This window comes from Lacerta agilis, chromosome 3, assembly GCF_009819535.1.
Source record: "Lacerta agilis isolate rLacAgi1 chromosome 3, rLacAgi1.pri, whole genome shotgun sequence".
Classification (NCBI taxonomy): Eukaryota; Metazoa; Chordata; class Lepidosauria; order Squamata; family Lacertidae; genus Lacerta; species Lacerta agilis.
In genome coordinates this window covers 65,935,362-66,179,154 of record NC_046314.1, presented here as the reverse complement: position 1 = coordinate 66,179,154, position 243,793 = coordinate 65,935,362, and the positions used below count along the sequence as shown (strand labels likewise).

The window sequence follows — 243,793 nt, the reverse complement described above, 5'->3', positions numbered from 1 at the left end:
AATAACTGACAATCAGTAATTTAAAGATGATGATTGTAACTTTTAATCACACAGACATAAGGATCCATTAAAATGAGTTTTGCAGTGCAAAATGTGGAGCAAAACTTGGTGTTACTAATTTTATCAAGGAACCTGAGAGTCATGCACAAACCATCTACCTCTGCCCAAGAGGGAATGTAAGTAGCAGCCATACCTGCAAAACCACTCTAGTTTAAGACAAAAATAGACAGGTACAGTACAGTACAGTACATTTGTTGCTCTGAATGTTCTTTTTGTCTAATGTAGTATGTAACTTAACAGTGCAGTCCTCTATACATGTCTACTCAGAAGTAAGCCCTGAGTTAAATGGGGCATACTCCCACATGATGGTGTATGATTGCAGCCTTAAACCAGAACTTTAAATATAGATACAATGAACTATGCAAATCATAAACATTCAGATACAGCCATTTCATCTTGTTTAAGAAAAATAAATCATATTAATACTATGAGACTCTAAAGCATATTATAAAAGGATAAGATCCTGCTATCTTTGCAACCCTACCTTCAGGTACAGTCTTGGTTGGGAAATCGAGTTACAAATTTATTTTTGTGAATAAAAATAACTGTGTATAAATTGTTACTAATAAGAACACTTTCCTTATTAGTAACAATTCACTATTTTTATTCAGTGCTCTAATCACTCATGCATTTCACCCTATTTAAAACTCCCCCAGAAGGAAACATTAACGTCATGGTATTTCCTTTTAAGTACTGTATTTCATCAGAGTAAATTTAGCTTTTCAGATAGGGCAGCAGTAGTACAAGGCAGCCCCATCTTCCTCTTTCAAAATCCCCCCCCCCCAAATCATTAAGAAAGCATTTGTTGGCCTGATTACACTCCCTACATCCCGCAAAGGACCTAAATACTGGTTGCATTTTAATGAACTGCCTTTCTCTGTGCTTTTATACAGATATAAAATGACAACAATTGTACAAAGGCATTTTTAATAAGCTGACAGACGTAACACAATTAAATTCAGGTCTTAATTGTAGAGACTGGAGGCTGTTACATATTTCCAAAATAAGACGAGGCAGTGTTTCATGTACCGGTAATTTTGAAATATTTTATTTGCAGGACAATCTCACCTGTGCCCAACACAGGTTATTGTCAGTTTTGGTTATTGTTGGTGCTTTTTTTTCTTAAAAAATGTTTAGGGGTACTCTAATTTTCCTACTCATATTGAAATAATGCCCCTCAATGAGGCCAAACTTAGATTCACAAAATGTTTAGGCGTATGCGTGCCCCTCAGGAAAAAAGCACTGGTTAGTGTTATTAAGTAGTGGGTGGACATAGCAGAATCAGAATCATTACAGAAATACCTTATCTGTTATTAAAGTTGAATGCTAGCTCTTGGATAATTGAGGCCAAAGGCTAAATAGCTGGGAATAGAATTTTGACTTGCAGATGCATTGGTTCAAAAATAGGAGAGTATAACCATATTAATGCAGATTGCTCTCAGATAACAATAATAAAGGATAAAACACACTTTTACTCCAAATTATACCATACCAAGGATGAGAACCAATAAACTGAATCTAAATTCAGATATGACTGAGGCAATGTTTGTTGGTTAGTTCCCTAGACTTGATGGATGGGTAGTAGCCTGCTCTTGATAGAGGTATGCTCCCTCCAACGGAGCAGGTATGTACCGTAGCTTGTGGTTACTTTTGAATCCATTGCTGTTGCTTGAGGCTCAGATGGCCTTGGTGGTGCAGAATGATTTCCATCAGCTTTGACTGATGGCCCAGCTGCATCCCTATCTGGATGGAAATTGCCTAACTTCTGTTGTCTACATTCTGGTAATCTCTAGGTTAGGTTACTACAATGTATTATACATGGGGCTGTCTCTAAAGACGTTATGGAAAAAATCTGGTGCAAAATTTAGTGGGCCACTGTTGCTCACCTGGGCAATACAGTTTGAGCATATAACACCAATCCTGGCCCAACTGCACTGGCTGCCAATCAGTTTCTGGGCCCAACTCAAAGTGCTGGTTTTGACTCATAAAGCCTTAAACGGCTCAGGGCGGCAAAAGCTCAAGGACTGCCTCTCCCCATATAAACTGACGTGGACCCTGCAATCATAATCTGTTCTTCATGTGCTCCTTCCATGAGAGGTCCAGTGGGTGACAACACCATAATGGACCTTTTCTGCAATGCCTCCCCATTTGTGGAATGCTCTTCCCAGGGAGGCTTGCCTGACACCTTTGTTAGATATCTTTAGGCACCAGGCAAAAGCATTCCTCTTCTCCCGGGCCTTGGGGTAATTAAACATTCTATGGTCTTTGAAACTTTGGGGTATTGTTTTGTTTGTTATTATGTTATGTATTTTTGTGTTTTTATATGTGATCCTTGGATGAAGGGCACATAGAATTTTAATAAACAAACAAACAAACAAACAATGCCCTGATATTATCTTTATGAAACAGTTTTATTTACCAACCACCCTGAGCAGCCATAGAGCAAATTTTGAAGATTGGATATTGCTAAACCTGGTTCAACTAGCTTCTAGGTTTTTGTTGCTGTCAAGCTTTAGCTCTTCTTTCATTCCCAAATAAAAGCTCCAGGTTTTGGGCAGCCCTTAGCAAATGATGGCTTGTGGGCTCACCTTATCTACCAGACAGAAGGAGATAGTTGTGTCAGTGGTCACTGTGCATTATGGTGTTGTGAACGATGATGGACTTGCTCAACAGCAAAGCTGACAGGATGATATTGAGCCACTCCTATTTTTTCAACCTAAACTACCTCAAAGGAAATTGTGAGGGGGCAGATGACATAACCTGATGTTTGCCACTTTGAACTATTCAAAGAAAAGGTAGAACCCAAGAGCATTGCTTTTTCATACTACCGGTAATTTTGTTTCCAAGAACCCTAAAGGTAAAGGTAAAGGGACCCCTGACCATTAGGTCCAGTCACAGACAACTCTGGGATTGCAGTGCTCATCTTGTTTACTGGCCCAGGGAGCCGGTGTACAGCTTCCGGGTCATGTGGCCAGCATGACTAAGCCGCTTCTGGCGAACCAGAGCAGCGCACGGAAACGCTGTTTACCTTCCTACCGGAGCGGTACCTATTTATCTACTTGCACTTTGATGTGCTTTCGAACTGCTAGGTTGGCAGGTGCTGGGACCGAGCAATGGGAGCTCACCCCGTCACAGGGATTCGAACCGCCAACCTTCTGATTGGCAAGTCCTAGGCTCTGTGATTTAACCCACAGCACCACCCGCATCACCACCAAATTGTCTAAATGTTTATTTGTAGTGATGTAGCAAATAAGTTCTCATTGACATTGTTTTATTACTGAGAAAAATGGCTGTAACAGTCCCTGCAAAGGATGATTTGAAGCCTCTTGTATTATAAATGTAGAATATGCTCTTGAGTTTCAGTTAGTAATTGTATCAAATGTAATACCCAAGAGCTATAATCCTGGGCACAGTTAGACTGTTAAAACCCTTTTGTAGTTGGAGGGATAAAAGTAGCTGAACTGTGCATGGGATTGCAGCCAAAGAGAGCTGCCAAAACAGATTGCTCTCCCCACAACTTGCAACACACAGTTTACTGGATAACATTCTGCTGCTTGAGTGCACCTAAGAAAGATGACACCACCATACCATCTACTTTACAACTTGTCAGATTTAAATGGCACATGTACAATTTGTCTCAGTCTTCCACCTTAAAATGCACTTGCAAATTTTGTTCCCAACTCACCCCAACTGTTATTGATGGTCTTATTCTGCAAACCTTACAATCATTCTGCCATTCTTACAATGTAGCTTTTCAGACCCACAAACCTGGAAAATGGAAGTAGGAAGAATGGGGGTGAAGGAGTAGGCTCAAATCTGCCAGCCACACTCATTGACCTAGAAGAGTTGCATCCAAATGTTTTTTTTATTGCTGATGGTTTTAATATTTCTTGTAAAGTGCTTAAAGGTTTTATTACAGTCAAGTGGTTTATAAATTTTGTTCAATAAATAAAATAACAAAACCATGCTCAAAGGTACTGTCTTCTTTAGTTTACATATTCCAGGGCTTATCACTAACATTCAGCAGAAGTACTGATACTGAATATTGACTGAAACTAAATTTTGGTCTTTACATGAAATGTAAATTGGTACTGGGAAGGAAAAGTATGTTTGTTTCCACGCTGATCAATCATTGCTCAGTAGGCAGCAAAACAAAGTGGGTGTCCGCTCACCCACCCCACTCACACAGGAAACCAAAGACCACCACAGCCAACCACAAATGAACAATCACACCCTACGCCCAACCCCAACCTCTCTCACCACCAAAGGAGCACAAGCGAACAACAGAGAACCTGCACAAACGACGCTGACACCAAACCCTACATATATCAAGTAAAGTAGAAACATTGCCACCCCACCCCACCCATCTTTCCATCCCCTCCACCTCCCCCCCTTTCTTCCTAATGTCTCAACAAACGAAACTGATGTGTAAAAATGTTACATGGAAAAATATGAGAGAGACATTGCATATACTTTTGTAAAACAAGAAAATCCATAATAATAATAATAATAATAATAATAATAATAATAAACAAAGTGGGTGTCCTTACCTGTTGCAATAGAATGTTAGGCTTGAAGGTTCACTGTCAAACAGCTTAATCTTATACATAGTTATTCAGAAATGAGTCCGACTGTGCTCAGTGGAGCTTATTCCAGGATAAACATGCATAGGCTTGCTGCCAAAACCTATATAAAGCTGGGCAATAACTTTTCACAACTATAACACTTCTCAATATACTTTTAGAACATTATTTTGTGGATAATCAATGCTAAGATGTTACATTTTGATTAGGACATAATATTTTATAGGGCCAGGCCTAGGTACTAATGACTTAAAAGAATGTCGTTGGAACAATAAAATTAATATGCATTGTAAATCTCTCTGAACACCTTGATTGTTTTCAGGACTGCCCAAGACATTTTGCTGCTCAAGGCAAAGGATATCATGATACCCCACCCCACCCCATTCCATTCACAGAAGCTGAAGATAATGACAATTGATTGACATACATAACTCCAGTGCTATTTTTCTAGAAAAAGAGGTGCTGGAACTCACCATGAACGCCTCCCTTGTTCTCTTATAATCGCAATGGTGCTTACCTGAGAGGTGCTAGAACTGAGTTCCACCTGAAAAAAGCCCTGCATAGCTCCATACATATAGATGGAAGTGTACACAAACGTACATGTACACACACACACACCTTGTTTGAAAAGCATTTATTGCAGATACAGGAGTATAGTTACCACAAATACGTTAGCTCCCCAGGTTTGAAAGCATAATCTAAGATAACAAACAAAATAATGATCATGGCAAAAAAATCTGGAGAATGTACTTTCATACACACAGTGTGCACTAATTGCCAAGAAACAACTTTTATTAATGTAATTGTGGTTTATTATTTATGCCAAAATACACAAAAACCACTTGCGGAGTACTCTTCCAAATGTTGAGATGTCTGTGGACAAGTAGCTTGATGGGAATGTGAACAAGTGCAAGATTGTTAGACGATAGTGCTTGCAAAATGTGAGAATGTATTTCACTCTGCATTCCCTAAGGATCCAAAATGGATTCGTTCAAACAACTTTGACCAAATGGTCCATTGTACTCGCAGGAGGTTTTGCTTTGCACTTTGTTTCTGGTAGTCCAATCTGTATAGGCAAGTACATGGGAGTGCTTAGCTTCACCCTCTTAACAGAGGGCGGATTAATAGAATTTGGAAAACTAGTAACAGTGGCCAAACTCTCTTCTCAAAGTGGTGAAAAGGAAAATACTGGTGGTTCAGATAACTTTGCCCTGTCTGGTTCCTGTTCTTATGTATAGAAACACCTGAAAAGAAAAAAAAATGAAGCTTTCGCAATCTGATTTTATCCCTTTGTGCTGTGATTTTTTTCTGTGGAGGTGTATTCTGATTTGCTTTAATATCTGTATATAATTGGTTATCTTTCTTGCAATATTTTCAGTAAATGTTGTTTTTTAAAGGGAGCGGGGAGAGGATAATCATTTTGAGGTTCCTAAGCAGTTTATTAAAGCAGTAGAAGACGATACAAAACAGATACCGGTATATTGCTGCTTAAGTGAATTTGCTATTTTACATTTAAGGATTCAACTACTGTATACAACAACCCATTTAATACACAATTTCAGATACAGTACTTTTTAAAAGAATGATGCTAGTTATTTTATAAATATTGGAATTTTTACATTGCAACAGGGCCTCTGTTTTGTATGAAGGTCATGGAAAGGACAAAATTCAGGAAGATACTTTTTCAAGCACCAGAAAGGAAATTTACTTGTCATAACCCCCAACAAGATGGATAGTATCCTGCATTTGTTTATTCCTTTATCCTAGCAAAGAAGTCCCCCCCCCCCTTTTCCCATTCCCACAGATTTGGCTAAAAATCTTGGAATATTACTCAGAAAATTCTTACCTTTTTGTGCTGTTAGATTGTAGCAGGCACACATTAATTTTCCTTCTGCGCAAAACCTTAGTATATCCAATAGGCACTTTATGAATATTTAATTCTGATGTGCTTAAAACTGCAATCAAATTTCCCTTTTAAAAAATGATATTTTTAGACCACTTTTAAAGCAGTTTAAAACATAAAACAAAACCAAAATACCATAATCATTAAAAATCATTACTCTGGAGCAGCCGCACTGAAGGTTATAATGGCACTACTCCAAAACTAAATGATTTGAGAATTGCAGCTTTATTGCCTAAGGAGTAACAGGGGAAACCTGATCAGTCTCCTTTTTTGATTAAGAGAACAGTACTCCAAGAATATCTGTCTTGCAAGGCACAAATAAGCAGGTGGCTAAGAAACAAACTTCTTATGGCACAATTTTTTCTATGTGGCTTTAGCTGTGGAGGAGAATAGAAAACTGAGTGGGTTAAATTAATTTCACAGAACACATTTCTCAGAAATGTTGAAGAAGAAAATTTCAGTGTTCTTAAGCAAAACTATTTGATATCTTTGATATTTGAAACTATCTTAATTTTGAATGACATAAAAACATTTTTAATTTGAAAAGCTACATTAAGGAAAACCACAGATTATTTGTCCCAGAATGTTGGTGGGTATTGACATTTGATGTTTGTTTGGAGATAATAGATCACCAAAGTCAACATTTTCTAACAGAAAATGTTCATCTTAGAAAATGTTGATCGTGCACTAAACTTTAGCCTGGGTTAAACAGAAAGCAAAATTAGTAACGATTGTGGAGTTGCAGAGCTTCCTCACTGAAATCAAATGGACTTTTGACATGCTTAACTTGGTTGAGATCATGCTCACTTCTTGGAGTGCCAGTAAATACAGGTGAAACTCGAAAAATTAGAATATTGTGGAAAAGTTCATTTATGTAAGCAATTGTTTTCATTAGCTACTGGAGTTTAATATATGAGATAGACTCATGACATGCAAAGCAAGATATGTCAAGCCTTTGTTATAATTGTGATGATTATAGTGTACAGCTGATGAAAACCCCAAAGTTGAAATTGTTAATTTGGGGTTCTCATCAGCTGTACGCCATAATCATCACAATTATAACAAATAAAGGCTTGAAATATCTTGCTTTGCATGTCATGAGTCTATCTCATATATTAGTTTCACCTTTTAAGTTGAATTACTGAAAGAAATGAACCTTTCCACGATATTCTAATTTTTCGAGTTTCACCTGTATGTACGTGGCATTTAGCAACTATTGTTTGCACTACATCTGCAGACAGTATTGTCTAGCAAAACTCAGGTCATGTCTCTAAGACCACTTTGTATAAGCCTTCAACCAGTTATGGATTATTATTATTTTAAGGGACTCAAGCTCTGAACTGTTTAGAAGCTACAGAGCAGCCTGCCAATTAATCTGGATGTCTGACAATGTTTACCATAGCTCAGTGGTAAAAGCATCCGTCTTCCAGGCAGAAAGTCTCAGACATCTCTCTAGGTATCATCATCTCTAGGTAGGACTGGAAATATCACCTGTCTGAAATCCTGGAGGAGAGAACCATTTATGCCATTGTGAGTTCTTTGGAGGAAATGTAATAACAATTAAACATCTGGTTACAAATGAGTCTGTTTCTCTCCAATGCATGTACTCAGGTATGTGAGAATATGCACATATTGTTCCTGAAGGACACTGTATCACTGGTGTACCTTAAGCGCAATTGTTGAAAACAGCATGGGGCTACTGTCAGAAGCACTATTGTTGCTTCATGCGTCCCACTGACTTTGCATTCAGAACAGATTCTGGCTCTGAGCCCTGCTGGCATTGTGATTGTCTACAATATCTGCACAGTTTGGAGCAACGTGGAGTATGTCCATATTGGCCTCGTTCTCTACCACTGATGCCCTTCTTGCTTGATTTGTTGTTGAGGTTATGCCAATCATTGTTTGTATTCTCTTAGAGCCTATTTGTTTGTCTATCTGTCCTTAAATTGAGCTCAAATTTGGATTATATCTTTAATTTAAATTAGTAGTTATTGTTATTCTCAAGGAATAATTTACTAATCTAGGTTTGTCTTCGGAGTCTATTTCTTAATTTGTTGTTCTCATGATTTAATATTGTGATTTAATCAAGTAATACATTGCTCCAGTTCACGCTTCCTCAACCTCGGCCCTCCAGATGTTTTGAGACTACAATTCCCATAATCCCTGACCACTGGTCCTGCTAGCTAGGGATCATGGGAGTTGTAGGCCAAAAGCATCTGGAGAGCCGAGGTTGAGGAAGCCTGCTCTAGTTCATGGTGAACAACCTGCAACCTGGGAGACACATGTAGCTCCCGATCTCATTTTATGTAGCCCAACACCTCCTGAAGCCACCTGTTCTTCCTTCCCATCAGACTTCTTCCCTTATTATTTCTTTTAAAGTGCCCCCCCCTCTTTCTTGTGTGGTTGCAGAACAATTGAAAGGGGTAGGATTAAATTTGATTAAAAAATAACTTTATTTTCATTCTTAGCTGTATGTCTTTGGGAAAGAAGTCAGCCGACTGAGCACAAATTGGCAGGCTTCTACCATATATGTATGTGTGTGTTGATATATGTGTGTGTACTGGTTCATATAGGCATTGAAAAGTCCTGTATACTTATTTGGGAGTTACCCCATCAAACTTCATGGGGCTTACTTCCGAGTACTGTGACAGAAAAGTTTGTTTTCTTTTTCTTTTTTTTCCTGCCAGCAAATGGTTAACGAACTGCAGCTTCTGATTGGCCAAGGTTCTAGGAGTGGGAAGTTGGAAAGGAGAGGATTTGGAAAGACAGTTGGGTTAGTTGAGGGAGTAGGTTTTTGAAGTAGGTTGGGAGGATAGGTAGGAAGATAGGGAGTGAGAGGAGAGAGAGTTGGTTCTGGGTAGAAACATCCACTCTCAGGAAAATATCACAAGCTAGAGAAAGGAGTCTCTGAGCTTAGTGTGAAGGACAGTGTGTGGTGTCCTGTAAGAGTAATTAGGCCAGGAATTAATTGGGAGGCTGAGGCAGGAGAAGTAGAAGCTGTAAAGATATATGTCTCCTTAGGTCTGAAACTTTGGGTCTGTTACTTGGAGTACCTCAGGATTACGGTTGTCTAAACGGTGTGTAACTGACAGAAAATACCACCTTGTTTAAGAACCAAAGTATTAAGTTAAGAACCAAAGTATTATGGTAAGCGGTAACAGCTGGCAACAACTGAGAAAGCACTGAAGTGAAATAACATAATCTGAAGTATCCTATGTTTTACCCACTCGTGTCATAAACTTCCTTTGTTAAATAAAATCTTTATTGTTTATTTGAGCAAATCTTGCCTGACACTCCAGATTTTTAAGTTTTACCTCACACAAGTCCCCCACAAGACAATCTGAGGTAGTTTATGGGAATTCGTGGAATTGGTGTTCTGTGAGGTGGGTGCACTATTTTTTAGTGAGGGCTGGCCCAACAGCACCAGGGAGAAAAGGGCCGTTGAGCCGTCTCATATTAAACCTACAAAGGAGATGGAATTCTATTCTGAGGTAGCCATAGTGAAAACTAAAGCGGGGTGGTATTTATTCTGGATTAGTTAATTCAGAACACTTCTGTCCCTGGGCCTGCTCATCATCAGCTCTGGCTCCATACACCAGCATATGGCCCTAACACATTTCCCTCAGGAGAAAGCAGACTCTGGCATAAAAATGTCACCTATTTGTGTTAAAGTTTAAAGAAGAAACATTTTACCTGCTACAATTTCTGCTACTTAAAACCAAAGTAGCAATGCAGTTACCTGGAAATATAGCCTTCCAGAGAGTACATTTCTCTGTTTAATAAAAAACAAAAAACAGAAGCAAATGCCAACCTTAACTCGGGCTAATATTTACCACCTTTTTGCAGAATACACGAACTCCAGTGTCCTTAGCACTGGCACCAATTCATGACTCTAATTTGCTTACTGGGAATTGATTTGTTTCATAAGTAGTTCATGCACTCATTTTTATATTTTTTTAATATGAAGGAGGTATATCAAATATTAAAATAAAAACTATATTAATAAGTGTGGATGTGTGGGTGTGTTAAATAAGATAAGCAGAAAAACAACCATCTTTTGTCCCCGTCCCCCTGAGTATTGGAGTGGTTTGCATTTATATATAACATTGAGGTTTATTGTAGTGTACAAATATGCAGCAGCCATTATAATACTACCTTGTGACTACACCACAGGTTGCTTTAACCATGGTTTGTTGAAGAAGCCAGGATCCCTCTCACAGATTATCAAACTAAGCACAGTTTGTCTCAACCCCTGACACTTTCATGAGACTATTAGTCCCCCACAAAAGCAATAAAGCTTTTTAAAGCAGAGGTTGGATGGCCATCTGTCATGGATATTTTAGTTGAGATTCCTGCATTGCAGGGGGTTTGATTAGATGAGCCTCAGGATCCCTTCCAACTCTGCAATTCTATGATTCTATAAGTCAACAATTATTGTAATTTTCTTAGACATGTTCCTCCTGTCCCTGTTTTGTTATTTATTATTATACATTGATATGAATATATCCTGTTCTTCCTCCCAAAGGAACCAAGGGAGGCAAACAGAACCACGGAATACAAGCTAAAGTTTATCTGTAGGATCAGGGTGCCAGAAAGAAATAATTTGGCATAATCTTGCTTTTGCAGGACCCAGACCTCTGGGGGGATGACTGTGAGGTGGAATAGGGGAGGTGGCCTTGTCTTGCTGCAGCTTGCTCATGCATATTCAAGTCTAAATGAAATTATATAGGGCTTGCCGTTCAGAAGGTCAGCAGTTCAAATCCCCGTGACGGGGTGAGCTCCTGTTACTCGGTCCCTGCTCCTGCCAACCTAGCAGTTTGAAAGCACATCAAAGTGCAAGTAGATAAATAGGTACCGCTCCGGTAGGAAGGTTAAAGAGGTGCTGGCCGGGGTGTGAGTCGTACCTGAGAATTTTCCTCGCTCTCCTGCGATGTCATCTAGTGAACTCAGGGGACAGCCCATGATATCATGTATTCACCACCCTCTGCAGGGACTTCCTGTCCGTGACTGTCAAACCAGCATACCATACTTGGATAAGATGCAAGTTAAATGTGAAAGGAAAAGAGGAACAGAATTTAAAAGAATATGAACAGCAGTTTGTGACTCGAGGCAAGGGAAGTAGAAAATCAAAAGCCCTCTCTATGTAGGGCTTCTGGATCAGCAAATTCTTCCTAAAATGGGGAGCTGACTCAGAATACCTCCACAGCTAATGTCCGTATTTAACTTCCCTGTTCTACAGAAATTCTACAGAATTTCTGCCTGATGCATCCATACAACATACTGTGGAGCTGGGAGGCCAGGGTTCAAATCCTCACTCAGACATGAAATTCACTGGGTGACCTTGGACAAGTCACTGCCTCTCAGCCTAACCTACCTCACAGGGTTGTTGCAGGGATTAAATGAGGAGGAGGGAGAACCACATACCTCACCGTGAGCTCATGGATGAGATAAGAGTGATAACATTAGAATGCAAAAGAAGCAACAAAAAAGAAACCCCTCAGCTTTTACTATGTGGGTGAATCACATCCCACCATAACAGCCCAAAACTGGGGAAGGGCATCTCTTACCATGACTTTACTTCTTGAAGGTTTAGTTCTACACATGTTCTTCAGGAATAAAGAAGCTCAGCTGTAAGAGGTTTATAGACAAAACTAGATAGGCCAGGTCTGGCCGGTGCAAGGCTCATGGGCACAAGTACGGTACCTCCTAAGTTGCCCACAATAGATCCCAGTAAATAGCCCCTCAAAATTCCACAATATATGTTTGCTCTTCCTGCCATGTTCCTGTTTGCACGGGTTTGGCCTATACTTGAACACATTCCCTTAAACATGGTCACATTTCATTGGATGCCAGGATTGGATGCCCACCCTTTCCTTCCATTTTTAACAGAGGAGAGGTGTAAATATCTTCTCTCTGTGAGTGAGATAGTGGTTGACATAGGCGTCTTTTCCCCATTAAAGAGGGGGACATATGCCATTTTGTGGTCCTGTTGTTGTCCTCCGTCGCTCTTTTAATTGTGGCAGCCATTTTCTGTTATGTCAATATGTTATGCCACCCACGATAGCCATTTTGTGTTATGCCACACTCCCACAGTAGCCATTTTATGTTATGCTATGCCCCATGACACCTGTGGAACTTTCCCAGAATTCCAAATGTACCTGCTGGCCCAAAATGTTGGCAACTGCTGAGCTAGGCTAAGACGCTCAAAGACCTCCAGGCCAATTGAAATACAGTCTGGTATTATGACATTATTAAGATGTGCTTTAAAATGCTTTATCTATGGCAGGGGATAAGACAACCTGATCCCTTACAACTCTGATCATTCTTTGATGGTAATACTGATTGCCAGTTTGGTACTTGTGTGGAATAGCAACTTCAGTTACACTGATTTCATGTGCCTAGTCCAGTGAACAGACATTATCTGTGATGTGGATCCACTCCTTTGCCACTTTCCATCATCCAGTTCCAAGGTAGTGGTGAAGCTTGAACCAATTACGGCAAAAGATACAATACTATATCCATATCGTTTAAATGACATGTCTGTTAATGGTGTGGCCATTAACAGCTGTAATTTCCTGTCATTTTGGAGTTTGAGTGAACATGAAAATCCCTTTACATACTATGTTAAATGGAAAGGGTTGCTGTTAATTGAATTAGGTCATTAGTCCATGGAGCAAGAGGTCTGAGTTCTAATACATAATATGATTCACAAAGGAGTCAGGCTGCTGCATTTCCTCCTGTTTCTAAACTAAATTATCTAAACGGACATAGAGTGTGTAGGAATAACATTACCATGGACTTAATAATATAACATACAACCTTCACTAATGGTCTGATAGCAAGCAGTCCAAAAGGAACACTCTCTGTTTTTATTTTGTCTTTATTGTAAGGTTTCAATACATTCTGACAAGGGGTTTGGGACAATCCATGATCAACGTTTCTCATTCCCTTCATCTGCCCACCAGGAATCCACTAGATGTGTATTTGCAGTATCAGGATTTAAGTCATAATCCACCAATCATTACAGCTGTATAGCCTTTATTCATTCAGTGCAGCCATCAATGGATGACAAATAATTATTTTCTGAGCCATGGGATCTTAAAAATCATTCCTTTTTCTTCTGAAATATGGGGTTTACTTGAATACAATAACTAGCACATATCAGGCCAGCAAGTATAGGTATGTTTCTGTATTCTTGAAACTACAGCAACACTTTCAGGAAATTATATTTGCAAAACCTTTGGGAGGACTGGAAAGCAAATTAAAATAAAAACTGACTTTAAAATTATCAATTTTAAATTATAACCCATTTATTTTTCTACATATTTATTATTAATTGCTGCAGATATTTAATGTGTAGTATTTTGATGCTAATTTATTACTCAGTACCAGCAGCAAACTAAATTATTTTTGCAACACACAATAGTCATGCATGGCTCAATCAGATCCCAAACAGTGACTAGTATTTCCTGTTTACTTTAACACAAAACTTAACTGACCATGTGATGCGATTTCCCTGCAGTCACAGAAACAGAAATGCAGTAGTGGCATTTAAATCGACACAAAAAGAATACTTGAAGCATTGTTGACTGTTCAGTTGCAACTGAAGAAAACAAAAATGGTATTTAGAATGACAACAAGCAAGCCAGTGTCCAGCATAGTTGCCTTGGCAAGGCTAGCAACAGAACTCCGGCTGCTCCAAGAGATGTGAGCAAGAACCATCAAATATCTGCAGCAACAGTTTGGTTGGGAATGGAATCCTATTGACTTTCCTCATTTTGAAAAATGTTAGTTTAACTTTGGTTTTTCAGCTGGCCTTACAATTCCTACAAATACTTCCCTACAGTCATTTTATTTATTTTGTGCAATGGTGCAGAAGCCCTGGCTGCCTGAACACAGACACTGCTGCTGCTCTCATAGCTTTCTCCCTGCCTGAATTTTCAGCTTAGTGCCCAGGTTGGCAACTATTTTTAAAAAGGGCCATCTTTTTTTTTAAATTGAGTGAGGCTGAGATGTTCCTATCCCATCAGAATCAAGAAGGGCAAAGGGTTCTTTAACACTGTCATATGCCGCACTGTGTTGATCAATGTGTTCAAATCCCATTAGGCCCTCTGGGTGATGCTGGGCCATCTACATTCTCTCAGCCTAAAATTATAGGGTTGCTGTGAGGGTATGGGGACATGACATGCAAGCTACCCAAGCCTAAAACGGATATTAAAAACTGACGGTGGGGTGTCCTGTCATCTGGGCAGCCCAGGGCCTCCAAACACACTGCCCAGGCTTGTGTCCTGGAAAGGCCAGAAAATACAGAATGCAGGGGGCAGCAGTTATGAGTTACCAGTCTCTGCAGCCACAGCAGACACTATGATACTCCAGCAGTTTGACTTTACCCCTAGAGGCACACTCCATTCTCTCGAGACAGACATTGACAACATTGAGCTTGACCTGGGAGATCAGGGTTAAATGCCAACCCAACCAGCCTCACTAGTAGCTGCTGTGCATGTCTGCCTTTTTCCTACCCTGAACTTGCAAAATTGAACAGTGAGCTTCACAGAATTGATGTGGTTGCAGGGGGTGGAAATATTATTCACTGCGGGCCTGAACAATAAAATGCACTACAAAGTTCACCTAATAAATCACCGAATAATGAGACTGGGGCAAGTCTGGAAATATATACAAATAGCCAATTAATGTTTTTGCTTAGAATACATGATGTAGATGTAATACAAAATAAACTATTGTCCCCAGGGTTTGATGGGTTTTCAGTTCTAGTTACTTGACCTTTTGTTGTTGTTGTTGTTGTTGTTGTTGTTGGTCCGACTGGTGTCTTTGGTACTCAGCTTTTGCCCAATAAACCTGTAATACAGGGCTGGGGAACATGAAGGCTGGATCCAGAACTGACTTACCATTTGCAGCCATTTTTGATAGGTATGTGGGGCGACCTGTTAGTCACCTCACATGAAATCAATCAAATGCTAAAACAAGATCTTGCATTTAGATCAGAGATAGCAGATCTCTGCACCTGACATCATATGACGTCAGGTGACTGACAGGCGGAAAGTCTGCCCCAAATGTCCTAACAGGGCAAATTCAGAGCCCTGGTGTGTCTATTAGACCCATGGGCCCGAGTTTCCTTACTCATCCTTGCTGTAGTATATAGCCACTCCTGTCTCTAGGCATTGCAAAGTTCTTCCCAGCCTAGCTTACTACTTACCTGTTTATCCTTATTTCACTTAAAATGTTTAAACTCCATCTTTTATATTGTTTGAGTTTACTTACTCCCTGGGAGCAATTTTTAAACAAGTAAAAATTGTTTATGATGTTTATATAACTTCCATTTCTACATATATCTTTACACATGTTTAGAAGCATGTGGATAGAAAGTAGTTGTGGGGGGAGGGGAGGCTGGGAAAGTGCCAAGTGGGGGAAAGGGTTAAAGAACCCTGCCACCCAGCCATTTCTCTGCTCCAATTCATCCACATACACACCCCATGATTTTAGTTGGGAAAAGCAGCCACTGGGCTAATAGTAAGTGTACATGAATGCAATATGAAGTTCTACCCTAAAGTTTGACTACACCAGGGAATAAAAAGCCCCTACCTTTTTAAACGATATTGTTTTTGCACAACACACCCATTCATACCTTGAGTTGTACGCAACCAGTATCTGCATAAAAATATATTGTAGACATAGTGCCAATGAAGAATGTCCACTATTTTATTTACTAGCCTAATAAGAAGGAAAATAGAAAAAAATCCAGCATCACTTCATATAGCTGATGTCTATCTTCAACATGACCAAGTCTCTTGAACCTAACAAAAACAGATCAAACTGGTTAAATAAAGTGGTAAAATGTGTTTGGTTTTCACTCCTATCCTAGGCACACGTATTTCAGAGGAAGTCTCAGTGGACTTAGTGGGGCTTACTTCTGAGTAAAGCTGTCCTGGATTGTGCTGAAAATATTAAAACTATTTTACTGGTGGTAAAACAGACCTTGAGAGGTCAATCTGTTGGATATTGTAACTGTTCTTTGCTACTGTATACAATTAACGAAGAACTGCAATTAAAAGAAGCATATGCCCAGTTCCATTGTTTTCCAGCAGATGTCATCACGACGCAACAATAAAAGTTCTAAAATGTCATGGTAACAAAAATAAACAGAGGGCTGTGGAGAGTAAGAAGAGATTTAACACCAAGGGGAATGACAAATCTTAAAACAGAAGGGAATGCTTAAAAATGCTGTACTTTTTATTCTTCAACACAAAGTCAAAAAATATTATAAACAGCAAAAAATTACTGCACAACAATGCAAACAGAAATAATAAATTCATTCTAAAATAGGTATTCACAGTACTTTTTCTGTCATCAAGCATTTTCTTTCCCTCAAGCGCTAAGAAAACCAAAGTATTCTATTGTGGCAGTGCATAATTTTAAAGCTTTACATAAGAGACACTTAAAAACAACAGCGTGGTGGCATTCTCACGCCCCTCCCTCAGTAAAAAATACTACCAGAACCATATTGTGGACTTAAGTGACATGTGATGCTATTTCCATATAGCAAAGGTATCCAAATGCTGCAATCGAAAAAGAACCCCAAAGTATTTCTGTGAAAATGTAAGCAGATGAATTTTTAAATATTTCTACTCCTTAGTGTAAGCGCCACAGCTGTGAAGTCATAATGGCAGAGTAAAATATTTATCATTGTTTATTTTCTGCACTGTGGGGAATGTAGGCTCCATGTTCTGGTATCTGCAGAAGGAGAAAAATATTCAGGTACACTGAAATAATCCAATACTGGTGGGGTTTGTTTTTTTTAAATGAACTTCACAAAATAAGTGTCAATGTGATACTTTCCTTCTATTTCAATGTAATGAGCAAAAAAGGCATTTCCTCCTGCCTAATCTTTATTTGTTTTGTAGGAAAATCAGAATCCTTGTGACAGAGAGGAAGGATAGCAAGAAACTGAAGTCTCTCATCTTTCTAGAATGTATTGTGTAATTATGTATCCCTAGCACATGACATAACATTATTAGCTCACAAACTTAAAATCTGATTTAGTATTATTGCCTCTGAGGTGTTGACTGTTGTATGGAGACTGAGATTTACAAAGGCAATCAACCTCACCCACTTCCATTGAAAACGTTTCCCTAAATCAATGTGTTCACTGCTGTTATATTGGTGCTTATAGTTGTTTAAATTCTTCTTATAGCTCCTTCTAGTACAGTAATCAAACAATAAGTCAAGAGAATGCATCTCAAAGTTGTTTTTTCTTTGGAATAAGCCTGTGCTAAAGGAAATAATGTATGCAGGATTTTAAATAAATCCTATGAGGTCAGACAGGAAAAGAGACAATATCCCTTTATATGAAAGCTTGTAAACATTTGAATGGCTCACAACCAGATAACTGCAGATCATGCATAGCTTTCTGCAACAGAAAAAGCAAGGAACCTATGGATATAATCCACCCCCCTCTAGATATTTACTATACATGCAAACAAGGTGAACGTTTTATCACTTTTAAGAGAAAAATAATATCTTTTATAAAATTGTACACAGTGTGAAGCTTCTTGCCAGTATGTCATCTGGCACTTCTACAAGAGATGGCCTTATTCCAATTAAAACCTTGTGCTTTTGTTTTCTTTTAAACTGTATTTTTCCATGTCTCAGAGATGCAACGAATCCATGTGTTCACGATCCTTGTTTTCAAAAGTAGTTGCCTGCTTGAATTTTTTAAAAAATACTTTGCACGAAATTTTGTCCTGAGAAAAGATTATTGCAGGTTCTAGCATCTTAAAAGCAAGGCAAGATGCAGCAATACATAGCATTTGAATTATCACCATTAATATTCTTTTTGGCTATCCCCGAGCAGTTTTACCCCCTTTAAATCATAACTAATTTGTCCTAACTTCAAATAAAAAATAATAACATGTCAATTTTAAATTAAAAATAGAATATAGATGAAAATATACATGACTAGATGGCAGCTATGGATCACATGTAACTTATGTTCCAGTAATTTATCTCTTCCTCTTCCCAAAGTTTAGAACCTTGGGGCACCCTTACCTTGCAAATCTCCTGCTTGGGAGATATCTCTGGGCACCATTGGTATGGATTCCAAATAAGATATTAGATTGGATCCAAAGGTGCCATTCCATGAATGCAACAGATATCCCAACTAGCAGAAGTCCTGAAAATGGAAGGAGAGGAAGGTGACCTTTGCAAGTTACCCCTAATACCTGCAGCCTCCTATACCACCCTATGCTGTTCCAGAGGGTCTCTCAACCCTCCACATTCAGATTTTCAGGGGGAACTTGTTAATAGCACACCCCTTCTGTTTGTGAGAACCAGATAATGCAAGAGGGCTTTTAGATGCAACTCATTAACTTCAAGTTATTTTGACACTCAGGTTAGTTGTAGGCATGGTTTGTCCTAAAATTAAACTGCCTTTTTTAAAAACCACATACAATACTAAAAACCATTCATAATTGGACTTTATATACTCCTTTGAGCTTCTTAATTGCATTATCATGAGGAAAAGTAACTCACAATACATATGGAGCTGTTGTTGTCGTCCGCACTGTATGGGTATAACTGTACACATATTTAAAGGAATAGAGGGTGCCATTTTATCTAACGGTGATGGTAGAGAGAAACTGATGGCACAACACTGTATCTTATATTAGACACTCAAAGTGAAATGATATGCAAAAAATGGTAGTCCTCCACGTTTGAAGTACCACCAGTTCATTTATTTATAACAATTTTGACTGATTAAAAAAACAAACAAAAAAACATTTGTCCATTAGTTTGTTGCACTGTCTTTTATATGAAACAGTACTTCAGAACTCACAAATAATAAAGCAGCACTTTCTCTCAATACCAACACTACTGTAACATACACTGTAGCGTGGCATGCAAATCCACAATTGCAGTATTTATTGGTTTTGTATTAAATGAATGGCCATTTTTTGTTTCAAATATTAGTAGCGTAATAACATGAAAATAGTGGCCGGCATGGCCTCAAAGGCAACATTACATGAGAACTTAATAAAACATGGAATATGATGCTAACTTCCAGTAATATCTTTTAAAACATTATCATAATCATATTCAAAATACCAGGATTCCAAGCTGCTGGACACTATTTGTCACCAAACGAGGTTAATGTACATTTCTGTTATTTTGACAATGTCACATCAAATCCAAGCCATAAATTGGCTATTAAAAAATGTCATAGCTTCTTCACTGCACAAAAATAATTTGTCCTTTTAAGAAGACCTAGCAAAGTTTCAGCAGCTTATGCATGTTACGGAGTCCGAAGGTGATGGCAAGTTTCTGTTGTTAGCATTTAAGGGCTGTATAATCATCAACATATTGAAAGTTGCTCAGACCGAGCTGAGTTTCACAAGGCCACGTACTGAGTCTTCGTGCAACGAGTCCTGGCTGGCTAGGCTGAGGATATGCATGGTACGGCTGTGAATCATAGGACTCCCAATTGGCAACATCCCAGGTGGTGATGGAGCTTCCTCAGGAGTAAGAAACTGATGACTTTCAGAGTCCTCTTTTAATGGTATCATGTCTGTCAAACCTGTTTCTGATGTGAGATTTGGCATGGAGGAGGGTGGTGTTGGCTGCCCTAGTGTTAATGTGGCACAGGGAGCACTGATAGAGGTCTTTCCTGGTAAAGGTAGCTCTTCACTACTTATGCTGGGCTCACTCTGGAGAAGCGGTGTGGCAGCAGCCTGCAAAACGAATTTAGTGCTCTGAATGCACTGATCTTGATCACACTGAAGTATTGAAGGGTGCCAAAATAATATACAAAGCATATGCAGAGAGAGAGAGAGAGAGAGAGAGAGAGAGAGAGAGAGAGAGAGAGATGGAAGGATATAGGCAAAAGAAGAATGGGATGTGAAGAGAAAGAGAAGAGTTGTTAGTAATTTTTCTTTGTCAGTTTAACATATGGGCATGCTCATCTTAGTGCAACCCAAGAAAGTGACAGTACTGTATGCATTATTACTATCATTTGCTGTATGCGAGAGCCAGAGTCCTCGTTTGTCTTGAAGAAAATAATCTGTAAATGATACTATTTTTTCCCAACTAAAAATTGCATTTATTCTTTTGTGCAGACCTTACAGCTTACTTTTGGTTTGAATTTGCTTTGGGTAGCAGCGTTAACACCTGAGCATCTTTTAACCAGTAGGTAAGCAACATTAATGCTGCATAAAACAAAGACAGCAGCACAAGGATTTCTGTTCCTGATGTGTTTAAAGAAAAGGTGTTTCATTCAACACTTCTTGGAAAACTACTTTGGACTACATGTATTTAACACACTGGAGGTTGCAGGATCTTGTAAATGGAATAATTGTCCTCTTTTGTACAGGTGCACATTCAAAGCCAATACTTCTAACAATTCCTAGTAACATGCCTTGTGTAACATAGCACTGAATGGGGAACTATGCAGTAATATCCTCTTTGACAAGAGTCCCTGGGATTGCCAATGCAGTGCCTTCCACATATTGTTGAAATGCAACTCTTGGCCTCAGTCAGCATGGCCAATGATTGATGGGAGCCAATGTCCAGGAACATCTGGAAGGCTCTACATTGGTTAAATCTGGGTAAGATGCTATAGAAGATGCAGCTTCATGAAGCAGAAAGACTATTGCAGGAAAATACAGCAAGCACACATTTTAAATGGGCATAATGCCAAGCACCATATACCGGTATGTTGGAAACAGGCTCAAACATATTAAATGTTGCATGCAAATATTGCAATCTTTCTTAGAATTCAGGAAGAGGATTGAAACAAGATTTTTTTCTGCTGGACCACCAAGTGCACAGATAATTTTTATATCCTGAAATTAGTGGGGACTACACTAGAGTACATAGCAGTTAAACTGTCTCTTGTTTGATTTTGCTGATACTGAACAATGCTAACATGGAAATACACAAAACCGGTCAATAATGAAAGACGGACATGGGTTACAATTTTGAACAGGGCATTTGAATCAAGTAATCAGTACAACATGAAGTGAGATTATTATACAGTCATTCTACTATTCAGATAAATGAGACAAAAGGTTAAAGTTAACATACAAAAACAAAAGGAGTATTTTTAAAATCTGCATCTTATAATGAAGTTGCCTCAAATAAATTAAAGCAGCATTTTCTGTAATAGTTTACTGTTTTATTATGCTCAAAATTTTACAATTTTATTTTCTGAATTTAAGCAGTTTTGAAAAGGAAGAAGACTCACTGAAGGCAAAACAAGAGGTGTAAGATTTTGCAGTGAAGTTTCATTCATTGTAAGATAACAAGAAAAATCAAATAGTATTTAAATAGGACTCTTTCTGAGCGTTCAAAGCATTTCACATGCATTATGTCAATAATCTTTAGGAACAGCTCTTTCAAGGTGGGCTAATATTATTTCTTAATCTCCATATGATAGAAGACTGGAAGAAAGATAGAGGCACGCCCTTGGTTCTTTTCCACTTCTCTTTTCTTTAACTTTTGCTAAAGGTGAAATTTTGCTTCATAGGGGGGTTAGAGACTTACTTTTTACAAAAAATGAAAGCTCATTGACTGCGCCCCCTTGCTCCAGTTGTGCCCTTGTAATCTGGCCACCAGGCACTCCCTCCATACAGAGTTCCTGATTGTAGCAAAGGCTGTAACCTCGTTCAGCCAAACGGACTTACAAACTCCCTTTCAGACCTTCCCACATCAGAGGTGGAGAGGACAGAGCCGGCACGGCACATCCTCCTGCGCGGCTCTTTCATCAGTGCAGTTTGGGAATGCTTAAAGGCCATTATCTCCAGAATTCTTTATAGAATGAGAGACAGATTGGGCAAGTATATTTTATGTCTGGAACAAGCTACTCATTAATAACTGACACCCTGAAAAATGTTTGCTGTTACATAGTGGTTCATTCTGAATACAGTTCACTGTACTTCAGCCTCATTCCAGTAAAGCACTTAAAATGAAATCATGGCCAAAGTATTTTTCATCTTTCAGATTAAAGTTCCAGCTCGCTTCTTAAAGCACTGTTCAAAATGTTCAACGCCACTATGGCTGCACTGAAAAAGCACTAGAGCAAGAACCTTTCTTTCAAAGAAGCATCATATATTAGCTACTAGGGAGGCAGCAGTCACAAGTTACCAGTCTCTGCAGCCACAGCTGACAACTGTGATTCTCCAATGGTTTGACTTCACCACTGAAGGCACACTTCTATGTTTCTTGAGACAGATGCAATCAAGAATTTGAACGTGACAAACCAAGAAATGCCTTGTTATGTAACAAAATATGTGTATGCTCTGGAATTTATTTTACATAATTTTGGAACCTTTAGAAAAGGATATCCAAAATGTTCTATTTGCATGTATCTTTAAAAAAGAGGGAGAAATTCCTTTGAAATAGCGGCTTACAGTAAGTGGCAGTGCTCAACTTCAAATACAGATGAATGCTTTGTGAATATTCCAGTACGATAGGATTACAATTATATAAATGGGGTCAATTTTGAACTAATATGAAAATAATTTAAATTTATTTATGATTAGTATATCTTGAGCTTGGATTTTTTTAATGGAAAGTTTCATCCTATTGCTTCCTGAAGAAGCAATAAAGCAGACAACATGCATTAATTAGTACCATCTTCGTGTTGTTGTGTGACTAACTTGATTTTTCATTACCCGTCCTCTAACTGCACTTCTTCCAAAAATCCTACTTATCATTTATCGTGTTTCCAGTTTTGCTGAAGCCAAAGAAATACGGCTACAGAAAGTTAACAGGAACAATGTGTCAGGGGATAACACTGCTCCTGACAACTCCTATGCAATTGACACTGTGCCTGACGAACTGCAGCATATCTAGCATAGATCCCACAGTCTATATAAACCAACCTGCAATAAGCTCACATAGTATTAGATTGCAATTTAAGAAAAACATAAGCTATTGACACTTTAGGACTGGTACACAAGTTACCTCCACAGTAAGGAAGCCTCTGAAGTGCTCTTACTTTTTGCTGCCAGGTAATGTTATAAACCAGGGATCAGACAGAAGGAATCCACATTGCACCCTCTTCCCTGCATCAGTTTTAACCCTCATAAAATTGGGTTAATCTAGGTGTGGAGGGGAGTTGTGGAGTGGACTCCTCTTGTGTGGCCCAGGACTGCTCACATCACACAGTGGAACAAGATGCTGTTCTGTATCCCATGCCACTAGCATGCATTCTTGACTCCTCATAGCTTTTCAGTCTCTTGCCTTGTGCAAATTCAAGCTAGCATATTTGGATGATAAGGGTTTTGTTCTTTATAGAATTTAACAAAAAGGGCAGAAATAATAATTGATCTCAACAATAACACACAAAGCTTAGTAGTAATTCTCTTTTAAATGTCCTATGGGGGAAAACGAGATGATAATGAGTAGTACTGCGAGTATGTGTGATGTGTAAGCAATGTATATTTTCCGCAAGTGACAAATACTGAGAAACACAAATATAAACAATTCACATTTAAAGATAATAAAAAAGTGTTTCAGTAGCACCTGGCAAGGTAGTATGGCTCAAAGTGACTTAGCAGGCAATATATGGCCACTATCATGGAATGGCGATAGAGGGGAAAATGGCTTCATGCTTTTCAGGTGTGAGTTACGTGCTGCTGCTGGAGCTACTGGGCTGATGCTGCAGGCCATTTATCAGCAATATGCTGGCCAATGAAGTTTGGGCCAGCAAACCATGATTCCTCTGTGTTCCTTAGCAATTGCTCTCTGTACCACCAGCCATACCACCTTGCATGTCAGGCCACATGCTCAAATAAGGTATGCTCTAGTTTTAGTTTTTGTTTTTAATCTAAAATCTGGTATTGTGTAAATTTGCCTCAAGCAATCTTCTTAATGTATTAGAATTACCTATTCCTCCTTAGAATAACATATCAACTGCACAGCCAAAATAAAATGTCAGACCAGGAGCCTACTCCTGAAGCACCCTGTCAGAAAAACCCAACCAACTAATTTTAAAGGGCTTTACCCTGTTAAAACATTGCCTTTATTTATACAGATATGATGTCTAAGCCATTTATTTCCGTACAACAATAGTCATACACTAAATGCAAGTTAGACACATACTTAAATTCCAGTGCTTTTCTTTATTTGTCATATAACTGATACAAAAATCAATTTGAAACAGTTTCCTTTTTAAAAAACTGATTTTATCTGCCCCCCAAATTATACAAATTAACAGAGATTTTGAGTTCCTATTTACAACACTGAAACACAACTATTTACCTGAATCAAGAGGCAACATTGAAGAGCAATCACATTACACATATTGATTTTTTTTTTTGCAAATGCCTGACAAATTTTAGTACAAGGTTATTTAGTTATCCAACAGTTTTTAAAGAAATAGGAGTAATTAAACATTAATCTAAGAACACATTTGTATGGCCAAGATGATGTTATGATCAAAGTGGAGTAACTATAACTTAGGAAGTGGTTTCTATGACTGGAATGCTGTCTAGGTGGGTATTATTTAGGTAGGATGATGGCACAGAATACTTGTGGGATGAAATGTTTAGAGAAGAAGTAGTGGATTTTACAGTGGTGTTCTGAAATGTGCTACTCAGAATGATAAGGGGGGGGGGAATTAAAACTAGTGTGACCGAGTGTTATCAAACAAAGAACAGCATGTTCATCACTAAAATTAACTAAATCCCCCATAATGTCCACCAAATGGCTGTATGCAAAAAATAAAAAATAAAAAATGATTGAGTGTTGTTCATAATATAGAAAAAAGATAATATAGTAGCAAGATGCACAGAAAAATGTACAAAGGGTTCTGCGGAAATAGATATTCTCAAAGGAAAATGAAAAAAGGAGAAACAAGAACTTAATAGATTATCACATGTATTGAGACACAATGGTCATAGCTGAGTTGTGGCTATTGCAGAGATAATGCTATTGCTCTATTATCCACAATTAAGAGAATGCAGACAGGTGGCGAGACTGCACACTCTGTCCTGCCAGCTGCTACCTTCTCACTTACAAATCTGCCCCTGCCAACTTTACCGATAGTTAAGGATCATGTTGACATAGCTGCTAATAACGGCCAATAGGAGAAATATTTATGGTAGCTGATTCAAGCATGCTATGAGCAGTGGCAGTTTCTCTCTCTCATTTTACATTGGCTTTTAAAGTTGCATTTTTTGTTGCTGTCTGTGGCAGGCACCATGGAAGTACAACTTTAAAGCCTGTGCAAGAAAAGGGGGAAATTTGCCGTTTGCTGCCACTGTAAGTTAACCCCTCTTCCCAAAATGATGTGAATGGAGTCATAAACAGGGGGCATTTTCCTCAGCCCTAGCAGGAACTGTTCTTAAACTACCTTACATCATATTTAAGAGTGAACACTGATATTATTTATGTTGATTACATTTATGTCCCAATTTTTGTTCAGGAGCTCATGGCAGCATGCATATTTCCCCTCCCATTTTATTATCACAAGAGTCCTGAGAGAGAGTCCTGAGGTTAGGCAGAAAGATAGTGACTGTTCCAAGATCACCCATATCACTCACTAAAACTCACGGCCAAGTGGGTATTTGAACCTGGGTCTCCCTGGTCCTGGTTGGACGCACTAAACTCTTTGTCACACCAGCTTAAAATCATACTTGACTGTTAATCACACCAACACTGCTGCCAATCACACAAATATTGCTGTCAATGTGACACTTAACCACAGTTAAGACTAGCAGGGAGAATTAAAATGTTGGAAGAGAGAATACTCATACACCTAATCTCTTATTTTTGTCTCTGGATTACTTCTATGGCACATAGTACTTTTTACCAGTTTAGGTTTGTGCAGCAGCTGGAAACCTTGACAGAGAGCCTAGCCTCAGCGATTCTTACTCTGTTAATCTCCAAGTCGGACTTCTGCAATGTGTTCTAGGAAAATAGGAAGCTGTTTTCTGAGTCAGACTTATTGGTTCATCTAGTTCTTTATTCTCTACACTGACTGGCAGCAGCCCTCCATGTTTCAGAGAGGAATTTCTCCCAGTCCTACCTGGAGATGCTGGGGATTGAAACTGGGACATGCAAGGCGGAGCTATGGGACTTCTGTGTGGCTGCCTCTGATGACTGCAAGAATCTCCAGTTGGTACTGTAGTAGCCACATACTGAATTAACCGAGACTGAGTGTTATGATCATATCACACTGGTGTTATGCTGCTCCCATGGGCTCCCAGTCAGTTTCCATGCCAAAGTGATTCTATTTTTTAACCTCGAAAGGCCTTATGGCTTAGGACCAGATAATTGGGAGAGCTGCCTATCTTCATTAGTTCCTACTTATAGGTTAGATCTTCTGTGAAAGGCTATCTGTTGGTGCCCATCACCTATAAAGCAAGGCAACCCCCAAATTAAGGAATGCTCTCCTCAGAGAAGTTTGCCTGATGCCTCCTTATTGTACTTTGATGCAAGACAAACATCTTCGCATTTTTCCGGGACTTTAAAGACTTATTTTTAGCCCTATGACTTTTAAACAAATCTTATTTTTAAGAGCTTGCTGTCATTTTAGTTTGATTGGTTTTACCTGCAATTTAATTGCCCTAGAAATTTGTATTGAAAGGCAGTATGGAAATTTAAATCCTAAATTAACCATGGTTAATGTAGCAGCAGCAAGACACGTACACGTTCACTCAGTGAAGTTGAGTTTATTTAAAGAAACAAAAGTAAACAACCAAGCCTCTAGTCTGGAGCTCCCTGCTCTCACGACCTGTGACTACTCTGTTGATGACTCATCTGAAACTTCAGGGTGGTTCCTGTTCCCTTTAAAACCTCGCGAGAACACCATCCTCTTCTGCCTCCTCTGCGATGACAACTTCCCTTTCTCTTGCACCCCACCCCTCCTGCGTTCCTCTGAGGTAAGAGGAGCCGGTAAGGGCTCTGACAAACTGCTTTCAGAGAGATTCGGACTAGCCCTGGACTGAGCGCTTCCCTCAGTCTTATCTCCTGCTGTCTCCATGACAGCTGCTGGCTACTCAACTGTAACCTGACAGTTAACCAGAGATTTGTGTCATCCCCATCCCTAAATAAACTAGGAGAAATATCCTAAACTTGAAACAGAAATTGAATAAATGTTATTATTACAACATTATTATAAAGTTGCAAAAGGAAAAAGAAAGAAAGTATATTGCAGAATATTGCACAGCCAGGACGATAGAATATTAAAACTATTGTAGATCCAGCAACAGTTAATATACAAATGAGAAATGTGGAAGGAACAGGTATTTCTAAAATGGCTGAAATGCTTTCTTGCACAGAACTCTCTTCAAAAATAAGAAAAATGGGTTGAGTTGGTCAGTTATGAAGAGAGAAATAGGGCACAATCCACAACACTGAATCAGCAGTTATCTTCCGATTAAGCCATTTTTTTCCTAGTGTAAGTGGATTGCAGCCATGGACATGTTTAGGAATAATGAATAATCAGCAAGTCTGTGGATTCTCATGGCACATTTCTATGGTGTAAGGGAATTGGTTAATGAATTCACAAAACTACTAAAAAGTGATGGAGAATTGGATGTGTACTAGTAGGGGGGGAAACCAAAATATACTACCAACCTTCAAAAAGGAAAGGGTGATCCTGGCAATTACCACCTGGTTAATCTAACTTCAGTTCCCTATTAAAATAACGGAAATATTGAGAGAATAAAACATAAAAAACCAAATACTGTTTAACATTTAGGAAATAAAGCAGTGGTGACTAAAGTATAGTAAAGAGATTTTGCTTTTTGAGGCCACTATAGAGAAAAAGCATAAACTAGATGGATCAGAAAGATTTCAGTTGTCTTTTACTTTCAAATTTCACACCAGTAAGTTCTTTTGAATTAAGAACTATGGTAAATTGATTGCCTGATTTACTGCAAAAAGGCTGGAGCTAAAAATATTTATCAGAGGGGAGAGGTGTTTAAAAGTGCTGCTATGGAGTTTACCATTTGAGCTCATCTTCTTACAAATCTTTATGATCACAAGATGACAAAAAAGCAAATGGCACAACAAATTCACAGAATCACAGCAGACCTGGGTACCAAGAACAATGACAACAAAAATTAAAATAACGTATAGATCATAGAAACATAAGAGTTGGAAGGAAACCTGAGGATCACCTAGTCCAATCCCCTGTAATGCAAGAATATACAGCTGTCCCATATGGGGATCAAACCTGCAACCTTGGTGTTATCAGCACCATGCTCTCACCAACTGAGCTATCCAGGCTCTAACTTGGTGTTAGAATGTAGCCTAGAATACTTATAGGAGGAAAAATCTGAAGTAATGCTATAAAACTTTACATCATATGTCATCACTAGGAGGAGTTGTTTGGTGAGAGCACAGCTGAATACCTGCACCTAGTTTTAGGAATATTAAGAAAATGGATTGCAAACTCTACATATCAGTGTTAAAATAAAAATTGACAACTCTGAATAAGTCCATCATGATTTAAATCAAAAAGAAGAAAAGTTAGATTAATTTAAAATCACTGCTATAAATCAAGTTCCCTATTTAGAAATAATCCCCAGCATGGCCACTAACTGGTTGTGTAACTATTGGGTTATATCTGATGCTATGTGATTGGAAGCTTGCTTGCATGATAGGGCTTCCACTCCCTCTGCTCCTCCCCTTTGGGTACACTCCAGAACAGGCCTTTGGTTGGGGGACCCTCCAGAGCAGATTGGATACTGCAAGGCGAAAAAGGGAAAGCGATAGGTCCCATTCTGCTCACAGAAGTCCCTGTCACTTAACAGGAAGATACTGTTCACCTGCATGTTGCCCATATTGGTTTGCAACTAACTGAGAGGCAGTGGGTGAGCCTTGTGATATACAGAATGGCATCTCTTAAATCCTAGTGTGTGTGATGGCGTGCTTGTCAATAGTTTCAACGGCAAGCCCATGGCGTGGGGGGACGACACATAGAACTGTCTTACTGTGTCCTTATAATGCATAATCTCATAAACTAGGTAAGTAGCCACTAACTCAAATCATGGTTGACTGTGAAGAAATCATAAGTGTGAGCTTTAACATATTTGCATTTAATTCAGATTTCATTTTAACTAGGTTTTTTTTTTTTTTAAAAAAAAGAGGGAAACTATAATTGACGTGTTTGTTTGTTTGTTTTTAAAGAATTCTGGTATGTGTAATAGTTTGCATTTTTTCATGGGCTTAAGTGTCTGGATTTTTTTGACATAAATATACTTGCCTTTTCTTCTAAATCTGGTGGAAGAAAAATCCTGATTGTGATTTTTGGTGATCTAGATTTCGGTTGGCTTTCTTTTTCGGTCTCTTTTTAAGCATTTAAGTTTACAAATTTAATTTATGTGCAAAGATTGATAAACTCCTGAGAATCCCCAAACATGAGATGACAGAGTTAGTCTTTTCTTACATGCAGTATATATTTGTGTATGTGTGTGCATGTGTATATGCATATATCTGTATCTATATGCATTTACAAAAATTGCTCTCTAGCAAAGAAATTTATCACTTTGACCACAAGACCATCCTCAATAAACACAATGTTCTTTGTATTTAACTTTTCAGAGTAACTATGGCTAAAGAGCTGAATAGTTGAAACAGTAGTTGATCAACATATGCTACATCAGACACACGCACACTTTTTTCAGGGTTGATTTCACCTCCACGTAACGTGAAGATGCAGAAGTATGCAAGTGGAAGAAATGTCAAAGAGAATGTATGAGAAGAGGGAGTAGTTTCTACTTATTTCTGAACTTGGCCATTTGGCTAAGAGTCTTAAGTGGCACCTGATTAGATTATCTAGTTGTGATACAGTACAGCCAAATTAAACCAGGGCCTGAAACCAGGTGGCACAGCAGGCAGGGAAAGAATAGCAAGGAAGTCGTCCGGAAAGCTAAAGCCAGGTAAGGAGTAGAGGAAAAGGTAAGGCAAGCTGCAGACCAGAAAGAAAGAATAATGGTGGGAAGGGAGCCTCCAGACCTGAGGGAGACTGTGAGCTAGGCAAGTGGGTCTGTATGTGGCCCTCCCTGTGTGCATTGGTATTTTCAGTTCATACACAGGGAACTATGATAGTGGCCTGAACACAGCATTTTTTAAAAAACAGGAGCATGTGGGTTTGTTTCAAACTACCCTGTAAAGACCCAATGTAAAAATACAGGAAGAGAGACTGCCATAAGGCAAAGAAACACTACAATAATTTGACAACTGAAAAACGTTTAAATATAACAATTTATTGGCAATCTCTTAGAGATATAGTTTTATAATCTCTGCCTACAAACTGGCAAAGCTCTCTGATCGCTACATTAACCAGGGGACCCAGTGTTAAGAACTACTGGTGTAAACATAAGGCAAGCAAATAATTCACCCCTTTCAGGCCACCCCACTTTAAGAAAATCTTATGGAGTTGCTACAAAAACTAAAGCAGCCAAGATGAGCCAAGGCTGCAATCCTATATCCACGGAACTGGAAATGTCACTCGAGTACACATATAAAGGATCACACTATGAATGACCATTCAAAATGCTATCAAATACAACTGACACTAGAAGTCAGTTAAATGTGTCTGAACTTTAAAATCTAAGAAACAGATATTGTTAACAAATATGAAAAAATGATGAATGAACCAATTCTTAGTAAGTCCACTGATCATGTGTTTCTCATTTCTAAGAGAAGATCCACATAGCTATGAAAACTAACTTTGCTTCAGTTAAGTGCAAAAAAACTGAAACACATGGGATTGGTTTTATTTCTTTGCCTCAGAGACTGGGAAGAAATCCATGAAGCCAAAAATACAAAGGAATGTTGGCACTATTTCAGAACATACATGTTAGAAGAAGGTTACTCCACTGAGGACTTTTGGTTGAGAAAGTTTCCTTAGGCTGGGTTCTGCTCCTTGGCACATGGAGAAAAATGTACTGCTCTCAAGAAGACACAATGGGAGTAATTGGCACAATTTATAAAAACAAAAACATTATTTAGAAATTTGCAATAGTCAAGTACAGTGGCCACCTCTAAGTTCACAAGAAATTCAAAGTATTCTCTATAAACATTCTATTCATGCTGATGTGATAAGTTTTGTAGAAACGTACCAGGCAGCAAGGATTTCTGCAACACAATCAACAACTTTTGGGGGAAAGGAATTTAAAAGCAACAAATATGATATTGAAGATCCAAGGTCCATCAATGACCACTGAGAAGGCTAACAAAAAAGGCAAAACGTCAACCATACATGAAAATTTCTCTTGGCACTATATTTAACTGTCTGCAGGTAGACAATCTTTTCCTTTTATCCATTACGCAACTCCCCCCCCCCCCCACGAGTGCTTATGAAAATCCAGAAGTCTATTGCAATTTACTACAGTACAACAATGAAATATCCCCTAACAGAGAGTACCAGTAGCATCCAGTTAGTTTAGTGACTTGATTAGTTCACAGGAAACCTGAGAAGGAAAACATTCACAGGGCTCTTGATCAACATTATGGGATGGTTCCTACCATATTACTCTGAGACTGTGTGGCCCCATACATTGTAATGCCATTTGAGGGTGCTGCTGGCTGTGGAGTATCTGGCTGCATAAATCCTCTTCTGTCAATTAAGCTACAGAATAATAAAAAGTTTTGTTACAAAAAATTCTGGTTAGATAATTTTGGTCCAGCTTTAAAAGGAAAAAAAGTTTCACCTTAAGAACAATGAACCATATGAGAATAGCTTCAATACCTCTTTTAATGGAACCGTAAAATAGATTTATTTGTTCCCAAGAGTTTGGTAGCAAAAACAAAAGCTGCATTTCTGAGTTTTTGCAATACATTTGCAACTTGGAGACAACATAAAAAGAGGAAGAAAACTGGATGCAATCCATAAGTCATTCTGGAACAGTTAGTCTGAAGTTTTCTTAAGGTTGTAATCCTATACCCACTTACTTGAGACTAAGCCTCATTTAACTCAATGGTGCTTACTTTAGAATAATGACTGGAACATTAAAAAAAATGAAATAGAAACTCTAATCAAAGTTTACTATGGATGCACTCTACAGAATAACAAAGTTATTCAGTTTCTAGTGGGGAACTGCTTGTTAATTTAACAGAATTGTATCATGAAGTGGGAGAAATTACACAAACCTGTTACCACATATCATTGCTGAAAAATTTAACCACACACTTAAAACTATTAATTATTTAAGGTCTTCCTCAATGGCCTTCTCTGGATGCCCCCAACAGAGGTTAGGTGACTGGTGACCAGGAATCCGGCCTTTTCTGCACTGATGTCTCATATTTCAAAGCCTTTCCCCCAGGGCTGCTCACTTAGTGTCCATTCTACTAACTTCAGGAACAGGTTTTGTTGGCACAGGCATTTTCTTCTTAACAGTCACCTTGTACTTTCAGTGCTCCTAATACATTTATTAACCATTTTTGCAATAGTTTTACTCAGTTTTTGTTGTGTACTGGTCAGAAGATTAACTTTACTGTAAACTGCCTTGTATATTTCTAACTGAAAAGGTAGTGTATAAATTTAATTAGACAAATATTTTTTTAAATGCTTAGTATTGGTGCCTGGAAAGAACTTACCATAAGCAGTTAGAAGTTAAGAAAAACAAAAATAGTGTAGAACATCTGCAAGTTAAAACTTTGAACAGGTTTGCCATCACTTACATAAAATAAGCATTATAAAATGTGTGGGAAGTGGCAGATTTAACAGGAAGCAAGGATGTTATAACCTTCTGTTGCATATCCACACCATAACTGAGTAGCAGCAGTAGCATTTTTCTCATTCTGAACATGCTCTTATTCTGAAATGTACTCCATTTTAAAGTGTGAAACACACTCGATAGAGTTTTAATATATTTCCAATCAAATAAACAATAAATAATGTTTACAACATCAAGCTTTTTAAACGTACTGCTAGCAATTTTAAAATGCAATTGCTGTATCTGGAGAGAAGAGCAAATCAATTGTCGTGGATCATCAGAAGATCATAGCTTAGGTTCTTCCTTCCAAAAGTCTAATTACTGCAAGCTCCACAAATGATGAATGGGTGGTACACAACAGACTTACTGGTATGTGGTACCAGTGTCCTGTTAGCAGCAAGCCATACAACATACATGACCACCACACTAGAGGACTCAAATGTGACTTTATATCATTATTAACTATTTGGTCTTGCAAGTTACATACAATTGACCTAATGAGCACTAAGAAGGACCAAAAGGAAGAGAAGAGATACTGAACAATTGAATTTTAGCCCTTACCTGGGAGAGATGGGCCCACAGAGTGCAGAACAACAGTTAGTGAAAATGTTGCCATAGCTGTATGGATTGAAGTTTTCTTTACCTCTTTTATTTGACCAAGATCCCTTGATCTGGTAAGAAAGGAACATTAGTGCACTCTTCAATATACAAAGTGCTGCAACTCTTCCGTACTCTCCTAAGGTAAACTAGGCTGACCCAACAGTACCTAAGATCACCTTGTGAGTTTTGTGACTTTATCTAAACCTACACCAAACATGTCACTTTATTCACATCTCACTGTCCCACATTCCCCTGTGAAACATACTGTTGCATATACCCTCCATATACCCTCCAAGGGCAAAGGAATATTCTGTGCCAACTGTTTCTCCATTCCAGGATGTAATAGCTGGTTCCATCCTAATCACATCCTGGAATATCACTGGTGATAGCTCCACTTTTTATTTATATATTATGAATGTTTTAATAACATTCTTGAATCATATTCCCAGAGCTGCTTATAACAGGAATAAAGCAAATTAAATGTAAAAACCAAATAAACATAACTAAAAACAAACCACTTTTATATTTTATAACAGGGAATTTAGTATCTCAGTAAAGCAGGTATGGGGAACCTGTGGTTATCCTGATGACTGCAACTTCCATTGTCCCCGACCACTGGCCATGCTGCTTGGGGCTGGCAGGAGCTGGATGCTAATAGCATCTGGAGGGCCACAGGTTCCCCATCTTCACATTCAAGTAACACTGTTTCTCACAAGTTTGCAACTGAAACTGGCAAGCTGTGTGATTTACTCCCGGACATCTTCAACGTGCTCTTTTCAAAACTGGAACCCTTTCCAATGAGCAGCTCCTGAACGAATCAGTCTACAGTGGTACCTCTGGTCACGAACGGGATCCGTCCCAGAGGCCCGTTCACAACACGAAAAGCCTGCAACCCAAAGAGCCGTATCTGTGCATGTGCATGGCATGATTCGGAGCTTCTGCGCATGCGCAAAGCTTGATTTAGTGCTTCTGCACATGCGCCAAATCCCGGAAGTAACCCATTATGGTACTTCTGGGTTCGGCGTGTTCGTATCCCATAGCGAATGCAACCCGCAGCAAACGCAACCTAAGGTATGATTGTATTGACTCCTAAAGCAGCAGTGAGCAACTTTCTTGGTTTGCGGAGGCTGGACACTGTCTTGCCAAGCAGTTGTGGGGCTATTTCCCAGTCATGACATAATTCCCCCTCAGAGCAACTTGGTTGGGGAGGGTCCTGCTCTCCTGGCTGAGGATGCTGGAAGGAACCCTTTCCAAAGCAAAAGGAAAGAATGTTCCAGGGTAAGGCCTCAGTGGCATCCTCTTCTTTTCTTCTGAGAGGAATTATCTGCTGGCTTGAAATGCTGTTTCAAGCACTGATGTTGGCCCAGACAGCATACTATTTCTCAAGAACTTGCTTGGAAATGGCACTGCTGGGGCCAACAGCTATGTGCAAGGCATCGTTTCTGATTCAGTTGGCAGTATTTCAATCCTCCCAGCACTCAGTGATCTCTGCGTCACAAAAGAGCCTCTGGGGTATTTGAGGTCTGAGAAGGCTGAAATGCTGCCAGATTGGCTCAAAAGGGTCTCTGCAATGATGCAGAGGTCCCTGAGCTATCTAATTTATTAATTTTAAGCATTTGTACCCAGTCTCTCTAAGGCCTGAGGAGGCTCCCAAGAATAATATGATTAAAAATAGAAATACCACAACAATAACCCATTAAAAACACAGAACCTCTGTCTGTGAACTTCATAGGCTTATAAAAGGAATGTCTTGTATACTCTCCAAAAGCTTGTAAGAACAGAACTCTGGAAGGACTGAATCTGCATCCAAACTTCATATGCAGCTGTTGCCCTTGCATGGCCACTGTTTCCTGTGCAAGTCCTTGGGAAGCAACACTGTTTGGGTCAATCCATCAAGGTCAGAGAACCAGAGTAGTGTAACAATTTAGAGTGCCAGAGTAGGACTGGGAACACCCAGGTTCAAATCTGTACTTTGCTATGAAGCCCACTAGGTGACCTTGAGTCAGTCACTATTGACTAAGAGGATAAAACTATATGCCACCCAGAGAACACAACCTTGGTCATTAGGTTCCCACTTCGCTATTCCAAAGTTTGAAATAGAGCTGCACAAGCAGGCTGAAGAAAGAAGCATTCTCAATAAGCATTCTCTCCAGTCAAAAATATTGCTTTTGCAGAACATCCAATAATGCATAATGACCTAAAGACCATGCTTATGAAAAAGGAAGTGGAGATTTGGGTCCAAATGAAACATTAATGCCACCAGGGGACTGTTCCCTACAGGGCATCAATGTGTCCAGTCCAGTGCTTTGTTTTAGCAGTTTCCATGACAAACATAATTACTAGATAAAGGTAAAAAAAAAACCAAAAACTTACATCCTCATTTGTTGTTTGATTGGAGCTGATCAAATAAGTATGAAAACCTGAGAGCCCAACAATGGACCAAACGGAGAAGAAACATACCACAGCTTCCAGCACAGTAACTGAACGTCAAGGGAATAGTAACCGAGAAGTCAATGAATGTAAAGACTATTAGCAATTATGGCTAAATGGAAGTTTCAGCTCATGAGTATACTGCTCCAAATTGCCAAAGCCTAGGATAGCCATAACTATCACACTGAGTTTGTGAACATCCAGAAAATGTATATTTAGAAGAGGCAGAATGCTGGACTAGGTGGACCTTCGCTTGTTTCAAGATTTTTTGTATGCAGATAGCTTTTAATCTCTACATTTTTGCACGTAGAAGCCTAAACGAAACATTCCTTATGTAGTTCAAAAGAGCCTAGGCTCACATGACACAACTGCACACATAAAAATTAGGACATAGTGAGAACAGAAGGCATCAGGAAATGGCAAAATTTTGCCCAAGGCCTTGCTATGAGTTACTGGCGGTTTCAGAAATTCAACATGAATTCTAGCCTCAGAGTCATTACCACACACCACCATTTCCACTCCTGCTTGAAGGGGCATAATCAAACACACCGTATTTGTGGGATTTCTTCTACTAGACCAGGGATTAGCAACCTTTTTCAGCCATAGGCCGGTCCACCGTCCCTCAGACCATGTGGTGGGCAGGACTATTTTTTTTGGGGGGGGGGTGAATGAATTCCTGTGCCCCACAAATAACCCCGAGATGCATTTTAAATAAAAGCACACATTCTACTCATGTAAAAACACGCTGATTCCTGGACTGTCCGCAGGCCAGATTGAGAAGGCGATTGGGCCGCATCTGGCCCATGGGCCTTAGGTTGCCTACCCCTGTACTAGACACTTTCCTGATTTCCCCCCCCCCCCCACTGGCCAACCCTTAAATGCAATTTATGAATAAATAGCGAATTGTCATGGCTCAATAGTCCACAAATGTGGAATCAACTACCTTTTGATTTTAAAACAACTGAAAGGCTCTTTCATTTTCAGAGAACTGAAAAGCCTAATACATTATAAGAAGCTATTGTAATTCTTTTAACTGGAGGCTATTGTTGTGTTATTTATGAACATTGTGTTCAAACCTAAGTTCTTCCAACAGAGAGGTACTTGTGCATTAGCATTTCTACCCAATGAATACACAAGTATGTGAACATAGTAGAAGTTATACCTGAAGATTTTTTTATTTTTAAAGTACCTGGGCTGCTATCTTCACTGCTGTTTGTGCATAACTCCCACCAAAGTTAGTGACACTTAGATGTTCACAACTTTGTGCAGGACTGAAGTCTTGGTATTTCCAAATGTACTGTGTTTTGTATGCTAGTGAGTTAAGCCAGTACTTTTTAGCTTGTTTGTGCTCTTGCAATTCTCTTCCACTTCTTGCTGCTGGGGGGAGCATTTGCCTCAATCTAGCTATGCTGTGATAAAGCAAAGTTGTGTTTGAAGGCCTGACTATGTTTGTCTTCTCCTTGAACTGACACAACACACCCATTACTAGAAAACAGCATTCTGTGTGTCATCAGAATGCTGCTTGTTGGCTTCTTCCTGTACTCCCAGGTCTTCAAAATGGTATGATGGGAATTTATAAGCCATATACAATTTCTTTGTTGCTCTCTGCTAGGATCAGCACTGTAGGTATAGGCTTGGGGAGTGGGGAGCAACAGTCAGGTAAAACATGTAACAGTAGTTCCAAATATTTGAAAGAGAGGCACAACTTATTGTTAGGTTCCTTCCCATTTTGTTTCTGGATTTGCTGCTACTTCTGCTGATAATGCTGGAAGTACCTAACAAGTTCTCTTTAAGTAAACTGGGTAAATTATCACCCAATGCAAAATCTTTCTGCCAGGAAGTTTAATTCTAAAAACATACTCTCTCTTTTTATTACTTCTGATAAAATCACTTGCTTGCTCAAACTGTATAACTGCTTTTATAAAAAAAATGAAAACCATTTTCAGATTCTAGTAATAAATGTTTAAAACTATATACATTACTAAGTGTCATTTACAGTATAAAATAGGGGCTATCCAAATTGCTGTGTGTAAATCCAGAGAGAGGGATTACTTGAAGTATGTCCGAATTTCATATAACTGCATAACCCAAATGTTTGTCAAAGAGTAAACAACTCTAAATAAATCTAGATAGTAATGCTTTTAAAATTTATACAACAGCATGCAGATGCACTCCAGTTGAAAGGATATCTTGCAGGACTGTCCTTGAGTGCATTTAAGAACCCTGTTTGTTGAGATCCTGTAGAAAGAATAAATGTAAATATTAAATGATGATATATACTGTCTACATAAAAACATATCTCAAAATCCAATATACAGTTAGAGTTTCAAAGAACTACAACACAAATTTTGCTAAATTTAGCCTTGAAATTTCAGCAAAAATGGGAAGTTTTAAAACCAGAATTAACATATGCTGGATGTTTTCTCAATAGTAACACATTAATGTCTGCAGACACCAGTTCCCCATTAATAAGTTTTCTGGTTATCAATCTGTTCATTTCTATCCTATTATGGTGGAAAAACACTGCAAGATTATTTTTCAGCATGAAAGGTATCCATAAATATACTTTCTCTCAAACAAAAATGTTTCTGTTGGATCAGGAAATCCTGTAAATGCATCATAATATGACCCAAATTCCAAGCTGCTTACGGATTTCTCTGGATACAATTAGGAGACATGATGCAAGGAGCCAGCAATGGATTCTTGCTTTAACTCATTAATTTGTTCAGCAAAAAATAATGACAAGCAATTGTCAAATTAAGGTCTAGATCTATTTTTAACTGCTGACATTTAGGGACAGAGAAAGCTGGGCACTGTGTTGACTCTGTGCCCTGGCAAGAAGTCCCAGCCACCTAACTGAACAACACAGGGCTTTCTAAGACTACCTCCAGGAGGGAATATCTGTTGGACTGTCAGCCTCAAAAACAGCATTAGTTCATGTTAAAGGAGCTGGTGAAATGGACTTATCTGCTATCCAAATCTTGCACTTCAACTGCAATTGACAGTGGGATTTTTAAACATATATTTATGAAAATCTCTTGTATATACTCCCTTAAAAATATTTTAACTGCTTTATTAATTTTGTGTTATGTCTCTGTGTTAAATGGGGGAGGGGAAGAGACAAGAGTCTGTAAACACAAGCTAGTGGTTACAGGCAGGGGGAGGTATGGTGGTAGTGGGGTAAGTAAGGGCCAGCTGGTTGAGAAGGAGAAGCCACTCTAGTGCCATCCTCTTCCACAATAATGTAACCTCAGGATTCCTTAACATGTTGCTATTTAATGCAACATGTCATTTTACAGTAAGACATCAATTATCCATTATCTGGTCATGGAGGAAGAGGCTCATCTAGTCTATCTCATCATCACTTGACAGGGCAAAAAAAGCCAGTCTCTCCTGGCTTTACACTTTATGCTGTCTACCGTGTTCCAGAGTTGCAGAAGAAACATTGTTGTGGTTTATAAAAACAATTGGCCAAAAAATAATAATATTTAAAATTTGTTATGGTCTACAGGGATTCCATCTCCCTCCCAATGCTTACTATTAGGTTGGGTGCTGATCTGGGTTGTTTGTACTTGGTGTTGTATACTAGGGACACGGTGGGATTGTTGTTTGTGCACCAACCACCCTTCTACCAATCAGTCTCCCCACCTGAGCTGGCTGAGTTGAAACTGATAATCTTATGGGATCACAACATCATTTCAAAGCAGCCTTATCAGAAAATATTCAGGACTTCATGGTTGCCATGATAACCATGGGGCTGTCACAATGCGTCATGGACCAACCCATGTGGCAGGTCACAATGTAGACCTGGAACTCTCAACTAGGCAGGAAGATGCTGGTCCGTAAATGGAACGAGCACAAAGGATCATTTTTTGCCACAGCTCTCCGTGCCCTGGTAACTTGGAAGCTGGATTATTCCAATGTGCTTTACATGGGGCTGCCTTTGAAGACAGTTTGAAAATTGCAGCTAGTCCATAACACTGTGGTTAGGCTGTTAACATGGACCAGGCAAAGAGATTTCATCTTGCCTGTGCTGAAGCAACTCCACTGGCTCCCATAAATATTTTGAGCTCACTTCAAAGCGCTGGTATTAATTTTAAAGCACTACATGACTTAGGACCCAGATAACTGTTGGAAGCATCCCCCTGTATCAATTCATATCATCTGCAGCTTTTTTCCAGGTCTTCCTGCCATTATAAGTGTGGCAGGTGGAAACTGGAGAGACACTTTGCTTCCTTGCCTTTGGAAATACATTGCCAGGTGCCTACTTAGAGACTTTGTCATTTAGACACCAGGCATTTCTGTTTTCACTGACTTTAAAAAACTGCTAATGTAAGCATTTAGAGTGGTTGATTTTATTGAATAGGCTGCTGCTACTTCAATTTTAATTTGCTGTATTAGTCTATGTGATTTATTATTAATTAATTTATTAAATTGTAAAACTGTGTTTCTTACTACTCTGTAAGTTGTCCTAGGAACATAAATCACCTGTCAATTTCATTACATATCTTTAGGTGGCAGGCAAAAACATTCTTCTCCCAGGCCTTTGGCTAATTAAACAATCTGCGGGCTTTAAAACTGGTGTTTGTTTTGTATTATGTACCTTTGTGTTTTTATACCGTAGATTGCCCTGTGATCTTCAGGTGAATGGCGGTATATAAGTTTAATAATAAAATATGCAAATTAATAAATACAAAAGGTTGTGAACGTTGACCAACTTTTGGAAATTATTTTGTTTGCCAATAGGGTTTTCCAGTCAGCAAGGCAGGCCACAAACCAAGGAACCAGTGAAACCAATCTGCAGGAAAACTGAGAGCAGTCCAGAATGTTCCCTTTATATTAACTGTTCAGCAGTACAACAAATAAAACTGAATAAAATGCATCTGCCTTAAGATTCTGAATTAAGAAGCAAGCTTAACAGTTGAAAATCTTGTTAATGATCAAACTAGGTACACCATTTTGGGTATATTCTGAATGTCCAAAAGATTAAAATGAAAAACAGGCTTTGAAGCAAATGGCTACATATGTAATCTGATTGTACTAGCATACTTACGATGGATGATGTGGGTGATAACGAATGCAAATATAAAGACTGTCAGAAAAGACAGAGATAAAATAAACATATAAAAAAATCTGTAGTTTCTTTTCCCCACACAGTTGCCTACCCAGGGACAATGGTGATCAAACCGTTCTGAAAGAAAAGGCAGAAAAAAAGTAAGACAATTACAAACAACAACAAAACAACAACAGACCTGCTTGAGAAAATCATTGTAGCCATGTTAAGGTGTCTACCTGAAGATGCAGTCAAGTAAAACTGGTGATGGGGAAGATGTGTGTGCAAGCCCCACCCTCAAGGTCACATGAACTGCTTTTAGATCTTCACATGACAACTACCGATGTCTGTAGGGAATTTAAAATGTGTTCAACTCAACACACTCAAACTCTCCTCAAGAACAGAAACCCTTATTAGCCTGGGATCAACTGAAAATGCTTTAAAACCTTCTAATGCCCTTTGCACTAATCATACAATGATCTTAAGAGCTGTTGGCACACACATATATCCCTGTCCCCGGTTTTAGTTATCACATGTTCATGTGTATGCTTGAATATAAATGACAAAAACATGACCCAATATTGGATGTTTAAATGCATATTTTTATCATAGTCCTTAGTCTTTTTTTATAAATCTCTTTCAAAGTACAGTTAATTTACAAGCCATGAATAGAACAGGGAACTGAGGGAAAGGGAACAATTACATTTCTCCCCATTCTTTTAACACTTTCTACTGCAGGATAGCTCAGTTGGTACGGCATGAGACCCTTAATTTCAGGGTTGTGAGTTTGAGTCCCACATTGGGCAAAAAGATTCCTGCATTTCAAAGGGTTGGACTAGATTACCCTCATGGTCCCTTCCAACTCTACAATTCTATGATTCTGCCTCAGTCCAGGGCATAGCATAGCTGTCAACTTTTCCCTTTTCTTGCGAGGAATCCTATTCGGAATAAGGGAATTCCCCTTTAAAAAAAGGAAAAAGTTGACAGCTATGGTCCAGGGAGTATGAGAAGGTAGTGATTTGGAGGAGAACGTCATATGAACAACAGAGAATGGAGGTACAGGAAGCTTACGATCAACATTAAATTTGATTATTTAATTTATATACAGCTTAATATAGTAAAAATATCTCTAAGCAGTGTACAGAAAACTGAACAAAAGACAACTTAAACATAATATTACAAAAATACACAGTTAAATATAAGTGTTGCATTAATACAAGGTTATTAACATATATAAATCTATATCAGTTCATTTTCCTTCTGACACCCCTCCCTCTCAGCCTCCAGGTTCTCACCCAGGGTTCAGCAAAGTCTCATCTCACCACAAAAAGTCTCAGATGATAGTATGGATGAACTCAGAATCAGAGAAGTTAAGATAAGTTCTCTTGACTGGTTGGAAGGATGGGTAGAGTCAGCTTTTGTACACAAAAGACTCAATCAGTATTGTCAAAAACCACTGCTGAAAAACTAATGGGATAGAAGATACAGGGGCCTTTGTATAACATACCAGCAGCCTGGCTAATTCAACTGATATCATTCACATCTGTGCTTGTTTGGCAATATGTAATGTTGTGGTTTCCTTTGTAGCCCCTATGATTTCATAATTTATGTGCATCCATTTTGGGGATGTTCTTTTTATCTGTTGTTTTTTAAAAAAAACCCATTGTGGATGCTTGCAGTACATACTGCCTTTTTCTGCATTTGAAACATTCGTAAACGCAGCATCATAAGAATCCTGCAATTTCAAAGCTAGTAATTATTTCCTGCAGATATAGGAAAAGATACATAGCACCTTCAAAGAACTTGGGTTTAAGACTAAGAGACTAACTTTTAGCAAGTCAACTGCTCCTGCAATTTTTTTACTTGCTTTACTAGAATTAGAACAGAATAGTGCCCCTGGGTTATACACAGACTTCCAAGGCTGTTTCCATAGCCTAAACAAATTCATGCAGGCACTGTGTAGCAACTGTGAGGTGAGTGGGGGGGAGAGGTTCACATATTTACTGGCCTTGGTAGCAAGCTGGTATTTGTTAATGAACCTAATCTTCCCCATGACTTTTCAATCTAAGAAGGGAACGTTTTGCAGAGAACTTTGACCTCATGCAGGGCTTATGAGTGCCCCAAATCTCAGGCCACAATTTGAGATTAGCCCCTGGCTCTCTTTTCTTTGTGTGGACTTCATCCGGCTCATGGGCCTTACAATATGTACCTTCAAACTCAGGGACAGGAAACCAAAAAGGAAATTGAAAGGGCTCTATGAAAACTTAATATTGGACTGTTTCCCAGCTGCAGTTGTTCATACAATTTCTCTGTTTCTGAGTAGAATATTAATAGTTTTCAGTTAGGATTAGATAGCATTAAAAGAGAACATTAGTGATAGAAATATTCAGAACTATGTGTGTTAATGGCAGGATTTAACACAGTGGGCAGTATCCAACTAAGTCATTCTGTTGGTGCAAGGTTTTCCACTTGTGCAACAGAACTTTCCCCCCTCCTTCCCCCTGTATGTCCCCATATCTATTCTGGCATTCCCCACAACCCTCTAGAATAGATTTAGGGAGAGTGCAGGGTGCATTCAGGGAGGGGAAAGTGGGGAATTCCTCTTGCAGAAGCAGAAACCCTTGTGTTAGTGGAACTAGTTAGTTGAATACAGCTCAGCAGTCCCCCCCTCCCCCAAGGTGGCTATCAGTGACTACTTGCCATGATGGCTATGTTCTGCCTCCACTGTTGGAGGCAATATGCCTCTAAATATCAGTTGCTGGGAATTGCAAGGGGAGAGAGTGCTGCTGTGCTCAATTACTCCATAGGCATCTGACTGGTCACTGCCCTTGGCCTGATCTAGCAGGGCTTTTCTTATGTTCCTATTGGATTTTGCCCTGCTTTTGTATCCTGGAGGGAAAAATCTATCTTTCTGTTCAAGAGACTGGTCAAGGCCCATTTCAGATAAATTGCTGCAAGATTATCTTAAGTTTTCCTCTGGGTTAAGGACACATCAACCACATCCTATATATTCTACCTCAGAAACAATGGTTGCTTACCATGAAGGCACATTCAGTACAAATCTGTTTCATGAATAGTTCAAGCTCCTTGAATGGTCAGTAAACCATGAAATACAAAAGGATCACCTGTTGTAATCACCCCCACATCTTTAATTATAAAGGTATTAAAAGATTGCTCTTCAAGGATTACTTTGAACAGTAGAAATTACCTTGGAGTTAGAGCTAGCTTTGTTCAACAAGAACAGTTATCAAAAAAACAAGGATAAGGATATAGAAATAGTGGGGTCCAAAAAATCCCACCCTTATGGGGTGTGTGTGTGTGTGTGTGTGTGTGTCCCAAATGATGTAAAACAAATCAATTCACATTTATTACAGAAAGCAAGTACAAAAAACCTTAAAATTCATATTTGTGCATTCAATTCTTTTTTTTCATACACACTTAACAGTATAGTATAAAATATAAAGGTAACAAGAAATCTAGAGAAAAACGGATGGGGGGAGAGAGATTAGGAGGAAGGGTGTACTAGTTTAATTCTTGTTTATATACCCTGTAGTATTGAAAAATCACTAAATACATTAGATACCCATAAGGTATAAAATAAGAAAGAAACTATGTCTAGAACTTTCACCACATACCTTACCATTTCATAATGAATTTTTAACAAGTAAACATGGTTTGTTAGGTCAATATGATCTCAAACAAGATTGAACTCTGCTAAAAATTTAATATCTGAGCAAGATGTAAAATCATTAGTTGAAATTTCATTGGCAATGGGCAGCACAGGACCCCACTATTCCAGTACTTTCGAACGAGAGAAGCATTATTAGCTTGAATTAGAATACATGGAGGTAACAGAGACTACAGCAGAAATTTTATTTATATCTGAAAACAACAAGTACTTAACAAGTCAGTTCTGTTTTATTATTTTTGAATTCGATAACAAGGCAGGGACACTTTTGAGGATATCGGCTAGTGATCTACAGCAGGAATTAAGTACTGAGGGATACAACTGGATTTGGTTTAAGATTCTAGCAAGAACAACATCTGTGGAGTTAAAAGAAGAATTGTATAACATATTTGACTCCCTATAGACTCAGTAGGATATATTCACCAGTACAAAGTAACTGTTGGAGATGTAGTAGGCCTGAAACAGCTTTCTTGCATATAGTTCAGAGCTGCCCAATTATATAGCTGTATGTATTTTTAATCTGAAATTTTATTACAGAAATACTTGGTTACAAGTTTACCTTAATCTTAAAAGAGTTTTATTAAATTATTAAAGAGGAGGATTTCAAGGTAATATTAAATCTATTATTTGCTGCAAAAATAAGCACTGCAAAAGCATGGGAGGGGGAAACACCCCCTTTTATTTTAGAATGGTTTGAAAGAATCTGGGTTATTGTTATATTGATAAAATTAATATAGAAAAGGAAATAATGGTTAAATGCATATTTAGAATGCTGGACAGTTTATGGACACTTTATGCGGAACAACAGATTTCAGGAAAATATATTTAAGTACAAATTATTTTCCATATTCTAGTATTATACTATGTATACAACTATTGTGTAAATGTTGCAAATGACAATAAATTGGGAAGCTGACTTATAGTGTGTTCAATAAAACTAAGAAAAAAACAATTAAAATAATAAATCACAATTACACACTATGTAACTTAATTTACGCTATCACAATCTTACACAGGTGGGGGAATAAAAAAATAAAGAGTACTGATCCTTGTTCTCTGTTTAGTTTCCCCCTACCTGTACGCCCAGTGGATTTTCCTCGCTTACCTGAGATAGGGCTCTCTCTCAATCAGAGCCTGGTAAGCAGCCCCTCTGAAGGGGGCAGTTCCGGAGGTTCCTGTCTTTGTACAATTTTGCCTCTGCACACGAACCCACGGAACTGAACCCTTGTGTAAGTGGCAGGCCCACTGTATATTTAAAAAAGAGCACCTGAGGACAATAAGGAGAATATGCAGCAGACAAGCTGTAACCTTTGCTCCCCATCCCATACTCAACTTTAACCCATCCTCAATCTGAATTAGGTATACACAAGGTGAGTCTTTTAAAAGAGGCTCTGTGGAACATGTGTACTCTGCATCCACAGGGCCTCTTTTAAAGGACTCACCCTGTTCTATACTGTATTATATTGTCTGAGTTACAGAGAATCTTCAATGCAGGCATCCTCCCACTTACGCGCGATCAACTCGCACACAACCACATATATGTGCGGCACCAGGAAATAAATAAATAATTCAATTCTAACCTGAAATGGTGGGAGAGTTGAAAAGTCTTGTGGCTCGCGAGGAGACCCTTCCCTAAGCCCAAAGAGGATGTCAGTGAGCCAAGAAGCCCAGAAAAAAAGACTCCAAGGGCTCCAAAATGGTGCACAAGAGCTCTTGCTGTTGCCACACTACCCAGGTCTGTCAATATATTCTGGATTCTAGACTCCACAAGCAGAATGTGTGTGTGTGGTGACAAGACTACTTTTAAGCACAGATTTCAAAGTGGCCTTTGGGGAGGTAAGTATGGATGAAATACGTTTCAACAGGCACTTTAAACATTATCCCCTTATTTAGCCCTCAACACCAAAGTTGGGACACTGTATTCAAAACCAAAGTTAAGCCATTATATTCCATACCAAACTAGTAAGAAAGCTAGGACAGTGCATTATCTTTTATTTTTACTGCAAAAATGTATGCCCTGTTAAAATGGATGTTATATTTAAGCTTTCTTTGTTTTGCCCCAGGTTTCCAGATGTTCTGACTCACAAAAGATTCCTACTATAAATGTGACAGGTGTAGCCTGTGGCTCTGAATCAACCCAAAGCTCCATGGTTTTATTTCAAATTGAACAAAGAATTGAGAGATGAATCACTGTGACTCTTAACAAGAGGGGATGCTCAAACAGGAAAACTGAATTGAAATGGAATCGATATAGTGCACAAACAGAAAAGTTTAGCATGTTGAAAACTTTACTTTTGGCTCTATCAAGCCCGACAACACACAAAAAAAGTTATACTTTCATAGAATTGGAAGGAATCCTGAGGGTCATCTAGCCCAACCCCCTGCAATGCAACCTCGGCTTAAAAACGTCCAGTGAAGGAGAGTCAACAATCTCCCAAGGGAGTCTGTTCCACTGTTGAACAGCTTTTACTGTCAGAAAGTTCTTCCTGCTGTTTAATCAAAATCTCCCTTTCATCATGAGAAACACCAAAATATACTGACCAGTATATATTAATCTTTCATTATAGCTAGCAAGAATGTATATTGTTTTTTGTGTGTTTTTACTCACCTACACAGTTATCACAAAGGCTGCAATGTGAGGCACGAGGTGGGCGAAAAATCTTGCAGGTAAAACAGTATTTTAACTTTACTGTCTGCCCATTGATGAGTACTTCTTTTGTTCTGGGAGGTGGACGGTACCCTCCTGAACTGGAGCCATTTGCAATTTCTAAATATGGAAATAAAAACAAGAAGTCGAAAGACTGAGTTTTCATCCAGTATATTTGGAATAAGTACATTACTGTAATTTTTAATATAATCTATATGAATTGGAAATAGTTAACTAAAATTGTCCTTTAAATCCTTTTTATAAATAAGGAGGGTAATATATAACAAATTGAACCATATTAGGTCCTCTTTTGATTGAAAACATAATGTTATATGAGGAGCTTTACTTGTCCCAAATGCATAGTGTCAACAACAAAGATGACATGCAGAAAAATCTGTTAATTCCTACATTTCCTTTGGAGGGAAATTAGTCCTGAAGGTGTTTAGTCCAAACATCTTATGCATTATGATCATTCCTGCATCCATACAGTACTGCATGGTTCTTTTCAGGAGGCTATAGTCCTATGCTAACTTACTGGGGAGTGACCCCGCTGAACTCAATGGACCCTACTTCCAAGTTAACCTGCATAGGTATTGTTTTCTGATTGTAGATTTCATTCTCTAAGGACAAACACAGTAAGAGACCTCTGTGCCAACCATAAAGCAGTGCTGTAGAAGGGGGCAGGGGGCTAGCCAGGTTTCTTGCCCCAGGTAAAGCCTCTAGAGGGCACCATTGAGTGTGTGTATACACAAATGCATATGGGGTGTGTGTACCAAACTGGGTCTTCGACATGAGTGAAATAAAGCCTAATTTCATCCTTGCATAAAGTGCTAAACTACGTGCATATTATTATATGCATATATTTGTCTTACCCATAATATTTATATATTTGCAGTATCTGTATGTTAAAGTATATTGAAAACGTATTAACCTGAAGAATACCGGTACTTTTAACAATGTTTTAAATTGCATATTACAGTAATTGTGTTTTTATTTTAATTTATAGTTTTAATTGTTTTGTTTTACATTGGGAGACACTCAGACAGGTGATATAAATGGAGTTAATTTATTATCTGGAAGTAAGCTCCATTGAATTCAGTAATACTTATTTCAGAGTAGAAAGGTAGCAACCAAACCCAAAATAATTTGCTTATTCGTGTTGCTACCTTCACATGGCCAGTTTTTGTGTGTTGACTTAAAACAAATGAGTCTCATCTCCATTCACATAAATAAAAGATCTGTTAGATGAGTTTATCTACACAAAGTCATACGTAGAACCCTTGTTGCTCTTCCCAATGCTGTTAATTCTGCTGCATCTTTATTATCATCTGTGGCCCTGAGAGGCCTTCTGTGACCTGATTTAACTCCAGCAGAGCACTTGGCATCTTCTGAAGCACCCTTTTTGCTGGCAAGGCAACTTTTTGTTGGTGGTGGCAAATTTGCACTTTGCTCTAAATACTTTGAGGACATACCTCCTCCAATTAAAACATTTCAGTTCTGTACTACCAATAACTTATGGTGGCATTTGGGATTCTCTTTCATATTTTCTGCTCACAGCCCTGAGAATAAGGCTGACAATGAAAAGTCCAAGGTCTCCTAGGGAGCTTCATAGATGAACCATGATTTTAACCCTGGTTTCCTATACCTTAGTCCATTTAAAATCCTTCCACAGTGTGGGAAAAAGCCATAGAAGCGAATAAATTGGGGTGGGGGGTGGGGATAATCTTTTTCCATAGGGCTGACATTTTAGTGGGGTCCTTGTTAACAGTTCTGTGTGACACCTTTAAGATTGATCAGTTCAGGCTCCAGGCCTATTTGGTAGCCATCCCTATAGAATTTAGTGGGAAATACTTCTGCGTAATGTATGGTTATTGTGACATTAGTCCACACTAGAATGGGTCTCTGCTTTCACAATTTATTATAAACCAAGGTCAAACACTGTTTCATTTAGTCGAATGTAATGCTTTTGTATCCATACCTTTGCAAGGGAGGGGGATGGGAAGAAAACCAGAACAAACTGGGTTATCTGGCATGTAGAATTCTTCTTTCTTTAGTTATTACTTACTCTGAACTTTACAGGACAGATTAAGCTCTGAAACTCATTTGGGAATTCTCAAAAGCAATGTTGTAATGTGTAATAGCAGGTTCCCTTAGAAAACAAGGGCATCACAGGGAATCTGTGGCACAGCAATTTTGAATGCATGTACTTGTGTGAACATTATCCCTTCCTGACCTAAAATACTTCATAAAAACGTGGCACACACATTGAGAGCAAATGAAAAAATGACTTTATTTATTATGCAGGAACACCACAGTGTTAGTACACAAAAGCAGCATGCTTTGTAAGGGTAGTTAATATGGCCTATTTTGCAGTACCTGAGTACAGGAAAAATCTGTGACAATCCTCCAATTAATAAGGATTTAAAAAAACAAACACTGCATTCTGTGTGACTAGCTAACATCTGAAGGCTCTTTATACTTCTGCCACTCTGTTTGGTAAGAACAGAACTTAATCAAATTGCATAATGATCACTTAAACCAACTACTAATATGTCCACATCAATACCATGAGTACAATTAACTATCCCAAATAGAAGTACTTTGTGCCCAAACTGAATAACTCATTAAATTAGAAATCCTTAAATGAACCGAAGACATCAAATTAAAGTTGAAGTATAAATGTAATGACATCCAAGATGATCAGACAGCATCCACTCCAGTGCATCTGCTCAAAGAATTTTACAAATTCCCAGATACTCGTATTTGCCATGGCAAGATAGCACCTAACACATTTATTCTGCATTATGCTCTAAGATAATCACAACATGTTGGATCTTTTTTAACTTAATAACCAACTGAAAGCAGTCTTGGCTGCCAGAGTACACACATAAATAAGCAGAGTGGCACAATAAAACCTTACGGTTTGTAATATTAGGGTAGGAATTACAAGCCACTGAACAGTTTCTGACGTTAACAAGATTCAGTATGACCTTAATTAACCATACCCCAAACTAATGAAAAAGGTCCTTGACCAAATCCTTCAAACTCTATACTTAATTCAGCCCTCACATAAATATATATGCAAATATATATGCAAATGTTATTTAGAGGATGAACTTCTTTGCTTATCTCCTTCCTCAAACTTGTACAGTGAACAAATGCTACATACCGTATTTTTCGCTCCATAAGACACACTTTTGTCCTCCTAAAAAGTAAGGGGAAATATCTGTGCTTCTTATGGAGCGAATGGTGGTCCCTGGAGCTGAATTGCCCAGGGGCCAAAAGAGGATCATGCTTTTTATTTTACAAAGAGAAAAGGGGGTGTTGAAAGGACCCCGCTCAGCAGCTGATCAGCAAGAGATCGGGAGAGAGATAAGAGTCCCAGCTCCCTTTCAGCCCTGCCCTCCATTGTTGAATGTGCTGCAGAGGGAGGTTGTTTGTTTTCCCAGCAACATGTGACTGGCTGATTAGATTATCTGTCTGGAAACTGTAGAAAAGGCTCCCTTTCCTTTAGAAGCTGCAGAAATGTGAGTTGAACCCCATAAAAATGGGGCTTTTCCTCTTTGCTTTCCCCCCTTTGCAAAAGGAGCTTTGCTTTTCCCCCTTTGCAAAAAAGCTGCAAAACTTTTAGCTGATCCTCAAAAAATAGGGCTTTTCCCTTTGCAAAAAAGCTGCAAAACTTTTAGCTGATCCTCCAAAAAACCAGGACTTTTCCCTTTGCAAAAAAGCTGCAAAACTTTTAGCTGATCCTCAAAAAACAGGGCTTTTAGAGGAGGAAAACCAGAAAAAATATTTTTTTATCATGTTTCCTCCTCTAAAAACGAGGTGTGCCCATGGTCCGGTGCGCCCTATGGAGCAAAAAATATGGTCCCTCAATTTGCAAGTGTTCATAAATACTGATATCAGTCTAAAAGTTTGTGCTCTTAGCCAAGAAAACTACGTGCAATTTTCTCCCTGGTTTCCTAACCTGTAACTTCATCTGGTTTCACCACTACAGGAATAGATGCAAGACAGTACCTTTCAACATAAAACATTCTCTTCTAACTTATTTATACTGTATTAACAGCTGTTTCCAAAGGCTTATTATGCAGTTTCATTATTTATAGCTGGAAAGAGGGAACAGCAGTTGGCTCATTCAAAGCAAGCAAACGAACTCTTTATTTGGACCATCTACATTTAAAATGCTGAAAGCAAGCTTTAATGTTGCAAGATTCTTCCAGGAGAAAAAAATACAACCCCCACCCCCAATGGTGCTGCATTGGATATTTACCCAGTCTTACAGATTTGATCTCAAATATGCTGGAAGATGGAGGAAATTAGTTGAAGCAAACACTACGGAATCCTCTAGGTGTTCCAATGAAGCAGGGATAGAGAGGAAGTAGGAACGACTTGCACTTCGATCATTTATTGATGATAGGGGCAGATACATGTTGCCCAATGTGATGTCAAAAATGTGCGTTTTTCATGGGTCTTGGAGGAAATGGGAATGGAAGAATTAACTACTTCCTTTTCCTCCAATGCTGCTTTTTTGAAACTTCTGAAGTGGTCCATATTGGAGCCTGGCAAAACAATTTAGAACTTTTGCTGTATTAAAGTGCATGTTCCAGTTATCAAACGAAATTACACAACCACTTTGTGTCTTGATGTTTAGGCAGCTACTGAAGATATTTTTGTACGAGAAGGCTTTTAAAAATGAAATGATAACTGTACAATTGCAGGGATTGTTATATTGCTTTTAGTTTATTGGGTTTTGTAATTTTTGTATTTTATCTTATTTTAATTTATTGTATTGTGCTGTTTGTACACCACCTCAGTAACTTTTGGTTGTGAAGGAATTCATAAATCTGCAGATATATAAATAAGAGACAGTGGAAGACCTCCAATGTAACAACTGACATTACCTCCTGTTAGAAAAAGGAATTTAGCCCATCACTACACAAATACACAAAGCTTTTCAACAGTTTAGATCTGGGATGGTGAACTTGATAATATGCTAATTTATGGGTGATTTAAACATTTGCTCATGGAATGTTTGACGGCTGGGAACAGTAATAAAAAAGAAAAAGTATCAAACAACTTAATGAAACAATGACACAACAGTCTCCTCAGTGTTTGAAACCCCCCTTGTTCTAGACAAGGGGTCAGCAAACTTTTTCAGCAGGGGGCTGGTCCACTGTCCCTCAGACTTTGGGGGGGGGCAGACTATATTTTGGGAGGGGGGGAGAACGAATTCTTATGCCCCACAAATAACCCAGAGATGCATTTTAAAGAAAAGCACATATTCTACTCATGTAAAAACATGGATTCCCGGACTGTCCGCAGGCCAGATTTAGAAGAATGGGCCGGATCCGGCCCCTGGGCCTTAGTTTGCCTACCCATTTTGCGACAGTAAATTTCATTAGTGCAAGTAGTTTCTGAGCTCTGGGTGCAGTACTGCACCTATGATTTCAGATTAAAACTGCAGAGTGGAAGGAAAGGAGGACCTTTCTACTTCCCCACTTCCCCCTTAAGAGTATTAGGGTGTGGGCAGGGGAAGGACTGGACCATGTGAAAAATGAACATAATATTTTAACTGCAGTTCAATCATTTTCAGCTTTGTATTCTTGTTATTAAAAAAGCGCGCCAAGACATTCCATTGTTGCACCCGTAACCTAGGTTTAAGGTGCCATTTAGCTCCTAGCTTTCATATATCAGTTTCTAACACTGATCACCCTCATTCAGGTATCTCACCAAAATGACAGCAAACAAACCAAAAGCCACCATTGTCTAATTATACACAGAGCATTTTCATGACTTATCGATTATTATTTATTAAATATCTATACTGCCCTTCATTCAAAGATCACAGGGTGGTTTACAATATAAAAACTCAAAAATGTATACAATAACAACAAACAAGAACACCTCCCCCCAATTTAAAAGGCCATAGATTGTTTAATTAGCCAAAGGCCTAGGAGAAGAATGTTTTTGCCTGGTGCCTAATGGTATGTAACGATGGTGTCAAGCGAGCCTCCCTGGGAAGAGCATTCCACAAGCAGGGAGCCACCACAGAAAAGGCCCGCCCCTCTCTGGACCTCTTGGGAAGGAGGCACACAAAGAAGGGCCTCAGATGCTGATCACAAGGTCCAGGTTGATTCATATGGGGACAGATGGTTCTTGAGTATTGCAGTCCAGAACTACTTAAAGCTTTATAAGTCAAAACCAGCACTTTGAATTGGGCCTGGAAACTAATAGGCAACCAGTTATTTAGGGCCAGGATTGGTGTTATATGCTCAAACCGTCTTGCCCCAGTGAGCAACTTGGCCGCCAAAATCTGCAATAGCTAGTTTCCAAAACTTTTTCAGAGGTAGCCCCACATATAACGTGTTGCAGTAATCTAACCTAGAGGTTACCAAACATGGAGAACAGAAGTTAGGCTATCCCCTGCCCAGATAAGGGTACAGCTGGACTACTGGCAGAAGCTGGTGGAATGCACTTTGCACCACCATGGCCATCTGAGCCTAAAGTGACAGCAATGGATCCAGATGTACAGTACCCCCAACTGTGTAGATCAGGGATGGCGAACCCTTGACCCACAGCCAGATTTCTTCCAGTCCTCTGGGTCCCCACCTGCCTATCAGCAGGGAGAGATTAAAAATCACACTGCTATATGCCTGTGCCTCCTGAAAGGGAATTCACATAACTCGTAGGAGCCAACTCCTAGGGGCCATGTAGGCTTTGCCCCCCACAATAAAATATTTGGGGGGGGGGCTGCCTTCCCCTAAAGTTGGCGGAAATTTACAGTCAAACAGTTTGTGTGCTCTGAGTCAACAAGTAGGTGATGTTGCCATTCAGCATGCACACACTTGTCTGCACACATACGAACACACACACACACAAAGTTACAAAGGAAATGATGGGACAACAACAGACCTTCAGTGTTACCTATTTGTCTTTCAAGATCTGCTGCTTCATCTGGTGTTGCACGAGGCAGGACTCCAGGATCACTGAAGCTAGTACGTAGCAAGGTCCCCATAACAAAAAAGAACAGAATTGCTCCTACTGCAGGAATAGCAGGTGTAATCTGATCTGATAAATATCGACAACTGTAAAACAGAGAAAAATTGAAAGTTTAAGGGTTATTAATACTGCATAATACACCTTTTACCCTGGTTTTGGAAACCCGAGATAATTTTTAGGACCCACCCCATTCCTATAAATGTAATTTGTTTTAACTGTTTTTAAGATTGAATTTTAAATTGCTATAATCTGCCCTATGACCTTATGATAAAGGGAGGGTAAGAAATCAAATTATTATTAGTAGCAATAATGCAGCTGATGTAAGTTCCATCATTGTAAGGGAATTAGGTATGGGGGAAGAGAACTCCTGCAAAGCCATTCCAGATAACCAGCTTAGAGAAGTCATTTCCCCATGAAGCACAAAACCAAAAAAGCTCAAATTTTATTTGAGAACTTATTTATTTCACAAATTTTCTGAGTGTGCATTCAGATTATGTTTTCCACCACTACCACCATTTTGTACTCAAGGAGGGCTCTGGTGCAGGCCCAGACTCACTTTCTATTTTCCCACCTTATTTTCTAGGCATCAGTAGGCCTAAATTCTTGCGTTAACATAGGATCTCCTGAGCCAGTCATTTACTTCTCCTTGGAGCAAATGGAGCAGAAGTAGTGAAAGAACCCACGGTTTACTACAGATCATTTCCAGGGATATGATCTATGCTTCTGTACACTTTAGTAACATTTCCTGAAATGTTAACACCCTCTTTGTTTATTTGTTTAAAGTGAGGCACTAGCATGATGTTATGTACAAAAACAAAAGAAAGGATAGAGTGCATTGATAAGAGATGCAAAGCCTTTTCTAAATGACATCTCTTTTAATGTTCTGGGTTATGTACGTATAGCAGTGTGGTTAAAATGTAATATAGTTCCCAGTTTTATTTGTACTCCCTGCCTTCTTCGATTTTAAAAATTAATGTTTCCTGAGGGATCTTAATCACTTGCAGCAAAATCAAAAACTTAAAGACTAACAGATTTATTACAAGATAAGATTTTGAGGACTCAAGCCCCTTTTGCCTGATGCTGTTGCACAAACAATTCGGAAAATAAATAACTCTTCTATGTATAGAAGAGCATCCTTGCCACTGACTTTCAGGCATCTCTTGAATACTTTTTTATGCCAACAGGCCTATGCAGCTTTTAAAACTTCTTGATTAGCCAGTGTTATGATTCTTATTATCGTTTTGTATTGCTTTTATGGTGTTTTATATTTTATTTTATATATTGTTGTATACCACCTCGATATTTTATGAGTTAGAGGTATATAAGTATGTTTATTAATTAAATAAAAATGTTATTGTTGACAGATATTTGAAATTTAAATATTAGCTTTAAAAACTTAAGAAAACAATATGCCTAGCATTTTATATTGCATAAAGAGACAGCTGCAGAAAAGCAAGTTATGACCTCTGCAATGTATCCATGCTGTATTATATGCTATACAGCATAATCCTGGCAACTGACAAAAGAGAAGACTTGCCTCCATCATGGGCTGAATGAAGTCTAGCTGCTGAACCGCACTTCTTACTTCAGTGGGAGCTGTTGACTGATAACACCAGGAAAGACCAAAGACGAGGGCAGGAAATGCTGCCCTTATAAATCTGGTGCCATATGGACTTCATGTTATTTCTGTTCCTAATACTACAAAATCTTTTGCAAACCACTTTTGAGTCTCTTCTGGGACAATAAAAGGGGACATACTAAATAAATAAATAAAACCCTTTTAATTTGATTTCTGGAGTATCCTAATTTAAGAACTAGAACTTCTTAAAAGCTTAAATTATTAAGATCACATGGGTATATATCATTTACTTGGTGAATTTCAGGGTTATTGCAATGAATGCATATCAGTCTAGGCTGAATTTGTGTGCAGAGAGTTGAATAAATGATTCACTGTGATGAATGGTGTAGATTCCCTCACAAGGAATTACAGTAATGTATTTTCATGCTGAACTAATTCACCACGGGATACACTCAATCCAAGCAGGTCTTCACAGGCATGGTTTACACTTCACAACCTGTGCGTTTACAAGTAGCACCTAATTATTTGTATTACACTGAAGTATTTATAGGCTACTGTCCTCAATTCAAGGCAACTCAAAATATCAACACACATATTTTAAATGCAACAATAACACTAAAACAGGAAATTCGTAACAGATACGTTAGAAGAGGAAAAGTATAACGAAAGCATAATAGATCATAACAAACAAATACCCTCTGGAAGAACTATCCCAAAAGAAATGAGAGAGAAAGGACTCTACTGTATATCTCATCTGGGAGGGTATTCCACAGCCCTGAGGTGACAGTAATGAAGACCCTGTTTCTGACAGCTGATAATTCCATAGCAAAAGTGCTTGAAAACAGAGGCCGGTGCAGCAATCACAACTACCATGGGGCACAACAGAGGGAGAAGTAGTTTCTAAGGTATGTGGATCACAGGCTGTGACCAGATTTAAAAGTAAATAAGCACCAGCCCCTTGCATTCAGTCTGGAAGCATGCTAGCAATCAGTGCAGTTGTTGCAGAATTGGCCAAGTATGATCACAGACAATAACCATAGTTAGCAGACAAGGAGCATCCTGCTGACTCATAGAAATTCTCCCTTCTTTTCCTTTTCAGTATTAACAGTAGCATAGTTTTGTGCCATGGTTTCTTTAATCATTAGTAAACCAGCACCAAATCCTGCTTTCAAACTCTAGTGTAAAGCAAACAACGGTTAGCTTTCTCAGTGCAGAATTCAGCGGCTCACTAGGGCAAAACAGTTTGTGCATTTAACACCAATCCTAGCCCAACGGCACTGGCTGCCAGTGAGCTTCTAAGCACAATTAAAAGTGCTCATTTTCATCTGCAAAGCCTTAAACAGCTCAGAACCGCAATACCTCAAGGACTGCCTCTCCCCATATGAACCAATCTGGACCCTGCAACCATCATCTGAGGCCCTTCTTCGTATGCCTCCTCCATGAAAGGTCTGGAGGGAAGCAACACAAGAACAAGCATTTTCTGTGGTGGCTCCCCATTTGTGGAATGCTCTTTCCAGAGCATTCATTACATTTCTTCAAGTACCAAGCAAAAAAAATCCTCTTCTCCCAGGCCTTTAGCTAATTAATCTATCTGTGGCTTTTAAAGCAGGAGGGGGGGCATTTTTCTTGTTTGCTACTATGTTATGTATTTTTGTGTTTTTATATGGTAAGCCGCCTTGTGATCTTCAGGTGGAGAGTGGTATAGAAATATACAACAACAAACAACAACAACAACAACAACAACAAGTAGTAGTTTTGGTGCTGATTTAAGTCCAACTAGGGCTAGCTAACCTGTGAGTGTCCAGATGTTGATGAAATACAACTCCCATTATCATCATTAACCATTTGCCTTGCTGGTTGAGGAGTTATAGTTCAGCAACATCTGGAGGGACACAAGTTCTTCACCAGGGGTTTTACACCATGGCTAATACTGAAAAGGGAAAGGAGAGGTGGATCTAGGTGGGAGACACGAGGAAGGAGTGGGCAGGATCCCACTTGACACTTCCATCAGTGTCAAAACCAACAGAAATTACCGGTACAGGACCGTACATTGCCAGGGGTACAGGGAGCTCACATATTTAAAGTTACTCATTAAAAGGAAACCTAGAAAAAATGACTGTTTTACTAGTTTGTACTGAGCTTTGGATTGTAGCCAGAACAGACACATTCTCTTTGATCTTGGTGATCTGACAGTACTGTCTATTCCTGAAACAAACTGCAACTGTCACTATGTTAATTGCAAAATATTCATTAAAACTGGCTACAAAATACTTTATTAAAAAAATAATTTGTTCAGACTGAATCCTGTTGCCACCTACAGTGCTAAATTGCAGAAGACCAAGATTCTAATCTGAATCTGCAAAACTACAAATATCAAATGTACCAGTAAACTAAGCTAACAGTAAGCTTTTCTCCATGTTCTTCTGCTTTTCCTTCCCCGGTTTATCTCTAACACTCAGTTACTTTGTGTTTGAAGGCTTACAGGGGAATGGGAGGAAACAGAAATTGCCAGAGAATTTAATCTGCTGCATCTGGGTTTTACAAAAACAAAAACATTGCTATAATCCTTTATATTCCTGCTATTTAACATATACTTACTTATATTAGCAAAAGAACTAATTTGCCAATACAACTTCAAAGTAACTTTTAATAGCCCACCAAGACAGATTTGAGTCAAGTATTTGAAGAATGCCATAAAACCATCCGTGTAAGATGGCCTTTCACTCTAAGGGAAACTATTTCCTTGTCACAATTTATATTGTCACTTTAGACAGTTATGAGAAAAAGCACACAATTGAATCATGCAAACTATCATACAATGTGATTCTACTGCTGAACAAAACACCCAAGAGCAGATACCGCCCAGGAACCATAGAAGATGCCTGCTAAATTACAACACAAGCATCCTTTTAGCAAAATATTGCATTTCTGCCAGAAGTTGTCATCCCAGAAGGACAAGATGAAAACATGCAAATAATTCTTCTGGATATTATCAAGTATTTGAAATCCCAGTACACTGCTTAGTCTAGAAATCAACAGTTTTGTATAACAGGAAATGGGTAACATGTGTAGAAAAGTTCTAAATGTTTTTGTTTAGATAAACAAGTTTGGGGCCCAAAATAACTCATTGTTCAGAACTATGAGACATATACTTGCCAGATGTTGACACACATTGTGGCTATGGCCTCTGGTCAAATTTTAAGTTATGCTTAATGCTAATTTTGGCAATGATGAAACAACAAATTAAAATTTGTAAACCATTGTAGTATGATAGCAGGAAGAACAGGGTGAGAGTTCTCTCATCTCCTCTTCACACCATTCATCAATATAGACACATACTTGAGATTGTATACAATACTGGCCGTCTTGTGGACAGTCACACTTGTGGACATATCACAAACAGCAAATTTACTATGGTGCATACTCACAAGTGTTCATCCTTCCTATTTCCACCCACCCTACCCCCACAATGATTCTGCCCATCAGCCTTTGTCATATTCACAAAGACTAACTCTCGCATGTCTTCACACACAGAAATTGAACCCTTCAGAGTGTTCTCCTCCCAGTATTGTGCTATTGTTCTTTCTTGCATTTGGTTCTTGTTCTCTAGAGCTTCCACTTTGGAGGTTAGATCGTTCATTAGTACCTTCAGGGGAGCCACTGCGGCCTCCAGTTTTTCTGCTAATTTTTCTGCTAATTTCGCTTCCATTTCCCTTAGATCTCGTTTCGTTGTTGGGTGGTCATCATCTTGGAGGGGTGTTGTGGTCTCAGCGCTGTTTGCCATCTCCCTGGTTGGTGCCATCTTAATCTCCCTGATGATTTTGGTTTGAGGTCTGCTTAGCATCCTCTTGGAGTATGGCGTGTTGCGGTTAGGGGTTGTGGCGCTGGTGGTTCCTGGGTGTTGCTGGGTTGTTGAGCTGATCAGGCGTTGTTGACTGGTGGCTTTTGCAGAGCATTTGGATTAGGTGGTCATTTATGTCACTTCTGGGCTGTGCTTTAAGAACTTCTCTAGGAATTCCATAATTGCGTTGGCAGTGCCGTCAAGGCGGGGGTCAGGTAAGCAGTAAGATGGTTAGACCGACAGACGGACAGTTCACATAAAAGTGTGTGTGTGGGGGGGGGGGTTAGCAGGCAGAGATGCAGGGGGCCAGAAGGGTAGGCCAGGGGAAATGTGTGTGTGTTTGGGGGGGGTTGTATATACCCGGAGGGGGTATTGGGGTCCGGTTAAAGAAAACAAAGGTGAGGGTGAGAAGTAAACAGTGAGATGAATGGAAAAATATAAGGAAAATTTTCTAAAAAGGGAGGGAAATGAGGTAAGAATAAAGTACAGGTGTTGGTAAGGAAGGAGGACAATAACAACAGCAAACAAAGCAAAAGAAAAGGGGAGAAGGAAAGATAAAAATGGAATAAAAATCCCCCCTTTTGGGGTGGGGGTGGGAAGTGTGTTTTACATACTATGTTTAATTTTTTAGAGAGGGTGGTGATAGTAGCGGGGCGATGGAGGGAGTATGGCTCCCTCCGTAAAAACTGACTAAGAAATTAAAGGGGATTAAAAAAAATAAAAATAAGAGTAGAGATAGAAAATAAAGATTTCTGTTGTCCCCCCCCCCTTTCCTCAAAAAATAGAAATGAGGGTGGGAGATAGAAAGTGAGGTAAGTGAGGTTTCCCTCTGGCGTCGGTGCTGGCAGTGTTGGAGGTAGGAGCGGTGGGGCCTGGGCTCCTTCCTCTCCTCCCCTCCTGCTTTCGTGCTGGCTCCAAGGTCCTCCTGACTTCAGAGCTTCAGGTGGCTGGGTGTCCTTGGCCCTGACTTGGTCAAGGTCACGGGGGGGGTGCGGTTTGCTCCGGGCGCCCCCAGTCGTCGGGGCTCCTTTTTCTTTCCCCTTTTCTTCTTTTTCTGCTGGCTCCTTAGGCCTCCAAGCCCCGGAGCTCCGCTGGTGTGTGGGCGGGCGTTTTCAGCCCCAGCTTGAGGCGAATCGCTAGGTGAGCGTTTCGCGGTTCCCCTGGTTGACTCACTGGGTGCCCCCAGTTCAACCCCCATAACGGTGTTAGCGGCAGCGATCCTGGTGGTCCAGGAGCCTGCCAGGCACTGCAGTTAACGCTGGCTGCCTTCAGGAGCTCCGTGGCAGTCACCATATTGCCTCCCCGGAAGTCCAAACTGCCTGTTTCCAAACTTTTATCACAATAAGTTTCATTTAAGTCTATTCACAATCAAGGGTAAAACAAAGCAAGAATATAATTCCCCTAGCAATGCTTACTTTAGGACTCTAAATTATCTGGGAATAGATCTTAGGCAGAAGTGGGAGGAACTGAAAAAGTTAAATTGCATTCTATTTCAAGAAGCTATTTTAAAAATTCACATACAGAAGAATTACAAAAAAGAATGCCAAGACAAACATATTATACTTCATCTGTAAGGATTTATAATTTGATCTCTGCAAGTTTCATTCAAAACCAAATTTTAGGATTACAGATTAAACAACTGCATTGGTTATTTTGTCAATGACAACATTCATTTGACACTGAAATATTGCTGCAGTTGCAAAAGGAAAATTAGCAGTGTTCAAAAGAGAAAGTGTCATTAAAAACCTCAAGCAATTTACTGTCCTAGCCATTTCAGCTCATGTTGGTGTGTGCCAAAAAGGATGGAAATCTCATATTATATTATTATTTTGCCTGGAAAAGGCAAGCAACATTATGTCACCAAAACTGCAGTCTATGCATACAGCTAAAGAATTAGAAAAAGTGACACATTGGACTGCCACAAAAGCAATTTATTCAGTACCTCCGGAACAGAAAAAATGTTTCATATAAAAATCCAGATAGTCAATCAAGCAAATGTACAAGAACCTACAGGTCATCATAACAAATCTGATGGGCACAAAGCTTTTAAAATGTAAAAATTCTGAAGTTGAGATGGTAGCCAAGTTAATTTCACTGAGAGTAAACGCACATCTTCAGTTTATACTGCAGTACATGTTTTTATTTATTTAATTCATATTCCATCTGTTTTCCATTATAAACCCAAGGCGGTTACATGTACCGGTAATTCCCAGAAGATCACTCAGCCAGGCACTGACCAGCCCCAGACCTGCTTAGCTTCAGCAAGGTGATGGCCTCATGTACTTTCAGATGATAGCCTGGGATCTCACACAATGTAGCTTGTTATCTCAACTCCAATATTTTAGAAATGTCATGAAATATCCTGATGCTTGAAGATGAGTAATGGTTATAGCTAATTCACACATGCAGCTATTGCTGATACCCTAACTCAGGGTTGAGAAACCTGTGGCATTCCAGGTGTTGATGGGAGCTGAAGTTAAGTAACTAACATATGGAGAACTGCACATTAGCCACCCCTGCCCTAAATTACCACACTGTACATCACACCACATGAACTCACTTCTATTTCATTTCCACTTTAAACTAGTTTATAAACTATATACAGACTGAACTTGCCTAGGCAATATTTTTTAATTTTCAACCACAATTCATGGAAACCTGGGTATCGGAATCCATAAAAAGTTTGTGTTGGGATTACTGCACATGTGGAAAAACAGTGCTGGACAGACTTATTCTCAAATGCTGCATCAGTTACACAGACACTCATAAATCATGCAAGAAGCGGTTTGTGTACGTTCCATTTTCAAAGATACATTAACTTCACATGCATTCTTTCTGCAAAATAATTAGTCAGCTTTTAAATAAGTTTGCTTTTGATCTGAACCACAAACATTGACATATTGTCAAGACACTGCACTTGCTGGCATTAAGCTAACACTAATGCAACCAAATGTTTTAGTTCCTTTAAGGCAGCATTCCCCAATCTGCTGTCTGCCAGATGTTGTTGGATTCCTAACTCCTATCAGCCCCAGTCAGTGTGGCCAATAGTCAGGAACAATGAGAGCTGGAGTCCGACAACAGCTGGAGAGCACTTGATTGTGGATGCCCTTCTTTAAGGTGTATCACTGAAGAGGAAATTTAAATAAGGGGAAATGCTTGAATTATATATTTTTTTTGTTCAGTTGTATTGCAAAGTGCTGAGGAAAAAAAGTAATCACAAAGAAAAATCAATCACTTTGTTAGCAGCTTTATTCAATATAAAGTAGACTGGCAATCTTGATGTGTGGCATTAGAAAGTGGTTACCTTTATTTATTAATTCAGTTTTATCAGCCACACAATAATAGAGTTGACTGTCCAGGCTGCATACAAAGTAAAAACATGTTAGAAACTACCATTACAATCAGATAAATTAGGAAGCAGCAATTAGGGAGCATCTGGATAAGTTCAAGAGAATTATCTTTTCAGAAATCCATTAAAATCCAAAGAAAATATTTTTTTAAATATAAATTACCAACGTTTTACAATTAGCTAATCCAATGGATGCTACAAACCCAGCATATCAAACAGATACACCCTCACTTTTGGCTTATGCTGTTTGTGTAAGTAAACAGTTCTGATGGTTTACTACTGAGAATGGGCCTCAAGAGTATCATTATATTGCTACCATATAGAACCTATGGTAGAGAAAACGATTGTCAGCCGTTTTCAAACTTGGGTTAGCTTTGACAGCCTGCCAATTTTTGAAGTCACTCCCTATGCTACGCATCCATGTTGCTCCTTGGGAGAAGGAGGCATTGTTCCTGCAGTAGCATTGAGCCTCAGAAGCATTAAGCAGCAGCGACTGCTTGCTGTTTCCAAGTGCTCTGAAGCTGAACATGAGGTGTGAGATGAGCCTCTGCCCATTCACTTGCTTTGAGCTGGCAGTGCTCCAGAGCTACCCTCATTCATTATCAAAGTGGACTCCAAGGGCTTGTACTACTGAATATGCATATCAGGAACACAATTCCTCCTTCCCTTGGAACTCTTAAAATGGCAAAGAGGAAGTCCTCCTTTGACCACTAAAGAGATATTGGGTGGGGGAGAAGAACTCTTTGGATCACAATTCTCACTCTCTTCAGGATGTCTAGTGGATGAAGTCTAGCCTGCACTGCTGAGAATATTCCCCAAAGGTCAAGAGTGACAAACACCTGCTTTGGTTTGGGGCATTCTGGGTCAGAATTGTTCTGACCTTGCTATTGTTTTGCAGAAGTACACTTGGCAATCTACCATGTGGCAGACCCTCTTCTTTCCTTCTCTTCTATCCTCAGTATAACACGGTCAGAGGTGGACTCTACATTTGGAAATTTAAAGATTGATATATATAATTTAAAAGAACTCATAGAACTGACCCCTCCTTCTACCCCCAAAATGCATCTTAACCCTATATGAGTCGGATGTAGCCATTCTGTTTATTTTAGCAGGAACTAATTACATGAGTTGAATGTTTATATCCAAAATAATATCAACTGCTTTCATATATGCTAAGAAAAACTTAAGTGCAATACACACTAACTATGATTTGCATTCCAGAGACTTATAGACAAATCATGGATTGTGTAGCTTCCCTCCTCCTCTGTCTTCAATCGGAATCCCCAGAGGCTATCCTGATCCCAAACCATGATCTGCAAGGACAGAACAGTATCCCAAACACGGTTTCTCAGTTCAAATGTAATTGCAAACCATCATTTGCTGAAACTGCTTTAAAAACCAACTTCAAGTTATGGTTCAAATGATTTTTGGTGCCACACATATGAATACCATCTGAATGATCTCACTAAAATGTGGATGCCATCTGAACTATCTCACTAAAAGGAATATAAAATAAAGCCTCCCTCTTGCACATTCTTAAAACACCAAAGAAACAAGACTCTGGGTACAGCATCAATGGACAGAGGAACACAAACACACATGCTAATGTCAGTAGCTCCACTCTACCTCCCCCCCCCCCGCTTTCCTCATTTGGTGTACACAGAAGGCTTGGAGTAACTGTTAATGTGAAGAAGAGTTCCCTACAAATTTCTAACATACTGCTTCCTCATTGGCCAACGGAAAAAAGGAAAAAGAAACAAGGCTCTAAAGAGTCCCAGGATGATTCCTCCACATATGAGCACTGCAGTCACATGCAAAGAAGGAATACAGAATATACCCCAAATGTTCAGACTGATGAAACATACAGCAGCTGAACACTACAAGTGTATGATTCATGATCATTTAATTTCTACAATCCTTTAAGGAATGGGGAGGGGGGATGAACTGCGCAGTTATTTCTAGAATTCAGAAAATCTCATAAATTTCTTCCCATGACCCTTTACTGACATTGCAGCCATGGTAAGCAACTCCCACACTGGTTGCTAATTCTCAAGAAGGCAATGTTATCTCGTTTCATAAAAATAATAATAATTGGGCTATACAGATTATCCTCAGGAACTACAGCAGCAATCCTATGTACACATACCTGGGTGTAAGTTCCACTAAGCACAGTAAGAATTATTTCTAAGTAAATATGCATGTACACACACATATATATGCACTACCTTAAGGGACTTAAGGCAGCTTACAAACAAGAACAGTTATTCATTCCTTACAAAAGAGGCGTTTGAACATACATTTCCTTTTATGGTTACTGAGTTGCTAATAAACAAGACAAAATTCAGGATTCTGAATGGCTACATCAGAATAGGAAATACATGCAGAGATTTCTATCAGAAAGTTACAGGTAGGTAGCTGTGTTGGTCTGCCATAGTCAAAACAAAATAAAAAATTCCTTCCAGTAGCACCTTAGAGACCTTAGTTGGTTTCTAAGGTGCTACTGGAAGGAATTTTTTATTTTCGATCAGAAAGCTTTTTATCCGCAAATCCAGTTATCCAATCATAAAGTCATGGCCAAACCTTGCTACACGCACGACTGATTCAGATATCTGAACAGCTCGAGTTTGCCCACTTGTTTGTGCTTTGCCAGTCAACCTCAGCCATTTTCAGGGAAGAAACCATGGAGTGGGAGAGATACCGGACAAATCAAGGAGCAATTCCCTCATAATGCTAAAGAGAATGGAACTTATAGCCTACCAGGTCTCCCCTGCAAAATGCCATCCCCTCATATATTTTCTATCTTTTCTTCAAGGTGGACTCCAAAACCACAACCCAATCCAACTGGGAGAATAACAGCCTTAGAAATGAGGCATTTGCCAGCAAGAGTTGCCTGGAATAGGAATGGTTAAGGGGCCTTCCTCCTTACCATCCAAGTGTCCCTCACCCATGCATTTGAATCATATCTGCAAAAATCTAGGGCTCAGGAGTACATCCTCAAGAAGATGAAAGTATCTTGACTGGGCTGCAGATCAGCGTGTTAATTTGCCCAGTTGCAATCCATGCAACAGCAAAGGCCCACCCCTTCATTACCTGTCATGCTTGGATGTCAGTGTGACAAGACTTAATTCTGCAAGTTTTCCTTCCTTGGGATTACTCACTGAGGAAGCAGGGCCCAGATATCCTTATTTGCTCCCTTTTAAAAATAAGTGTTCTTCTAAGCTGTGGACAAAAATGGAATTGACAGGAAATCTACCCTTTTTAAAAAATGTATTTTTATTAAATATTTTCTTGATTTACAAGAAATCTATCCTTTTTATGCTAGTTATATATGGAGAAGTTGATTAAGGTGTTTTTGTGACTGGTGCATGTGTATGTCTCCACAACAAATGTTAAGCATCTAGGAATCTAATGTATATTGCCAAGTATGAATCATTCTTATTTTAACATGGCTAATATGCCTAATACATTATGCATAAACAACATATGCCTAAATCTGAAACAACCTCATTGCCTGATATTTCTCTTTTCAGTTTTAATGTTGCGGATTAGAAATAATTCAAGATACTGATTTATAACACAAATTTTGCAATCAGCACAAATTGTTCCACAAAGCTTACATTATATGTGTTCCGGGGATGCAGTTACCTTGCACTTACCCAATCACTGATAGCAACATAAAATTAGTTTCATATACATAAGGATAAATAAAGCTGTGTCAGGCAACCATTGTAAGCTGTTTTAAATACTTCATTTATTAATGTGAACTGCGTCATGAGTCAATGACAGAAAGGTAGAATATAAACACTTTTCTCAACATACTACAGCTTGGCTTTGTATTTAAGTACCAGAATGGTACCCACAGGTGGCAAGAATTGCATGCCAGCAAGTGTATCCAGTTCCATGTAAAGTGAAGAGAGGTCTGGCAGTACAGGAATGGAGCACTCTCTCTCTCCTCTGTGCTCAGCACAGAAACCAATCAAGAGTGCAGAAGTGGGAATTGATATTATCCATCTCTCCTCTTCCAGCCCCCAGCAAACTAATGTTTTTTTGCAGGCTAGGAAATGTTGTACAGTACGCTTACTTATAAGACTTATGCAGTGAGATATTTATGCAGAAGTGCAAACTTTTGTGCAATACTGTAGTTTTACTTTGCAAATGCAATGTTCTCTTAGAACATGTATTAAAACAGCACTTTTGAGAGTTTAACACACATTTGCCCTCAGTTCCCTTTCACAAGATCCAACCATCATTTCCCAAGATCACCTACTTCTCTTATTCTGCTGCTTTCTATGCATGAACTGAGGGAGGGACACAGGCTTGCTTGTTCTCTGCTTACCACTTTGAGCTTAGCTGCCTTTTCTTTCTCTGTGATATCAGATCAGCTAATCACTACTAGGGGCTTCACTACCAAATTCATTTTGCACATTACAACAGGATTTCTATATCATTTCCAGAGAATGCAAATAACTTTATAAACAATTTTGTATCACTGGTCTAAAGTGCATAGCTTACTTCTGTATTAAAAATATCACCACAAATATTCTGCAACTCTAGGAAGAAAATAATAGTGTATGCCGATGTTGCAGCTCCCTCCCCTCCCCCCAGATCTTTTCAAGATGAAGATGTACTTTTCTAGGAGCACAGAACCACTGGGTAAGGAACAAAGATATGGCAGTATCCAATGCTAATGTACAGTATGTCTCTACTAACGTCTCAAACAGTAAATAAAGGCATGTTTGAGCATATGCTATAAAATATTCACACCGTAGTTGTTTCCATTACAAGAAAGTGTCATTAAAATGTACTGTTTTTTCTTTACTGTATGTAGTAAAAAAGGTAGTCTAGAAATCACGTATTTATAGAACATCAATGGGGTTTTATTTCAAAATGACATAATGACTGTATCTTTACAGTCTTTACTTTTAAGTAAAGTATCTTTACTTTTAAGATACTGGCATGGTTCAGACCATGGCCTTGTGATGTAGTGGCCTGCAGTTCTCATGCAACTTCATAGGTCTTTTCTGACGCCTGCTGTGAATCCCTTAACATGCCTTCCACCTACCATCACATGTTATTGCTTGGAGGCTGATGAGAGCAAAATTGCAATGAAGAAGGAAACAGTCATCTGTGTGTGCCTTCCTCCCTAAGTAAAACATGCTCCTCTCAGCCAACCAAACAGTTATTTGGCAGGGTGGGGGAAGCACAATCTCTATCTGTTGGAGTGGAGTCTGCCCTTCTCTGTCCCGGTAGGAAGCAGCTGAAAATGAGAACTTCACATGTTTTCAGGAGCTTTCTGTATGTTAGGCAGAGATCCTCAGGAGACGTACAGATATCTGAAGGGGTGGAAATGTTCCCTTCCCCCATTAACTTCCTTCCAGGAGTGATTCTTAAGATCTACCCATTTGTTTGCCATTAGGTCGTTTCTTCCAGATCAGCAACCATTTGTTTTTATATAACAAGCTTAACTTGTTACGATATCCAAGATTTCGGTCTTCCTGACCTGCCCACCTTCTTATTAAGGCTGGCAAACTCTGACATGAATATTCAGTATTTTTACTGGCCCCTATAAACTTTCTCAAAAATTAGCTGTCACATTATCAGGCATATTCAAATCTTGTGTGGCAGAGGGGAAACTAATTACATATTTGGTTCTGCATCCTGAATTTATATATAATTAGTTAATTGGTACTATTAACAGAATTACAAATTGTGTTGTAGATAGTATGCTTTAATAACTATTCAACCATAAAATGAAGAAGGCCATGCATATGAATCATTTTTGTGCCAGTTTTGTGTATTTGCATATACACAAGGTATCTTTTAAATTAAATATTTCAATATTCCATACTCAAGCACTTCATGTAATAATAGCTCAAGATGCTGATTCCTCATGCTGTTGCTAAGGGCAGAGCAAAAGACTATTGTTTCTGACTGAATCTTCTGGGACATACCCATTCTACTAGAGCACGAGACACACACAAAAAAAAGAACTGCTTCAGAGCATTACATTTCTCTCTGCAGAATAAGAATATATGTTTTACATTGTGAGACAGATGCTTTGAGAGCCTTAAACTTAATAATACTAATTATTACATGTCCACAATTGTAAAACATATCTATCATATCCTATCAAAAAGAACGCTAACATCTGCTTGGTATGCTATATGGCAATATACTGTATATTCTGGCGTATAAGACTACTTTTTAATCCAGGAAAATCTTCTCAAAAGTTGGGGGTTGTCTTAATACGCCGGGAGGAGAATCTGCGGTTGAGTTGGGGGTCGTCTTATAAGCCCAGTCGTCTTATATGCCGGAAAATACGGTAATACCTCCTTGTAAGCCACTATAGCTATACATTTACACACAAATAGCGCTCAGGAGAATTTCCACCACATGCATGCACTTAAATTACAGCTGCCCAGCTTTTTGTATTTTGTATTAAAAATAAAGGGAAACACCTTCAGATTGTTTAATATTTAATATTAAATATTATTTAAGTAAATATTATTTAATAAAGTAAACCGGTAACAGATTATGCCAGTGTTAAATGGTGTCTCTTATGAAAAATTAGCAGCATGCGCCTGCACATCTGCTGCAAAAAGTTCTTGATAATAGCAAGCAGAGTGTACAAATACACAAAAACCTATGGAGTCTTGCAGAAGTATGTAGAATAGAAATGAGTTACTTATGTGATGTGTTTTGAGAAGATTTTAGATTCTGATATGCCTAATTCAAATAAAATTGCAGTTCAATAAATGACAGCCTATTAGGCTGATAAAAATAACTGCCAAACTTACGACATCAGATCAAAAGTAGAGCAACAGTGGTTTGCTTTCTGTATATAGGGCATTTGCAACAAATTGATTATCACATTATTATTGTCTCAAAACATGTTTTGTTCTTTAGCCATCAGGAAGAGGCAGAAATACCCAGAGCTGCTGTACCATTTTATTCTTATGCAGGTTACAGTATTTATAATCGACTTCACTTCTGATTAGCCTCTTTCAATACATGTCATACCCACTGACAGGTAAGGACAAGATCTAACATTTTGCTTTAGAACTTTTAAAGTGAATCCTGAAATAGTATGTTTCCATGCATTAGCAAACTCTCTGATGGATTCATGAAGATGTGAGTGGTTACTTAAAAGTAGAGGTATTTATTATTTTCCTGGTGAAATTTTCTCGTTAAAGAATTGCTATACTGAAAAAAATCCATTAGCTGCACCTCTCTGAAAGGTGCCCATTAGGATACCTGATGAGACTAAAAAAGGAAAATAAAGATAATAAAGCAGGATGAATAAAATGCTTCCAGCAGGTGAAATTGGCATGGTATCCATCCTCCTACTTTGTATGGGAACAATATGGTCTCCCAACAATAACACCCATTTACATGGACAAATGCTTCCAGTGCTGTATCACACATCATGTTTCTGCATCTATTTATGCAGATTTGCAGTTATGCTTCTCTATGGAACTCCTTCAACTTTTACAAATCAAAGATGATAACTTACCAAGTGTATATGAACAAGTGTATCTGGAGATGTAAGAAAGTCTAATTTCACCAAGAATCTCTTTCAGCCTCTATCTCTATGTCTTTCAGCCTTTGAAGATCAGATCAGCATCTAGTTCAGTGGTTCCCAATCTCTCCTTGCCCCCTGGCAACAGACAGCTTGAAAACTGCTGGTGGTCTTAGCAGACTACTTATATTTTTCTACATGCCATGGCAACTATAATGTTTTTAATGGTATTTTTATTGTTTCTTTCATTTCTAAAGTTGTATCTTATTGTATTGTAATTTGCATTTCATAGAATTTGAATTGTAATTCAATAAAATACAATATAAGAAATGAAAGAAACAATGAAGATACCTCTAAAAATAAATATGAAATTTTAATATGGACATGCCATGGACCACCTGAATGAAGTTCACATATCACTGGTGGTCCATGGATCACAAATCCCTTATCTAATTCATACCTTATATAAACTAACCAGAAACAGAAGAACACAGCTCTTTCTTTCAATGAAAAATGGATCCTGTAAACACACCATGTCTTCAGTGGCTCGACCCAAAACGTGCTCTTGTGGAAAAAATTGTCCCCAAGCACAAAAAATACTTTTAGTGCAATCATGTGTGTTTATACTCCAAAGTAGGCTCCACTGTTTTCCATGCATGGAAGAATGGATCACGACCCAGTTCAAAAAAAGCTTATCTGCTAAACATATTATCAAATAATGTTTTCCTCAGGATTCATAATTTACACAATTTCTCCATAGAATGCTAAACTGCATGTCTATTGGCAGAAAACATTTTTATGCACTGTGCGTTAAAAGGTCCACTTAAGAACATAAAGAGGGTCTCCTGGATCAGGCCAACAGTTCATCTTGTCCAGCACCCAGTTCTCACAGTGGCAAACCAGATATGTATAGGAAGCCCAAAATCAGGAACTGTGTGCAACAGCAATACTACATTTTCTTGCATCTTTCATAAATATTGACACTAAACTATTCTCAAGCTAACTAGCCTTCCATGAGCATACCGTATATACTTGAGTATAAGCCTAGTTTTTCAGCACACTTTTTGTGCTTTAAAAGCTGCCCTCGGCTTATACTCAAGTCAACCATTCCTTAAGAAGTGTACAAGAACGGTGGTTCTTTACTCTCCCCAGGCAGCTTGTTCCATTCCTGAACTGCTCACATAAATGCAAACTTTAGACCCCAGAAGGCAGAAAGCCTATCAGTTAAGGAAGTATTAAAACCCCACAGGTGCTCACTTTCCCTGGCTCCTGCTTAAACAGGACAGGATCCCAGCCTTCTCTGTATAACACAAGGGAACATTGCGCTGTGGGTTAAACCACAGAGCCCTATGGCTTGCCGATCAGAAGAATGGCGGTTCGAAACCCTGCGACGGGGTGAGCTCCACAGCAGCAAAGGAGGAAGAGGAAGGAGCAGCCCAAAGGGCTGCTTTGGGCTGCTCGTTCCTCCTCTACCACAGTGGCAAAGGTGAACCGGCTTATACTTGAGTCAATAAGCTTTCCCACATTTTTGTAGGGAAATTAGGTGCCTCGGCTTATATTTGGGTCGACTTATACTCGAGTATATAGGTAACTTTAAGACACCACAGCATAACTAGGCATGAGCCACAGAGGAAGCAATAAAGGGTGTGTACACTAGTGCTCCTTGATCACTTTCATCACACAGGCTTATTTACACGCTACTTCTTGCTCGGTTACAGCTTTTTTAAAAAATAATAATAATACCAAACTCACATAGTTGCAAATAATAGATGCTGTGGGGTGAGGAGAAGACTTTAAAGCTAACAAAGACTGAGCAAAGTCAGAAGCAATATCCTTCACCTCTCAAACAGGGAAGTGAGTAAGGTATTTATGATGAACAGGTGGGTTTATATTTTTAAAAATATTTTTCTTTTCTTTTTTTAAAGGAAGAATTGCCTAACAAAAAAAAGAAGGAAGTTTGAACAATAGCTGAGAAGAGGAATGTTGTGAAATGTCTAGTTAGCCTAATTATACAGAGTTTTCATTTTGGATGAGGTTTTAAAATTCATCTAACTAAACCAAGTGTTCACTGAGTGCTCACTGGAAGGACAGATCTTGAAGCTGAGGCTCCAATACTTTGGCCACCTCATGAGAAGAGAAGACTCCCTGGAAAAGACCGTGATGCTGGGAAAGATTGAGGGCACAAGGAGAAGGGGACAACAGAGGACAAGATGGTTGGACAGTGCTACCAACATGAGTCTGACCAAACTGCAAGAGGCAGTGGAAGACAGGAGTGCCTGGCGTGCTGTGGTCCATGGGGTCACGAAGAGTCGGACATGACTAAACAACTAAACAACAACAACAACTAAACCAAGCAGCAGCATAATGAACAGACCATGCTACCAGGTACAAACTGGAGTTCTACAGACTGCATCCACTGGCAGGCTAACAACTTGACACATACATACCTTTACACAGAGGACTTGATCAGAGAAAAAGGGAAATGTAGTTCATAGTTGGATGTACTCTAAATGTAAACACCTGGTTCCTTAATAGCCTGTTGCAAACATTTGACAAAGTAATCTAAAAATCATTCAGCTAGACTCAATAAGGTTCTTTAAAATTTCTTTTTAAAATGCAAGTATGTTCAGCTTAGCACAAGCTGTGTGAAAAAGTACAATCAAGTAATAGTTTTGAGAAATAAAAAGACAGGAATATCTAGTCTTCTCATTCATATGTAGCATCCCAAGTTGCTGGACATAAGGAAAGAATAGCCGTTTTAAATTCAGCTGTAGTGGAAAATAGTAGCAACCTCGGCTTCAAGGTCTCAACATAATGTAAACATAACTATATCAGTCATGATATAGGTTGTTGTTGTTGTTCAGTCGTGTCCGACTCTTCGTGACCCCATAGACCAGAGCACGCCAAGCACGCCTATCTTTCACTGCCTCCCGCAGTTTGACCAAACTCGTGCTAGTCGCTTTGAGAACACTGTCCAACCATCTTATCCTCTGTCGTCCCCTTCTCCTTGTGCCCTCCATCTTTCCCAACATCAGGGTCTTTTCTAGGGCAGTGTTTTTCAACCTTTTTTGGGCAAAGGCACACTTGTTTCATGAAAAAAATCACGAGGCACACCACCATTAGAAAATGTTAAAAAAATTAACTCTGTGCCTATATTGACTATATATAAAGTAATTTTTCAATTTTTCCCACGGCACACCAGGCAACATCTCGCGGCACACTAGTGTGCCGCGGAACAGTGGTTGAAAAACACTGTTCTAGGGAGTCTTCTCTTCTCATGAGGCGGCCAAAGTACTGGATATAGGTACATCTCACTTAATGCTTGCCTACAGACTACAAACCACCTTTGGTAATTATAGAACAGAATAGAAACAGACCTTTTTCAAAAAGCTGTATCATTATGGAAAGGGGGGAAAAAATGAAAACTTTAATGCCACTTACTCAAATGCGAAGAACAGTCCACTGGTAACCAAAATAAGAACAAGGGTCAGGTAGAAGACTCCAGTCTGACGAGCCATCATGATCCTTCCATCACAGAAGAACTTGTTTCTTCCAGGGAAAACTTCCCATTTTCTCTTGGCAGTTGTTTTCTTTTTCTTATGAGGAGACTCCATGGGAGAAGAGGAGCTGTGAGTGCTGATCTGACTGTATTCACAGTCTTTCATGGGCCCTCCTCCACCACCTCCTGGAGTCATCAAGGGGGAATAAGGAGGGGAGTAACCCCCAAAACACCTCTTGGGTAAGATGTTTCCTTGAAGCCACTTTTAGTACTTTAGTTTATTAGGGCATTATACAACACCCAGTTAACTGTTCAGTGTCCAAAGCTGTCATTACAGAAGTCATAAGTAGTCTATCCTTTCTTCACAATGAAATGAAACAGTTCAAAACAGTTCCTTAAAAGTGTGTAATCATAAAAAGGAAACGGGAACTAGAAACAGCTAAAATATAAATCAACTGTTGAAGAAATAGTGCTTTAAAAGGATTTTGAAGCATTGTTCCTTTTGTTTAACAAGCTGCTCCGTTTTTACATCAAATCCACATCCTTAAGCATGTCTTGGTTAAAAATGTTAAGAGTGTTTTGTAACTGAGTAGATTCCTTTCACATAAGTTTGTTAGGATCCTTTATGCAGTTCACTTTACAAAAATTAAAATTCCTATTAATTGTTCCAAACACATATATCCAAATCCAAAACCAGCAGTTGAGAAACCATCCATAATATCCAATTTTCTCCTAGATTCTAATTCACTGTAAGCTGCCTGTATTTTTTCTGGCCGTTGTTCTGAATGACAACAAAAGACTATTAGTTCCTCTTAGCTCTCACTATAGAAAAGGAAGTTTTCTGAACATGACAGAAATGTGGTGGTCAATATCCAACGCCAGGGGGAAAAATAATACATGACATTTTAAATGCCAGCCTTCATTTCTGTTTGCCAACAAATATCCAGTTCACCCTCTCTTTCCTCCAGAAAAAAACTTGATTTCAGGGGAAAGAGATGCAAATAAAATGTTTATATTATAAATCCCTTCTGCTTTCCTTCCTTCCGTCGCTCTTATTGAGACTTCCAGGCTTTTATATATGCAAATAAAGGAGTTGCTCTCTGAACCTCATTCCAGCTTCGATACAGGAATTAGCCAGTCAGATAGTGAAGCCATCCAAGATTCGTCTCCCGTTCCAGAAGGTATCGATCGGGCTGGCATCCCACCCACCTACCCCGCTCCCTTCAAACTGTCGTCGGACCTAAAGCTGTCCAAGACCACCTCACAACCCCAGCGCTGCCTTCCACTTGAACAGAGCCAGATGTCGAGAAAAAGAGCGGCGGGTGCTTCACTTTCCGCCTCCCACTCTATCTGGGTTTATTTATCCCCAGCAGCCAGACCAAGCAGAAGCAGCTTCCTGGTTCCCGCTTTTCATCGCCGGGAGCAGCGTGTGGGAGAGAAGCCACCCGAAAACAGCGCGCGGCGACGGCTCCCGCTTCCCCCTCGCCTTCCGACATCCACGCGCCCCCGTTCAAAAGCGATGGAGGCTGCTCGGCAAAGGCAGGCGAAAGGAGGGAGGGAAAGGAAGAGGGAGGCACGGTTATAAAATAGCCGCCCTCACACACGCTTCCCTCGGCGCCGTTTCTTCTTCTCCTGCTGCTGAGGGGAACCAGAAGTCACTTCGTTTACACGGGTCAGCAGCAGCAGCGAGAGATTTCTTTCGCTCGAACCGTTCCTGGAAGAAGCCTCCTCGCCTCGGGTTCACTGAGAGCCGCGGCAGAGCGAGCACCAGCCGCCAGAAGCCCCTCCTCGGGATTTGCTCTTCCGTTTCATGGCTGGAAGGCAGCGGAGAACTCTGCCCGTTGAGCGTCCGCCTCACGGGGCTCCCTCTCGGCCAGGGAAGGTCGCCCAGTTCTGCCTGCGCGCCTCGCCGGCTCCTCCGGTGCCTTCGCCAGGCAAGGCGGGCAGCCTTTGTTCGCCTCGCTCGGTCTCCCCGCCTCGTCCTCCGCCGCCCACAAGCCACGCAGCGGCAGCGGCAGAGCGCCGAGGTCGCTTTCGGTCTCTCAGGGTCTCTTCTCCCCGCCGTCTCCCAGCCCGCTTTCCTCTCAGCAGCCGGCGGCGATGCCTCCTCTCGCCAACCCCAAGCGGCGGCGGCGGGAACGGCCGGCTTGTGCTCCCGCTGCCCTTATTGTTTTCATTCTCTTCCTCCTCCAACCTCTCCCCCTGCCCTGTGCTGGGTCCCGGCTCCCGACCACGCGACGGCGCGAAAGCAGAGATTTCCCCGCCACCCTACAATGTTCTCCTGCCTCAAGAGGAAGAAGGCTCAAGGTCCAGCTCCCGCCTCCCTCCCTCCCTCTCCCACTCTCGAGCGCACGGCCTTCTGGGGAATGTAGTCCAATGTCTTCCTTCCGCGTGTGCCGGACTACATAGATGTTAAAACAAAAACAGCTTCTATAAGGGGAAGTTACAGGTGGGTAGTGTGTGTATCTGAAGAAGTGTGCATGCACACGAAAGCTCATACCAAGAACAAACTCAGTTGGTCTCTAAGGTGCTACTGGAAAGAATTTCCTATTTTGGTTCGTCTATAAGGGGAAGTGAGGTTAGTCGAAGAGGAAATGGGGAAGGACTACAAGTCCCAGGGTCTCCCCCCCTTTCCTCGCCCTCTATGATTGTCTGCTGATGTAAATAATCGCGAGGGCGGTGAATTCTGAGATAGGAACGGAAACGGAGGGAGTGCAGCAGCAGCAATTTAAAGAAAAAGGGAAGCGGGGTAGGAAGCAGAGGAGTTTTTTTTATATATATAAACAACTCAGCTGGAATATACATATTATAATGCTGTGTTACTATTAATGACGATATTGTAATAGATATAAAGATTATTATTTGCGTTCGCCTTCTGATGACTAGCATTTAATATGTTAGTTGGGGTCCTGGAAAAAATGGTGTGTGTGTTAAATTATTGGGATCCCCTCTCTTCCCGATAGCACAATTGTGCATAATGTTTATGCACAATTTGCATAGTGTGCATAACGTTTAACCCAATAATCAGTTCAGTAAGCAGTCCAATTGGGACCAGCCCACACAAGAGGCAAGGTGAGGTGACTGCCTCAGGTGGCAGAATCCACTAGGGCAGCAGATCTCTGTGTCAATCTTTCTCTCCCCACTTTGTTCCTGATGTAGATATTCCGTGGTGGGGAGCATGGCACCATTTTGAAGCCCTCCTCAGGTGCCAAAATGTCTCTGGCCAGACCTGAGTCCAGTCCTATCTATAGTGCATGCAATAAACCTATGGTCTCTCAACAGCCCCCTGGAGGAATCTGCTTCTCTAGCTTTGAACCCAAGCAGTGCAGTGCATCTTCAGGGTATGGGAGGGCATGGGGCAGGAAATGGGGGAATGTATGCCGTGAGGTGTATATATTCTGGCCCTAATCACCCTTCTAATCCAGGATGCTATAAGAAAAGTGCTTTCTGGTGGGGTCTTCTCCTTCCTCAGTGGACACCCCTCCTCCTGTCCTAGGCTTACCACAAGCAGATGCACTACTGTGCTGGGTGGCCGCAAGGCACCTGTCTCAGTAATTGCCTATACAGTGGTATCTCGGTTTTCGAACAGCTTACTTCATGAACTTGGAACCCGAATGCTGCAAAACCGGAAGTAGGTGTTCTGATTTTTGAACTTTTTCCGGAAGCCAAACGTGCTCCGTTTTGAGTTCCTGTGTTTCCCGTTGCATTGCTAATTTGCATCCCCCACTGTAATTCAAACCTTCTGTTTCCGATTGCAGTGTTCTAAGGTCATATTTAGAGCTTATATTTGGTGCTTTTGTTTTTGCTATTTATTTTGCATTTTTTTTTGTTTTGAGGCTTTTTCAGTTAATTTGTTTTGAGGCTTTTTCAGTTAATTAGTTTTGGTGACTGTGTGGATCCCAGTTTAGCTATTGATTGATTGATTGTGTGACTGCGGAAATGGATAAAAGCCCCACATTCAAACAATGACTATCATCAGTGCAGATAAGGAAAAATAATAATAATTTTAATTTTTATCATCTACAGTACTGTTTTATTTATTTTATAGTACAGTACATTGATTATTGCTTTCATTTTATGGATCAATGGTCTCGTTAGATAGTAAAATTCATGTTAAATTGCTCTTTTAGGGGTTGTTTTTAAGTCTGGAATGGATTAATCCGTTTTGCATTACTTTCTATGGGAAAGCGTGCCTTGGATTTGGAATGCTTTGGTTTTGGAACGGACTTCCAGAATGGATTAAGTTTGAGAACCAAGGTATCACTGTAATGCCCAGACATAGCATCACTATAGGGGCATTGCGTGTTATTTGAAACAGTGGCTTCCCAGCTGTCTGCTACTGCCACTTCATAAACCCAGGCCCTGGAAAGGGGCCAAATGGGAGACTCATAGCAGGCATAAGCAGCCGTGGACCCTGCCAGGGTCACCCAATGATGCCAGGTGCTGCTGCTGCCTGGCTTGCAGGGAGGAGGGGATTTACTAGGATCAGAGGGAAAGCGCTTTCTCCAATCCTGATTAATTCCCTCTTCCCCAGCTGCAAAGCAGGAAAAGCCCCAAGCAACCTAAAACATCCTGGAATGGGTATGAAACTAAGTTAAGGGGATATTTACCAAGAGTTTCCTGTTCTTTGACCCCAGTTCCCTTCTTGCAACTATTCCATTCTGTACAGGCAAGGGAACGTGGTAAAATATCCTCCATTTCATCCTGTGCTGCAAAATTTAGTACTAGATTAGCACCTTCCTATTCAGTTAGCCCTTTCCCCTTGAACTAAATGTTTTGCATCATGAGGGAATTACATAAGATATCCAGCCTAAAGTAAAATATTATGTGCTGTTTAAGTTCTAATTGAAATCTTGTTTCTTATCACACCTGTGGTGTGGTTGCTGGCAGACAACGTAGGAATTTACATATGACTCCTGTAGTGTATATAAGAGGTGTATCCTATGTATCAGCATTATTGCACAGAAAGTCTCTACACCAGTACTTAGAAACTCTACACCAGTGCTACAACTTCCTGCAGGCTGCCCACGTACCATGGAGATTTTCCATGTAAATAGCTCTGATCAGTGAACAGCTTCCCCCTATGTTTGGGCAGCTCTGCATGGAGGCACCACAACTATAGTGTGTGGGTAACTCAAATATTAATAGTATTAATGAATTCTCTGTAACCATTTAGTATTCTGTTGCTAGACTGCTTCTCTGCTCCAAATTGCTGCCCCCACTCCATTCCACAAGCTGCTATTTTGTAAATAAGAAACAGCATTAGGTATGCAAATGCAGTTAATTCCTTTTGTCCACAAGACTATTATTTACAGTCTATACTTGTAGCTTATTTATCTTGGCTTCAACAGGACATGATACAGGATTTCAAATAAGCTGATCCCATACAATTCCATTTCAATGCAATTAACTGTGTGTCTAGGGTGGGCTCTCTATTCATATACCTGTTTGTTTTTAGGCCACCTTTTCAGAGTTCAGAGTTGCTGAAAAATAAAATAATGAGAAGCATTTAAACAAAACAAAAATAGTAGAAACAATAAAAACAAAGACAGAAGACCTCAACAACTACCCAACAAAATTCCTGAACAGCTAAAATACGGTAAGTCAACTGAATCAGTGCATAGGAGTGCATCCTCAGATGTATTTTTCTTACAAGCTTGGTGATAATCCTCTCCACCACATTCCTGAAATTTACTTTGCCAACTTTGCAATGCTTTCCCTAACTTGATGCAATATTTAATATTTAATAAATATTAATAATAAACCATAAATGCACACGGGGTTTGTGTAGTTTACAGGGTTAAAAGATTGGGCTGCAAACCAGGCATTTCTACTTCTGCTGTAGATTCACTAGATGGCCTTAGGCAAGTAACTACACCTCAGTCGCCTCCTTCAATATGTATTATGGAGGGTAATAAAACTGACTGCAACTTACTAGATAATGCAGGTGTCTCCAACCTTTCTGGACCAGTGGATACATTCGGAGTTTTGAGCTAGTGTTTGGGTGGCAAAGTTTTTTGGGCCAAAGTTGTTGAGATTTTTTTTTGCAAAATCTAAAAGAAAAATAAGTTTTTGAGCTATTTTTAAGGAAATTCTATACAGACTGTTATTAAACGTGTGAAAATGACTTATCTCTTCTGTTCTCATCCACTGAGTCATATTTCTGGGCTTAAAGCAGCTCTTATCAGCTGAAGATATTCCTGGGAGAGCTTATCTGCTAAAGAAAAAAACAACTCTGGAACTGAATCACTTATGTGATTCAGAACGACAATTTATGTCAAATGGTACTGAGGAAAGCTTGCCAGAATAGGGCAGGATTGCTATTATTTGCTATTAAATTTTGTGGTGATAAAATTTATTGACTGGTGCTATAATATGATTGACCTAGTCAGCAAATTCCTAATCACTCTTATCCAGTTTGAAGTTCATCAAGAATCAACTGAGGAACACTGTCTCTCAGGAGCGCTTGGAATCTTCACACTGATGGCAACAGAAAGAGACATGCTTAGGCGCTTTGATTTCATTTTAATAGAATAATAGACAAGAGTTATAGAATGGAATCAATTCCTGTGACACCTGTAAGGCAAAAGAAACTAATTCCAATTGCTCCAAAAACTCAATCTGCCCTTCCCATTAGGCCCCATTTATCTAGCTGGCATAGGAAAAGGAAGCTTTTATAGGAAAAGGGGGTTATGTCTCTCTCCTTAAGGTGCCTGTGTGTGTTCTGTGTTGCAGCACACAAGAGGTTTAAGACAATAAAAATATAATAAGAAATCTGTACTGTATGGTATGGTATGGTATGGTATGGTATGGTATGGTATGGTATGGTATGGTATGGTATGGTATGGTATGGTATGTGTGTACTATGGACAATCAGGTCTCAAGGTTGGGGATTCTGAAAATTATAGGGTGAAGAAGAGAGAGGGGAACAGTAGGCTACAGTAATTTAGCACCAAGCTGGCAGAACAGGAAAACATGGAAGCTATGGAAACTAACTCAGCCACTGAACTGATTTTTTTAGTGTAATTATAATCTGAGTGGTGTCATCATAATAAAGGATGGCAATCCACTGCATAATTTGCTTTGTGATTTTTGAAAACAATATGGCTCTCTGCAAATATGGGATCATTCTCACTTGGTTTGTCACGGTTCCTTTTAATATACTAATGTAGCATATTTTCATTATATTGATTTTATTGCTGCTGTATTTCTGGAGGAAAGTATATAAGAGGAAATATAAGGCAGCAATTTCAATTTTTAACTTTCGGGGACACGCACACATATTGTATGGAACATTAACTCCACACAAACTAATAGTGATTAAATAAAATATGCTTGTTTTCAACCCATAAATGTTTATGCGCCTTATTTTAAATGTGCATTTAAAAAAAACCCAGAATCTTTTGATTCAGTTCAGATTGGTGATGGTGAAGTCATGGAAGCGATAGAAAATATTAATTAGATCTGGAAGCCACAAGAAGATATAGTGGATACCAAGTTGAGGAAGGTTGATATGGGGCAATTTTTTATATAAACTCTTCTTATTCTACCACAGACCACCTGAGAATGAGAGACAAATATTTTCTATATGACAATAAATATGCTTTGGGGCATAAAAGTGCAATATTATACTTTATCAGGCTATCATAAGCCTGTGAACTTTTCCACTTTCTTGCTTGGTCTTGGGAGTGACTTTGCTAACCAGTTTTATGAAATGACAGCTGCTTGTACAGGGTGAGTCTGTTAAAAGAGGCCCTGTGGAACATGTGTACTCTGTATCCATGGGGCCTCTTTTAAAGGACTCACCCTGTACTTTAAACCATTTTTAAAAAATGTTTATATAATAAAAAAAATCTGTTGTGTAAGCAAAAACAAGCCATCAGTTTATCCCGGCAACTATCTAATACATACTTCCTTTATCAAGAAGACCCTTTCTGCACAATCAGGATGAGTGCAAATTGTCTGTTTTACCTGTTTACCATACCGGCCTTTAAAGCAACTCTTTAGCATACAGTTAAAAGCACAAGAGGTTACAGGCTGTAATGGCTTAGCGTCACCCAGTAAATGAATACAATTTCAGTTACTTTAATTTCTGGGGCAGTCCAATTTCATGCTGCCATTCCAGCCTCTGGACCACAGTGACAGACGGATCCAAAGGAGGTGGATCCAAGCATCATATTGGGGGAATCTTATTCCGGATTCTCCACCTCAGCACAACGGTGAATAAGATCAAGATATAAGTGTTTAGATGTGCAGAAGGAAGAGGTTCTCTTACATTCTGCTCATTGTATTCTTATAACAGCCAGAGGGAAGCCTTGTAAATTCACTAGCAAGCCTACACAAAGTTCCACTAGCCCACCTGGCCATGCATACCAATTGTAATAATGTGTGGCACACTGATGGCCTGAAAGAAGAAAAAGAGCCAGCTATATTCCAGTTTCCATGTCTACAAAAAGTCATATAATTGTTTAACTCTTTGACATCTGATGGGAGGGCGCTCCACAAGGCAAGTGCAACTACTGCCTGGTTCGCTGTAGCTTCACTTCTTGCAATGAGGGAACCAGCCAGAAGATCCTTGGAGCTGGACTTCAGTGCCCGGGCTGAATGATGCGGGTGGAGATGCTCCTTCAGGTATACAGGGCTGAGTCCATTTAGGGCTTTAAAGCTCAGCACCAACACTTTGAATTGTTCTCGGAAATGTACTGGGAGCCAATGTAGATATTTCAGGACTGGAGTTATGTGGTCCCAGCAGCCACTCCCACATGACTTATAAATAGCCATTTACTTAGTCTGTAATAGGTTTGTTGATCTGTCTCTCTTCACACTTGGCAGTTTGCAGTGGAACAACATCATGTACTCAAAACCAACAAAGTACTGGTAGTCCTGCTCGTATCACTATAATAAATTTCAACAATTCAGGTCAGCATGAAACAGGAATAAATAGATATGGGTGGATCCACCAAGTTCTAATACAGCAAAGACTTATCAGCAAGTTGAGGCTGGTGCCTGTTTGCTAAAGGACAGGCATGCAAGTGAATACATTGGAGGTACGGTAATATACCTACTGTATCATCTTGCAGAGCACAAGGCTTAAGGAATTGCAACAGAAGTAATAAGAAAATTATATGCAACCCCTCCTTAGAAAAAGGATTCACAATCTGCTTCACATTGATCTTAGCCCCTTGCTTTTATTGAGAGTCCCTGCCAAGGAGCCTTACGCGGACATTAATTTTGCATATATCTTGGGAATTCAAGCCATTCCAATAGTGCAGAAGACTTGCTGGCTATTAAACTCATTGCTGGCTATTAAACTCATTAAAAAGACTGTGTGTTATATAAACATCTGATTTAGCTTGCACCTTGTGAATTAAAATTCTCACGTGAAACCAAATGCTGCCAGAGAAAATCAGAATAACATTATTCAGATCACACCGTTAACTCATGCAGCAAGGGTCATTTCATTAGACACAATGCCATCTACATAAACAAAGTAATATATCTCCAAACAAACTTGATGCCTTCTCAACAACAATAATTACAATCCAAGAATTACTAGGGAAAAAATATGGGTTCTCTATTCTCTAAACTTGCTGAATTAATTAATCTTATATTTGCATTAAACATCAGAAAAGAAAGCACATTCAAAGGATCAGAATTCTTTTGGCTCAGATCTTGAGATTTGTATATAGGTTCTATGCAATAAGTCCCTCTGAAAGCAACCTATGTGGCAACATCATAGACTAGAGGCACCAATCCATGGTTTGTGAACAAAATGTGCAGTTCATATTTGGCTTTGGGACTAAGGCAAGACTGTTCAGCCCCCCCAACTCCTGCAAGATAGGTCTCTGGGAATTTATCCTGCAATTGTGGAATACAGTACATTGCAAAAAAAAAAAAAAAAAAAAAAAATTTCCATACAGCCAGCTGACACGTTTCTACTTCATTTTACTGTGGTCCCACATACATCTGAGGATGTTTATATGGAGAACAGCAGCCAAACCAACTGTGTGAAATGTCCAATAGTAGCACAGAGACCAGGACACTGACTGACAATAAAGCTATCCACCCATATGAATAATTTGCAGGATCAAGGTCATTTAATTTAAAAAGTGGATTAACATCCATAGTGACTGAAAAGCCTCTCTCCATACAAGTAGTTTAGCAAGGGCAGCAACAGCTGTCAGGCTTCTGTTGCACAGTGCAGCCAATGTACCTTACTACCATTCTGATGTAGTAGCTAATGGCTACAGTCCTAAATGCATTTGAGCTGGCAGTCCTTGGCTGATTTCAATACAGCTCTGCTGGCAATGAATCTGTGTAGGAGCTGCAGCTTCCTTTGTCAGGTTCTATAAAGAATGTCAGCAAGTTATCAAGGCATGTTTTATGGTGACAATTAGATTGAAATTTGATGTTTTAGCTCTGATCCTCAGAGCACTCTGCTAGTTCAAGCTCTCTGAATTTCAGCAACCCATCACCAACCTGAGGCTAGACCAGTCCACAGAAGAGGCTCCTTTTCCTGGACATGACAGTACAACTACATAACGGCTATAGAATTAAAACCACTTTACATAGAAAATCAACTGACTGCTACACATACTTGAACACCAGAAAATCAATTGTCTATAGCCAATCCCTATATTACAAACACATCTGTTCGTACTCTTTGGACAGAGACTAACAACTTAATAATTTTTATTAGGCACTCCTCAAACTACAATACCTACCCAACACAGTGAAAAAATGTCAACAAGGTCAGAGTACAGTAGTACACAAGAACAATGTACTACAGGGCAGACCTAGTAGAGAAAACCATAGCCCACCATTTGTTGTCAAATGCCAGTGTGATGTAGTGGTTAAGAGTGGTAGACTCATAATCTAGTGAACTGGGTTCACGTCTCCACTCCTCCACATGCAGCTGCTGGGTGACCTTGGGCTAGTCACACTTCTCTGAAGTCTCTCAGCCTCACTCACCTCACAGAGTGTTTGTTGTGGGGGAGGAAGGGAAAAGAGAATGTTAGCCGCTTTGAGACTCTTTCGGGTAGTGATAAAGCGGGATATCAAATCCAAACTCTTCTTCTTCCAAGTTTCCAGCTGAAGCCAAATTTATCATCAGTGATGTACACACAGTCTATGCTGTAGAATTAACACTTCTCTCTCACAGGCCTTGGGTGGTAGGCCTGTACTTGCTTACAGACAGCCCCCCTCAAACCATCTACTTATCAGCAAAATGTGATCATACAACAGAGATATGGACACAGGATATAGTCCCCTGTGGCACACTATGATGCCGGTTCTTTATCCATGTCTACTCTGGTAACATAGTTACAAGCAGGCCTATGCAGAATGGGGTGGGTGGGTGGGGGGAGGCATGCAGTTGGGTACACTTGCTCCAGGCCTTGGAGGGTTAAGCTGGCCAGGGGCCCCACCAGGGACCTGCTGATCTTACACTATGTGCCAAGAATGCCGCATGCCTCTCAGCTGACTGGGGACCCTTGCCCTGGGCCTCAGACAAGCAATGCATGGGTCTGGTTATGGGTTCTACAGATGGCGACCACATGACAGGCATCCAATTAATGCATGACCACCAACGTGCGGGTTCTTTTGGACCCAGAATAGGCCAGGAAGGGTTTATGAGTGCTCCGCCGATGTGCGTGGGGGCCAAGAACGGAACCCCCACACAAAATGGTCACCGCCAGTAATAATGGCACCCACACCAAAGGTTCTTTCATTTATTCACTTTCCAATGCAATATATGTCATCAGAGTTCTGCTTTGGGAAGGATCAGTCACTTTATCAGAGGCACTTGCTAAGATAGCAATTGTGAGGCACTTACAATAACATACTATGTCAGAAGTAGCCCTGTGTGGTATGTGATTGTAGCTAAACAGTTTGATGCATTGTGAAGTGCTTGGCCGTAGCATTGCTGTGATATGCTTGGAGGCATCATGGAAGTGTGGGGTAGAGAAGTAATAAACACACAAATATCTTCATTTAGGCAAACTGATATATAATGTCTCCCTTAACTATAAATGGGAGATTATCAGCCACCAAACATACTCAAGAGTAGATCCATTAAAATCAATGGAATTAAGTGTGGAAGGTCATAGCTCAGAGGGAGAGCATCTGCCTTGCATACAGAATGTTCCAGGTTCCATCTGTGGCATTTTCAGGTAGGACTGGGAGAAACTCCTGCCTGAAACCTTGGAGAACTGCTTCAACTGGTTTGCCTCAGCTTCCTGCATTCCATTCAATGGGTCTACTCTGATGTTAGAGGGACATGGGTGGTGGCGCTGTGGTCTAAACCACAGAGCCTAGGGTTTGCCGATCAGAAGGTTGGTGGTTCGAATCCCCGCGACCGGGTGAGCTCCTGTTGCTCGGTCCCAGCTCCTGTCAACCTAGCAGTTCGAAAGCACGTCAAAGTGCAAGTAGATAAATAGGTAGCGCTCCGGCAGGAAGGTAAATGGCATTTCCATGCGCTGCTCTGGCTTTGCCAGAAGCGGCTTAGTCATGCTGGCAACATGACCTGGAAGCTGTACGCCGGCTCAATCGGCCTACAGAGCGAGATGAGCGCCGCAACCCCAGAGTCGTCCGCGACTGGACCTAACGGTCAGGGGTCCCTTTACTCTGATGTTGGGTATCACCTGATTTATCTGTGCTTGTGCACTTTATTATTATTATTATTATTAGCCACAAGAGAAGATGAGTAAAGTCTTCATGTATACATAAAGGCTACAGGATGAACTCATCTGTCATCAACACATTAGTGCAGGGGCCTTATCTTTTAATTTAGTGAAGCATTGTGTTATTTATGATGCTATAAAATCAGTGATCAATGCCAGAGTGAAATGTTTACTAGAATCTTTAGGCCAGGGAAACAGGAAAGGTTCTGGGAAACGAAAGATAGGCTCACTGGAAAAAAGGCAAGTTTACATGGTGGCTTCTGCATAAGAAAAGATAAGGCTGATGGAAAGGAATACTGCATAATTTATTTACTTATACATTTTAATTCAATAATTTCTAGGCTGCTCCACATTCCAAAGGCTCCTGCTGAATTACAATAAGTTAGAGATGTATACATAAAATGTCCAATTAAAATTAGGCATATAAAACTTAAGTACTAAATTCTTCCTTTTCAGTCTAGACTGCATAATATGCTTTACGTGAGGCTCCTTTTGAACACAGTTTGGAAGCTTAACCCCAACTGTGAAAAGCCAGCACAGGGAAACAACTCTTACAACACTTCTGAAAGTCGTTGAGATTCAGGAAAATTTCCAGGGGAAAGCCTTCTACAATGAAGTAAAGCCATAGATAATATATGTCTGTCTTTACTTCCTATCCAGACTTGGTATGCAGATGTGAAGCTTGAGAGGTTGATTTGTCACTATTGAGGAGCAAGAGGTTATATCTCACTGGCCTGGCCTCTGAATCTGGTCTCAGCACTCTGACTATAACAGCAAGCTTGCCATTGAAGAAGAGCTCAGCTTCTGTACTGGCAAAAGAAGAGGCTTTAGTCTGATTCCAGTCAGTATTGAAGCAGACCAGGCTGGAGAAGCAGGGGTAGTGAGCTCTGCAGCCTGATATAATTGTCCGGGGGGGGGGGGGAGACGGGACTTTTTTGTGGCTAGCTTGCTGTAGTCATGAAAGGAGTGGAATTAGACAGGAGAAAGGGACAGTGTGTCAGGGTACAGCATACAGTAGAAGCTATTTTATTTATTTAAACAATTCATATACTGCTTAATTATTACTATCATCTCTAAAGAGTGTGTATGAGAGAGAATGTGGTGTGTGTTCTGGGTGAGTGTATGTATGAAAGTTAGAGACAGAGAATCAGGTATGTATGTGCATGTACAGTATATTTATATGTTTTGGCCCTATCCATCTACTGTTGCTTGTTGGACCCAACCACTGTTGGTACGCAATGCCCCAGCCACTTTTCTCCAAAGGAATGTAACTCTTGAGGGAAATGTTTGCTTAGGCTATTCCTATAAAGAGGCAGGCTGATTTGTTCTGCCCTAGTTAAAGGCACATACAGTACTCTGTTTATATACTAACTAGGTTACTGTAATGTGCTCTAAGTGGGGCTGCCTTTAAAAATTGTTCAGCAAGAATGCTTGTAGGAGCTAAATGATCAGAATGTATGATACCTATTCTGTACCATTTACATTGGCTGGGTCCTGATCTTGGTCTTTAAAGCCCTAAGTTGTTTGGAACCATGTTACCCAAAATTCATCCTGCTCCTGTATTAGCCTGCCCAAGAGTTGTGATTGGCTCGGAGGCTCTGCTCTCTGGCTCATCAATAGAAGAGGTTTGGCTAGCAGGTACCAAAGATAGTGGCACTATGCTTATAAAATATGAATCCCCAGAAAGTATGCATAGGCCAACTTTAATAATTTTAAAAATACTCTCATGTTTATTTTGATCTGCATTTTATTATTACCTGCAATGGATCTTTTGTTCTTTTTTATGGCTTATGTTTTAAAACTGTTGCTTTTATATATAACTTATTTATGCTTCCTTGTTCTAAAAGATGCAATATAAATCTTCTAATAAAGAAATATACTAAGTTCAAATATCCATCAAGGGCAGAACCACACAAAGCTCATTAAAACCGCACAGCTACAAATGAAAGTTTTAAATTTGACAAATCTTGCTAAACAGCTCTTATGAAAATCACTCATTACAATAAAAAATTCCGTTCAGAAGAGTCGGGGCCAGCTCTAAGTACCGTATGAAGGGTCCTCAAAAAAGCACCATTTAATAGACTTTGGTGGGCCTACCTGGCTGTAACAGCGGTAGCCAGCAGCAATATCAACCCCAGGAAGCACCATCTGATTTTCCCACAATACCTTGGAACGAGTATCAAAGAATACTTGCCCCAAACCTGGATCTTGACCTCCAGGAATTCTCCTTTCTATATGCCTATTCTTTTCCTTGCATTATCATAGTATCTAGCTGCACAGCTTGTTTACGACCAGCTCCTCCTCCTTAGGGAGATTTGGCTGTGGAGCTTCTGAAGGAAAGTATCAAGAAACCTAAAACAACCCGCCTCAATTTTTATCAAAGAAAAAAAAAAGAGGAGTTATTATCGATTAACAATACTGCAAGAGGGAGGCGCAGGAGAATACAGTACTGTACAGTATTCGGGAAAAGCAGGGCTACTGCTTGCACAGGCCGTAGCTTTGAGCGAGGCAAGGTCAGCCCCGAGGCAGAGCCAATACACGCTTACTCGGGAGTAACCCCCGCAGCGTCCAAAGAAACTTCCTCCAGATGGAGGTAGGGTTGTTTCCGTGCAGCGCGCTTGCTCGGAGGCAAAGCTCGCTGAAGACAACGGCGTTTATACCCGGGCAAACCTGCTGCAGCTGCAAACTGGGAAACAGTTCCGGGGCTGAGCGAGCTAGTAAGCCCCGGTCCCCGAAAAGCCGCCCGGCTAGAAGACACCCGCCCGGCTGGTGGGCCGGCCTTGCTTTGGCTTCCGCCGCCGATCCCGGCAGCACACGGAGCGAGTCCGCCTCCAGCGCCATCTCCATCCGGGTGGCGGCGAAGCGGGAGAGGGTCCCTCAGCCGGGCTCGAGTGGAAGAATGGGGCAGACTGGCCCCGAGGAGGCCGGCCGGGATGCGGCCCAGGGGAGCACCGTGGGCCAGGCGGGGCCGCCTCAGCCGCGGGGCAGCCCTCAGACCGCCGCGGCACAGACGGAGGAGTCGCAGCGCCGCCTCTTCTTAATAAAAGGTCCACGGTCCCGCCGCCCTCCCTGCGCGCTCGGTTTCGGAACAGGCGGGCGGGAGGGAGCGGGGTCCGGAGCCGGGGCCACGCGCGCTCTCTCTCCGGCGCCTGAAGCCCGTCTGTGCTTGTGGCGTGGGACCGGTTGTGGTTGCTCAGTTAGTGGTGAGGTAAAGGCACTTTGTGCATGCTCACTTCCCCATATTCCTGGAAGTAAGCCTATAAATTAAAACCCAGGCTGAACAGCATCCAGGTTAAAATCCGAGCGGGTCTGGTTCAATGAGGAGAATAGTAGTAGCCCAAACACGTGCCCAAACACGAATTGCATGGGGTATTTTGGAGGTATAAAAGTTCACGTTCCTGGATGAAATTTGGGTGCCGGAGCATTTAAGTTGCCACAGTTGTAACAGTGAGCTACTAAAATTTAAGAGATGCGAACCGTCTTCTTTTAGGATGAAAAGTGGTATATAAATACTTGAACTGAAATAATTACTACTGTATACCGATTACACTTCCTTGTTAAGTAACAGCGAGGAATCTGTGTATAATTTATCAAAATTGGGCATATATGTGTGCTAAGTGTATACATGGGATTGTCTAGTGCCTGTACCCCGAGTGTACATACTACACAGTGTGTTTATGTGCAAGGGCTGAATATGTAAATCTACACCACAGTTGCCCATTATTTTCTTTCTGGAAGTGATTTCTGTAAAGGAATTTTGGTCTATGGACATACACACACAGCAGCTTCTTGCATAGACAGGTGGCACGCGAAGTGTCCCTAGAGAACCCTGCAAATTGCACAGTTGGACAATACTTTTAGTAAAGGTAAAGGGACCCCTGACCATTAGGTCCAGTCGTGTCCAACTCTGGGGTTGCGGTGCTCATCTCGCGTTACTGGCCAAGGGAGCCGGCGTACAGCTTCCGGGTCATGTGGTCAGCATGACAAAGCCGCTTCTGGCGAACCAGAGCAGCGCACAGAAACGCTGTTTACCTTCCCGCCAGAGCAGTACCTATTTATCTACTTGCACTTTGACGTGCTTTCGAACTGCTAGGTGGGCAGGAGCTGGGACCGAGCAACAGGAGCTCACCCCATCACAGGGATTCGAACTGCGGCCTTCTGATCAGCAAGCCCTAGGCTCTGTGGTTCAACCCACAGCGCCACCTGGGTCCCGTAATACTTTTATTAGGACCAACCAAAAATAGTGTGCAAGCTTTTGTTACATATTCCCTCACCCCGGACAACTCAGTGTTCAAAGCAGGATGTCTGCCCTGCTAACTGTGCTGGACCTATGAACTAGTGAGATATCAGCATAAACTATCTGAGTCCACTGTGGGGAATTGGATGTACTCAAAACATCTGGTTCTGTAAATCGGAGCTATTGTGATGGACCCTAGAGGATTTGGAAGAGTGGATCTCTTGGACTTAGGAAGGCCAGAGCTGGAGACTCATCTGCTGTATGTGGCATATCCTCTTCAAATACCAATACATGTTCAAGTGACAGCTTGAAGTAATTAATGCTGTAAAAAGCTGCATTCTGTCCTCCTCTCAGAGCAGGGAGCTGGTGGTGTGGAGCAGCTGCACCAGAGGCACTTGAATGTGCCAGGTTGTCTCGACAACTGTGAGATGTAAAGGACCAGGCTCTTCCCAACTGTATATCTCTGTCCTTATAATTTCTACCATGGGCAAACTTTGACAGTCTCCTAATAACTACCGTACTTCCAGAATTATTCAGAAATTTAAGATGCCACCGTGATCTTGATCTTGAGCAGCAATACCCATCTTATTTTGGTAGTTTACCAGGCATCTTGATGGCTGTTCCCTTCCTTTGGGAAGCACTGTTCAAATGGTTCAAATGGTTTTTGAAGTATTTCATTTATTTGCCTTTTCCTAGGCAAAGGTTACCTAGGTCTGGTTGTTTTACTCTTGTTTTCATTTTGTTGGCAGGTGGAATCTTTCTTACTACAGTTGCTACTGCAGGAATTCTAGCAGGTTTTGGTACAACACTTGCCATGGCTAAAAAGAAAAACCCAAACTGGTTCAATAAGGTTTGCTTATTTTAAATTTATTTGCAAATGTGATACAAATGTAGCCTCATAATGGTGTTATTGCCTGGTTCCTTTTAAGGGCCAATCATTTGGAAAATAGAGTCATTGTTTAAAGAAGATAGCATGGCCATAACTGCAGAATACAGTTATGCCTGTGGTAGGTTAAAACCAATGTGTGTGGTTTTTTTTTAATTTAAAATTTTGTTTTTAATTTAGAACAGCAGCAGGAGAGGCTGCACAGTACTGGCTCCAGATGCTCTCTGTCTCTTGCACCTTGCAATAATTGCTGTTTTCCAGTCAGCAAAGGCATTTAAGTGCTATCTCTGTTCATGTCTCCCATTTTATAATTAATGTTAAAACTGGTTCTCTGGCTTGCCAGCATAGAAATCCTAACTCTGCCATGCCATCAGTCTCAACTTATGATTCAACCAATCAAACATTGTGGACATTTATTTTTCATCTCCTTGAAACCTTGCTTTGCTGAGTAACTTGATTGTACAATGTTCTGAACATTTATAGCCCAATATGATGCATGTTTACAAGTCCATTGATTTCAGTTGGTCTATTCTGAGTACTGTATGACTAATGTTAAAAGTTAACCGTTTCTTCTCCAACTCACTCCTTCCCATGGTCTGTCACCTGTCCAAAACAAAGCCCTGAAAATGTGAAATGTTTCCAAGATGCTTGGAGTTCTGTTTTCCATGGCACATATTCTGTTAGAGAAGCACCCTAAATTAATAAACGAAACTCTGTAATGTAAAAACAGCAATTAATAAGCATGTGACCACCATCCCTTCTCTTAAAATAGTAGCATATCCCCTTTTTATCAATGAGATCTTTTCTTCTTTAGTGAAGTTTCTAGCAGTTAGTTCATCACTTGTCTTGAAGGTATAAATAGCTTTTGCACACATCATATGACAAAAATTGTCTGTAAACAACACAGTATAGCCAAGTATTTTATACCCTTGAGGCGTTACCTCATGTGCAAATGCTCTTGAACCAATAAACCCAGATTCATAGTCTTCCATTATTGCTCTTTCAAGGCTTTTCTGCTCAACATTTTTACAAAAATTCCCTGAATGTATTTTCATTTCAAAACTTGTTGAATCATTTCATAATACAAAGTAGAAAGAATCTTCATTTTATACATTCTGTTTGTATTCTTTTACATAGCAAATTTCACACAAAAACAGCTGTGGATATATTTACAACTGATATGAAGATTCATGAGAGGTTTCATAAATAATAAGATCCTGCAGGAGTTTAATGTAATGTCGGCATAATACACTATGACAGCAGTCCAGTGAGGTGGTTTGTATTACCTCAGTCACGCCCCTTGGCTGAACCTCTGGACTATCTTTTTGAAGTTGGGGCTGTTTAAAAAGTTGCACAAAGTTCCAGTGAAGATTAGCTACTGAAAATGGAAATTGAAAGTACAAAAACATTCATGGATTATACATTTGTGAATAGTGGCCCATATGTATTGTTACAAATACAAATGTAGAGTAGTTTTTTTAAAAAAAATCTGGGTATTGTAGCCTTATGAAAATCCTCTGAATTATCTTTTAGAAATCCCTTTCACTCTTAATGGAACTGCAGTTTGCCAGAGCTCCTTAAAAGGAAACTGACGGTTTAAACCTGTGTACCTGCCTTAATCTGTATGCAAACTTTCAGACATTTTTGAACATAAGTATCCCTGGATAAAACAAAACCAAATTAGTGTTTTAAGCTTCTCTCCAGTAACCATTCTTTTGTTAATCACTTGAATGTTTGGAAAACTAGGAGTGATCTACACAAGTCATATGTGATAAGAAAATATTCTCAGAAGGCGACTTGCCTTACCTTACTGAAAATGGTTCTGTGTTGGCTCACTATGATATTTTTCTGTTCATTAAAACAAAAAACCTTCTTCTAGGGTGTAGTTGCCACAGCTGTTTTACCAGAGAGTGGCTCATCCATTGCCTTACGTGCCTTAGGATGGGGTTCACTTTATGCCTGGTGTGGAGTTGGACTGATCAGTTTTGCCATCTGGAAGGCTTTGGGAGTTCATAGTGTAAGTAGCATTACTTTATGAATCATTATGCTTTTGAAATTCCTGAAAACCTATATGCTTTCTTATGCTTGTTTATATTGCATCATGTGTGAGCCTGGTGCTTTATAATAACATACTTTTTTAGAAAAGAAAAGAAAAAGTCAGTGTCTTGTTCCTAGAATCTTACAATCTACTTTTTGTTAAAGATCAGACAGAACAAAATGGAAGGAACAGAAAGGCAAAGATAATAAATGGAGAAAAGGGAAAACAAAAGAGACAAGGAGAGCAAGGGGTGAACATGCAACATAAGAGCTGCATACTCTTGAGACTTTGTTTTGTAAATATTACTGTATTTTATGTTTCATAATGCTGGATAGGACCTGAAAACCAATTGACACAAAATGCTTGGGCTCTCCCCCATGAGTGGTGATTTTTTCTTTCTTAATATCTCTCCTCCTCCCCTCCCCTGGGCATAATATATAAGCTATTGGGTACTAAATCAGGAGCTGGCCTGATACTGATGCTGGCCTGTCAGCATCACAGTTTTCCATCCATGATGACAAAAATAAAAAATAATTTTTTTTGGAAGACATACAGGTGTTCTTATCAGCCCTGAATCTCCTAAAGCAAGGGTGTCCAACTTCCAAGAGACTGTGATCTACTCCCACTATAAATAAACTGGCAGTAATCTACCCATTGTTGAGCTTTTTTTGTTTGGGTCAATCTATGTAGATTACGCAATCGACATGGATCAGCCAGGGGCAGCCTGCAATAGACCGGTAGATTGCGATAGACAGGTCGGACAGGCCTGTCCTACAACTAAGGTTCATGGACTGGAAGTAGAGTTTTCATTTTCATTTTAGGAATAAAACTTGATGGATGTCCTGGTAGAAGCAAGGAGGTTGTTCAAGGAATCAGGCCTCTCCTACTCCTTTTCAGGCTGAATTCTTCAGTGATCCAGATAGTCACTGGTCTCATAAAGAAGATATGAATAATTCTCTCATCTCCTCCCTTTGCATGAGACAGCAATTGTGGAAGTCTTCAGTTAAACATAACTCATCAAGTGGCTCACACGAAGAAGTGAAATTGCTGTGTGTTGTGGGTGCAAATCTCATTCACAACTCTGCTTATTAAACTGAGATATGATTGTCTGAACACAGCCACTGTGTCTTGTTGCCCTATCTTGTTACAAACAGAAGATTCACCAAAAGATATTAATAGATAATTAGCAGGTGGTCTTACCATCAGAAGTTACTTTGACTTCTTACTGAAAATTTAATACCTTTTTATTACTTCAATTACCATGGTGAAAAAAGACGTTACTACGATTTAAAAAAAACCAGATATGAAAAGTAAGAGAAAAAGATATGCTTGAAGAGATTTGCTGGAGTCAGACACTTACATTCTGATTTATTTAACAGAAATTGGCTGTGTCAAAGACACTACCATTTGTGTTCTGTATAGTGAACTCTATGGGATCAATAGAGAAGAGGAAAGAGGTGAGATTTGTACTCGGAACCAAATTCCAATTCCAATTCCAATTCCAGCTGCTCAGCCCCATTCCCATGCCTGGTGTGCTGCTAGGAAAGGACAAAAGCAGGAAATGCTGGAATAATCCTTGTTTCATATACATGTCATATTTCTGCACTCAAGTCAAATGTGGATTCAAGAGTGATAATCTTTCGTAAGCTGCTTTCAAAGCCACTCTGAGGGTATAAAGTAGGATGTAAGTAAGCAAATAAATAAATAAATGCATACATTTTGTCAAACAGGCAGGTGCACTAGCTGCTCTTGTCTAAGCACTATTTGATAGTGTTATTACATCCTTAGTGTTACAGCAGCCATGTTCTCATGATCAAATCATGAGTTAATAAGGATATGCATATGCTTTGCATACCAGTACTTTATTCTTCCCTTGACACAAGTGAGGAAGCAAACCAAGAAGCCGCAGTCAACCCATAGTTTCCTGTATTTTGTGAACCATGGTTCATGGATCCCAAAGAAGCCAGACTCCAGTAGTCAGCTTTCAATTTTGACCATCTGTTGGGACAGTAAGTGTGGTAACAGACACAAGAAATCCCAGAAGCCACTCTATTAGTTTAGGTGTTTTTTATTACTACTTTGACATTTTTGTGTTAAGTGTCATATAATTCTGTACAGTAAATAAAATACTCGGCTGAAAAATGATCCACGAAAATATCATCAACAGAGAGACTGCATACACTTATCTCCAGATGAATCTGATGACATATTCATCTGTAAGTACATCTTGCAAGGAGTCTTATTGGGAACTTACGAGGTCTCTTGAGGGTAGGGTTATGTGAAACAACACATTGAACATTTGTAAGTCATGTTGTCTGGGTATAACTCCCAAGTTACCTATGCACTGCTGTAGCAATAGCAGCTTACAGTGCCTGAACTGAAGAGGCAAAGAAGGATAAATTAATGCTAGCATATTAACTAAAATAGGGGCTATGGTTGTCTTGTACAACTTTGGGTCTGTAGGGTCATAGTAATAACACCAAGCAATATTGTGTTGCCATTAAGTACCCTTTAATACATGCAATCCTGATTTTAGCAAGGGAAATATTTAGAAGGTGACACAGTAAAACGGAGATTAACGAGGATTAAAAATAATGATGTAAGAACGCATCCCAGGAGAGTGCCCTTTAAAGATGCAATTGGAGAAGACTTCCTGGAAGGTCCTTTGTTGCTGCACAGCTACATCTGGTGGCAGGAGAGGAAATGGGCCAAGCTTTAAAAGTTCTTAAAATGCCATTTCTCACCAGAATCTTAGCTTTTCTTTTTCTGTTTGTAGTGTTAACCCTTGATAGATTATTTTTCCTTGCTGTCTTCCCTTTTAAAAGTATTAAGTTAATGGGGATGCTCTTGCATTCCTAACATCAATCTTCTAAAAAGATTAAGGAACTGACTACAAAGTAATTCTATTATGTGTAATTTTTTTAAAAAAGAAAACCTGCTTTGGCAGGAGGGAATTTTAGAGTAGCGAAGCTGTGGGGAATGGTATTTTCTGTATCAAGTAGCTCCCTCCAAACAGCTCCCCCACCCCTGCTTGCATCACCTAGTCCTAGGCCCATCCTGGCTGATTAAGGCTACCAGGCTTACCTGCTTTAAAATGGCAATAGTTCATCTGTTGTTGGAAGAGACCATATCTGGATCCCACTGTTCTTCTGTTATCCTGTCAGTGTTATAATAACCAATTTCACCCAGGAATTTGTATAACTTGCTCAAAGTCAGAACATACTGATTTCTTTCATTATGGCTCCCACCCCAGTTTTGGGACTGAAGCAGCCTTTGTCACTGCAGCTGATGATCCACATGAGGAAATATACTGGGAGAGTTAATTCTGCTGGTCTACTCAGTGCCTTTCAGTACCATTGACCTTCGTACGGGCAGTTTTGCCAGGATAGGGCTGGGGGGGGGGAGATATATTACTCATCTTCCCTTTCAGAAGGTTCCCCACCCTGCTTTAGATTATGATTATAATCTGGCTCTATTGGTTTGGATTTTTTAAGTCCTGGTGTATTACATTGTATTTTATTATATTTTCAATGATTGGTGTATTGTTTTTGTTTTCCTTTCAATGCTTTCTTTAGCTGATTGAATGTCTCCTGCCGTTTCTAAAGGATGTTATAAGTAAATCAGCGAGGGAGCTGCACAGTTTAATTGAAATTTCTCCAGGTTGCTCTGTGTGCATCTAAACTTGTAAAAACCATGGCGTGTGTTTACAGCAAACATACATTTCCAGCCACATTAGCAGCCAAGTACATGTGTTAAGGAACTGTGCTAAGGATTGGCTGTGGCATTCACTGCATGTACGCCTGCTTGCAAGGTTGCATTCATCACAGCATAATGTATGAGGTGGCAGTATACCAAGTCTCTTGGATGATTTCTCTTAGTTCATTCTCTTTTAGCCTCTCCATGCCAGCACTGGTGTTTTTGCTGGCGTAGAAAGTAGGAAAAATACAAGTATTCCTGCCCTTATTCCATCCTGATACACTGCCATACTAGCCTCCCCATCTCTCAATGATCTGGATGCTAAAAAGACTTATGAGATCAACATTCTGAAAAAAATATGCTGTATTGCTGGGATCAAGATTGTATCTGTTGTTTAGAAAGGCTGGACTCTCTTCCTTGTGACACACTACCAATTTGACCTGTTTAAACTCTGTCTGGTATAGCCCTTTGCTTTCCAGAAATATCCATCTGATAATAATGGAGACACAGTCATTATGTTCCACAAAGAAAACATTCAGGAGACAGAGAGAGGGGTGTGTGTCTGTTTCTGTGTGTGTGTGTGTGTGTCTGCCTCACAAGAGTTCTTGTGTATTGAGTCAGCAGATGGGAGCAGAAGTCTTGTCCTCCCCCCCCCCCCGAATAATTTTAGCCTAATTGCAAGTATCCTCACGAATCAGTTATTCTAAAGGAACGCATCTTATGATGACAACCTCTTTTCCAGCTTTAATTTCAGTTCCCATAAATGATAATAGCTACATTATGTCAGCAGAGAAGCGATTTGACATAAATATGTAATAGTTTTCCAGCAGTAATAGCTGAATTGTGGCAATTTATTTTTAGCCAGAGGTAATAAGCAGTGTATCTTTATATTTAATTAAAGCTGCAATTGCAACACTTTCCAGCCATGGCAACATAACTTTGTCTATTTGCCACTCCCAGCTAATGTTTTTGTTTAGAAAAGAAAAGAAAAAGAAGGAAGGAAAGAAAAAGAGAGGGGGGGGGAAGTGTTTAGAATTTGAAGTGATCCATGGCAATTAACAAGCTATATATCTAAGAAATAAAAGCCCTTTGTTCAGGGTGTCCGCCATAAATCAATTTTCTATCACTTCAGAAAGCAGAAACGATTTTGTTTTTCATAGCAAGGATGAGTCATAAAGGATATTTGTGCTCTAAAAAAAATGAATTGTAGTTAGTACTGCGTATACAGCTGGTGGATGTGAACCAAGAAAAATACTGTGGGGAGGAATTCTATGACCTTATAATTTATAATTTTTGTGACAAAATGTCTAAGTCTCTTTGCTCCGCACATATGTTAACCTTTAAAAATGCTAAGAAAAAGCTGGCTTTGTGAGCTTTCATCATGTATAATTAAAATGTAGAATATTAATGTAATGTATTTGTGTATTCAAAATGTTTATGTCCTGCTCAACTTTATATTAAACTAAACAGTTAGAGAAACAAACTCAAAAACATAAAAGGAATGCATAAGTCACAGGAATACACCAAGTAACTATAAAGCCAGGTTAGATGGCAACTTCTATGGAGAATAAAAAGAGCGCTTAAGCACCATTTTTAAAGCTTGATTCACTTTGGAAAGGCCTACTTGATTCATAAGGAAATCACCCTTCTCAGCTGCAGAGCATCTGTTTGGCCTGCAGAAGGTTCTTGGTTCAATCCCCAGCATCTTCTGGTAGGACTGTGAGAGAGTTCCTGCTCCTTGGAGAGCTGCTTCCAGTCAGCAGAGGACACTGAACTAAGATGGACCAGCAGTCTGGCTCCATATAAGGCAGCCTCTTAGGATAAATGAGTTTTGGACCAAACTAGATGGAACAGGGGACATACTTTCACTGAATTTGGAAGCTCCATAGGCAGCAGGGACCGTGTCATTTTAATTGATTTTATATCAGCTGCCCCTGGAGCCTTTTTGGCTGACGAGTGAAGTACAAATCCTCTAAAATAAATAATAATAAATCCTAACCCCAGCAGCCATTGATAGACCTTTCCCCCCATTAATTTGTCAAACCCTCTTTTAATAATCCTTGAGGTTTGCTGTTTTTAAGAACAGCTTTCCTCCCAGCCCACCTCCAATATCAGTTAGTGGCTCAAGCAGCAAGAAAATTGCTTAAAAGCAGCGGAGAGTAGTGAGGTTGGATTGGGATACTTCCCTGGCACTGCTGTTAAAGTTAAAAGAAAAAAGATCCCAGCTATGCTTCAGATGTGAAGGAAGCAGAAACGTGTAAAATACACGTGGCTGACCCATTATGTCTACTTTGGAGTTCTGATGAATATTTGGAACAATGCCCTGGCTATTAAGAAAGTCTGTTTTCATAAGGTTAACTCAGTATTTCTGCATACTCTGATAGCTGGTGTGACAGTGATCGCATCTGACATTTGGGTGGAGAAAACAGGATCTCCCTATAATGCTTTCATCAAACCCAAGGCTCCCAAATTCAGCAGAGAGCTCTATGTCTCATCTTTATGCAGTACAGAAAACAAAAGGCACATAATCTGTTTTCACTGCCAGTCAGGACTCTGAAAGGAGGTGAGGTTCTTTGAACTACAGAAGTAAAACGTAAGCAGTTCTTTAGTGTCACAAACATTAAATGAAGACATGTCATGCTAGTGCACCAGGATTCACACTACTTTCCTATTACTTTTCAGACACAATTCAAAGTGCTGGGTTGTTGTTTTTAGTCCCAGGTAGCTTGGGCCAGCCAATACCATAGAGCAGGGGTCAGCAAACTTTTTCAGCAGGGGGCCAGTCCACTGTCCCTCAGACTTTGTGGGGGGTCGGACTATATTTTTTTGGGGGGGGGGAGAACGAATTCCTATGCCCCACAAATAACCCAGAGATGCATTTTAAATAAAAGGACACATTCTACTCATGTAAAAACATGCTGATTCCTGGACCTTCCGTGGGCCGGATTTAGAAGGCGATTGGGCCGGACCTGGCCCCCGGGCCTTAGGTTGCTTATCCATGCCATAGAGACTGCCTTTTCCTCTGCATTTTAAGATCTGCTGAAGGCATCTTCTCCCCCCCCCTTAACTTTATTTTTCAGTTTCCCCAAATGCATATACAAACAGTCCCTATATACCACCACAAGAAACATTCAATGCATATGCAATGTACATGATTTAGCAGGTTTGTATAATAGTTCAGAGTGGATTACATCAGCTAGTCATCTTCTACTCTCTGTGTTAACAGATTGTCTCAGAGTGAGCCATGGGTAGCTGGTGGCAAGGAGACACCATTGCCCATTCCAGTATATTGGATGAACATGTATCATACACTTTCAAAATTGTCTTTGGCCTTTGTCTTCATAGAATCATAGAATCATAGAGTTGGAAGAGACCACAAGGGCCATCCAGTCCAACCCCCTGCCAAGCAGGAAACACCATCAAAGCATTCCTGACAGATGGCTGTCAAGCCTCCGCTTAAAGACCTCCAAAGAAGGAGACTCCACCACACTCCTTGGCAGCAAATTCCACTGTCGAACAGCTCTTACTGTCAGGAAGTTCTTCCTAATGTTTAGGTGGAATCTTCCTTGCATCCTTTGCGTCTTCCTAACTGTATCGTCAATAATAATAATAATAATAGTAATAATAATAATTTTAATTTATTATTTATACCCCGCCCATCTGGCTGGGTTTCCTCAGCCACTTTGGGCGGCTTCCAACAAAATATTAAAATACAGTAGTCCATGTCCCAAGTTGAAACAGCAAAGGAACATAGACACACATTGTCAGTGGCTGCCCTGCACTGCTCAGCAAGAGCTGGGGGAACACTTCTCAGCTAGAGCTGGTGTAGGGAACCTGTGGCCCTTCAAATATTGTTGGACTTCAGTAAGCTGCCCAATGCCTGTTTTTGTGTTTTCCGTACAGGGGTAGCCCATCCCTGTCCATTGGCCATGCTGGCAGGGGCTGATGGGAGTTGAAGTTCTTCAGCCTCTGGAGTTCCCCACCTCTGTCCTAGAGGTTACTCAATGTCCGGGCCTAACATTTCCCACAAGAACAGTAGTAAAGCTTCCCCTGTAGGGTCTTACATTTGGGTTCAGCAGATGTAAGGTTTTCTCCTTTTCTTTTTTCTTCTTTATTTCCCCCTCCCCAATTTTTATATTAAAAAATGCTTGATATTTGATGCTTATTTCTGTATACTGTTTCTTTTTTGTTCTTTCAAGCTTTAATAAAAATTCAAGGAAAAAAATAAAATTAGTTTTAATGAATATTTTATTTTGTTTTATCTTGGGGTTGTTGTGTTTTAAAGCAACAACAACCCTGTTATACTCTTCGTGCTCTAGATTAATGGGAACTGAACTAACAGAATAAATAAAAATAAAGTTAAAGAGTAATAAACTTGCTGAGATCTGAAAGAGTGATAATTTTCTTTGGGGATGGTGGGGTCCTTTACAGTCTATAGACAAGCCTCTTTCTCTCCCCTTTCAGATTAGTTTGAACAGATGCCCAAGTACTTTGCAGTAGCACAGTCTTGTTTTTTCATGTGACATCTTGTCTGTGGTAAACATTTTAAAATGCAACACGAAATGATAGGTGCTTTCAGAGCTCTTTTTGTTATTTTTTTCCTGCTGATGCAGGATCATTAGCTATGATTAGAAAAAGACTGTGATCATCTGACTTTTATGGATTATTTGCCATGACAGGAGTGGATGGTATATGTTTTAGGTGAAAAGACTGACAATCTGAAGTGCAATGGTTGCTATTTGTGCATTATCATCAAGCATAATCTGCATCCCCCACTTTCAGGCGGTGAGAAGAAAATAAAAGTTCTGCTAGGTAAAATTAGTTTCAGAAAGTTTCCATCAGGAATCAGATGTGCCAAGATGTTAAATCAAGTGTGATGGCTTGTTCTGGATAGGGCTACGCTCGCCTTGAAGGAAGAGGTCAATAGCTTGGGTGTTCTCCTGATTCCTACAGTACCAGCTTGAGTGTTCTCCTGATTCCTACAGTACCACTGAGGCTAAGGTAACATTGGTGGCTAGGAGTGCCTATTTCCAGCTACCACTGACTCTTCTTGAACAGAGATGACTTGGCTCATGTACTTCATGCTCTAGAAGCCCCAAGATTGGACTACTGTAGCACTCCATATGTATTGACATTTATCAGTGTGAGAATCTCAAGAGCAGAGTATGCATGCTTAGGATTCTCTTCTTCTAAGGAAGAAAGGTTTTAAAAAGCACTGTTGTGAAATATCTCTGAGAATATTATTATGTGTTTTAGAGCTTCCCATTTCCTTCAAAGGAAAAAAAAACCACAATTATTTGATTAAGCCAAAGTTGCAGTGTGTCCCTAACTTTGATGTGGGTTGTGTTAAATGTATTTCTCTACTCTTCTCTTGTAGATGGATGAATTTCGGAACAAAATGCAATCAATATTTCCATCAATTCCCAAAAATGCAGCACTGCCGAGTGGGAGGACATTCTGAAATCCAAATGAGCAGCATATGAAGAACTTTGACTGAATTTTTTAAAAGCATAAGAGAAGTAGAGTGTATGGAGGAAATGTCCATTCCAAGGAATAGGGAGAAAGAAGGTTGTCACTCAAAGTCAGTTGTATGGAACATACGTTTGTGCAGCAAGAGTAAAATGTGCTGTTTGATCACAGTTGTTAACTTGGATGATGGTAACAGGTATAATAAATGTAAATAAAGATCAAAATGTGGATGAGAATTTGTCTGAAGCAGTGATCTCAATGTGTTTTGAATACAGAGGTTGCCACTGTTTACTGACAAAAGGTTGTTGCTACCAGACAAGCAGATGGATAACAGTACAGGCCTGCTTTTCTGTCTCATACAGTGAAGTTCTAAGGTTTTAAAAAGGGCAATCACAATCAGTGAAATACACTAAAATAGTTGTTAGCCCCCATCTGCTGGATTAGCACTAGCTAAAACTCCTCCACTGAAAACAAAGATGTAATATTATACTTCTGCCTGGCACAGCTCATTTCTGTTTTTAGTCAGTGGGTGACCAAGAGCCAAAGGAAAAGAATGAACAAGGTCCTGTAGATCTTTGACTTGCTCTAAGACAGGGATGGAGGACTTGTGTTCCTTCAGATGTCCTGTACTACAACTCCTTTCATCTTTTACTGATAGCCAGGCTGGCTGGAGCTGGCAGGAGCAACATCTAGAGGGCCACAGCTCTACTTTAAGGTCTTTGGAGCACAATTCAGGGGATGGGATGGGATGGGGGTGGGTGGGTGGGCAAAATACTGTTTTTACAATTCTGTGGAAGAAACAGAACTGGCTTCTGTCAGAAGTGGTATACCAAGACCATTTGTCTTCTCATACCCAGGAAGGCTATATCCTGCATCCTTGTTTTATTAGAGGAAAGGATCTAACTCAGCATTTCTGAGAAATACAGTGGAGGTATGAGCTTGTCCCCCAGTGGAACCTGGGTCCGTGCATCTATTTAAGAGTCCCAAGTAGGTCTATGGAGGAAGTTCAGTCAATAAAGATGGATGACTCAACATGATGGGAGTTTGAAAACTGTGGTTCTAAAAATACTGTTTCAAATTTATGCCATTGAGATACTGCCATCTGGACAAACACATTATTTTAGCAGTTAATGATTAATTTGATGAAAGGGTAAGGTTTTTGTTTTGTTTCTGTAATGTTCTCCGCACTGTTAAATTAGGACTGGTGCATTTAAAAGCAAACCTTCCCTTTTTTGTAGCGCATCATCTGTACTTTGCATTCTGAATGTTCTTGGTTATGAAAGAACAATAAACTTCAACGTTGCCTGCCTTACTGTAATTATCTTGTACAGAGAATCATATTTATCTCGAACCTACTCTGAAGTAAGTTCTGTTGAGTTGAGTTTGACACACTCCTAAGTGTCTATGACAGGAGCCTAAAAGTTGCAAGTGTCCTGTTAACCAGGAATACGTTTTTTAAGAGACTTAACAAAGAACACACTTCACATTATAAGTGGTAAATATCATTTTGAGCACTTGAAACTTAAGGCAACTGTTGGTCATAGTCATGTCCAGATAAAAATATTACAAAACATCTTTATATTAGAGGCTTTTAAATTCCTGAAACTATGAACTTTAGTGCACAAAAGGGCTTCTGTGTATTAAACAGAGGAAAATATACACCAAAAGAATGTTGTTTACACTGATTTTCCATGCATGCAAAACCCAAATCATTTTCTTGGTCCATTATCATTACCATGTGGGTTTAAAAAAAAATAGAGGTCAATTCATTAAAATGTAAGTGGGCCATTTGTTCACATTCCCCCTGATGTGTTCCACATATAGCCAGAGATCAAGAAAGGTCATAGAAATAACTAATTCAAGCTCCCACATCTACCTCACATAAAGCCACAAAAATATAATGGGAAGGAGCACATGGTTCCTAGGTTCAGTCCATGGCATCTGCAGTGTAATAGATCATGGACAGCAAGACAGAGAAACATCTGCTGGGGGGGGAGGACTTTAGACAGTTTTATATTTTCTTTCTTTACAGAGTGTGGCCACTGAACTTGAAGGGAAGCTGTAGAGACACTTCTTAACTTCCCCCTCACACAGTTTTTCCAGTGAAAATCACCACCTAAGTTGTTTTCATTCTCAGAAATGAAAATATGCAAGTATGTTTGTTTGTTTGTTTTACTTCAATGGAGGCAAAAACTGCTGGGTGTGTCCTTTCCTCACTTTTTACCAGTAGAACAAATGATATGGAATTAAGAAGGGAAACTGCTCCTGTCCTAGACTTCTACTTCTGATTGCAGCTTCAGTGGCTACATTCGGGTTTTCAGAACAAAACAGAACACACCCATCTTGAGACCCAGAGAGCTGATGCTAGAGGAGTTGTTACTTAGCTAGAGAAACCAATGATTAAGGCAGTTTAAAAACATTCAGTAGAAGGTGGACCACAATTTTTAACAAACATAAAAGGAAGGACACTCCTACTATAGATGCAACAACTTGTCCTAGTCCTCTTTTTGTGTTTTCTTTAGCACAGAGGTAGCCAACATTGTGCCCTCCAGAAGTTGCTGGACTCCAACTCCCATCATCCCTCTCCATTCACCATTCTGGATGGGCCTATGGGGGTTAGAGTCCAGAAACACCTGGAGGGCATCATATTTGCTGCAGCTGCTCTAGGACATGAAGAGAGAGCCATTACTTCCAGAGTGCTCAAATGCTTTAAAGGGAGCTGCAGACAAATGGGTTTTCTAGGCCAAACTGAAAGAAGGCCTGAAATAGGATCCCTCTAACTAACTCATGCATTCATATGCATACCTTCCCCTGTTGCTATGCATTTTGTACCATTTTTGTTGTTGTTGGAGAATGCATTGCAAGATTCAGAGTAGTGCAAAGTTTGACTGATGGCTGCATTTTCGTTTATGTATTGTTTCGGGAAGAGTGAATTAGGTAGGGTTGCATTAAAATGCAAACTGAACCAAATGTCTTCTTCATATATAACAACACAAATGGATTCAGGAAAAGGCCAGACAAGTTCTAAAAGAATAAAATGGCTTGCCTAAAGTGGTTCCCTCATTGCGAGATGTGAGGTTACAGGGAACCAGGAAGAGGGCCTTCTCGGTGGTGGCGCCCACCCTGTGGAACGCCCTTCCATCAGATGTCAAGGAAATAAACAACTACCTGACTTTTAGAAGACATCTGAAGGCAGCGCTGTTTAGGGAAGTTTTTAATGTCTGATGTTTTGTTCTGTTTTTAATCTGTTGGGAGCCACCCTGAGTGGCTGGGGAAACTCAGCCAGATGGATGGAGTATTAATTATTATTATTATTATTATTATTATTATTATTATTATTATTAGTGATTTCTCCATCGAAGGTTTGAGCCAGAGAATTGCTGATTTCTAGCTCAGTTGTTTTGCTTGTACACTACCCTAGATCTTTATCCGTACTCTGCACAAGTGATGTTACACTTTGTGTGAATTTACAGCAGAGTTGAAGCCTGTACAGTATCGGTGGAAGTTTGTTTTAAATAGCCTTGTTCCAACATCACTGTGCTGCTGTATGGCAGGAAAGAATGTGTATGCTACTGCAGGGGAAATTGGGAATTCCATTATTTAGCTTTCGGAAGAAGGGGGAGAAAGGATTGTTGGGTTCCTACAGTTCAGATCAATGTGACAGATCCAGATGAGGGTGCAGTACTGCCATGATGCAGTAGAGTGTTTACTTTGAAGTAATCTTATTTGCTTCAACCACTTTGCTGTAAGTGGTTGAGATTTGTCAACAGGACTATTGCTGCTGCTGCTGCATCATCTTGTTGTTGTTGTTGTTGTTGTTTGTTGTTGTTGTTGTTGTTGTTGTTGTTGTTGTTGTTGTTGTTGTATACCCCACCCATCTGGCTGGGTTTCTCTAGCCACTCTGGGCAGTGAAAAACTTCCCTAAGTGAAATCTCTTTGCTGTAAAATTCTGAGAAAGCAGTAATTCGCTCTAGAATATTTGATTGCACTAATTAGAAAAGTGTTTTTCTGTTCACAGAGTTATTTTTGTTCACAGAGTTATTTTTGGATCTTCTTAAATGCAAACATATTTTAACCATTTTAAAGCATCCCAAATAATCACATTGTGGCAGGAGATCACAGCAACTGAAAGGAGTATCTTGACATAGTTCCTAGAAGCAATTTGGTTTTAACTTGTTGCAATTAAAGAGAAAATTGCCGTGACCTTGTCCATGCATTCAGTTAATGCATCACATTTACTTCTTGATTGCTTGTGAGCTCTCGAATCATTTTTGTAGGAATTTTCAGAGCGATAGCTATGTTATGTTTGTTGCAGCAAAAACAATGAAAAGTTTTGTTGGTCGTTAAATACTAACAGATCTTATTATGGCATACGTTTTCATTTGCTAGAGTCCAGTTCATAAGATGCACAATGTTTCATAAGAGTTTGTAAACAGTAAGGTCAGAGGGAAATAAAATGCAAAATGTACAATTACTGACAATTGAATGAGACCTAGAATTTATGTAAAATAACTACAGTGACTCTTTACAATAACAGTTACAGGTGATAAATCAACTTGGCACTGCTGAGTTAACTTCTGTAGTTGGAAAGGCAAATATTGTCTTTATTTATACTCAAATGAAATCAGCAGATTTTTTATTTAAGAATTGTGATTCAGATGTTTCCTGGTGAAACACTTTGAAATTCCATTGTTTAAGTACAACCACCTCAAGACCAATGCAAAGTATCCTAGTAGATTCAAATGCTCTCCGATTGGTTTATGAATATTGCATTTCTGATGTTAGATTTGCGTCCATTTATCTTTTTTACAGGGGGACTGGTTTGTTTGTCTTATGTAGAACACAGAAATGCATGGTTGGCAAATGATGGCATATATTAACATTAAAAATCCTGGACAATGGCTGCCAATCAGTGCCAACAAAACTGTTCTAGATGGACCAATAATCTGACACAATGGAAGGGTTAGCATCTGGGTTTGTTGCAAAGTCTGGTCCTTGTGCGTGTGTCTCTGTTATTGAGGAATGGTAGCTGTTTTAGATGGGGTGTGTCTGTAAGCAATAACAGGCCTACCACCCACAGTCTGAAAAAGAGAAGTATTATTGCCTGGCATGGGTTGTAAATCCTTGATGATGTATTTGGCAACAAGTGCTGTTCTGTCTCTTTCATTTCTGGGTCTGTCATCACTAAATTATTCATGGGTATCAATCTGAACTCGAAACTCTGCTTTATCACTTCATTGTGTGGGTGGGTTCTGTAGACTTAGGAAAGTCTGGTGTAAAACCTTAAATTGTGAGTTTCTGTCTAATGCAAGTGTAAGCAATGTTATGCACTCTAGATGTTGTGAACTACAACTCCCATCAGCTCTAGAGCTGTTGAAGGTTGTAGTCCAAAACTACAAGCAAAACTAAAGTAGATGTGTTGTACAGTATAGCAGGGCTTAGCTGTAGACAGTAGATTTTGTGGTGAGTCCTGGGTGGAAGCTAGAAGCATATAGATATATGTAGGGGTCATTAGGTTTCCAATATAAGATAGTGTCTATATGTTCTATGATTCTATGTCCATTATGTAACTGTATAGTAGTGTCCAGAACATACACCTTCTACATGGACTAGTCCAGGCTCAACATGATGTTGGGGTGGAAGTTGCCAAAGTTCTGGTGGAACTTCTCAAAACAGCAATGGTAGCTATTCCTTCCAGTTCCCCAGAAATTCCATGCTATTTCCCTCACTGCTAATCTGGCTGCTGGCATATAATATGTCTCTTTGTGTCCCTTGTCACTTCTTTCTTTGTCACTATGGTTCCAACATAGTGTTTTTATGCAGCTTTATACACCGTTTTTAACTCTTAAGGGTGAAACCCCTCCACCTCCATTTCCCCCCAAGGTCATTTGAGAAATGGCCATCAGAAAAATCCAGCTGGAACAGGATTTCTAGCAGGTAGAGTTTGGTCAGCATGCTTTGCTGTAGTTTGGTACTGCTCACAACAAATAGGCTGCACACTCTCTGCATACTAAGTAGAACCTTAATTCTTAAACTGACCACAGTAAGACCAAATCCACTTGATCAAATGATCCATTAAAGTGCGAGTTGCTGTAAGTGACCTACTCTAGAATTAGGAAACTTTTGAGCCCAGTTATTTGCTTAACTGATATGCAAGAGATTGCCCTAGTAACTGTACCTCTGTCTATTTGATATGTATGAGGGCTTTGAATATTTTATAATGGTTAAGCTTGTATTCACTTCAAGCAACAGCTTCAAAAAGTGCACACATAGACCTGAATTAAAATCCCAGTAAATTCTTTGTTGTCCAAATCAGCATGGAATAATAGTTTGGATTTTGAAACTCGCTGCTTTGAAGGCCTCTCCAGTAGGTAATATTCTAGGTGTCTTCCTATAAGGATTTTTAAATTATTATTTAACATCTACTCCTGGTCTGATTTCTCAGACAGATAATGAGTGTTTTAATCTTCATGTGAAGAACTAGAAGCAGAATTGTAAAGATGCTACAGAGAAAGGCGCTGGGGAACACATTTGTGAGCTGCCACAAATTCTCAGGGAAGCGTGGGCATAAATTCAGCACACATCAGATCTTAATGGAACATAATATACTCCAGAAAGCGAAGAGATAATGTATCCTGATGTATTCAGTATTTGACTTTGATGTGAGCTTAAGCATTATTCCATATGTTTTATTCTAGCACGAAATTAATCCTGGCTGGATACCATTGCACATTAATTATCAACTATGACTAAGTCCGACTGGCTTGTTTTCATAAGGTTATGTATGAGATATCTATTCTGCAGTGAGACAGCAAGGTTTTAAGAATATCATTAAGAACTGCTACAGTTAATATCAGCCTTCCTGAAGCACTTAGTAAGATTTGCATGTGCTTCAGTTATTCTTCCCCATATGTTTAGAATGACATGAGGTGTTTGAGCAGGTTTAGAATATTAAAGCAGAAAACTATATAATATACTTACATCCTAGTGTTAATACCACGTCTACTCATCTATGGACTCTAGATGCAATTAAGAATTTGGGGTGCAATCCAGTCACAGCTAAATACTTCTAAGTCCCATGGATTTATGTGGGAGAGTTAAGCAGGTGCAGGATACATCCAAGTTTAAGCACTTTTAAGTGGCATTGAAGTTAGCACACTCTTGTATGTTCCTAGCAGGACACCAAGGAAAGGGGGGGGAGGATGCCAGCAAGGGGTGCAGCCACAACTGGTATACACCGGGACAAGCTGAAGATGGGGAAGGGGAAGTAGGGGACTTAAGGGGTACTTACGGAACATCGGAGGACATTGAAGGGGCAGTTGATAGTTCATGGGAGCCAGGGGAAGGGGACACATCACCACAACAAGAGATGCCCCCATATCTGTGGACACGGAAGGCTTCTGAGGCATTGGGAACTACGGGAAGTGCACTCCAGGAGACTGAGGCAGGCAAGGGAAGACAGCCCAGCTCACTAGTGGACCAGGTGGAGATCATGGGACTTGTTAAGTCTGAAAGGAGGTTGTGGTCACTCAGATGGATTAAGCTCAGGGCAGGTGAGGATCACATGCTTTTGTGAAGTGGAGAGACACAGCTGCTCAGTTGTAGTAAGCTCAGGCGCATCAATCAAGATTGGGAAGGATAGAAGGGAAACAAGGCAGAGACACTGTCTGCTGAACTTTCTCTGTTGATGGACCACAGTTTGGCTGCTTTGGGAATGCCCCTAGATTGTGACTTTGGGACTGATGGATTGACTTTGGGAACCTTATGGATTGACTTCAGACCTTGCTCGTTGTATTGGACCTTGACTGGTATTTGACCATTTCAACCATTTGACTACTCTGTAATGTTACTCTTGGGACTGTGTGCACCATCAGGACTGACCTCGGGGTATGCCGAGGTTCAGGACACAAACTATATTAAATGGGATTTATTCCTAGTTAACTGTGCATATGATTGAACCCTTAAGAAAGCTTACAGTTGGGTGGATCATGCTTAAGAAGCAGAGAAAAACACACTTACTTAATTCTCCTATTGACCTTTTGAGCTTATTGTTATATATTTTATAGGGATTAACTGGATCAACCTTTGCCAACCTGGTGCCCTCCAGACGTTTTGGATTACAACTCCCATAATGGGAATTGCAGTCCAAAACATCTGATGGATACCAGGTTGGCAAAGGTTGCACTAGATGCTAGTCTATGCTCGTCTGAGCTGAGGTTCCCCATCCAGTGTGAGTGCAGCGGAACTGTAGCAGTATTACATCATTCAGAGAAAAGTGAACGATACGAAAGGAGAAAAATATGGAAGTAGGTGGGGACTTGTTTCCCCAGTTTTCAAACACAGTGATTTTATACATTTAATTGAAACTTGGGATTTCACAGTTCTAAATTCTGAGTACCTTTATTTAAGTGAACTTTGAGACCCCTGATATTCTCTGCTGTTATCTTTAGGTATTGTATGTTATCTTAATCATACCTTTCAGAAGCATGTTAAAAGTAGTCAATTAGGCACACAGAGACAATTGTTCCTTCTGAAGTCATAACTAAATTCTGGGTACCAGACTTCTTCCTCGAAGAATGGAAAGATTAAATAACTTCAAACATCTACGTGCTGCATTTTTCTGCCACATAACATCATGGAAATTGTGATGGTGGAATAATTGTCTCTATAGGACAGTATAGTAAGCAGATGTTCATACACCCCAAAGGAACAAATGAACACAGCATGGTGGTTGCTCCTCATTTCCAAATACTGGATTCTATTAATGAAGATAAATGTAAACTGCATTCTTCCCCAGTAATGCTTTTGCACGTTAAGCAATTGCAATTGCTATAGTTGTAACTGCAGGAAAACAGCAATTAACAACAATCATGCAGTTACTACAGAGACAATATCCTTCTGGTGTTTGAAGGATGTGATGCACACAGTTACCAATAGGACACAACATAATTTCTGCACGTTGAAGTGAATCATTCTATGAAAACAATTACAGTTTCCCATATTATATGTTTCTTCAGAACAATAATACTAATCAAAGAACGAGACAATGCTATTTGGCAAACAAATAGCTAAGTGCTCTGGAAACACTAAGATATTTTTCGGGAAGAATGAAGATCTAAAGTGGGTCCTGGCATAGTGGTATAGTGTTTGAATTCAAAATTGTATTCTTCTATAGTGGTATGGTAATAGAAAGGCTGTATCTGATGATATAGTGTGACTCCTAAAGTTTTAGGGTCTTACAATCAGTGTTAATGCTGACAGGTGCCTCCTTTGTAAAGTGGTGATGCTTTCAAACTATATTTGTTCCTATGTGGTGGATCTGGATATGTTTGTAGAGCCCTGACTGAAGAGAATGGCTATACTCGGAGCACTTCTTACCCTGCATTCTTCAGACATGTGATGTTTCAGTCCACTGTGAATTAACCATTCAAAGTTTTGAACTGCGTTTTCAGAATTGTTCTGAGACAAAGCCATAAGCTGGTTCTGATGAACAATAAAATGGAGTTCGAGATTATTATTATTTGCTTGGAAAGCATAAGGCCCTGCATGTTCTCAAGATCCTGCACTGGAAACCTACAGTGAAACACATATTTAATAACAACATCTCTTCACAGAATAGCTAGCTGCTTACAAAAATGCAAGAAATCCCTTAATTCTCCCACACCAGCCTAATGCCAATTCCCTTTTGCCTTGAGTGCAGTAGTCGTTTAACTACATTTGGCTTGGCAGTCCTAGGAATGAGCTCATGATGCTTAAGTGTTGGTGCTAAGATGCTGCAAGCCTCCTAGAACAAGCAGAGGAAGAAAACACCTTTGGGGAAAAGGCCGTACCTCAGTGGTAGAGCATCTGCTTGCATGCAAAAGATCACAGGTTCAGTCCCTGGCATCTGCAGGCAGAACTGGGAGAAATTTCCTATCTGAAATCCTGGAGAGTCACTGTCAGTATAGAATTTGCTGAGCTAGATGGACACCAGTGGGTCTGTCTCATTTGAGACGGGCTTTTCAGATCTAAGCCATATCAGAAAGGGGTATAGCCAACCTCTTCTCAAGTACCTTCGGAGAAGTTCTCTAATATTGTAGCATCCCAAGCTTAACTTAGACAGATGTCCTATTGATTTTAGGATCAGCGTCAACCACAAAAAATAAAAATAAAATCACTTGGGAAATGGACCTATACAGACTTAAGGTACAAGCAGAGGTTCCATTCACCCACACCAGTGTTTCAGATCACATGATTATTCAACAGGAGCAATTAATATTTCCATGCCATCATTTATAGCAGGGGTCCCCAAACTAAGGCCCAGGGGCTAGATGCGGCCCAATCGTCTTCTAAATGCGGCCCACGGACGGTCTGGGAATCAGCATGTTTTTACATGAGTAGAATGTGTCCTTTTATTTAAAATGCATATCTGGGTTGTTTGTGGGGCATAGGAATTGGTCCCCCCCAAAAAAATATAGTCTGGCCCCCACAAGGTCTGAGGGACAGTGGACCGGCCCCCTGCTGAAAAAGTTTGCTGACCCCTGATTTATAGTTTCAAGGTCCAAAGATGCTGCTTTCATATCTGTTTTGTTAGCTGTAGCAGACTCCTGTAGATTAAAGTGGACACAATGGTGAAAGCAGGTTTAGATCCAAATACTCTGATGAACATCCTGTCTTGATTTCAGGCATAATGATGCAGTAAATATTACCTTGATTAAAGAGCTTTTTAAAAATGTAAATGAACTATAAATGTTTGGATTTGAATGAAATTTGGCAGACTAGTCGGCAAAGAGAGATTTGATTCCATTGAGCCATGTCGTTTCCAGCAAAATGTCACCGGGGGGAAAAGAAAATTCAGCCCAGGTCTTACCGCTTAACTACATTTGAGTTACTTGATTGCTTCTTCTAACATATTCAGCCAGGAAAATACTTTTATTTATTTATTTATTATTTTGGCCAGGCCAATAATCAGATCACCATATATATTATGCTGTTCTTTGAGATTCCTGACTTGGTGTGGAACCAGTTACTAATGGGAGAACTTAAAATGAATGATGTGCCCATTTTACTGCAACATTGAAACCTGTAAATCCTAACCTATTTGATCACACAGAAAGGGTGTAAAAAAATTGTTTGTTCCCGTCACTGGAGTGAAAAGTATCTGTAGGCAGGAGAGTTCCATACAGACATTGGGGCTCTTGTACACATAAAGGTAATTAGAGGATGGAACTGGTATTCTACTGGGCCAATAGGAGAAGTGAGCCCTCCATGCCTTTCTTTCCAGCACTTGGGCCTTTCCTCAGGTTGCCTCCACCCAACTCTCTAGACCACACTCCTCATCCTGGGCCAGCCATCCTCAAATACTCTTGCCAGGCTGCAATGTGCCTTTAAACTATGGTAATGCTTTTTGCTTCCCTAGGTGGAGAGAATGATCTTTCCTGTGCAATTGGAAAACGCTCTCCTGATTCTCATCAGCAGGACCCCCGTCTACACAGTTGGAACATTTAAATGTTACTGCAACAACACATTTGATCCCCCCCCCACCTTCATTTTAGGAAGCAGCTGCTACTGCACAGCAACATTACCTTCTACTAAATTCTTACATTTCTTTTTTTTTTTAGCTTAAAGTAAAAGGACTGGATATTATCAGTTACATCTCCAGCTTTTAGAGACTATAATTCAGTTTCCTATTTTGCTACTCTTCGCTGTTCATTAAGGCAGGTGGGGAGGGGAAGAGAGAGAGAGCGCTGGCATTTTTTAGCCAAGAGCCTGATAAGTTCAAAAGAACCTGAAGCCTTTGAAAAGACAGCAGCAAGAACATCTGAACAACAAGTAAAAGAACTGACTGTTTCTCTAGGGAATCGGAGATAATGCACAGGGCTTTCTGTGGATCTTGTCTTTAATTTAGGCTCATATGAATTTTTTAAAAAGCCAGTGGAAAAAGGAAACAAAACTCTCCTAATATTTTTTTATTTCAGGATTGCTGGACTAACTTAGTTTTAACGTCAAAATAGTCAATCATAGTCTGTCTATCACAGATTCATGACTTTGGGTGTTCTAAATATGTTTTATTTATAATTACTTTTTATTATTTTATGATTGAATGTCCATTAGTCACTTTGGGCAGCATGCAGATATTTTAAGAAAGATAGAATGAATGAACAAAGAAGTACAACCTTTCATTAGTGCAGAAACTTCTGCTTTTGTCTAACAGCAACTTATTGGAAATATAGCGTTTCATTCAACATAGCACTAAAGCTAAGCAAACCGTTCCATCAGTGCAAGGATTTCTCCTTGTGCAACGTTCTTCCTCTCCTCCCTCTGTGCATGTTCTAAATCTCTTCTGGAGCTACCCCAACCCTCTGGATCAGATTTCGGGGTGGTGGGGGTACATGCGAGGGGAAGAGAGGGGGAAGTCTTGTTGCAGTCGTGTTATTCCTTACTAGCACAATTATTTAGTTGAATACCACTCACAAAAAGGTGAACTTGTGCAAGACACTTCCACAGGCTGTAAAACTGCACATAGCTGGTGCAAATTCCAGTTGGGATGTTTCAAATATCTACTGCCAGCTGAATGTGCAAATTACTGTGAATTCCACTAACAACATTCCTCTTTAATGTCTAAATCTGTTTTCACCAATGGTGCATGTTGAACAGAGTTCATAGCAAGTATGAAACTGAGATGCCAATTCTAAAGTCACACAGGAAAAGGTTCTACTGAAATCCAAGGAAGTGTTTAGGATTAAGGAATCGCTAATAAAAGCTATATACAACTCTATTGCTTCCTTCTGTTAATCACAGCATGCAACAGAGCTAAGGAATAAAGACGGCAGACAGCAGGATGAACCATCTTGGATTTATGCCTCTTGAACAATTCCAAAGGTCTTCTTCCTTTTGAAAATACTTAGCTGAAGATAAATAGGCTCCTGAAGAAATACAGTTGCCTCAATACAAATGGCTCATTTCTCAGATGTTAAGCCTGCCTGATTGCAACAGAACTGACTTCCAGCTGATGTATTTGTGTCTGAATTTAAGATTATAACCTTTGCAATGCTTTTAATCATTCTGCAGCGAGTGTGCATATATGCTATATAGGATGGACCAATAAGTCTATTTGAAACTTAATTTTCTCGTCAATCCCACTGAACTTTTCCTTCAGGGAGTCTAGAATTACATAAATTGCACTTCCTTTGAATTGCTTCAATATATGAATTACACCACCGTATGGTGTCCCTGGGCCAGATTCAATTCTTTGCATTCAAACTGTGACTAAAGCATGTTACCTTATACAAAAAACATGAACTGGAGAGGGTGAATTTTATGGGAGACATTAATCTATGCCAAAGCTGTTAGTCAGTCATGGTAGGTGGCATTAAATTTGCATGCTATGCCCATTGTGTGTAGCTCCAGTGGTCATTCTCTCTAGAAAGGAAAATAATTGTACAAAGAGAGAGTGATTCAGTTTTTGTATCAATTTCCTTATATGTACCAAAGTATATACAACTCATATATACGATCATCTCCCTTCAGCTCATTCCTTCTTGGATAGGCCCAACAAGGTGCACCTCAATCCTTCCCTCCCCTCCATAAATACAAATAAGAAACAAACAGGCCCAGCTTGACACATTTTGCCATCCGAGGCAGATGAGCAAATCACCACCCCACCAATCAGTTGTATCGTGCCCAAGGCTGACCAAGTTATTTTTGGCACCTGAAGCAGAACGTCTAACAAATGCCTCTGCCTGGGAGGAAAAGCGCAATCATATTAAATTTAATAACTTACAATTTGCAGCTTTTTCATGACACCCACAACTAGCTGCCTGAGATTACCACCTCACTCTGCCTAATGGTAGGGCTGGCCCTGGAAAATAATGCCTTTAAAAAGTCCAGAAGGTTAATCGGAGCAAAATAAAAATAAAAATCCCTGGAGCTAAATAGGCAAGGAATTTCATGTTTGAAAACACACAATAAACATCTGCCACAGACCTGCTTCTCTCAGGAAAGAAGAGGTTTAGTAGAGGTTTAGCAGGCTAGCAATAAAATTCTATAAGCCTCAATTTGGACATCTTGCCCATGTGTTTCCATATTGCCAACTCAAGTTGTGTTATACACAGAGGTTATGAAGTCCAGCCAGCTATTCTGAGATGTAGGTTTGAGCTATTTATGCTTGTATCACATTTCTTGGATATAGCTGTCAAATCCTGTCTTGACAGCTTGCAAATATTTAATGAGCAAGAACAAAACTCTCTCTTTTTTAAAAAAATGTCTGAGTTTATGTTTTCTCTTCCAAAATACATCCTACTTTTCCTTTGCTACTGTTCTATTATGCCCTTGTTTTATTAAAGGCTCTGACCCCCATAAAGAGCTTACTTGAGCCACAGTGGATGTTTTTTCACTGCTTGGCAAACCAATCACAAATATTTTCAAATACTGTATTCCTATATTTTTTAACTAGGCAACATTATCAGCACTTAAGCCAAGAACAAATGCCTGGATATTCAGAAAGTGCCAAGGAGTCCCTAAAACTAAACCAACAAGATTAAGGGAGGGGGAAAATATTTTGCAGAAAATCCATAGCTATTCATTTGTTGTCCAGCAGAGGGTGACCTAAGAATGCTATAAAGCCAAAACACCAGCCTTCCGCTTTCATCCTTGCTTTCTTCAGTATTGTCTAATAAGATGTGCCTGCAGCTTACAATAATTTTGAAAATAGTCAGAGAGTCATATTTTCTCTAATTATCTTTGCTAGTTACAAAACACAATGAAGGGAATAAATCTTAATTAAAATATTTAAAATGTTCCATGGAAAATATGAAAAGTGTGTTCACTGTATCAACAACAATGAGTTTTGTGGCACCTTAAACACCAACCAATGTATTGCAGCATAAGCTTTAATGAACTAGAGGTGGACTCTAGTTCATCAAAGTCAGTCAATAGGTTTGCTTCATTTTTATAATTTTGAGTTTTGTTATCTGTTGTTTTACTGTAAACTGCTTTGAGTACACTCTGGTGTAGAAAAGCAAAATATAAATTATTTAAAGAAATGATTAAATAGATATTGACCATTGTTATGCCACAGGCCAGATCCTGATTGCCCCCATAACCTATGGGCCGAAGCTGACAGGTAATCAATCACCTGATGTCACAATGAAATCAGGTGACCCATGTATGCCTGCATGGTTTGAAATAAAGTCATGTGGGCAAAGGCACAGGCTCCTGGCAAGCCTTAATATTTGGGTGATCATTGGCCCTTGCAAAGCTCAACACACAGGGCTTTGCAAACTCACGGGCCAAATGGGGAGAGCCTGGAGGGCATCCATCATTATATAGAATGAAGTGATACTAAAAGGCTGAAAGAAGAAATCCCCACATCATCATTAGCACCACCATCATCATTATTCATTTCATTTCTATACCACTTTATATTATTAAGAAAAAACCTCAAATTGGTTTGCAACAAGTTAAAACATCAACTAAAACCATCCAGAATAAAACACTATTGAAGAAAATCAGATACAAAGAATACATTCAAAGCAACAGGAAACTAAGGAAACTAAAATATTATCTTAAAGATTCCAAAAAAACAAATAAATATAAATATAAAAACCCAATACATAATCATAATAGTCACACATCACTTAATAAGTTACTTCATCACTTTTCCGCAATGTGGGTATACAGTACAGATTGCTGTGTTACATTCATGCAGAATTTCTACACGCAATCGGCATATGATGTACAGTGCAATTCTTCGGAACTATACTTGGAAGTAAATCCCCTAGACTTGGATTCTAAGTTTGTGTCAGTGGAACTCCTCTGATGGGATGTTCCCCCTGGCCAAAGGGGAGTAGGAAGTTGATTTTTACTCATTCTTCCTACAACCCCCAGCAGTATTTAAAAATCTGGTCTAGGCAGTTGAAGAATAACCCTCTAGAACAGTGGGAAAGGCAATGTAGGAGGAGAGCTTAGGGGAACAAGTGAACATTGCCTCCATCCTTTCAGCGAATGAGATCCTACACTGGACCAGGGTCTCTTCTGTGACAAGAAGGCAACTTATTGTTTGCAAAAGAGCAATTCAGGATGAAAGGCACTGAATTCACTCCTTGGTAAGTGCATTTAGAATTGCAGTCTCAATTCCTCACTGCCTTACAAAATCATATTTACCAATACAAAGCAAATGCAATGTAGAGGTAAAATGCTAACCTGTTATGCTTGGCTTACTTAGGCACAATTAAATATATAAGATTGCCGAATAATGGTAAATGATGCCAACTGGTTTGCATTCTCCACAGATACTTCAGAAAACTCTCAGCACAATTTTATAAGGCAATATTAGAATGAGATCTTGGCAACACCAGTGTATTGTCATGCTAACTACCATCAGCATAAGCATTTATATGTTACTAACTGGCCCGGCCACGCGTTGTGGTGGCTTTTTTTGTGAAATGGAAAAGGAAGATCTATATATATTTATAAATGTAAGCTGTCCATGCCCACAGCTTCTCCTGTTGAATTTCCGCCTGCCTCCTCTCCGTATTTCCCTCCATTTCTGACTGCCTCCACACAGCTTCTCCCGTTGAATTTCTGCCTGCCTCCTCTCCATCTTCCCCCCGTTTCTGCCTGCTACCTTCCCCTCCCCCGCACTTTCCCTGGTCACCCCGAAACTCTGTTGCTTACTGCTGTATAATTGCAAATGGAGCTCACGTTCTGGAAAGTGGCTGTCGATTGCTGTGGCCTGGGAAAGCATGCACGCACACGCAGATGGCTTCTTCGGGGGTTGGTGGCCTCCATTTTTGCCCCACGTTACCATAGCAACCTGGCCTCCCAACGCCACCTGGCCTCAAAGCCCTGCTTCTCTCCTGTCTCTTGATGTTTGGTTGTGTAGTAGCAGCTCTATGGCCCCCCCGCCTCTCGGCGAACAGCTGCCTGCTTGTTATGCGTTGTCGGGCCCCTTGAGGCGGCGGCTGAAAGGCTGCAAATGGCGGACAGCCATTTGAGGCGGCGGCTGTAAGTTGTTGCCTCAGGAGTTGGGTGGCGCCTTTCTATTGGTTGATGGTTGTAATGTCAGTGCTGTTGCTGGTGACATCTAATAGGCGCACCAATTTTTTGCGTTTATTCTTTATTTTAGGTATGTCAGGTGTAGTTTTTTTAAAATTTAATTATCCTATGTTATTCTCTGACGGTCATGGAATGCTGTGTCCTAATTTGATGCTGCTGGTCCAGCGGTTACGGAGCAAGTTGGTAACACCCACACACGCAATAGGAACATTTATATATATATATTGATTGGCTTCCAGAATTTGTTCACATACAGGGGTGCCAACCTGAACAAAATATTGTGGGAGGGGGAGGTAAGCCCCACTCCACATAATTGATCACATGATGCAGTGCACATACACCATTTGAATGGCAATGCCCATCAACTTGGGTGGGGGGCTCAAATATCTTATGGGGAACTGAAGACCCCTCAGCCCCTAGGAGTTGGCTCCTATGTTCACATCCCACACTGGAAATATCACTGGCCTATTTGAATAACTGGAGGCAAAGTTCCAAAGCCCTATTTGGGCATTTACAAAGTCTATCCATGGAGGTGACATCAGTTGAGGGTGGAGGTGTACGTCATCACCACTTCCAATGTTTCTGATTAATAGAAGGGCTACAATACTGCCAGATGCTTTGGTGGAAAGTATAAATACAATTTAAATAATTAAAAAAGTGTCTGTGGTTGTAATTAGGCCTGAATAGTGCAGTTCTGTAAACAAACCCTGATCTGAAAAATTATGGTTGCCATTTTGCAACCTGCCAACCTTCTCATGAATCTATTCATGAATTATTCCACAGAAATGAGCATTATGCATTCTTGTGATTCCTGTATTCTCATATCATTTAGTGCCAAATCATTTGTATGCTCACAATAATCTAAATCTTCTACCAAACCATCTTTAGTCTGATTTCTGTGCCAAATCAGAGTGGCACAATGACAATTGTTTATGAGGCACAATAACAATTGTTTATGAAGTCCTAAGTCTATATATATATATATATTCCATAATGCATACGCATTACAAATAACTGGAGTCTTTAACTGGAGTGAGCAACTGACAATGTTTTGGAAGGCTATGAGTTTGGAAGGTAAATAGGATCTTTGTCATCTGTCCTCAACAGAACGGTAACAAGAAACTCCTGACTCACCCAAATACAATAAAGCCCCATTGCACCTAGTGATTATACTATACAATGAAACTAGACAACCAACAAATGGAGTTCTAATTGAAAGCTGCTGTTTGGGGCTTGGAAAATCAAGCAGAATGCTACCTATGAGTTTTGCACACTACTATCCCATTGCAGTTCCCCCCCTTACAAGTCATAAAGACATATCATTCCATGGAATCTTTCCATAGGAAAATAGGTTGTCATCTAGCAAGTCGTCTAGTTCTGTATCATCTACTACATTGGCTGGCAGCAGCTCTCTAAGGGTAGGCAGGAGGCCTTCCTAGCCCTAACTGGAGATCCTGATGATTGATCTTGGGATCTTCCCCCTTTTGAATGCACAGATTCCCTTTCTTCAAAGGGACAGAAGAGCTCATAATCCAAGCACAGTTACTTTTTTTTCTAAATCCCATTTGCTTCCAAAAGCTATGTACACATCTCTGGGAAGGACTGTAGTTCCCATGTCTGAGCCATCCAAGCCACTCTATATTGAAAAGTATAAGAATGCTACAGGCTGAAAGAAAGTCAGAAAGATTTCTGAAAACACTCCAGCTGAAACCTATTTTTAAACATAAAGGAACAGCAAAAGGGGGAGTAGGGTGACTTTTCCCTACAATTTGCTGAAGTGCCACTTAAAGCTGTCCAAGGAGACGCCAAAGATATAGGATGCGATGCTGCCTAGAGAGATTGCATGATCTTGAGGAGTAGTGACGGTATTGACATTGTGTTTTCACTGTCGCTGCACTGACAGCACAGACTGTATCAAAAAGTTTTAAAAGCAAAATAGAGGTTAGATCCATTATCGATACTCTAAATTAAAAGAATAAATGAATCACCCAACTGTAGTTAATAGGCAATTAACATAATTCTGGACCGGTGTAGCTGAAAGATAATGAAAAAGCTGATTGCAAATGAACCAGGAGTAATGTGGGAGGTTGTAATAGTCCCATAACTCTGAATGAGAATCCTGCTTCCCCTCTTAATTCTGGATGCTTTGATTGGCGAGGGCCTTTATTGTGCCATGAAACTCACCTGTCAGAGAAGAGGACGTGGAAGGGGCCTTTATGTCTCAGAGGATGGGGCAGAGAGGGAAAGCTCCACATTTTGGAGACTGTTGTTGAAGAGAATGGGAAACAAAAGAGAAGAATAAGAACTAGCTGGGGAAAGGGTCAGTGAGGTGACTGCAGGACCCACAACTCTTTCTATAGGCACAATAGGGTAGAAATATGCCAGTCCAAGGGGTCTGGGAGCCCCCCACATAATGTCCTATTCACACAGGAGAACTTGCTTTTGAGTAAGCATGTATTGGCCTGGGCACCTGGCAGGAATTTGTAAGCAGCTGCCAGTGTCATCTACTGTGACTGGTAGTGGTTCTTGAAGGCAGATAACTTTCACATTACCTTCATATACCCAAACTGACCCCCCAAAACCTGGAGATGCCAGAAATTGAACTTGGGAGTTTCTGTGTGTGCAAAACAACATAGGTTCTACTATTAAGCTACACAGTAGGTAAAAATGAAGACAAAGATCCTGAAAAGGCCACATTTGCTGTTGCCATGAGAGAAGCTAGATGCTGTTGTTGCTTCTCAGAGCCTTCATAGTAACCCTTGCTGAGGAACCTGGATGCAGCCTTTAACTGCAGCTGCACAGGGTGCTTCAGCCTGCCTACTCAAACAGCTGATGGGCAGTCACCAATACATGGCCAGCCCATACAGTGTTGTGTGCACTTTCAGTGTTTATCCTGGGAGAAAATAATTTTGCCTATATAGCAGAAGCAGTGGTCCATTCATGGCAGGGAAATGAATGTCAACTACAGCAAACACTCTGAGATGCTAAAAGCTTTCACTCTCTCTATTTGACCTCTCCTATAGCACACCTCTCAGTTGAGTGGTGGTTTTCAAGGTAGGGCAACTAGGAGGTGATTAGAAAGTAAGCTAAGGGTGTTACTGATGGCTTTTTTGCTGGGCAGAGGAGGGGTTATAATCTAGAGATGACCCTGATGAAGCTACTGTGGGGACATGTTACTAAAAAGCAGGGACTAGGAGCTGGAACTGGGTGGCTTATAGCCAACCTGGATGATTTTATCTCCATGCTCTTACAATAGATTGAGTCCTACGTGAGCACTTAGATTCATTTAATATAATGCCACTGTTTAAAATGGTTTTCATTTAATGCTGTAAGTGACAAAGATCAAAGGGATAATAATGTCCTTCTTTTTTTCTTTGCAGAAGACTCCTCTATCTGGATTTTAAAACAGATAAGCATGTCTTTACTTGTTCACTGAGGGTGAAATGATTCTATTATCACATTTGCACAAAATGGCAAACAAATCGCAGTCCTGTAAAAAGCTAGCATGTTTGTTGGAGACTCTACCTCTCTCTCTCTCTTTTAATGGACTCACTGAAAAATGTTCATTTATTGAAAATGACATGTCATCACCCCAAGTTCCTCTCTGACCAAGCTAAACTGAATTACCACAGATTTTATGGAGGTGTTTAATGAATGTCTAAATCTGGATTTCAGATATTGCACTTCATATGTTGTTCTCTAAACTGCCTCACCATATTGCTTGATGCATAGTTAAAATACTATAAAATGACTAAGCATGGATTAACAGAACTGTATACTGCCTAATTGTTAATAAAGCACGTAAGCAGTTATTATTATGACTACAATTGTTTCTTGGGTTGCTGTTCTAATGGATGACCTTCAAAATGTGATGCCCACATGACATTGTCAATGGAAGTCTTCCAAAAACTATTGTGTATCCTTGGATAAATTTAACAGATCCTGATGCGGGTAGAAAATAACAATAATAATTTATTACTTATACCCCACCCATCTGGCCGGGCCTCCCCAGCCACTCTGGGTGGCTCCCAACATAATATTAAAAACATGATATAGAACATTTTTGTGATTCAAGTGCTTACTACTTTCCATTGATGAATATTGCTAGGCATACTCATTAGCTCGGAGGAGCCAAACATGACATCGTAACAGTGGCAAGACTGAATTTGGGCTTAGTTTTCCTAAGAAATAGTTGTTGTTCTTTCTCCCTCTCTCCTGTCCCTCTCTCAAAAACGAGCAGGATTCAGCCAGTGGCACCCATCAGCAGAACTACTGAGCAAGGTCTTCCACTTGTGCCACAGGCTTCTCCTCCCTCCACCCCAACTCCTGAAATTGGCTCAGGTGGAGTGGGGGGGGGGGGTTGGCAGTGCATGGGGAAAAGAGACAGATGAATCATTCCATATGGCAAACCAAAATGCTTACCCTGACATAACAATTGCCTTAGCAAAATACTGACTCCCAGCTCAATGAGTTTGTTTTTTTTCTTGCAGGGCTCTAGGGATCGAGATTTATCTGCAGACCCAAATCAATGACTTTTACCCCAAGGAAGTACTTCATCTGTTTTTCCACCCAAACACTATGAAACTCACTTGGCCAATTACGCTCTCTCAGTCTAATGTACCTCATAGGGTGGTTGTGGGGATAGAATGAGATAACTCCTATGTATATATATTTCTGCCAAGAGAGAGAGAGAGAGAGAGAGAGACAGAAAATATCGGGATAACTATATAAACACCTCTTTCTATAGTAAATATCAGCTATATTGCATAATATTCATCAGTCTTTAGTGCAATGATTTAAAGTAATCTCTTTTTTCTAAGCATTTTAACACAATTGTTTTGAAGCACAAAATTAATCTAGCTGCTTTGAAACCCTCCAAAATATGAAATAAGAAATGGGCTTAAAAACAGAAGCTTTCTGGAAGAGGGAGAGAAAGGGAGGTTTGAGTCCATTAAATCCTCCTAAATACTCATAAGCTCATCAAATTTAATCTATAGGATATTTAAATGGCTCCAGTTAATACAAAAGTTGAGCCCCTCACCCTTGTCAACATCTTATTCTTTATAACATTCCTCTGAATTTACACTTGGGAAGTTTTATTACCTCTAGCAAATGTAACTGTGTTCCACGGCTAAGAATATTCTCCTATTTTGATTTTTGAGCCAAAAATAGTGACTCAGAAGAACAGAAGTAAAGGTAAAAATAGTAAAGGACCCTTGGACGGTTAAGTTCAGTCAAAGGCGACTATGGGGTTACGGCGTTCATCTCAGGCTGAGGGAGCCAGCATTTGTCCACAGACAGCTTTCTGGGTCATGTGGCCAGCGTAACTAAACCACTTCTGGCGCAAAGGAACACAGTGACTGAAGCCAGAGCACACAGAAACGTCATTTATCTTCCAGCCACAGCGGTACCTATTTATCTACTTGCACTGGTGTGCTTTCAAACTGCTAGGTTTGCAGAAGCTGGGACAGAGCAACAGGAGCTTATTCCATTGTGCAGATTTGAACCGCCAACTTTATGATCAGCAAGCCCAAGAGGCTCAGTGGTTTAGACCACAGCGCCACCCGCTCCCTCAGAACAGAAGTATTCAGCCTTTTAACTGTGGGAATATTCACTTTTTTCATTTATATTTAGTGACTTGCCTACTGCTGTGGTGTAATCACCCCCTCTACTATTAAGTGAGCCTGTGTGATGTTGCGGTTAGAGTGTTGGACTAGGACTTAGGAGATCAGGGTTCAACCACAAAACTCACTGGGTGACTTTGTCAATCACAGTCTCACATCCTAACCTACTTCACAGGGTTGTTGTGAAGATAAAATGGGGAGAAAGAGAACAATGTATGCAACCTTGAGTACAATTGGAAGAGAGGTGAGATAGAAATGCAACCAACCAACCAACCAACCAACCAATCGTATTTAAAGCCATTTTGTTGCTCATAAACCATTTCATATTGGCATACTAACACCTTTAAACCTCTATTCATCTATAAAGAACTATTAGAATTGTGGTAACAGTGTGGTTACTGCTGAATCTTTGGAGCAAGCAGCCTAATTCTGGCCCATGCTAAATCCTCAAATTAAGCTAGTTTATCAAAGTCAATGCAATTCTTTCTTTTAAAGTGCAACTGCGTACAGTACAATCTCAAGAGTAGTATTGCTAAGTCTCCAGAATTGACATTATTGTGATGTAAGATACTTGTTTATGCAAATGTGTGCACTAGTGCACTAGCAGATCTCATAATACATTGCTGAAGACCATAAATCAAACTTTGACTTTGCTCAAATGAACAAATTTTGAAACAACTCTTTTGCAGCTCCTAGACTTTGCCTTGGTCCTGAATTAGCCACATTTCATAGCCTTTTTAATAACAAGCAATGCAGTTTGGATATTATCTGTTTGCATTTAGCACTACTGATGAACAATAGTTCAAATTTTGAAAGTCGGGGCTTCAATAATAAAGCCTGATTTTCTTAGCAATCAAACACAGGCACATTCAACCACATCCACACACATGTCTTTGTGAATAGGACTCAAAACAGCTGCAACCTTCTAGAAATTAATTGGATTCCAGATCATTTGCATTTTACATAGTTTACCAATAAAAGATTGAGATAGCAGCTTTATTAATGTGCAGACTAAAAAGCTTTCATAAATAAAGTAAGGAGCACTTTGCCGAGCTGTAATCCAAATTTTAATAAATACACTTACTTACCTCCTCCTCCACTCCTGATAATACTGCAGGGCCCCCTCCAAGGTGAGAATTGATATGCAGGACTCAAATGCAGGCAGCTGTTGAGGATGCCTAGTGATTGCCTAGGGCCCTTACAGGACTTCATCTGGCTAGGCATTATGATTTGATAATGGCCATTTTCAGACAACACCGAAGGCAATTCTAGGATTTACTGTCACAATAGACATACTAAAAATAAAGTCAGTGTAAATAGATTAAGAAACTGACAGAATAACAAGGCAGAAAGAATTAGAATGAAAACAGAAATACCAGATGACAACTAAATGCATTTGCAGTGGTGGAAATAGGATAAGGGAGCTGGTGGATTTATCTGCTGAGTGGAACGTTTTCATCCTGCTTCCATCCTGATTAAGTGAATGGTTATTTCATTGGAAAAAGATTAAACTAGCATTCCAATACAGTACTCTTATCTTGTCCAGATGCCCATTGAGCCTCACTTCTTCCTAAAGCAAGACAAACCTCTTTGTTTATTTTTATTTAGTCATAGAAGTCAAATCTCAATTCATTAACTTGCAATGCAACCAGGGGTGCCAACTTGAATAAAATATGGGGGGGTGTGGTCAGGTAAGCCCCGCCCCACATAATTGATCACAAGACATGGCACACACACACACACACACACACACACACACACACACACACCATTTGAATGGCAATGCCCATCAACTTTGGGGGCCCCCAACCCCTCAAGTGTTTTATTGGGGGACTGAAGGGCCCTTGGCCCTTGGGAGTTGGCTCTTATGAGTGCAACGCTATACGTCTCTAGGTCCACCTGAGTCCAATGGGACTTACTCCCTAGTAGGTGTATAGGACTACAGACTTAGATGGTATGGCCTTTTGAAGCACAATTTATGATCACAATAAGTGTTTGGTCCACTGTCACCTCCCTTGCTCTGGCACTGAAAACCAGCATAGAGCTGAATGCTGTACAGCGGGCAACCTTTTAGGACCAAAGGCACATTTGGAATTTTGAGAAAGTGTCGTGGGCACCCCCACCCAGTCAATTGTTTTCCCCTCCACCAGGGGTCTGGGTAAAGGTTGGATTCAGTAGAATAAAAACAAAACAAAATGCAGAGTCTCCTTTCCTCCTGCCAGCGAAGACACAAATTGGGAGAGGTAAAAAAAGAAGTCTCTTAGCAACTGACCCTGCCTTCTTTGATTGCAAAGCAATACATTCACTATGAAGAAAGTTGTTGATTATGATAGGGTTTACATACAAGGAAGTGTACCTAGGCTTGCAGTCATAGAGAGGAACATGCCACACTTTGCAAATACATTTAAAACTATTGATCACTCTTAACAAATGCTAGAAGGAGTAAAGGCTGGCATTCTTTGGCCAGCATTTTAAAAATCAGGAAGATCTATAGGTTGAATTTTCCCTTTGCCCCGCCTGGCAAACCACCTGAATACGATACACACACAACCTCTATTTTCCAAAATAGCCAAAACAGTCCATTGGGAACTGAGCTTGCTCAGTAACCATAGAATACTGACTGAGGAGGAGGAGGGAGAGACGTAAACCTGTGGGAAGAGAAATGACCTGGTGTATCCTGGAGGACATGGCTAGTTGGGGTGGAACCCTGAAAAGGAGCACTCTGCATTGCAACATTTTGTTGTACTTTTAAGATGCATAATGGAATGATAGAGTGTCTGAGCGCAACATCATCATCTTATTTATTTGAGTTTCATTAACCTTTGCTGAAAATCTGCCAATGTAATTTTGACAACTCTGCATAGCCAAATCAGTTTAACATTTACACATCCCAGGAAGGATTTGAAAGACACAAGCTCCTGCCATTTGTCCCTTTTAAAGGCTTTGCATATTACATGCAAGCTTCCGAACAGTCAAGTGATGTTTGGATTCCTAGAGCAACCTGTTTGTCAGTGAGAAGGAACTGAATGGTTGGTGCCTCTAAGATAATGAAAACAAGTCCATTTTTGTTTCCACTATGCACAGACGTCAGAGCCTATGCTGAAAGAAGGAGGAAAGAGAGAAATGAGGGGAACAGAAAGCAGCACACCAAACTGATGGCACAAAGCACAGCCTCTGGCAAGATGTCAAGAAGGTTGCAGCATGGTGTGCCACTTAGTAGGGGGGCACAGAGCCCCCACACCCACTTTTTCCTGATAGCTTATTTAACTGCTGTTTTAGAAGCCTCAGGAAGGACCATGATTGGCTAAAATATTGGGGGGTGTGTGTGTCAGGGAATGAAGGAAAAACTAACAAAAAATTAGCAGGTGATGATTTTACCAAGAATGAAGCGTTGAGGTATAATCTTGTCCTCTGTCCTGGTGTTCCTTTATCCTGTTTTTCCCCCAAAGCATGCAGCAAAAGTACAAAACGTATTGAAACACTGCTGGGCCTTCTTACATGGTTGGTGGATTATGTTCAGTTTAGTTAGGCCACAAGCTGGGCTTGTCCATCCTTGGAGGGGTGGTGGCAGAAGAAAAAGCAGTTTCTTAATTTCAGCTCTGAGAAACCGGGGAGAACCCTTACATCCCTAGGTTAATATGCAGAACGGCAGTGAAATGTGACCTGTTGATGTTGTTGAAATGACAAACAATCAGAGCCAGTGTGGTGTACTAGACTTGCACTGGGGAGACCTGAGTTCAAATCCCCATTCAGCCATGAACCTCATTGGGTGACCTTACCAATCACTACATCCCAACCTAGCCAACTTCACAGACTTGTTGTGAATGTAACATCAAGCTGTGGGGGGGGGGGCTATTTATGTTACCTTGAGCACCTTGGAGAAAAGGTGGGATATAATTTAATAAATAAATATAATTGAAGCTAATATTTGCTGACGAGTGTAGGAAGGTCATCGGTGTCAAACGGAATGCCATTCTTACAATGTCTAGTGGCTATTCTGGGGTCTTCATTAGGAAAAGGGATGATCGCAAGTACTTTTGAACGAACTCTTCCCTGCTGGGTTCCATCAGAATGCCTTCTCTTATGAAGTTCAGTTAAAAAGCTGGCCTTCCACACCTATCCTTAACAAAATAACTTTTCTTTTTAGAAGCATTTCAGGACACTGCCAGAATCTCAGTAATTCTTTCACTGAGCCAAACATCTAGCACTCTTAATTTCTCAAATGCAGGGATAATTTCTTACACCCCTCCGAAAGTCCCCTCCCTCTGCTCTAATGTGTCAATACAATTTAAGCTAATGTAGTGCCTGGCAAAGACTATTAATTTTGGTTTTGCTAGTATGGTTGTCAACAAGTGCTTCAAAAAGAAAGAAAGAAAAAAACAGGATTCTCCCAATATAAAAGCTTTGCTACAAGTTTAGGTGTTATTGTTCTGAAGTTTCAGTGCAACTCCTCATCTTTTTAAGGCAAACTACAAGCACCTCATTGCATTTTCCTCATTAATCTGTCAAGATGTTTAATTTTACTCAAGTAAGTAACACTAAAACACAAAACTGGAAAAAGGTCTAGACATTTTGAAATGCTAAACAAGGGTTTCTGGTTTCTATGAACTGCTCTATACTCTTGGTCATATACACTATAAGTGGTTTTCCACCACCCTCACCATCATCAACAAACCTTTGGTGAAACAAGGTTGGGCTGGTTTCTCCTTGCATAAACAGAATATTTCAAAAACATTGCATGGAGGGTTGTTTAAAAATCCCCACAGAACAGTGGGGTTTAACAAAGGGACTGAAGAACAAAAGACAATGCTGGTTCTGCAGGCTAGTGAATTTTTTGACAGTGGATTATTTTGGAAAAGAGTGAAACTATTATGCCAAGCTTCTGTGTCCTGCTCCTTCACTGGACTTGCTTCTTGGGGTCTGGAGAGCTGCTGCCAGTCCAAGTAGAAATACTAGGCTAAATAGATAAATTGACTTGGAATAAAGGCAACTTTTCATTATGCTATGACTTTGGATTATGGCCAACACAAGACCATATTGTGATGATCTTGATCTCTGACTTCCCATCTGTTGAGGTATATCTGCACTATAGCCATTCGGTATTGGTCTGATCTAACGTGTTACAACAACCAGCTCAGACCTACAATTTAAATAGTTAAGGGCTTTTAAATCTAATTGCAAGTGGCAAAAAGCTAATTCAATTTACATTCCTCCCAACCAGCCATGGGTGTTTTTTAACATTCATTTTAAATACTGATTTTGGCATTAGCTTGGAAGAAGCAAAAGTAGCCTGGTTCTGTTTGTCTTAACAGACTAACCTTTGCTTAAAATTGGTTACGGTCATTGCAGTGAGATGCACACACCTACACACACCTACACACACACACACACCCCTATTACACACACCCCTGTACTCATCCATTCCCTTTGTTTTGTAGTACACATATTAAGTATGCTGAGAACATTTTAGATCTGTGCCTAATTTTTCCATCAGTGACTAAGCACCTTTCAGTCATTACCAGAGTCATTAATTTAAGTATCAACGTTGTCTGTATGTACTGTTCTTCTCCAGTGCCAAGGATGTCCAGGCAGCCATTGATTTAAGAGACAATATCACTTGCTTCCAAGTTTATGAGGCAATAAACAGCTCCCGCATATTGATGAATGCGAAGGTGTTTGCTCAGCACATTTGCAGGGGCCGTTTATTACCAAGTGCTGTGCTTTAAAAGCAAATGAAATTGCAACTATTCTCTTCTAGGTTTCTTGCGGGTGGGGACAGAACGGAGGGGGGAAGAAAATAAAACCTGTTGTTTTTAATTCGTTCTTCCGCTTACCTTCCTCCTGCAAGTAATTAATATGACTGACGTTACCCTGCTGATTTCCTTCCAGCAAAATGGTTTAAGACAGCTGTTGGATTTCTTATGCAATTTCCAATGAAAATGCTTTAAATATAGCCAGAGAATGGGAACATGTCTCAGAACTCAATAGTACTTTGGTATAGACCTTGAACAAAAAACTCCAATATCAATCATATTTTACTAAGTACAGAATAATCACATTTTTTTTTACCATTTTCAACCTCTCCCCAGCATATGAGAGAATAATAGTAAAGTAAAATCCTCTTGGTTTTCTTACCATTCTCAGCAGTTTTTGAAGTGATGCATAAGTATGGGGTTCTCCTGACATTGCATTCTTTATGCCTCCTCTTGGCTAACTCATCAGGAGCTGGATTTGCAAGATTATTATTAATTTCTCGTGCAGTGTGAAAACCATTTGATAGCTTTGAAACAGAGTGATGAGTGTGTCAGTAAACTACAGGTGAGCTTACAGAAGCCAGGAAGAATGCTTTTTTAAAAAATCTGGCTATGATATGTATTATTTTGGCGTGGGTGGGGAGGGGGGATAGAGAGAGAGACGGGATGGGGGGGGGAGATTAATTACATATCTCTGTGCCACCTGTGTAGTTATGAGCATGCCAACTAGGAAAGCCGCTTTGGAAAAAAATGCATTAGACAATCAAAAATGCAAAACTAATTTATACTTGTGGCAATCTCATTCTGTTCCTCATTCTCCATTTCCATCATGGTGAGAGACTAGGACTTTTGTTTTCTCTGTGAAACTGTTGACCCATGCAAGGGGTACATCCATATGAAAACAGGCACCCAGGTGCAGACCATCTTTTTGGAAAAGGGCCTGTATTTGGAAGTTTGCTTCTGCAACAGGGTGATGTGCAGCGATGAAATCCTCATGCCTAGCACTGGTGGTGGTGGCTTACAACATAGTGGTTTTTTTTTTTTGCAGGATCTGAAAGCCCAGGTAAATGTTTGGATGGGTGGCTGCTGTTGATAGCTCTGGTTTGTGCTCTTTCAGACGTACCCATATGATGAGGCTGTGCCGTCAACACCAAAATAGCACCATTTTGAAGTATTTTCTGCCTGTGGTACAGAATAAATGTATTTGTTGCCATAAGGCAGACTTCTAGGGTACCCAGAATTCACACAGGGACCCACCCAACAACCTTGGCTCAACCCCTTATTGAGAAGCCTGAATCCCAGGCCATTGCTAGCCCTCATAGGATTACCACCATCAAGCACCAATTGTCCTTGCTTTGCAGTTGGTTGCTTCCTTCTGCAAATACCTTTCATGCCTTTTTCATGGACATTCAGTGCTGGATCATGTGGCTAGTCTGGGAATGAATTATGGATTTGCCACAGCAACAGTTTTGTGATCAGACTAGGTGCCATGCTTTATCTTCACCATTCCAATGCCAAAGCACAGATTGCCATATTGCACTCTATAAGAAGTACGGCAAGTCATTAGTCTACTGCAACTAGGAACATAAGGCATTGCCTTATACCCTGAGTCACACCATTAGGTCCATCCAGCTCAGCCCTACCTGGAGATGCTGGGGATTGAATCTGGGATGCTCTACCAATGAGCTATGGCCCTTCCCCCAAACTCAAAACTATGACTGGGTCCAGCAATGGGTCATAGGAAATAAATGCAATGGGTCTCAGGAAATAAATGCTAGCACAGTGTAGTACTGCACCTAACAGCCCCTTTTGGGTCCCCATTCACCACACAACTGTTAGCCTGATATGTACAGCCCAAGTTGCTGCTCTGCATAGTTATGCACACTTTGTATCATGTAGCCATGCTGGTTCTAGAATATACCGGCATGTATTAGCAAAACTTGACATCTACCAGTAAATTATGGAAGTGAGGATAAAATGTGGTCTCTAACCAAAAAACCAAAAACAAAACCCACTTAGTGATTGTTGAGATTTTGGTACATGTCTCTGCTCCTGTTCCTTGTTGGCCTGCTCTTCTCCCTGCTGCTATTATTATTTTATGTATTTAGTAGAAATGAGTGAACCTTGGCCTTCCCTATGCTCTCCTTAAAATGATTTGCAAATGAACTGATTCCTCCACTGCAACCAGAACTGACCAGTTCATTTCCTGATACAATTTGAGGGGTTTATGAAATTAGCCCCCTTTCCCTAACAGATTCTCCACTATCTTTCTGTTTAAAGGTAAAGGGACCCCTGACCACTAGGTCCAGTCGTGTCCGACTCTGGGGTTGCAGCGCTCATCTTGCTCTATAGGCCGAGGGAGCTGGTGTTTGTCCGCAGACAGCTTCCGGGTCATGTGGCCAGCATGACAAAGCCGCTTCTGGTGAACCAGAGCAGTGCACGGAAACGCCATTTACCTTCCCGCTGGAGCGGTACATATTTATCTACTTGCACTTTGACGTGCTTTCAAACTGCTAGGTTGGCAGGAGCAGGGACCGTCGCGGGAATTCAAACCGCCGACCTTCTGATCGGCAAGCCCTAGGATCTGTGGTTTAGACCACAGTGCCACCCGCGTCCCTCTTTCTGTTTACTTACCTGCAAAAGTCAGGATGCTGGCAGTAGCAGCAACAGCAGAGAGGAGAGCATTCCCTTCTTTCCTTGTCTTGACACACTCCATGGCATGTCAAGAGACTTGAAAGGGCAGTGGCCTCATAGGGAATGGAATTTATCCAAATGTCATTGCATTTCAGGCAACACAGTTCTCTCAGCCGTGATATGCTGCAAGAATAGTGGTGATGCTTGTTGTGGCATATACTAAGGTGATGGAGACAGAAGGAAAAAAACTCTCCTCCCTGCTCTCCAATGCTCCTTCTGCCATCGTCTCCATGTGCAGATGAGGAAGGTGTTTTGGGATCTGATGGTCAGGGTTGGCCAAGAGAAGGGAATCTGGGAATGCTTTTCTGGCCTGGATGTTGATCTGAGCTGGAAAAGGGTTTTTGTGTATGGAGGTGGGGGGTGTCCTAAAATTTTGCCTCTCATTCCAGGTGCCACCTGAAGAATTCCAACTAATTCCAGTTAATTTATGAGCTCAGCTTCAATGAACTTAGCTAGTATATCCAATTCATAGTGGCCACACAACCCAAAGAACTGAGCTACTTTTCATGCTGCAGTCTGCACTTGGGCCATGCTCCAAAAGTGCTTTCCAAAGAGTCGGCCCAAAAGTACATGAAACAGCTTGCAATTTTAAAAATGCTATCAAACAATATGTTCTAATTACTTCCCAATTTCAGCAAACTGTTTTATCTTGGAAATTTAACATCAGGATTATACTTTATTTCATGGCTTTTATTATTTTAATCATAAATTCTTGGGGGATGTTACCGTGTGGAGTGTGCGTCTTCGCAAAGGTAGGTGGTCTTCAACTAACTGATTAGGCATTTAAAACTCTGCACAACCTACTCAGTTTTTAATTAGTTCCATAAATTACCACGAGGCACCATAAATCCAATGCCATCTTTATTAGAATAATACACTGATATTGAGCTGATTTTTTTTTTTCATTTGTAAAGAATTTTTAAGAGGCTCACTAAGTAATCCTGTGTGGTAAGTAATTATCTCTATTTTGTGGAAGTAGAAACAAAGATCAAGACAAAATTACTTGCCCCTGTTCAGAACACATAGGTTCAGATAGTTCTCTTCACTCATTGCTAAATCATTATTCTCTCTTAAACAACTTGTAAAATGTGACAGTCCCAGTACTCATTATTTTATTTCTTTACTGTGCCGAATTACAATACCAGAATCCTTTTGGCTCAGTATTGACAGTTCTGCTGCTCAAGCATTAGGACCACAATCTATTCTGAGGGGGCCCATTCCACAATCTACCTGCCCTATCTGCCATGGGAGGCTCTATCACCTCCCACATATATTTAATAATTTGCTTTAAAGATTTATAGTTTACCTTTCATTGGTACCAATAATGGGCCCAGTTGAGGGGGCGAAGAGAGAAGGTAATTATTTTTTTAAGTCAGTAAAACAAAAAGACAGTTCTTAAATCAACAGCAAATAAAGACAACTAATAACAGCTAAACAGAGGAGCTGAAACAGAGGAGCATTAAAAACCAAAAAGCCTAAGTAAACAGGTACGCCACAACCATATCGTTGCCTAACATACCCATAGGTACGGACAGAGGGGGAGTCTGTGTCTTGAACAACTTTTAAATTTCATCTCCCTCAGACACTATGCACAGATTGGAATGTACACCTGCAGATTACCAGTAAGTCACATAATCAACAAACCAAACTGCACGAGATGTAGGCCTACTGTATTATGAGGTGGTTCAAGGGCTGCCTCTTTTTTTCAACATTTTACAGTCACTTAGAGCAGTTCTGTGTCTGAGTGCTAAAATACCCTTCAAACTATGTTGAAATGTTCCCAGAAAGCTGCCATACATAGTAACCTACAGCATCTTCATGGGAAATTCCACAGAGAAAAAGATGGCTGTCCCCATGTTCCTCTGGGGACAGTGATCTGCCCCCCCCCAATGTTCTTGGTAGCCTTAAAATGACTTTCCTTTTCAAAATAGTTATACACTGCCCTTTACCAAATTGGGTTTCATTTTGTGTGTAAGGAGAGAGTAAAAAGCTCATGCTCTTAGTAAAATCAAAACTCTACATTTCCTTCCTAATAACGCATCACATTTAGGGTCCAACAATGTAAAGGTAAAGGGTCAAGGGACCCCTGACCATTAGGTCTAGTCATGGATGACTCTGGGGTTGCGGCGCTCATCTTGCATTACTGGCCGAGGGAGCCAGCATACAGCTTCCGGGTCATGTGGCCAGCATGACAGCCGCTTCTGGTGAACCAGAGCAGCGCACGGAAATGCCATTTACCTTCCCGCTGGAGCGGTACCATTTATCTACTTGCACTTTGACATGCTTTCGAACTGCTAGGTTGGCAGGAGTGCTAGGTTGGCAGGAGACGGCCCAACAATATGTGGTGTAAAACCTTCCTTTGCATCTAATGTGCAGGGGAATTTTGCAGCCAACTTGCTAACTCACCATTATCCCCAAAGTATCTGTAACATGCATTGGACCTGCCAGGTCTGTACTGCTGCCAGGACTTAAGGCGGGGGTGCTATTATTGGCTTATTAAGATTGGTATGCTGACATTTTTCTGTGGCTTCACATTCCAGTTACTAATAGGCCTCTTCTTCTTATTGACCTTGTTCTGCAACCTCATCAATATATCCTGCTCTTCATTATCCATTCTGTGCCTCCTTATCTTTTTAATAACACATTGTTGGGGGGGGGGAGAGAATTCACCCCTCCTTTCAGGATCTCTCATCAGGGCTCACAACTCACTTCAACATTGAACAATGGTTTATGAAAAGGCGGGGAGGTCTTTTTTCAGCCCCAGGGTCATATTCCCACATGAGCAAGCTTCCTAGGGCCACATGCCAGTGTTGGATGGGTGCAGAGGCAGAAGTGGAGCATCAGGCGAGACTCTTACCTTTGTAGAAGTCAGAGGTTTCTTCATAGAGCCACAACCTCAACACATCTCTCAATCCTCCATCCAGGCAACCAGGAGCCATAACCACATTTCAGGGACACATTCCAACCAGGCAGAAGCACCCTAGGAGAATGCAGAGCGAGGTCACTATGGGGTGGCGCCTGGGAATCAAGTGCACCACCTTGCCCCTGCGATTGAGGGGGGGGACAGCGCGATATCAATAGTAGCCTACACCCTGTGGTATGTGCGAATGATGTCAGCATGCCCATGCCCCTGATGTTTCGTTGGAAATGAGCTTATTTCATTCTCTTGCCAGCATCAGCACCAGTGGCTTACAAACGCTTAGTTTTAAATTTCTAGAGGGGTATTGTCTCTGTTGCACTCTAACCCACAAATGCTTATGCCATCATAAATTTGTTGGTCTTTAAGGACCTAGAAGACTCTTCGTTGTTTTAATTTTACAGGTCATCTGTATTGTATTGGTATAAATGTTATTATGTTATATCAAGGATGGGAAGCCTGGTCCGTCCAGGCGTTGCTGGATTCCCAATTTCTGTTTCTGCGCAGCCTCTTGAGAGCTAATGTAGAAGATGGCATATACACATTTGAATAAATAAATAAGTCATCATTGGCCCTGCTGGCTGGGGTGGAATGGAGTTTGAGTCTGCCGTCATCTGAATTGCCACAGGTGCTCCACCCCTGCTTTATTTAATATGGAAACGTCTCTTCCAGTATGCTGACAGTTAGATGGCCTAGTAATGGCATCGCCACATTGTTTCAGCATTGTGTTTGCCCAAAAACAGTTTTTCATAGCATCCCAAGTAATTTAGTACAAGGTAAAAAGATTAGGACTGCGATCCCAGGAAGAATTAGTTATGCTTAAACCCTTGTGTAATTAACTGAAATCCTACCGGTATGCACCACGTTCAATGTGAATTAATCCCAGTAATTGTGTTCAGGACTGCAACCTAACTGCAGTATATCTAACACAGCATAGGACTGTTTTTTTTAAAAAGAGAACAGTTTTTTCTCCCTTTCCCAGCATAGAAAACACTTTTTCCTACAAGGGCTGAGGGCAAGCACCTAATATATAAACTACTTCAAAGTTTGTTAATTATGAAAGGAGAAATGTAATTAGTCATCATAATGCTAGAGATCAGTTTATAGCCAGTCTTTTTCAATTAAAATTGCAATCTATAATTTTCCTGGAGGAGTTACATGTCTCAGATCTCAGCAGATTAAATTCACTGTGTGTATTAAGAAAAGTTCCATAAAAGGTTGCCATAGAGAAATGAATTGGCACAGCATACAATTCTTCTAAAAAAACAAGCTAGCTTCTGACATCTTTGCAGCTTTCAAACTATTTGCCTCTCTCTGCATTCTGTTTAGAATATTGACCAAACCTAGCAAGATGTTTGCCATCAATAATATTTTGAGGACTATATTTCTGAAGATATCAATTATGGTTTAGTTCCTTTAGCCTCAAGTTCGTTTGAAGCCTCTGTGAAACCATATCTGGGGTGAACGAGAGAAGAGAGGGAGCTTTCTTGCCTCATGAGAGCATACAAGTGGATAGACAGCTATGGGGTTGATAGTGTCTTTTTATGGAATTAATTTACCAGCAGTATATAATAAACCATATATAAGAATAATGTTACTCTTTTCTAACATTAGTTATACTCATAGTAGACCCACTGGAAGCAATATCAAAGTCCATTGATTTAAGTTGGTCTTCTCTGACTTACTTGGATATTACCCAGAATAACTAAAGATCAAATACAAAATGATTAACCTCAGTCAGTCATCTATTAAAGGATCTATACCAGTGGTTCCCAATTAACTAAGTACTGCAGACCCCCTGTTTTTCAAAAGCCAAGCCAAAATTTTGAAAATGTTGTTATCTCTATGGTATGTTTTTGTGATGTAAATAGTGCACAGACTCCCTTGGTGGGCTACACAGACCCCTTGAGATCTGTCGACCACCAATTGGGAACCACTGATCTATACCATACATTTAAAGCACATTGTTAGGAGTGTTGAGAATTATAGTTCTTTGAGGAAGGAACTAGAGTTCCCAGGATGGTAGGAGAAGATTACACTGATCCTAAATTCTGCTTTTGTGTAGACACAAACAGGCCATTCAAAGGTATCACTTCCCAACCATTCCTGAGATTCTTTTCCTCCTTTAGACAAGGAGATCTATGGTATATTTGTAATATATTTTCTTACAAGTGGAAGCAGCAACAAATATTGAGCAGAGGAGGAGACAAATGGAAGGCAGTCTACACAAGGTAGCATATCTCCCTCCTGCTCTGCCTCACAATTCCTTAACATGGACCGCTCATCCTTGATGCTTGCCTTTGGGAGCTCCAGGTGACCCTCCAAAGAGGATTCCTCTAGCAGGGGCAAGTTCAATTTCCAAGATGGATTTTTAAAGCATAAATTCTATTGAAATGGGGAGTGTTTCATTCATCACTGCCCAATGACATCAACTTAACAATGCTGGCTCTGCTTAACTTTGTTACACATTTTAGCAGATCTCCACTATGAAACAACAAAGAGGTGGTTTGATCACCACAGGAATGATACAGAAAATAAGAAATAATTGTACTGCAGATTGCAGAAGGACATGTGTTTTCACCTCTAGTAAGACATTATTTGTACCTGCCTCTGAGCTACAAGTCTACTATTTCTAGTTGAAACTCATCAACACAAGTCCATCTGAATGTGGAGAAGCCACTATGACTTCTGGTTGAGATGACACTGCGCTGATAGTTCTGCACCTGCACATCTAAAGGGTCCATGGTAAGCTATTCGGTCCCACCAATAGTTGTTAGTTAGTTAGTTAGAGTTCTATCCCTCTTGAGTAGGGCATTGAACCTGGGAGTTGGTCTACCAGGTGCTTGTCTGGCATTGTAGCCAAGTCCATCCAGAGATTCTCAACTGACAGTCTTTTTCTTAAAAAAAGCAGCATTCTAGTTATTAGTGTAGAGACAAGCTCGAAAAACCTATGGGCATTGTTTGATGAAATCTCAGATGGTAAGGCAGAAAATGAGTTCTAGTTGTTCATGGGGTGGAGTTTCTAATCCCATCCTCAATAATATGAGAAGCAGAATAAAGCTTGCAAAATAAACAAATAGATGCAGCTTTGTGCAATTTGCATAATTTACTCATATCATGTAAGTGGGCTTTTCTTGGCACAGAACTCAGGTCCTCTAGATGACAAATTTGGTTTTTTATTGGCAATGGTTATAAAGATGTGCCCATTTTTCTCCTCTGAAACACATGTTTCCAACAGAATACCAGTTGCAGCTATGGTTCTTCTATTATTATGGGCCCATTACGGGAGGTGCCAGTGGCTATAATTAGTTGGGGAAATTGATTTTGCAGGAAGCAAAGTGTGTGCTAGAGCATGGAGTGCAGGTCACAAGCAGGTTAGTTGCGAGCTATAATTGGAAAGCTAGGAACTGAGGATAGGCAGACAGGGGAAAGAAAGACCAGTTGGCAGATCTAAATATATTTTAGTAGAGAAACTACCTATGCACTTCTCAAAGGGTAGCTGATAGCCTTATGACAGGCCTCCTGGTTCTGAAAAAAGGTAGCAGAGCTTTAAATTAACAGTGATTTGAGAGGGTGAAGAAATGAAAATGGGCTGGTTTTTTTATGTGGCATCTTCATCTATATCCTTCCATGTAAGGTCAGGCAATGGCAAATTCTTAATGATCTGATGATAGCTACTGTCATCAGGAGAGTTACTTGAAACATAATGTAACTCCAAGCACAGAGGAATCGGGGAGGTGGGGTGGAGATCCCAAGTACCATAATTTACTGAATAGAAGAACTTTTTACATTGGTTAAGGTTTGTTTTATTGCACGCAGAACCATTTCCTTTATCTCGTAGCTCGGAACATTTGGGATGCCTGTTGGTTTGTCCTGTTGAAGGGCAGTTCTTCTGCTCCCATATCTCAGTGCTGGTAAGTGGGCTCTGCTGCCTAGCTAGGAGAGGGAGGTTTTGTTACCACCCTTCATCTATAGATCTCAGGCCTGTTCACAATGCGAAAGCATTCATGATTGTGGAGAATATCAGCCTGCTCTGGATAAGCCAACCTGTGTGTAGAAACAGGTTTTATTGCATGGCTCAGGTGATCTGTAACCAAAGCAACATGTTATTCTGCAGGGGGCCAAGTTGCATCCAGTACATGGAGGTGGCACATGGAGCATACAGTGTGCCCTGATTAATATACTGTCAATGTGGTCAAGGTTGATAATTTCAAGTAACTACTGATAGGGCAAGATGAAAGCAAACGATGGTCCTAGCATAAACATTAGCTCTTAACCCCCTACTTTCCTTACAGGGAGGGAGGGATGAATCTGTCAATTTTTACTTTTCCCAGTTTCTCATTTTTTTTTCAAATCTTAAGTGCAGATCCACATTTCCAAACCAGTTTGATCTTTCTTTCTTTTTAAAGAGCCCTCAAAAAAATTCACCAGTATTTTTGTGTGAATTGTAAACCACTGAGGGTTTTTTTTTTTTTTGAAAAAAGCAATAACGTGGTGTATAAATTTTATGAAATAAATATGTTTCTCCTTTATTCAATTTTGCCCAATACAATCATTTTTGTAAAACAATTTCCCCCAATAAAATGCATTTTTGTAAGTTCTTTGCACCAATATATACATTTTAAAGGACATTTTACCCTAGTATAGGCATTTTTCTACACGTTACTTGGCTGGAGCCATGCACTGCAAAAAATCAGAGAAGTATGAATTTGGAAAGATGGCTGTGTTTTAGTATGTATATTCTTTGGGAAAGTTCAGATAATCTTTAAATACAAATTGAATTGAACTGAATCCCCCCCCCCATCCCTACTTACAGATGATCAGCGATGCTACTTTGAATAATGCTGGCCACAGCTTAGATGGGTTGGACACTGTGAAGCCACTGTGTTTGAGTATATACCATATTTACTCGAATCTAATGCTCACCTTTTTGGGCCAAATTTCATTGCGAAAATTAAGGTGCACATTAGATTCAATGGCACATTTACATTCACCAGCAATACTTTTTTTGGTTTAAAGGTTCTGAAAATTGAGGTGTGCAATGCATTAGATTCAATGGCGCATTAGACTCGAGTAAATGTGGTAATTTTTTTACTCCTTTGCCAGACGAGTGGTCCTATGCCTATTAATCTGGAAGCAAAATATAAGGTAAAACTGCTTCTGCATAGCTGGAGGGCTTGTCAGGTGTGCAGAAATAAACTAGTTTGTAAATTAAAAATCAATTAAAAAATTCCCAGGAAGGACCTTATGCCCAGAGGCCCAGTGAGAGTCCAAGATCAATAGAAAGTTTGGGGGCAGGTGAACAACAGACAGCTGGGGGTGTCACTTGGATGGGGTGCAGGGGAAAATGATGGGGGAACTGGATGGGTTGAGCCCTCAGAGTTTATATTACTTTTTTCCTGGATGGGTGATTAAGGATTGGTAGATGCACATGATGAGTTTAAAACCTCACCTCCACACATTATATGGCAATGTTTTATAAGAAATCAAAGTTTAAAGGACAGTTTTTCCAGGTTGAAATCCTGAACTGGGAAGCTTCTGTTAGGGGTTGGGAACACAGTGCAACATTTTCGTTTCCTGGCCCAATTCAAAGTGCTGGTTTTGACTGATAAAGCCTTAAATGAATTAGGACCGCCTCTTTCCATATGAACCCACTTGGACCGAGATTTTCTGAAGCCCTTCTTCATGGGCTTCCTCCACAAGAGGTCTAGAGGGTGGCAACACGAGAATGGGCCTTTTCTGCAGTGGCTCCCCATTTGTGGAATGCTTTCCCAAGGGAGGTTTACCTGGTGCTTTCGTTATACACCTTTAGGCGCCAGGCAAAAACGTTCCTCTTTAACCAGGCCTTTGGTTGACTGACATCCTATGCCCTTTTAAAATGTGTTGGGAGGGGTTATTGGGTTATTTTATTATATATTTTGTGGTTTTATATTCTTATTTTATCCTGTGAACTGCCCTGAGACCTGTGGGTATGGGGTGGTATACAACATTTATTATTATTATTATTATTATTATTATTATTATTATTATTATTATTATTATTATTATTATTATTTTGTTGAGGGATATACTTGCTCCCTCTTAATATTAAACTTGAGTGATTATGTACCTATCTCGTTAGGAAGCCAAACAGGATAATCCAAGAATAGATCAGGGATACTCAGGGGACTCCTAAGATATACAGAAGTAGATGAGTTTAAAGACAGAAGGAAAACAGGAACAAATGGACTGAAAAGGGTTGGAAGGTTCCATGTCCCTTGAGAATATTGAGAGACGTTGAGCCACATTATGTGGAAGGTGTCAGCTGGCAGAAAAAGAAAAAAAACCAAGATGGAGGTATGGAGAGAGGGAATTGGTCTGTTCATGTCTCTAAATAATTTAAGAGCAGGGAGGTGGTGCTTAGGGTCAGGCAGATGCATGCCATCAGGTTTGTGGTTCCTATGCTCTATGGGAAAGTTTCAGAAGAAGAAAAGGGCAGCGCTTTTCCCCCTAAAAAAATGTTTAGGAGTACTATCATTTTCCTACTCGTATTGAAATACTGCCCCTCAGTGAGGCCAAACTTAGATTCACAAAATGTTTAGGGGTACGCGTACCCCCAGGAAAAAAAAGCACTGGACAAGGGTAACTTTTTCCTCCTTAGGTTCAGGAGTTGGACTGCGTCTTTTGTACTATATATAGCCACAGCTGAGGGCAAAAGCAACTGAAGAAGGCAGGGAGCAGAAGCTCCTCCTCCTCTCCTCCCTGTTCCCTCCTTTCTGAGAATGCCAAGTCAGCCGCTGAAGCCTTCCTATATTTGTTCATAACCAAACCATGCCATCCAACATTGCTTTCCATTTCCCTTTTAGTCTTAAGGAGACAGCAATTCTCCAGGGCTAGAAAATGGACCCCCCCCACCCTGCAATGGTGCATGAGAGGCTAAACATACCTGGCTTTGGCACAGGGTTGAACCCTGCACTTCGGCCTACTTCTCCTGTTTTGTGCCTTCCCTCTATAGCTTAGTGGGCTCTGTCAGGCAATGCTACCGTGTTTCTCCTAAAATAAGACACCGTCTTATATTTTTTTTTTGCTCAACAAAACACAGTATGGCTTATTTTCAGGGGATGTCTTATTTTAACTGCATCGCATCGGTACGCTACATAGCCACGCCTCTCCAGGCTGTTTTAATGGGAGGTGCCGCGTCACTATGGCTTATTTTCAGGGTATGGCTTATTTTTGGGGAACGGCTTATATTTCGCAAATGCATAGAAATCCTGCTATGGCTTATTTTATGGCTATGTCTTATTTTAGGAGAAACAGGGTATGTACAAAGAATTGGGGTTTTTGAGAGGAGAGAGATTTGTACTGGACTGTACAGTTGCATTTTCTCCTCCTTCAGGCTTCACAGCATTTTAAGGCTGGCTATGTCACTGGGGTAAAAGGAAGAACAATACGGGTGTACTTACAGCCTCCAAACCACTAAAGATGGCCGCCGTGTGGTTCTGCTGTCAGAGCGGAACAGCAGCGGCGGAGATGTGCCGGAGGCAAGTGCTAAATTACAGAGGCCATGGAGTTAGTAATTATCCATGGATTAATAAATGAATATAGTTAGGTACAGTATTCCGAAATATCAGAAAGCTGCTTTGCTGCAAGATGACTCAGAGGGGAGCGAGGCTTTCTTTAACAGGTGCAAGGAAAAGACAAAAAGAGAAGCAAATCTTCCCTTTCAAATTCTGTGGTAAGAGGCATGCTAATATGCTAGGACAATGTGCTTAATTATATGTAAAGTGGAGATGGAACATGAGGTGAGGCCACTGATTTTAAAAGTGAGACATCTGGAGCATAACAAGGGAGATGCAGGCTTTTATTTCATAATGGGTAATATCAAAAAATATAATGCCTTGCATTTCAGGACTTTACTATGATAATTAATCAGATTTTATACAGCCATAATTTTTTTTTAACTGCATAAAGTAGGGTTGCACGAGGTAGGCTCTGCCCAGAATAATACTGCCAAAATTAGACTTTTGTTTCAAAAGGTCTCCCTACCTCACATCTTTGGGCTGTCTGGTTTAAATAATATTAGTTAGTATACAGTGTTTCTGAGGTGGGTAGGCCTGTCAGCTAAGGGCTAATTGTAATGATACATTCCTATAGATGTGCTAAAGACAAAAGTATGGAAGTTGTTAAAAACAAACAATGGTCTGAAACAACAATTGTGAGGCTTAACACACATTTAATAGAACAGCACTATAAGAACTGCAAGATGTGCGAGACTCATGGCAGAGAAACCAGTGAAGTTGGATCTGTGGAAGAGTCCACCCCTTTTACGAATTCTAGCTTGCTAGACTCAATGCCCTCATTGACATACATATAGGGCAACACCACACCCACAACACTCTTCTCTCTCCTTCCTATAGAATTTTTGGAGGCTTCTACCCTAGCATATAAGCTATACAAGTGCAAGAGACACTTAGAGGGACTCTATATGAGTCCTTGTGTTTTAGGCCAGTGTTTTTCAACCACTGTTCCGCGGCACACTAGTGTGCCGCGAGATGTTGCCTGGTGTGCCGTGGGAAAAATGGAAAAATTCAAGATAATTACTTTATATATAGTCAATATAGGCACAGAGTTAAATTTTTTAACATTTTCTAATGGTGGTGTGCCTCGTGATTTTTTTCATGAAACAAGTGTGCCTTTGCCCAAAAAAGGTTGAAAAACACTGTTTTAGGCTACAGTGGTTTGGCTCTCTGAATATCATGTGCCCCATCACTCCGAAAGTCTAGTTTTACTCTTCCCCTATTTAAATCACCACAATTTGATCACCTTCGTCCTTATTATCCCAGGGGGAATTGTTCCAAACCAGACCTTCCTCAGCTGCCATGTCTTTTACACCCCACAATCAACTCGCTAGGAAGAAGAAAAAATATTGTAAATTGTAATGTTGCAATACTAAAGCAGGATTCAATGCCTATTCAGTGGGGCAGAGCAGCTCAACTCAGGATCCTTACTGGAGCCAAAGTCATCATTTTGGTCAGCAAGTACTAAGGGAGCTAGCTCACATAGGGACTAGTAGGAATTGACTTTTAGGCTTTAGAAAACATACAATGCAATATATAATTCAGTGCTTTCTAAGCTTTTTGGAAATGCAATCCGGAGATGAAATTTTGTCTCCAAGAAACCCAGTCAGTGGGATTAATCCCTTATCTAAAAAGTGAAAATATATGGTTGCTGCAGAGTAAATATGGCAACACAGACAGGAATATTGCCTCAAAGATTCATAGAACAGGATGTTAAGTGTATATACACATAAAGAGAAACTCCAGGAGTTTCCCTGTGATAAAAATGATTTAATTATGATTTAACAGAATGAAATCTAACAATGCCACGGCTAATTATAAGGATAAATAAGCAATTTTACAGAAGTCTGAAAACTCAAGTACAAAAGAGCAAAGCAATGAATTACAGGATAGGGGATACCTTATATTAGGGAAGGGGTTAGACTAGATCTCTGACCATTAGCAATGCTGGCTGAGGGAGATGAGAATGGAGTCCAACAGAGACTGGAAGGTGCCATGTTGGCTGTCCTGGGCTAGATGACCTATTGTGTCCATTATAGTGTAGCAGTACAACTCATCACCAAAGCTTATGGGAGATCACCCATAGGTCCCTTCAACAAAGCAACAAAACTCTCAATTAAACAAAATATTCAGAATCTGCTAATGTCTTGGAAAACTTGAGAAATGACCAAGCTTAAGCAACTGAATAAGTATATTCTTCATGCTACTGACCAGCAACCCTCACCATTGGATCAGGCTAATTCATGTGGAGTATATCCATACCACAACCAGTTAACATTGGCTCTAAACAACATGGTGAACGATATGACTAGAAACATTTTACATGTCAACTTTCCGTTTGGACGTGATCTCATAAGAAAGTACTGGCAGTCAGCCTCTATGTGGACTGATAGAACATACAGCCTGATCCTAATACCAAAGTTCAAAAAGTAAAGCTTTGGTCATCTCTCCAGTTGTCTCCTGTTCTAATCCCTCACCTACTTCCCTTCAAAGAATGCACACTTCTTCAGACACATGAAACCTAATACCAAGAACAAACTTAGATGGTCTCTAAGGTGCTACTGGAAGGAATTTTTTATATTATTTTGACTATGGCAGACCATAGTCTACCTGTAACTACTTCCCTTCAATACAACATATTCTCAATGACTGCCATAGAATGCTCTATTTTTATTTGAAAAAATGGATATAGGAAGAGATGTGTGTTTGCTACTGAGAGACCCTGCTCTGTCAAAGTTGCAAAAAAGGGCTTCAGGGCACACCCCAAGAAGACTCAAGTGTTGTTGGTATTGGATTATTTCAGAGGTATCTCTCTGTTGTTTCTTTGTTGTCTTCGCTTTCTTCTTTGGGCACTTGAAAAAGAAGGACACGTGCACATAGAGGTATATTCCTTTGCTCTTAACACATGAAAGTCAAATGTCATAAAGAGAATGTAGGCAGGTTACAATAGCAGCGAATGAAAATCACTTTCACCTCCGGACTTCCTGCTGGTCAGTGATGTCTTGGTGTGCAAAAATATCTTCTTTCTGTGAATGAATAGGAAACGATCTGGCTCAAAGCCAACACAATTATTGTACAGTTAAAACAGTGAATTTGCTCGTGTATCAATTCCTTCATATCTTGTTTGTCCTGAAGGAATGCTCCTTTTCTTAAAAGAATGAACTTCCCAATCCTAACACATATTAAGAAACACTTACCTTAGTTTTTAACAATTTATCTGGCAGCCCTATACAGCATTTTAGATCATCTATACAAACTTGCTCAGATGAGCTGAAAGAGCAATTAATAAGCAGAAACCATCCTATAATTATTCTTTCCAATCCACTGCTGGTGATATATAAGACTTTCCCAACTGGGGCTCTCCAAATGTTTTGGACTACAACTCCCATCAGCCCAAGCTAGCATGGCTAATGGTCAGGGACAGTGGGAGTTGTCCAATACTTCTCCAGGGCACCAAGTTGGGGAAGGCAAGTTTACACATCAGCAGCTTACACAACACATTTAGTCGATTACAGCACCCCCCAAAGCCCCTTTATTTAGAGCACACAATGCACAGTGTTTTTCTTTCCAGTTGGTGCCATTTCTCAATTTCACTTTTTGATGGCTAATGTTAAAACAATTTTGACCACAATGGTAGAGTGGTGGAGCAGGTCAAGTCTACTTCATGGAACAGCAACTCTGATGAAATTGATATGGTTCTTTCTTCATAGTCGGCACCATTCAAATGTTCTTTAGCCATGCTTAAACGGCGCATTGAGGTTTTTTTTTTTTTTTTTTTTTTTTTTTTTTTTTACCCCAGTCATATCTTAACTACTTAATCAGTGCAGTACAAAAAGACATAACAAAGACAGGAAGAGTGGAGGTCAAGTATGGGTTCTGAAAACAGGCTGAAGCCATGCAAAACTTCTTTGCATAACCTAGCTAAGAAGTTAGAAGAGCCTTAGCTAGAGCTTCCCACCATCGAGTGGTTTTTAAAAATAGCTCCCTAAATCTGCTTCTTTTTATGATGTGCAGTTACAAGTGGGCTATAATTTAACATATATTTCTGAATGCATTGTTATGCAAGAGACAAAGAGGAGAGACTGTTACTATAGGCGATATAAGAGTGAATAGATTACAGCAGAAGGAAAAATTACTTTTTGTGACACAAGGGAGTCACGTTTCAAACCCGGATGATAATAGTATGTACTTTGCCTGTCCATTAAATTATCTTCTTTATTAATGTGTTAGAGGAAGTTATACGAACAAGATTATCAGGATGCCTACTGGGATAACATATTTTCCAGGAGTCCCATAGTGACTAAAAATGGAGAAAAAAATTGAGAAATATGCAGGAGCGCCTAACCAAGTCAGCATTTAAGACGAAACAGCAATCTGAGTGTCTTTGTAGAGGAAAGGAGTACCGGTAATTCTTGAGATATGCCCCTTAAGACCCTGTTCTGTAAGACCCCTTAACACCTTTGGTGAGAGTTCCGAGCAGCAATTCATACTTTGCCAAAGCAATGTGAAAGTCACTTCTCTGTTACTACAGCTCTGGAAAGAGTTGATTTACTTCCTTCCCAGATGAATGCCATTCTTACAAAGGGTGATGTTAGTGTGGGGAAAGAACTATGCCATTGGCTCTGCCACCAATGGTTTCTGAATTGCTTCCCATAAAATAATCTTCACAATAAAAGCATCAACATTAAGATATATATAAAACAAATATAGGTTCAATACAGATACAAAATGGGACAAAAATCTTCACGTAGAATGTGTTCTGGAAAATGGAAGGTCTTCAATAGGTGACTGCCGAATTTGAGGGAATTCCAAAGGCTAAGAGCCTCCTTGCTGAAGGCTTGATTCCGACATACAGAATGGACCTCCTGATGAGATGGTATCTGTAGTCATCCAATGTTTCTGGAGCAGTAGGGGAAGAATACATTGCAATGTGGATCCTATGCTGCTGCCTAATTCATTTCCATGAGGGGACCAAATCTGTACAGTCAAAGAAATATGCTTGCAAATCTGCTTCCTCCATTAAGATGCATGTGGCAGTTGTTGTGAGTGAATTATTATTGAAGCTCCTCTGACCAAATAAACAAAAAAGCAACAACATTGATCAAGCTTCTGGATGTCTATAAAGGGTATGATCAGAGTATAAGCTGGCTCTTTCCTACTAATTACTGCTAGATAGATATTTTAACAATGGTTATTTTATTCAAACACTTACTTCCATCCTTGAATGTAGCATCCTTTATGGTGGACGTACAGTGGAAATGATCAGCAGGTAATTCTCATTTGCTTTTTGTAAGTAAAAAAGCTCCACCATTTGGGTCTACTTTTTGCAAATACTCACTAGCAGCTATTATTTCTGTGTTTGCTGCAACATTTGAACACCAGATGAAAATATTTCATGCTCAACCATCATGGCTAAGAGGAAAATAGTAAGCTTCCCTCTTACTAACTGAACTGGTTTGACCTTATGGTGAAATGAGAACATTATTCAAGAACACCCATCACAGTGCTTAACAAGATTTAATGTACATTTATTCTTAACATGTGGAACATATAAAGATTTTATACTGAATAAATGATATTCATTAAGCCAGAGGAAAAGGAGGAATTTACATCAAGTTTTTTTGTCTTTTTTTAAACTACATTATTTTGAAATACAAATGCGGATTCTTCTCACTGAAAAATCTCTGAAGTTGTGTTTCTTCCTTTTTTCCTGTATAAGTATTATTTTTCCTGTAGACTGGTAACCAATTTCTTAAATCAATCCATAAGTAACCATTTCCACATCTTGATTTATAAAGCAAGTTGTGAGCAACTGCTCTCCCGAAATAGAGCATGACTTTATACATACAGAAACTTGTACATTACCCTCGTGGTGGTGTTTTTCTGTTACTGTTTTTTAGAGACATGGCCCGAACAAAATAATAATAATAATAATAATAATAATAATAATAATAATAATAATAATAATAATAATAATAAAATTAAGTCTACCATCACTTTGTAGTTACCACATCATGAAAAAAATCCTTGTACGTATTTTAAAAAAAGAGATGAGGGTATGTTTAATGTACAACTTCTATATACATCACGGCCCTTAGGCAATAAAAAAATATTTAAAATGATTAAAAGGAATTGTGAAGAACTGTCACTGTGGAAGGTCAAACAATAGATACTGATGTGACAGTTCTGGTGAGGAAGCAATTCATGTTGATCGTCTTCAGGTTTGTGTTTTACCTTTCCTAAAGAATTTGTTTTGCTCCTAGCCTAATGTAACCATTCTCCTGCAGAGAAACAAAGATAATTTCATATGCAGACTACGGACCGACCCCCTTCCTTGATCCGCTACACCTACATCACTAACTTTCTTCTATTGCACAGAGTGCTTTGGGCAACGGCATAAAGGGTGGTTGGGTTTTCTTTCATTCTTCAAAAATAAAACACACAGTAACTTAGTATATTTTCCCCACTTTTGCGCTTCAGAGTGGTGAGCCTTCCCTCCCGCCTCTCAAATCATGTTTTGCAACATTTTAACCCTCAGTATCCCTAGTTTGCTTCCCCTCCCAAAAAATATGTGATACAAACATGCAAAAAAATAAAAAATAATTTTTTTGAAAAGGATATCTATGGAAAAGAAGTGTGACCTTTGAATGTACTAGACAGACTTTGGTTAAAAAAATAAAATAAAAAGATGTACTTATACACATAGACAGCAAATATTAATTCCATAACTGTTCAAATTAATATTTCTTTTAATTCCCAATTGGTAAATAGTGAATGGGGCAGAGGAGCAAAGATTCTTTTTTTCCTTCTTCCTACACTGGATAAACAAGTACAGAAAACAGCCAGTTATATGTGACCCTCTAATCTCCACTCACACATGCTTGGCTTCTCACTTATGTCATAACTGCCCAATCTGAAAAAGTACATCACAGATGACAGATGCAACCAGAGAGTTCAGGACAGCAGATATTGAGATATCCAGCAAACGTCCTTCGTGCAATAGGAACTCTGAGCGATTCTCCTCCACCCGGGCCATGGCCAGCAAAGCCTTGGCTGCCCTGCACATCATGTCTACGCTAGGTGGCTCCAGAGGTGGGGGCTGCATGTGCATGAGGTTATGCTGGCTCTGCTGGTACTGGGCCATAGTGACCCCATCCTCAAGGAAGCTTATCAAGTTTCCAATGCTTCCCTTCTGCACAGCAATCGCCCTTGCTGCTAATGTGTCCCCCTGGGCAAGGTTCGATAAGAGTGCCATGGACATTTCTCGGCAGACTGGATTTTTGCGGTCCCCAACGTACCTAACTAAAGTAGCATAGAGTTTCTCCTGACGACTGAATGGGGGAGTGGCCAAGATAAGGTCCACATTATTGTCTTGGATACTGAGTTTACACAGGGTTTCCAGTACAAGTCTCTGAGGCGACAGGACTGAGTTGGGCCCCACAGTTGGAAAAGGATCCTGTGCCTCTGCAGATGGGCACACCATCCAGTGCAGTAAGCCATCCAAAATTGGCAAACAGATGCTTTCCGTGTAAGCAGATAAGTCTAGCTGCCCAGAAATGTTGGCTAATGTGACCAATGTATTATCCCTCAAGACCTCAAGGCAGTCCCACCACCACTCATCCTTGCTGCAGGCCACCCCTTTGTCCGCCTCTTCCTCTTTTTCATATGTCTGTGGTGCACGCTTTCTTTCTGGGTGTTCATGATGGAGAAGTATTAACTTTCCTAAGATCAGTACCAAGCCCGGATGTTTTGACATTTCAGCATCATTGCCAGGCACAAAAGACAAGCTGCGGACAATGTTTGACACACAGATGCAACGTTTGGCCAAAGAGTCCTGCCAGTGAGTTATGGTGCATAGAGGAGTCTCATCTCGACTCCGTGGCTCATCCTCTAGCAACTTGATATTCCGATGACTTTTGGCTTGGTGGATCCCAAATGGAAATTTACTGCTATCTGTCTGAGAACTAGAGTCTGAGTCTTCAGACAGTGCTCCTGGACGAGCTGACAAGACATCGTCAATGGTGGCTGATATGCTTTTGTCTTGCTGTTCCTCAGGTTCTCTTTTCCCCTCCACATTCTTCTTTTTACTTGAAGAGTTGGATGGAAGAGGCGGCTTCCTGCGAGGAGGAATCTCCATCTTACTCTCAAAGTGGGTCTGGATGTGTTCAGTTGTATCACCCCCACCCAGTTGCCAGTGGAGGAGTCCACTGTTGAATTCCTGAACACGCCCCAGCTGGTCAGATCGGTCGACAACAAATAAGTTGTTTTTCTTTACGATTTTTATTGGCAGCTTGTCAAACTTACTGGCTTGTTTTGGCCTCTCACTTGGATCAGCAATGGCACCAGGGGGAGAAAGGACAGTGCTCTTCTCTTCTTCAGGGTTCTCATTTTCCTCTTCTTCCTCTTCCTCATCCTCAAATTCACCAAAATAATCAATACATTCATCATTGTTTTCTTCTTTGCTGGTTTCCTGCATTGCAGACTGGGCATCCTCTTTCTGGGCTGAATTATGATCAAGTATTTTTGGTCCTGGATGTCCAACTTCATATTCCATGAGGATTCCAAATATATCTATCAGGCATTTTCTAAAGTATTCCACCAAAAGCTCAAGAAAACCAGATAACTGAAGAAACAAAAAACAACATAAGAATGTTAAGAGGAACATTTCAGGTGAGATGGAATTGTGTTGGCAGCAGTAAGCATACTTTCAGAAAGATGTTAATTTACTCTTCATTTTATACATAAAACAAACCTTGTTGGGGCATTCTCTAAATGTAGGCATTTAGTGATCTGGGAATACTAAAAAGATTTAATGGAGTAATAAAAATATAAAGTATTCATAACCCTTGTAGTTCTCACATTATAAAGGAAATCCCCAAACTGTCGGTGTATTTAATATTTAATTTAATATTAAAAGTTTTTATTTTAGTTTATTATTATTTTTATCTAACAATTGGACTTTTTTTCCTGCCAGGGGATCTTACAAAACAGTCACAATTATTAAAACACACACACAGGCACACAAACTGAGTCTTCCTCTGGAATAAAGTCTTCCCTCCGCCCTCAGAGGAAGAGAACCTATAGATAGATACAACACTTACACTGTGTCCTTGTAATGTTTTCTTAGTGGAATGGTGCTAAATACAGGGGTACAAGGAAAGTACATTTGAAGCCAGGGTGAGTGTGGCCACTTTGCCATGGCCATTTGCTTCTTAAAATTCACGAATTTCTATTTTGCTGAAATTATTGCAAAGACACATTCTACCCCACATGCATTTATTGAAACCAGATCTCTCACTCTCCCCCACCCACATTATCCCACAAAGTTTCTGGACAGCCTACAGCATGTCCTCATCAAAATTTATCCACACACCAACTACGTGAAGGAACTTATGGAGAAATACATATTGAATATGGATTTGAGCTGGCTCATAATCCCTATTTTCCAGCTCATAAATGTTGGTAGTAGCCCTTCAACATACATATCTATAGTGTGACTTATGGCACTTCAGTGTTCTAAAAGCAAAAGTAAAAACAATTATTTTCTAATTTACAAAAGCTTTCCTGTCTGGTGTCCTGGAAATGATTACTACTCATTTCAGGTGATCAAGCAAGTGGCTATTTACAAACCTGTTCATTGTTCCATATTGCATGAAATGATGCACTCATAACTACTTGTGAATAAAGAACCAAGCCAGAATAATTGCCACGCTTACAATTCTCACCCTGCAAGTAATCTAGCAGCAGTGGCAGATCACAAAAGGGTTTTCATACTGCTTCTTAATCCCTATAGTGCAGGTCTTTTGCATAAAAAAAAATCAGTCTTCTCTAGTGATATCTTGTGATTTTTAGTAGAAACTTTCTTTAGTAGAATTTAGTAGAAATTTACTTTCACTTGAAATATAACATTAATTTGCAAAAAGAAGGTGGATGTAAGAGGCTTGGTTCTGGAAGAGGTGAAGTCTTTTGAAAGTATGGCCCCACAAAAAGTGATATTCTATGTCATATGCAAATAATTATTTAAATCTTTTTTCATCTCCCATCCCCCACACCTTTCCTAATTCTGTGACGCACTTTAGTCTTCAAGTTAAGGAAGAGCTGACAATATATCAGTAGTAGCCAAGATAGTTTTCATGTCTATGATAAGCTCTTGAAGGGTTTTATTACCAACTGATGTGTTCCATCCAAGGTGTTCTTGAGTTCCTCCTGCTGTTAGTGAAAGCTACATGCAGCATAAATGTTCAATGAGGGGGAAAAATTGGCTTGGATTTAAAGATGCTCTTGTACAAAGCACTTTTTACTGATTCCTCCATCCGAGTGCAGCTTCCTGTAACCTGTTCTGTTTGAGAGGGCCCCTTGATTCCCAACAGTGTCTTTTAGTTGAGGAGCTGAGGGAAAGAGGGAACTGGAAAACCCTGCTGTGAGAAGGGGTCTGTTCTCACATCTTAGGAACCAAGCCACTGTAAGAGAGCTTTGATAAAAAATATATATACTGATTTAATTTTGAAGGGTCAGTCTTTGGAACATTGAATGACTAGGACATTTGAGTTGTGTTTTCAGTGGTGATTCTATGTTTCAGCCTCGCTTTGTATTTATTAAATGGCAGGTAATAATTCAACATTTTGTTAAGCTTTAGAGGATGGGGTAAAATCACTTGAAAGTTATGGTGCTGCTAATGATGTGACTTACGTATTTTATGTGAATTGCTAATGTTGTACAGAAGAGCATACTATTGAACTCCATGGGGAACAGCCTTATATCAGGTGAGACCACTAGTCCATCTAGCGCAGCTATTGCCTACACTGACTGGCAACAGCTCTCCCAGGGTTTCCAATGGGGATACTCCCTGTCCAACATGGAGAAAGATACGGCCTTCTGCAGAAGAAGCATATGCTCTGCCACTGAGCTATGGCCCACCAAGATAATAATAATAGTAATAATAATAATAATAATAATAATAATATAATTTATTATTTGCACCCTGCCCATCTGGCTGGGTCCCCCCAGCCACTCTGGGCGGCCCCCAACAGATATTAAAATACATTAAAATATCACAGGTTTAAAACTTCCCTAAACAGGGCTGCCTTCAGGTATTTTCTGAATGTCAGATAGTTATTTATCTCTTTGACCTCTGCTGGGAGGGCATTCCACAGGGCGGGCGCCACTACCGAGAAGGCCCTCTGCCTGGTTCCCTGTAGCTTTGCTTCTCGCAGTGAGGGAACCACCAGAAGGCCCTCAGCACTGGATCTCAGTGTCTGGGCTGAACGATGGGGGTAGAGACGCTCCTTCAGGTATACAGGACCGAGGCCGTTTGGGGCTTTAAAGGTCAGCACCAACACTTTGAATTGTGCTTGGAAACGTTTTGTTGTTGTTGTTCAGTTGTTCAGTCGTGTCCAGCTCTTCATGACCCCATAGATCAGAGCACGCCAGGCACCCATATCCTCCACTGCCTCCCGCAGTTTGGCCACTCATACCAGTCGCTTTGAGAACACATACTGGGAGCCAATGTAGCTCTCTCAGGACCTGTGTTATATGGTCCCGGCGGTCACTCCCAGTCACCAGTCTAGCTGCCACATTCTGAATTGCAGTTTCCGGGTCACCTTCAAAGGTAGCCCCATGTACAGCGCATTGCAGTAGTCCAAGCGGAAGATAACTAGAGCATGCACCACTCTGGCGAGATAGTCTGAGGGCAGGTAGGGTCTCAGCCTGCGTACCAGATGGAGCTGGTAGACAGCCGTCCTGGACACAGAATTGACCTGCACCTCCATGGACAGCTGTGAGACCAAAATGACTCCCAGGCTGCGTACCTGGTCCTTCAGGGACAGTTACCCCATTCAGGCCCATGGAATCCCCCACACCCGCTCGTACCCTGTCCCCCAAAAACAGTACTTCTGTCTTGTCAGGATTCAACCTCAATCTGTTAGCCGCCATCCATCCTCCAACCACCTCCAGGCACTCACACAGGACCTTCACCGCCTTCACTGGTTCTGATTTGAAAGAGAGGTAGAGCTGGGTATCATCCGCATACTGATGGACACCCAGCCCAAACCCCTGATGATCTCTCCCAGCAGCTTCATATAGATATTAAAAACATTGGGGAGAGGATGGAACCCTGAGGCACCCCACAGGTGAGAGCCCAGGGGTCTGAACACTCATCCCCCACCACCACTTTCTGCACACGGCCCAGGAGGAAGGAGCGGAACCACTGTATAACAGTGCCCCCAGCTCCCAACCCCTCTAGACAGTCCAGAAGGATGTTATGGTCAATGGTGTCAAAGGCCGCTGAGAGATCCAGCAGAACTAGGAAACAGCTCTCACCTTTGTCCCTAGCCTGCCGGAGATCATCGACGAGTGTGACCAAGGCAGTTTCAGTCCCATGATGAGGCCTGAATCCCGATTGGAAGGGATCCAAATGGTCCGCGTCCTCCAGGCGTGCTTGGAGTTGTTCAGCAACCACCTGCTCAATCACCTTGCCCAGGAATGGTAGATTTGAGACTAGGCGATAGTTGGCCATATTGGCCGGGTCTAAAGATGTTTTTTTTAAGAAGTGGTTTAACGACCGCCTCTTTCTGTGGGTCTGGGAAGACTCCCTCACAGAGGGAAGCATTCACCACCCCGCAAAGCCCATCGCCCAGCCGTTCCTGGCTCACTTTTATTAGCCGGGATGGACAAGGATCAAGGAGACAGGTGGTCAGTTTCGCTTGTCCAAGCAGCCTGTCCACATCCTCGGAGGTAACAGATTGAAATTGAAATTGAAACATGACTAGACAGGACTCTAGCACTCTCCCACCCCAGCCCTGCTCCCACGGTGGAGTCTACCTCCTTCCGAATCTGAGTGACTTTATCTGCAAAAAACTTTGCAAAAGCATTGCAGGAGATCTTGGGGTCCCCTACCAGGCCCCGATGACGAAGGTGGTTCTGATAAATTGTGAATCACCTGGAAGAGTCTCCTGCTGCTGTTTTCTGCAGATGCAATAGAAACGGTGAAGAAGGTCCTCTTCGCCGTCACCATTGCCACTTGGTAGGCTCGGAGTTGAGCTCTAGCCTGTCTCCCGTCTGATTCAGAATGAGTTTTCCGCCACCGGCACTCTAGCCGTCTCAGCGACTGTTTCATTGCCCTCAGCTCCGGGGAAAACCACGGGGCTGTCCGGGCTCCATGCAATCAGAGAGGGCGCTTCGGAGCCAGACAGTCAATAGCCCTGGTTAACTCCACATTCCAGTGGGCCACCAGGGAATCAGCTGAAAGGCCATCAACATGGGATAAAACATCCCCTACCACTCTCTGGAAGCCAATTGGATCCATTAAGTAGCAGGGGTGGACCATCCGAATTGGTCCCACCTCCCGGCAGAGGGGAAGGGTCGCGGAGAAGTCTAGTTGCACCAGGAAGTGATCTGACCATGGCACTTCTTTTGTTTCGCTTTTACTTAGTGTCAGATCACCAACATACATAGAGGTAAACACCAGGTCTAAGGCATGTCCGCGGCTATGACTTGGGCCAAACTTATTCAGGGACAGCCCCATGGAGGCCATGCTTTCCACGAAGTCCTGAGCGGCCGCTTGTAAGGTCGTGTCGGCATGAATGTTAAAATCTCCTAAGACAACCAAACTAGGTGTCTCCAGGAGCATATCCGCCACAACCTGAAGCAGCTCGGGTAGGGAATCCTTGGTGCAGTGGGGAGGTCGGTACACCAGAAGGAATCCTGTACTGCCCCTATTGCTAATGAATTGCTAATACTCTTTCTTATTATGCAACATGTTTTGTACTGCCTTATTTTGTTGTCAACTGCCCTATGACCATTTTAGATGAAGGGAAATATCTATCTATCTATCTATCTGGCATTAGGAGGTTTCAGATAAACAGACTTCCAGAGAAATATCAAACCTACCTGAGAGAGATTGAAAGTAGCAACAGTACTGTCATCATACAGAAGGATATTAATAGTATCTAAGGCCCAAGTACTTTCAGCAAGAAGGCCTGATTTAAGTGACATCATCACCCTCCAAGCCTCAGGAGTCACTGGAAAATAAGAACACAAAGCATTAATAAGCATTCTGTCTAAAGGAGATCCAGAGGCTAGATTTCAAATGACATATGGATTTTGAATAAGTGAGAAGAAGGGATGCTTTTATTCCAGATTATGGTATGAATAGTCACAGTTCCCTTGTTAGGTTCAGGAATGGCAACTCTCATATCCAGAATTCACTAGCATGCCTTCCACTGAACACAACACTGATTATATTACAGTAAATACAGCAGGAAAAACTGCCTATATAAGATGAAAAAGCCATGTTGCTATTTTGAGAACTGGCTGAATAAAACAGCACAGGTTAATCTGTGGTAACAAACATGGTCATTAGCTATCATGCTCCGTTATGCAAACTGAAGAGATGATCCACTTTTAAGCATCAGGAGTTGAGAGGAACAAAATATGTTTGATTAATAAGGCTTTTGGCTATCCTTTGTTTCAAGCTAACTAAGGAATGTACACAAGGGTGTGTGTTTGTGTGTGTCACACCTACTTCTGGGTGCAGATTGAAACCACTTTTGAAGAACTGTTAGGATTTGAGGAAAATCAGATTTAACCTTGCAATTCTCAGACCTAACTTGGATTTTTTGAGTGCTCTACAGATACTTTCTTTTCTGCATAATCATATGTTATCTTCTGAGCCCTCCCAATGTCTACTCAAAATGCACTCTTGTAAGTAGGCAAAGTATACTTTGGTTCTCCAAAGTATACTTTGAATTTCCTTTTGGGGAAGAGGGAGTGAAAAATGGCCACAGAAGTAACCAAATGATCCAGAAGTAACCAAAACGGTGTCCCCTTCATTAGTTGTTGAATTCTAGCTATGGAACTTTGGGCATGGTTACAATTTAGCAAAGGTAATTTCTCAATGTAAGTTTACAAAATTGCAGCCTTTAAAATATTGTAATTAAAAAGAGACTCCTTTTCATTGTCTAGCCCTTACCTATATCTTTTGAGGTAATCTTTCGTCTTGGTTTCAAGACTGGCTGGGATGCTTCTACAGAGCCTGGAGGAAAAGTTATTTCCCTCCTAATTTGTGGTGGCTGGGTTGGAGGACCTGTGACCTGTGAGACTGGAACAGTGGGCATAACTTTCGGCATCTTCATGGAGGGCAGGAAAGGGGATTTACTTGGAGACATACGGTTTTCATGGGAACGTGGGAAGGATGCAGGACTAGGCGCTCGAGAGATGTGGTTTGGCATTGACGGCGGCGTCTGGTAAGATGACTGAGGAGGTCGAGTGATAGGCTGCATGGAGGCAGAGGATGACATGTAAGAAGGCTGACGTTGGTTGACATGAGAAGGCCACTGGCTTTCATGGTTTATCCTCTGGTCAGGGACCATCATATCTTCAGTGCGGTTCATCCCTGGATAAGGTGGGGCCTGTGCAGGGCCTCCAGGGCCTTGCCTATTTTGATATGGGTAAGACATATCGTTTCTTGTGGGCCACATGTTCTGTTGGGGGCCTTCACTGGAGGCTGATGACTGCATAGGACCACCAATCATCTGAGGAGGTATTCCATGTTGCTGCATTTGTCCTGGTGCCTGCATTCTCTCTCGGCTATAAGGATATGGATACTGTCCCTGTATGGGCCTTCGGTCTGGTCCAGAGTAAGCACTGTACTGGTTAAACATATCCTGCTGTTGGCCACTATACTGCATATTAAACATATCTCCTTCATGGCGTTTTGCTGGGGGCCCATACATGCCATCCATATGCCGTTTGTAGTTCTGAAAAGGAGTAACAACATGAATAAGCTTTAAAATAAAATGAAAATAAAAATATTATTTTTCATTGGAAGATTCATATTCCACAGTCAAGCGATGAGATTTGCTACCACATGACATAGTAATGGCTACCAACTTGGTTCTTTTAAAAGGGGTTAGACAGATTCATGGAGGATAAGACTATCAAAGGCTACCAAGTCCTGATGACTACCGGTATGTATTATCTCCAGCATGCCTCTGAGTACCAATTGTTGGGGGATTATGAATGGAATAGTGCTACTGCACTTGTGTCCTGTGTGTGAGCTTCGCATAAGCATCTCTTTGAGCAGTGTGAGAACAGATTGCTAGATCTTTGGTATGAACCAGCAGGGCTCTTATTAATTTCTTATGGCAGAAGCATTTGAGGCTACATTATAAAATTTTTGGTAAAAAAATATAACATACTTTGATTAGTGTTTTGATTAACATATAATGCATTTTTAATTATTTCAGTAAATAAATATGAATTTGCAGAAAATCCATCTTTCAGCTCTGGTGTACAAACAAGTAGAAAAAATGATTATTTTAGTGGCGAACAAAAAATGCTTGAAGATGATATATGAGACAGCCCGTTCATTTTCGGAGGTAGTTCTGATGTGTTTATGACTTTATGTTTAAAAGATAGTTAGCCTAAGGCTAATACATCTCATGTTAGTTCTCATTCCAGTGAAGCATGGTAAAAAAATTATTGGTTCCCCCCCCGACATATCCAAGTTTGAAAAAAACAATGTTTCTTTATTAGTAAGGTCATTTTTAAGACTTTTGTTTAAGATACATAAAACTGATAAAGTCTCTATAATTTTGAAGCTCGCTATAACTTTCTTTTCAGAAAATGAGAATTCCTCTGACATATTTTAAAAACACAATAAAGCATATAAAATGGTATGAATGTATCACATGAGTAAAAGCACCTAGGATGCAAGATGTCTTCAACGAAAATAAAACGGTGAGAACTTTCCTCACATGCTTTTAGAATGTCAGAGGCCATCTTGAATGTGCTACCACCACCAGATGTTCAGGGGAAGATGGTTAGAACCATCCAGATTTTCTCATATAGGAAAACAGCAGACTAAGCTTTTTAGGAGACTTTTGTCTCTAAGTGAACGGAGTAATTGGATGCTCTGTGTTGTGTTGGCTATGGGTTGTATCGAGCACAGTCTAACTTTCCCTTCCTCTCCTCCCCCTGCAGCTGCCAGACACCCCCTAAAACTGCCCCAGAGAGTCCCTCAACCTTCTGGAATACATTTCCACTTGTGAAACAGCAGCACTGGATTAAATCCTATGATTCTTGGTTACTGTTTTGTATCGAGATATATTTAAGGATATTTTCAGAAAGATATATACATAGATATGATGTTTGTATGCTCAGAGCAAGCCAATCTCTGGGTGCCAGTCCTTATGTAGCCAAAAGAGTATCATCTGTGTACAAGACGGAAGAATCAGCAGGACTTAAGAATCCATTTTTTTCTGTGTGTGTGTGTGTATGTGTGTGTGGAGACATTGTTAACTGGGAGAGAGGAAGAACAGAATGAAATAAAGGTTGGCTGGCTGCTGTGGCCCTGGATAAAGGAATGCTACAGTTGCAGTTTCCACTAGGGAGCTGCTTTGAGAGTTTTACTGGAAAATGGGCTATAAACTATCCAACAAATAACTTGGAACTTGGCTGTCATGTGGCAATGGCAGCCTCAGCTATAACTTCCTGCCCTATCTTTTGGATAGTCTTAAGACAATTTGTAAATATTCACTTGGCCCTTCATTCTCTTGCTAGCCTACATGTTTCAACAGAGAGGTGGGGTTTTCTTCTTGCCTCCTTTCCCACTGGATTTAGCTATCTGAAGTGTATGAAGATAACACCCATTAATTGTATACATAGAAACAGTCCTCCTCCCCCTACCAACATTATTGGGGATATTTTGTCTTTGTACATTGTCTATGCACTGGCATCAAATCTCCCTCAGTAAAAAAAACAACAACAAACCCCTCCTGTCCTGTGTGTCACTGAATCAGCCATTCACAACCATGAAACATTCCATACAAAAGGATCCACACACATGCAGTCATAGGCCTGGCAATGTCTTTTCCATTTATCAGTGGAATTCATCCTAATGTTGCATTCTGTTTTTCATTGTCTGTATGCATGGATTTCTAGAATAAACTTTGTGGAGGGAAAATGACAACCACAAATGTTTACCTGCTGTTGTGGAAACATTCCAGGCTGGTGTCCTCCATAGGGCGGCTGTCCTGAAGGAGGTACTTGCACTGGATATTGCGGCCCATATTGTTCATGCCTGCAATGAGGAATGTGAGCTACTAATTAGTACCAACAATTTCCCAATTATAAATAGAGAGCTGTTTATAAGAAGTCCTGAAGCTCTCCACAGAACCTCCCTTCTGTTCCATCATACCGCCTGTCAACAACAAAATGTTATTTGTTAAAACAGAAGTTTTAATCATTTGGGTGGGGTGTGCTTGGGCTCAAGTTTGGTTCAGTGGCACTATATCAGAGTAAATTTATTTCAGTCTTATAAAAAATGTAGAAGTAGTTGTGTAGGCTTGGATCTGAGAATTGAACATACCTACTGCTGCAGGTAGGAGGCAACATATGACATGGATGTATGCCTGATTCACAAGTTTTCTGTTTTCCTTTAATCTCTTGTGAGAGATGGAAATACTGTAGCAACTGAGTGAATTACTGGTATCCCAGGATCATGTGCAACTTCCTGTTTACAGAGTGCTGGGGATATATAATTCCAATATCCAAGCTTCCACCTCACCTCACTTGCAAATATCTGAATGAGCTGAAAGCTTTGAAGTCAAAATTATGTCCCCATCCTACAGTGGAAACAAATCCAACTGAGAGGTTGAAGTTGATTCTGCGTTTGAGACACACAGTGATGATGAAATCTATGATTAGCCAATAGTGTTAGAATATTACACTTTTATAAAATTATTTATGTAAACAGGAGAAATATTTTATTCAGAGGTTTAAGGCAAATTTATAATTGAACTGGAATACATAAAGTTAAACCAATTTTCTTTGAAAGTGAAATTAAACTTGGCAAAAGTCCTTGTTGCACAGGAAGATTGGGGTGTGTGTAAGCCTGATGCTTTGCTTGAGGTACATCAATTTAGCACTAAATCATGGTTTAGTACAGGAGTAGCTGGCATGATGTCCCCCAGATGTTATGGATTACATCTCCCATCATCCCCAATCATTGTCTATGATTGCTGAGGCTGGTGGGAGTTGAATGCATTGTGAAAACTGCATGTAAGCAGCTTGATTATGTTTATTACATATTATGTTGAGAACTCAAGAGCTTTAGGCACACCTTGAAACTTACCTGTGTAACTTGGTAACAGTGCAGAGTACTGTATCTAATTTTGATGGGAGACCCCCAACTGGATATAACTTAATTTGCTATAATATAGCATCCAAACCATCTCATCTCAGATTCAAAGCATGTACCTTAAGACTCATTTATCCAGCAAATAAACATCTAGGATTGCTATTGCAATTGGTCAGTTAGTGCAATGATGCCATGGATCCCCTGTGCCCTTCCCAAATCTGCTCCAGAGAATTGGAGGAACCCCCAAAACAGATTTAGGGTATGTGGGGGGAACAGGGCAGTGAGTCTTTGAATTAATGGAAATACTTCATGGGATACTTCCCAGGGCACCCTGCCTGTGGAATACCTTTTCTAGGATTAGCTCACATGGACCCAAATTTGATGTCCATTCCATGCCAGGTGACAACTTGTTATTTTGCTATTTAAAATTTGTAAATTGTCCTGGAAATGTATTAATATAAACAAACAATACGATCTAAGGTATTTAATTTGCTATGGAGCCCATTACACCGGCTAACCATACAGACACAAATCTAAGAGTGCAATAGGCAACAGTTAGCAACTAAAATATTAATACTCAGGACGTAAGGAAAAATAAGCTTCTTTACCTTGGTAAGGCTGGAGTAAGCCACCTTGTGTGCTCTTACTGGGACATATTTCTTTTATGTTCAAAGTATACTATGGTAGTGTGTGTAGCTCTGTGCTTTGCATACAAGCAGCTTCACTCTCAGCTATAAAAGACAGCACCGTGCTACCTCTTTCCCTTCTTTCAAATCCCTTCTCAAATGTCAGTCCTCATTCCCAACCTTTAAGAACATGGAACTGCATATGCTTGCATTATTTTCTCCTTCCCTTTGTCTTTCCTCCCTCCCCTATATTGTCTTCCCTTCCATTGTCTATCTTAAGCTCACTGAAGGTAGGGATTTGCCTATTTTGCCATGTAACTGTAAGGTGCCGTGTATGGTGATGGCACTGGATGTATGTATAGAGGTCACAGTCATAGAAGATCCACTGGCTATACAAATATATGATGGGGTTTTTTTTTTATATCTCTGCAGCACTTCTTAATTGTTCTCAGTGAGTTACAGTTGTAAAATTTGATTTTAAAAATGTTTGACAGAATGAGGTTTAAGGGAAAAGTCAAAGGTCTGCTTTCACCCTAGAGAGCAGACTCAGTTCATGTTGATGTCTGCAAGTGAGAGAGGTCTGTGCATATATATGCTGGAATTCTAGCTCCTAGAGGGTTCCACTGAAAAACATAAGCCATATCTCAAGGAATCTCAATTAATTTGTTTACAAAATGTCGCAACCAAAGAAAGACATGGGAGCCTCAACATTTAATGACTAAATTTAAAGTAAAAGGTTGAGAACAGTACTTCACGTGTACCAGTATATAGGAGCAAAACAACAGTTTTATTTTGATTTATGGAAGTAAAAGGGCTTTTGCTATCCCATGTTCTCTAGAAGTTCAAAATGAGCACTGTTATAATCCAAAACTGAAATAATGAAAAGCCAGACATCAAGCTCCTGTAAGTTCTGGAAACACCCCACCGACATGGTTGCTGAGCCATTGCTACTGTTCTCAAAGGAGTCAATGATGCCAGGGAACGGCAGAAATCCCATTGAAAGAAAAGAGGCTACACAGTGACAATGCTTGGTAAATTGCACCTTCTGCCCAGTGGGTCTTAAGATTTAAAATTATCTGGTTAACACAGGCATTTGAAGTGCTCACTTCGGCAGCACATATACTAAACACAGGCATTTGAAACAAATTAAATTGTTGTTCACCTTTGCTGCCCAGGGTAACGGTTAGGAGAGTACATGCTTGGGTCACTGTTTGAAGGCACCATGTTGCTTTGACCAGGTGCTCCCATACTGCCTTCAGGACCCAGCCCATGATCCGACCTAAAAATGACAAAGGAAACCTCATGCTGTAAAAAGCACTTATTCTCTCAATGTGCTAAAAAAATAATTATAAAATTAAGGCATAGCCAGTTTGGGCTCCAGACCTCTCAGGGACTCAAAGTGTCATTGAGACCACTGCAGTTTATTTCCTCAAGGAATAAATTTATGGCACCTATTTTATGCTGCTCTTGATTGTAAAATTCAGCCTACTGAAACCTGAAACATGGAAATAGCTACACATAACTGGGAGGGGGGAGGGACAAATGACATGCCACTTACAGTTCTGTGACTTCTATTCCTAACAGTAAAAAAAATCACAAAACAACTTAGTTTGACAAAATTCAAGATGTTTTCAAATTAGCTTAATTTTAGTTTGGCCATCGAACACTGGATGTTTTGAGAATATTTGGTAGAGATTATTTCTAATAATTAGAGTTTCATGTTGCAGATTCACTTTTTAAAGAAAATAGTTGTGTGTGTGTGTGTAGGCAAATTTGTTATTTAGCTCTTTAGTGAAGTTGTGGGACAAAACACTTCTAACTGGTAAAATGTATTTTCCTCTGCACTGATCCTTTCTGCTGGTATCCAGCGCTTATAATAGAATCATAGATCTGTAGAAGTGGGAGGGATCCTGAAGGTCATCTAATCCAACCCATGCAATGAAGGAATCTCCACTAATAGCTTTTTCAAAAGTCTTTATTAATATAATTAAGAAATAATCCATTCTAGCTACTGAACCAATGACAATGGGATTATAGTTATGACCACATCACAGGAGCAGTGCCTCTCAAAGACAGAGGCAGGAAGCTAAATTACTGGGATATAGAGCAAAACATAGTCTGCATGCTTTGTTTTTATTGAAAAGAAGAAAAAGGAGCTTTTTGTTTTTTTGTTTTACTAGTGCTGTGCCCAATTCACTGATATTCACTGCAAATGTCACTATTTTGAAGAGAGAGAAAAAAAGGTTTGCAAAAACCCTTGTACCTTCCATTCTTTCATGCATTTTGCCATATTTGTATCCAGCCATTGTTCCCCTTCCCAAACTATTTGAGTGCAATTATTATTATGATTATTATTATTTTACCTAAAAAGACTTTTGTGCTTGATCCCAAGCAATCACCATCATATAGACAATCAGACCTGGCTACATGGTGATATCACTTAGGGCAAAGAAAGCTCTCCCACTGACCTAACTCTAAATAGCTGGAGGGAAATGCACAAGTAACCATGCTGACACTCTCTGTCTTGCTCTGCTGTTCGTTTCACTGGCTGCCAAGGTAAGACTTTTATTCCAATTACATGTAGTTGTGCTTGTTGGGTCAAAATATAAATGAGGATATGCATCCTACTCAAAGTAGTGCTGTGTACATGGCAGAGATCAAAGTTTGGATATACACTGGATTACTTTCAATGGGACATGCAGTCAGGTGCACATGCAAATGTGCACCCACATTTTGCCCCATTTGTCAACTATGCTTTGGCAATGGGGACCTGCTCCCTCTTTCTGACACCCACCTCCTCATGAACATTTCTACACCCTTTTGCAAAGGAGTCTACAAAATCACCCAAAAGAGTGGAGTGCAGTTTGCCAGGGCTAAAATGTTCATTAAGAGCAAACACACTTCAGCTCATTCATGATGATACCCCTCCAAATAAGAATTCAAATATACCCAACAACATACCTAAATTTGCTTATGCAGCTACACCCCTCACTTACTGATTCCTTGTAGGGGGGGGGATAGACTCAGTTTTTACTAATGATTTTACTCTAATTGATTCAGGAGATTGCTACATTACAGATAGGGAGCCTGTAGCTCCGCAAAAGTTTTTGGGGCTGCACCTGGCTATAGTCCAACATTACCTGGATGGCCATGGGTTTCCCATCCCTGGCCTAGATGATGTGAAGTCGTCAGTATAGAATGCCATTGTAAGAGAGGAGCAAAAAAGACAGGTACTTCTTTTAAAAATGACAGAGTCACTCACCTCCGGTCATAACCACTTCCATAGGGAAACTGCTGGCGCTGGCCCATGCCCATGGTGGACATTGCCCCCGAGGGAGTTTGGTTGTACATTTCCTGCATTCCACTGTTGGGCATCTGTCCAGGGGTCATGAAGGGTTCACTGTTTCCAGGCACTGGAAGCAGAGAAGAAAACAGGAGCACACATGAAATTAATTGGCACTTACTCCCAGATAGCTGTGCGTAGGACTGTAGCCTAGCAGTGCGTTTTTAAAACTTTGCTGACAATCCTTTTCCCTTTTATAGAAATATCCCTCCGTCCAAACCACACCTTTAAGCAGATCTTTAAGCAGAGGCTTGACAGCCATCTGTCAGGAATGCTTTGATGGTGTTTCCTGCTTGGCAGGGGGTTGGACTGGATGGCCCTTGTGCTCTCTTCCAACTCTATGATTCTATGATTCTACACCAAACCCTGAAAGAGCACCTATAGCTTATGAAATTTAATAAAAAGCAGAGAACAGTGAGAACAGTATCATACAGGGAATTCATATACACATACACATACCGGAATAAAGTAGCTAGGAAATAGAATATACCTTTTCTCATCCCACCAAAAGGGTCCTTATTCGGTTCATAGGGCATTCTTCCCATCATATCTGGCATATTCATAGTCTGCTGATAGGGTGCATTTGGGGTCATGGAGTTTCGCTTTGGGAATGTCGAATCACTTACATCTGAAAAGGGATCATGCACACTAATGGAACTATTTCTAAAGAGACAGAGGAAAAGAAAGCATTAATGTCATGGAAACAGAAACACACATTGTGATACCTTATTAGATGGCGAGCCATGAAGTTCAGTGAGTTAAATTGCTCTAAAAAACTCCATCGGTTTTATACTTTTACCATTTTACTTTGACAGACCACTTTCAAAACCCACTTTCAAAACCATTCTAGGCATTTGTGTTTTCATATAGTAAACTACCCTATGATCCTCGGATGATGGGTGCTACAGAAATTTAATAATAATAATAATAATAATAATAATAATAATAATAATAATAATATGGCGGGGGGGGGGGGGAACGGGACCTTTTCATAAGTGTCCTGAAGCAATGCAAGTGATATGAGTTCCAGAGTAAAAGACTGAGCCTGCAAACTCACATGTAAGCTGAAACTAGCTAGTCTCAAGACAGTGCCTGGAGAAACCTTCTGTATTTTGACCAGCAATGAGTGCAAATTTCAAGACAAAGCCTAAACACTCACCGGGGGGGGAGGGGGGATGACCATTATAACAAGCTTCCTCCCACTTTACACTGAGTCCATGCAATTCAAGGTCCCATGATAGCACCCTCTTTCATGCCTGGGCACTGGGGTCAGGATCAAACACGGTGGGGCAAGGGATTATGGAGTTAAGATTCCCATGACATGCAATCATATCACAAATACCAATGAGATTTCCACAACTACAATACATTGAATTCTGAGCCACAAGAAATCATCCCTGAAAGAAAGATACAGTACAAAGTCCAGACAGGCTCTAAGAAAGGGGAAAGAAAATATACTACCTGTTGCCCTGCAGAGGTGTCATTTGTCCATGAGGTGTAGATGCTGGTGTTGGAGGCTTGAGGTCACCTGGTACTTCAGTCATGGAATTGCTACCAGTTGACTGAGGTGTCTGTGGACCTTGAAGGGAACCCGAATTTGCTGGAAGATTCAAAACAGGAGAATAAATATTAGGCATGTGGGAAAATAAATAACCATGAAACCAAGAGGGGGAGACAGAGAGCAAGTGCCCATCAATATTTTGTTTTCTCTGAATATACCTGGTGCCTGAGATGTTTTATGTTACTAAATTCCTGTCTTTTGTATATCTAAGAGATGAGTCTACGGCTTAAGCCAAGATGGTTGGGATTCAGGGTGGTGGTTGAACACATCTCTAAATAATAGGTCACATTCCCTATGTCTAATCCTCTCACTGGATCACTAGATGCCTCACAAGAAACAATTAAATTGAGAGAATGCTGATCTTCCCTCATCCTACCCCAGACACCAACAAAAAAGGCAGAACTAATCTTCTGATTAGATGACTGTTCCAAGGACCATGTCATCTCAAGTGACGCATGTGGAAGAAAAGTTCCCATTTTAATAAAGCGTAGACATGAGATGCCTTCTGCAAAGGTAGTGATCCTAATGCTTCATTATGAGTAGAACCCCAAATTACTTTTATTGTAGCCTATAACTATGGGAATTGACAGATTCATGGTATCTTGAGCTTATAGAATTATCCTCGGATGAATATTATAGTGTCTAAATCAGTTCTATAAACAGGTGCTATTTGAGTCTTTGGGGTTTGTCCTGTCCATTTACTGCTTCCTGAAATACTGGAACCATTAGCAGCGGTTATTTCTGATTCAACAAACACAAAACTGAAAAAAGCTGAGAATTCATAAGCTGTTGACTAGAAAATATCAAATACTCATCTCACACTATATTTCAACCTTTCCTCAGCACATTAAGCATCGATTTTGCTTAGCCGTACCTTAAAGGTAAAGGGACCCCTGACCATTAGGTCCAGTCGCGGATGACTCTGGGGTTGCGGTGCTCATCTCGTTTTACTGGCTGAGGGAGCCGGCGTACAGCGTCCGGGTCATGTGGCCAGCATGACTAAGCCGCTTCTGGCGAACCAGAGCAGCGCACAGAAACGCCGTTTACCTTCCCGCCGGAGTGGTACCTATTTATCTGCTTGCACTGCATGCTTTCAAACTGCTAGGTTGGCAGGAGCAGGGACCGAGCAACGGGAGCTCACCCCGTCACAGGGATTCGAACCGCCAACCTTCTGATTAGCAAGCCCTAGACTCTGTGGTTTAGACCACAGCGCCACTCGCGTCCTTAATTCTAACTAAATTCAGTCTAAGAAACAAAAGCTAATCGTTTGTAGAACATACTTGTAACATTTGCAGGAAGCACAAATATACTCTGTTTTGGGGGCAAAATAATGATCTCTCTCACAGTGTCTAGTCATATAAATATGTCTGACATAAAAAGAGAAAGGAAAACAAGATACCCAACTGTGAATTTGTAGGCTAGGTTTCTACCTGCTGGTTGTTGTTTTTGAAACTACTAGCTATAATAAACAGCTGCAAAATGTGGCATGCAGTGGAAGCCATGGGCTTGAGCCTCAAATGTGAAACAAAAGAGCTAATTCTAAGGGCCCGAGTATATTTCAAAGGATTTTGAAGTATTGCTTTCCAATACTTTATTTTTTTACTGATAATCTGTCCAGTCTGGAGAGGTTCAGGTCAGGCAACAACTTTACCATTATTATCATCACCAGCACCAGCACCATCATTATTATTATTATGATTTTTTTTGGGGGGGGGGGACTTATCCAAATAAATAAGGTACAACAGGGTCTGTGGAAGTTTTTTTGATGAGCATCAGGAGGTCCAGAGCTCCACGGCAAACACTGAAGACACCTTTCTTCTATGGGCTCATATGGTTCTAATTTGTTGCACAGAACTAATGCACCAAAAAGCGATCTCAGAGGTCATGGTGGAACTCAGGTGCACAAGAGGTCTACAGCTTTGTTAGTCAATGACCCCTGAATTATTGCTAAGGAGGACTGCAAGAAGTTATTGCTGTATTAGTATTAATATTTGTTAGTCGCTTGTCTCACATTGATCTGAAGCAACTTACTCTATACGCCACTACCACTTCTTGTGACATTAAAATATGTAATCAACACTTTTAAAACCACAAATTACTTCTAAAGTAGCACTGAGGGGTGGAGTTTTAGATTAATTACAAATCGTTAAACTCCCTGCCTTTCCTAGTCCCAACTCCCCACCTATCCACTCTAAACCATAAGTACAGAGTGTAGAACCAGAACCAACCGATTTCAAAGGGATGGGCAGTCAGAGGAACATTCTCAGCCCCAGCTCTACCACATGTAATGCCGGGGCAGAAATGACAGGAAAATCCACAGTGTCACTCCAAAAAAGGACGTTCACTTCACATCCAAAATGTAACCTTACTGCAATCCCATGCTCTCCTCTCAGAGGCGCTAGGGCCTTCAAACCCAATTAATCCTGGAGTATCTGGTGTAACTCAAGTTAATTTCTACAGGATATAGCATTCATGCTTCCCCTCCTGCTGTCTGTGCATGCATGCATGCATGCATGTACATGCACAAATGCACCTGGCTGCTCTCAACACACTAGGATCTTTCCAAATGCTAAAAAATACACCCTCTTGGGCAAATGGAGCTCTGTGGAATCTCAGAACCAAGGGGGAAGAGAAGAAGTATCCCTGCACCACATTCTGGGTTCTGTTTGTCAGGAACAAGCAAAGCCAATTGAATACTGTGCTCCTAATGTCTATCCCTTCAAGACAAAGCAGGCTAAGAACCTTAGAAAAGCCCTGCTGCATCTAAACAATGGTTCTGATCTCACCCAGTGGCCACCCAGATTCCTATGGCAAACTTGCAAGCAGGACGAGTACAAAACAACGTTTTCCACTTGTGCTTCCCAGCAACTTGTATTCAGAGACACACTGTCCCCAATACTGGAGGTAATACCCAGCCACCATGGCTAGTACCCACTGATAGGCGTATCCTTTATGATTTTGACTAATCTCCTTTCAAAGCCAACAAGTTGGTGGCCATTACATCTTTGTGGGGCTGTGGATGCCATTGTTTAACATGTTGCTGTTCACAATCCATGACTACCTATAAAATCTAGGCCTGATTGGATACCCATAAACATGTGCAAGTGGGGGGGGGGGAAGATGCGACAAGCAATTAAGGGCTGAAAAGGAAGAAAAGCCTGTGCTGAATCTGTCTTTTTTTTATTAAAAAAGCAATTCTTTTTAAATAATAAAAATCAGACAGAAGGTGGCCTGAAACTAACTCAGCTACATCACCCAAAGGACAGGAGCAGGCAGAAAAGTGAGTAACAAATTCTGAATGTGGATCCTGTAATGCGTCAAAAGCAGGCTTCCTCAACCTCAGTTTTCCAGTGTGTTGACACTACAATTCCCACCATCCCTGACCACCGGTCCTGCTAGCTAGGGATCATGGGAGTTGTAGGCCAAAAACATCTGGAGGGCCGAGGTTGAGGAAGCCTGGTCAAAAGCTTGGGATGAACTCTTTATGGCTAAGGAATGTAATCTGGAAAGCACTGTCACTGTGCAATGAGTAGCAGCTGCACCACAGCAGCACTTGGCGAGTTGCTAGAATAGTTTCAGACATCTTTTTCATTTGCCATGCCCACCTAATCATACTATCCAGTTAATAATAAAAAGAAGAGGGGAGGGAGAGAATGAAACCTCTTCTACTTGCCAGCAGTCTCCCAGCTATTCCCCTCCCCCCCAAAAAAATCAGGCTAGAAATGGGGTGTGTGTGACTATAACCTCTTGGAACTTCATTAATAAGAGGCCTAACATGCTCTCTAGGATATCCCTACCTTTTGCCAGAAGCTACAAATGTATACTCTAAAGTAAACAATGGAAAGGTTACTGAAGGTTAAGTACATTCACATACTTCAGTCTTAACAGCCAGACGCCACGCTGGGAACATAATTTACACAGCATGAACTCAGTGCCCTAATTCTGACAAGGGTGGGGGAAGCGGTGGGAGGTTTCACAGGATGCATCACATGTCCACAGTGAATGGAGGTCAATCAAAGGGCACCTTTGTTTATAACCCAGACCCCTCTCTCGTTTATCTTCCGCTGGGGATTCCCTGGTTGGCTGCATGACAGATTTTGTGACATCACCTGTCAGCTAATAATAGAAATTCAGTCAGCCACCTGCCAGCAAAGATAGATGGGTTTTTGGTTACAGACTTACTAATTAAATGACTGGCTTACACCCGCCTCCCCTCTCCTCCCTCCTCCTTGTGTTGCATCTCAGCTGCCAAGGAAACCCAGGGAGCAGCTCCTCGGTGCTCTCTGTTGTAGTAGAGTCTCAAACTTTTACGGATTTGCTATAATGAGCCCTCTGCTAACATCACAGAGGCAGGAGTCTTTGAAGTATTTGGCTCAGTTCTCTCTGACTATCTGGTGAAACAGAAAAACAATAAACAGATCCACATATCAGCCAAGGATGAGGCCGTATGAACCCCACAGCATGCAGGGATGTTTGCAAAAGCTCATACCTTGGGGCAACACCTTGGCATGTTCCCTTCTGATAGGATTTATTGAGTAGGAGTGAATGGCGTTTCATGAATCGCAGCAGATGCTGCACACATGCATTCAGATGGTAATGACTGGGTCAGAAATATTCTAACACAGCACTACACGGCACTTTGAAACAAGTTAGGATTGTTAGGATCAGAGCCTTAGAATGAGAGTATCTTGGCTGATATGTGAGGAAGTCTGCACTCCACTGAATAAGATTCTCTGTCTTGCTCCCTAGGTGTAGCAGTCCAATTCCTCCTGACGAATTGGTGAACAATATATAAGCCACAGGGAGAGAAAAAACAACCGAGAAAACATTGGCTAGAACCTTCTTTTATGTCAAGTGGCAGAATAAGCATGTGTAAAGCATGCACAAACATGCAATGTGCATGAAAGTACTATGTATACATGGTTGCATTTGCTGTGGGTGGCATCCTTCGGGGTTTTTTTTGAGGGAGAAGGACGTGCCTTTACCCCTGAGATACTACTATCCCTGAGATATTTGGCACACATATTCAGGATAAGATTCTAAATTTTAAATTAGAACCACAGCTCAACTCCCTTATCTGTTTGCTGCAAATATATCAGAATTTATTTTCATTTATAATGGGAATATAAGATGTGATGCACTCAATATTGTAATGAAAAATAAATAAATCTTATTAATTTTTTTTTTAAAAAATTATTGCCATGCTCATGGCAAAGACTCATTTGTCTATATTCTTATTATAATGAAACTTATGAAAGTTAGCATGCATGTTTAGAACACCTTTCTAATTTTCAAGTTGAAATATTAGCATCCTTTTTCAAAGAGCCAGGACAGCTGTAAAATAGTGTGCTGGCATTTCACTCTTAAATACTGAACATGTAAAAATGAAACATACAATGTTCCGGTACATAGTAAGACACTATTATTTGGCTGAAGTTAGACCCCAAAACCACTTTCAGTGGGACAAGAGGTGGGGGAAGAAGATTCAAAACACAGTGCAAACCAGTATCAAAAGTGAGACCTTTCAAACACTAGTACTGTATGTAAAATGAAATTTAATTATATCCTAAATACAGCCAGTGAAGTGGCTAGGAGGAAATTGGAGAGCTTAATTTAGTCTCATATATAAATTCCTTTTCCTGCTTTCAGCAGATGCTGATGAGAAATCTGTTTCAGCATTGACTTTGTACTAGTAAAACATAGTTCAAAGGAGTGAATGCAGAAATGACAGGACTGTTTCCTGTTTTTAGTAGTATCTTATTCTGCTTCCAAGCCACAGCAAGTTTATCTAGCCCAACTTGCAACACGAGTTCTTTTGTGTGGTTTACAGTGCCAATGGATTCATAAACTGTTTAAAAAGAACAAATGCTGACAATTAGGAGACCAGTCCTTATGCATTTTGCAGAATCTATACCTCAGCAGGATTCCGTGTGCTAAAGTTCTTTCATCTAGAAAGAGTCTTTCTTGGTGTAGACCTGTTTTACATTTCCCTCTCCCACAGTAAACAAAACACACCTTCCTTTTTAAGTCCCTAAGCTCTGGGGTTTTGGGGATGTGTCAGAAGAAGTTTCCATTTTGACCAAAGAAAAGTTCTTTGAACTATGTACAGTGCTGTTGATCAGGGGCGTTTCTAGCCCTTTGGCTGTCCGGGGCGGGAAGCCAAGAGGCACCCCTGGGGGCGGGGCATCGCGGCACATCATGACACACGCGATGCCCCGCCCCCGGGGGTGCCGGGCGATAGCTTCGGGAGTCTCTGCGGGCTGCAAAGTCTCCTGAAGCCGCCACCCGGCAGTGGCACGAAGGGGTGCCGGGCAGCGGATTCGGGAGTCTCTGCAGCCCGCAGAGACACCCTAAGCCACCGCCCGGGCTCCCTTGGTGGAGCGTGAGTCGGGGCAGGGAGAGGGACAGGCCAGCGAGGAGGGGTGTCACCCCTCCTCGCTGGCCTGCCCCTCTCCATGCCCCGGCTCTGCAAGCCAGCCAGCGGCGGAGCTCGGCATAGAGGCAAGGGGCGGGCCATCGAGGACGGGGTGGCACCCCTCCTCGCTGGCCTGCCCCTTGTCTCCATGCCGCGGTGAAAAAAGCCGCTGGAAGGGGGGGCTATTTTCAGCGCTGCCTGGGCGGAGCTGCAGGGGCAGCCAGTGAGGGGGGTGGGTGGCAGTGCCGAATATAGCCTTAAAAAACATAGAATTTTTTTAAAAAAAACAGCCCAGGGGGCGGGGCCACCACACGAAGTGTCACCCCCAGCAGGGCGCTGCCCGGGGTATTTTGTACTCGAAATCTGTCAGTTTCATGCCAGTTAGAGGGTACAGAGGTGTAAGGAGTGGTGATGAGAGGTTCAGCTGCACAGGGGTGGGGTTGGGAATGCTAACACTAATTCTTCTTGTTGTTAGTTTGTGGATGTCAGACCCATTCTAACCCCTGGACACAGCAAATGTTAAAATATAAGCCAAGCTAACTTCCTGTGTTGATGCCATCACCTGGGTGATGGGCCATTGGAACAAAGGAAATGTGATAGCCATAAAGAGAACAGAGGAAAGGGGGCTCTGTGCCAGTCAGCAAATGGATGGGGTCCCTCCTCTACCTTTTAGATGGTGAGAAGCAAAAAGTCTGAGGGCAGTTTGCTGTGATGTGACTAAGAGGAAAAAGCTGCAGGCTGGAAAGGCAGAGAGAAAGCCATGGCTGATTTCTGCTTGAATCCAAGGTTGTGGCAATTGGAGACACAGTACCATTGTTGGTGTGGCGATGCTGTGAACCCCTCCATCGTAGGCTCAGGTTGTATATATGTGTACATAAACCATATATCATTGAGACGCCATAGTCTCTGCTGTGCCTCATTTCCAAAAGGAAACATGAACCCTGGGTAGGCACCTGGAATTTCACACCACTCGGAGATTGGGATGGTATGCAACCGTATTTTTTACTTTGGTTCTCTATCTTTCTAGTGGGTTTATATGCTGCAATAAAAGGACACTAAACTGCTATGAAAGTTTCCTAGTTTTTGTGAAGGAAAAATAATACTTCTCATCATAGCTGGAAATGAATTATCCTACCATAATGCGCACCACGTAAAAAATGGACAATAAGGTATATTTGAAGGTATTTATGGATGGATATATGATCCCATACCAAAATACCAAAAAAGGCAAAATTGCTCTAGTTCAAAATATGTTAATTTGTTGCCAGTGATTTAATTAATTTAGGAAAAGAATAAAGAACACCAGAACAAAAAATCTTAGGACATTTAATACTAAGTTTTATTATGGCATTTGCTCATATTCATTCAATGAATGAATGAAACGTTACCCTCAGTTGGCAGATACACACACATGCAAACACACATGCATGGGCACAGAGGAAAAAACATTTTTTTTAAAGCAGTGGTCATGTAATATAAGGGGTTGCAGTAGGTCTGTGACATTCTTATACAGAGCCCAGATGTATATATGATAAGAACAGCATACCCCATTCATAACAGCAGCCACTGTGATAATACTATCTTTTTACTGTAATTTAACAACTGTAGTGGGAAAGAAATCCAGAATACTGATTAAGCCCAAATTGAATAGAATCTACTTTACTGATAACATTCTGGTCCAGCAATTTCACACTGGATCCTCTGCTTTAAGTCTTTTTTGTTGAAGGATGATGACTTTGACGTTGCTGAGAGGTCAGCAGTGTAGTGACATGGGAGAATTTTCCTACTGGTTTATGAATGTTGAGATTTTGGTGTCAGATTTGTGCCCAGTTTCCCTTGTGTAGAAACTGACCTCTTAGTTCTAAACAGACCATGAAAGGGAATTGTGGCAGGTATACACACACACCCACACACACCCCACATATAAATAATACTGGAGAATGAGTAGATAAGAACCACTGAACAATACTATAATATGAAAAAACAACAACCTGGGCACCGAGTTCCTGTGTCAAGCTATCTGTTGCTAAACCTGGCCTCTGGATTTCTTGTAACTGTAAATAATATATTCTGAGACATTAGCAAACAACTTCTACAGTGCCAAACAGAAGCTAGCACTAGTCATCAAAGAAAAGATGGAAGGGCTGATGCCTCTGCCACCCATCTGTGCTCTTGGTCTCTTTGTTCCTTGCCCATGTGATCTCTACCATCACAACCTTCTCACTTCCTTCTGCACCCACTAACTGCTCCCATTCCTGATTCCTCCCTGTCTTTCAACTCATCTCCCTCAATATCCTTTCCTCATTGTTCTGACATATTCATTATTGAAACAACCATCATTCCTCCTTCCCTCAGCCCTCTATTCCTCCTCCTCCTTTTCTGCCAGCTCTCATCCACTTTCTCTGCCTTTCCCTGCTGCTTTCTATCTCAAACTAAACCTACTGTATTGTTTTGTTCCAGGGTCTTCCCTTCCTCTAAAGTGTAATCTTCTTTGCCTATCACCACCAAAAATGTGAGCATGTTCTGTACAAATGATGAAGAGTGTAGGTGAACACACCACAAATATTTGCAAATGTCAATATGAAAGCATATAGGTTATATAGGTTGCTGAAGAGTACAAAGACATGTTTAACTAAGGGGCTTGATAAATTCAATAGGAATATCCCAAACAGAGGCACTGGAGGTCTAGAGCAAAAAGTAACTACATCTCCTTTACACTTTAAGAAAACATGACCAATGTTCCTGCAGTTCTTCTGCTTACCAGGAGATGGCGGCTGAATCTTAGGTTGTTTCTTGGTATCCCCCGTGCTGAAGACTTCTGGAGGGGGCTCCTCCCCTCGTTCAATCTTGCATTCAAAGGCAAACAGGTACTGGATATATTGTTTTTTCAGGGAGCTGGCTGCGCTGCTTGAAGTGCCAACATTTAGGTTGGTTGACAGCTCACGCCACTTCTTATTTTTATTAACCTAGCATAAATAAATAGCAGAATCAGTGGATTGCAACCAAGTGGACTGATGAAAGCCAGGAGACATTTTTAAAAACACAGCACTTAATGCCTTGGTTTTTTTGTTTTTGTTTTTTGCCTCTTTTAACTAATGCTCATTACTCCCACACTCGTTTGTAACACACAAACAGCATTTACACTTATAAAACCATTAAAGAACCTGTTGACAGCTATACAAAACGCAGTATCTTCTGCCAGGCATCACTTCTCTACTCTTTACACTTTGGGGAGGGCTGAGGCTTGTAATGTGCAGTTAGCCAATCTATCTTCCACCTAATATGTACTTATTCGCTCTGGCACACAAACAAGCATGCAGACTCCAATTATAAACAACAGTTTCTAAAAACTAATTTAAAATGGCAATAATAAGGCCTTTTTTCACTGTTGAAGTGCTTTGACATTGATATAAAAAATTAAAATGAAAGGCCATTTCTCTTCCAAAATAGCCACTAGTTGAAGGATCATTTAGCTAGTAATTCCTAATTCAAGTGCTGTAATGCCAGGGCTTCTTGTGATGGAGATCAGTGGTCTCTTTGTAGAACAATATATACAGTCAAAAAAGGTTCAAAATGAATTGCAACCGATTTTGAACATACTAAGGTGATTCAGTGAAAACAAAATCGAAGAAGTGTGCATGCACACGAAAGCTCATACCAGGAACAAACTCAGTTGGTCTCTAAGGTGCTACTAGAAAGAATTTTCGATTTTGTTTTGACTATGGCAGACCAACACGGCTACCCACCTGTGATTCAGTGAGTTACTTTATTGAAAGCCTTACATATGGTGGCCAACTAGAATGAATCTTGCTTCATGTCATATGATATCAAAGCCTGCAAGTCTTAGAGCTGCACAATGACATTTTTCTGTGCTTGTGATGAGAAAGAAGTGTATACCATGTGAATTCTTGCAAACTAAATTCCAATACTGCGTATACCAGCTCTGAAACACAGGTGCATATGACAAAACAGACACTTGCACATTTTTCACAGAAATGGTATACTGAGATGTACCCTCTATAGCTGTAGTGGAAAGACATAATTATTATTTATAGTTGCTAATATCTATATGCTAGCCAAGAAAATACTTACACACATATGCTTAATAAATCCAGAATAGCCCTGGTTCTTAGACTTGGGTGCTGCTAACACAGCGGTCTGACTTCAATCCCAGAGGCGCACACCATTGTCTCTCCAGACAGATGGATGCCAACGAAAACCAAGACATAAGAATTTCTTACCTGTGCTAAACCTCCAATCTCCTTAACACAGACATACAGCCTGAAAAGATCTAGTGGCTTCTTGCCTACAGCAGGTAGACTGGCCACAGGTGTTCCTCTCTCTTCCATGAAGTTGAGATACCGATCCACCCACATTCTGCGCTCTGGTTCGTTTCCCAGCTCATACATTTTTGTGATCTTCTCTCCAGTTGTGGTAGACGAATTTGATTTCTAAAGCAAAAGCATTTTTTAAAAAAAGCATTGGGGTAGGGGCAAGAAGGGAAAAGATAGTAAGAAACTCACAATGGTGACAAAGAGTGGATGTTAAACTAAAGCTATCACACAACAGGCAGGAATGAAGGCTACTAGTTCAGGCACAAACAATACATTCTGTCCACATGCTGCAGTTTGCTCATCTGATTTTGTAAAACAAAGGGCCCAAACTCCCCCTTTTATTATTTTTCATGTTTTGCCCTTATACATGAACTTTGGATCTCAGAAGGCAAGTTTCTGATGATGCCTCAAGTCATTCATAACGTAGCTTCATTAAGCTATATGATATAGGAGGAAAACAAAAAATATTGCTTGGAAATTCACCTTAAAATGAATGCCACCAGATATGAGAGTGAAAAGCTAAGGGTGGGAAACCTACACTTCTAAAGAAATAATCGTAGAATGGAACAGGTCAAATCAATTTTGCCAAATCTGGTTTCTTGCTATATCTGGCTAAAAAGTTGGTAAAAGTAAGTCAACACGGTTATTAAAAATGTTCTCACTCAATTGCAGTGCATGAGCTGTCAAAAGTACTTTTTATCAGTTTTCTAGGGTATTCCTATGGTCTTCTGAGCTCAATTCTATTTCTGTGTTATTTATGAAGCCCTAACTGTCTCGAGTCATTCAAACATGACATATCATTTCTTCCCCTACATCCATATGTACCACCTGTATGTGAAGTTCAAGGGGCAAAAACTCTTAAAAGTGATTATGGCAATAGTTGCTTGATGTTGAGGCAGTTGCCAAGGTCTCATCTTGTTTCACTGACTTCCCTGCTTGGGGTGGAGTCCATTGCTTTTAATTAACCAAATCACCTTGCTCTATAAAACTTTTTTGCTTTATATACAAAATTCTCATTTATTCACAGTAATGCTTCTTATGTAAATCTGTTGGTCACATTCTGAAATAAAGGACAGTATCAATTTACTTTTAGCATATTTACCAAAGGGACACTTATTAATTACTTAGGTTGAATTGGGGTTTACTAGATGCAAATGGAGGGCTGCAACAGGAGAATGTGGCACATCTTATTGCCTTTCCTATTGCTTAATTTAGGAGGATATTAATTCTTTATCAACTTTGCCATTAAAAACAATTAGATAGTAAACTATTTTAGTGAATTTTTAAAAAGGTAAAAAGGGCTATAGATATTTCACATATATTCACAAATATTATTTTGGATACGTCAATATATTTAGAATGCAGGGAAGCAAACAAAGAAATGATGTATTGCCCCAGAACAACTAATTATTGCAGCCAACACTATTGTTAATTAATTTTTATATTTTCTTACTTGTGATTCCACATGCTCAACACTTGCAGCACATGTTATCTCTTTATAATATAACCCTTAATAATTTTTCACTCTGCTGCCATTCCAATTGCCTATTACAAGAAACATTCAGACTTAATGGCCAAACAAAGGTTTTTCAATTTTACACAGTGAAATACTTCTTCTTATAAAGCTATATCATCAAAAAAGGGGAAGTAGTTTACCGTCTTTTCTTTGCTGGGCACTTGTACTGTCTACATAAAGAAAAGTCACTTTTCAACGAGATGGCAACAGGCCACAAAGTGACAACATAATATGAAAACATTACTATTTACAGAAGGAAAGAAGGACTTCTCACTGCAGGAGCTTTCAGACTGTCAAGCTCAGTGAAGTGGGTGCAATTTTCCTCTAAAATGAAATATTAACTTCAGAAGAATGAGGAAAAAAATCTTTCCATAGAGGGCTTGATTTCTACCGTCTGCACCCCACAGCTAAAAACATTAAAAAATTCACATTTTGCACATGCAACTGCTCGGTCAAGCACAGATTACAGAAGCTTTGTATGGCCAGATTCTGCCTATAGAACATACTTCCTTCAAGTAAAGTTTTATACTTCACAATTCTGATATTTATTGCATTGTAAAATTGATAAACTATGAACTGAAGTCAGTGCAAAAATCAAAGCTGGAGTAAATAGTAAAAAATAATGAATGTAGCCTCAAATGGTTTTGTTGATGCACAGCAGGGTAAGTAAAGTAATTGTGCTGGTATTAAGTTAACCAAAAGTATTGCTTGATGAAAGGCTTCTGAAACAAGATGAGTACATAATATAATTTCTGTATCAGATGTGTGTTATCCAGTATTTAAAACATTTGTGACTGGAAAAGTATGCTGATGTACGTCGACAGTAGTTGTGCATTTATTATCCCAAACCTGCCTGTTCTCAAGTTACGTTGCAGTAAAAGATTTTTTCCATGTGTTCATGCAACACACCTCTGCAAGCATGTGCATCTAGCAACAAATAGTCACAGGTGAACTACAGCAAAGTTCAGTGCACCATCACTGATGTATTTTTGAGTGCCTGAAAAATTCTGAAGACTGCATAGCCTTCACTGGTGGAGCATTCACCATCCCGTAATTTGTATATGTTATTGTGAAAGTCCAAAATCCATAGAATATCTTGCATACATCTGGTCAATTTCCAGAATGGTAGCTAAACTAGTGATTGTTTATTATAACTATTATAGTGTTGTCCACATTTACTTACTTATCTCTGTATATCTGGACATTAATTGAACACATGGGGTATTGTTAACATTCCTCAGTGATTGCTGGCTATCTTACATGTTCACTCTAAGTTACATATTAATGGGAAAAATGACTCTCATTGTGTGAGGCAGAATCTGTGTACACAGAAAGGCTGTATACGGCAGGGGCCCCTGGAGAGAAGCAATGTATATCTCTTTGAATATAGGAAGATACCTTATACTAAGACCAGGTCTAGCTTAGTATTGTCAACACTGACTAGCAGCAGCTCTCAGGTGGGAGTCTTTCCCACTTCTACCTGGAAACACTAGGGATGAGACCTTTTGCATGAAAATCATGTGCCACTGACCAGCAGCCCTTCTTGGTATGCCTTTGGGGTACTACTTGGCTTTGTATAGTGATGATACCCACCACAGTGAAGAATTTAAGAGTTCACACCCATATTCTATCAAATATGCCATTTATTGCTATCCTATTTATGTAGACAAGAGTAAACATAAACTGATCCTATTAACAGCAGAACTGAAGACACCCAGTTTGAAATTCTCTCAGTAGATAATTACTCAACCAAGTGTCTTCATATTTTCCCATCCCAGTTGGCATCAAAGTAATAATCTTCATAATACAGAGCTATAACAATGCTTCACTGAAAGCATGCCAGCTCTAGAACTCAACTCTCTGCTAGAAATATATGAAGAATCTGACCAGATGTTGGATATGTTTTTTGGTATCTTCCAGCCAATTGATATAAAGAATACAAAGCAGCTATCCTGAACACTCCAGATCTGATAATTGATAAGGTTAGTAAAATCTGCTAACCAGATAATTTGGTAGCCCAAATATATCTATATAGTTTAGAAACAAAATAGGAAATTCTTTCCAGTAGCACCTTAGAGACCAACTGAGTTTGTTCTTGGTATGAGAATATATATGTAACCCTAGTTATTTCTTTTCTGGTTCCTTAGAACATTTAAACTCAATCAAATCATAGATTTGTGTTCGGAGAAGGTTTTACAATAAATTCTCAGAACTATATCTGAAGTGTTTACTCTAAATTGAAAACAGAAAGGCAATTACTCCCACCTTCTCTATCCCAAAAAAACCCTGAAATGTTTCTCTTTAATTTATGCGGAAACAAAACATGCATTTCTAACAGGCTCCCCTGGGGATGAATAACAGCTTAAAGAACTCGTGAATACATATTTTCTACCCTAAATATGTTCTGCATTTCTAGAAATATTTAAAAAGACTGACAGTCTATGCACTTAATGCCTCTCTGTGGCCATTTAAGAAAAAGTAAAATACTCAAGAAAATACAATAAATTAATTATTTGTAGAGTTGTCCATTTAGATAAGCATTCAGGCCTGGCCAGTTTTGACATTAGAGGAAACACACACCACCATATGCCTTCTGAGACTCAAAGTCATTGCCCTCTTTCCCTAGTTCCTCTCTACTTTTGTTGATGTTTTCACACTAAGGGCTACAAGCACATATCTCCAAAAACCCTCTAGAACATAATGCACTTATTTAAAATATTAGTTACCTTTTTTTCTTTTTGCATGGGACTTTTGTGCTGGTATTCATTTTGCCCATTGATAAAAGCTTAGCAATCTACTCTTAGAGCAGTGTTTTTCAACCTTTTTTGGGCAAAGGCACACTTGTTTCATGAAAAAAATCTCGAGGCACACCACCATTAGAAAATGTGAAAAAAATTAACTCTGTGCCTATATTGACTATATATAAAGTCATTTTTCAATTTTTCCCACGGCACACCAGGCAACATCTCGCGGCACACTAGTGTGCCACGGAACAGTGGTTGAAAAACACTGTCTTAGAGAAACAATTTGCCTGGAAATACTGTTGTTGTTTTTTTGGGACACCAGTTTGTTTTAATCTTCATGAACCAAACCAGATAAACACGTGGCTGTCATTAAAAGCAGCAGCTGTATGTATATCAACCCTGACCTTTTCCATAATGTCTAATACAAAGATGGGGAACCTTTTTCAGCCCAAGGGTATGTTATCCCATAGACAACCTTCTGGAGGTCACGAGTGGCGTCAAAACAAAAGTGGGTGAGGGTCACAGTGGGCACCCAAATGTATACCATATATCACACCCACCCCGTCCTAAAGCAATTAGGCTTGAAAGGGGAATTCTAGTTTTTACATGCCTGATTGCCAGCAAGAGTGATCTTAATGGAGATTGCAGCTGGATTGATGGAGACTGAACACAGCCATCGTTTGGCACCAGCAGGAGGTTATTTTCAAGTCTAATTGCAGCAGGACAGGGTGAAGGTGGTGAGTTTTGGAAGGGGAGCTGGAGTATAGTGTGTTACTTCTGGTGCGGCAATTAGGCTTGAGAATAGCCTTCCTGTGGCTCCAATGGAAGGTTATTTTCAAGCCTGTGTGTGTGGTTTGGTTGGGGAAGCCCCTCAGTCCTCATCTGGTTCATGGGCTGCCAGCTTCCCACTAGTACATGTGCCTTAATATCATCATATTCAGTGTCTCTCTGCCAATGGCCACCAGTGATATGGAGTGGTACGGGGAAATGCAGAAGACTAGAAAACCGGGAAATTGGTATGTCCTTGTATTAGACAGCATGGAGGTGGGAACTAGACCTGGTGCTGCTGTTTTGGTTGTCAGCTGCATGTCTTTTTCTAAGTTTGGATCAAGCATTTGTCTGATGAAATCAGATACTAATAAAATATTTTTTTAGAAAATATCTTCTTAGAGATCATTCCCCCCTCCAATCCCTATATACAATAATTTCTCTTATTGTTTTCTGGAATTTTCTTTTCCATTAAGGTGTCCTGGTGAAAATTAGGATTTAACTGAAGACACTTCAGTATATTTAGTGATCATTGCAATTGATGACATGAAAATCCCATTCTTCATGCTGTCAGGACTCCAAAATTTATTTAAAATGTTATTTATTTGTCTAACGAAATTGCAGTGGTTAAATAAATCATGTTAAGATTTTAGGAGGAATTCAACATTATGATCGCTCTGTCAGCAAAAGCACTTCTGCTTGCTAGATAGAACAAAGTCCTCTCTCCTCCCCCCTGCATTGTTCTGGAGTGTGTGTGTCTCCCAACTTCCCAGAGCCAATTTGGGTCAGGAGCATGGGGGGGGGGGTACAAGAGGAGAACATGCGGTGGAAGCCCCATTGCATTAGCAGGACTTGTGCTGGCTTCCACTAGCACAATTGTTTAGTTGAATTAAAGAACTGTAGAATTGGAAGGGATCCCAAGGGTAATCTAGTCGAACCTCCTGCAATGCAATTTGAATGCATAGCAGACCCTGCTTAGATTTCCAAAATGTGCTAGCAGTTTTATTTCAGCGTCATCTTATTCAAAATCATTTTGTGTTTAATGAACAAATACTTTTGAAACTACAATGCTGTCTGAAGACTACATGTGTTTTTCAAGTGCAAGTGGATACTGTCAATTTGAAAAAGTAACTTTCCTATAATGTATAAATACAATTTTATCCTGTATAATATTTTTATGACAGCAAATAGGTTTGGGTATTTGGAGATTATGATTGCTCCAGACTATAATGTACACTCTGAAATCACCCAATTCCTCAAGAAAGGAGAATTTTGTTCCTGTTTTTAGATGATAATGCTACTCAACACCCAATGGTGGGGGGGAACAGTTTTGCAAAGAGTTTGGACCCAGTAACTGAGACAAAATGTCCTTAACCAACACAGTTAGCATGCTCTGTAAGCTGATGCATTATGAGAAATATGTTTTCTTCACAACATCTGCTGTATTACAAGAAAAGCCAACTTCTGTGATATACATAAATTTAATCTTTTTATATAAAAGGACTGGACTAAATTTTGCCCTCAGCCAAGCAAGCTCTGTTCCCCACTAGAACCGAGTCAAACAATGAGCTGCAGGAACGTAACTTAGGGCAGAATTTAGCCTCCTCTGTCATTATAAAGAAAGAAAATCCTTTAGTGGATAAATAATGAAGGAAAGAATCTATAAAACAAACAAGCAAGCATTAAAATATAATAAGTACAAAAAAACCAAAACAAAAGCCAGAGCCACTTACAGGGCTTGATGGAGTCTTTGGCCAGCCTGGGCTGCCAATGCTATCACTTTCATCTCCATGAAATGAGGAGATGCTAGCAGAACTTGGGGACATTGGGGAAGGGACTGGCAGGTTGCCTGGGGTTGGGGGCTGTGAAATACCCTGAGAGATGTAGCTATCCTGTGGTAGAGGAATAAAAAAAGAGGACAAAGGCAGGGCAAACTTTATTAAAAATGAAAAAAATACATCCAGTTTAAACAGAATGACCATTTTTTTATTTTTAACTATATAAAACATAGAGAGAAACACACACAGACACACACAGAAAACACATACACATATAAATATATAGATATATAGATAATATGTAAAGTATAAAAACGACATTATTTATATAATTTGGAAAGTTTGCTGGATGCTTGGCTGAAGTCGCTATGCCACCATGCTTCCCTCAAGCTAAATGGAGTATCAAGCATGGGTTTCCCCTTATGAGATAAAGAGAAACAAATAAATAAAGCTGTTCACCTTATTTTTATCAAATAAGGCAGGAAAGCAAAAGTATGCTGCTGCTGAAACGGCCAAAACAGGAAGCTATAACCAAAGATAGAGGAAATGGCTGCAAGTACCAAGGTAAGACCCATTCTCGCCCCCCCCCCCACCGCGCACCCAGTGGCGTAGCTCAATTTCCCCACAAGGTTTTCCGTATGTTCCCTTGCCCCCGCGAGTTACAATGCCATAAGAACTAGTAACTTTCAGATCCACACAATGAAGGGAAGAAAATAAAACAACATAAAAAATAGATTGCATGTGAATGGAAAAGAGCATGCGGGATAGAACAGAAAAGGGCAAGCTCAAATCAGAGAATGAAGGACAAAATAGCAGAGTTCTGCTGCGCCAAACCAACATCACATGCAGGTGAGGGAAGTACCTTTTTGCTCTCAAACTGAGGAGGCCCATCTTCTTTTCCATCTGGCTTGAGAGGGATGGGCAGTTTGGACTCGCCTGGAGTCATCATATCTGCAAGACCCATAGGGGCTAATCAAAAACAGGAGGCACGATTTAGCATCAAGGTTGATTCTTGGTGTCAAAAACTGATGATACAAGAAACTGGAATATATCAATACTCCATCTTTTACAGAGGCTGAGAAGTCCTTTAGATCTCACAAATTAAGTTTTGAATGTGCTATATGTGCAATAGGAGAAAATGTCACCAAATTAGTACACCCACATAATCGATCTACAAACCTGAAACACAGTTTTAAGGTCTAATTTTAATATCTAATTATTGAGTGACTCATTTTAATAACTGGCAGGAATATAATCCAAACCATATAAGCTTGCCATGGTAATGCTGAAAAATTGCGGACAACTTCATTAGGCACCTCTTGGATTTGTGGAGTAACAAACTATGTTTGATTCTTAAGTCACTTTCTCAAGCACAAATGTTTTCATTATGAAAAGTGACTTTGGTTATACTAGCATTTTAGCAGTCACTATATAGTGCATACTTATTATGCAATAATACGGCACTCCCGAGTATCCAGGCCCATGGCTGAGTTTATAGCTACCTGGAGAGAAACTGATGATTTGGTTTTCATGAGAGCATTTTCAGTGTCACCAATTCTGGAACAGGTTCCTCTGCACTTTCATAGATGTGAATAAGCACCAGTTGACTTATGGTCAATTTGGATGTTTACTTCATAAGTTTAGGGCTGCAATATGTCCAGAATTTCCTGGACATATCTGGGATTTGTCTGCCGAAAATAGTGTCCTGGCATATGGCGGCTCACATCGGAATTTTAAAAAACCCAGCTTTTGCCTTAAAAAGCTCAACCAATTTGCCAAAAAAGCTCAACCAATTTTCACTTTTTGAAATATGGCAACTCTATCGTAAGTGGGAACGACAAACACAAGACCTACTCCTGCTTCTGCTTCCCTCTTAATGTCCCCATCACTGATAAACAGATCGTGCAGGTGGATTTGTGTTCTGACCCAAACTCTTATGCCCATGCAACTCCTTCATGGGTCAGATTCATGTGGCAATGTTTCATATATGACTTCATTAGTGGACAAACAGAAGTGCAAATGATTCTCACATCAGCTGTTCCAACTAATAAATTAAGGTCTGAATTGGCCCTTGTGGTATGTTATCTGAGTACCACAATAAAATCTGTATGATTACACTATAAAATATCACATAATATTTCTCTGAGCCTCTTAGTTGCCAAATCCCAAGCCTACAACCTACTCAACTACATTCTTCAACTTGTAAATTATTCTGTAGATCTGTTCTGTGGGTATTCAGCTATTTTCCTTCTTAAAGAAGTCAGCTGGGAACATAGCTGAATGCTGATCATTCTCGTTCAGATAACACTTATGCAGACACTTTCCAGAGGTGTGCCAAAGAAATGTTCATTTTCTTCTCATTGTTTTGAAGGTGGGGAAAGTGCAGTAGAGAGCTATTGTTGCATTTCCCCTGAATTTCCTGTTTCAAAGCCGAAAGTCAAAAGAAACATTCAGATCAATTATGTATATTGTGTTTTCTCTGTACAGTATAAAACTGTGTGAACAAACAGTGGATGCTCACACTGGGGAATGAATACTTTAAAAATAACAATTTCTAAGAATGTAGCACTGGACAAGTTATTGTAGTTACATGTTGTTCTTGTATTTACATGAAAACCAGTAAAATTATTGGGGGGGGGGGGTAATTTCTTAAATTCTCAGCCTTCCACATCCCAAAGGGTTGAGTGAGAGCAAAACATCTTGATGATGTGATTCAAGAAACATCTCTTTCAGCATTCCCTGTCATGTCTCAGCCTTTTCACTTCTCTCTAAAATGCCACTACACAAATCATTTGCCTTTCCCATTGCTTGATCCCCTGCTTAAATCTGTACATAGTTTCCCATACCCTCCTTCATCCAGGATGGACTTACCTTTAAAGGTCTCAAAAAAACTTGCCTCACTCTTTTGGTCGTTTATTACCAATTATTATACCCTCCAACTCTACCATCGTCAGTTACCCAAATGTTTCTTACTATCTAATCTGACTTCACACATTTTCCCTTGCTGTCCCCATGCATCAAAGTCCCTACCCAATATGTGCATAGTGTCATCTCTCTTGTTTGGTTAATCCCTCCTGAGAACTCACTTTTCCCAAGAGGCCTTTGCTTTAAACTGCTGCAAGGCAATTGCCCACTCAGATCTAAGTCCTGTTGAGTTCAATGGGGCTTACTCCTTGGTAAGTGTGGTTCAGATTACAGCCTAACCTTATACACACTCATTTGGGAAGAAGCTCCCCTGAACTCAGTGGGACTCACTTTTGACTGGACACATATAAATGATTGCATTGCAATATTTTAAATTTGCTGTTCGCATTCTTTCCTTCCTATTCTTGTCTCTGCCTCCCCCAATTTGATGTATTTCCTACTATTTTAGAATACAAGCCTTGGAGGCATTTCACATTCCCCCTTAAGAATTCTGCAGAGTACTATGTAAACAGTTGCCACCGTAAGTGTGTTTGTGTGTGTGTGTATTCTTAAGAGTATTTGCAATCTCCACTGAATATACAGTGGTAAAACCAAATTTTAAAGTATAAGCATTTTTGAACATTTTTAGGTTTTGCTACAAAATAGGAAAATATTATTAGTCGAACTTCCATTTCTGTTATTACCCTCCAAAATAAAAAAGAAGCCTGCAAATCTCAATGCAGTCACAAATGTATGTGAGCAAAAGGAGCTCAACATTTGGTATAGAACATATAGCTAACTAAGCTCAACACATTTTTGTTAACTATGCAAAATGTGTTTAAAAATAGTAGACGGAGAAGGAAAGGCTAAATAAAATATGATGGATATTACAGAATAATAAAAATCTAGCCTGATTATTATTGGGCTGCTTTGCTTTGCTGTAAAATGATACTGCAGAGTTTTACTCAGCAGCCAACATGTGGGAGAACAAGCCAAAGGGGAAGGGGGGAGCTTTAAAAACACTTCACAGATTGCCCACTACAAAATGATTATTGCACATATTCATGTATTACTATGTTTTAGAAAATAATTAGTTTTAATTACAGCAGTGAGAGAGCAAGCAAGACTCTGGCGAATAAGCTGGCAAGCTTCATGGTGCTAATTTGCTAATATCTTTAGCATCACATCGCTGCAGGTTGGGAGAATGGCTCTGCCAAAAAACCTACCCAGCCATGTGCCACATGAGTTTACAGCTAACTATATACTCAATACTAATCTTTGAACTGCCATAGGCTTATTTGTAGGTTGCTGTGGTGCGTTTGTAGTCCAAACAAGGCATTTGAAATATTGTAATGCAGAAATTACTACAGTACTTGGCTTTTTAAAAAGTAGTTTCAGTCTTGTATTTTTAAAAATGGGAACAAGATGTCTATTTCCAAACAATGCAATAACTGAGAAACAGCCAGTGTTTTTTATGAATGGAAGGGAAACGATAACGAAGCAACCAAAGAGTGACTAAATGCACAAGGCTATCCTAGTTGCATTTCTGACCTCACCCATTTGCTCTGGAGACAGCTGTAGGACTTAGGGCAGAATCAAAAGACCACTCTCCTTGTGGCCAGCATTTTTCCTACTTGAATTTAACTGCAGCAGTGGCAAGTCTGAATTTGGTTGCCAATTCACTAGCTGCAAGTTTGTGTGATGCCATTGCAAGCTTTCTGAATGATGCTGGAGTGGTTATGTTGTGCAGAACAGCAGTTTGTGCTAGCAGTGAAATCTTCAGGTGGCCTGTTCAGCTGCTTGCAGGATTTTGCAAGGGTGGTAAAATTTGAAAATTGTATATAAAATTCTGAGTGATCGATTAGGATCCAGAGAAACAGGCTGGGCTATAGAGCATTTTGACATGTACTTCTTATGAGCTGCCCCAATCAAGCAACGGGATGTATAAGAAGCCTTCCATGTGCATTACTGGTGTGGATTCAAATGCAAATCCAGTTGCAAATCAACATCTGCATTGCATTGCACAGGACCAATTGCTCACAACAACAGCTGAATCTAAGTTACCATGTCATCTTGAGAAAGAAGTACTACTATAGTCTTTTGTGTAGCATCCATAGGTATTTCTCTATCCTTTGTTGAAATGCTTTGTAAAGACTTACAACAATGCTTCCAAGGGATTTGCGGCTGGTATCCCTTTGCTTTCTAGTCCAATGACAAACTGAGGGTATTATTTTGACCTCTTTTCTAACAGTGAAAGAACACTATTGTCACAATTCCAGCAAATTAAGGCACGTGCGTGCACACACACGCTCTCTTCTCCAGTGACCCTAATGATCCTGCCCACAAACTACAAATATATAAAACATTAAAAAGAAGAAGATAACAGTGAAATCTGTGATTGAAAAAGAGTTGCAATGTAGAGTGAATAGGTTCCAAGAACTAGCCCCAGGCTTTATTATAAGAAGTTGAAAGTCAGAATAATTTAAAAAAGAAAATATGGGTCAAGGTCCTGTTCCAGCTATATACCACACCAAACTTAGCTCACATGTGAGTTAAACTGCAGTCAAGTATCATGAGACTGTCCTACAGTCAGGGATCTGTATTCCTGGGCTAGATGCCATGCTTGTCCAGCCAGCCACCTATAGGAGAGGCAACGGTGATCATTATGTGGAAAAATAGCCCACAGAAAATCATTAGACTGAATTTTGGATTCTTCAGGAAGAACCCAGGTCGGGACTTAACAATTCTGGGTCCAATCCACCAGAACCAGTAAAAATATTTGATTACATTCACTTCCCCTTCTTCCTCCAGATGCTGCTGCCTGATGCCGTCAGACTACCAGCCTAGCACTGTCTACTCCGACTGAGGAAGGAGTCCCTTTCAGTCCTCCTAAACAAGATAGTTCCATCTGGAGATTGAACGTACAACTGTCTGTGTGCAAACCATGGGTGCACTACCACGCAATGAGTTTAAAGTCATAACAACCTGGTGAGGTAGGTTTGGCTGAGAGATTTGCCCAAGACTACATGCTAGACTTCATATAAACCTATGTTCCAAGTAGCCCAGTATTTTAGCTGCCACTGGCCCAATGTGGTCTTAAGCCTTTGTAAGAAAACGTTCAGATAGTTTGTGGCCTTCGATTTTAACTGTGATGCTGTACCAAGGTGTTTGGGGTTGTATCAAGTGAAACGTGGAAAATCACACCCTATCTGCTAGAAAAAGTAAAGGGTGGATTTGATTTGGCTTTGAGGCAGGAAAGAAAGAGAGGTGACTGCTCATTGCTTTGTTTTAAAAAGGAGGGTTGGTGGGTGGAATAGCTCGTGTCATTTTTCTTGCGGACAAAAACATACAGAAAAAGCAAGGTTGCTGTGAGGAGAGTAAATGTGTATCTGCAGCATAATCTAATGGCAGTTACACACACACCTGCCCTTTATTTTAAAAGGGACAATCTGACCCAAAGCTCTGCAGGAGCTCCAGTTCATGCACATACTGAATGGAGCTGTATGGGACAGTTTTGTGCACCATTTCAGCTCCTGAGATCTGGTCCTTGCACAAAGGCTCACTTTAAGCCCAGTGAATGAGCTTGGCAGCAGAGCTCCATATCAGAGTACCGGTATATGCCCAGAAACACCCCCCCCCCCGGATATTTCTGCAATGTAAGGCCATCTTTAAAAAAATGGATTCTGAAGTCTGAATCAGTAGGAGACAGATTATGCAAAACTGCATGACTGCCCAGCCTAACCAGCTTTTCACAGCACAGGATCTCTGTGCACTCACTAGTTTTTCCCTGTGTCTGGAACAGCTTCATTCGCTCAAATGTGATTCTGTGCATGGATTTCCTACTGCTGTAAAATACTGAGGATTTCTGCACTGTATACCCGAGTGTACACTGAGCTTTGGTTTGAGGCAAATGGCTGCAGAAACTGCAAACGTGCTTTGGTTGAGACACAACTGGACTAAGTGACAGGAAAACCACAAGAGCAAAAAAATAATAATAAAAAGAAAAAAGAAAAAGTAGATGGAGTAACACTTTTTGTGCCTGCAATAAAAATTGATTATAAAAACCTACTTGCATTACAGGTATATTCAGATGCACCTTGTAATATCACACACTGCACTACCATTTTCACTAGAATTCAAAAATGAAATTAATCCCCACCATTGTTAACAAAAAAGGGGGGGGGAGCCTTCTGTTCATCTGTCTTTTTGAAGAAATTCCCTCACTGCTTTCTCATAACCCACCCCCCTGGCATTATAACTGAAGAAACAGTTGTCATATTCATAGTCACACTGATTCTATTTAAATAATTATTTGCTCACTGAAGCCTATTACACAAGGGAGGCTTTCTTTCAGAGCATGGGGGCTCTACACTATTTAAAGAGACGTTTTCTGTATCTGCCATGTTTTCTTAATGGAACAGGGAGATGGCTGAAGTGACAGTCATCTAAATCGGTATCTGTAGCACTGTTTAAATTCCACTGGCAGAGCTGCAACTATTATCTTTTGATTTTTCTGTTTCCTGCTCCAGAGCTACAATTTGGGGGCAATAGGGACATCTCTGAAAATGCTGGTCATCTTTCCTGTGCCCATTCATAGTACATATGGGCATGGGTGGTTATAGGACGAATGCCGGTTTCAGGTTTGGCCATTATCCTGAGGACTATGTTTCTACATGTAGCTGAATCTTTCTATAATGTGCTGCAGGAATCACATGAGAACAAGTGTGCTAATAGTGGTTAAGACCATTAGTCTAAGGGGGGGGGGAAGGTATACTGGACTAGAATTGGTCTGACTCAGGTTGTGCACACATTGCTGGCTTAAAACAGAACAAAATTGTTCTTTTTTGCTGTGTTTGCACACTACTGTACATGTCAGCATACTTTGATGTGTATCAAAGTTGCCTGCTCGATCTTCACACCACTGGGTTGAGACAGGGGAGGTACCGGTATGTCTTTACCTGATGAGCAATTCTCAATTGGTATTGAAGCTGTTTTTGGGGGGGGGGGGTGCGCATCAAAATGCAGTATTTGGTGACTTTGGGCCATTTACTATCCCAGGATTGGTGTGTGGATAAAAGGTGGGGGGGGGGAGAGAGAACCTTGCACACCATCCTGAGTTTCTTAATGAATGAATAGCCTGGGAACAGGGAGATAGAGATAACAATTTTTCTCAGGTCTTGATGTAAAGCGATGATGATTATATACATGAATGATGGCAAAACTTATATTTAAGTTAGTTTCTGGAGATGAAATCAGACATACAGAATCCATTTGTTGTTCAGTCGTTCAGTCGTGTCCGACTCTTCGTGACCCCATGGACCAGAGCACGCCAGGCACGCCTATCCTTCACTGCCTCCCGCAGTTTGGCCAAACTCATGTTAGTAGCTTCGAGAATACTGTCCAGAATCCATAGGAGTCACTTAAAAGTACCGCCAAACACCACTATGGTTGAACCCTGGAAACTGCTTTCAATGCTAAATTCAACCGTAGTACATAAGTAATAATAAACAAAGAGAGTAATTTAGATTAGGGATAGAGTGGCCTTCCTTCTTCACTGAATAATTTCACTCAAGATCTGGGGGACTGAGGCTTCTAGGCAGCAGGCCATGCTATCTAGGGAAGCTTGAGCTTAACATCTCCCTCTCCGCCCACTTTCTAAATTCAGCACTGAATAAAAGAGGTGGGCAACTTGTGGCTCTCCCTATGTTGCTGGATTCCTATCAGCCTTCGTTATCATGGCCAATGGGCAAGAATGAGGGGAACTGTAGCCCAGCAACAACTGGATGGCCACAGGTCTCCTGCTCTCTGGTATAAAAGTTTATGATATAAGTTGCCCGCACCCACATGCCAAGGCAGTTATCACATGGCGGAAGTCAGCATTGCCATCTTTATATAGCTGCTTGGAAATATGGGAAGTGCAGGGATGGTAATGCTAGGCTTCACCAAATGATCAAAGCCAGGAGGCAGCTGCCATATAGGTCATTCTTAAATGGCTGTCATGAGGCTCCTGCTTGTCTGAATCTGCCCTTGTTTCTCCATCATGGATTTGCTAATGTAAAATAGCTCACCAGTAAAATATTTTCAAACTATGTGCACCAGTACCAGTCCTTATAATGATGCCAATATATTTGCTTAGAGCACAAAAAACTGTAATGTTTTGTGATGCTGTGCTTTCACAGCTGAGGAAATATCCTCCTCTCAACACTTCCTGATTAGTATGTTAAGTTGTTTTGTGGCTGTAATTTGTTTCTTTAAGCTAGCTGTACTTTGTAGAACAATTTGCGGAGTACACATCATAGGCCCCTTCACATCACATTATTTATAAATCTACTTACATTTACTTAACTTCTGGTTTAAGGTAAAACATATGCCAGAAATTAAGACTTCTGAAGCTTTGTCTATATGAACAGACTCAATTAATTATATCCCATTAAATATTTGGTATCCCAAGATTGCTTATGTCCCATCTTCACAACTAAAATGATGGAAGCCTTTTCTGTAAATTGTATCAAGGGTACAGAATTGCCAGCTGCTAAATCAAAGTTTACACTTCAGGGACACTTTTGAGCAAAGTGATCCTTCTCAATTGGCTAGAGTCAATTCAACAACCTGATATGTGATCAAAATGTGCTCATGGTCTGGAAAAAATGTTTAATTGATCTGCCTAAATTCAATCTGAGCCTTGACCCTGCTAAGATTTCAAATGCCCTCAGTGATCCTGGATGAGTGCTATTGCAACATACATTTTTGCTTACTTCAGTAATTTTTTAGGAAGGAGATAAACGAAGACATCTACTATACGCCTGTGTCATCTTTGAACATGCATGTAATAGATTTCATCAGCAGTTACTAAAAAATCATGAAACAAGTTATATCTACAAGGGGGAAAATAATTTCTTGTGGAAAACAAAAATAGAGAAGTTACAAGCTCGGACTTCTGGAAAGCAACATAAAATTATTTTATTTTCTTGTAGTAGACTGAGGGTTGGAAACTGGCTGTGGAGTTTTATTTAAAATAGAGTGAATTATTGTAACATAGTACATTTTGGGGGGTTGTTTGCATGATCTTGATTATGATTGCTGGTTAAAGCCATTGTTTTAGTCTGTCTGTTCTTTTTTACGGTCAATGGCTGAAACAAATAAACCACAACAAGCACTACTACCAGTGCACATACTATATTTTTACAGGACACACCATGGATTAATAAATATGGAGGTGAAAACCTCAAAAATGCATAAACCAAAAATAAAAAAGAAATAAAGAAAGCTCTGATACATGGTTCAATTATTTTAAAAATTCAATATTTTGGAATGCAGAACACAATAAAAATACTGACTACTCCATACAAAAGACTGCTAGGATAAATGGTTTTGCACTGAACAGATTTCCACCGTATGAAATAACGAATGGCTGAATTATCTGAACAAAAAAACCCCTCTGTGAATCTTCCTTTAAACTGGTTATTCCTTTGCAATACATAAATCTTCTTAGGCAGGGCACTCTGCCATCTGTTTGTTGTTGGTTATTTTTCCAGCTCTGGGGGCCAGAGAAAAAGGGGCAAAAAATTACTGCTGCTAAACAGCAAGCCAGGATTTATAGTGCAGTTTCAATGCTCAAAAGTAATTTTATTTCATCCAGGCAGACAAAACACATTACTACATAACCCAAACACAGTATTACCTGGGACAGCTCTGGTCGGGGGAGGGGGGAGCAAGCTATTATCTAATGGCCTGTTCAATAGATTTTTTCCTTTTCAATTGAAGTAAAAGTGTGCTGCATGGGCAAACAAACGACCTCCTGCCTAACACTAAGGGAAGCAATTTTATTTTACATTTTAAAAAAAATCTCCCTGATTAACAATCTGTATTCTTACCCTTGCTGAAGACACAGCACAAAACCATTATAAATAAGACATGTGGGAATACCTCTGCTAAACTGTTGTCTAGAGAGTAGAAAAACAGGTATAATGAGACTCTAGGACAACAATGTGCATTTTCAGCTGTCAGAAAAAGAATTAAACAGGACCAATGTTTGGCAATCAAAAACTTTAAAATGTTTAAGAGAGCTGGGTGGCTGGTTGCGTTGTGGAGCAGAATCAAAGAAGCTGTACATGTTTTCAATACGTGTATGTGGGGTGGGGGGGGGAACCCTCTGAGTTTTGTTACGAGGCAGTTAATTTCACAGTCGACATAAACATGCTGCTTAAGCAACAGGCAAATCATCTGAAAGATAGAACGGGGGTGGGAAGGCAGGGGGAGAGATAATAATATCTACCAGCATGTAACACCTTCATAAAAGTTTGGAGGAATCACTATAAAAAGTAAAGACAGAATCAGCTGGTTCTCACATTATTCTTTTAATGAGGAAATGATTGTATTCAAGTGCTCCCCTGTCTGTTTTGAAACTTAGGAGGAGACTATAGGCTTCTTTCCTCCAGCAGCCAAGTAGAGGCAGCAGTAGCAGCAGCAGCAGGAAAGGATTGCCCACTAGCCTTACTTTGGGCTCCTGGAGAGGAGAGAGGAACCAAAACTGCTGCAAGAAGCAGGAGCAGCAACCAATTTGTTTTGTTTTAAAAGGCAACTGAACTCTATTTTCGCTGGCAGTGGTGTCCTGAGCAGATAAGCACAAGAAGCCATTGCTAGATTTGCCTTAAAAACAAAATAAAATCTAAAGGTGCTGCTGCAGAAAGCAGGTTAGTAACAGTGGTTCCTCTCTCCAATAATCATGAAATAATGTTAAGAAGTCATCTGCAGCCCAGCAATTAAACCCAATCACTCTCTCTGTCTTGCATACACCACATTATACTTCCTGGATTATTCCCAGCAACCATGTAAAAAGCAATAGTTTTAGGACAGGAGTAACCATTTTTGCCATCCACCACAGCAATACATGGTTGGATAGCCTTGCCCTCTATGGTTGTATCGGACTAAGTCACACCCTGAGTAGTCCCACTGGAATCAATGGTCTTGTTAGTAATGACTAACTAAAGTCCATTGATTTCAGTAGGCTTATTTGGAGTATGACTTAACTGTAATTAAAGGAAATCTAGTTACTATGCAATTGCACACTACAACATATTAATGAATGTAATAAGTTGGGGATGGGAATGAGAAAAGAAATAATGTATTGCTAGGGAGAATGGTTTGAGTCCACATCAAATGCAAATGAGCACTTGAACAATCCCACCAACAAACAGATGCCTGGCATGGTATTCCTGCAAAGAAATATAAATGGAAAAGACCCTTTGTTAATTTTATTTGTTTTGTTCATTTTTTTTGTCTATTTCAATGAGTGAACATAATTACTGGGACTTCCAGTAATTACTTTATTCTGAACACAGTGAGTGACTATTGGTACCTTGTTGTTCAGGTTTTTAACCTAAGAGGATGTCAGTTATGTTGCTTAATTACAGCAGCACCAGCTTCAGAAAACCTACTACATTTTAAACAAAACACAGTCTTCTTTCAGACCTGTCAGTTTTCAAACATGCCATGTTCACATTTTCAAGGAAAAATAGAAGACGACCTAAGGGTGTAACATACGTAGGATTTGATACAATAAAAGGAAACTCCTGTGTTAAGGAACACAGAACCAGCTGCACATGAGAAACCTTTTGCACCATCCAGTACAACCTAATGTACTCAGAGGTAAGTCCCACCCGGTTCAATAGGGCTTACTCCCAGGTAAGTGGATATGGAATAGCAGCCTTAAGGGTGTCTACCTTGGAAAAAAAACAGCCGTTCCTGAAAAGTTACCAACCATTACCTGTGGAACTGTTCACCATGTTAGGTGCCATGCTGTAAGGAGGAGCTTGAGGGTTCATCAGGCTTGAGTTGTTGTTCATTGGCTGGGTGTAGGGAGAGCTGGATCCCATAATGCCGCTCTGATTGATGACAGGAAAACTGCCTTGCCTGAGTAAAGAGAAAGCACACACACGTGCACAAGCTCTTATTATGTTTCTTACTGCACAGGACACTTTGGTTAGTCACAGAATTCATACTTTAGCATTCACAAACACCTAAGGAAGAGGCAGCCAGTTAGTCTTTGCCTGCATGAGGAGGGGACTGATTTGCTGGGAGCTTATTACTGAATTAGTAATCAACATTTTGGGGCTCGTTCTACAATCCAAGCTACAATCAAGTACCATGCAGATCTTTAAATGGAAAATACATGTTACTTTAAAATGGACACAGCTTAATATTATATGAGGTTCAAGTTGTTGTGTGGCTGACATGTAGAAAGTGATGGAAGCATAGGAAAGAGAGAGAAGTGCTTGCCATTGGTATACGAAGAAGAAGAAGAAGAAGAAGAAGAAGAAGAAGAAGAAGAAGAAGAAGAAGAAGAAGAAGCCAGGGCTAGATAGCTCTTAAAAAGAAAAGTTCTTTTGATTCCACTTTGCCTACCATACTACAAAAGCAAGCCATGAAGACGACAATTAAACAAAAATAGAAAAGGAAAGGAAAGAGATGCAGTTACACAAATTGAGTGGAGCTATAACACATTAATCCAAAATTGTTTTCACAAAAATACCACTCCTTGCTCTACTACCTAATACTTGTGTGGTATACATCTGCCAATAACCCCACCCCAAGCAGGATAGGGAGAAGAAGAACAGACAATCTGCCCAGATGCTGTGCCACCTGCCTATCTTCTACTTGGATCATGTGGAGATAGAAGGGCCCTCTGAGGGGACAGGGTTGAGCTGGGTAGGGGATATGTGGTTCAGTCAGTTAAGGGCTGCTCAATTTTCTGGTCATTCCTTCAGCTGGAGGTGTGTTGGCTGTCCTATCAGGCAGATGTCAGGTCTTCGGATGCTGCTTTGAAATGCAAGGTCAGTTTATAATAAGATCTCCCTCATTCACTAGTGGCTGACCTGGCCTGTATAACCAGGACCTGAATGGGGGCAAGCTGGCTAGTTGGCTCAGCAACAGGTAAGATTTGGAAGGGGAAAGGGGAAGATGAACTTCTGTGTAGTCAACAGGAATTCAGTATCTTTGTCCTGGTTTCCTATGTAACTAACTGCAAATCTAGAATGTTTGAATCTTGTGCTGGGTGAATGGAACAGATTGGGGATTCTGCGAGTGTACCATTTCCCCCACTGCCTAGCAGCCTTCCTGTGTGAGCTGACAGAGGTGGTACTGAATGTGCTGGTGAGGCCTTCCAGGCTGTTGGTCCTGGAGGTCATAAATGTTCACACCAAGGCCATGAGATCTAGGGCGGGCCAAGACTTTATTACCATCATGGGCTATCCTAAAATGTGATTAGAACAACAGTTAAGAGGGTGTTCTGAGAGAGAGGAATCTTACATCTGTTTCTTTGTCATGGTCAGAGCTGCTGAGGATGACAGTGACTTTTCCCCTCTGCAAGAATGAAAACAGTGAGGGTGGTCCAGCCCTGGAACCTGATGAATCCTTATGGATTCCAGAGGACTTTGGGGAATTTCCTGGCTGATATGAATAATGCTCCTATGGAATGAAGAGATGACCTGAATGGTTGACATGATCCCTCCCAAATGTTCTCCTTCACTTAGAAAAGCTTGGGTAGCTTCATGGTATACCCTGGAGTTGAGGATGATGAAGAAAGCTGTGACATTACTTGAATACAAGCTGACATATGAAACTGATCACTAGTATGTGCTCATTTTCAATGGTACTCTGTGGCAGCAAAGATGAACACATGTTTTCTCACTGCCTCCATTACACACTTTCACTTCTGTTTAGCAAAGCTTCTCTGGGTGGTCTATAGCATTCTAGCCCTAATAAGATTTTGGAATCAACAATTGCCTCCTGCATTTTGTTTGCAAAGCACAATAAATTTGCTTGCATCCACTATGATCTGGACTCCAGAGTTTTGGTAGGTCAACTTGAGGTGTCCAATGTGCTATCTGGTCCAGCATTGTTGGATTAGTTCCAATTGATGCAGTTTGAGGATGTGAACAAGATGTTTGAACAGATCTGTGAAACCACTTACATGTTTGATTCTTGCCTTTCCTAGTTTATGAAATCTTGTATGGGCAGGATGATTGATTGGGCCAAGGTGATAAATGCCTTATTATGAGAAGAGGTAGTCCCAGGCTGCCTAAAAAAGGTTGTGGTTCTGAAAAATCCTTATTTGGACCTGGAAAATCTAAATAATCATAAACCAACTGCAAAAGCCCCCTTCCTGGGCAAAATTTCCAAGTCCTGGCTCTCTTGGGTTAGGATGATTCTCTGATCCATTTCAGTTGAGGTTTAGGCCTGGATTTGGCACTGAGACTGCCTTGGATGATCACCTTTGTTAGGAGAGAGAGACGGTGGGTGGGTGATGTTGTTTCTTTTCAGTATCCTCAACCATTGAATACTTTTTAAATTGGGGAAGCTTTGCAGTGGTTCTGCTCCTATCTGGATAGTCAAATTCAGAAGATTATGCAGGAGATGAATAGTTTACAATGTGGGTTCCACAGGATTCCCATATATCCCTCTGGGATATAGGATTGCATGTATGATTGAGAAAATAAATATGCAGTTTTCTTTCTACTCTGTAAATGCAGTCAACGTGTGCAACATGAGTCGTCCCCCCTCAATACTTGTACCAATGTGAACATTGCAACTGAACATTCAGAGATAAGCAGGAAACTATGTTTTTTTTATTGTTTTTAATGTTGGAGTAGGTAAAAAAGTGTTCTAATTAACACTAGGTTAAATTTGTTCTTGATACCCTGGGAACTTCCCAAGATGTAAAGAACATGTGGCATAAGCAAAGAGAATTCTTTCCAAGTCAGTTTTGTCCTTTGCTCTGTGGAAAGCAAACTTTCCTCATTTTCTGTAAAGAGGCAAAGGATTTCTTTTGATATGAAGGAGACAACTGGCATACAATGTCATTCCCCTGACGAAGCTTGTGATGACATGTAGGGAAAAATATTAAAAATGCACAGTTGTGCAATTCTCCAAAGGATAATGACAAAAGGGGAGGGGAGAGAGAAAAGGAACATTTGGCATAAACTTTGAAAGACTATCGTGAAATCAAGCTTTTCTTATGTAAATATGGTATCTTTTAAATTGTCCTAAAAACAGAGGCAAAACTGTTATGCAGCATGAGTCTAGGTTGACACAATCTCCTTGCCCTGTAACAAGAGGCCTGTTCTGCATTAACAAATGCTATATAGTTATATACTTGAAATAATTTGTGTTGTAAAGGCAAACCTTACATACAAAAACAAACAGAAAACATATTATCTGAAAATGCTAATTATCAAAAGGTGAGTGATCCTCATGTAAACTCAGATCTGGTTAACTCAGGTCTCCTCAACCTTGGCCCTCCAGTTGTTTTGAGTCTACAATTCCCATCATCCCTGACCACTGGTCCTGCTAGCTAGGGATCATGGGAGTTGTAGGCCAAAAACATCTGGAGGGCTGAGGTTGAGGAAGCCTAAGTTAACTTAATGTAGCTCTTTGGAAATAACACTATAGTTTGCAATCATGGTTTGTAAGCAGGAGCAACACACAATTTGACTGTTTGGATAAAATGGCAAGCTATGATTTGCTGAAAACCAGGTTGGGAAGCAGCATGTGACATTATTGTTACATTTGTACAGCCCTTATGCAAATAGCTTTTCGTGTATATAAGGCTTTGCATGGATTAATATGATAGCAGAAAAGCCTTTTAAAGAGAAATTCACAGGCATGATCTTATTTCCAGAGCTGGCCCGGCTGTTAGGCAGGGTGAGGCCACTGCCTCAGGTGGCAGAAGCCCCCCAAGTGGCATGCCTGCAGGTATACTGCTTGCCCCATCATCTTGGCACTGTTTCTTCACCAGCCGTAGACATGGTAGCGTGAGCAGGAGCAGCGGGGCAAGGTGGTACTTCCTGTTTCACCTTGAGTGGTGAAATGGGACGTGCTACCCTGCTTACTCCAGTATGAATATACTGATACTATTGATACGTTATGTGAATATCTCTCCCCCCAGACAGCTTCTTTAACAATGGGGCGCCATATAAGGCAGAAAAGTTCATTCATCTGGTGACCCTAATTTTTTATTCCAGCCAAGAGACTGAAACTGCCTGTCAAAGAAACAGGATATGGAGGTAGGATATCCATATAAAAGGACAATATTTCACAGCCACATTTAAAGGAAGAAATAGAGACCCAAAGCTTTACTCAATGGGTAATAATATTATGAAACTACAATTCTGAAATAGACCACCATAAAGCCAATTTTATCTTCTGTGCTCTATTTGGAGGGTTCACCAGTTCAAACCAAGGAGGCAGACATACACACAGAGAGAATATCTGAAAAATACAACCTAAATTACAGTGCACCACAAGCAGAAAATACGGGACATGTTATTGACAGCAATACTACTGATTTGTACAAGACTAGAACAAGTTTAACACGACCTACTTACGCAATTTGGGTACTGCATTAACAGTTAAGACAAACCTGAAGTGAAAGCTTCCAAAATCCTCCTTGCAGCTGTGCCAGAAGAAAAGGGAGACTGCACAACCCTGAGGCTCACTGTGGCTTGTTCTTGTCACACTAAACTATGGTTTAGTGTGACATCTGACTGCACACAGTATCTCCCTACCCATGTCCTGGTAATCTGCCTGCTGGATTACCATGTCCTGGCAAACTGCCAGCTGGATAACTACAATATATTAAAAGTAGGACTGCCTCTTAAAAGGTTCAGGAGCTGCAATTGGTTACAGATTACAGAACTTTGACTAGCATAGTTTATTCACTTCATATCACTACCAGTGCTAAATTTTATCCACTAACTGCTTTTCTGCTTCCAAGTCCAATTCAAAAGTGCAAGTACTGATTTTCAAAGCACAGTGGAACAGTCCCTTGCCATATATCTGTCATGTAACACACAGGGAAAAAAATATTTTTAAAGGATGGATGTCTAATTTTTACATTTTGGGGCATAGATTAAAAGCATGAATGTGGTATGTGCTGAACACACAGTAATCAAATGTCCTTTTTGATAGTGAATGGCCCAAGAAAATGGAGTGAGCTTAATGGCTTAGAGGGGCATGACCACACTTCTTCCTGAGCCAACTTCAACCACATTGGTCACCCATACAATTTAGAAGCTGTAAAAGCAGACCCCTGTCCCAGAGGAAATCCAGGACCTACTCTCCCAACTACCGGTATGTTCATATTATGGTTAGGTTCCTGTGAGTATAGAACAGTCTTCACCAACCTGGACTTCCAGATATTTTAGAATGGATGATGACTTGGGAATGCAATGTCTTCTGTATGACACTAAGTTGGCAAAGTTTACTATAGAACAAAGCTAATCTCTTATCTGGAAGTTCCTAGGTAGCTGTATAGGACAGTACTTTGAAGAGGGGTATTACTTTTGTTGTAGCAGCAACATGTAGAGAAATGCATTATTAACAGTATTACCTTGACGTGCAATGCTCTGGTGCTAACAAAGATGGAGGCAAAAGGAGGAACAGGGGCCCTATTACAACTATGAAGAAAAGACTAGGTAGCAGAGGAAGAGATTCTAGTGGTACAGGGACAGGTCTGATTATTCTGATAAGAAAATTGAGAGTCTGACAAGATTAGACAAAAAAGGCCTTGGGCTACATGCAAGATGTAAGTGGATGATAGTCAATTGGGTAGCAGAGCTCAAAGATGGGCATAGAAGTGACAAGAATCCTAGTTGGGAGTGCCTGGCAGCAGGTGAGAGTACGAAAGAGACCCAATAGCTGAGGAAAGATCACCAATTCCCATAGGCAAAATACAGGAGGAAGGGGTAGAAGAGCTTTTCCATGTTAATATTTAGTCAGAAGCGTTAAAATACTTAAGGCCTTCTTCAGACAAGAAATATCCAGGCACGAGGCACCTACAATCCTGCTTTCAACATATCTACTTCATCCGACAATGTAAAATTCCAAATCTTACCTGCCCAACAGTCTGGATATAAATTTTGGTACTAATGTATTTTTTGCATGCCTATTATATATAAACTGCATATACCACACTCTGCATACAATATAGTAGAAGGACCCAGGGCTTTTTTTCCTGCTGGAACTCACCAGAATTCCACTCCGGCACCTCTCAGGTGGGCGCCATTGCCATTATAAGAGAACAAGGGAGGCATTCGTAGTGAGTTCTGGCACCTCTTTTTCCAGAAAAATGGCAGGACCTTTACATGAAATGATAGAGACCTACAATGTGTTTTATGCAAAAATCTGATTTAGGATACAACCTAGAACTCTAGATGACTAAAGTGTCCTAGGGTATAGCCTGTGACAGGCAGCTTCCAGGACCGAGGGCATGAAGGAATTTTATCTTTTCTTTCTGACTCACTGTTACTCTTGTTTTGAGTAGAACGATAACTGAATGTGACAAACTGTGCTACATCCATTCTACAGTATGAAGTAGAGTCCATTAAGAAAGAAGCTGAGATCACCAGACTCATTTTGATTAACCTCCAGGCCACTCAACACCAATAAATATGTTGCACAGCAAGTGCTAAATATATTTATATATGCTTAAGGTCATAGCATTATTTGTTGGTTACTGGAGAAAGGGAGAAAGGGAGGAATGTTTCTGTCACTGCTGTTTCAACTGAAGGGCTATTTGCTCCACTCTTTCTGAAGGGCTTGAAAAGAACTTGGTAACATGCCTTTAGTCTCTCCTCTGCACCCTAAACTCCACTGGTATGTGAAGTTAAATTAATATTAGTTGTTGAGATTTTAAAAACCAGTTTCTAAACCTATTGTGGCATTTACAGATGAAAGTCTAACCATTCACCTGTGAAACACCTATTCACTTATAATACTTGAAAGATGTAAACACTGAGGCCTATTGAATCCTGATTCTGCAGCATTAGCTACCCATCCCAATTTAGTGTCATCTGAAAATCATCTTATCATCCCCTCAATTCCTTCACCCAAGTCGTTTATAAAGACATTTAACAACAACGGGTCCAGGACAGAACCTTGCAGCACTTGCCACTTTCCCCCAGGGTGATGAGGAACCATTAGTGAGCACTCTTTTGAGTTAGGTCAGTTAACCAGCTACCAATCCACCTAACAGTTACCTCGTCCAGCCCACATTTTACCAGCTTCTCCCCAAGAATATCATGGGGGACTCTATCAAAAGCCTTAGTGAAATCAAGGTATGTTACTCCTGGGTACATTCCCCTGCTCCTCCAACTTTGTAACTCTATCAAAAAAAGAAATGAGATTTGTCTGGCATGACTTGTTTATGAGAAACCCAGTTTCCAGTCACCAGTGCCATCCTAGGGGCTTTGGCAAGCACCCCCCCAGCACCGCATTACAAGTCAACAGTCCCCTTTGTACATTACATTGATAGTGTGGGAGTTGTGCCCACCCAGCTCCTATTCACACAGCTTAGGTAATATGAGAAGACCTAGCTGATATGCAAAGAAGCTATGCTTCAGCTTTCCCCCAAACACTAGTGATACCCTCTCTTGGAAATTGGGTTAACCGGAGAATGGGGAGTAGCTGCAGCACTGTCTAGGACTCCTTTCATTATTCTAGTGGCGCAAGGAGGAAATGTGCTAAAGTACCACAATCCTAGGATGCCATAAGATAAGTACACAAAGTTATGAATGTGCTATTGCCCTGCACATGCCTATTGCCACATGTGGTACTGCTGCCACGAAATCAGCATGAGCTACATCCTGGGACTGTTATCACAGTCGGACCACAGTTAATTCACATCAAGGAGCTAAGCTTCTCAAAGGTCAAAAATAATAACTAAAAAACATACTTCTTGAAAGGAAGTACAGTACCAGAGGCTAACCTTCTGGTGCCTGCATGTGTGCCTTAACTTCCTTTATTCTCTGTAGCCTATCAGGATAGTATTTGCTCCGTCTCTTTCTTGTCCTACTGCTTGAAATGTTTAGTTTGTGCCAGCTTCACCAAGGAATTGGATTGTAGCATCTCAAGAGGGTAATTTGTGTTAACATTTTAAGCAGAGGTGTTTTTGAAAAACATTCACACACTGCAAGGGCGCCCCACTTGATTACAAACCATGAAAATGGCTGTTAGGATGCACTCACAAATCAGTGTACTGACCAAATTGCCCTGTGCTTTATCTGCGCCAGGTCCGCCACATGACAATATTTCCTCTCTCTTTTAAATGTCAAAGGATGATTTGAAGGGTTGTTATTTAAACACACTGACCTGCACAATAACCAGAAGTACTTTATTTAAATCTTTCTTGAGCTGGGTCTCACCATAAAAAGCTTATAATCTGTCATACCCTGACATCAATGGGCTATTATAATGAGAGCAATTCAGGGGGTGAGACCTGCAAACATATTTTCCTCCTGGGATTCTCTTACACTCTCTCGCACGTATAATTTTGCTATGGCTTTACTTGCTTGCCACAACATGAGCTTCCAAGGAAGATACTGCTATCAAAGAAAGCAGTGGAGTGCAAGAGTTTATGACTCTGTGTGCAAGACAGAGAGAGAGTGGAGAAGGAGAAGAGGACAAACTCTTGCTCTGTTAACTACAATACTATCAGAAAGTAAATATGAATTGTAAGAACTGATATTTTTAAAGACCAGTATGCTAGTTTAAAAGATATCAGAACAGGCATGCAAGCAAGCAAGCAATGAAGCCAGAGCTACATGCGCCCTCCAAAGCGCTCATGAAGTCTCTGCATGGGTGTGTAGATTTTCTCATGATACAGATATATATCCAGCTGCCTCATAGAGACACAAGACCACTGGGCATCTATCAAATGAATACTGTCTAACACAGCAGTTCTTTAGGGCTGCACTGCATGCAGAGTTATTTTCTCATACCTGCTACCTAAGATGCTTTAACTGAAGATGCTGGAGACTGAACCTGGTCTTATGCAGATAAAGCATGCACACTTCCGTTGAGCTAGAGAGGAGACAGCAGCTTGTTCACATCCCTTTGGACGTGGGAAAGCTGCCCACTACACTGAAATGAAGCCCTTGGGGTAGAAGAGCTGTGTATGCACTTTGGGAACTCCTGCGCCTGCAAGTGGATCAAAGCATTAGGGCATACATTAGCTGGCTTGGCTGACAGTGGGTGTGATAGATGTAGATGCTACTACGACATTCAAGTTAGAGCTATGCTAGACAGCATATAAACAGAATTAACCTGGAGCAGGTGGCTTAGTGCCCATGCACCAAAGAAATGTGCACTAATTTGCTGTTATAAGGAAAATAAATAAGGCATAGCAGCTTTTCTCAGACTACTTCCGAGAATCCAAATATATATATATTTTTATTTATTAAATTTATATACCGCCCTCTGTCACAAGATCCCATGGCAGAATAAAATACAGGATTTTTAAAAAAAGTTTTAAAACAAAAACAACAAAACAACACCTCCCCTTTGCCTGTGCAGCATGAACTAAGCATTGTGAATACGGGGATGTGCTATTCAATACTGACAGTAACGAATCCGCCAGATATTACCCCCACTCCCAAAGCACCCAGTGTTTTCTGGCTCATAGGATGGGTGAACCAGACCAAGCTAGTTCAAATTTGGTGAAACACTGTCGCAAATCTAATTTCAAGAGTATTCATTTATGGATCACCAGCACCACACAAAATAGTAGTAGTAGTAGTAGTAGTAGTAGTAGTAATAGGAGATTATTATTGCTGTTGTTGTTATATGCCCTCCACCAGCAGGTCTCTGAGCGTGTCACAATTTAAAATTCAGAATTTAAAAACCCTTTCAATTGGCCTATAGTAACAGCAACAGGGTGTGTTCTGAAAACGCACATCTCAAGTGTAAATAAAAAAAAAATACAATTTCTATTTGATCATTTTTTATATAAAGATTAGTTTAGTTTAGGCAAGGGGTGACTTCAGTCAGGGAAATGTGGAGCTAAGCTCACAGGCACATACTTTTATTATTCAATTCTCAAAGAATTAAAGAAGTGTTTTACTTAAGGAAACGTACATTTTTTGTGAGTTTTTACCGTTGTCCTATTTCTCATATCAGCAGTCATACAATTTCAATTGGATTGATTGCATTGCTTGTGGTTGGCCACTGTGATCTCAGCACACTGGGAAAACTATGCAAACACTTGTGATCTGTTCATGCCAGCATGTCAAAGACTCAAATATTTTCAGAGTAAATTTTAGTTGGCTGCCAACACAGCAAACACAATAGAACTGATGCAGCAACATGGGAAGGAAAATGCTACCCCAAATAACTAAAAGTTACAGAAACACAGCCCAGCTGTGTATTCTTTCACTTGTTTGGTAGTCAGTAATGCAGGCTGTTTGGTCTGCTGTACAGCTACGCAAGGGGTATCATCAAAATAATCCCGTCAGGCAGGTTAGATTGAGACTATAAATCATAAATCATAAGTAACTCTGGAGTCACATTCCCCTTCTTCAGGGAATGAAGGACTCCAGCTTAGCAGCGCTAAGAGAATCACAGTCTTCTCTGCTCTTTTTAAATAAAGAGGCTCATCTCATAGAAAGAGTAGCTAGCTAGTAAGACAGAGTTGCAACTCCCATTTAAGACTAAGGATGACTGCTGCTGTAATAACGAAGTCTGAGCCCTGCTCTTATGGAGACTCCTGCATTTACCTGTAGCTGTTCAGGGTACAATTGAAGCCTCTACTATGCACTCCTGAGGCCATCTCTCAAAAACAGAACATACGAGCGAGCGTTATGGACAAAGAAGGGTTTTATCCTGGGTTTCCTGCAATCAAACCCAATGTTCTAGCCGTAAACTTCAGTGGCTACAACTACAGTTTATTTTATTTCGGCTTTAAGCCCATAGACATAACAAACAAGAACAGAGAAAACGCACACATTCTGATTTTCAATGACTAGCAACAGAATAGGTTAAAAGATATACAAATTAAATAAATTATAATGGAAAATTTCAAGTTGTGAGTGGCTACAACTACTACAACAGTAATATATAAACAGATAGCAGACTTACGGTATTCCCCCCCCCCTTAGTTACAAGACACACAAGACAAAGTGGAGGGTTCCTCTAGATCAGGGCGGTCTAACCTTTCATGTAAAGTGGGCTGCAAGAGTACATACTTAGACATGGAACCTGCGAGTCACACACTGCATTGGGGAGTGGGCGGGGGGAGGCCAAAATTTGACACACACCCTAGCCCCTCATGTTGCCTTACGTCATATAAAGTTGCCTAAGCTAGTGGCCAGGAAATTAAGAGCTACATTTGTAGCTCAACTCTGAATGTTCTATTTTGTTATTTTTTTTTACCTTCCTACCTACCATACAAATCTGAAACAAAATGTTTTAAAAACATATTTGTTAGAATAGAAAACAAATCAAAATAAGCTATCATGCTGCTATATCTAAAACTTCATGTATTTTTAGGTGCTAAAACTGCCTTATGGCATTATCTTGAATTTTGTAATGTATTCTGTTTTTTAAAAAATGAACAAAAGATATGTTCCAGAAACAGAAAAAGAAGTTCCAGCTGGAAGAAAATAGTTTGGTATTTTTGGTAAGGGAAAGGCATAGGTTATATTAAAAAAGAATCCCATGAATTTTGCTTGCTGTTCAGCTGAAAAACAAAATAGCAACTAGGATATATATTTTATCTTTAATTCAAAAGTCACTTACAACTACAGGAATCAATCCACCCATTAATGAATTGAAGCCAGCTTTGAGGCAAAGAGGAGCAGCTGTTTAACAGTTCATAGTAACACTATGCAATCACTTAGGCCAAGAAGCAAACTCCATTTCATCCAACTGAGTCTACGAGGGGATTTGTTTTTGGAAGCTGAAACATAGCTGCTCTGATTGGAAGTTATTGCTTGGGTATCCAAGCAATACTAATGGATGTATTTCAGTTTTATTTACTAAGATCCCTTGGATCGCTAAATACGAAAATACTAGGATGAGGATTCAGTGTAAAGGAAGAACCACTGTAAGACCTGGTAGCTAGCTGCACACTTTAATAGGAATGACTAACAGTCCTTTGTATTATCTCTGATTTGTTACTGAATTACTGTTTTGTGATATTTTACTGTGCTTTGATATTGTTGCTAGCTGCTCTGGTAGAAGGAAAGGAGGGGCATAACAAAAAAAAAACTACAGTAATTAATTATAGAAATTAGGATGCTGCTGCACCTAACATGAAACACCCTCCACACATCTTGCTACTTTCATTACCAGCAGGGAAAGTTTTACACCGATGTTCCATAGGACACTAAATTTGATACTGTGAGTGGGATTTGTTCTAAAGATAACACTTCCAATTTATCCAAATGAGGCTGAAAAATAAATAAATCACTACCTTAGTTTAGTTTATTGTGGGGAATTCACAACTGGCAGTCTTACATCTACAAATGTCCTGGCTTGCATACATATACAAACGTGGATGGGAATATTAACCTTCTTGTTATGCACAGCAGCTGCAAGTAGAGAAATCACCATATCTCAGCTCAGAGGGAAGGCTAAAAACAAAGACCAACCCCAGACTTCAAAACGCAGGAAGAGATAAAATTAAAAAGAGGATTTATGGTGCTGCTTCAACTCCTTCTGCTGTATAAGATGTGAATGCCACGAGTGTGCTTTTAAACATTATTATAATTTTAAATCAAGCTTTCAAGATCAAATGGGTTAAACATACAGACAATGCAGTAGCAGTTCAGCATGCTCTGTGTGAATATTTAAATTTGCTACGGGGAAATCCAGCCCTACCAAGAATTATTATTTTTTACTTAAGCATTTCGACTTCTGAAATCTTTTGCCCTGTTTTCTCCTGCTTGACACTTTAATGCATCATGCTTGTTAACTGTATTTCCTTGCCAGTGGCTCCTAGTCCATCAGCAGTCTTGCATGCTCAAGGCTCTGGAGGAAATATGGAGAAAATGCTTTGCTAGCACTAGCAATATGAAAAATGAATTACAAATACAGAGATAGCACTGGAAAATGCTGATGGAGGACTCAGCTGCGTGTAAAAGATTATATGTATCCAGACTCATGCAGTTTACATTGCTAAGAGAATCTATATTCTGAACCCATCCATACAAAGAACAACACAGTTATTCTGGATTTACAGTAGTACAAATCCAAAAAGAATATGCTACTTGGTTCCCCCCTCTTTATCACCTGAATTGAACTTCACCAAAGCAGAAACAACCAAATCCCCCACTTCCTTGACTCTGCCATGTTAAGTCACAACCATTTTGGTCACTGGCCTGTGTAACACAGGCAGCAAAAGGGAACCCACCCCCAGGTTCTCTCAGCGCTTCACAGAAACGTAATATTCACATGATGGTCATATATGAGTATTGCCGGTGGTCAACAAAAGAGGTTTTAAGACTCTGTCATGGCAAATCTTTAAAAATGTAGTATAAACACTGAGAACTGGGAAACACTGGCCTGCGAACGCTCCAATTGGAGAGCAGCCTTTACCAAAGGTGTCACGGGCTTTGAATATGCTTGAACTCAGGATGAAAGGGAGAAACGTGCTCCGAGGAAGGCACACTTCGCAAACCCTCACCATGATCAATTCCCACCCAGAAACCTATGTCCCCACTGTGGAAGGACGTGTGGATCCAGAACTGGCCTCCACAGTCACTTACGGATCCACTGTTAAAACCGTGTTTATGGAACTCTTACTCAGCTACGAGTGATCGCCAAATAAACAGATTTTCATCAGGTGCATTAAGTAGACTGGTGGCCTGGCATGATAAGGAGTCAGCTTTACTCAAAAGTAAGTGTCACTGGTATGCATGACATGCCAAGCCTATCCTTGCCTTAGCAAGACCACATGAAGATGCAAGCTCTGAAAGGAGCTTGCAGCCACATGACTCCTCCCCTGTGCCAAGCCAAACTTTGGTTTAGCATATCATCCAAACCAAGACTCATGGTTAATCTCTCTCCTCACTAACCATGCGATGTAACCAAAGTTTGCTCTTGGTTACAGTTTGTGGTTAGTGTGGAGAGAGATTAAACACGAGCCAGCCCTATTTCAGATTACACACTAAACCAAACTTGGACTTCAGAATGTGGCGGGCAACAAAAAGAACCAGGGAGAAGCCAAGTAGCTGTGAGTTTCGCTAAATCAGAGTCTGGTTTAGCAAGTTATGCAAACCAGGCCAATTATTTCAATGCACCTCAATTGCAAATAAGTGCACGCACTACTGAACCCAGATAGTGCAGTAGGCCTACAGGCTGAGAATGTGGTGGGTTTACGAAGACTGAAGTAAACTGAAACATAACGCAATTAAAATTATTATTGTCTATTGCAGTTCATGCTACTATGAAAGACTGAGGCTTAGATCCATATAAGTGCAAGGTTCCATTTGCTCAATATGAGATTTTTTAAACTACCTTCCAGTGGCAATCCCTACTCTATTTGAAGGAATAACATTCTGCATGTTCAACAGACATAAAAATGAGCCATGATCTCTGTGTACAAAGAGGAACACTTTAGTGCAAGCTTAGGCTCCTCTCTATCCAAGACTTAGTGTCTTAAGTGGTAAAGTATCAAGGAATCCAAATAAATTCTCTGTTGCAACTGTGCATTTCCTTTCGACAAAATTACAGCATGAATTGACAGCTCTAATATAGGGTCTAGCATGGGAAATTCCGGCCCTTATGTCCAGGGAGCTTCAGCTCATGCTGAGCCCCTGCAAGTCGATTCAGCCAATATAATCCAGTGTTGCCCATGTAATATGCAAGGATGGCTTCTCATGGAAGCTGTTTTTGACTGTGCCCACAGGAGACCCTTCTGACAAGCATTTAGTAAGTTTGCTTGTTCGACTGATTTATATACCAAGGTCTCAGGGCAGTGCACAAGATTTAAAAAGATTTTTAAAAGTTTTGGATAAAGAGAAAAGAAGCCCTCACTCAGCATCTAAATGAAAATTTGCTATATTCAGATGCTTATGAGTTTTAACATGGTGACCTGACCACTAATTGCTGATATGTCTTAACTAGCCAGTACTTCCAAACTTTAAAATGAAGTGCCTACCTTTTTTTTAAAGAAACAAATAAGATTCTGAGCATACACATTAAAACATTTTTGTACCAATTGTCTGAACTATAATTGGGGTGGTGGTGGTGGTAGCATGGCATAAAGTGAAATTCCTTCTGTAAAAACCTCCTCTTGTACACATCACAATACACAATAGTTTGGGTCACTGTATGTTCCCCCCAAAAACCTATGACATATGTAAAAATATAATATTCAAACAGTGCACCTCTGCAATACTACTTTTGTCCAGTCTGGACTGTGAGGAATATCTGTTTTCCTCACACTTAATACTGGGTTTGCATATTTGAATACCATACCAATTCCTGCAATTTTTGTATATGTAGCATATTTTACTATATATACAGGCAAATGTCGGAAGGCATTAGTCATTTCACCTAAGACACTTGGCAATACCCTGACATCCAACATAGCCGGCAGCTACTTTCTGTTGGAGTGGAATCACTTAACGTATTACCAGAAATTACCTACAATGACGCATTTGGACATGTATCTTTATGCTTGATGGCAGGAAGGCAGCGCTAATTAAAAATAAATAAAATCCATGTCTATGGTACTTTTTTGTAACCTGCCCTGGGACCACTCAGTAAAGGGTGAGCTAGAACCACAAATAATAAATACCCGAATCTGTGAATCTCTCCTTGTATTCAAAAACAAAACAGGGAAACAAGAACTAACACAGGAATGCATACTGCTTTAACTCTCCCCCTCCTTTACTTCTCTAGGAGTTTCAGAAACACTGAAGATAAACACAAAGGAAGTGAACTAAAGCTGTGTGAGTCCCTTTGAGCTCACTGATTTGCAACGGAGAAGGCTATAGCATTTTGTGCCGGCAGATTGCATCCCCCTTCCATTTCAACAAACAGACCCCAAAAAGGCGTAAGCCTCCCACTGCTTGAAGGCCTTTATTAAATACACACCATCAAATACACTCCTTTTTTGAAGTGTTACAAGCTACAATGTGTGTGCTCAGCAGAGTCTATCAGAGCCAATGTGTCTCAACTTGGGCACCCATCAAGAGACATTCAAAATTGGAAGCCCCTTAAAATTTAATCCCAAGTTTATTTGTTGCCTTTATTACTTCTTCATATCCAACCCGTTGAGGAAGTCTAAAGCTCAGTTGTTGTTGCCATCCTTCATTTTTATAGTGCACTCACTGTATCCTTCCATGGTAATTGCAGAGATTTGTCACATGTGAGCATACTCTCCTTATCCATAATATACAGCTTCTGAAAGTCTTGGCCAGGACAAAAACAAGAAAAAGGAAAAGGAAAGTGATTTAACTCTTTATGGCTTCCTGCTTTTTCAGGGTTATTTGCTGATCTCCTAGAATGGTATTACTCTTTGGCACCACATCCAAACCACACTAGAGAGAGGCATGTCTGCTTAGTGGTGAATATAGTGTTCCTACATAATATACCATCTGGGTTATTAAAACAAAAAATAGTTACCGTTCAAGAGGGTAACTACTTCTTCTGTAGAGATGTCTGAATGATGTTGCTTCTAAAACTCTTAGGCTGCAATCCTAACCCTCCTTACCAGGCAGTAAGGCCTACTCAATTCAGTAAGAGTACTTCTGAGTAGACATTGTTAGGACTGCACTATTAACCTTTCTTTTTAATTAGAAGGGTAGCATTCTGCACCAGAATACAGGATAATATAACCTATTGAATCCCTGATCTTGATTGTTCAAGTTCTGCTTAGCCGGCATTGATTTTCTGCCTCACCAGAAGTGAGCTTGCTCTGATGCATGCCATTTAAATTCCTTTTACACAGTTGCTTAATTTGACTTGGCACAGCAAAGCCAAACTAGCTTTCTGGGTCTAAATAAGATTCCTAAATTTCTAAGAGCATTTCTTGTGGTTTAGAAAAAAAGAAATCCATGCTTTCAACACTGGGATCATGTTACAGTTTAATATGACTTGGAAGCTATCAAAAGCATTTCATAAAACTACCTCCCACCCTACTCACTTAAGCAAGTTCAACACTTTCATTCCAAGGAACTTGGGGGGAGGTGGACTGCACTCTCTTATTTTATTTTAATCCAGGCACCAAAGATCGGTATTTTGTTTCAATTGCCAATGACATTCGAACACTACAGGCTTCCCCTTCAAAACTAATGATGTGGTAGAAAAACACTGTGTACATTCACTCTCTGTGACATTTATAAGTGTGTTGTTCTGGGGTTTTTTGTTTTTGTTTTAAAAAACAACAACTACCTATCATGGCCCAGTTCACATGTACCATGTACTTGAGCTGGAACAAGCCCAATCAAATTATCGGGCTCATAAACTCCGCCCTTCCTCCTCCTTCTTCTATGCAGCTGGGGAAAATATGTGTTTATTTTTGGTTACAGAGAATCCTGGTTTGTTGTTGTGTACAAACTAAACATCATAGTTTTAAACGAACTCTGATCAGTTTCAAAACAAGCCAACTTCAAATTATGGGTTATGTAGCTGGCATGTTTTAACACCCAAGAATTTGTTTCAAACCACAATCTCTGATTCATATCTAACAAGCCAAAATTCTGTGAAACCAGAAGTAGACACTAGTGAAGTCCTTCTCCTGGTCACGTGGAAGGAGTCGAGGGGGGCAAATGTGCCTAAGGCTTTGCTTGGGCTTGTTCCAGTTCATGCTTGGAGTGCCAAGCCACTGCTTACTGTTACATTCAAATGCATGTAGAGGCTGACCAAAATGTTACCTTGACTATAGTAAAAGGAACTATAAACTTCCACAGTGTTAAGAGTCCTAATAGTTTGCTTCATTTTTTTCAGGGGTGCCACACAATTTTTAAAAAATTATTTCATGTTAGCAAAATCAGGACTCATTGGTCTCTCCACATCCAGAGAAGGGGATTTCCAGTTGGCCAGTGATGGCAGTAATTTGACTGGGTGTGTATTACTTCTGAAAATTTTGAAACTGAGTGGTGGGAGCACTTTCACAGTGACGTAATCTTTTAACAAAAGAATAGAGAAATACTGATGAAAACACAATTAACTGGAAGAAAATCCCCCATAGTTCAGGTAATTTCATACTAGACACCTCAAGTTCTATACCTTTTGGCAGAAGTGTTAGCAGGCTGTCACCCTTTCATAAATTGTTTAAATTATGATACCATGGAACCTTTTATAAGTCCCATTACTAACTACTGCCATTGCTTCTGCAATCAGTTTCATAAATACATAGTGTATTTTGGGGGAGAAGCTTAATGTGATGATAACAACAAGACAGCCATGGTAATTTCAGTGTCTCATGATTCTGCTCCTAGACAACGACGACAAAAAAATGGAGGAAGGGACAAGTAATGGTGCAGAAAAACACAAGATTTATTTGCAGCCAATGGATATCTTCATTTCCCTCTCAGGCATGAAGGAAACAGAGCCATGCCACAAGCCATGCAGTGTGGGTGACATGCAGTTTTTTGTTTGTCTTTTAAAAAAATCATATCTGACATAGTTAGTAAAAACAAAAAAGCAAATTCCTTTTCAGATGCAAGCATTATACTTGATCTGGGGTGCCTTCAATAGCCAAATGGCATGTAACATTTAGGAGAAAAAACCCTGTCAAGATCCCACAGCAAGTCCAGTTTACATGGCTACCTACCCGTACTGGTCAGGCTGATGCATCATGGGAGCCTGAGTGCTGCCATAGTTGGGGTGCTGTGAAGAAAACATGGGGCGTCCGCCAGCCCCAGACTGGCTGGGATAAGCAGGCGACCTAATGTATGGTGGCCTAAAGCAGAACAAAAGAACAGCTTCTTTGGATTTGTATTGGATCACAAGCATGAACCACCTCGTCAGCTACAATCCTTCCATACTGAAGCATGTAGGATTCTTACTGTTTGGCAAATAGCCATTTAGCTTTCCATTAGGAACCAAGGAGAAAAATGCTGTGCTTCCAAACCTCTTGGATAAAAAGGGAGTCATCCCACAAGTTGCTTCCTAATGTTCCTTTTGTAATTAAGGTCTAATGACTTCATAATCTTCCTACAGGTGTTAGATTACCTGGGGCGCACAATGTGATGAAGAGGTTTTGAAATGTTGTGTTTTGATTATGGAGATACAGCAACTGAAAAGTAAGTCTACAAAATAGATTCGAGAGTTAGGCTTCAAGTGGGAAAGCAATCTATTATATTTGTGTGTTTAAATCAAATATGAAATACTTTATCCAAATTCATAATGTGAATTGCAACTCTATTTTACTGGCAATTATTAATGTTTAAAATTAATTATATTTTTTCTTGCTACACTTACTTTTATGTTTGTAAAATACCAATTGCTCAAACAAAAACAAAAACATGCATAAAACCTGTTGATCTACTGAATTTCACAGGAGCCCAGGTCAGTAATTTAGAAAGGTAATGTGATTTTATCCTATTAAAATGGTAATATTTTGGGGTTTTAAAAAAATGTTTAGGTCTCCTTAATCCTCCATAGTACAAACAAGTTGTGTATACCTTTTCCTTTATGTGCATAATATACACAAAAATATCTGGAGTAATTAGTGTGTAAGGTCATCAACTGTATATTATACAACCAAATGCAATGTATATGCCTGTAGAAATGTGTATAAATATATATTTTATATATGCATGCACTTAATATACACATGCATATAGATCCATCTTGCAAAACAATAATAAAATTCATTTTTTCTGCTGGGGAAAAGTCTGTCTATTTCAACACTATGAAACAGAGAAACACAATATGATCTCAAGAAACACGAGAGCATGTGTTCCCAATGGCTGCCATGGGCAGCACAAGGGAAGGTGCTATTTGCATTTCCACGGGTTTTTAGAACTGCAGGCACACACTGCAATTCAGTAACCAGGTATTCTCCCTTAAGGGTCTTGGAGATATCCCAGAGATAGTAGGCTGCACATATTAGCCCTGGAGTATAAATTCATGGTGCTAACCTCAAGACCTGAGGAAGATGCTTCCTGTACTGCAGAAACCACAAGACTAGAGATTAATAATCCATATTTCAGTCCAAACCTCAGAATATTAGTTATAAATTAGATATTTTGGTTACCTTTAAAAAGGGTGGCCCCTGCCCACAAGTGTTCATATCCATCGGTGAATGGATTTTGATAATGTTCTGGAGACTTCAAATGTTCAAGAGACAACAATGATTCCAGCAATGGTGCTTCTTTCCACCCTCCTTTCCCCAACAATTCATGCTACACCTGAGTGTATTAAATTTATCCTTTCAGAATTGCAGGGGATAATTGCAGGGATTTTACTATCTATGTCATATTAAAACTGTGGGATTCCCTGTTCTAAATACTTATATTCATAGATATAAAACATGTCTTGAAATGGTAAACACCTGCCACTGTCATTTTGGTTTCTTTTAACAATTATACCGTCTTGTCCTTTGCACAAACCTCCTTTATAAGCAAGTACATTTTAAATGGTTTCGGATCCTTTCCTTTGGACTCATACCTGCTCTGGGCGGAGTTTGCGGCAGCCTGCATCACTGCTGCAGCCGCCTCCTGTGCCTTACGGTTCACAGTCGGCATGGGTGGTCCCATCCCTGGGCCTCCCTGCTGAGACATGCCTGGAGAATTGGGGGTCATACTGCTCATATTTCCAGGAAACGGTCTGCTCTGCATCCCAGCTGATGGCATTCGTCCCAGGGGTATGGTACCACAAGGCTGGCCTGGCCCTTGTCCATGCATCTGGCTGCTGGCATTTATACCCATACCAGGTCCTGGGCCACTGTAACTCGTGTTGGTCACTCCAGAGTACGTTGGCTGTCTGGAGTAGTTTCCTAGACAAAACAATGCAACAGAGGAAAATAAAGTTACAACCTTGGATTCAGAGAAACAGCTTGGTGGAAAATCTTGTTCAGTGAAGTAACCCACACAAGACACAAATGGAGGATTCCCTATCTATTATCCAATACTGGTGTTCTGCAGATACGGATTTCTGAAAGTGGTGGACTTGCCTTACTAAGGAGATGTGGTGGATAGGAGAAGGCAGGATTTTTTGGGAGGTGGGGTGGGGGCTGCAGCTGCATAATCATCCTGCAACACCAGGAGCAGAGTTGAAAGAGTGGAGAAATGGAAACATGGGGGTGAAACAAGGAAGGACCTTAAGAAAATCTAGCTAGGGTGAGTACTGTGCATTGCAGGTTGTGGTGGTATGTCTTCCTTGTTGCTCCTATACTTTGAAAAAGTGTTCCCATTAAGCAGACTTTTCACTGAAACATAAACATTAGATCCCTTTCCCCTCATTCTCCACATTCTAGAATAAGAAACACAGAACATATATAATTCCTTTCCCCTTTGTACATTAACAAATAAAGATCTAGATTGGCATTGTCATAGTAATGTATCTTCATAATAGGTTCATATGCATTCCCTGTTACATCATGTCTATTTCTTTTTCCTTGTTCTGTACACTTTTAACTCAGTCATGCCTTACAAGTTCTATCTTGTAGTTTTAAAGGAAATTAAATAACACTGAGCATTCACTTTAGGAACTGACAACAAGCACTCTCACTATGTGCTTAAACTGAAATGCCAGCCTCCAGTTTTAGCTGCTATTTTAAATACAACTTTTTAATCCCCACCCCAGCACAGCCATAGGTAATCAACCTTTCTAATATAATTGATAAACAATTCACCAACAGCCTTTACTGCTGACATTTTACTTCCACTTAAGATATAAATTCACTGGTATATCCACTGTTTTTTCTACACATACAGTCATACCCCGGTTTGCGCACGCTCCGTGTTGCGTACGTTTGGGTTGCGTACTCCGCTAACACGGAAGTGCAACACGGAGCGCGGACGCTTCTGTGCATGTCTGCACGGTCTGCACATGCACAGAAGGGTTCTGTGCCATTCGCGCATGTGCAGAAGTGCGATATCGCGCTTTCGCGCATGTGTGAAAGCACCACCTGGGTTGCACACTGTTCGGGGTGTGAACGGCACCTCAGAACGAATTGAGTGCGCAACCCGAGGTACCACTGTATCTATTTTTATTATGCAGTTGTGTTTGCAGAACGCAAACCAGACATTCCCATTCATATTCTATGTGAAACAGGAAAATCTTTACATGACATCAACACCTGCTGGGTCTTTTGTCCTGGAAAAACTTCTTCACACCTGCCTAGTAATCACATGGCAGCAGTGAGGACTTTGTGGTCAGGAGGAAAAACCTTGCAGGTTAAATAGCCCTCAGAAATCTAACATTATCTACTTCTGCTTTACACAGTAATCTTTCTAACATATGTAATATAATGTGTATAATTCCAATCATCAGCATAGATCTGACCCATATATGCTATATTAGCAATCTCTGTTCAAGACTTAGGGGAATTCAGAATGGAACTTTATCAGATATGACTGCACTTCTTGAGATTGTAACTGAGTCTTTGAAACAGCATGAGAAGCGTCTCCCAGTTTCTTTATACAAGGAAGAGGATCTATCCTAGCTGTTAAACACAAAGGTACTATATTACTATCCATAGACAAGGTGAGTCACAGGAGATACAAAAGAAACCATTTTCTTTTGATCTCTCAAATGTCTTGTGGCTTCAGGTAAGAAAAAGTTTCTCCATTTAAAATAAATATTTTTTATTAATTTTTCATTAATAATAATCCAATATAAGACACATTGATACAATACCAAATCATAATATAATTTAAAAAGCCAATTATTCCATTCCAAATTAAATCTTTTTGGGTGACTTCCCATGTTCTGATTTTGGGGAGATGATGTTGTTCCTTCCCCTCCTTCCATTCTTATTTAATCCAAATAATACCATTCCGATGTTAATCCTTCATCTTAAAGAAAGAGTGTCTCAATGGGATGACACTGAAGTCTCATCTAAAGCTGGGATGGGGAACCTGTGGCTATCCAGATGTTGTTGAAGTTCAACTCACACACTTGCAAGTATATACATGTGTGTGTGTTTGTCTCAGAGATACATTGACCTGTCTGAAGACCCTCATATGATACTGTAAAATTAATTTGCAACAGAGAAGCATGAGTATAGATCTCTACGCCTTGTAATCTTCTGGTATTAAAAACACACACTTGCTCTCAATTTGCCTTATTGGGGCCACGTGCAGGGCAGCAGTAGAATAGGCGCTGTGGGTTAAACCACAGAGCCTAGGGCTTGCCAATCAGGAGGTCGGCGGTTTGAATCCCCGCGACGGGGTGAGCTCCCGTTGCTCGGTCCCAGCTCCTGCCCACCTAGCAGTTCGAAAGCACGTCAAAGTGCAAGTAGATAAACAGGTACCGCTCCAGCGGGAAGGTAAACGGCGTTTCCGTACGCTGCTCTGGTTCACCAGAAGTGGTTTAGTCATGCTGGCCACATGACCCGGAAGCTGTACGCCGGCTCCCTCGGCCAGCACACGAGATGAGCGTCGCAACCCCAGAGTCGGACACAACTGGACCTAATGGTCAGGGGTCCCTTTACCTTTACAAACACAGAGGAATCTTCTTTATCAAAGTGGTTTAGTCAGAATAGGCTAGGTTGACAAGAACACGATAACCTTGGGGGGGGGATGTAGATTTTTTCCTCAACACCTCAATAAATAAATAAATAGCAACAAACGAGACAGAAAGCCAGGAATGAGAATTACAAACTTATTTCCATGTTTCTCTAATATATTAGTAATTTGCTGGCAATGGCTTTGACAGCCAACAGATGGATACACCATTAGATACAATGAATGCAGCAGATGCTGAGCCAGCCTCCATCAGCTGGACATGTCAAGCAGCCAAGTGCAAGAGCCACACTTTTCAAGTGGGTACTGGTTGGCGTGGCAGCCTTGGAACATTAACAAGCAGCCCATTCTCTTTTCAGCCAATAGATTTCAGATTCCAGCCCATTTCAGCGAATTATCACTAATTGCAGGAGCTGTGGAGTCTTATATACAGGGGAAAGCAGTGGCCCTATTAAACCAGATTTAAAATAGAGGAATGGAGCATTTAAGCTTGAAAACAGAAATGTTTCAAGTTCCTTGAGCTCATGCCTAGATTGTAGCAGATTGTGTGACATGCACCAAATCCAGAGAAGCATTTGTACTCTGGTTTAAGTTGAAACTGTCTAAGTGTCAGTAACATTGGGAACACTCACAGTCCTAAAGATGATCTGGCAAGAAATACAAACACATTTATGATTGAACAATAAACCTATTTTGACAAAGCCAATCTTCTTATTTACATGTTCTGTACAGCATGTAGTTCTTTTTTAGATACTCAACAAATAAATATTATTAATAAAATGTTTAAAAGAGAATTTTAATTCTACTGAGTGCTTCTATACATATTTTTTATAACAAGATTGTTACGAATCAATCTAATACGGCTAACTGAAGACACTAATCATTTGCTTATGAAGTGTTTCTTCCTATAAAACAAATCACACATTGCTTATGTGTGTATGTCACGTTATTCCTAATGAATAGAAAAACAAAACTCTAGTTGTAAATGTATCAACTCTAGTGCATGTGTCTACCATTTTAGATACAAGTCAAACATGCCACTGAATAAAATGAAGGTTGTCACTTATTCAGCGTAACTTTTAGGATACTGTATGATCACCAACTCGAAGCTACTAACATGAGTTTGGCCAAACTGCGGGAGGCAGTGAAGGATAGGCGTGCCTGGCGTGCTCTGGTCCATGGGGTCACGAAGAGTCGGACACGACTGAACGACTGAACAACAACAACAATGATCACCAAAGCATGGAATCAATAAACCTCTGTATGATTTGGTAGGCGGGTACATCTCAGATACACCAATGCTTTCATAGCCCCAATTCTTGACTAAAACCCAGAAATTCATTTGCAGAGACACTTGCATTATAAAGAAAGTAGGGGAACAGGGAACCGCAGAACTCAACAGGAAAAGGGACACAGTATTTGGCATGTTATCTGAGAGCATTGCTTTGGCATTAAAATCAATTCTATTCAGTCAGTTTGAATGGCTAATGTTTTACTAAGAAGAAAGCTACCATTTTCAGAAAGAATCTCAATGATTTCAATATGGCTAGGTCATTATGGTAAATTATAAATCTGGGTTTTTTTCTTCTTCTTTACAACATAATCTAGCAGCTAATTATTGCACAGTTTGTACAATTTGGGACCTTATAATTGCATAATATTTTACAAACCAAAAGGTTTCCACCAGCTGGAAAGCTAATTCTCAAAACTGCTGCCATTCAGCAATGTACCCAATTCACAGTTCAGTTTAGAAAACTAGAGAAATGGATGAATCTGCCCATAGAGGATTCAACCATTGTTGTTTCCAAGTGGCATCATTACATGCAGGCACCAAAAGCAACCACGCGAAGGAACTAATGTGGAATTAGAGGCAATCAAATAGCTTCTAAAACAAGCAGATGAAATAATCCATCTAGTGGACTAAAATTACTATGCCAATTAAGCAATTTCACAACAGAACAGAACTATTGTCAACATTTGTGTACAAAAATCCTTGTAAGCAGCTGAAGAATTTGCTAAAATGGTTGGCAAGTTCAAACACTTAATGAAATATGGTTGCATCCAATTGTGTCCTCTGTTGGTGGAAGGCTCTTTGATCCACTGGAGGCTTCCATGAGGAGAAAATTGGAAGAGATTATTTTTGCTGATTACCCTTTACATCTGCTGCTCTCTGCATAAGAAAGGCAAAATTTCTAAAAACAGTCTCTTCTACCTTTCTACTCAAGGACGTTTCTACTGGATCAAATAGCCTTCTGCCAGTAGAGGGACACAACTGGATTTAACCCATTAACTTTACATCTAGCTCATGGAAAACAAAGCAGTCAAAGCAGTTAATAACATTGGCATCATCTCTTCAATAGGAGTCAACAGAGTTTTAAAGCTATTTAAAATATTCCCCCAAAATTCTAAAACATGTAATAAGGGAGCTCACAGAAACTGAAGGCTTTCTTAAAAAGCACAAATGTTATGTTTCCTCTCTACAGTAAATATATTACAATACACACTAAACAATGTTGAATCCTCACAGGCTTTCCCACATTCTCCATCAATGAAGGAAAGTCTTTATGTGAAGCAGAGAAATAAATGGATACAAAATCCTTGTATGGCAGAACTCAAAGCACTCACTACAAAAGCTGTATTTGAGGCAAAGGTCTGTTTTATTACAACTTGCTTTAAAACCATATGAGAGGAAAGTGAATGGAGGTCCTTTCTGTCATGTCTATATACAGATCAAGAAGTCGAAAGATGGAATACTTATGCCACAACTAAAACATTATGTTCATGGGTGGGGGGCACACCAGGTGCTTATAATGGAAAAGAAGAAGCTGTACAACTACTGGGATCAGGAGCAACATAGGGATTTTTTGTCCAAAAAAGCATAACATACAAAAACAGTTTAACAGTATGTTGATTGCCATGCTTTTTTTAAAAAAAGTAGTTCCCTAGTTTGATTGGTCACAGAGTGAAATGCAAACTGCACAAGCTATCAGTGATAAATTTAGGCACTATTTGAATGAACTTAGCTTCTTCCCAGATTCATTCAACCACCACTCTAGGTTTGTAAGAACAGGACTTCTCAAGAATAAGGGCCTACTTGGGAGCAGGGAACTTTGAAGGCTAGGCTAATCAGTTGCAGCCAATTTGGGTGACCAGATACATAAACTCTTAGTTGCTTGAACAACACTAGTCCTTAGCTCTGGGCAAGCCAGCTTATTGCTCCTATCCTGACTGACCTGCTACTACCAACCCTTGCTAATACCTCGTTTTTGGAATCCTGTCTACCTTCGGACCACTCTGTGTTTGACTACCAGAACATGCCTCACTGTGCTTGATCTCAGCTTCTCAGCTCTGACTTGTAAGTAAAGTTACGGTAACTATAGCTATTGTAAACAAGCAGCTGTAGGAGGGAACAGGAGACCAAAGTCAGAGGCCATGTGAGCCAGAGGCCATGATGTCTGAACTGGACCAATAGTTTAGGAGCATCAAAATCCACATAGAAACTAGCCTAGTATTAGTATCAGTTTAATGTTGTTCAACAAAGGCTTTATGTACCAGTAAAATTAATCTACAATGAAGTCTACTTTTATACCTATTGTTCACACTAAAGGAACAATATTTTAAGATGAAATATTCCAGTAAATAATTATGATCTATGTTGCCTGGACAGAAAAACCTTTAAGATGAAGAACAGCTCTATGACAAAAATGACATTTTGGTTGAGAATAATAAACCATAAAGTACTGTATATTATGTTCAGAAAACCACACCATTAAAAAAAAAATCTCTCCTCCAAATAAGCTGTTGGGGGGGAAAGATCAGTGGGTCTCAGTACATGCCAGGAAGATAAGGGATATAGTAATTATGGCTACCTCTTTGGAAGTTTTACAGTGATGCTAGGTGAATTTTGGCAAGCAACATGCACTTTTACTGGAATCTGTGTTCGTTCAAATCTAACATTTTGGACACACCTGAAAAGCATACAAACCCACAGAGGGTGAGCCAATAAAGTTGCAATATGAAACACTGAAAAAACAAAGGTTTCATATGACTGGCTATAGTTCTCCAACAATGCCCCTGAGGGCCAATTTCAACATTACAACTTCCATGTGAAGTCTGCTAGAAAAAATTCAACACTTATTTATTTTTTATCCTGACTTTCTTCCAAGCAGCACAGAATGGTCTACCACCACCCCATAAAAGCCACTTGCCCCTTTTATTGCCCCAAACAAATGTATTGTAGCCATGCCACTGGATGAGATTAAGAATGTTGGAGGAATACAGTATGTTGAAAATGGACGATTGAGCTGACACGGATTCTTTTATAAATGTTTATCTAAACAAGTGGACATTATATGCAAATAGAGATGTAAACTGCTTTATTGTTTACATATTCAATCATATATAATTCCTGCTGTCCCATAAGGGGCTCCATTGCTTTTCTTTCATCTGCAGTGTTGATTGATAGTTGACTTTGTTTCTAGGGGCAGCTTATAGGTGCTAAGGCTGCAATCCTAACCATATTTACTCCAATGTCCCATTGAATTCAACAGGGCTCACTCCCAGATAAGCAGAGTTATGACTGCATCTTTAATCTGCTTCCTACTGTGAAATATAAAATCTAGTGGAATGCTCCTTTCACATTGATACCTTTTGATTTCATCCATGCTCCTCAGTTTAAAGTCTGATGAACATATTTAATTAAGTGTGAGTGGAAGAACCTCTGCTTGTGCAATGGGACTTCCTTACCCAAGTTCCCCTGTCCTGTATAGTAGCACATAGGCTTAACTGTCACAAAGTATAATAATAAAAACTACAGAAGTTGTGCCAAGGGTTGCACAACATATTTCACAAGTACAAGACATCAATTGAATTTGACTGTTGCGGTAAACTAGGGCCTCCTGGCAGCAGAATGGCTGTTGCACAAGCTGGCTGTAACAACTGGATATCAGCTACTGTCTTCTAGCACTCAGCTGAAATTGTCTGCATTATTCAAAAAGCTGGCCACAACTTGAAAATCTTTAGTCTGCAGCATATCCTGGAAATGCCACAACAGGTAACTTTAACTTGCAAATTGTTTGACAGTTGTGACTTACATTTTCAAACTGACTAACTTCACATATCTCTAAATTAACTTTACCAAGGAATGAAACTTCTTTTTAAAAAATATGTATTTATTATGTATTAATTTTTTTAGTAACTTTATCTTGCCCAAGGCGACCCTAAGTTTATGATCCACAAGTATGATCTTTTTGCATTCTGTCAAGACTTTTGAGAAATCAACCTGTATTCCTGGTCTACTTAACATGGACTGAACTATAGACATGCACACCAACATTACTATATTTATTCTTTGAACTAAGTTACTTCACCTCACTTACATTACAAGCATTAACTACAGATAGCTGCTCACTTTGGACCAGAGGTGCCAGCTTGAATAAAATATTGGGGGTGGGGCAGGTAAGTCCTGCCCCACATAATCGTTTACAAGATGTGGCACACATGCATCATTTGAATAGCAGTGCACATCAACCTTTTTGGGGGGATAGTCCCCTCAAATATTTTACTGGGGGGCATGGTTGAAGGGACCTTGGTTCCAAGGAGCTGGCTCCTATACTTTGGACAAACCCGTAGCTACTCAAAATGAGTTGGCACCACTACGACACATATAAGAAGGATGAACTTATGTATGATGCAGAAGTACATGAATAATCACAGAAGCAGTATACCTTTTCAGAATTAAGGGGTGATTGCCAATGAACTAACAGTAAACTGAACCATCTGGGCTAGTCAAAAGAGACAACCTCCTTCAAAAGACACTTCCTCTTTCAATTTGTTATCATTTTATAGCCACATGGATGTAAGCCAGGCATATCTCTTAAGTGTATTAGTAGTGGCTATTACTCTACAAGAAAAATCTGCTACATTTTGGAAGTTTCAGCTGTACTATTGCCAATTTCTGATGTTCAGATATTAAGATCTGAGCTAACAAACATGTTTCACCCACAAGCTCTTGAATGCAAGCAGGCTTCTTGTCGGCTAAAAATAATAATACCAGCTAGCTAGCTGCCCCTCACAAATGAATGAGCATACTTGAGGATCAAATATATTAAGGCAACATTTCTCTGAACTGAGTGGTGCTGACCCGTGGCTAGAATAGCAGCAGGAGTGAAAAGTGCTGGGAGGTGCAGATGAAGACTTGCATAATCTGTTCTTCTATGATCCTAACAACTATGGGACAGTTCATCACAAAAATTATGAGTATCTACTTTCCCACTCACCCTGCCCCAAAAGCTATGGCCTTTATTTTAAACAAAATAATCCTAAAAACCTGATGACATGTGAATGTTGTTGGTGACTGCAAAGGTCTATAAAAACTGACCAGAAGACTACATGATGTCTTCTATATATTGGCCCAATGTTAAATTTTCTTGTACAACAATGTTATACAAAAACCCTTCCAGAGGAAGAACTGTTTTGGAATTAAATATTCACATTGATGATCAATTCTGATATTATTTGTTGCGGCTTATGTTGCTGTTATTAACTTTGCTGTCTAGTCTTTGACCGCAATAAAGATTGATTGATATAATATTCTTTTTTTCTAACATGGTTCCCTGAAAAACGTGTCCTCTAGTGGGTCCTGTCCTAAATCAGCAGGATCATAGGATTTTATCCACTGATTGTGGCGGGCAGCAGCAGCAGCAGAACTGCTGTGATATTTGCTGAGCAGTTACTAGGTGCCTGCCATTGCAGCTTCACTCCAGGACATTGTGGGTATTTAAAATAGAGGGCAGCATGAATACCCAGTTGTCAAGTACAATGTAGGTGGGACAGGAATAGAATCAGTGCTGGGTCTCCTGGGATCTTGGAAGGTGCAAAAGAAAGTTAGTGCTGATGCTAGCCCTGTCTGGAACCACCCCTTCACTTTAGTTTCTAGAAATTAATTCCAAAAAGTTGTAGAGGTAGAATGTGGGAGTTTGTCCTCCACCCTGCCCCCAATGTCCACATGGGAGAGGGGTATAGCGTTTCATGTAAGGCAGGCAATCAGAACTGAGTTCACTTTCCAAGGAAGACTCTGAGATGAAGATTAATCCATTTGATATTTTGAAACAGATCCTGAAGTTGAGGCTCCAGTAGTTGATTTGATATTTGGAACAGATCCTGAAGTTGAGGCTCCAGTACTTTGGCCACCTCATGAGAAGAGAAGACTCCCTAGAAAAGACCCTGATGTTGGGAAAGATAGAGGGCACAAGGAGAAGGGGACGACAGAGGATGAGATGGTTGGACAGTGTTCTCGAAGCGACTAGCATGAGTTTGGCCAAACTGTGGGAGGAAGTGAAAGACAGGCGTGCCTGGCATGCTCTGGTCCATAGGGTCACGAAGAGTCGGACACGACTGAACGACTGAACAACAACAACAATTTTGAAACAGGCCTAAACCAGCTTCTTACAAGCAACAGAAAGCACAGTTGTGAGTGGAGGTACATATTTGGTGCTGTTTTGTGCAGGCTGTGAACTTATGAATTCTTGCTATCTGTTTAGAATAAAAGGGGGGGGGTAGACTCCTGTATTTCAATTATGTTCAGCTAGTATTTTTAAAATTAATAATATTTCTCACAACTCTTTTTCAAGACATCCACAAAGGAATATTAAAGATAAAAGGTGCGTGTGTATGGTCTTTTTATAAAAATATAAAAAGAAAAACACACAACTTTCTGCAGGATAGGAAATGTTCTATAGCATTTATTAAAGACTGGTTAAGAGCTGGTTATTTTATGTGTTATCTGTTTTACCTTGTGGCCCATACTGGTTCATCTGAGTTCCATAAGTACCACTTGAATTGCTCTGTGGAAAGCTACCAATTCCAGAATGTATTTGGCCTCCGGGTGAAGGATGTGGTGACATAGATGGTGCAGTTTGCTGAGGCGTGTACTGAGACAATTGAGGGTTTCTTTGAATGCCTGCCAGGAAACCTAAAAGAGAAATAAACACAACACAGGAACAAATTAAAGACTTCCACATGGAAAACTCAAACATTTCTTTACAAAAAAAAAGCAACATTAAAACTTTGGTTTGAGACAGCCTTCACCAACCTAGTGCCCTCCATCCAGATGTTTGGACTAAAACTCCCATCCCTTGCTGGCTTGGCTGAGGGGAGTTGTAGCTGAAAACATCTCAAGGACACCAGGTTAGGGGAGATTGTTTTAAGGCAATGGTTATTTGTATCACATATCATTATATATGGAGAGCTGATGCACGAAAGCCACGGCAGAATTCCAAATCACAGATAACACATGACATTACTTAAAGGCATCATTTGCGAACACAATACTAATTATGCAGTTTGGAACTTACTCCACATGTAAAAGCTGTGCAAAATTCAATAGTAAGCTAATGAATTAATATTAAAATAAAACAAGCTGAGAAAACAAGGAATTGGCAATTACCTTGAAGGCAGAACAATCAATGTTATATGGACTAAGTATTCTAGGCAGATTGACATTAAGACAGATTGCACAAGGGTGCTTCTTGTAAGCTTTGTGAAAGTGGTGTAAGAAGCATTCAAATATCTTTGACGATTGCTGCTAATGGACACGGACACAGATTATGAATATTCAATCAAATACCGATGCCTGTTTTACCTATCCTAGCCATTTCACTGCTCTCTGGAGAGTCATCCCAAGAGTTTGGGGTTGTAGCAGCTGATCACAAAGGTCATATTTAAGACACCAACCAGCCTGCACCACTCAATAGTACTTAACTAACAGTAAAGGTATTTTAGATATAGCAATTTATTATTTTGTTTTGTGGAGAACTAAGGCAAATATCTTGTGACCTCCAGTGAATCCAATCAATTTTTACATAGTAGTTTGGGTGCTCATGTTTAATAGGTTCACCTTGATGCTGAGGAGAGTGCTTCTAGAGGAAGGGTTTATATAAGTGCCTGGCAGGAGCCCAGATGCAATTTGCAATCCCCAGGATGACTGCACTGGTCTTCTTTGCTACTCCAAGAAACTGAAAGTGGACTAGCAGGATTAGCACAGGTGGCACAGTGTGACAGAACAACTGTTGCTCAAACCTGATTACCTGGTACCTCCCCACCACCACTCTGTCCCCTTATTTAGTACTGCAATACCAAGCCTGCCATGAGTAAAACTGTTCTTTAGACAAGTCTTAACAAATAGGAAACTAGTACTTTAAAAATCAAGTGAAGGTATATAGCTTCTGTAGAAACAGAAGTGCCAAGAGTCACTGGAAGTAGAAGTCCAAAAGGAGAATTGTTCAAATGAAGGATCCGCTCAGACCAGAACTTATGTTTTCTTCTCCAAGGATTGTGCCAATAAACGCTGAATTTTTACAACTTTCCCAGAGGGGAGGTGCAATTTCACTTTCCTAGCATTAATCTCTTTAGGGACTGAATATTACAAATGGGAGATACGAGTTTTGGAAGGAAATGTAAAGGGAAGAAGAAACAGACAGGCTATGAAATCAGGAAAGAAATGGAATAAGTAAAAGGACAGAAGTTAGAAGAAATTACTGCCTCAATATACAAACATTTCCCCAATGCTACAATGTACTTGGACATAAATAATTGGTCTGGCTGTCAAGTACAGTCACAGCCTCTAACCAATCTGACAATGTTTAGCAAACAGTATTCAGTGACAATTTGCTTTTTCTTACTGAACGTATCAACAGACTATGACTGTATTTCCAGGATGAGCAGAATCAAACACGAGGGTGATAAAGATATTCTAGTGAGTGTAGTGTTACTTGGTGTGTGGATACATGAATTATATTAAGAATAATCTGTTCAAATCAGAACAACGTGAAGACTGAGATGATATTGGTAATAAGACACTGTTCACTCTAACAGTAATGAAATGACATATGCAATGAACTTTCATGCAAAGGATCTATTGGACTGATATGTAAGCTGAAAGCCAAGCTGATTGTTTAACTTGCTGTCAAAGAACAAAAAGTAAATTTAAATATAAGAGGAGATGGATAGGCCGATTGTAAGTAAGAGGGGTTCAAATTTTCAGGAGTTTATCTTCTTGGGATACAAGGGGTACAGGGAATGATATTTATAGTAGATGGAATGGACCATTAACAAAACACCATCTTTAAACATTTGCATTACCAATGCACTCATCTCAGCCGATGGGAAGAAGCATTACAAAATCAATTGGAACCAAATCAAAGAAGCAGTGGAAAGTGAAGGCAGGGCGCTCTCTTAACTACCCCTAATGACACATCATCTTCCACTTCACAAAATGTCAAATACTACATTTATAGGGGGCCCCCTATAAATGTCTATGGGAAGAAAACCAGCTAATGCAAACCTGACATGTCACATTAATTTTTATAAACAATCCCACTGCTTGCTGTTGTTTTATTTTGATGCTACAGCAGTTATAGAAACGAAGAGCATTTTTGGTGAGCAGTTCGATTAGCTAATATAAACTCAAGCACTTCAGTGGCAACTACAGGGCGGTATGAAAGTAGTGAAGGTTCACTGGACTGCAATAACACACAATACCCTTTCCACTTGGCACTGCAACCACTTATTTTCATGTTTGCATCTGCTGTTGTGTGCAGAATGATTGACATGTTTCTTCACACCACTTCAACAAAAGATGTTTCTCTGTTGCTTGGGTGAAATAATAGTCACACAACCTGTCACCTTAGCAAATTTGTCTCCCACTGTATAGGCTGGTAATACCAATTCACTTCCTCTCCAAGGTGCCAAGTTTCTAGGGACTTGAGAAGTATGCTTCATTTCTTATGAGATCCTACATGCTTAAATTCTGTATACTATGTGTAGTGTTTGTTTGCCTATTTCTTTTCACAAACTGAATTGCTTTGGTGAAGGCAGAAAATAATGACCTAGCTAAAGCTTTAGCCCAGACTCCCTACTGTTCCACCAGCTGTGCTATTAAGCTAAGTGGCTGAATCGCTCTCCCAATTCTTTCTCTGATATGACAAAAACCACAACTACGTAAGGCAGGCAATGATGTTTAAATATATCCCCTCCCCCTTCTTTACCCTCTTCCTGTCTAGTCTTGAAATTAATATCATCTATCATTGATAAATTGGAATCCGGGGAAGGATTAGACAGATCACCCAGATGGTAGCCTGGAAACCTTTCCCTATGCAAATCTTGCCCAATGCTGTCTGACAGACATTGTAACGTGATGCACAAAGGGCACAGACACAAAGACATGAGTGACATTTGTCAATACAAGGAAAGAAGCAAAGAAATGACAGACCTGAAGCCATTAGCCTGCTATCTCATGTGCAATGGATTGCCATGCCATGCAAAGTGATCTAATAGGAACATCCTTTTGAATATTGAGCTGTTTCCCTTTAACTATTATTATCCAGTTATCTACTGAACAGTCCCATTTTGCGGAATACGTATATGCACATTAAAATGCTCAGCGAGGAAAGCTCTACAACTCTGACAGAACCAAAGGTATACTACCCTCTGTCTTCTTGGATAATAAGTATATCCTGTGACGATGCATAACAGGACTGGAGACCACCTTCCCAATAAATGTTTTCCAGCATCTAAGCTGGACAGAAAAGACAGAATAGAAAACTTACTTTTTAGGAATTCAGGAAGCTGCTTAATATCATTGACTCATCTAATTCAATATATTAACAGGCAGTGGCTGTCTAGGGGTCAAGAAAGGAGCAGGGCCAATGGGGGCCTCATTTGGCTGAGGGCCTCAAATTCAAAGAGGAGCTCAAATTTAGACACATGCTGCTCAGGTGGTAGTCAGAAAAGAACTGAGTGGAAAGGCCCTTGCCCTTGAGATACCCGCATACTTCAGTCGTTTTCCAACTCCCACTAAAAAAAATGTATTACAGCTTGCAATCCTGTGGTATTGTTTTTAAAAACAGTTTATTTATTTTTTTTTATAAGAATTTATTGACATTTTTTCTTATAACAACATATACCCACACCCACACCTACAATTAGACAAATGCAAAACAGATACACTAATAAAACAAATACAAACAGTGTCAAGTTTTCTTATTGCATCTTTTCTTTAAAAAAAAAAAATTCTATTTCCATATCTTGACCATTGACTTCCCCTGCCTTTTCACCTTCGATTTCATATCTTTAATCTATTTTATAACCATTTCTCCTGAAAATCCAATTCAATTATATAGTTACGCACAATTATATATTCAACATTTTACTAACAATGCATCATCGTAATAATATCTCATCATAATTCTTCTTCAATTATTCTTGTTCTTATCAAATTTTTGTCTTAATCTATCTCTTGATCTTAATCATCTTAATCCATAAACTTGATCCACTTAAATTAACTTTGCTTATACTATATCCTCACAAATCTTCACCGATCATTTGTATCAAATCTATCTCTCCTATCCTTTAAACTGCTGCTAATAACATAAAAACTCAAAATATCTCCTTTCATATTCAAACAAAGAATAAAACAAAATATTGTTGACAGTATTCACCCTCCGATTTCAAAATTCCATGACAGGCTGCTTTAAATTTTACTTAATGCTTCACCCCACACCCCCTCTGTCCATTATTCTTCTCCTGGTGGCATCAGCACTGAACTTCCATGCAGCTTCCCTCTCCAAACGTCCACAGATCCAGGCACAGTCCAAAACTCTCCTTGCCACGAGCTCCAGGGTGTCCATCTCGTCATCTCTCAGCTTCTCCGGTTCTTTGTAGCATTCCTTTTCTTCTTGTAGAAACCATAATTCTCTGTCCCTGGCCCCCGAGCTCACACCTCGGGGACTGGATATAACAAATCTTACCGTCGCCTTGGGACTGCCACCCCCAAAAAGCGAATTTCTTCTCCGAAGTAGCTCACTCATTTCTCTCCATCTTTCCAGCCACCCTCTCAGCTCTTTGGCAAGACTTTCTTCCAAAGTGTTAAAAGTTTTAAAAGCCTCCTCTGTGGGCAATTGGTTCCATTTCAGACCCCCACACAAGACTTTGACTTTTCTGTAAAGCAGTTCCACCTTCAAAGCAATGAGCCTCTGTTCGTCCGTTAGCCCAGAGTTCAATACCAGTTCAAGGACGAAGCCCAGCATACTGGTAGAGGGGGAGGAAGTGGGTATCAAATTTCTACTCCTGCCTCTCTGTTCGTCGCCATTTTCCTAAACTGGAGCGCAAATACCGCAACTTTAAATGGAGATATTTTCCACTAGTTTGCTTCCCAAGAAAGAAGTTTGCCAGTCTCATGTATCAATTTTAGGTACTTTGTAGCCAGTTCTGTGGCAGCAGTCACTTAAATTGGTTAACTTCTTTAACTCGAAGGGAGGGAGGCAGGCTGCCTTTCTCCTTCCCCCCGGATCGTTCCAAAAGCTCGGTTTCTGATCAAATTAATTACTCACGACCACCGGGTTCCTTTAGCTCCATTCTTCAAAGGTAGAACTTAGACGCTCACCGCGGGCTTTGCCGCCGCATTTGCATCCCGGTTGGGGCATATCCCCGAAGCCCGGCTCCGTTGTCCCTTCACCCCCACTCCCCCTTTACAGGGGGGGCAAGGGAAGGGTTCGGAGCCTCCGCGGGCGCAGCCGGGGAGCCCAGGGTGCGGGACGCTCTTCCCGCACCCCAACCGGAGCCCCGCTTTGCGGTGGCGGGGCTCCTAACCCCCGGGATGGACAGGGCGCCTCGGACCCGAAGCAGCCCTCGACCACCCAGCGATTGCGTCGCCGCCGGAAGTCTTGTTTTTAAAAACAGTTTAAGCTTATATCCTATATGTTGACCTACAAATGAAATCCATTGCTGTAGATCTTCAATAAACAGTTCAATAGTTTTAAGAATGCTTTCCCAACAAAGATCAACCAAGGTATTACCTGTACCTATTTAAGTTAAAAAAGAGAAACCATTAATTTCACAGCTCATGAGGGAAACCTGTGCCAGGGCCAACAACCAGATTCAGTAAACTTTATTGGAAGCCTGGCGATAGGAACATTTACTGTCACTTTGTTAAGCCCTTTACCAATGAATGGTTCTGACCTATTTCTGTACTAGCCTAGGGGCTGAGATTTCAGACACTAAAAAAAAATGTGTAAAAATGTTTCTACTGAGGTGTCTTATTGTTAGCAATTGTATACAGGCAGAAATATAATCTAATCCTTTCCCCCAGTCTCAGCAACAACAACAAAAACACAATTTAGCTAAAGTAAATAAAAATTCATCTTCAAGAATATAACTGCGTTTATCAAAGGGGGAAAACCCCCAGTAACCAGCTGCTAGACGATAATATTTGTCTAGAGACTTGATTTTAGGTTTTGATTCTGCTGACGTGACTATTTAGTTGTCTTCTGCCACAGAGCCATTTATGAGGGTGGCTCCTTCTCTCTGTAGGTAGATGTGAGGTTTGTGTGTTGGTGCTTACGAGTGACGAAGCAGGAACCCAAACAATCTTTTGGCAGTTTTATTGTGCAAAACTATTCACAGTGCAGAGCTACGAAAAGCATGTCTGTCTCAGTCGCTGGCAGAATCCGGCTGTGGCCCCTTCCAGCTCCTTCCCCAACATAAGAGCTTTGGCACTCCAAATCTCCTCCTACCCTCCTTGCGTTTTACCCCTCTGCACAATTGGGGTGCCGGAACTGGTGTGTTTCTCTCCTGACCAGCTGAACGAAGTGAGCTGCTGGGGCTCTCAGCAGCATCCCCGAGCCCTCTCCTCTCCCAGCTGGCCCCTTCCCCTTCCTCCCACTGGAGGTGTGGCTGCTGTGCTGGAGCTAACAGATCCTCCGTTCCCCTCAGCAGGCCAGGAGGCAGTTCCCTGACAGTAGACACTGCCGATTTCATGTCTTCTTGAAATAAGGCATGGCTGCTGTATATTTAGCATATGCCAAAACTAATAAACTCAGTCTAAATATGAAGTTGGCTGGGGAGAATAATATGCCTTATATTCAACATTCAGTGTGAAACTGACATCCATCAGGTGCTGAAATTGGCACTCAGATTCTCCGAGAATAGAGCTGGTTTAGCACACTTACACCACTTTTAAAGGTTGCAGAACAAGAGAAGAAACTCCCAGCCCATAATATGCACTCTGGAACTGGACCAAACATTATTTGGGCAATGCTCAAACCAGAGACTATTCCCAATAGGAAAAGAAGTACCACATCACTCCCAACTTTTTACAGGCTAAGAGTTGAAATAGGTTTAAACCAGTTCAAACATAAAGATACAACTGCTTTATGGGATTACTTTAATAAAGGTGACCTTCCACATATCTTTTGGTATTGCAAATTCAGCACCTACAAAAATAAGCACAGTTATACAAAACCCCAATCTCCAACTTGCTTCAAATCAGCGTAACCCAGACTCAGGAAGGACACAAATATTTCCTTAAATTGAGCTGCATCATTCTTTACAAGGGATGAACAGCTGGGAAACAGAGCAGGGCCTCCTTTGTTGTTGCATCAATGCTGCATGTCATTTACCTCTAGAAAGCTGCTGTAAATTATCCCTGCATGTTAAAAAACAAACAAACAGGCATCCCTTTTGGTGAGCTAGGACTTCTTAACAATAATGCATGGTTTCACTATAGCTTCATTTGCTACTGGAACAACATAGAACCTTCTTCCCAGTAGTCTAGTGCTACACCGTTCTGGTAATATATGTAGAAAGGAAAATGGTTCCAATTAAATGCCAGGAGAGGGACAGCACTGCTGTGGGAAGGTTAAAATCACTCAGCGGACACTCACAGTTCTTCTCTATGGACTTTCCTGGAGCAGAATGGGATCAGACAAGCGGGAAGTGGCTTCCATACTGCTCTAGGAATGCCATCCATCCAAGTGTTGAGTAATCATGAAGTACACACAGAAAGTATAAAATGGGCTTCAGTATCTTGTGGATGAACATGCTAACACTACCAGAAAGAGGCTTTATATATGTGTTCTCTCTCTCTCTCTCTCTCTCTCTCTCTCTCTCTCTCTCTCTCTCTGTGTGTGTGTGTGTCAGATGTGGAAAAACATTCATCTCTGACCATACTTTATTTGTCTGTTGTGAACCATCCCACTTTTTTCTTTTAAACAAATGATCCAGTATTTTATTAGGTTTAACTTGGTGTGTTTTTTTTTAATGAATGCTACATTATTGTATGTCTTCTATTTGCTGCTTTGGGTGGCAGAAAAGGTGAGACAGATATACAAAATAAATGTATAATAAAAATTATAAATAATAACAAGGACAGTTTTATTCTCTTTTTCTGTGAGTCAGATGCTAAATCCTAAAATGCAATAAAATGGAGGAAGAACATCCTTTTAAGATCTAAAAACTATTCACAGTGCTTTTTGGTTGCAATGTGATTAGGATTTTTATTTCTCTGTCTCTTCTTTAAAGATGGCAAATAAATGTCAGAGAAAAGATACACTTTATCAAATGTCAATATTAAGTCATAATTGTATCAGAATAGGAAATATGAAGGGAAATTCCCTAAGTGGTACGTATGACTTCTAAAGAGATAAATATGTTTTGTGTTTCATTAAATGAAAATAAATGGATGATGAAGTGACAGGATATAGATGATGGAAGTAAATAACATTAAAAGGAATAAGCAAAGCAAGAGCTTGTAGTTACATAAATTCAGTTTGCTGTTTAGTATGTGTGTGCAGGAAAGCACAAAGAGAACATCAAAATGCCTGATCACATCCCATCTGTTTCTGCTTCTTACTGGATAACAATCTCCACTGCCAAAAAGCCATTTAAATTTACTACATTGTAGCTACTGATAAATATCACTTCTGTGAAGATCTAATACTAAATAAGAACTTGATTTTGAGATAATGCTTACATGCAGCTGTGTCAAATAGATCAAGGTTTCGCTCAGCTCAACACCTGGATTCTATAAGGCTGCAATTTGTTACCCACTGTGATTCTTTGCAATACATTTTCCCCCAGAACACACTCCTTGTACCCCCCCTTTCTCCCCCTCCATTTAAAAACCAAGAAACAAAGCAAGATGAAACACTATCACAAGATGCAACATGTAAATGACGGGAAGGAAAAAAAGACCCTAGAGGAGAAATGATGAAAAGCAGGATATTGGCAAAGGGTGGCAAAGACAAGGGGTTTTCGGAAGCTCTCGTGATGGGTACCTTCCATGCAGATCTGACAGGCACAGAATGGTGCCATGAAACTGCCTCTAGCAATAGAATACATTTTCCAGCACATCACAGCAACTGCAATAGCATCAATTCTACTTGCAATCCATGTCCAAACATAAAAAAGTTCTCAATGGTCCTGTTTCAGCACATCTCAAGGACTAATTAAATCCTCATTACTTTCTTCTAATTATTCCAGAGCTCTGGGATTTTACTGAGCAAGTCTCTGATGGTATATCAGATGAAAAGGGTTAAATAACCTGTGTTGATTTTGAAACTCCAGACCTATTCCAGACCTTTAGCATATCATCAGCATTATCATGAATATTTAACTATACACTGCTGTGAAAATTATAATGTGAGAACAATTAAAAGTTTTTTTAATTAATTCTGACCCATATACATTTGCCTTAATAAATAAAGGCTTTTTAAGCATCCCCTTCATGATAGTGTGTGCCAGAGTAACAGCATGAGACCATTTAATGCTTCCATTAGATTCTGTGTTTTTAGCAGTTCCCTATCTACTATTTTAATCTGAATATGATGAACCAGGGTGTACTTATTTCAAACCAAAAAGAGCACTGAGGATGCCAAATGTGAATGTTTTAGCATATAGAGAAAATATATCGTACACTGTATTATAATTAACTTTGTTGTAACTTAGGTGCTTCCTTGAATATATCCAGGTATAGCAAGGCATGATAAAGGATATACCAGAAGTACCATATTGGCCCGAATATAAGCCGCACCCGAATATAAGCCACATCTTTAAAAGTCGGGGGGGGGGGAGAAAAAAAAACAATACCTAAATATAAGCCGCTCCCTTAAAATTCCACAGGCACTCACACCCAGCAACATTATAGAAGCCTATTTTTGTAAGGTCGCAAATTTAAGCCGCATTTTAACTTTTCACGGTTGGAATTTGGGGGAAAGTGAGGCTTATATTCAGGCCAATACAGTAATTTGTTGGATGTGGCTAGCTTCCCAGCATGGGGGCGGGTGTCACTGTTTACTAGGTGGAAGAGGGTGATGTGAAGGTTGGTATAAGCACACTGGCAGGAGTGTTAATTGGCTCTGCTGGTGCATTTGCATCACAGCACTCTCCCTGCCATCTTGCCCCTCCCAGTAAGCGACAGCAACTCATGGTACCTACTGAGGTCAGAGATGACCCTGAGTGCCTACCTCTTTCTTGTAAGGCATGTCTCATATTTCCTGTTTGACCTGACCACCCAATGAGAATGTAAGATGTGGCTCAGGCACCAACACTATCAAGCAGATGAACACTGAATAAAGCTCTAGAAATTGTTCCAATGTTGTACAAAGGGAGATAAGAAGCATGACTATCCCACCTATACCTTGCTCCCTGAACTTTTGTAAAGGCCATCAATCTATCACTCTTATTGCCAGCAAAGAAAAACTTGAAGGGACCAGAATGTCCAAATCTCCAGAAACATTCTGAACTATATTATATACATGCATTTGTGCCACACACATGCAAACTGCATAAAGGAAAATTTGTTTGTTTTAAAGTTCTAATCTATTATAGGAGACACCCACACCCACACACCCACACCCTTAGGCTTGAAAAGATGCAAAATCCTAACTGGGTGCAGAACCACCATTGAAAACAAGATAAAATAAATGCACACACTTTCAGAATGATATTTTGTGTAAACTTAGTAATTTGTTTGTGTGGCTTTCATTTAAGGACAGTGAAACTTAGATCTTACGTTAGCCAAGCAAATTCCACAGAAAGTCTGACTAACAATATATTGAGGAGCAATAAACATATTAGTGGTCTTTTGTTCATGCATTCATTCATTTATCTGAAGAAGAAAAATGTTTCACAAAGTGCTAGAAGGAACAAAATCACTCTGAAAGTGGAGGGTCACTTGGTGTTTTTAGCTGGAAACGTTTATATCAGTAAGCCAAGTGTTTAAATTACTGTAACAGATGCCTGTGGATCAGGTGTCTTTGGCAGGAACGATTTTCTGCTTGGGTTTTTATCAGTAAATGACAAGCACCTTCCCTTTGAGCCCTTGTGCTCTCCCCTCCCCTCTCTAACTTCAGTGGAAAAGCAGTTCAAGCAAACTAAAGAATCAACTAATGTAACACCCTTTTAAAAAGGTGAAGTTTTCCATTTCAAAGAAGTCTCTAATCAATGACAGGGCACAAAAGGGAATGCACACATGTTTATCCGCGCACTGTTCAGACCTTACAGAAGCTTTGGGGAAACATGTTCTGCAAAATCAATATGGCCTCACTGGTTACAAATTTTGTATCTGCTGCATGAAACAAATGTACATTTTAAACAAGCTAGGTCACAAAGATTAGCCGTAGCATGACAGGAGCTTCAATAAATACTCTAAATAAAAAGCCAGGTCTGTTGAAGGCAAACATCAGAAGAATTTTTTAGAAACAAAATGGCAGTGAGACTAGTGCCAGCAGAGCAATTTGAAGATTAGATTCTTAATTCTCAAACTGCAGGTTACAATAAATTATTCATTTTTTTTTAAAGGACCATTTTTATTTGGCCTTGTGATTCAGAGTTGGATGCCTCTCTTTACCACACTTCATCAGATTCCACGTCAGGCACTGAAGACACTGATGTTTGGCTCCAATCAATGACTCAGCTGGAAGCGTTCCCAAGGGTGGAGAAATGCACAGCAGAAAGAGATTTAAGTCCTAGGACTTGGAGCTCATCAACAGCATGGGATCCACCACCCAGCACAAAACACTCCGCTGCATTAAGCACTGCATCTCTGTCACAACTCAGGGTGGCCAATGCCCCAGCTGAACTGAAAGCTAATTGACTGGAAGTGGACCTCATGCACAGGAACTCTGGTTTTGTAGGATGTGATAAGGAATGCTTGCAATTTTAGTTCATGGGAAGTACCAGATGAGTCAACTCCTGGTGAAATTCTTAAATCACACATCCTTTAGAACAGAGTTGCTGCAACAGTCACTGGGACATATTCAACAAGGCAGATTCGAAGGATGGAATGAGGAATGGATAGTCCACGTATCAGGGGCTTCATGTCTGATGGGACGGAGCCACAGGAATAGCCTCCTAGTGGTGATATCACTGCCACTGATTGAGATGGGTAGG

The 243,793-nt window shown here is 40.2% G+C and overlaps 3 protein-coding genes and 2 long non-coding RNA genes across 20 annotated transcripts in view; 2 read left to right on the top strand and 3 right to left on the bottom strand.

Moving 5' to 3' along the window:
* The first annotated feature begins 12,559 nt into the window (after window positions 1-12,559).
* LOC117044714 lies at window positions 12,560-14,348 on the top strand. The gene is made up of 2 exons (XR_004426314.1): window positions 12,560-12,783; window positions 14,069-14,348. It is a non-coding gene; the product is annotated as an uncharacterized LOC117044714 (long non-coding RNA).
* A 2,425-nt stretch (window positions 14,349-16,773) lies between these two features.
* Window positions 16,774-75,683, bottom strand: ZDHHC14 (zinc finger DHHC-type palmitoyltransferase 14). 8 transcript variants are annotated; one of them, XM_033144070.1, is made up of 10 exons: window positions 74,377-75,683; window positions 54,561-54,733; window positions 47,610-47,768; window positions 41,314-41,451; window positions 38,450-38,498; window positions 36,204-36,306; window positions 33,792-33,901; window positions 32,041-32,143; window positions 28,141-28,199; window positions 16,774-18,733 (listed from the first exon to the last, which is right to left on the bottom strand). In XM_033144070.1, exons 1-9 carry the CDS (start codon window positions 74,628-74,630, stop codon window positions 28,170-28,172), a joined length of 1,119 nt encoding a protein of 372 aa, XP_032999961.1. In that variant the 5' UTR covers window positions 74,631-75,683; the 3' UTR covers window positions 16,774-18,733; window positions 28,141-28,169. The 8 variants fall into 8 exon arrangements, with proteins under 8 accessions (XP_032999961.1, XP_032999962.1, XP_032999955.1 ...); XM_033144069.1 differs by lacking the exon at window positions 16,774-18,733 and adding an exon at window positions 20,218-20,288; XM_033144068.1 differs by lacking the exon at window positions 16,774-18,733 and adding an exon at window positions 20,230-20,333.
* Window positions 75,684-89,686: 14,003 nt separating this feature from the next.
* TMEM242 (transmembrane protein 242) lies at window positions 89,687-103,676 on the top strand. The gene is given in 5 exon segments (XM_033144062.1): window positions 89,687-90,161; window positions 92,101-92,201; window positions 94,117-94,254; window positions 103,349-103,406; window positions 103,409-103,676. Coding segments are annotated over 5 exon segments (792 nt in total). The 5' UTR covers window positions 89,687-89,701; the 3' UTR covers window positions 103,444-103,676.
* A 10,282-nt stretch (window positions 103,677-113,958) lies between these two features.
* On the bottom strand, window positions 113,959-132,255 carry LOC117043884. 2 transcript variants are annotated; one of them, XR_004426248.1, is made up of 3 exons: window positions 132,237-132,255; window positions 116,703-116,841; window positions 113,959-114,026 (listed from the first exon to the last, which is right to left on the bottom strand). It is a non-coding gene; the product is annotated as an uncharacterized LOC117043884 (long non-coding RNA). The 2 variants fall into 2 exon arrangements; XR_004426247.1 differs by lacking the exon at window positions 132,237-132,255 and adding an exon at window positions 122,662-122,835.
* An 18,264-nt stretch (window positions 132,256-150,519) lies between these two features.
* Window positions 150,520-243,793, bottom strand: part of ARID1B (AT-rich interaction domain 1B) — a 440,842-nt gene continuing 347,568 nt past the window's right edge. For 2 of the 8 annotated variants that reach the window (XM_033144053.1, XM_033144061.1), the window contains 16 exons: window positions 231,360-231,539; window positions 220,548-220,875; window positions 218,707-218,835; window positions 199,915-200,060; window positions 188,107-188,213; window positions 187,200-187,358; window positions 180,346-180,555; window positions 178,866-179,070; window positions 169,590-169,728; window positions 168,619-168,791; window positions 168,048-168,198; window positions 165,948-166,064; window positions 163,004-163,100; window positions 159,990-160,776; window positions 158,909-159,039; window positions 150,520-153,644 (listed from right to left, as the gene is read on the bottom strand). In XM_033144053.1, the coding sequence (XP_032999944.1) occupies window positions 151,920-153,644; window positions 158,909-159,039; window positions 159,990-160,776; window positions 163,004-163,100; window positions 165,948-166,064; window positions 168,048-168,198; window positions 168,619-168,791; window positions 169,590-169,728; window positions 178,866-179,070; window positions 180,346-180,555; window positions 187,200-187,358; window positions 188,107-188,213; window positions 199,915-200,060; window positions 218,707-218,835; window positions 220,548-220,875; window positions 231,360-231,539 (4,784 nt within the window). In that variant the 3' untranslated portion in view covers window positions 150,520-151,919. The remainder of the gene's footprint in view (window positions 153,645-158,908; window positions 159,040-159,989; window positions 160,777-163,003; window positions 163,101-165,947; window positions 166,065-168,047; window positions 168,199-168,618; window positions 168,792-169,589; window positions 169,729-178,865; window positions 179,071-180,345; window positions 180,556-187,199; window positions 187,359-188,106; window positions 188,214-199,914; window positions 200,061-218,706; window positions 218,836-220,547; window positions 220,876-231,359; window positions 231,540-243,793) is intronic. The other 6 variants (XM_033144057.1, XM_033144058.1, XM_033144059.1 and 3 more) reach the window with 4 other exon arrangements.

Bases quoted from the DNA above. Each gene is read 5' to 3' on its own strand.
- ZDHHC14 (XM_033144064.1), bottom strand. From the start codon at position 74,630: ATGACTCCAGGAGGTGGTGGAGGAGGGCCCATGAAAGACTGTGAATAC. The intron at 41,452-47,609 runs GTGAGTAAAAAC...CTTTTCTTTCAG, and splicing joins CCTTTGTGATAACTGTGTAG to AACGGTTTGATCACCATTGT. The intron at 38,499-41,313 runs GTAAGTATGCTA...TTCTTTCTACAG, and splicing joins TATCACCCACATCATCCATC to GATCTCAACAAACAGGGTTC.